Source organism: Ascaphus truei, chromosome 19 (genome assembly GCF_040206685.1).
Source record: "Ascaphus truei isolate aAscTru1 chromosome 19, aAscTru1.hap1, whole genome shotgun sequence".
NCBI lineage: Eukaryota > Metazoa > Chordata > Amphibia > Anura > Ascaphidae > Ascaphus > Ascaphus truei.
This window is the reverse complement of record NC_134501.1, coordinates 7,942,894-8,231,251: the sequence shown is the minus strand read 5'-3', so window position 1 is coordinate 8,231,251 and position 288,358 is coordinate 7,942,894. Positions and strand designations below refer to the sequence as shown.

Genomic DNA, 288,358 nt, shown 5'->3' with positions numbered 1-288,358 from the left:
CACACACACTGTGCATAGTGCACATTACACACACACACACACACACACACTGTGCATAGTGCACATCACACACACACACACACACACACACACACACACACACACACACACACACACACACACACACACTGTGCATAGTGCACATTACACACACACACACACACACTGTGCATAGTGCACATTACACACACACACACACACTGTGCATAGTGCACCTTACACACACATACATACACACACACTGCATAGTGCACATCTCACACACACACACACACACACACACACACACACACTGTGCATAGTGCACATTACACACACACACACACACTGTGCATAGGGCACATTACACACACACACACACACACACACACACACACACACACTGTGCATAGTGCACATTACACACACACACACTGTGCATAGTGCACAACACACACACACACACACACTGTGCATAGTGCACAACACACACACACACACACACTGTGCATAGTGCACAACACACACACACACACACATACACATACACTGTGCATAGTGCATAGTGCACATTACACACACACACACACACACACACACACACACACACACACACACACACACACACACACACACTGTGCACATTACACACTGTGCATAGTGCACATCACACACACACACACACACACACACACACACGATAGTGGCGGAGTCAGCGAAATGACCTTCCTATGACACCTGTTCCCGGAATGCTGGGCTTGATAAGTCCGGTTACGCGAGTGCCGTCTAGGGGTATAAGCCCTATTTGTTACCCCCATTAGAAACCGTTGCACGCCCCTCCGGGATTTAGGAGGGGTCAAGACACAGGCCTTTGAAACAGGAGATTCGTCTTTCAGCGCCAGCACTATACGCCCCGTGCCCAGAGTATTGTGCACTGCGAGCTCCTCAGGGCAGGCAGGTTATTGATCCACTATGTACAGAACAGTACGGTACAACCAGAAATACATCACTGAAGCACGGACTCAGAATGTGCCGACTGCTCCATCCATCCAGCGGGAGCAGGCACATGGAACTCTGCACACCTGGAACTCTGCACACCTGGAACTCTGCACACCACGCATGTGAGCTCCGCACCCCACGAATGTGAACTCCGCACCCCACGAATGTGAACTCCGCACCCCACGTATGTGAGCTCCGCACCCCACGAATGTGAGCTCCGCACCCCACGTATGTGAGCTCCGCACCCCACATATGTGAACTCCGCACCCCACGAATGTGAACTCCGCACCCCACGCATGTGAGCTCCGCACCCCACGTATGTGAGCTCCGCACCCCACGTATGTGAACTCCGCACCCCACGAATGTGAACTCCGCACCCCACGAATGTGAACTCCGCACCCCACGAATGTGAACTCCGCACCCCACGAATGTGAACTCCGCACCCCACGAATGTGAACTCCGCACCCCACGAATGTGAACTCCGCACGCCCACATTGCAACCGAGATCCTTTCCAAGTATAGATTATCCCCTTGCAGAACTAAAAGCCCCAGGATAAGTATCAAATAGCCCTTTGAGGAAGCCAACCCGGATGAAATGCTCTGTAATGAATGGAATAGACAGCAGGGCTACAAGCACAGCACGGGTACGGGCACAGCATGGGTACGGGCACAGCAGGACTACAGGCACATCACGGGTACGGGCACAGCATGGGTACAGGCACAGCAGGGCTATGGGCACAGCAGGGGTACGGGCACAGCAGTGGTACGGGCACAGCAGGGCTACGGGCACAGCAGGGGTACGGGCACAGCAGGGGTACGGGCACAGCAGGGGTACGGGCACAGCAGGGGTATGGGCACAGCAGGGGTACGGGCACAAGGGGAGCGTGGTACTAATGAATGTGTCTTGGGTTATGGACTAAGGCTGAGGGCATAGTGCGCGTGCGACAGTCCAGGAGATAAGATTCGCACAGCTTCGCTGAGCGATTTCTGTCCTGTTGATGGGGAGACGTGGCCGTGACATCACAAGGCTGGTTCGCCCTCATTGGCTGAAACGTTCACGTGATGCGGCCATGATGCGAAAAATCAAAACATTTTGTCTCAAAATCCAGCCGCATCTGCGCAACATGGCGGCCTGATTGACTTATGGTTTTTGTTCGTGCCGCGCACACTATGGCCGCGGTGATCAACTCGAGTCCTCAAGACCCCTCCCCCCCAACAGGCCAGGTTTTCAGGATCCCTCTGCTTCAGCACAGGTGGCTCAATCAGCCCCAACTCCAGCACAGGTGGCTCAATGAGTCCCTGCTTCAGCACAGGTGGCTCAATTAGTCCCTGCTTCAGCACAAGTGGCTCAATCAGTGGCTTAGGTTACGGCCCCAGTCCTCACTGCTGCACACATGCCTGGCGGCCTTGCAACGCGTGCACGTGTGAAAGCCGGGTCAGCAGCAAGGGAAGAGAAGGCGATCCGATGTGGGGGGGGGGGGCGGCCATGACGTCACATGGCTGGTTCGCGCTCATTGGCTGAACTGCCGCCGTGACGTGGCCAGCGCTCCGTCACCACAAAAAAAAAACAGAAAATTCTTGTCGGCAGAAAAACCTGGTCGCGCATCGCAATTGCCACACGCGTGCGCGCAGGCAGATACTGGGACCGGCGCCACTGAGCGGCGGAAATTGTTCCTGCAGCGCACGCCGAAGCGAGAGCAGCAGTCTTCGACTGGGCCACTGACTGAGCCACCTGTGCTGAAGCAGGGATATCCTGCAAACCTGCCCTGTGGTGGGGGGGGATCTTGAGGACTGCAGTTGAGCCCCCCTGGACTAAGGGGTGGGGAGAGAGAAATAATGCAGGCGGGCACATTTCCGAAGGCAGAGTACAGGGTTGCAGCGGCCTGCGCCTGCAGGGAGCCGGCGGGACAAAAGAAGCAGCGGAACAAAGGCAACATATGGCTGAAGCAGGAAGGTCTGTAAATTAAAGATAAAGGGAGATTAGATAATAATGCGCTATTCCTCCAGGCACAGCCCGCCCCCAGACCCTACCACCGGCAGAGGGAAGGGGGGAGTCCTGCCTTCCTCCTATTGGATATGTAGCAGATTTGGAAAACCCCGAGCTGACCCAGGGATCTGATACCTCCAACCCGCCCCCTGGATTGGCACTGGGCAAATCCCTGCCCTCTGCAGAGGGCCAGTGTAATTCGCGGTGCCAGGGTGGGAGCGCGCCCACCTGCTAACGGCTGGAGTCGCAGAGCTAACCAGCGGCTGTGGCCGGCTACGGGCAGAGCTAGACTTCTAACGCTGTAATAGGATTAGCCAACGCCACTTCGTGCTGTGCCGCAGAACGGCGCAGTGGGACGGCGGGAGGAAGGCGTGGGATGTGGGCAGCGCTGGCTCACGGTGTGAGGCACGTATATATAATCACAGGCACAGACAAGAACACAAACCTCTCTAACTGTGCAGCAACGTATTAAAGAGCAATGATCTGCAGGGTAACAGGCTCCTGGCACTGTGCTACAAGGCACCGCAGAGCAATTATCTGCAGGCGGAGACGGCGTGACAGCCCAAGGCGCTGTGCCGCCCAGTTACAGAGCGGAGAGCTGCAGGCAGGCAGGGGAGCCGCTAATCTCATTGTGCTACACAGCATTACAGAGGGATCGATGGTGCGCAGAGATATACTGCCAGCCGTTAATCTCACTGTGCTACAAAGTATCAAAGAGCAAGGCTCTGCAGGCCCCAACAAGGCATGTCCTCTCTGTCACAGTGTTATAGAGCAATCATCTGCAGTAACATAGCAACCAGTACTTGGACTCCAGTCCTCAAGCCCCCCCCCCCCCCCCAACGGGTCAGGTTTTCTGGATATCCCTGCTTCAGCACAGGTGGCTCAGAAGTCAAAGACGGAGCCTTTGATTGAGCCACCTGTGCTGAAGCAGGGACTGATTGAGACACCTGTGTTTTAGCTGGGATATCCTGAAAACCTGACCTGTTGTGGGGGGGGGGGGGAGTTTGAGGACTGGAGTTGAGCCCGCCAGGCCCCAGCCATAGGGCACCTTAATACCCCTTAATACCCCTTAATTGCACCAGAATCATATCGCACGCAGCACACAGGATAGCCGTCTCTTCCGTGTCGTACCAAACATGTAATTCCTCCCTGCAACGGCAGAATAAGAGGCTGTGTGATGTGTACTAATCCATACAGATTACAAGGGTTTTAAATATTAATTAATATCCACTGGCACACACCTACAGGCATCATCAATATACACACTGACACCCCACTGTTCCTCGTGTTATATTAACCCCTACACAGCCTGTGACGAGTGGTTTTGCCAAGCATGTCAGACCCCTCCTGGAACTGACCAATCCGTTCCAACCGTCTACAGCAGGGGTGGGCAACTCAAGAGCCACCAACAGGTCAGGTTTTCTGGATATCCCTGCTTCAGCACAGGTGATGCAGTCTTGGACTGAGCCGCCTGTGCTTTAGCAGGGGATATCCTGAAAACCTGACCTGTTGGTGGCCCTTAAGGACCGGAGTTCTGGAGGCACTCCTGATATAGGACGCGTCGTGCTCTGCCCAGCGGCGAGCATGTCACACCGGAGCGGTACGTGAGGTCAGCGCGGAGGTGATGTGTGCTGTGCGTGGCTATCTGAGCAGCCGCTCTCTGTACATTGTCTGAGCGATGACCCAGCAGTGGGAATGGGAGGTCAGCGCTGACCGGGCTCTCTCTCACACTGAAGCCAATGAGAGTTTCCATGCGAGCGTGCCCCAATCAGCACTGTTACATTGTAATGAAGAACCCCCCTTTAATCTTACAACTCCATGTGACCTTCTATACTGGGGCGACTCCAGTCCTCAAGGGCCACAAACAAGTCAGGGTTTCAGTATATCCCTGCTTCAGCACAGGTGGCTCAATCAGAGGCTCAGGCAAAGATTGGGCCACCTGCGCTGAAGCAGGGATATCCTGAAAACCTGACCTGTTGGCAGCTTTTGAGGACTGCAGTTCCCCACCCCGGTTGTATATATCCATCCCCGGTCAAACACAATCATTCCATGTTATTATAATAAATGAAACGTCATTTATTGGCCAAAACACACGGACCAATGCAAGGCTCGGCCCGGCACCCACCATAAAAACCACAACCCTTAACAGTTTGCCGTTGTAATTTATGGAGGACCCTGGCCGTCCTCTTGCATGGTCTCAGTACTGCTTTACATTGCTGCATGTTTAGTCTGGCGCTGGAAGCCACTGGGGCCTCAAAAGGACAGGGAAAGCGTTCCCGTTCCCGCACGCCGATGACTGGCTGAAAAGGTTTCCACGGCAACGGTGGATTGTCACGGGCAACTATTAGGAGTGTTATCTGGGAAGACAATAGGGTCTGCCCTGGCAACAGGATACCAGCAGGCAGAGGTCAACTCCCAGGGCCCCAAGGGGCAGCGTCAGCCAGGGGTCGCGCAAAGGAACCGGAGCGCCAGCCAGGGGTAGCGCAAAGGAACCGGAGCGTTAGCCAGGGGTCGCGCAAAGGAACCGGAGCGTCAGCCAGGGGTCGCGCAAAGGAACCGGAGCGCCAGCCAGGGGTAGCGCAAAGGAACCGGAGCGTGAGCCAGGGGTCGCGCAAAGGAACCGGAGCGTCAGCCAGGGGTCGCGCAAAGGAACCGGAGCGTCAGCCAGGGGTCGCGCAAAGGAACCGGAGCGTCAGCCAGGGGTCGCGCAAAGGAACCGGAGCGTCAGCCAGGGGTCGCGCAAAGGAACCGGAGCGTCAGCCAGGGGTCGCGCAAAGGAACCGGAGCGTCAGCCAGGGGTCGCGCAAAGGAACCGGAGCGTCAGCCAGGGGTCGCGCAAAGGAACCGGAGCGTCAGCCAGGGGTCGCTCAAAGGAACCGGAGCGTCAGCCAGGGGTCGCGCAAAGGAACCGGAGCGTCAGCCAGGGGTCGCGCAAAGGAACCGGAGCGTCAGCCAGGGGTCGCGAAAAGTAACCGGAGCGTCAGCCAGGGGTCGCGCAAAGGAACCGGAGCGTCAGCCAGGGGTCGCGCAAAGGAACCGGAGCGTCAGCCAGGGGTAGCGCAAAGGAACCGGAGCGTCAGCCAGGGGTAGCGCAAAGGAACCGGAGCGTCAGCCAGGGGTAGCGCAAAGGAACCGGAGCGTCAGCCAGGGGTAGCGCAAAGGAACCGGAGCGTCAGCCAGGGGTAGCGCAAAGGAACCGGAGCGTCAGCCAGGGGTAGCGCAAAGGAACCGGAGCGTCAGCCAGGGGTAGCGCAAAGGAACCGGAGCGTCAGCCAGGGGTAGCGCAAAGGAACCGGAGCGTCAGCCAGGGGTAGCGCAAAGGAACCGGAGCGTCAGCCAGGGGTCGCGCAAAGGAACCGGAGCGTCAGCCAGGGGTCGCTCAAAGGAACCGGAGCGTCAGCCAGGGGTCGCTCAAAGGAACCGGAGCGTCAGCCAGGGGTCGCGCAAAGGAACCGGAGCGTCAGCCAGGGGTCGCGCAAAGGAACCGGAGCGTCAGCCAGGGGTCGCGAAAAGTAACCGGAGCGTCAGCCAGGGGTCGCGCAAATGAACCGGAGCGTCAGCCAGGGGTCGCGCAAAGGAACCGGAGCGTCAGCCAGGGGTCGCGCTATGGAACCGGAAGGCCTCCCCATGGGGAAAACATTCTGCTACCATCTTATAGCGCAGAGGATAACGCACTCTGCTTGCCAGGTAAAACACTGGGAATCGGGTCCTGCTCCACACCAATCGGGATGACAAAGGTGACGGCCCATGTTTGCTAAGTGGTGCTATGCCAAAAGCCACCATTTCCGGAGCCAGAAGACACTTCGCCGGCCGTTCAGCGCTGCTTAGTAAATATGGGCCAAAATGAGTAACAGTTTGAACGATTTCTTCTATAGACTGAATGATAAACACCGCTGCATTCCTGAATATGACCACCTGGCAGCAAAAGGGTTAAAAAATCTTCCATTATTACTCTGAGTTACATATAAGGCATCAACATAGTTTACAACAGGGACGGCCAACGCCAGTCCTCGAGAGCTACCAACAGGTCAGGTTTTCAGGATATCCCTGCTCCAGCACAGGTGGCTCAATGAGTGGCTCAGTCAAAGACTGCATCACCTGTGCTGAAGCAGGGATATCCTGAAAACCTGACCTGTTGGGAGCTGTTGACTGCTCTAGAGAGCAGTACAACGGTATAAAGACATTAACAAAATAAGAACAGCCTCTCCGCCCCCTGGTATAGAAGGTAAGGAGGGTAGTTAGGTGACCATCTATGTATATTAGGTGAGCTTACAATGAAACTACAGATTCTGCTTGCTGTACCCCAGCCCGCCACTCCCAAGCACAGATGGACGAGCTCACCAGGTGGGCACCGAGCCACGGGCTCAGGGGCAAACCGCTGGGCAAGCCGGCGGTGACATTTACGAGCTGTTTAGCTCTGTGTCTCAGACGCTGGCACTTTCGTTATTTATTTTGTCCCGTGGAGCTGGCTGCGCTGCTCAGAGTTAGCAGGTGTCTGCGCAGTCAGCCGCGGAAAGGATGCAGAACGCTCGGCGAGCCTCACCGCCGAACTACACCGTGTCAAACCGTTACAGGAGGGGTACGGTGGACCACAAGAATGCCACCACTTTACTACAAGCAATCCGACACACTCACATCTCTTCTGGTGCAAAAAGGAGCATATATTTTAGTTTTTATGTTCTGCTTGAACCACTTACCGAGTGGAATTATACCCGCTCATATATCTAACCCAGGGCTGGGCAACTCCAGACCTCAAGGGCATGCACCAGGTCAGGTTTTCAGGGTATCCCAGCTTCAGCACAGGTGGCTCAATCAGAGCCACTGATTGATCCACCTGGGCTGAAGCAGGGCACCACTGTGCCACCTGTGCTGAAGCAGGGATGTCCTGAAAACCTGCCCTGGTGGTGGCCCTCGAAGACTCAGCCACTGATTGAGCCATCTGTGCTGAAGCAAGGAACCACTGATCGAGCAACCTATGCTGAAGCAGGGAGCCACTTGTGGGATATCCTGAAAACCAGGCCTGGTGTTGGCCCTTGAGGACAGGTGTTGCTCATCCCTGATCTAACCTGCGGTCCGTGAACCATAAGGTCTGTAGTACGGTCCAACAAGCCTTGTTTCAACCTGCACACTCCTGCAGCCCGGCTGCTTCCCTGTCTCGGATTAGCGCAGAGACTGGAACAATGGGCGACATTCACATCCAGGGCAAAATGTTATTATTTACACATTGATTAATAAAAAGTAGGTCTCCCACGTGGTTAAAGTCACTGGGGAGCTCAGAGAGGAAGTTCTTGTGATCGATTGTATTTAAACACACAGAACCACGTGCTTCCAGTCACGCGGCTGTGACACGGAGCGCCTGTTCTGACCTTGGAAACCAGAGACTAAAGGTCAAGAGACCTAGAAAAGTCACCACACCCCGCAGATCCATAATAGACTTTATTTCACGCGTGTAGGTGCCACCTCCAGCTATAGCATGGGGCTTTCTTTATTGGGGTCGGATTCCAAAGCCAGGGGCCCATGAGGGGACGGGGGGGGGGGCGCCGGCCACTTCAAAGGCAAGTTTTATTATTGGTTAAGGCTTTGGGGTTAATTTAAGGGTTTTAGCCGTTAAGGGGTTAATTTCCGGGGGTTTAGGGTAAGGGCTTAGGCTATGTTTTTTTTTAGGGTGGGGGCTTACGGTAGGGGGTTTTAGGGTAAGGGGTTTTTTCTTACCTTAGCGGGTGGGGGGCTGTAGACTCTTGTGCGTTTGGTATTAGATTTGTTTTCAGGGAAACAGCAAACTTTAACTGCTGTTTATTCTCGAATTCCTAGTTATCCGTGGGTCAAGAGAGGCGACTTTGGGACAGGTGAGTTGCTTAGCATGAAGACACTGGCCTCTGAAGTAGGAGACTGGTTTCAGACATCTTGGACAATGACTTTGGTTAAATATATTAGATTGCAAACTCAGCGAGAGCACAAATCGCCAGTCTGTATTCTTCTGCTAAGCACAAATCGCCAGTCTGTATTCTTCTGCTAAGCACACATCGCCAGTCTGTATTATTGTGCTAAGCACACATCACCAGTCTGTATTATTCTGCTAAGCACACATCACCAGTCTGTATTATTCTGCTAAGCACACATCGCCAGTCTGTATTATTGTGCTAAGCACACATCACCAGTCTGTATTATTCTGCTAAGCACAAATCGCCAGTCTGTATTCTTCTGCTAAGCACAAATCGCCAGTCTGTATTCTTCTGCTAAGCACACATCGCCAGTCTGTATTATTGTGCTAAGCACACATCACCAGTCTGTATTTTTCTGCTAAGCACACATCACCAGTCTGTATTATTCTGCTAAGCACACATCGCCAGTCTGTATTCTTCTGCTAAGCACAAATCGCCAGTCTGTATTATTCTGCTAAGCACACATCGCCAGTCTGTATTCTTCTGCTAAGCACATATCACCAGTCTGTATTATTGTACTAAGCACACATCGCCAGTCTGTATTCTTCTGCTAAGCACACATCACCAGTCTGTATTATTGTGCTAAGCACACATCACCAGTCTGTATTATTCTGCTAAGCACACATCGCCAGTCTGTATTCTTCTGCTAAGCACAAATCGCCAGTCTGTATTATTCTGCTAAGCACACATCGCCAGTCTGTATTCTTCTGCTAAGCACATATCACCAGTCTGTATTATTGTGCTAAGCACACATCACCAGTCTGTATTATTCTGCTAAGCACACATCACCAGTCTGTATTATTGTGCTAAGCACACATCACCAGTCTGTATTATTCTGCTAAGCACACATCGCCAGTCTGTATTATTCTGCTAAGCACATATCACCAGTCTGTATTATTCTGCTAAGCACACATCGCCAGTCTGTATTCTTCTGCTAAGCACATATCACCAGTCTGTATTATTGTGCTAAGCACACATCACCAGTCTGTATTCTTCTGCTAAGCACACATCGCCAGTCTGTATTCTTCTGCTAAGCACACATCACCAGTCTGTATTATTCTGCTAAGCACACATCGCCAGTCTGTATTATTCTGCTACGAACATCTACCTATAATGGTGATTTTGTCCTTATAGTTAGGATGAAAGAGGAAGCAAATGATGCCGGGCTGTGAACCCCTGACCTTGACCGTGACCTTGACCCCGCCTCACACTATGTCCTGCTACTCATCATTACACTGCCTTGTCGCTTTGCAGGTCTGCTGCTGACACCTTGTGTTCAGCCGGTGCATTGCGCACGGGAAGTCATTGGTAAATAATATCCGGCACAAATCTTGTACCTAAAAATACAGAGGCGCAGATAGACTCAAATCAGTAATGGACGTTATGTTCCTGAGATTAACGGCAACCCCCAAAACTACATACATGCTAAAACAACGCCCATCCATGATCTCAGCGCAGCCTTGCGTATCTAAACATGACGCGTGTTACACCTGTCTTACCTATAGGTGGCGTTATTGCCCTCCTGACACTGAGATATGGGGTCGGAGATTGTGGCAGAGAGAGAGAGTCTGTATTCTTCTGCTAAGCACAAATCGCCAGTCTGTATTCTTCTGCTAAGCACACATCGCCAGTCTGTATTATTGTGCTAAGCACACATCACCAGTCTGTATTATTCTGCTAAGCACACATCACCAGTCTGTATTCTTCTGCTAAGCACACATCGCCAGTCTGTATTATTGTGCTAAGCACACATCACCAGTCTGTATTTTTCTGCTAAGCACACATCACCAGTCTGTATTATTCTGCTAAGCACACATCGCCAGTCTGTATTCTTCTGCTAAGCACAAATCGCCAGTCTGTATTATTCTGCTAAGCACACATCGCCAGTCTGTATTCTTCTGCTAAGCACATATCACCAGTCTGTATTATTGTACTAAGCACACATCGCCAGTCTGTATTCTTCTGCTAAGCACACATCACCAGTCTGTATTATTGTGCTAAGCACACATCACCAGTCTGTATTATTCTGCTAAGCACACATCGCCAGTCTGTATTCTTCTGCTAAGCACAAATCGCCAGTCTGTATTATTCTGCTAAGCACACATCGCCAGTCTGTATTCTTCTGCTAAGCACATATCACCAGTCTGTATTATTGTGCTAAGCACACATCACCAGTCTGTATTATTCTGCTAAGCACACATCACCAGTCTGTATTATTGTGCTAAGCACACATCACCAGTCTGTATTATTCTGCTAAGCACACATCGCCAGTCTGTATTATTCTGCTAAGCACATATCACCAGTCTGTATTATTCTGCTAAGCACACATCGCCAGTCTGTATTCTTCTGCTAAGCACATATCACCAGTCTGTATTATTGTGCTAAGCACACATCACCAGTCTGTATTCTTCTGCTAAGCACACATCGCCAGTCTGTATTCTTCTGCTAAGCACACATCACCAGTCTGTATTATTCTGCTAAGCACACATCGCCAGTCTGTATTATTCTGCTACGAACATCTACCTATAATGGTGATTTTGTCCTTATAGTTAGGATGAAAGAGGAAGCAAATGATGCCGGGCTGTGAACCCCTGACCTTGACCGTGACCTTGACCCCGCCTCACACTATGTCCTGCTACTCATCATTACACTGCCTTGTCGCTTTGCAGGTCTGCTGCTGACACCTTGTGTTCAGCCGGTGCATTGCGCACGGGAAGTCATTGGTAAATAATATCCGGCACAAATCTTGTACCTAAAAATACAGAGGCGCAGATAGACTCAAATCAGTAATGGACGTTATGTTCCTGAGATTAACGGCAACCCCCAAAACTACATACATGCTAAAACAACGCCCATCCATGATCTCAGCGCAGCCTTGCGTATCTAAACATGACGCGTGTTACACCTGTCTTACCTATAGGTGGCGTTATTGCCCTCCTGACACTGAGATATGGGGTCGGAGATTGTGGCAGAGAGAGAGAGAGAGGGAGTCATTTAAATATACTTTGCATATCTTATTAGCATATATCCCAGGTATCTCAGATGTGCTCTTTTGCGCACAGGTGTCGGTCCGCATGTTGTTTCAAGGTGGATTTTATGGGATCTCCCCTTCCCCCTCCAACCCTCTCTCCCCTCCCCCCTCTCACACCCCACTCCTCCCCCCTCACTCCTCCACCTCTTTCCCCTCTCCCCCCCTCTCTCTCAGCCAGCGCAAGGGCCCATTACAGCTGAAAACAGCACTTAACATTACGTTAGCAAGCTTTGAAGATACCCGTTAGCACTTAACAATGCATTAACTTCATTTAACACCTTATTAAGTCAGTAACGGAGCTTTGTGGATCTGGGCCAGAGTGTATTCCCAGGTAAACAAAATAGCATGTAGCTATAGTGTATGACTAGGCCACTCCTCGTGCGCAATCTTGCATCCATGATGTCCCAGTATACATCGCGCGGACGCACTGCCGTCTCTCCTCCCGCAGTGAGAAGCGTTCCAACCCCCTACCGCGCTCACTGCTCCAGGGACCGATCGCAAAGACATGGCTGCTCTGCAGGAGCAGCGGTTTGTACACTTATTCGCCACGGGAAAGCTACTCTGCAAATATAAAAACAACTGTTTTAAGGCAAAATATGTTCCCTCCCGGATTTCGCTGTCTCCTCCCTTCCACTCTCTGACCATCACCTGCTATCATTCACCACTCGTTCCCGTCACCCCCTCCTACCTGTTCTCCTCACTTCTCCTGAGACCTTCTCTCTATTGACCTCTCTGCTCTGGCATCTTCTCTGAACGCTCACCACTCTTTTCTCTCTCCTTCCTCTGAACCCGACAATCTTCTCAACTCTCACAACTCTATCCTCTCCTCCTCGCTTGATCTGTATGCCCCGTCTCGGCCCCGGCACGTCCGGCGTGAGCTACATTCACAAACACGCCTGGTTCCTCGGAACGCCTACGGAGGACATCTCTCCCGTTTTAACTCTGCGCTCTCGAAGGCCAAACAACGCTACTTCTCCTCGTCAACACCCACAAAACCAATCCACGCCGTCTTCTCTCTGTATCGGACTTCCTCTTCCTCGTCTTCTCCCACTTCCCTTCTCCGCAAGCTTTTGCCGACCACGTGAAAGGAAAGGTGGATGCTATCCACAATTAAATTCTCTCTGTTCCTTCCTCCTCCTCTGTGCTTCTACCTAAGGCTGGGGCCATGGTACCGCAGACCGTGCAGAGGCGTCCGGACGCTGAGCGAACACACTGCCGCCTTAAGGCAGTGTTCGTGTCCATGTGGCGTGCGGGAGGGGGCGCGCGTTGCGGAAGAAATCAGTTCAAACTGATTTCTTGGCGCGACAGGCCGGTCACGTGAGCGGTTCGTCCAATGAGAGCGAACCAGCTTCTTGACGCCCCTAGGCACGCCCCGTCCACCATGGCCAGAGAAAGCACCCGCTTCCCTCACGTCCCCCCCCCCCCCCCAAGACCTTGGGTTCTAGAGTCAAGCTGAAGACAACGGAGACCTCTTTATCAACCAAGGAGCACCATTAAATCCTTTGTCAGCAGCTGGCAGGACGGGCGAGAGCGGTGACAGGAACCCCGCACCAGAGGCAGAGCAGCTGCTGTTCTAAGATGAGAGAAGTCCGGAAATGAGTGAATTTCACTTATCACGGCTCATCTCTCTGAGAGCTCTGCGATTCCATCTCCCCTCGTCTCCCGTCCCACCGCCTGCTCCGCATTTAGCCTCTTACGCGAGCCGTACCCCGCGTGGAACCACACGGAACAAACTGTACCAAGGTTTCTAGACTGATTAACCTTCGTCGGGAACATAAAAATATTCAAGGTAACTAGGCCTACAAATGTAAAAATCACACAGCCAGCCTGAGGATCACTGCTAATATTACTGCCCTATATCTGACTTAATCTGTTAGTTACTGTGCATAAATCTGAGTGTCTGGTCACTGCGGTGTGGGAACAAGGGAACAATGTTGACAATTGCCCCCCCCCCCCCAAAAAGAGATACATTTTAAAACTTGCAATAAAAATGAAATACACCTGCGTGTCTTCCACCGAACCCCAAAGTCTGCTTAATTCACCCAATTATCACGTCATACAGCGGTTATAGACAAGGGGCTCTGTCACTTATAGCAGTCCCTTTTTACCTGGCCTCATTAGACCTGCCTTATGCATTATTACACAGCTTGTACAGCAAGTTGGGATAAAGAAGGACAGAATCAGGACACCCACTCAAAGACAGCTGTTGGATCCTTTTTGAACCCGGCTGTTTGAGCTTGGTCCCTGCATTGTGAAACTGGTATATGCAATTCGATTTCTTTATTTTGAATGTGCATTACTCAATTCCCAGAACATGACCCCCACCCCTCTGCACAGCCCAAAGTTGAACAGGCTTTCTGCCCCTGTCATAAACAGGAGGATACACCAGAGAGAAATGTTACAAATAGCTGCAGAGGTCTCTACTCGGAGGAGCTCAATCTTTGGTGAAATTAGTATAGGGTTGCATATATGCCCCCTTCCTCCTTTAGCAAGTATGAGGAGGGGGGAGCTGCCTGTGTGTGGGAGGGTGAAATCAGAGCCAGCGAGAATGTGAGTGTCAGGGGCGATCAATCAACTCCCGGGCAGATTACCGGCATTCCACTGCTTCTGGGCTGCCTCCTACTAGAGGCTGAGCCGGGAACAGCCACAACAAAGGCCTGGCCGCATGCCCATGGGAAGGAAGGGACAGCACAGCATGTGTGCAGGGGGCCTGTGGGGGGAGGGAGCCGAGAGAAGGGATCCCAAAACTTACACCTCGCTCTTCAACCCGTAACAAGTGTCCCTGGTTTACCCAGACCACAGGGGCCCCAAGCAAAGATAATGGAGGGCACTCCTTAACCAGTACATCACTCCTTAACCAGTCCTTAACCAGTCCATCACTCCTTAACCAGTCCATCACTCCTTAACCAGTACGTCCACCATGGGTTGACATTGACTTCTTCAGTAGGCGGTTGTCTCTGTGATAGTTTGTTGACCCCCCCCCCCCCCACCTCCCCCATAGTCAACAAACTATTACAGAGACCATTTGGAAATCTGTTCAAATCCATATTTTCAGTGTCCAAAATACAAAAGCAAATAAAACATGAAATGTGTCAAAAAATCAAATAACAACAAATATAAAACCTGGGTGTCTGTCTTTGTAGCTGAGGAATTAATTGGGGGGTTTTAGCCTGTGCCTAGTTTGTTTATTTGGTCTTGGGAAGTCACTCAATCTTAGGTCCCGAAAATGAGATTGTTAGCTTTCTGGGAAAGGAATGCCTGAACAGTGTTTGCTGCATAACAATAAGTGGTATGCCTTCAGTGATTATTAGAGAGGCATAACAAGTGGAATATTAATAATACAAATACATTTTACAGGCATCAGTGAGCTGGGAAATAATGTTTGGTGCTAAAAAAAAATAACGACACGATGTGCTCCAGTTTACAGAACCAAATGTAGGGTCCTCGCTTTAAAGACAGAGTTATCGCCCCTGTTCCAGAAAAGAGACAGTTATTGCGATAAACAGAAAAAAAAATGATTATGAAGAAACGAGAGAGAATCCTGAAGAAATTCTCACCAGATGCGCTAAACCCTCGTCAGCATTCCTGCAAGGTAACCCAAGGTCAAAGCAGGCAGGAAAATAACACAGCGACCTTCTGGGATCCCCTCCGCCAGATGTGCGTTAACAAGGAGGCTGCCCTCCCAGCTAATAAGGTCAGTCTCTGGCTCCAGCAAGACGAGCAAACAAAAAGGGTCTTGGCACGAGTGCTGCTCGGTTTTGGCACTCACCGAGTTTCCAGCTTCCTGGATTCTTCCAGCTCCAGAGCAAAATGTGGCAACAACAACAGAACGAAGGAGAGGAAGCCGTACCGTGGCGTCTGCTGCAGACTATCGCCCGCTTTTCCGTCTCTGATCATCAGCGTGATTATCATTCCGTTTCCGGCAGGAGGAAAGTTAAGAGACTTCTTCTCCTTTGGCGCTGCAGGGAAGGGGCTTCTTCTGTAAACAATTTGGACCCACAAAAACGTCTGGCAGAAACAGTAGACGGGGGTGGGGGGGGTTAAGTTCAGCGTTGGAAGAGAGGCCTTCATCAGGTTCCTCTGGCACTGTATAGCTTTCACACGGCAAACTCTTTCAGCAGACATCCTTCTCTTTCTGCCCTGTGCCGGCACCTAAGCACGGAGACATTGCTCTCTCACATCATCTCTTTGTGGCCGGGATTATCTGGTCGCTGTTTTCTCTTATCGCTCTAATTTAATTCATTTATATAATGTTTGACCAGGAAGTAATACATTGAGCGTTACCTCTCGTTTTCAAGTATGTCCTGGGCACAGAATTATAAAAAAAATACATCTGATCTAATCGAACCTGTATATACTATATTCGTAATGATGGCAATCACTGGTCATACCATGTTTTTATGATAGAAACACACTGCAAGTTCGGTCCCAGGGAGCTGGCTTCTCTTGCGGACTTTGATACCCAAGTGATGGATTTAGTTGTACACGCTGATTACATCTAATGAAGCAGGGATATAATGCAGGTACATTTGTTTGGATCAATCCATAAAGAGCAGCCTCCTCCCTTTGTTTAATCCCTCTGGAGGGGCCAGCTTTGCAATGCATTCCTGATACCCCTAAGAATAAATGCTTTACTACCAGGATCCAGCATCAGTCATGTAAATTGGGACAGTTTGCTTACCTCGCCCTCTCGCTCACATACCTTCCTCCTCCTCCTCCTCCTCCTCCTCCTCCTCTATCCTGCCACATTCTCTCCTGTTTGCTACAGAATATAATAATGCTGTGTATCAAATTAAGTGTAGGGACAGACTTTAATAATGCCTCCACCACCAAGGCCCTACTGGAATGTAGAGGTTACATACATGCAGTGCAAACAGTCCAAGCCTTCTACAGCTTGACTCTCATCCAAAAGCTTAGCTTTCCCCCACAAGGTCTGTGATTAAACATCCTCAGCTATATCTTTCATGATGAGCACTGCACCAGTATGTGCAAATGTGTGTTACTTTCTGATTGTTACGTCACTGTCTTTGACCGTTGTGCAATACCCTGTTATGAAAACCAGATTTCGGATTTAGGTCCCCTTAGCAGTGGAAGGGTTTAAGTGCTAGGCAAATACAGGTTACTAGAAATAAAGTCTTGATCTTCTATACGCTTACATACTCATCATGTTTATTCAGTTTATTATTTTATTATGCAGTGTAGGTGGGGGTAAGGGGCAACTCCAGTCCTCAAGGGCCACCAACAGGTCAGGTTATCCCTGCTTCAGCACAGGAGGCTCAATCAGTGGTACAGTCAAAGAGCCTGCTTCAGCACAAGTGGCTCATCGACTGAGCCACTGAGCAACCTGTTCTGAATGAGGCTCTTTGACCGAGCCACTGATTGAGCCACCTGTGCTGAAGCAGGAATATCCTGAAATCCTGACCTGTTAGTAGCCGTTGAGGATTGGAGTTAGCCCCCTCTGATGCAGAGCAATGCACACTCTCCCTGTAACACGGGCCCCATTTCTAAAGGCCGTCTGATCGGCCTGTAACTATAGTGTGTAACTTTGATGCATTTTCTTATGAAAAGAGGCTTTGAGCCCCGTATACAATAGGGGGGGAAAGGATTTTGTGGATACAGGCACAAAAAAGAGAGTATGCATGTTTCCTTGTGTACCCAGCCTCTCCGACCGCCGTCCCTGTGCCCCTCTTCAATGTTCCCACGAACCGTGAGTGATTCCAAGCATAAAGGCCCCTTTCAGGATACGGGGCGGTATGTTAATCCCTTCGGCATCAGCCGGGTCATACCATGTGCCTACTCCGTCCTTTGTCACAGGAAACGGGCAGATCACGCGGCTTCAGGTGGCGCTGCACGCTGACCACGAGATGCACGGAGGACACGGACTTCAGGTGGCGCTGCACGCTGACCACCAGATGCACGGAGGACACGGACTTCAGGTGGCGCTGCACGCTGACCACGAGATGCACGGAGGACACGGACTTCAGGTGGCGCTGCACGCTGACCACAAGATGCACGGAGGACACGGACTTCAGGTGGCGCTGCATGCTGACCACGAGATGCACACAGGACACGGACTTCCCACAATACTGGTGGGGGGGGAAAGGGAGGGAAGGGGGGGGGGGGGAAAGGGAGGGAAGGGGGGGGGAAAGGGAGGGAAGGGGGGGGGAACAGGGGGGGGAGGGAAAGGGGGGGGAGGGAAAGGGGGGGGGGGGGGGGGGGGGGGGGGGAAAGGGGGGGCAGCTTTCCATAACCCCAAGATCTGCTCATTTCAACCCAGTCTAGATAAACACTGGTCACCACACTGCTGCAGTGTCAGACTGGAGCACGAAGGGCCAAAGCAAACTGTAAATGAGCCACGGCCAGGGTATAACGGGAAAAGGAAAGGGTACCTACAGGAAGAATATATACAGTATATACGCGCACACACACACATCCACGTATATAAGAGGTGGGTGTGCGAGTGACTTGGGGGAGTGATAGTGACTCGGGGGGAAGTGACTGACATTAGGGGGGGAAGGGGAGGGAGATTGACATGGGGGGGAGAGACATATGGAGGGGGGGAGAGTGACATATGGAGGGGGGGAGAGTGACATGGGGGGAGAGAGAGACATATGGGGGGAGAGAGACATATGGGGGGAGAGAGACATATGGGGGGAGAGAGACATATGGGGGAGAGTGACATATGGGGAGTGACATGGGGGGAGAGTGACATATGGGGGGAGAGTGACATATGGGGGGGAGAGTGACATATGGGGGGGGGAAGTGACATATGGGGGGGGAAGTGACATATGGGGGGGAAGTGACATATGGGGGGGATGAGTGACATATGGGGGGGGGAGAGTGACATATGGGGGGGGAAGAGTGACATATGGGGAGGGGAAGAGTGACATATGGGGGGGGGAAGAGTGACATATGGGGGGGGTGGGGGAAGAGTGACATATGAGGGGGGAAGTGACATATGGGGGGGGGAGGAGAGAAAACATGGGGGGAAATTGGCTTACTTAAAAAGATTCAATTCCCCTTCAAGTAGCAGTTTTACGTACTAATTTTTTTTTACATAAGTTTCGGCTACTTCTATTAAATCGCTTTTCCTTGTGACGGACAATTACCCATCTTGCCAAACAAAAAACACAGCGAAAAATGACAATGCATATGGGGCTGCGAGGGCGGAGTGTTATCCCCACAAGATACACGGTAAAGTTTGTAAAAAAAAACCTTTTGTTAAACCCCCCCCCCCCCCCCCAAAATACATGAATACACATCTAAAAAAAAAAAAAACACGTTTTACATCCATGTAACCCAACATGTCACCATCCTTTGTTCACTTTGGTCCTAAAAGGCACTAACCGTTTAAACAAACAGACGCATCCTAAAATGGGAGAGAAGGTGTTACCTGGCTGAGTGCTTCGGCACTATTACAGGCCCTATCCCCCCCCCCCACCCGCCCCCCTCTTTCTAGCAAAGGCGCCTGCAAGTTCCTTTGTTTTGATACCATAAAACAAGCCAGATGCCGCGCTTAATCCCCACAGATGGAGAAGATTTGCAAACACATCTAGAGTGAGTAACGCGGCTGGGAGCCTGCAGCTGAGCTGCTACCACAGGCAGAGCGAGGCCTGGCTGCACAGGGGGTGGGAGAGGAGGGTTATGGGGGGCTAGGGGGGGTGAGAAGCCTCCTCTCCTGTAATCTGCTCCTTATGGCCACATTAGGATCTGACAAGGTGTCAGTGTTTGTGTGTGTCCATCCCTACTGCCCAGCGACAGGGCGCTCCGTCACCCCTCCGTGGAACGTCACTGCGCAGTGCCACCAAACGTGCCTTCGCACTTCCACGCAGCGTTCCCCGTGGAAATTACATGCGCAGGCATCCATCACACAACCTGGAAGGTATTATGCACTTCCCCTGAATGTCGCGGGCTCCCACAGCGATGAGGATTAGCCCAGGAGATCTTTTAGCCAATATAACTTTAATAACTTTTTATTTCATATAGTGCTGTTCTCCCAAAGCGCTTTACAATGACAGTATAGCGCGGAGCGCAGCGCGCAGGAGATTTACCGACAGTCCCGGCCCCAAAGAATTTATCACGTTTTTGGTGGCAAAGTTGCCACCTTCTGTTGAAGGCTAACCCGGATACTTTTTGCAATTACATTTCATTTTTTAAATGTATTTATTTTATTCATATATTTATTTACTTCTCTTACATTTTCTGGCGGCGTCACCTCCTGCAGGAGTCCCGTCAACGTGGCTCCGCAATGTCAAATGACGGCACGTTGCCACGACAGGGGGACGCCGCTTGGCACCTCGACAACATTTGACGTCGCGGGGGGGGGGAGGGGGGGGGCAAGTTGACGGAACCCTGCAGGGGGAGATGCCGCCGTGGCACCGCCCCGGAAATGTCCCAGGTAAACCCGTTGTCCGAAGATACTCGGACGAAAACCCATAGTCTCCGCGCCAAACCCGGAGTGGTGGCAACCCCGAGGACAGGGAGATATAGTGACCTAGACACGGTCACAAGGAGCAGTCACCGGGAATATAACCAGGTTCCCCTTTGATAAAGCGCGTCAGTGCATGAGACGCGTTAGGTAGTGAGTACACCTTGGCTGCCATGCTGGGTGTTGTCCGCCAATAAATCTGTTTTTAACCAGCAAGTTATTTCTTTGAACCCTGTTTTTTTACATCGAGGAGCTGCGCTGTCTTCCAACCTGCGGGTCAGCTGCACGCTCTATGTTCCCGGATTCAAACTCAGTGTCGTTGTTATCAGTCACTCACTGTGCTGCTCCTTCAGCCCAATATACAAGGAGGCCACATCACTAACCCACTAATGGTATAAAGGGTTTAAAAGACTACTTGGGATCGCTGACTAAATTAAATTATACTTTAAAAATAAAATAAAACTTGTCTGTATCTCATTGTAGAGCAATGCATTGTGGTCCTGTCTGACCGCAGCCCGCTACCAAAATACCAAGCATTTCTTTTCAATCTGAAAGAAGAGAAATGGAGGAGATTAGTAATACTTTGTGTCTTATAGCCCTGCAGTGTCACAGCAGTGAACCTGGAACATTTCAGGCACAAGTCTCGGAGCTGAGGGCTTACAATCTAATTTTTGGGTGCCCAAGCTACGTTGAGGGCCATGTTTGCTAAATGGTGTTACGGCTCCTTGCAGCTCACTCAACGGGCTGTAACGTGGTCAAACCACGTTCAAGTGTTCCAAAAGGCACCGACTCCTTCTCTTAGCAATAATATTAATAAATGAGACGTAGTGTTTCGTGACCAAACAAATTAAATACTTGGGATGTCAAAAAGAAATAATTGACCAATAACAAATAAATGAAAAATAAATATATTTCCATTTTTAATTCTGTCATTAAAACTAAAAAGTGCCCTTGAAGCCCTGGAATCTGTTGGGGTACGTTTGGGAAATACTTAGATATGACCCCATCCCCCCCTCCTGGATTTAAGTCGGGGGCGTGGGAGTTTCAGCAGTTGCTGTACGAATGTTCATTTTGACCCCCAGGGTACTTCTGCACTTCGCTCCCCCCCACCCCCCCACCTGCTGTTACTCAAATTAAATCCACTGCCTCAGCCGCAGGCAGTCTGCAGGACAGCCCCGGGCAGTGGGATCAGTGGGGGGGGGGGCTGTGTTGGAGGCACGCCAGGCCTAGCGATGCGCCAGGATCAGGCGGCGACCCGGCCAGGAACAGTCGGTCATAATGAGGTCCCGATGGCGATCTCGGGGACAAACCACCAGTGAAGGCCGGAGCGGCAGGATTTACATGATCTGAACTCATGGGCAGAGAGTCGGGAAAATCCTCCGACCGGCGCATTAGCGCTGCGGGACCTCCCGGGTGAAACTGGACACGCTGCTGCAGCATGTGGGATATTACCCGTTACACTGCCGCAAGATGCTTCTGCTTAGAAAATACAGCTTCCCCCCCACCCAAAAAAAATGATCGAACACACACAACACCCCTGTAAGCGCAAAACTCAGATCTACCGCGCGTATATATTTATTTGAAAAAGGATTGCTAGTGGGAATGTGACAATGTATAAACTAAAGACAGATCCGCAATGCCTCATCCAACAGGACAAAGAATATAGTGAAATAGTTTTCTGTTATTCTCTTCTAAGTGGGGGTCACTTAGTTACGTTCTTATGCCAAAGCATTGCTAAAAGTGCCGGTGACGCGATGTCGCAGCAAAACAAATGTATTGCCGCCGTCGCGTGCGCTTATAGTAAGCGTGACGCGACGGGAGAGACACCGGCGGCGCGAATTTTTGAAGCCGGTCAAATTTAATTTTTCAGAGGCTGTCGCCACATGTGACAGCCTCTGAACCAATCAAAGACCTGGGTCGCCCGCGACGTCGCCGGAAAGCGAATTAACTTTTCGCTAGCGGCGACGGGTGACGTCATCACCATCACGCAGCACTATAAGCGCGGCCTAAGCCTGCAGACTATGTCAGGGTGTCCCCTCTTTCTCTGCAAGTCCTAACACGGTCTCTGCGCACACTCTCTTTACCTTTCTAATATAAGGAAGAAGTCTTAATAGACAGGTCACGCACCGCGGCATCTCAGGACCTGTTATTGAAAGGTGGGCACAGGAAGCTTGGAACCAGGGAGACGGGGTCACTGACCCCCAAACAATTGTGTACCAATTAAAGTCTACAAACACACACACACACACAGTGTGATTTGTCCGGTTGGATGTAGCATTAGGGCTCTCGGTCTTGTTTCCCCCTCAAAATGATAACTGCTAACTCCTCGCCCCCTTTCCGTAGGGATCTCCAGCTTCAAGCACTGTGATGGGAATTACTGTGGGTTAGAGCAGAGGTGCGCAAATGGGGGGGGCGGGGCGGGCGAGATTTTCTAGGGGGGTCGCGGTGGTTACAGAGGCCCTGCACTTCCCCGAAGGCATTTAAATTAAATGGCGGGGGATCGCACGAGGCTTCTGTAACTTTACTTACCTTAACTTTTCAGCGACGCATCGCCATGGCAAACCTGCATCAAATGCGGGGTCACGTGACGTTGCGTTGCCATGGCATTTGATGCCGGAGCCGGGGAGGGGTCTTGAGAAGGGGGGGCAGGCAGGGGGGGGCAAGGGAGAAGAGTTTACGCATCCCTGGGTTAGAGACGAAATGTAACAGAGGCCCGGATGTACTGAGGCCAACCTCGTGCAATTCTGGGACAAAAAAATCTGCACCGGAGGCATCAAAGGAAAAAAAAAATCCTTTAGTGTTCGCCCCAGAATCGCCTCGAGACGCATGTCCCAGAATCTGTCCAGGAGGCAGCAGCAATCCCCAGGGCCCTAGCCGGGGAAACCATATATTTATTGACTGTCCTTGGATGCAATGACCTGTGTTCAGGCCCGAGCACATCTGCCCTGTGCAGAGGGAGAACTGGTCTTAATTCCTTCAGAACCCCACAGGAGTGTGGAACCCGGGGATTGCCAAGGTTCCGGTGACATCACTCTGTATGACGCCCGTGCAGAATGCACGGAACCTGCGGGTTATGTGGAGGGCTGGTTAGCAGGTCATCTCTACCTGAGCAGCAATAATAGTTACAGGGATTAGAATTACAAAGCATTATCTAACACAGGGGGGCTCAACTCCAGTCCTCAAGACCCCCCCCCCCCAACAGGTCAGGTTTTAAGGATATCCCTGCTTCCGCACAGGTGAGCCACTGATTGAGCCACCTGTGCTGAAGCTGGGATATCCTTAAATCCTGACCTGCTGGGGGGTCTTGTGGACTGGACTGGAGCCCCCCTGCACTAGTGAGAAATACTACAGTGGTTATTGGCAATAACATGGAATCACAAATTGTACACCAATCCCAGCGTCCGATTTGATTTTTGACATTGGGTGAGACACTTTATTTCAGGTCCGAAACACTGGATTGCAAGATTCAAACGGCAGGAACCTTGCAGCGTAAACTGAGGCACCAAATAAGAATAGTATTAGCATCATTCTTCATACAAAAACACGTAGTAATGGGCTAAATCCCATTTGGGAAGCTACTAGCTTCTTGGCTTCCAAGTTTTTAACCAAGCATCCCAGCAAATGAAACCGGAAATCCCCGCAAATGAATAGCAGGTGTTCGCAAACCGCGAAAGTTTGCTGTTACTCCAGCCTGCCTGCTGAACTCCTTTCATGGCACTGCCTGCCCGCCCGCCGCCACCGCCGTCTGCCTTCCAAAATCTCTGCCCAAACTGCAAAGGGTAAGCCATCACATCTGTTATATATCCCCGAGCTCCCCAGTGTTCTCCCCGTGCATGAGTAACCCTGTAAAACAATATATCCAGTCACTGCGCCACCAGTATTACTCAGCGCTGCAAGACGTGTGTTTGAAATCTGCTGAGAACTCCCAGCAAATAAAAATCCCGCGTGGGAACACATTCGCACGTCTCAGAGAGATCTGCGACCCTGCCCCTCCCCATTACCTCTCAGCGTACAGTGCTTCCACTGCAGCCAGGGATTCTGGGTAAATGATATGCAAATGTGCACACAGCGGCACCTTTTGTTTCTCATTCATTTTAACATGGATCCACCATAAACTGATGGCTGCCGCATCACACAGCTTTTTCAGCACAGCCTGCGTTACAGAAGTGCAGAGCCAGCATGCCTGCTCACAGACAGCCGTTTCAACCTTTTGGGTCTCAATGGTTGCTGGCCGTGCAATGTGAAGCTGGAAGTCGCTACAACCAGACACACAAAGTAAGTTACGGCGAGTAAAAAAGGGATCTTAAGAATCCTGTTGAAATTGGTTCTGTGAGGCTCTCAAATCCCCCTCCTCAGTTCTGTGAGATATACAAGGCATCACTGTCATTCCACGAAGCATTATCACTCTACTGGTCCCATGTACAGCCCCTATGCACAGTATGCCAAACCCAACACCTATCCGCATCCCTCACTCCTATTCTCCTATTGAAAGCACAGAATTTGTATCTTGTGTGTAATATATATATATACACACATACAAACATACATACATACACACTGTGTGCTCATTTGCATGTCATTTCCCAGAATCCCTAGCTGCAGTGGAAGCATTGTATGCTAAGAGATAATGGGGCGGAGCAGGGTTGCAGACCTGTCCGATACGTGAATCTGTGCGCACACGCGGGGATTTCTTTTGCATATAGAAGAACTCTTCTATTCTGAGCAGCAGCTGCACAAAAAGATCACAAAATACAATTCTTTGAATCAGACAGATGCGTCGGTGCGAGCGCTGTATAAACATGGTTCTAAAATCCCCAAATGTTGATGTCTCAATAGTGACTCAGTGTTACTCCTGTGACTCACATATCACTATAAATTGCAGTTCGATTAACCATGCAACCCTAGTCACTGGATTATGCAGGGTTCACACGCACGCACACACGCACACACGCACACGCACACACACACACGCGTTGGATTAAGAGAAAAGGTTTCACAGCGTTTCTGATGTCCCCGGAAGGCTGTGGGATGAGATGGAAGATCATGGGTGACGGTCACATGTGGAAGCGACACGAGGCACTTCTGAGCACGGATTTTATTCAGCCAAAAACACGTAGAAAAGAAACCAGCTTTGGTCAGCATAAAAGGGTTAAATCATATAGTATCTTAGTAGGGCGTTTCCGGGGGATCAGTCCTTACTCCCTTCTGATCAGGGACTGATGTGGGCGTTGGGGCTCCTGTTGGCACATACTAAGTCCCGTTGTTGGCTGCTGCATGCGCGTCTAGCGTCCTTGTGGTGCGTGCACAGCTTAAAACCGCGATCTGCATCGAGAGATGGGAGGCGCAGGGGGTGTGGCCAAAACGATGGGGGAGGGGGGGCGGCCATGATGGGGGGCACAGCCATGACATCAGGCACAACACAAAGTACAGCCCTCATTGGCTGAACCATCGGGGGGCGGCCAGTGCTCCGCCGCCAGTTCTGAAGACAATTTTCTCGTCTTCAGAAAATCTGGTCGTGCAACGCGGCGGCAAATTGCGCGCCAAGGCAACTAGTGGGCCCCGCCCCATTGAGGGGCGGTTCTTGTTCCTGCAGCGCACGCCATAGCGCACGCGCTGCAGCATGTAATGGGGACCTAGCCTAATACAGTTCAGAAGTGACAACAATCACGATTAGTTCAAACTGATTACATTTGAGCCCCAGGTTCCAGGTGAAGACCAGCCGCGCCCGTGTGAGAGGTCAGGGAGAGCCGCCTACTACCGCGCCGGTGTGAGAGGTCAGGGAGAGCCGCCTACTACCGCGCCGGTGTGAGAGGTCAGGGAGAGCCGCCTACTACCGCGCCGGTGTGAGAGGTCAGGGAGAGCCGCCTACTACCGCGCCCGTGTGAGAGGTCAGGGAGAGCCGCCTACTACCGCGCCGGTGTGAGAGGTCAGGGAGAGCCGCCTACTACCGCGCCCGTGTGAGAGGTCAGGGAGAGCCGCCTACTACCGCGCCCGTGTGAGAGGTCAGGGAGAGCCGCCTACTACCGCGCCGGTGTGAGAGGTCAGGGAGAGCCGCCTACTACCGCGCCCGTGTGAGAGGTCAGGGAGAGCCGCCTACTACTACCGCGCCCGTGTGAGAGGTCAGGGAGAGCCGCCTACTAACGCGCCCGTGTGAGAGGTCAGGGAGAGCCGCCTACTACCGCGCCCGTGTGAGAGGTCAGGGAGAGCCGCCTACTACCGCGCCCGTGTGAGAGGTCAGGGAGAGCCGCCTACTACCGCGCCCGTGTGAGAGGTCAGGGAGAGCCGCCTACTACCGCGCACGTGTGAGAGGTCAGGGAGAGCCGCCTACTACCGCGCCGGTGTGAGGGGTCAGGGAGAGCCGCCTACTACCGCGCCCGTGTGAGAGGTCAGGGAGAGACGCCTACTACCGCGCCCGTGTGAGAGGTCAGGGAGAGCCGCCTACTACCGCGCCCGTGTGAGAGGTCAGGGAGAGCCGCCTACTACCGCGCCCGTGTGAGAGGTCAGGGAGAGCCGCCTACTACTACCGCGCCCGTGTGAGGGGTCAGGGAGAGCCGCCTACTACCGCGCCGGTGTGAGAGGTCAGGGAGAGCCGCCTACTACCGCGCCCGTGTGAGGGGTCAGGGAGAGCCGCCTACTACCGCGCCCGTGTGAGAGGTCAGGGAGAGCCGCCTACTACCGCGCCCGTGTGAGAGGTCAGGGAGAGCCGCCTACTACTACCGCGCCCGTGTGAGAGGTCAGGGAGAGACGCCTACTACTACCGCGCCCGTGTGAGAGGTCAGGGAGAGCCGCCTACTACCGGGCCCGTGTGAGAGGTCAGGGAGAGCCGCCTACTACTACCGCGCCCGTGTGAGAGGTCAGGGAGAGCCGCCTACTACCGGGCCCGTGTGAGAGGTCAGGGAGAGCCGCCTACTACCGCGCCCGTGTGAGAGGTCAGGGAGAGCCGCCTACTACCGCGCCCGTGTGAGAGGTCAGGGAGAGCCGCCTACTACCGCGCCCGTGTGAGAGGTCAGGGAGAGCCGCCTACTACTACCGCGCCCGTGTGAGAGGTCAGGGAGAGCCGCCTACTACCGCGCCCGTGTGAGAGGTCAGGGGGAGCCGCCTACTACCGCGCCCGTGTGAGAGGTCAGGGAGAGCCGCCTACTACCGCGCCCGTGTGAGAGGTCAGGGAGAGCCGCCTACTACTACCGCGCCCGTGTGAGGGGTCAGGGAGAGCCGCCTACTACTACCGGGCCCGTGTGAGAGGTCAGGGAGAGCCGCCTACTACTACCGCGCCCGTGTGAGAGGTCAGGGAGAGCCGCCTACTACCGCGCCCGTGTGAGAGGTCAGGGAGAGCCGCCTACTACTACCGCGCCCGTGTGAGAGGTCAGGGAGAGCCGCCTACTACCGCGCCCGTGTGAGAGGTCAGGGAGAGCCGCCTACTACCGCGCCCGTGTGAGAGGTCAGGGAGAGCCGCCTACTACTACCGCGCCCGTGTGAGGGGTCAGGGAGAGCCGCCTACTACCGCGCCCGTGTGAGGGGTCAGGGAGAGCCGCCTACTACCGCGCCCGTGTGAGAGGTCAGGGAGAGCCACCTACTACCGCGCCCGTGTGAGAGGTCAGGGAGAGCCACCTACTACCGCGCCCGTGTGAGGGGTCAGGGAGAGCCGCCTACTACCGCGCCCGTGTGAGAGGTCAGGGAGAGCCGCCTACTACCGCGCCCGTGTGAGAGGTCAGGGAGAGCCACCTACTACCGCGCCCGTGTGAGAGGTCAGGGAGAGCCGCCTACTACCGCGCCCGTGTGAGAGGTCAGGGAGAGCCACCTACTACCGCGCCCGTGTGAGAGGTCAGGGAGAGCCGCCTACTACCGCGCCCGTGTGAGAGGTCAGGGAGAGCCGCCTACTACCGCGCCCGTGTGAGAGGTCAGGGAGAGCCGCCTACTACCGCGCCCGTGTGAGAGGTCAGGGAGAGCCGCCTACTACCGGGCCCGTGTGAGAGGTCAGGGAGAGCCGCCTACTACCGCGCCCGTGTGTGAGGTCAGGGAGAGACGCCTACTACCGCGCCCGTGTGAGGGGTCAGGGAGAGCCGCCTACTACTACCGCGCCCGTGTGAGAGGTCAGGGAGAGCCGCCTACTACCGCGCCCGTGTGAGAGGTCAGGGAGAGCCACCTACTACCGCGCCCGTGTGAGAGGTCAGGGAGAGCCGCCTACTACTACCGCGCCCGTGTGAGAGGTCAGGAAGAGCCGCCTACTACCGCGCCCGTGTGAGAGGTCAGGGAGAGCCGCCTACTACCGCGCCCGTGTGAGAGGTCAGGGAGAGCCGCCTACTACCGCGCCCGTGTGAGGGGTCAGGGAGAGCCGCCTACTACCGCGCCCGTGTGAGAGGTCAGGGAGAGCCACCTACTACTGCGCCCGTGTGAGAGGTCAGGGAGAGCCGCCTACTACCGCGCCCGTGTGAGAGGTCAGGGAGAGCCGCCTACTACTACCGCGCCCGTGTGAGAGGTCAGGGAGAGCCGCCTACTACCGCGCCCGTGTGAGAGGTCAGGGAGAGCCGCCTACTACCGCGCCCGTGTGAGAGGTCAGGGAGAGCCACCTACTACCGCGCCCGTGTGAGGGGTCAGGGAGAGCCGCCTACTACTACCGCGCCCGTGTGAGGGGTCAGGGAGAGCCGCCTACTACCGCGCCCGTGTGAGAGGTCAGGGAGAGCCGCCTACTACCGCGCCCGTGTGAGAGGTCAGGGAGAGCCGCCTACTACCGCGCCCGTGTGAGAGGTCAGGGAGAGCCGTCTACTACCGCGCCCGTGTGAGGGGTCAGGGAGAGCCGCCTACTACCGCGCCCGTGTGAGAGGTCAGGGAGAGCCGTCTACTACCGCGCCCGTGTGAGGAGTCAGGGAGAGCCGCCTACTACCGCGCCCGTGTGAGAGGTCAGGGAGAGCCGCCTACTACTACCGCGCCCGTGTGAGAGGTCAGGGAGAGCCGCCTACTACCGCGCCCGTGTGAGAGGTCAGGGAGAGCCGCCTACTACCGCGCCCGTGTGAGAGGTCAGGGAGAGCCGCCTACTACCGCGCCCGTGTGAGAGGTCAGGGAGAGCCGCCTACTACCGCGCCCGTGTGAGAGGTCAGGGAGAGCCGCCTACTACCGCGCCCGTGTGAGAGGTCAGGGAGAGCCGCCTACTACCGCGCCCGTGTGAGAGGTCAGGGAGAGCCGCCTACTACCGCGCCCGTGTGAGAGGTCAGGGAGAGCCACCTACTACCGCGCCCGTGTGAGAGGTCAGGGAGAGCCGCCTACTACTACCGCGCCCGTGTGAGGGGTCAGGGAGAGCCGCCTACTACCGGGCCCGTGTGAGAGGTCAGGGAGAGCCGCCTACTACTACCGCGCCCGTGTGAGAGGTCAGGGAGAGCCGCCTACTACCGCGCCCGTGTGAGGGGTCAGGGGGAGCCGCCTACTACCGCGCCCGTGTGAGAGGTCAGGGAGAGCCGCCTACTACTACCGGGCCCGTGTGAGAGGTCAGGGAGAGCCGCCTACTACTACCGCGCCCGTGTGAGAGGTCAGGGAGAGCCGCCTACTACCGCGCCCGTGTGAGGGGTCAGGGAGACCCGCCTACTACCGCGCCCGTGTGAGGGGTCAGGGAGAGCCGCCTACTACTACCGCGCCCGTGTGAGGTCAGGGAGAGCCGCCTACTACCGCGCCCGTGTGAGAGGTCAGGGAGAGCCGCCTACTACCGCGCCCGTGTGAGAGGTCAGGGAGAGCCGCCTACTACTACCGCGCCCGTGTGAGAGGTCAGGGAGAGCCGCCTACTACTACCGCGCCCGTGTGAGAGGTCAGGGAGAGCCGCCTACTACCGCGCCCGTGTGAGGGGTCAGGGAGAGCCGCCTACTACCGCGCCCGTGTGAGAGGTCAGGGAGAGCCGCCTACTACCGCGCCCGTGTGAGAGGTCAGGGAGAGCCGCCTACTACCGCGCCCGTGTGAGGGGTCAGGGAGAGCCGCCTACTACCGCGCCCGTGTGAGAGGTCAGGGAGAGCCGCCTACTACCGCGCCCGTGTGAGAGGTCAGGGAGAGCCGCCTACTACCGCGCCCGTGTGAGAGGTCAGGGAGAGCCGCCTACTACCGCGCCCGTGTGAGAGGTCAGGGAGAGCCGCCTACTACCGCGCCCGTGTGAGAGGTCAGGGAGAGCCGCCTACTACTACCGCGCCCCTGTGAGGTCAGGGAGAGCCGCCTACTACCGCGCCGGTGTGAGAGGTCAGGGAGAGCCGCCTACTACCGCGCCGGTGTGAGAGGTCAGGGAGAGCCGCCTACTACCGCGCCCGTGTGAGAGGTCAGGGAGAGCCGCCTACTACTACCGCGCCCCTGTGAGGTCAGGGAGAGCCGCCTACTACCGCGCCCGTGTGAGAGGTCAGGGAGAGCCGCCTACTACCGGGCCCGTGTGAGAGGTCAGGGAGAGCCGCCTACTACCGGGCCCGTGTGAGGGGTCAGGGAGAGCCACCTACTACCGCGCCCGTGTGAGGGGTCAGGGAGAGCCGCCTACTACCGCGCCCGTGTGAGGGGTCAGGGAGAGCCGCCTACTACTACCGCGCCCGTGTGAGGGGTCAGGGAGAGCCGCCTACTACCGCGCCCGTGTGAGGGGTCAGGGAGAGCCGCCTACTACTACCGCGCCCGTGTGAGAGGTCAGGGAGAGCCGCCTACTACCGCGCCCGTGTGAGAGGTCAGGGAGAGCCGCCTACTACCGCGCCCGTGTGAGGGGTCAGGGAGAGCCGCCTACTACTACCGCGCCCGTGTGAGAGGTCAGGGAGAGCCGCCTACTACCGCGCCCGTGTGAGGGGTCAGGGAGAGCCGCCTACTACCGCGCCCGTGTGAGGGGTCAGGGAGAGCCGCCTACTACTACCGCGCCCGTGTGAGAGGTCAGGGAGAGCCGCCTACTACCGCGCCCGTGTGAGAGGTCAGGGAGAGCCGCCTACTACTACCGCGCCCGTGTGAGAGGTCAGGGAGAGCCACCTACTACCGCGCCCGTGTGAGACGTCAGGGAGAGCCGCCTACTACCGCGCCCGTGTGAGAGGTCAGGGAGAGCCACCTACTACCGCGCCCGTGTGAGAGGTCAGGGAGAGCCGCCTACTACTACCGCGCCCGTGTGAGGGGTCAGGGAGAGCCGCCTACTACCGCGCCCGTGTGAGAGGTCAGGGAGAGCCGCCTACTACCGCGCCCGTGTGAGAGGTCAGGGAGAGCCGCCTACTACTACCGCGCCCGTGTGAGAGGTCAGGGAGAGCCGCCTACTACCGCGCCCGTGTGAGGGGTCAGGGGGAGCCGCCTACTACCGCGCCCGTGTGAGAGGTCAGGGAGAGCCACCTACTACAGCGCCCGTGTGAGGGGTCAGGGGGAGCCGCCTACTACTAGCGGCTGAATTCTTATAAAGCCGCCTGACCGCTACGCCAGATCGCCCAGGTAAACTGTGACTGGGTTAATAGCAGTCAGAGGTTTGTTTCCCAGGCACAGCTATGACATGGTGACGTCACCCTGTCACAGTGACAAAGCGCGCTGCTTAAATAAACATTTACCCGCATCGTACACCGATAAGTCTTACGCATACACACACACACTTATTACTAACTACAGACAGGCTTACACAAACGCGCACACATTTCTAAGTATATAGTACGGTCACGTGTGACGTTATTAGCGCGGTACAGCGGGGGCACAGAGATTTGAAAATGACAGAAACAGGGTTTGCATACAAATAAGGGCTAGCAGGTACATGGAGATAATGAGGGCCCTGCTCGCGAGAGCTTGCAATCCCACACCTTCCAACGGTACCTATTTGACAGGTACTCTCCCAATTGTGTGTACGTCCTGTGCCTATCACAACCAGGTGTGATGCCCATGTGCGAGAGCAGAGAAGCGCTCCACTGCCTGTCCCCTATAGGTTGAAGCTCAGAACCTTCAGCTACTTACAGCTGCTTGAAGATGACGGATTTGATAAGTAATCAGCAGGTGATCAGGAAGTAATCATCTATCTCAGTGATTCCCAAACCCCAGTCCTAAAGAACCGCTAACATTCCGGGTTAAGGAAACCCCGGCTTGAACACAAGTGGCTCAGTCAAAATGATTTGGCCGCCTGTGCTAATAAGGGGATATCCTTAACACCTGGGGTGTTAGCGGTCCTTCTATGGGAAGTTATATTAGTACAAGCTAATGCAGTAAATCAAGAAATGGCGGCCTGTATCCCATAATGAGAATGAGAGGAACAGTGTGACAATTTTCAGGAGCCCGGTGCTGGAGGGTCTTCACACACTAGATTCGCCGTTGCCAACTCGAATTTAATACAAGTTTTCCACGCGCCAGTGTGCTTTCCGCCATCGCAATTCCGATACACATTGTTAATTAATACTGGGACTACAGACCCAGAGCATCGCACACACACGTTAACGCATATTGCACACGCGCAGAATTAGAGACTTGGCCGCACACGTTTGGGCAGGTGTACACATGTATATAGGTTTACATATTTACATGCACAGATTTTTGCACGACCTACACAAAAAACGGACAATTATACGAGTGCGTGCAGCAAAGTTAGTAGGAGAGGAGTAGTGCTGGAAAATTGCAAGACCTCACACGATCCACGCTGGACCATGGGGATGGGCAACTGGAAGACCTCCCACTATCTACGCTGGACCCTGGGGATGCGCCACTGCAAGACCTCACACGATCTACGCTGGACCCTGGGGATGGGCCACTGGAAGACCTCACACTATCTACGCTGGACCCTGGGGATGCGCCACTGGAAGACCTCACACTATCTACGCTGGACCATGGGGATGGGCCATTGCAAGACCTCACACTATCTACGCTGGACCCTCGGGATGCGCCACTGGAAGACCTCACACTATCTACGCTGGACCATGGGGATGGGCCATTGCAAGACCTCCACGATCTACGCTGGACCATGGGGATGCGCCACTGCAAGACCTCACACTATCTACGCTGGACCATGGGGATGCACCACTGCAAGACCTCACACTCTACCTGGACCATGGTGATGCGCCACTGCAAGACCTCACACTATCTACGCTGGACCATGGGGATGCACCACTGCAAGACCTCACACTCTACCTGGACCATGGTGATGCGCCACTGCAAGACCTCACACTATCTACGCTGGACCATGGGGATGGGCCACTGGAAGACCTCACACTATCTACGCTGGACCATGGTGATGCGCCACTGCAAGACCTCACACTATCTACGCTGAACCATGGGGATGCGCCACTGCAAGACCTCACACGATCTACGCTGGACCATGGGGATGCGCCACTGCAAGACCTCACACTATCTACGCTGGACCATGGGGATGGGCCACTGCAAGACCTCACACGATCTACACTGGACCATGGGGATGGGCCACTGAAAGACTTTCCCAGGAGCTGCTCTGAGGACCGAACCGATGGCTCACTGGCCTGTTGGGTGCGGCCCAGCTGTAGGCTTAACTTAACCCTTGCCAGAGAAGCATGCGACACACAGGCCCTTCTGGCAAAGCAACGGTTCAACTGTCAAAGCCACCACCTGCTATCTGCTCCTAAAAAAATTAATCAAAACACCGTCCAGAAGAGGGGAGATCGGATTCCCTGAACCATAGGCAGGTCCTGCCCTCCGCCTGCCAAATGGTTACCTTAACCCCTCCAGGACAACAGCCCCCTTCACCTCCCGATGCCCACAAAAACTCAGGGAGCATGGCAGAATATTTCCCATTGGCATAACATGGGCACATGACACAGTGGAGGCCGTAAACCTCGACGTTGGGAGTTACTCAAGGATTGGAGTTAAAGTTCACTGCTAATGTTCTCCCGGAGCAGGTGGATGAAATTAACGCGGTCCAGCTATGGGGACCCCCTGCTTACCCCCCCATGTAAAAAAAAATGGGGGATGCTGTTAAAAACAAATACAGCAGGGAGGACTGCTCCTTTAAGCTGCACTTTTCTGCAAATTAGGGGTGAAAATGTAACGCTGTTGAGCTGGATAATTGCACAGAGGATGACCCCCTTCTAGACGGACCCAATTCCCGGAAATCTGCATGCGTATTTTAAGACCTGTGACATTTTGCACTTATACTGTGCAGGGATCTCTCTCTTTGTGGCGGCAAATGTCAGCCACTGGATATTATACATAGGAACAGGATTGAATGCAATTGTGCCCCTCTATTTCGTATTTTTAGTATACGCCTAGGGAATTTATTTTATGCGATATTTTGTGATATGCAATAGATTTTTCTGGGGTTTTTTAATGCAGGCCCCTGATTTAAGGACATTTATTCTATTCCACCGTCTGCAGGGATTCTGCGAATTTTTGGGTATGTATATCTTTATTTATATAGCGCCATTTTTGTACATCGCGCTTCACAGCAGTAACACACGTGACATATTATAACACATTAATCGTAATAAGCGCTTTAGACATGACGGTAAGAGTAGGAAGGGGGTCCCTGCCCCGAAGAACTTACAATCTAAGTGGTAATTAGGGAGAACTTACAGAGACAGTAGGAGGGTGTTATTATTTATTTATATGGTTTCTTTATCCTTTAAATAAGAAGCAATGCATTGCAAGCTCAGCCTACACTGATGCTCTCTCAATGTGCAGGCGTACGTTTGCCGATGCTTTATACCAGGGGTGGCCAACTCCAGTTCTCAAGGGACTCCATATCCCTGCTTCAGCACAGGTGGCTCAAAGACTGAGCCACCTTTGCTGAAGCAGGGATATCCTAAAATCCTGGTGGTGGCCCTTGAGGACTGGCGTTGCCCACCCTTGCTTTATACCCAACCACTTCTGCGTCAAACTATATACCCCATCAAACTCAATGATTTACCTCCTGAAATAAGTTAGCCATTTTTTGTTTGGTGGAGAATTTCTTGGAATAAAAACAACCTTAGAAGCCAACGAGAATCAGGAAATATCTCCCCCTACCGCCATTTTATTATCCCCAAAAAAGTTCCAGGGGAGGGAAATATATCTTTTAGCTGGAAAACTGTGGTGGTTCTGCTCGTGGCCCGCCCCAGCTCCCGTAATAAACAAGTAAATAAAAATAAATAATAAAAATAAATGTATTTGGGGGGGGGGGGGATGTTGCTTTAATATGGCTAATTATGACATCACAGGTTACATTCACTACGTGGGGTCACTCCAAAGGTAATTCACGGCCGGAGGGGGGGAAAAAACTCCTTACGGTCCAGTCACTCGAACGGGCTGTCGAGGGTCTTCCAGCTGCAGAATGTGGGTCTGCGCCGTTTAGTAGAGGGGTGCTCATCTGCAGTCCTCAAGACCACCCCTTCCCCCCCTCCCCCCCCAACAGGTCAGGTTTTCAGGTTTAAGGATATCCCAGCTTCAGCCCGGGTGGCTCAATCTTTGAGCCACTGATTGTGCCACCTGTGCTGAAGCAGGGATAGCTTGAAAACCTGACCTGTTGGGGGGGGGGGGGTTCTTGATTACTGGAGTTGAGCCCCCTTGGCTTAGTAGACATGCCCCTTGATGTCACAATGTTTTCTTTAGATCCTCAGGGCCACTCAGCACTTTTAGATTGTCAGCCCTGCGCGCCAGTGACTCGTTCTTGGCCCCTGCATTGGGAGGCCCCGCACTTGCCAGCAGTACGCCATGAAATGAAAGCAGGAGGGTGATCGGCAGGGACGGGAGTTCAGTCCTCAACCGGCAAATGGGACAAGGTTGATGACCGGCGGAGAGCACTCGCCCTGCAAGCGGATCGGCAGTCTCTACCCCTGGGGACCTTCCTGTGGCAACAGATCCTTTCTAGACTGTCCCAAAATATGAAAACACACGCCGGCTGTAACCCGAGCCCCGTTCTGTCCCCGCTTCATACACTGTAAACCATCATTAATAGTAATAATAAACGCATTTTTCACAACAGGTATAGCCTTGTAAGCAAGGCACTTATCTTCTAAGCGGTGCTGTGCCCTTTAAGACATCAGCTGGTGACTGTGTACACTGTACGGTCTATTACCGTGAAAGTGCCACCAGGTGTCTTATGGCGTAGCACTGCTTAGGAGACGTGGCCTGTTATCTTTTTCTGTATCAATGGGATTGGAAGCTCACTGGGGCAGAGATGTCTATGGGCCAAACTCTGAACAAATAAATGAATTAGGCACTAAGAAATGAGACTGCAAGCTCTCTGGGCAAGGAATTCATCCCATCTGTACTACTGCTCCGAACTGACAGGACATGGGTTTAATTTGAAGAGGCTGTGGGTAGCTAGGGTATTATAGCATCCATACTGGGATTTATAGTTTCATCGAGTCCTTCCCATCATCATAATAATATTAATCCTTTTTATTTCACTTAGCGCTCCTCTCCCAATGAGACGCTGCGCTTCACAATTACAGTATAGCGCACCGTACACAGCATATGGGAATTTTTACAGACACAGTCCATAGAGCTTACACTCTATGATTTTGGTGCCTGAGGCACAGGGGGATAAAGTGACTTGCCCAAGGTCACAAAGAGCCGACACCGGGAATTGAACCAGGGTCCCCTGAAACTCATTGTTGTTTAGTCAGCACTCACTGAGCCGCTCCTTCGGCCGTGCACCTTAGTTGCAAACAAACATTCACAGACTGCAGTGGGGGGGTGACCCCGTAGGCGCCACGAGAATGAGGTCACTCAAGTTTCCTTGGTTCCTGAAGAGCTTAGGAGCGCGCCACAGAAGAAAGAATTTTAGCATTATATACCTCCAGCACTGGAACCGTTTGCAGAAGCAAACACAGAGGCCTTATTCAGAGCACGCCGGACACACGTCTCCGGATAATATACAAGGTGAGACTGCGGGAGAAGCCGGAGAAACTATTCCAACGGATTGGGGACGTGCCAACGAAGGGCAGCCAAAATAAAGGCCGGACGCCACTGTGGGATTCTCCTGTCTCCCCTCAGCCCGTGAAGATTTTAATGTCATCTGACACATTGCAGAATCTGAACTTGCGGTTGGGGAAAGAGTGTGGTGCACAGTATCACTGGCCTGCTGAGTTTTTTTTTTAACATTTTATTACAATCTTACATATTGGTTTCTTGTTTCAAACAAAACACTGTTCTTTGCCAGTGGCGGCTCTGCGTGTCTTTGTATTTTACATATAATAAACATTTGAAAAGCCGGGTTGAGTGAGCCCATCGCGTTCTGACAGGATTAGTTTCTCCGGAATTTACATTAATGGCGACTTTATGGGGATTCAGCTGCTGTCGGTGTGTATTTATTCTGCCAACACATCGGAGTAACCAGAGGTGCAAACCTGCCCTGTCTCAAGAAAGAGCCATCGGGGGGGGGACTGGCCTAAGCCAAATAATACAGCTCAATGGCCCCCCAGCAGCTGCACAAAGACCCTCTATGCTACGGCCACCAGCTAACGGACACACAGCTCCCAGGACAATGACATCACTGCTCCCTATCCATGAATAGAGGGGTCTGTTCCCCCGAAATCCTAACGCTGCAGCTCCTGGTTCTCGCACTATTACAGTACACAGTTTGCACAATCGGTGCACTGTATACGGTGTGTGGATGTACCACCCGAATCTGAGGAGACCAAGATTCGCGCTGAGATGAGCCGGTTCTGTACAGAAGCTAAGAAGATCAGTGTCTACTGCAGTGTACTGTACCCATCCTGCCCCACACGCAGCATGGCGCAGGACAAGCATTAGGATACAGAGCATGGCAGGGTTCTAAAGTACTGTTGCATAAAGAACGTTTGCAGAGTATGGAGGTGGTGCTGTCCAAATACACATTACTGTGAAAGGTTTTCACAAAAGAATGCCAACGTTTCGACCCATGTTAGTGTTCTTCGGGCTCTGCTCCCAAAGCGGGCTGAGCCGCAGCATCACAGAGCCGTGAGAAGGGTGAAATAACAATACTCCCCTTACAGGGCATACAAGACCCCTCACACGGCACATACGATAAGGTACGGTAGGGAGAGAGCCAAAACAAACAGCCTAGCCGGGCCCAGCTCCTGCTTTCAGTGCGGGGTCCAGATGCGCGCACAGTCTTGGATGGCTGTGAATGAAACCCAGACATCAGCGTGCAGACATGCAGCGGTGCCGCGTCGAAAAGTGCGAGCTGCCAGCTCTGATCCAGACACCCCACCACCCCCAAACCTTACTTAAAGCTGCAGTTCCGTCTTTTTTTTTTTATTATTATTTTTTTACTTCAATAGTTTCATCTGGGCAATCTCTAATTACCTAAAGAACGGCATAGCTGCCGGTCAATGCGTTCTCCGTCTATTGATCGGCAAAGTTTGGCGACAACTTTAAATATGGGGAATGTAAATCGTTGCTATAGGAACAAGCATGCTTGTTAAAATAGAATACAAGAAAATTGGTCTTTCAAAGTTGTTTTTTTTTAAAACAGAAAATGCTAAAAGTATTTTTTCTTACTACAGAACTGATTTATTTAAAAAAAACACATGCAGGATATTGACTGAACTGCAGCTTTAATAACAATAACACAAAGACAGGCTAACCATGTAGTGCCAGCGAATCTTGCAATGATCCTGTGTTGTAGGCTTATCTGGCATTGAAGGGGTTAAGTGGCCGTACTCATTTAAAGGATCAGTTCCACTTTACTGCTGACCTGGTCAATAGAGCCCATAGTGAGCGTTTGTTCTCCATCTAATGTCTTCCTAATCAGGACGCCCTCGCTCCCACAGGAGAAATAATGATGCCATAATTAATAAACTATTACTGATTAAGGACCAAACACAAACATCCCACAGGAAGAGGCAAAGAATCCTCACTAAAGGGCAGGGGGGCTCCACTCCACTCCTCAAGCCCCCCCACTAACAGGTCAGGTTGTCAGGATATCCAAACTTCAGCGCAGGTGGCTCAATCAGAGGCTCAGTCAAAGATTGAGCCCCTGATTGAGCCACCTGTGCTGAAGCAGGGACTGATTTAGTCCCATGTGTTGAAGCAGAGATATCCTGAAAACCTGACCTGTTAGTGGGGGGGCTTGAGGACGGGGGCTTGAGCCCCCCTGGTATAGGGCACTCTTCGGCCATATAAAAAGATACCGTTATTTAACACAATGTGGAGAAAAAAAAAGCTATCCAGTGCCCCTGATGAAGCAATGATGCAAAACATAGCAGGACACAGAGCATAGGGGGCGCCATGACCAGAGCCACGCAGAGCCACGAGAGATGCATATTAATAAACTCATGCTGAACCTACCAAGATCATACTCGCTCATCATCATCATCTTCTACGTTTCACTTATTTTAGGGACTTACTTCAGGATATACCATTTTATTTATGTATTACTCATTTTTCTAAATATATTTAAAATGTGAATAATAAATAATAACTTTATTTCATATAGGGATTTTCTCCCAATGGGACTCAAAGCGCGTCACAATTACAGCAAAGCGCGTGGTACACAGCACATAGAAATGTTACAGACACAGTCCCTGCCCGGATGAACTTTGCTTTTTATAACTCTATGCTTTTGGTGCCTGAGGCACAGGGAGATAAAGTGACTTGCTCAAGGTCACAGGGTGCTGACACTGAGAATTGAACCAGGTGCCCCTGTTTCACACTCAGTGTCAGTGTTTAGAGAGTCAGTGTCAGTGTTTAGAGAGTCAGTGTCTTTACTCACTGAGCCGCTCCTTCTCCCTGCTCATGGTATGAGTGTATCCTGCTTTTGCAAACTCTGACCTCCATGTGTAATATTACTCTGTCACCTTGCTATGTCCCCTTTCTAATACTATACATGTGAATGATGGTCAGGATCGTTTTATTGGTCTGCTGCCGTTATTCCTGGCTAACAGCGCCGGCCACTTTGCTGGTCTACAAAAAGGCGCTTTACCCACTGCAGTGCCCGTTATTAAATACCAGATCCTTTTGCAGTTCTATATTGAAATACTTTTACGGAGCACCTGTGGCATTTGCCCACGTCTTCTATGGTTATAGGACAACACAAGTAGGTCATCGTTAGTGTCCTCGTTAACAAGAAGGGGAGGGGGGTATTTTTCACAAGAAACAAGTGATATATTCACTTTAGGAATGAAAAAAATGACATTGCTAACTTGTTTGACCACTCATCGGGACTGCCCCTTTATCTGTTCACATCCATCATGCCCTGAACGTCTTCAACAGGTGGACTGAAAACGTACACCACCAGACATGCCACAAGCAGATGTGTTGCTCTGTGTAGGGCGCCTGGGGCATGAGGAGTTAATCACAGTCAGGTTGTGTTGGTTTCACACCTCTCCCTGAACCTTCACATCCTTTGTGGTCCCTCCCTCCTGCCCTGGTCTCTAGCTGCCCCGCTGCAGAAGGCTGTGCGTTAACCAGGCAATAAAAACCCTGCATGAGCTGGCGCCTTTTGGGTGGCAGAGATAATCTCGGCTGGAATTCTGCCCCGGGACATTGTGCCAATTATTTGCACCCGTGCCAAGCTGGGTGACCCGCTTTCCTGTTAGACTGTTTACGTTAAATATGGTTTGAAGAAGGATTTGAAATACGTGGCGGATTGTTAAGTGTTAACCAAATTAATTCGCTCTGGTCCAATACGGGACGGCACCTTTCGCGGACAGCCGCGGCGCTGCCCGGGGACACGCAGGACCCTGTGCTTAACCACCGAGGTCAAAGTGACAGCTGTTGGGATCCTGTCCCAGATCAGAGGGAACATCAAAACACTCGCCTAGCCAGTCTCACACGCAGGGAATCTCCACACATGGTACCCTAACCCAGGCGTGCTCAACCCCAGTCCTCCATCCCCCTCCTTCCCCCCCACAGGTCAGGTTTTCAGGATATCCCAGCTTCAGCGCAGGTGGCTCAATCTCAGCCTCTGATTGAGCCCCCTGTGCTGAAGCAGGGACTAATTGAGCCACCTGTGCTGAAGCAGGGATAGTGAAAAAGGGGACTAGGGCGCTCCAAAAAGCTCACAGAAATATACTAAAACGTGTCTGATGTATAGGCACATAGGATGGGGCACACAAGCAGGGATATCCTGAAAACCTGACCTGTTGGCGGGGCTTGAGGACTAGAGCCGAGCACCCAAGCCCTAACCTCTTGAGTGCCAGTGATGCCAGCAAACCCAGTGCAAAGCAATGGTAAAGCGATGGAAGTTGACTACACACTGTTTAACCATTTGAGTACCAGGGGGCCGACAAATGTGATGACTGACAAACAGTCTTATCACCAAGCGACATTAAAGATTGTACAGCTACCTTGACCCTATGCAACATGCCACTGCCCTTCGCTCACTTCCGTCCCGGGCTTCAGTGTCCCTTTAATGTGCGATAGGAGTGGGAATGTGGATTCATGCTGCGGAAGGGCACATTCCTTATTGGCACGCACCCGCGCCAGGATCCCACACAGCTGCCTTCTCGGGAGATAGAGACGGCTCACACTGGAGGCAGACGGGTGGGGCGCTGACCAGAGGAGGTCCGCAGCCCACTTTCCCAACAGCTGCCCCTGGGTCTGAAGGGAAACGTATTATTCATTTATTTCGCTACAAGAAACGCAACGTCCGCCTTAGAAAAAAAGCCACACTGCATCCAAACCTTTCCTGCCCCAGATATGCCGAGCTCTGCGTCTGCGCGGAAACCCCACACACAAGGCTGGCATGGTGCGTGTGCAGTTATTACAGGCAGCAGCAACAGCTGGGAACTCACTGCACATCTGGCAGGCCGGGTGCTGCTGCGCTAGCACCATAATACTGAGTCACATCAGCTCCCCTGCCTCATTACATCACCCTGCCACGGCTGTAGGTCCCGTCTGCGCGTCACGTGTGTAGACGCAAATGTACCTTGTTGGATGAAAGGAGAGCAACGTATAAAAACAGCTGCAAAACTTTACACAGGCAAAACCCAAGGTTAATAATAATAATAATAATAGCTTTATTTCACATAGCGCTTTTTTCACAATGGGACTCGGCGCGTCACAATTACAGTACAGCGCGCGGTATGCAGCAGGTATGGTTTTTACAGACACAGTCGCTGCCCAGGTGAGCTTACGATCTATGATTTTGGTTCCTGAGGCACAGGGAGATAAAGTAACTTGCCCAAGGTCACAAGTGTCTGACACCGGGAATTCTGGGAATTGAGCCAACCCAGTTTCGTCACGCACTGAGCCGCTCCAATGACTCAAAGGACATCTAGGAGGAGATTAAGTGTGGCTAGAAGGTTAGCGGATTCCAGGTACGTATTAAACGCACAGACAGGGGCTTCCCACAAATCTAATCTCTATGAAATCCAAACCACAACAAACCCAGCGGCAGGCACATCTAATTCACGTAGGTAGCCATATTCTTACTAATCGATTATTTGCGAAGCAACCAACATATTCCGCAGCGTGGTACAACGGGGGTCCCGAGTTATGTATATTACATTAGAAAAAGCGACATCCCAAACATGCACATATACAATATGTAATGAGGGCCCTGCGCCGGAGAGCTTACAATCTAGAGAGCCATAATACAGCATTTGCAGCTGGGTAAGCGTGACCATCACGGGACATGATTAAATAACGATACACTTTGTGTGCTGAACTCCACAGAGAATCCTTCTGCACGGCAGCATGTAAAGTCTCTCTCTGTCGCTGGGTCATTTTTCCATTAAATTGACGATTTTTTCCCTTCCTCGCCAAATGTAGCGCGCTGCTTTGCTCTGCTTTGCACGATTTGGTGTCACTAGGAATATTGAATGAACCTCACATATCAGAATATACTTCTGTATCCCTGCTCTTATATCTCTCTGTCAGAGTCGGTCTAAGAAATCTGCATCCAGTTTCAAAAGGACCAATAAAAAGCTTCTGAAGAGATGTGAGTTTGTACATGGACTCGTAAACTAGGTCTCAAACTTAGACCTCAAGGGCCATCAACAAGCCAGCTTTTATGGATTTCCCTGCTTCAGCACAGGTGACTCAATCAGTGGCTCAGATTGAGCCACCTGTGCTGAAGCGTGGATATCCATAAAAGCTGGCCTGTTGATGGCCCTTGAGGAATGAGTTTGAGACCCCTGTCATAAACATTACACTGCTATAATAATAATAATATGAATATAATGTCTTTTTAAATACTCAAATCGGTGGCGGGCAACCAACAGGTCAGGTTTTCAGGCTATCCCTGCTTCGGGCCAGGTGGCTGAGTCAGTGGCGCAGTCTTCCAGCCTGGGATTCCCTCTCCACCCCCTTCACAGATACTTAACCCTCATACTGCCAAGCCACAGCTGCTAGAAAAAGAATACGCCAACTAAGCAAATGCCGACAGCCACAAGCAGTTAAACAGAGCTGGATAAAGGCTGAATTTATGCTCATCGTTCTTTTATCCATTACTGCCATTGGCTTCCTGTGTGTATTTTATTAACTGCGGCTCTTCTGCGTCCTAGAGATGTGCGGAGGACAATCACAACGGGTAACACATTAGATATGGGGTGAACAACTCCAGTCCTCAAGGGCCATCAACAGGTCAGGTTTTCCAGATATCCCTGCTTCGGCACAGGTGGCTCAGTCAGTCAGACACCCTCGATGCTGAAGCAGGGATATCCTGAAAACCTGACCTGCTGGTGACCGTTGAGGACTGGAGTTGCCCGCCCCCCTCCCCCCCTGCACTACACACTAGTGCCAATGGGCAACTTGGGGCCTTTTTGGTTTTCCTTATAAACTAGAGAAATGACTTTAATTCCCACCATTTTACTCGCCATAATTAACGCAACGCATTGCGCTCCACCAAGTCCGCGCAGGCTTGGATCCCGTCTGAACACACGAAAACGTATTCCGATTGAAAAGAACTTGTACTAGGTGCGACGCAGGCACTGGAGAGGGAAACGATCAATTATTGACGCACTGCGCGGCCTCACAACTGTTTGGAACCACTGCGCACTATCTACAAAGATGTTCTTACACGGTATATCCGGGCGGTGCCCGACCCGCTGACAGCGACCTTTTCCCGTCTAAGTACGCCGAAGTCGTGTGCCAATTAACCCCTGCACGGCTGCGCAATGCTTTGTAGGGATCTAAAGGGTTAACCTTTGGCGCGCTTTGCGGGATCACCCTCATCACTGCACTGAGGGCACAAGGGTAGGATTCTGCGCCTTGCTAAACCTCCCTGGCAAGTACACTTTCAGGGCGAGAGTTGGGTTACCATCACCCCCGGCAGGGAAATGGTCCCTGGGGATGCTTGAAGTAGGATGCTGAATGACATGCGGTGCTCCAGCAGTGAGGGGGTTAATGGGGAACAGCTAAGACCTATCAGGAGTGAGGAGTTGACTAAACAAACTCTGGAGACGCGGTATTGACGCGGTATGGACGCGGTATGAGCCGGTCACATTTATTTCATACAAGTCTTTGGGAAGAAAAGAAAGTTTTCTAGAAATCCGCTAAACACTTCTGGAATGTGTCATGCGTTTTACAGCAGACAATCTTTAGCCTCGGTATGTAGCTTCTGTAAAGATGTTGTGTTCTAGTTACACGCGTGTGTGTGTGTGTGTGTGTGTTTCTGTGACAATTCCGGTTACATGTTCCCATGATAAAACGTGACTCAGGAATGTTCAGCTCCCGATTTAACACGGTCTGGCGAACAGGTGACATGTTCTTACCCCCCCCCCCCCCCTTATTACCCACGTTTTGCAGCTGGGAGACGTTGATAAGCACTGTGCGGTCTGTTACAGGAGGGGAGATCTGCAACAGCATCAGCTGCTCGGACAGGCAGGACACCTGTAACAAATGCATGACAGTACCGAGTACAACTTGTTGCTTTACAAACCTTCAATTCCAACCGTTCTTTAGGAAACACGGTAACCCAGCTTCTCAACTCTATCCTCAAGACCCCCGCCGTCCCCAACAGGTCAGGTTTTCAGGATATCCCTGCTTCAGCTCAGGTGGCACAGTCTGACTGAGCCACCTGTGCTGAAGCAAGGATATCCTTAAATCCTGACCTGTTGGGGGGGGGGGGTCTGAAGATGAGAACGCCCTGCCGTAACCCCGTTGAAAGAGGGCATTTCTTGAGTAGGACTCTCCAGTATGAAAAAGCCCTCACCCATATATTTAAGTGGGTACGGCAACCCCCGATTACCCGCTGCCTGAGGAATGAAAGGGTTAACACACAATTATCACCACATTCAAAAATGCCCCTTACCTTTTGGCTGGTAGCTGGTGACGGGGGTGCCAACGTGTCGCTGTGTGCCATATTAAAGCCTACCAATGCCAAGGGTCTGCATTCAGTACAAGCGCCAATTGTCAGCTGCTTGCCGTCATCCACTAGAAGACTGTTGGCCACCCGGGGGGCTAGTAAGAACACCGGCAGCCGGGCCACCTGCACTGCCTTCAATCCCAGGCACCTCTTCTTCTCCTGCCTACAGAAGAAGCAGACAAAGGTCTCCACCTGGTACTGCCTTGACCAGGGACTGCTGGGGTGCTGAATCGCCCTCATCTCCTGCTGAAGCCACTGCCCAAGAAGGTCATGGTAGCAGAGCCCACAAGTGGACACCAGCCCGGTGGAGTCGGCGGGCCTGGCTCGGGGGGCCGGTGGGTAGACGGTGAGGAAGGGGAAGAAGGGCTCCTTGTCCCCATACCTGCTAGGAGGGTTGATGCTGAGTTGATACTCGGCGCCTGGACCAAGTTCTGCGCCACAGACATAGCAGATGGAGATTGGACCGGGGTGGCTGTTGGGAAGTCCTGTCCTCCTGATGTGCGGGACCCCAGAAGAGCCTGGATCTGCTGACGTGAACACCTGGTGGTACCTTCCCAAGAAGCTCTGCACCGAGTTGATGAGCTCCTCGTTGTGTGATGCCCTGTAGATGGCCCAGAGGTCCTCCAACACCCCATAGCACTTCCTACAGCTCTGCACCTCCCCCTGCTGGGTCACCCCCCTGGAGGTAGGTGGGCAGGGCATCAGGGTGATGAAGGGGAAGTGCATGGTAGCCTTGGCATTGCCATTGGTTATCTTGGAGCGCACCAGCCTGGCCTGGTTGGCACAGTCCTCGCCGCACAGGTAGCAGACACCCTGCCCGTTGGCGTGACCTTCCCCTGACCTCTGGGGCGCCCCTTTTTCGGGTGAGGTGCTGGCATGGAGGGGCACCACGTAGAGGCGCTGCATGACGGGCACGCTGGCCAGGTCAAAGCTGTGCCACTGCTGCATGAGGGACGTGAAGCAGCTGGCACACGCCCTGGCACTGCCCCCGGGTGTGATGGGGTGAGCCCCGGGCGGGGGGGTGTGCAGCCACAGAAAGGGGAAGAAGGGCGCCTCGGGCGAGAGCTCCTGCTTCTGCACGTGGACCCTGCGCCCGGCGCTGTGCCCCCCGCAGATGTAACAGGCGGTGCCCACCGGGTGCCCGTTCTCCGGGTGTGGCTCGCCCTCCCCTCCGCCCGCGGGCGGCGAGAGTGGGCCGGGGTCGCCCTGCGGGGGCCTCCTCCCCCGGTCCCCCCCGCCCTGCGAGGACGACTCCTCCTCCGGGTCGCTGAGCGCGTTGTCGTCGGATAGCGCCGAGTCGTAGCTGGGGTTCCACTCCCGCGGGTGTTCGCGGGCCCCCTCCCCGCACTGGTAGGGCCGCTTCAGCCAGTACATGCGCTTGTCCGGCGGGGTCCGGCTGCGCTGGAAGGCGTCCCACTGCGCCCGCAGGAAGCGCTGGCACACGGCGCAAACCCGGGCGCAGCCGGCCGGGCACAGGGGCTCGGCGCCGGGGGCGGGCTCCTGCTGCTGGAGGAAAGGGAAGAACGGGTGGCCCGGGCGGGCGGGGCAGCGGACGGGTAACCTCACCTCTCGCCCGCGGGGGACCCCGCCGCCGCAGATGAAGCAGTAGGTTAGCGCCGGGGCGCAGTCGGCCGGCTCGCCCGTTGCGGGCGCAGCGCCTTCGCCCTCTGCCAGAGCTGCCATGAGCCGCTGCTTGCGGGAGATCGGGTCACTCATGCCCGTGCCGGGCGCATGTCCCCCGCGTGGGGGGGGGGTGGGGGTGTGCAGAGTTTGGGGGGATAGGGGGGGGGAGTGTGGTGACCCGGCCGGGTGTGACCCTCCCCCCCGGGGGGCTCTGCTGGGTCCCGGAGCCGTGAGCCCGCTGCGGGCTGCGCTGTGTACAGGGGCCGGGCGCAATGTTACACCCCGCCCCCCCCGGGCAGAGCGCATGGAGCAGCACACCCCTCTGTGTGACCCCTCCCCTGCCATGCGGGGCTGTGCAGTGACGCCGAGTATCTCCCCCTCCCCTGCCATGCGAGTGGACATGCTGCACCGGATAGTGACACGGAGTATCTCCCCTCCCCTGAGTGGACATGCTGCACCGGATAGTGACACGGAGTATCTCCCCTCCCCTGAGTGGACAAGCTGCACTGGATAGTGACACGGAGTATCTCCCCTGAGTGGGTATGCTGCACTGGATAGTGACACTGAGTATCTCCCCTTCCCTGAGTGGACATGCTGCACTGGATAGTGACACTGAGTATCTCCCCTTCCCTGAGTGGACATGCTGCACTGGATAGTGACGCAGAGTATCTCCCCTTCCCTGAGTGGACATGCTGCACTGGATAGTGACACTGAGTATCTCCCCTCCCCTGAGTGGGTATGCTGCACTGGATAGTGACACTGAGTATCTCCCCTCCCCTGAGTGGGTATGCTGCACTGGATAGTGACACTGAGTATCTCCCCTCCCCTGAGTGGACATGCTGCACTGGATAGTGACACTGAGTATCTCCCCTCCCCTGAGTGGACATGCTGCACTGGATAGTGACACGGAGTATCTCCCCTCCCCTGAGTGGGTATGCTGCACTGGATAGTGACACTGAGTATCTACCTTCCCCTGAGTGGAAATGCAGCACTGGGTAGCAATACTGGGGGGTTATGTACTAAAATCATATATTAGCACAATAATTAATCTTGGCGCTATGTATCACGCTCATTGTGTGACATCATACGCACGATGCATAATTTTAAATGAATGTTGAAGGCCTGATTGATACAATTGAAATGAAAAGATTTATTTTTTTATTATGTTTAATGAATAATAGTAAAGATCAACTATTAGTGTGTTGATTAGACTGAAAAATTAGACTGTAAGCTCCTTGGGGCAGGGACTCCCCTTCCTTAATGTTACTTCTATGTCTAAAGCACTTATTCCCATGATCTGTTATTTATATTATCTGTTATTTATTTGATTACCACGTGTATTACTGCTGTGAAGCGCTATGTACATTAATGGCGCTATATAAATAAAGACATACAATACAATACAATTAGTGTAATATTATGTATAATAGTGTGAAAATAATAAATTTCTGTTATGCTATATAATGAAACACCCGTGCTGCGCCACTTACGTTTTTGCTTATTTCATAGCAATTTCATTCTGCGTTTACAATATAAACAGACTTCTGAGGGTCTACGCCACGTTCAACTTTTGAACGATTTTGACGCACGTTCGACTTTTTTTTTGAAGGTTTTTTTTTAACTCCATACCATAAGTATCCGTGCACCCAGCGCGTCCAGTTCCTGTGCGCCAAAATATGGAACTAAAACCATTGTTGACGCCTAAGTCGCGAAAATAAGGTGAGTACGTAGGTGCATACAAGCGCAATTAAATGTGAGATTTCCGCAAGTCAATTTTACGCCCAAAAATGACATTAGCGAAGCTTAGTAAATCGGTCCCTAAGTATCTCTATCATCCCCTGTACCTGAGCCACTGATGGAGCCACCTGTGCTGAAGCAGGGATATCCTGAAAACCTGACCTGTTGGTGGCATTTAAGGGCTGAAGTTGGCCGCCCCTGTCTTAATACTTAGCGGCCTGTTACTAGCCCCAGCTTACCCAGAGGAAGCGCCCTGTTTTGCATGGTATGGGAGTAATCGCAGAATCTCGTGTTCGCGGGGAACAAACCCCCCCAATGATACATTGCGGCAGCGGCGGAGTTTTCTCCCCTGTAGAGCCGTGCCCCTGGGTCCGTGTCCCATATAGGGATGAGTCGGGTCGCGGGTTCGAAATCCGAACTTCACAAACAGGCGACTGACTTCGGAACGAGATCTCGAGCCAAACACCAAAAAGGGCCATTCACGGATTTTGTGATTTTTTTTTTGTTGCTTTATCTTTTGTGATTTTTTTTAAGAAACTAGGAATATTTTTTGAGTTTGCAAACTTTTGTGGGGGGGGAAAAATTTTACCAAATTTCGGGGGGGGGGGGGGGGTTGCCTTTTTCCATTATTTTTGACAAATTCCAAACCAATCAAGTTCCAGCAAAACCAAAACACAATTGAAAAAAAAAAACAGAACAAGAACCCCCAGTGAAACTGCGCAGTTAACCCTTTGCTGAACTAGGGCTGCCAGATGTGCAGTATTGAACGGGACTGTCCTGTATTTGGACACACTGTCCAGTAAACAATTGGAGGTAATACTGGACATGTATGTGTATACTGATATTACCCCTCTGGACTTAGGGATCTGACCGGCTTGGGGGGACGCGGGTTTTCCCTGAGCAGGGCTGTTGCTAGGGGGCTGGGCAGCTTCCTCCATCCTGATTGGCTGCTGCTGGGTAATGCAGCCAATCATGAGGTGGTGTCCGGAGCCTGGGGGTGGGGCCAAAGAGAGGAGGAAACAGCATGGAGTGGAGAGAGGTGTGTGGGGACTGTTTTGTATAACTTGCAAAGGCATCAGAGGTTTTTGTTCGGAGGACGCAAAAATTAGCATTTGTAACCTTTTTGCGGCTTGATAGCCCAGCAAGTGCAGTCTCACTTACTGTCGCAGTGTATGAAGCTGGAATCAGATGAAAGCGCTCAGTCACACAACGCCTTGTCTGTCATTTGAACAATGGCTTCTTAATTTAAGGCATGTTTAGTAATTCAGACCCACTGTGCATAAATATCATTAGATATACAACGTTTGTTAAAGAAAGGAAAAATACTGCAACTATTTCCAAAGTTGCAGCGCTCACGGCTGGGAAAATGATGACAGCCATTTTTAAAACTCCCAGGAAAAGGAAAAAAAAAAACTCCCATAACAAAAAAACAAAGATATGAATAATATTAATGTAAAGTGAAAACAAACTGTGTCCAGCAAGTGGAACCAAACCTCTAATGTCAAAGGGCAGCAGGTCACTTTCTCAGGCCTGCAAAGTAACTGGACAGCAGCCACACCTGAGGTGGAATTCCTGTGCAGAAATGACCGCCGCGCCCGTGGTTTCACTATACTTCAGTAGTGGTTGTGGATGGGAGTAGCGGTTACCCCGTATTTTTGCAGTGGGTAGGATTTCGCTGAGTTATACGCTGTGCCATTAGCTGGTGGTTATGCTGCTTTTCAGCAGAGATTACCCCGTGGGTTAGCCGTATTATGAATGGAGGTCGGATTTTCATACGTCTTGGGACAGGTCTAGGACAGTTGTTGGCGGCCGTTTTGCAGCGACTCACTGCGCTGCTGGAACCTGCTGCCGCCGGCCACTACGTCGCTAAGGTAAGTGCCTAAACACCTTACCCTAAGCCCTTACACGAACCCCCTCCCTCCCGTTCCCCCCTCTCCCCCTCTTCTCTCCTCCCCCCCTCCCCTCTCCTCCCCCCCCTCCCCTCTCCTCCCCCCTCCCCTCTCCTCCCCCCTCTCCCTCCTCCCTCCTGCTCTCTCCTCCTCCTACCCCCTCCTGCTCCCCCTCACCTCCTCTCCCTCTCCTCCACCTCTCCTCCTCCCCCCTCTCCCCCTCCTCCTGCCCCCTCTCCCCCCTCCTCCTGCCCCCTCTCCCCCCTCCTCCTCCCCCTTCTCCCCCTCCTCCTTCCCCTCTCCTCCACCTCTCCTCCTCCTCCCCCCCTCTCCTCCTCCCCCCTCTCCCCTCTCCTCCCCCCCTCTCCCCTCTCCTCCTTCCCCCCTTATTATTATTATTTTGTTCTTCTGCGGGACAGAAAGCTGGTACTGATATACACTGCGTCTGTGCGTCATTTCTTTTCCATTTTATGCGTGTAAAGAATCTTAGCCAAGTCTGACTTAGTGTAAACGTCTCGGACACACGATATGCATCAGATAGAGGATATTTGTTTAACAAACTTCTTCCACTTAGCGAGGACGCAGGCAAAAAATATGTCTTGGAGCTATTTATCTAGGCGCATTTATATATAGCATGTATATAGTATAGTATAGTATGTAGTATAGTATATAGTATATATAGCATATATATATACTGGATTCATAATGCATGTAAATGAGATTCTTGTGCATACGGGTTGGGATTAACTTCTCATTTGAAGTCTAGTCCTAAATTCTACTTTTAATATAAATATTCAGTGGTTGACAAATCACCCAAAAATCTACTCGCCACCTAGTCCCGCTCCCAATCCCACCCTGCTTGGGGTCGGCCATGAGGAGGTCGCCACGGACCTGTATTTTAATGGATTTGTCGAACACTATAAATATACATAAATATATATATACAGTATGTAAATCAGTATTGCTGACCTGAGCAGGGGAGAGAACTCTCGAAAGTTTTCTCTTATAATATCAATTGTTATTCCAAATAAAATAAAAATAAAAAAAGGTAATAAAAAAGGTATCACCTAATAATAAAGTACTCACTCTGCACTATCGCAACTGGACTAACACGGTTATTTCTACTAAATATATATAGTTACATAGTAGATGAGGTTGAAAAAAGACATACGTCCATGAACTTCAACCTGTGCTAAATTTAGACGGCAGATACTTATCCTATATCCGTAGTTACAGTATATTGATCCAGAGGAAGGCAAACACAAAACCCCAGTGACACATTATCCAATGATATCTCATAAGGGGGATTTTTTATTTTATTTCCTGACTCCAGTTAATAGCAATTAGATTACTCCCTGGATCAACATCCTTCCCATGTTACGTATTTGGTATATCGCTAGATACCATTCCTTTCTAAAAAGATGTCCAATCTTTTTCTGAATATATATATATATATATATATATATATATATATATAAACAGTGGTTGACAAATCACCAAAAAATCTACTCGCCACACAAAAAAATCTACTCGCCACCTAGTACCAAACGTGTGCTGCTTGGGCCAATATTTACTCGCCCGGGGGTTAAATCCACTCGCCCGGGGTGAGCAAATGTATAGGTTTGTCGAACACTGTATATATATATATATATATATATGTGCAGACCTGTCTAAGACATGTGAATGTGCTCACAAGTAATATTTTTATTTCAGATATAGATATATATATTTATTTTTTTTCTCCTACACTGCACATCATTAAGTGAAATGGCTTAATTAACACAAATAAGTAAATATCTTTATGACATAGTTGGCCCAAATTAGAAATGAATGAATTACCAGGCACGTTTAATGGTGTTATGTAACCGGACATTGGAAATGACGTTGTCTTGTTAACCTCTAGTTCTGTGATCTGTGAAAGACTGAAGAAAACCCGCATTTTGTTTCCCTGAATGTGTCTGTTCGGGGTTAATTCGTCTGCCCGTTTCCGCTGATAAAAATGGCTCGGAGAAAATCCCTAATGACAGAACGATGTAAATAATGCATTTAATACTGAGCAGCCACTCGATGGGGCTTCAGCCAATCGCAAAACGGCTACCTTTATTATAACGTCACAGTTTCACAGCCAAATAACGATCTCCTTCCTGTCTGGATACCCCGCTAATACTGCAGCACTACAATTCGTGTAATACTGAGAGGATCGCTTATCGGGCTATTTCTAAGAAAACATTTACAGGGGTTTTGGTTACATATTTTCTTTCGTTCTCAAGAAAACAGTCTGAGGTTGGTTACACGAGGGAAGCAGTAAGAAGAAAAAATAAATATATATATTAGTGTGTGTGTGGGTCTATATATAGTATAGGTAGATAGACACATATATAAAATGTGTATATATATACACATACACATTAAGCTATTTTTATTATAAATACTAGGCAAATAAAGATATATATTGTGTCTATATATATATATATATATATTAGATATAGCATATAAAAATATTACTTGTGAGCACATTCACATGTCCCAGACAGGTCTGCCAACCTGCTTTTCACCATTATCTCCCAGCGTACAGTGCTACCACTGCAGCAAGGGATTCTGGGAAATGACATGCAAATGAGCACACAGTGCCACCTTTTGTCTCAAGACCACATTACATGGTTAAACCCTTAAGCCAATGCATGCTGCTTTAAACACAGCTTTTAAACATAGCCTGGGATGAGTTGCAAAGCCAATAAACCCACTCACACACTGTTTCGACCTTGTGGATATTAGATATAGATAGATACACAAATATTTAAATACTAGGCAAATGAAAATATATACATAATGAGTTTATAAAAGCAGATTACATTATTTTGAAACATATTCCTTCCACTGGGGAAGTTCTTGCCATGGTATCATGCAGGTTCTAGGGGAGAAGCTGTGATAAGCTTCCAAAATAAGGGCCCTGGCAATAGTGTGTAAAAAGTGGTTTTAATATGCTCCCGCTGCTAGTCATAAAAACAAAATGTATCTGGCTTTGTTACGCAGACCATTAAAAAAATAAAATTAAAAAAAATAATGTATATATATCAAAAAATCTTAAACTGTAAAGAAAAGGCTTTTCTAAATGGAACACTGAAAATAATATGAATCAGCACAGTTATTTGTGACATGATATTATGATGCTCATTTATACCAATAAAGACCATGGTTAAACTTCTATTAAATATATACAGTAGTTAGTCCTTAAAATGGTATCACAGACTCCAGATGCGTTGTTTGCTTTGATATATATATATATATATATATATATATATTTATTTTAACTGGACTAATTATAGTTACTGAATTATCTTCCAAATGAAACTAACCATATTTAGAACAGGGGCCTGTGGCAATACATGTGTGCGATGTGTACAGTTATCACTGCCGCAGCAGCATGTGTGAGCAAGTAATATTGTGTCAGATACAAAGACACAGTGATAAGAGCAGAGCCACACAGCAGTGCTTGTCCCCTGCAGTCCACAGCTGAGGCTGCATGTAACCCTTTCAGTGCCGGACGCAACTGAATACAAGGCTTGCAAATATCATTTTAAGCCATTTATTTATGGAATACATGAATGATGGAGGATTTTGCAGGTTTCAATATGAGAAGGAATAATATATTTGATTGCCAATATATGTGTATTTCCAGCTGGGTGATTTAATACTTAGGTTGGGCACTTTCACGAGGGTGTTTTGGTTCTAAAAATAAATTCATGTTTTGTTTTTTTGCCAGAACTTGATGGGGGTTTTGATTTGGGATTTGAAAGAAACAAAAACTGAAACTACGCAGAATTTTTTTTTCCGAACGTGGAAACTATAATATCTAACTCACTACATATTGATTTCTCTATTGACCCTCTGATTACCAGGGAGCTCAGCATTGTAGACTCAAGGGATTAAGGGACATATTTATTAAGCAATCTTCTGCCATTAGGCACCTTCCGGAAGTGGGAGCCACATTACCGCACATTCTAGTCAATAGCCTATAATGGGTCTTCCTGTCCCGGAAGGGGATATAGTACAGGACAGCTTAATAGATAGGGACCTAAATACTATAACAGGAGTGATGTTCCATACCACTTTTTATTATTTTTATTATTATCATAAAATAGCATTAACTGAATGTAAATGGTAAAAATGTTCACAATATTTCTACCCCATACGGTTTAGGACATTTGGCCGCCACTCACCTCGCCGCAGGGACATCTCGCCAACGGCCATTTCGCCGGTAAGGTAAGTTCCTAACCTTACGTCTTACCTTAAAAACTCCTAATATTAACGCTACCCCCACCTTAAAAACCTTAAGCCCTTACCCTAAAATCCCTTATCCTTAACCCCCTTCCCTAGCCGCTAAACCCCCTTAAGTTAACTTACCTTATTAGCGAAACGGCCGGCGACTGAGTGTCCAGCGGCTGCGGGGAAGGGTCCCTCGGCGGGCAAACACCGGCGCCAACATGGTCACGGCAAAACGGCCGTGACCAGATGTCCGATTCAGAACCATAATACCATCGTGCTTTCCATATACAATCCACCCCAAAATCAGACATTATAATAATATCACATGAAAGAGGCACAAGCGCCGGCCAAAAAATCCCTACATGTAGCTTCAAGGATGGTCAATGTTGCTATTGTATTCTCCCAGAATCCCTTGCGTGTCTCGTCATCAATGTTTACTGGCTCCCTTTCCAAAATAAATACAGCGATAGTATTACAGTGAAATTAAAGCTTTATCTCATTCTGGCGGCCATGTTGTTCTATCCCACGCAACAGGGAGTCCCCGTCTTCAAAATATCCTCGGACGATCCCGTGAGAATGTGGAGAGATGCCCTTTCAAAAGGAAAACAACATCATTTGGTACAGTTGGCTGTGGCCCAAATTTCCTAAGACACCTTACAGTATGGTTCATTCACTTGTGGAGTCGCCCCACTTAGTAGACATGGGCCGGTCTCCATATACAGATAGGGTCCCTGCAATCATCACGTAGCACTCACTTTGCCCTTTCCTCATTTGCACCAATCTGTGTGCACTTGTGGTCCTATGAGTATCCTTTCCAGCTGTGAGTCAAGCATTCTGCCATCGGAACACATCTCACACACACGTGCGTGCGAGTCACAGGTTAAAGGGCCGGGGGAGCAGTGCACATTCGTGCTGTGGGATAGTGCTAGAGCATTTCCCAGTGTCATCGGACAGGGCTTAACCCTTTGCGTGCGCCCAGTATGTAGTCACTACGCCATCCTCACAGGTTTTTTTTTTTTTTTTTTTCAGGGTTAGATCACGTCTTGCGTTACCTTGGAGAGCAGGTCACGATCTAACTCGGTTGGGGAACTCCAGTCATCAAGGACCACCAACAGGTCAGGTTATAAGGATATCCCTGCTTCAGCAAAGACTGAGCCACCTGTGCTGAAGCAGGGATAACCCTTGCCCCCTCCTTAAACCCTGACCTGTTGGTGGCCCTTGGGGACTGGAGTTGCCCACCCCTGATTTAGTAACTCGATATTTCGGTCTTCATAAGGACATTTATGGGAACCGCTATGAATTGTAGGTACCGCTCTGTTTTAACAATAAAACACTTGAGTGCTGCCAATGCAGGGGTTAAATCGGTGGTTTATCAGCGTGTAATAAAAAGCTTTCCAGCGCTGCGGACTTCCTTTCCTTTGCCAGAGAACACAGAACCACTAAAAAATGTTGGATCGTAAGGAAACTTGAGGGGGGAAAAAAGAATGCAATTTACAAGCAGATGCTGTATGATTAAAAATGGTGTGTTTGCCAATATCTCTGGCTGGTATGGAAAAGGGAATTTCTCAAACAAGCTTTTTGTAACAAGACGTGTTCCGTACCAGTGGGGGGGACGATAACTCATTAACATTCTTCATTAACCCTTCCCTGACTGAGGCATTACAACAAGAGGCATGCTGATTAGAACAGAGGTGACACATGGCTCCTTCATGTGTGTTGGTAATAATGACGAAGTAGAAAATGATGGATGTATATATGTATATCTTTATTTGTATTGCCCCATCCATGCACATAGCGCACAGCAGGAAAAGACGCAAATAAATAATAGGAGACACAAGTTGTATATTCTATAAAGGGTTCTCCTGCCTAAATCCTCGCTCACTGCCCCACACCTCTGGAAAGCCCTTCCCCTCAATATACGACCGGCACCCCTCTCTCCCCACCTTTAGGGTCTTACTTAAAACCCACCTCTTTAACGAAGTATATGGGTAGCTCCGTTGGCTGATACTATACACCTCATACATGGACCGCGGTCCCTTGCAGACGCCGTTACCAGAACACCCACCGACTGTCTCTTTAAATTCTCCCCACTTCCCACTTATTCCCACCCATTTATTCCCCTTATGTGTTATAATATTATGCCACGTGTGTTACGGCTGTGAAGCGCTATGTACCTGGATGGCGCTATATAAATACAGATATACATACATACATATAACCGCTGAAGAGGCTGATCAGGCTATTTTAAGCTGAAATTCTGCATTGGCTTTGGCCGGTTGGCCAGGGGACTATAGAACAAGCCTCGTAAGGGGAATACAAACATCAAACATAAAGGGAACATTAGAAGGTGCTGATTTTTGCTACTCACTCTGGATACCGATGCCCCTCTTCTTCCGGCTGTTTCTAGGATTCAGGTGCAAACCGAGGAGAAAATGGGAGATGGGTTGTGAAAGCAATTATTCCCCTCCGTGTCTAACCTCGACCAATAAAACGCCTTCTGCTGTCTTTATCATACACATCTCAGAACTTTCCACAGGTGGCTCCCTGGCACCATCGACCCAGCAATCTGTGCTGAGACTAAGATCTCCATTTAAGGTAAGTGCTACCCTCTGAGATGTTGGGAGATACTCATCCTCGTAGGTCTAAGGTAACATCCTTTGAGATCTGAGATAAAGACCTGGAGGTCGGTTTCTTCTTCTGCCTGAAAGTCTATCGTTCACTATCCATTTCAGGAGACGTTCCAGCAGCATCGTAGATTGGGAATGAGCAAAAGGGGAGATTAAAGGAAATTGATTTTAGAACTTTGGGTTCATTAAATGATTTTTGGCTTTTGAGTTGATCCCAAAAACTGCAACCAAGGAAATCACTCGCCTATTTCTATATCAGACTGTTTCCAACTCTAAAGGCCTCAAAACACAGCTCATAACACGGTCATATTAGCTTTTAGAAATGTAGCTTTATTAAAGTCCATTTCTTTTGCAGGTGAAAAATAAATTGCCCAAGTTCGGCATGCACACTATTGTTTTTTTTTTTGTTTTTTTTTTTGTTTTTTTTTACAATTGCAAATATGTTTTGCAGTGTTTGGTTTAAATTTGGACCATGGAAATCATGAGCAACCCCCTGAAATGTAGGCTGCTAAATATTACGTTGGTTATGAGTTAGTTATAGGGATAAACCTCAGTGACAGAGATTTCTACCTCCTGAAAGGAGTGAGATTTGGGATACTGGAGAAAATTAGCATTTTTTAATAGAAAAGTACTGTTAAAAATCAGTGACAGTCACAGAAAGAGAGGCCCAGAAAATCTGAGTCACAGAAAGAGAGGCCCAGAAAATCTGAGTCACAGAAAGAGAGGCCCAGAAAATCTGAGAGTCACAGAAAGAGAGGCCCAGAAAATCTGAGAGTCACAGAAAGAGAGGCCCAGAACATCTCTAGAGTCACAGAAAGAGAGGCCCAGAAAAACTGAGTCACAGAAAGAGAGGCCCAGAAAATCTGAGTCACAGAAAGAGAGGCCCAGAAAATCTCTAGAGTCACAGAAAATCTCTAGAGTCACAGAAAGAGAGGCCCAGAAAAACAGTGAGAGTCACAGAAAGAGAGGCCCAGAAAATCTGAGTCACAGAAAGAGAGGCCAAGAAAATCTGAGAGTCACAGAAAGAGAGGCCCAGAAAATCTCTAGAGTCACAGAAAGAGAGGCCCAGAAAAACTGAGTCACAGAAAGAGAGGTCCAGAAAATCTGAGTCACAGAAAGAGAGGCCCAGAAAAACAGTGAAAGTCACAGAGAGGCCCAGAACATCAGCGACAATCACAGAAACAGAGGCCAAGAAAATCTGATAGACACAGAAAGAGAGGCCCAGAAAAACAGTGAGAGTCACAGAAAGAGAAGCCCAGAACATCAGTGAGAGTCACAGAAAGAGAGGCCCAGAACGTCAGTGAGAGTCACAGAAAGAGAGGCCCAGAACATCAGTGAGAGTCACAGAAAGAGAGGCCCAGAACGTCAGTGAGACGTGCCTGCAATGAAAGAAGAATTCAGCAGAAATCCCGGAGGGGCACAGACTTTTGGCCGGAGTCAGAAGGCATTTCTTACAAAATTCCCAGCAAGGGGCATCGGACTTGCGCACGCCTCCCGATCCGAGGCCTTGAAGTGCCCATCAAAGGCATCTTTCATTAGCGCCGCCAGTTACCTGGAGTTCAGCCTTAATATTAATAGAGAGTGAAAGCTGAACTTGTTCGGGGCGAGGTGTGAAACGAGTATGGAAGCCGCTGTCACGGGCTGGCAGTGACACAGGAGAGAGAGGGTTACATGTGTCCTGCCAAAGGAAAACAAAGTGAGAAAGGCTATAGCCCGGCATGAAATAAATATACACCGGGGGCATGTTCTGTAACGGGATCTCTGGTCAGCTCCTTCAGCGCACCGCATCCGAATCAAGGGGTCTTCTGGAACAGGACAGCCCGAGTTGTACCATGGAAAGACAATGACTAGTCCATTTGGAGTGGCAGCACTAGTGTAGCCGCGGGCAATGCCATAGCTGGAGAGGTGCAACCCACCGGCGGAGTTCCCTGCCAGCAGCACCAGACCACCCACCCCCAAGAGAAGACCACCCACCCTTTACAAGCACTCAGAAGACTAATTTCTTCAAGGAAACCTATAAGATATTCATCTGAAACCCTTTCTTCTTCTCTACCACAACCCCTATCATTTAGTACCAAAGAGAGAGCGTCCAGGCTGCCGTTCTCCAAGTGAGCAGCCTCTCAAATCGCAGCCAAGTCCCTCTCTCACCGTACATGTTGCTTCCACTCTCGCGTTCCTTCCGACGTGTTGGTCCGCTGGAGCAGGTACTGTAGCACAGACCTTCTCTGGTGTCCCCGCGTACGTTAAAAGAAAAGGATACTCCCCTGCACAGTCACACAGCACAATCACAAAAATATGCAGAACAACTAAATAGTAAGGGCCAGAAAACTCCCCACCGCCGATTAGGCGGCAAAAGGGTAATGTATCACAGGAGCAGAGTTTCGCACTGGGGTAACGTGCGAAATGCAGGCTGGTTTACTCATCCGTCTTGCAAAACTGCGGTCCCCAGGTGGCCTGAAGAAGGATTAATAAACCAACATTCTGTTTGTAAGTGACCCCGAAGTGCAACTTTGTTCCAATGTACGTTTTACCAGCAATCCGCTCCTCGGAAGCCTATATAAGTTAAATGTGAGTATCTTGCCCACCTGATGTTACTAATGTTAGTATCTTGCCCACCTGATGTTACTAATGTGAGTATCTTGCCCACCTGATGTTACTAATGTGAGTATCTTGCCCACCTGATGTTACTAATGTTAGTATCTTGCCCACCTGATGTTACTAATGTTAGTATCTTGCCCACCTGATGTTACTAATGTGAGTATCTTGCCCACCTGATGTTACTAATGTTAGTATCTTGCCCACCTGATATTACTAATGTTAGTATCTTGCCCACCTGATGTTACTAATGTGAGTATCTTGCCCACCTGATGTTACTAATGTGAGTATCTTGCCCACCTGATGTTACTAATGTTAGTATCTTGCCCACCTGATGTTACTAATGTTAGTATCTTGCCCACCTGTTGTTACTAATGTTAGTATCTTGCCCACCTGATGTTACTAATGTGAGTATCTTGCCCACCTGATGTTACTAATGTTAGTATCTTGCCCACCTGATGTTACTAATGTTAGTATCTTGCCCACCTGATGTTACTAATGTTAGTGTCTTGCCCACCTGATGCTACTAATGTTAGTATCTTGCCCACCTGATGTTACTAATGTTAGTATCTTGCCCACCTGATGTTACTAATGTTAGTGTCTTGCCCACCTGATGTTAGTAATGTGAGTATCTTGCCCACCTGATGTTACTAATGTTAGTATCTTGCCCACCTGATGTTACTAATGTTAGTATCTTGCCCACCTGATATTACTAATGTTAGTATCTTGCCCACCTGATGTTACTAATGTTAGTATCTTGCCCACCTGATGTTACTAATGTTAGTATCTTGCCCACCTGAGCATGTCCTCTGGATTCCTCGTGTAGACGATCATGATGTTCCTGATCTCTAGCTTCGGAGGTTACTATGGTAACCTGTAGACTGCATTGCACTCTGGGGAGAGCTCCATTTTAAGGTCCCGGACACATAATATTTCAAACGCTTATATCTCCGGAAGTAAGTATATTAAAAAATGCAACACAACATGTTGATCGTGGCGGAGCGCCGCATTAACCCCTTGGGATGTAGTTACTGAGCTCTGGCCCTCTTGCGGTTCCGACGATGAAAAAGTTCCCAGTCGTTTTTCTAGGGGAGATCGCGCACTGCGCTGTCTACAATGAAGTGGAACGGAAGGAGGACTCCTCCCCTTCTCGTCCGTCATCAGCGTCGGAGCGATCATGTGATGACGAGGAGCCGTGGCACTGAAAGGGTTAATGTAACTTTGTTGGTATTGGGTTTCATTGTATTGCACAGCCGAAAACTTGGACGCCTGATCAATCAGTACTAATAGTAATGAGAACAATGAGGGCACCAGGGAGACATATATAAGCATGTTTACCAGAAATGACTAAGGGGATTTATATTCAAAGCCTAAAAAATTGGGGGATGTCAAAATGTTGGAGGGTGGGAGGCTCAGGAGGAAAACGAGAGATATTTGTTCACTGAAAGAGTAGTGGATACATGTTACAGCATCCCAGCAGAGCTGAAGGTTAATATAGTGCATGGAAGCAGAGTTTCCTAAATATGAAAAAAAAAGACAAGGAAGTAACTGTGGTCTGAGGCTTCACAACAGGAATGTGAAATGGGCAAACTATGCAGCCCATGGTCATTATCTCTATGCGTGTCTCTTATATTGGTGTAATCGTACACTATTGTTTTACCCGGCATCATAAGCCCTGAGCATGCGTGCTCCTATAATACTGGCTGGGGTCCCCAAATGTGAGGCAAACTCTTGGTGGGGTACCTAATGTGATGCAATCTCTTGGTGGGTTCCCCAATGTGAGGCAAACTCTTGGTTGGTCCCCAATGTGAGGCAAACTCTTGGTGGGTTCCCAATGTGAAGCAATCTCTTGGTGGGGTACCTAATGTGAGGCAATCTCTTGGTGGGTTCCCCAATGTGAGGCAAACTCTTGGTGTGGTTCCCAATGTGAGGCAATCTCTTGGTGGGTTCCCCAATGTGAGGCAATCTCTTGGTGGGTTCCCCAATGTGAGGCAAACTCTTGGTGTGGTTCCCAATGTGATGCAAACTCTTGGTGTGGTTCCCAATGTGAGGCAAACTCTTGGTGTGGTTCCCAATGTGATGCAAACTCTTGGTGTGGTTCCCAATGTGAGGCAATCTCTTGGTGGGTTCCCCAATGTGAGGCAATCTCTTGGTGGGTTCCCAATGTGAGGCAATCTCTTGGTGGGGTCCCCAATGTGAGGCAATCTCTTGGTGTGGTTCCCAATGTGAGGCAAACTCTTGGTGTGGTTCCCAATGTGAGGCAAACTCTTGGTGTGGTCCCAAACATGAGGCAAACTCTTGGTGTGGTTCCCAATGTGAGGCAATCTCTTGGTGTGGTTCCCAATGTGATGCAAACTCTTGGTGGGTTCAATGTGAGGCAAACTCTTGGTGGGTTCCCAATGTGAGGCAATCTCTTGGTGGGTTCCCAATGTGAGGCAATCTCTTGGTGGGGTTCCCAATGTGAGGCAAACTCTTGGTGGGGTTCCCAATGTGTGGCAAACTCTTGGTGGGGTCCCCAATGTGAGGCAATCTCTTTGTGTGGTTCCCAATGTGAGGCAATCTCTTGGTGGGATCCCTAATGTGAGGCAAACTCTTGGTGTGTTCCCCAACGTGAGGCAAACTCTTGGTGGGGTCCCCAATGTGAGGCAAACTCTTGGTGGGGTCCCCAATGTGAGGCAATCTCTTGGTGGGGTCCCCAATGTGTGGCAAACTCTTGGTGGGTTCCCAATGTGAGGCAATCTCTTGGTGTGGTTCCCAATGTGAGGCAATCTCTTGGTGTGGTTCCCAATATGAGGCAATCTCTTGGTGGGTTCCCAATGTGAGGCAATCTCTTGGTGTGGTTCCCAATCTGAGGCAATCTCTTGGTGTGGTTCCCAATCTGAGGCAATCTCTTGGTGGGTCCCCAATGTGTGGCAAACTGTTGGTGTGGTCCCCAATGTGAGGCAAACTCTTGGTGTGGTCCCCAATGTGAGGCAATCTCTTGGTGTGGTTCCCAATCTGAGGCAATCTCTTGGTGGGGTCCCCAATCTGAGGCAATCTCTTGGTGGGGTCTCCAATGTGAGACAATCTCTTGGTGGGGTACCCAATGTGAGACAAAGCCGCCTCTTGTTGCTAAGCTCCTGAATAAGCCGACTTAGAAGCAAAAGGCTTAGTACAACTCCCCTCTGCAAGCATACAGGTAATTAGTGGAGATAAAGGTCTCTCCGGCACTAGAGGAGTTAATGGGAAAAGCTTATGGGTGCCTTACATTGATCTTCTAAGTATAACATGATATCTGAAACCGCCGTGTTTTGCTTGGCTATTTTCATGTGTTTTCACTTTGTTCTGCATTGCTGTTCCCTTCATCAGCGAGGTGTTACAGTGCCTCGCTGGTCCCTCTGACAGGATGGGGTTAAAACAAAAAGAATAAAAGCCCCATCCATGTGATGCCCCTAAGGACCCTGGAAAGTTGGACAGCAGCCAGCAGGATTCCATGAGAAAGAAGCAGAGAACAGACCAGAGTGTGACTACTTTATCAGCAAGGCCTTTACAAGAAAGTCTGCTCACTTCACTAGAAACCCTTTTTTTTAATGCATCTCCAGAGACCTCTTCAGAGTAACAGGGAATCTGACTCAAAGCTTCAGCCTACAAATCACTTCTCAGCCTCTCTTCCTGTGCCGACCTGCTGGAGTCTGCTGTTATTCCTGGCAGAGAGCCTTCAGGAAGAAGAAAAATAGGAATCCCCCCCAAGCCCCCCACCAAACACCCCCCCCCCTTTCTTCTCTTTCCCTGCCAGCCCTTCTTTCATGCTGATGGCAGGGCACCTCCTTACTTCCTTTAGGGCAGGGGTGCTCAACGGCAGTCCTCAAGCCCCCCCCCCCCACCTTCCCCCAACAGGTCAGGTTTTCAGGATATCCCAGCTTCAGCACAGGTGGCTCAGTCGAAGACTTATTGAGCCACCTGTGCTGAAGCAGGGACTGATTGAACCACCTGTGCTGAAGCAGGGATATCCTGAAAACCTGACCTGTTGGGGGGGGGGGGGTGAGTGGGGGTCATGAGGACTGGAATTGAGCAAACCTGCTTTATGGGTTAAGGGGAGACACTGGGAGCGGAGGGAGGTTCACCTTCCAATAACAAGCACGAAACTAGCTGTGTTGTGTCCTGCGTTACAAAGCATTGTGTTGCCGGACACTCCGGCTATGTGCAGCTCATTAAAATTTGACACTTCAATAAGAGACCGGTGAGGTTTTGACAGCTCTGTACAGTATCGTTTCAACTCTGAAGAACTACGTGTGCACTTCTGCTGGGCCAACACAGCTCCTATATCACAGAACTACACACCGGACTCGTGCATGTTAGGGAGAGAAGTTTCATTTCAGCTCAGAGCTGCGGCTCCATTAATATGATGCTGACACTGTACAATTAATTAATTTCTTTATCATGATTTGCATTAATTAACTATTCCCTAACTCCTCCTATTGCCTCATGAAAATCGCTGGTTGATGCGAATCACTTCATTTATTATAGACTGACATTAAAAACGTTCTGGTGGGTCCAACCCCCTCCCCCGTACCGAATACCGTAAATAAAAATACCACTTGTGGGTTTAACCTTTTAATGTCTTGTTATACCCACATATAGTGTTAAATTTCCCATTAGGACTGGTAGGCCGGCAAAATTTTGGGGCGCCAAAATTTTCCGCCCCATGTGCTTTTTCCGCACTCTCGGCCTATCGGACATAATGGGAATGCACGAGCCTTTTCCGGCCGCTTCCTTTCTGCCGCCCTCCTGCTCCTTAGGCATCGCTGCATCAAATGATGTCATGATGTTGCATTTCCATGGCAACGTGCAGCGTGTGACGTCACATTTGTGACGCCCGCTGCGTCATTTGACGCAGGGATGCCAAAGAAGCAGGAAGGGCGGCAGAAAGGAGGCGGCCGACACAGGCACGTGCCTACGGGCGGCGGAGTTGCTGCCCACATACCAGCTTCACGTTGCATAACAAGCTGTCTGTGAGCAGGGTTACTGGCTCTGCACTTCTTTACCCCAGGCTGTGCTGGAAAGCTGTGTAATGTGGCAGGCATACGCTTATAGGGGGCCCATGTTAAAAGGGATGAGAAGTCAAGAGTGACACACTGTGTGCTCGTTTTGCATGTCATTACCCAGAATCCCTGGCTGCAGTGGAAGCACTGTATGCTAGGAGATAATGGGGAAGAGCAGGGCTGCAGACCTGGCTGGGACATGTGAATGTGCTCACAATTTATATACATGAATGTTATTTATCAGCATTGGGAGAGACATAATCCTCGGGGAGCTGGGAATGCTTTTGTTGCCAGAGGGGGAATATTATAAGCAGGATAGCAAGGCTGGGTAGGTCCCAGTTATTTTGAAGTGTAACAATCCAGGGGTCTGTTAAGGCACTGATGCTAAAAATGAGTCCCACTGGCTGCCAATGAGTGAGGCTCACTCCATATGGACAAGACCTGTCAAGTCTGGGCGTTCTCTCTGCTGTCCCCAGGAAAAGGCCAATGATATCACCCCAGGCGACCCCTCTGGTGCCAGAGCTGGCACATGATCTGTGATGTGGTCCCAGACGTTTGAGAAGCCATTCTCTTATAACAGTTATGCACTACTTGAGATGCTACATTATCCAATGTTAATACACAGGGCAGTGGTCTCCCAACTTTGTTTTGTTCAGGAACCCTATGATTATAGTGTGAAATTCTGCAGGAACCCAACCCTCTCTAATAGTGAGGTCAGATGCATTGTAAGGAACCCCAACCCTCTCTAATAACGCGTCTGAGATCAGATACATTGTAAGGAACCCCAACCCTCTCTAATAACTGCGTCTGAGATCAGATGCACTGTAAGGAACCCCCAACCCTCTCTAATAGCGTGTCTGAGATCAGACTCACTGTAAGGAACCCCAACCCTCTCTAATAGCACGTCTGAGATCAGATGCATTGTAAGGAACCCCAACCCTCTCTAATAGCGCGTCTGAGATCAGATGCATTGTAAGGAACCCCAACCCTCTCTAATAGCGTGCCTGAGATCAGATGCATTGTAAGGAACCCCAACCCTCTCTAATAGCGCGCCTGAGATCAGATGCATTGTAAGGAACCCCAACCCTCTCTAATAGCGCGTCTGAGATCAGATGCATTGTAAGGAACCCCAACCCTCTCTAATAGCGCATCTGAGATCAGATGCATTGTAAGGAACCCCAACCCTCTCTAATATCGCGTCTGAGATCAGATGCATTGTAAGGAACCCCAACCCTCTCTAATATCGCGTCTGAGATCAGATGCATTGTAAGGAACCCCAACCCTCTCTAATAGCGCGCCTGAGATCAGATGCATTGTAAGGAACCCCAACCCTCTCTAATAGCGCGTCTGAGATCAGATGCATTGTAAGGAACCCCAACCTTCTCTAATATCGCGTCTGAGATCAGATGCATTGTAAGGAACCCCAACCTTCTCTAATATCGCGTCTGAGATCAGATGCATTGTAAGGAACCCCAACCCTCTCTAATAGCGCGTCTGAGATCAGATGCATTGTAAATACTTCTGTATTTGGTACATTTTTCAAATGACCTGAATAACACAGGGACCCTTTAAGGACGCCTGGGAACACTGACATAGGGATTAGCTTGCTTCTGTCGTCCATCAACATGCTGGCTACATGGGCCCCTGTATGCCGTGGCGCAGGGCCTGAAGGAGTTAAATACAGCCCATGGATATTTTTACACGTTGATTTATTTGCGTTCCATTGCCATTTTTAGAAGGCCCTCGGAACCCGGAGGGGATAACGACACCGCGAGGTATCCCAGACAGGGTAATGTTGCTAAGAATAGCGTGAGCGGGAGCGTACATGGCCAGACTTTCCCAACACGTGTGTGTGATGCAGACGTGCGTCTCGGCCCCAGAGCGCTCTGCGTAAGCACATGACACAGGTCACAAAATACACACTGCGCGCCGGGGGATGGATATCCAAGTTGGCAGAAGTCGAGGCCATTATTGTCAACGCCGCTCGTGTGCGTTAACATAGGGGGGATCAACTCCAGTCCTCCAGCCCTGCCAACAGGTCAGGATTTCAGGCTATCCCTGCTTCAGCCCAGGCGGCTCAATCAGTCCCTGCTTCAGCACAGGTGGCTCAATCAATAACCAGAGATTAAAAGGTTATACCCACACGTGGTATTTTTATTTACTGAATAATGTAAAAAGCTTTGTCACTTTTTTGACCCACCAGAACTTTTTTTATGTCTTTCTGTAAAGTAATTGATTTACATCAACCAGCGATGTTCATGAGGCAATAGGAGGAGTTAGGGAATAGTTAATTAATACAAATCATGATAAAGAATTGAATCAATCGTACAGTGTCAGCATCATATTAATGGGGCCGCAGCTCTGAGCGGAAATGAAACTTCTCTCCCTAACATGCACGAGTCCGGTGTGTAGTTCTGTGATCTAGGAGCTGTGTTGGCCCAGCAGAAGTGCACACGTGGTTCTTTAGAGTTTAAACGCTACTGTGCAGAGCTGTCAAAACCTCACAAGTCTCTTATTGAAGTGCACTGTGTCAGATTTTAATGAGCTGCACATAACCGGAATGTCCGGCAACACAAGGCTTTGTAACGCAGGACACAACACAGCTAGTTTCGTGCTTGTTACTGGAAGGTGAACCTCCCTCCGCTCCCAGTGTCTCCTCTTAACCCCTAAAGCAGGGGAGCTCAACTCCAGTTCTCAAGCCCCTCCCCCCCACCCCCCAACAGGTGAGGTTTTTAGGATATCTCTGCTTCAGCACAGGTGGCTCAATCAGTCCCTGCTTCAGCACAGGTCTTTGACTGAGCCTCTGATTGAGCTTCCTTGGCTGAATCTGGGATATCCTGAAAACCTGACCTGTTGGGGAAGTTTGAGGACTGGAGTTGATCACCTATGGGTTAACCAGTAAGGAGGCTGGGAGAATCTGTGGGTATATGTGGGCTCCCCACTGCTGGGAAGATCAGACAGCTGGTGCCATGCCTGGGGTTGTCATTACATGAAACATCTGTAGCATGTCAAAGTCAAAATAAACAAAGTGAGAGGAATAACAATGGCTGAAGGGGGTGCATGAAATGCCTCATTCCTTCTGCCAGCTTCCTCCTGGTTAACCCTCGTACGTCTGGAGGAGTATCCAGCATAAATATACATGTGCAGAAATAAATACATAGATATGTGTGCGGGTGTCCAGCTAATATGGAATATCACCAGAGTGAATTGGGAATATAGTTATGTTTTAAAAAAAAAGAGCAAAAATGTTCAAATATATTGCTTTACAATTAGACATTTTATTTATTTCTAAAAAGGTTTTATCAGGCAGTAATACCTTGAGAGTTACCGCTCGTTTTCAAGTATGTCCTGGGCACAGAGATATGATGACAGATGTATGTATGTCTTTATTTGTATAGCGCCGTTAATGTACATAGCGCTTCACAGATACATGGTTACAAATACAGTTACATAAGTGAACAGGGGTATACATTATATACAAGACATTGCATGGACAGTAAGAGATAATATATTATGGGCGTATGTAGCAGTAACAGACCAGATTAAAATGTGAGACCGCTTTAGTTGTGAAAGAATTTAGCCTGGTGGCGTCTGTGAGCGTCTCCGGTAGACTGTTCCAGTTGTGGGGTGCGCGGTGTTGATGATTAAGTCCCTGTGTGTATGTATATCTTTATTTATATAGCGCCATCCAGGTACACAGTTCTTTACAATACATGTGACATAATAAATAATATAACACATAATGGGAATACTTCATACATAAAACAATAGGAAATGTCCCTGCCCCGAGGAGCTTACAATCTAAGTGCTGAGTGGGGAGAACGTACAGACAGAATGAGGGATGTGCGGGACTTAGGGCCCTATTCTTCATCCCCCGAAGCAGCCAGGCGCTTTCGGCTGAAAATCTCACATGAAGTTTATGGGAAGTGTTGTTGGAAAACATCCCGAATGGTCACTTTGGCGTACAGCCGGTCCTCCTTTATCCGACAGAATGCGTCCCGCAAACCGCCGATGGATAACGGACCGTCGGATTGCAGGTCCATATTAACCTGCGGCGGTGAGCATCAAAAAAGCAGTTCTGACATCGGATAATGTGTCCAGTGGACTGCAATATGCGGCGCCGGATAAGGCATCCGACGGAAAGCGGGCCATTGGAACCAAGGACCACCTGTACATAGAATTATCCCCTAAATCCTAAAGATGGTCCCTTCTTACATGTTGTATGTATACCTTTATTTATATAGGGTCATCCATGTACATTACACAGCGTGTCACAGCAGTAATATACGGGACACAATAATATAACACATAATGGGAATAAGCGCTTCCGACATAAAAGTAACGTTAGGAAAAGGGAGTTCCTGCCCCGAAGAGCTTACACTCTAAGTGGTAATTAGGGAAAACGTACAGAGACAGTAGGAGGGCGTTCTGCTCAGTGCGTCTGCCAGGGGTCAGCGTCAGTGCATCTGGGATATATAGTGTTATATTTTCCTTTATTATATATAGGGCCACCGCATCATTGCTGAGCAATGTCCTGGAACCCGATCCCTTTACACCTGCAATCTTACCACCAGACTACGCGCGGTCCGGGGCAAGAGATTATCACCACGGGGTGGTCTTAAGTCCGTAATGCCGAAAAGGGACACATTAAAACGCAGATCCCCGCAAGTCAACCGACACCGACCCGATGATGGAAAATGCAAACGCTTCCTGTTGAGCTTCATATGCAGATTTCTTATCTGCTCGAAGTGACACCAATGCATGTTTAATGCAGGACAGAGTTCACTTAACATCTCACAGATACAGAGGGGTAGGCACTTAACCCCTCTTTTCCCTTGGGTCGACGTGGTACGATTTTATTCTACTTTTTTTTTTTTTGTCCGTCAACATTTCGGTGGCAAAAATAATACAAACCTTCATGACATGTGCATTCGAGGTATGAAGACTTCATACATATGAATCCTCATTTGTTATTTAAAATGAGAATGTTTAATACCTGATGGATACAAATTAAAGCAGAAATCCTGCTTTCCTATTTTCCCTTGTTTTTTTTGTTTTTTTTAGCATTGTTGGTCTGAAGCAGGGGGTTTCTGGAGCTGAAGTGTGTTAATTTCATTAACTGATTGAGTGTGAGGAGATGGGGGATTGAGTGTGAGAAGGGAGATTGAGTGTAAGAAGGGGAATTGAGTGTGAGGAGAGGGGGGATTGAGTGTGAGGAGAATTGAGTGTGAGGAGAGGGGAATTGAGTGTGAGGAAAGGGGAATTGAGTGTGAGGAGAGGGGAATTGAGTGTGAGGAGAGGGGAATTGAGTGTGAGGAGAGGGGAATTGAGTGTGAGGAGAGGGGAATTGAGTGTGAGGAGAAGGGGGATTGAGTATGAGAGGGGGAGATTGAGTATGAGAGGGGGAGATTGAGTGTGAAGAGAGGTGTGAAGTGTGAGAAGTGGGAAAGAGATAGAGTGAGGTGTGTGAGATTGGGGTGGGGAGACTGTAAGAGAAAGAGAGGGGGCTCCGGTGGAATCTCTACATTTAGTTCCCATTTTTTATTAGGGGGGGGGGGAGCTTTTAAAAAAAGTTGACGGATGGCCCACAAATTGTAGTTACACTACTGGTTCCAGAACCTCTTTCTGTCGGCGCAGCGGTTAATCTGTAATAAGAACTTGAGTGCTGCCTTCCTGCCATAACTCTGTTCCCAACTCAGGATCTCCCAGCCTCCTTTGTCTGCTCACAGGCAGCAGATTTAAGGCTCCTGCTCTGTACAGACACACGTCGGGGTAAAACATGCGAGGAGCAATTTCCACAAATAAAGACCACATGGGCACACAGCACAGGCGGGTCACAGCCCATGGAGTGAGTGAGTGTAGGAAGACAAGCCCCCGGCTGGGGCCAAACTCTGACACAAAACCTTGGTCTTCTTTCTCACACTCTCTCTGCTTCCTGCAGGCCGGTGACTCGGTGACTCGGTGACTCGGTGACTGCGCTAGAAGGGGACTGCAAGGCTGGCATTGAAAGGGTTAAACATTAATGATAGGTTTTTAGGCTGGTTAAGGGAAGCTTAGCAGTTGCCAATTAATATACGCAGGGTTTTTATGATCGTTACCTGAAGAGACAAATGGTTGCTCCGTGCTTTTTGTTTCCTTTTGCTGTTTTGCGCACACTAATTGTACTGCTATCCTTAGCCAAAGAGATAAATGGGAAGAGCAATAGATGCCAGTTAAAATAATAATCACACAGATCCAAAGAAAAAAAATGTATTGGTTTCTCTCAGAAAATGAATACGTTTAATGTTACTTTAATGTTCATTGGATCTTTCTTAGGAAGTTGTATACAGGCATACCCCGCTTTAAGTACACTCACTTTAAGTACACTCACGAGTAAGTACATATCGCCCAATACGCAAACGGCAGCTCACGCATGCGCCTGTCAGCACGTCCTGAACAGCAATACCGGCTCCCTACCTGTACCGAAGCTGTGCGCAAGCAGGGAGACTATAGAGCCTGTTACAAATGCGTTATTTACATCAGTTATGCACGTATATAACGATTGCAGTACAGTACATGCATCGATAAGTGGAAAAAAGGTAGTGCTTCACTTTAAGTACATTTTCGCTTTACATACATGCTCCGGTCCCATTGCGTATGTTAATGCGGGGTATGCCTGTACACTGATAAGTTATTTAAAAATAATAAACAATAATATATTAATGCATGCGTGTGCATACGTATATATATCCCTCTCTCTGTATATTTGCGTGTGTGTGTATATATGTGTGTGTGTGTGTGTGTGTGTATATATATATTCAAGCAAGATAAGGATCAGCAAGGGAGAGCGACAGGGAGACACTATGTCACTAAAGCTTTTCACAGCAACACTTGAACAATTGTTCAAAACATTGGATTGGGAAGAATAAAGAATCCAAATCAACGATGACCCTACGATTTGCAGATAACAGTTATTTTTTCCACAAATGCAGAAGACCTCCAGCAATGAATCTGAGAACTCACCAAAGCAAGATCGTCTTCCATATGTATCTCAGCAAGACCAAAGTAATGTTTAACGATTGTAACAACTCTGCAAATATCAAAATAAAGGGAATAGAACTAGCAGTTGATAGCAATGTCTACTTTGGCAGCGAGTATTAATGGATGGGAACCCTGTAAAAGAAATCTATAGGACAAGGAAGATGAGGACAACCTTCCACTGTGACTCAGGAGGAAAGGGTTTGATCCATGTGACTGTGCTCATGTCCGGATGTGAAACTTTAACCCTAAATGCAAAGATGATTCCGAAGCCTCGTACAATTCAAAGAAGTATGGAGAGAAGTATGCCGGGTATTACCGGAAGAGACCGGAAAAAGAACGGGAATTCGGAAGTAAACAAGTCTGTGTAGATAACAAGGGCGAAGAAATTCAAATGGTAGTGGGCTAGTCATATTGAAAGAAGAAATGGCCATCGTTGGACAAAGATGGTACTCAACTGGATTCCGAGAGATATCAAAAGATCAAGACACTGACCACAAGACAGAAGGACGGGAGGATCAAATGAGAACATTTGCTGAAGCGACGTGGAGAAGTACCACCGCAGTACCTGGAAGATCATTGGGGGGGCTTCCTCCAGCAGTGCACCGACAAGGGATGCAGGTAATGATGATATATCATTTATTATTATTATGGTTTATTTATAAACCGCCAACATACTCCCTAGCACGGTACAATGGAGGGACAGAATTATGTAAATAACATACATATATGTATATATTTAAACAAATCAGCTCTGCTTAACTCCTTCTCTGCCAGGCGGGTCAGCAAAGCAGTGAGCCCCAGTTTATTGTCCCTTTTTTAATTCCACGCCCCACTCCCTTTACGCCTGAATTGGATGCTCATGTGGGTTCCCCCCCCCTTTTTTTTCTACTTAGCAACTGCTAAATCTCATACCAGCTCTGCCTGCCTGGAGGCAGCTGGGAGCATGCTTCAGCTCCTGAATGAAAACACGCCTCACCTAGGCTGCCGTGAACTTCCTACATACACAGGGGGCACCGAGATCGGAGAATTATGAGGCTCCAGCACCAATTATAGAATGTTTATGTTGACGTAGTGTCTGGGAGGAATATTCTCCCCCCTGCTGAATGTGTTTGTGAAATCTATGGCACCAACAGAGCCTGACCATAGCCTCCCTGATGTATCCCGCGCCGCCACTGCCGCTGCTTCCAGAAAATCTCTTCCCACAGTTTTAAAGCCACAATCACTAGAAGAAAAAAAAAACCTTTATTGGGAATATTCCGAAGGTCGCAGGTTTCTAAAATAAAAAATAAAAAAAATACAGTATTGAGCTTAAAGCAGGGGTCCAATCTGCCGTTTAAAAAATAAAAAAGTGCATTTATTTTTCCCTTTAATGAGTGCATCAATACAATCCACACACTGATAAGTAATTAGCTAAGTTGCCGATCGATCCGTTCTCCTGGTATCGATCAGCAAAGATTCGGCTCGGGGGTTCACTAAATGGCTGTCAGGGCAGCAGAAGAGGACCAAAGATGCAAAGTTCTGTGGGGAAGGTCATGTGACCAGGCAGTCACTAAATACAATGGGTGCACTGCTAGAGAGAGGGCAGGGCTCACAAAAGGTGTGTGCCAGAGCCTGTTTCAGAAGAGGAAGGGGATGTAACTTTGTAAATGGTTGCTATAAAACAAAAAATGCTTGTTACATTATAATACATTAAAGATGTCATTCAGAGTTGTTGTTTTTTTTTAAATGCTACAAGTATTTTCTCATAGTACAGAACTGATTTATTAAAAACAAACACACATAGAATATTGCTTGGTCTGCAGGTTTAAGGAGGGATATGTCTCAAGGTAATCGTAGGTGCAAAACTTGCGCAAGGAATGGCGTTTTCCACTTGCGTCTTTGTGCCAATGTGCTTTCATTCTGCCCAGCTGGCGCCAGCATGCACGTGTGAACAGGAAGACGTAAAGATGTGTTATTTGACGCCCATGCGGGCCATATTATAATGCAGAATATGATTTTTTTCCATCTCTATGCCAGACCTGTCAGCTCTCACGGATTTTCTGTGACCCTCAATAATTTGGAGCCCAAGCCGTCTCTTCGACTTCAATGGAGTCTCATTGATAATTAAACAAACAAAAAAACACTATTTTCCAATTAAAATGTATGTATCTCTTTAGTTCTATAGTGCTCACAGCACTTTACCAAAAAGACAATACAGGATCACTATAACAACAATAAGTGCAACAAGCAAAAGCAGACAATAGGAACGGAAATCCCTGTCCCGCAGAGCTTACAATCTAAAATGCCAATGTTTTTGTCCCAGTACCTCCAAATCTCAGTGATTTCAATTCTAGGAGGTCGACATGTCTGCTGGGCCTTATTTTATTTATTTTTTACTTCCAATGCATAGCTGGCCACCTAACAGCCAGCACACGAAACCTCAGGGACTGCCAGCGACGTGTACAATAATTTTAGTAAGTGACACTGCTCTTTTTGAAGTGTCCTGCGGCGGCCCCTCCCACATTTCTCGGGGTACCAGTCCCCACTTTGGCTTGATGTGTGCTGGATGGTTTACTGGGCTGAGCGGAACTTGGTTTGGAATTCCAACCGCTGCAGACTCTGTCACTGGCAGCGCTGCTTCTCCAGCGGGGCAGGAGCCGGACAAGCCGCTGGTAGGACTATGCACCGGCATATCCACATCTGCATCATTGCTGGGGCGGGCGTCACATTTTGTTCTTGTGGTTACGCCTTGCAGCGCCTCCCTGTCAAACTATTCTGCGAGTGCGTGAAAAATGCTAACTGTGTTCTCTTATAGCAGGGCTGGCAAACACTGATTGAGCCACCTGTGCTGAAGCAGGGAGATCCCTAATACCTGGCCTGTTGGTGGCCCTTGAGGACTGGAGTTGGCCGCCCCTGTCTTGTAGGATTTAATCGTAGAGCTTTTTGAGGCTGAAAATGCCGCTTCTTTCTCCGAACACGACCATTGTTTGACATTCTCAACACAAAAAAAACCAAAACTCCATATACGATTGTATAATTAAGCACATGATGACAGTTTCACCGTCCAGGTAGGAAGGGGTTAATGCGCTGGCCTGCCTGTTTAAACATTGTGACTGTGATCCTATGCAATGTTACACAGACAAATAAAGAAGTCACTCTTCCTTTCTGCGGGACACGTCCTCTCCGCAGCGGTAATCAGTCACCGCGGAATGACACGCCTGACAGCCCGCGAGAAACCCTTTTCCCAGCGGAATCCGTGAACAGGCGCGTTCAGGAGCCCAGCAAGGTGTTGCTCTTGGCAGACTGCACATAAACCTTTGATTCTCTCCCACATGAGCCGGCAGCTTACAGGAGAATGGTGATTAGCCCTGGTCCTGCAGTATCCGCTCCACACACACTCTATCGCAGGCACTTCATCAAGCGCCAGCTATAAAACAGTCGCCATCTTTAAAACCACAGTTTGAAGTGCATTAAAAGGTAACAGAATAGACTCGGAATTCAGGAGAGTCCAAACCCGAATCATGTTTTCTTCTTTATACCGTTTTCACCTCTCTGTTGCCAAAGGGGCAGCGACGCCTCTAACAATTCGGGGGCCTGTTTCTTCTCTTCATAATGGGCCATTATTGTCCCTGTCCCCCATACCGTCTGTACCTGTGTCCTGTTCTGGAGACCGCATCTCCAGCAGGACATGAATAAGTGAGAGATTGGGCAAAGAAGGGAGACTGACCTGGTGCGTGGTTTATATCAGGGGTGCTCAACTCCAGATCTCAAGCCCCCCCCCCCCCCAACAGGTCAGGTTTTTAGGATATCCCTGCTTCAGCACAGCTGGCTTATTCGAAGACTGAGCCCTCTGATTGAGCCACCTGTGTGGAAACAGGGACAGATTCAGGATATCCTGAAAACCTGACCTGTTGGGGGGGCTTGAGGACTGGAGTTCTTGGAGGGAAGATACTAAGGGACATAGGACAGGGGGGAAGCTTGTTTCAGAGAAAAAGAAAAGTTAGAACAAGAGGTCGTGCTTCAGAGCCAGAGGGTGGGAGGTCCAGGGGAAATGGTATTGTATTGCATGTCTTTATTTATATAGCGCCAAAAGTGTACTCAGCGCTTCTCAAAGAATACAGTAAAGGGAATTATAATAATACAATAAGTGCAGCAAAATCAGACAATAGGAAAGGAAATCCCTGCCCCGAAGAGCTTACAATCTAAGAAATGTGAGGAAGTATTTTCTCACTGAAAGAGTGATGGAATCGTGGGGCAGCCACCCGGCAGACATGGTAGAGGCACATACTGTAAGGTAGGGGTGCGCAAACTGGGGGGTGTGACATTTTTGGGGGGGGGGTGCGGCGATTACAGAGGTCCCGCAATCTTCCCCAAGGCATTTAAATGAAATGCCGGGGGACAGCGCCAGGCCTCTGTAACTCACTTACGTGATTCAGCCGGCTTCGGGCTGTCGCCATGGCAACATGGCGTCAAATAACACAGCGGGGTCACGTGATGTCACGTGACCCCGTGGCGTCATTTGACGCCGGCACAAAAGTAAGGGGGGCGCGAGCACCGGGGGAGAGCAGGCAGGGGGCGCAGCGCCAGAAGTTAGCGCATCCCTGCTGTAAGGTACAGACATTAAGCTAACCTTCATATTAAAAAACGAGCAAAGGCGCAATTAGGGTCTGAGGTTTCACCGCAGGTAGGTTAAATGGGCAGAAAGTTGAGAAAAGCAGTGCACAGCCAAGGGCAAAGGGTCCCAAAACTCTCTTTATTAAAGCATGGCTTAAAATAGGAGGTTCACGGGTCTCCGAGACCTTTGACCATGCTTTATTAAAGAGAATTTTCGGACCCTTTTCCCTTGGCTGTGCACGGCTTTTCTCACCTTTCTTCCACTGGATCCACCTGCAGCGGTTGGCGCGTCTCAGAGAGACTCCGGAAGTGGGCAGCATCTTACTTTATAAGCAACGGTGAGTAATATTTTCCTGACTGAAGATTTTTTTGTACGACACCCCCAATGAGGTTCTGATTGAGTGTGGAGGACCTCACTTTTTTTCAGACCTCCAGGGGACATCTGTCAATCATACTTATATTTCCAAGATATCAGGACTGCATATACTGTATGTGCCATATTAGTCTCTTTGACCTACTTTGGAGCTATCTGGTTACAGTCTACGTTATTTCTGTCTGATCCAGTTGCTAGAGCACCCTTACACCTTTTTTACTATAGGTTAAATGGGCAGACACGGTGGGTTCTTACCTACCGTCAAACTCCGTGTTTCTGGGTCCCACGTGGAAACCGAAGTGACCTAATAACAGTGCTTCCACTGCAGCCAGGGATTCTGGGAAATCAATGGGTTCAAGGGGTTAAATAGGGAGTCTCATGTAGGACCCAAAGTGACTTAATGACAGTGACATGTTCAACAGGCTAGCCAGTGAGCCCCACATAGGACCACAGTGACCTAATGACTGTGACATGTTCAATGGGTTAATTAGGGAGTCTCATGTAGGACAAAAGTGACCAATTGCCATTGCTCACTCAGGAGTTAAAGGGCCAGACACAGGAGACCCAAAAAGACAAGTAGACTGGACACTTCGGGACGTCCATTACACAGGACACAGTAAACATATTGCTGTCGCTCCCCTTCAAGTAGACAAAGAAATGAAGCACTGGCAGTTCTATTGGGCACATCCGCATTATATGTGTTTGTTTGGTTTATTATTCCAGGGAATGTCTTGGTTTCCTGGGACAGGCCCTGCTGCCTCGCTGGAGTATTTCGGCGAGCCTGACTCCTCCAAGAAAGCTGTCCAGGCAGGAAGTCTCCCAAGCACTGGCTCCCTGCCAGGGCTTCCATTCCCAAACATGCCAGTATTACTTGGACTCCAGGCCAATGGGCAAAACAGATGTCAACAGCAGATGGAGAAGTCATCCTTTGTCTTGTTTGGGATGCTGTCTGCACAGACAGAGCGCCAGAAATGAAAGGATAATAAAGCATTCCTGAAATTCCCATGGCCAAAAAAAAAAAAAAGGAGCGTGAACAGCAACGCATCCAATTATATTTGAAGGAGGTGTGACCTCATGGTAAAGGTGCTGTCTTTGAAGTGTGGAAACCCCAATGGAGTCCCAGTAATAGGTCGTGGTGACCTGTGCCGACTTACTGTACTTTTCTCCATGTAATCGCTCCCCGTGTTGCAGTTAGGGGGTGATCCTAATGACTGCTTATTTAAATGGATTAAAACCAGTCCATTCATCCCGTTGGCTGCCAGTTCATTTAGTTTTAATTGTAAAACATTTAGAAAGTTAGCCACAAATATACAAAAAATAATCAATACATTATTGGGACGTGTTGTTGCTACGATATTTAAATAGAGTTAGTTATATGTAATATATATTTATTTAGGCACAAAACAAGTTATGGCGGGTAAAAAAGCGGCAGAACCCTCCACCGTGCTGTGTGCAGCAAATAAAAATATCGCGTGTGAGCACATTCGCACGTCTCAGACATGTCTGCTACCCCCTGCCCTTCCCCATTATCTCTTAGCATACAGTGCTTCCACTGCAGCCAGGGATTCTGGGAAATGACATGCAAATGAGCATGAGAGTGTCACCTTTTGCTTCGTGTCCATGGACCCCCAAAAGCTTACGCCTGCTGCATTACACAGCGTGTTCAGCACAGCGTGGGTTAAAGTGCAGAGCCAGGAACCCTGCTCACAGGTAGTTGTTTCGCCATTTATTTAGACAAACTTTAAAACCACCAGAGACAGCGTATAAGTGATCAAAATATAATATAGGCCCGCTGCGTCCATTCTAGTGCATGTGCTGTCCCCACTTAGTACAGGTCAGAGTACAAATAAGAGTTTTAACCCTTTCTGTGCCACAATGCATTGCTGGACCCTCTGGCAGTGAAAAGGTTAAGCAGCTATTTCCTTAGTAAGCTCTTGGTCTCCCTCTAGTGCCTAACCTGGCAAATCACACCCTGTCAAGTTCCCACAATAGAGAATTGGCCTCGTTCGCTAAACACTATTGATTGACTGGCATTGATGAATAGTTTGGTGGATGAGGCCCTACAGGCTTTAAAGATGCCCCAAGATCACTATATGGTTACCAGGTGTCCAGTATTGAACCGGACAGTTCTGTATTTGGACACTGTGTGTATACCGGTATTACCTCTCTGGGTGTGTATGTGTATAACGGTATTACCTCTCTGAGCGTGTATGTGTATACCGGTATTACCTCTCTGAGCGTGTATGTGTATACCAGTATTACCTCTCTGGGCGTGTATGTGTATACCGGTATTACCTCTCTGAGCGTGTATGTGTATACCGGTATTACCTCTCTGGGCGTGTATGTGTATACCGGTATTACCTCTCTGGGTGTGTATGTGTATACCGGTATTACCTCTCTGAGCGTGTATGTGTATACCGGTATTACCTCTCTGGGTGTGTATGTGTATACCGATATTACCTCTCTGGGCGTGTATGTGTACACCGGTATTACCTCTCTGGGCGTGTATGTGTATACCGGTATTACCTCTCAGGGCGTGTATGTGTATACCGGTATTACCTCTCTGGGCGTGTATGTGTATACCGGTATTACCTCTCTGGGCGTGTATGTGTATACCGGTATTACCTCTCTGGGTGTATACCGGTATTACCTCTCTGGGTGTGTATGTGTATACCGGTATTACCTCTCTGGGCGTGTATGTGTATACCGGTATTACCTCTCTGGGTGTGTATGTGTATACCGGTATTACCTCTCTGGGCGTGTATGTGTATACCGGTATTACCTCTCTGGGTGTATACCGGTATTACCTCTCTGGGTGTGTATGTGTATACCGGTATTACCTCTCTGGGCGTGTACATGTATACCGGTATTACCTCTCTGGGTGTATACCGGTATTACCTCTCTGGGCGTGTACGTGTATACCGGTATTACCTCTCTGGGCGTGTGCGTGTATACCGGTATTACCTCTCTGGGCGTGTATGTGTATACCGGTATTACCTCTCTGGGCGTGTATGTGTATACCGGTATTACCTCTCTGGGTGTGTATGTGTATACCGGTTTTACCTCTCTGGGTGTGTATGTGTATACCGGTATTACCTCTCTGGGTGTGTATGTGTATACCGGTATTACCTCTCTGGGTGTGTATGTGTATACCGGTATTACCTCTCTGGGTGTGTATGTGTATACCGGTATTACCTCTCTGGGTGTGTATGTGTATAACGGTATTACCTCTCTGGGCATGTATGTGTATACCGGTTTTACCTCTCTGGGTGTGTATGTGTATACCGGTATTACCTCTCTGGGTGTGTATGTGTATAACGGTATTACCTCTCTGGGGGTGTATGTGTATAACGGTATTACCTCTCTGGACATAGTGACCGTCTTGGGGGGCCGCGGGATTTCCCTGATCAGGGAGAGAGCAGGGCTGCTGCTAGGGGGCTGGGCAGCTTCCTCCATCCTGATTGTGGCTGCTGCTGGGTAATGCAGCCAATCAGGAGGAGGTGTCAGGAGCTTGGGGGTGGGGCCAAGGAGAGGAGGAAACAGCATGGAGCAGAGGTGTGTGTGTGTCGAGCGCGTCGTACCTTTCACCATTGTGTCTAATATTTTTGGAGAAGCCACACGTTAACCCTAATCACTAACATATACCATTCAATGAAGATGAAACCTGAATGTTAGGGGGGGAGTTATTCATGCATTCAGTTGCACGGGTTAAAAATCTGCCAAAATGGTAATATATTTGAAAATATCCAATAGTGTATGTATGCACATAGCGCGTCACAGCAGTAACACACATGACATAATAATATAACACATAATGGGAATAAGCGCTTCAGACATAAAACAATAGGAAAAGGAGTCCCTGCTCCGAAGAGCTTACAATCTAATTGGTAAGTAGGGAGAAAATACAGAGGCAGTAGGAGGGTGTTCTGGTAAGTGCGTCTGCAGGGGGTCATGGGGAGTGCATCTGAGATGTATAGTACAGTAGTAGTCAAGGGAGCTAGCCATACACTTCGTTAAATAATTCCTTTTTTATTAGTGAGCTCATTTGTCCAAGCACAAAGCCTCCCCTTAATGCGTCTACATTAGAGCAGGGGCGGGCAACTTCAGTGCTCAAGGGCCACCAACAGGCCAGGTATTAGGGAAATCCCTGCTTCAGCATTGGTTTCTCAATCTGAGCCACTGATTGAGCCACTTGTGCTGAAGCAGGGATATCCTGAAAACCTGACCTGTTGGTGGCCCTTAAGGATTGGAGTTAGCCACCCCCTGATCTATATCATGACGTGTCCCGGGCAGAGGGAATTACAATGTTTGCAGTAATGTCCATGTCTTCCATCCTCTGTTACAGTGTTTCTAGACATTTCTATATGTTATCTGATATCTTGGTGGGAATGAGATACAATTTGAGAATTAATTACATCATTTTGAATCTCAGAGATTTTTTCCCTACATTGTACCCTATGGGAGAGATGTGAGTTGGAACTTATATTTATTGATGGAAGAGAGAGGAGGGGGTGGTGGTGGGGGGGAGGGGGGGAGTAGTCCCAGCACTCACTGACGAATAGAGATACACATGGTCAAAATAGAGGATATGCCAAAAAAATCAATTTAATGAATGAATCAATGAGAACAATGAAGCAAATAGTGCAAACTAGGAGTCATGAAACATGCACCAACAGAACATGAGAAAGGTACCAAGTAACACACCGTGGATGGGGAAAGGGAGAGAACACAGGGATAGGGAGGGAGGACAAGGAAAACCACAAGGGGCGAGGGAAAGGTAAAGGTAAAACAGGGACAAAATAGGGGGGCAACGTTTCGGGGCAATGGCCCCTTCCTCAGGCCCATTCCCAAAGGTCCCTAAGGGCCAGAGGTACTTCCTTAAACCCTGTAAAGAGTAAAACAATTCCCTTTTCACAGAAGTGCCAACTACCCTATGTCAAAGTAACAGGGATTCTGATAAGCAGTCTAGTAAGGCCGTGCCACTGTCAGTCACGGTGCCTCAGGTGAACAAAGCCAGCAACATACACGACAATAGTTCAGAGATTCCAACACTGAGGAGTCAAGCAGAGCATTCTGTAAAGCGATATGCGAGAAACAAGTGTCCAATGCAATTTGCTGCCACCCTGCAGGGATATTAGTGCGACCTCTGTCTATTTATTGATAATTTTACATTTTTTTGCCCCCCGCAGGGATTTATACGATACACTTGCTGAGGTGCCCATATATTATTTATTTTCATTAGGCTTTAAAGAAGAAAAAAAGAGTTAAAAAATAGAGTTAACCCATTGAGCGCCGTGCGTGGCAAGCCCTTGGGTGCTCAAGAGGTTAAGTACCTAAATGGTGCCAAATTGTACAATTACAGTGGTTTTTATTTTTTAGATGATCTAAATGTTTTCTACAGGTAGTGTTTGAGAAACAGTGCCCTTTTGTGCTGTTTTATGTAATACATGATAACCTGTATCTGACATGACGGATCCCTTTGAGATGATGGTATACGTAAGGTCTATGGACGGGTGGGAGAGGCCAGAATGAAAGTGTCAAAGACACAAGAAAGGGGGCTGAGCGTTATGAATAACACACAGGAGGCCTGCTGCAAGCAGAGAATATGGGGTGTGCATTTCCATGTGATCAGTGCTCCCTAGTGGACCAGAAAACAGTATGGCCGACAGCCAGTGTGGAACCATGTGTTTCGCCAGATGCTTGTTAATCTATAAATAGTTTGGAAAGTGACCAAGTCAACAATATTCCTGCTGACCCTGTACCCTGTACGTGCTGCGTATCAGATGGGGATGAAAGGCCTTTAAAGGACTGGACTGTAAAACGAACCCAGAGTGTTACATCCACAGCTGTTGGTGGAGACGGATTTTCACTCTCATCCTGTGACACTAATGTGATGCTTCTGCTATCCGGCACACTGTGCCAGACACACTCGTCTGGCTTCCGACACCTTACTGATGAGGAGGCGTGCAAGGGATTGCAGTGAAGAAGTGGTGTCGATATGTATACGTGAATACTTTGGTGGTCAGTGTGAGCTAATGAGAAAGCCACGTGAAGCCCTTACATTGTCCAGAGAAGCACACGCTCCTTTGCCACGGGCACACACTCCTTTGCCACGGGCACAGTGCTACATTTGAAACTAAAAGGCTAGAAAACATTGAGTAGTATCTTTGTTCTTTTTACATTTACCACGAAATAACTTTAAAAAGCCATCATGTCAATTTTTGCACTGACAAAGGCTCATATTCACTAAGTGGAGCTAATCCATAGGAGACCTTATAGCCCATCCAGGTGAGGGACCTTCCGGACCATGAATGTGTCTTGTGTAATAGCACAGCGCGGCAAATATGGTCCATAATGGCTTTGATGCCCGAGGGACAAAGCAATGTACAGCTGGCCTGTCTGGTTATGAAGGGGTTAAGGGGCACCCCTGGCACCCCTGAAGCCTAGCAAAGGATATGTTAAGTATTTGCAGTGGCACCCTCCCTAATAGTCAGTGCTTCAATACCAGGCTTCAGTTTGGAACGGCACCTGTTTGCAGCCTGATTATATTAGTGCGTTCCATCTAAAAATAGAAGTCACGAATGTCCTAAAAACGTAACAGAGAAAATTATTATATTTTTGGATGTGCTACTGGTCCATAAAGTCATAAGCTCCAACCCGTCTAGAACACCTGACCTGTTGACGACCCTTGAGGACCAGACTTGGTCACTCCTGGTCTAGAGTTCTTCTAGTCCTACAGAAGTAGTCAATCGGTCTTCATCATGAAGGTCTATTTGAAAGACAGTCGAAGACGTCTTCACAGCATATAATAATGATAATAATGATAATAATGATAATAATAATAACATGTTCTTGTATAGGGCTGCTAGTTTTATGTAGCGCTTTACAGAGACATTTTGCAGACAGTCCCTGCCCTGTAGAGCTTACAATCTATGCTATTGATACCCGAGGCACAGGGAGATACAGTGACTTGCCCAAGGTCACAAGGCGCCGACACCGGGAATTGCACCAGGCTCCCCTGCAGCAATCTCAGTGCCAGTCAGTGTCTTTCCTCACTGAGCCGCTCCTATTGCATGGGGGCATTTGTTTTTAGAGTGGATACAATGTCAAAGAGGATTATCAGTGGGGGTCTCCAGACTCCAGCTACAATTATCAAGAGACTGGGAGACAAACAAAAAAGAGATATGGGGAGGAATTTGTATCCCAGAATAATTACATTTGCAGCCCATTTTACATCCTGTTAAACTCCGCTGGGACCCGGTCCAAATTTTCTGCATTGTTCCGTGCCAGTTTATAAATAAGCATATTATTCAGGACGTTTTTTCTCTCTCCATTTTCCACGTTAGTCATGTACAGTTATGGAGTAATTAGCTATTTATTTACTTAATGTGTAATTAGTGTTGGGCTGCTAACATCCTCAAAGATGATTGCACAGAATTTTCCTGTTTGGTTGAATGAATTGCTTCAAAATAAACGGTTTTCGTTCTCCTTCCCCCCTAAACCCATCTGTTTAAAAGCTCCAGTTGCATGTGGAAGAGCCAGTTCATTTATTCATGGTACAAACGTCACTGTAAAATACTTCACTTATTTTCTCTTTTTGGCTAATACTGATATAAAAACACATTTTGTGAGTCCTCTTACATTTGGGATTTTTTAAAAATAAATGTGGGTCTTAAATACAGCAAATAAAAACCCCCACTCGTGAGCACAGGTCTCCGACTGGTCTGCAGTGCTGCCCTTCCCCATTATCTCTTAGCATACCGTACTTCCACTGCAGGCAGGGATTCTGGGTAATGACATGCAAATGAGCACACGGGTCTCAAATTAGGAAGGCGTTTGTAGGACAAATGGGACATCACTATTTGTATTGAGCCTCTATCTGTTTGATGTCATAGTCACTGGGGTTTGAGAGATTGGTTCATTCTCAGACTTACAGGGGGATCCAGCTGAATGTGAGACCCCTTTACCCTGCAGGACGGTCTGGGAAGTAATTAAGCTAATGTGAATGAATCTCTTGCCAGGAAAAACAGGGGAGAGGACTGGTGGCTAGATAATGAAGGGGGGAGGGGCGGGGGGGGGTAAGAAAGGAAGAAACAAGGGGGGAGGGGCGGGGGGGGGGGGGTAAGAAAGGAAGAAACAAGGGGGGAGAAAACATGAGAGAGAGAGAGAGAGAGAGATAGTGAAGTGAGAGGTGTTAGTGGAGGGGGAGTCTGGCTCCTCTCATTCCCCTGGAGACCAGGGTGTCCCGCCCTGACTCTGCTGGTTTGTTGGTGAAGTTACCAAAGCAACCATGGGATAGAAGCCTCAACCCAGCAAAGAGGAGACCTGGACTGTGCTGCTAAGCTGAGCCCTGTGACTTACCTGAAGGGGAGGCCGTATCCTATGCATCTTCTGCATCTCCTGAGCCCACCTCACCGCCTGCAAGTCCCTGAGCCCACCTCATCCCCTGCAAGTCCCTGAGCCCACCTCATCCCCTGCAAGTCCCTGAGCCCACCTCATCCCCTGCAAGTCCCTGAGTCCACCTCATCCCCTGCATCTCCTGAGCCCACCTCATCCCCTGCAACTCCCTGAGCCCACCTCATCCCCTGCAAGTCCCTGAGTCCACCTCATCCCCTGCATCTCCTGAGCCCACCTCACCCCCTGCATCTCCTGAGCCCACCTCATCCCCTGCATCTCCTGAGCCCACCTCATCCCCTGCATCTCCTGAGCCCACCTCATCCCCTGCAAGTCCCTGAGCCCACCTCATCCCCTGCATCTCCCGAGCCCACCTCATCCCCTGCATCTCCTGAGCCCACCTCATCCCCTGCAGCTCCCTGAGCTCACCTCATCCCCTGCATCTCCTGAGCCCACCTCATCCCCTGCAAGTCCCTGAGCCGACCTCATCCCCTGCATCTCCTGAGCCCACCTCAGCCTCTGATCTCCTGAGCCCACCTCATCCCCTGCATCTCCTGATCCCACCTCACCCCCTGCAACTCCCTGGGCTCACCTCATCCCCTGCATCTTCTGAGCCGACCTCATCCCCTGCATCTCCTGAGCCCACCTCATCCCCTGCATCTCCTGAGCCGACATCATCCCCTGCAACTCTGAGCCCACCTCATCCCCTGCAACTCCGAGCCCACCTCATCCCCTGCATCTCCTGAGCCCACCTCATCCCCTGCACGTCCCTGAGCCGACCTCATCCCCTGCATCTCCTGAGCCCACCTCAGCCTCTGATCTCCTGAGCCCACCTCATCCCCTGCATCTCCTGATCCCACCTCATCCCCTGCATCTCCTGATCCCACCTCACCCCCTGCAACTCCCTGAGCTCACCTCATCCCTTGCATCTCCTGAGCCCACCTCATCCCCTGCATCTCCTGAGCCCACCTCATCCTCTGCATCCCCTGAGCCCACCTCATCCCCTGCATCCCCTGAGCCCACCTCATCCCCTGCATCTCCTGAGCCCACCTCATCCCCTGCATCTCCTGAGCCCACCTCACCCCCTGCATCTCCCTGAGCCCACCTCATCCCCTGCAACTCCCTGAGCCCACCTCATCCCCTGCATCTCCTGAGCCCACCTCATCCCCTGCAACTCCCAGAGCCCACCTTATCCCCTGCATCTCCTGAGCCCACCTCATCCCCTGCATCTCCTGAGCCCACCTCACCCCCTGCATCTCCTGAGCCCACCTCATCCCCTGCATCTCCTGAGCCCACCTCATCCCCTGCATCTCCTGAGCCCACCTCATCCCCTGCAAGTCCCTGAGCCCACCTCATCCCCTGCATCTCCCGAGCCCACCTCATCCCCTGCATCTCCTGAGCCCACCTCATCCCCTGCAGCTCCCTGAGCTCACCTCATCCCCTGCATCTCCTGAGCCCACCTCATCCCCTGCAAGTCCCTGAGCCGACCTCATCCCCTGCATCTCCTGAGCCCACCTCAGCCTCTGATCTCCTGAGCCCACCTCATCCCCTGCATCTCCTGATCCCACCTCACCCCCTGCAACTCCCTGGGCTCACCTCATCCCCTGCATCTTCTGAGCCGACCTCATCCCCTGCATCTCCTGAGCCCACCTCATCCCCTGCATCTCCTGAGCCGACATCATCCCCTGCAACTCTGAGCCCACCTCATCCCCTGCAACTCCGAGCCCACCTCATCCCCTGCATCTCCTGAGCCCACCTCATCCCCTGCAAGTCCCTGAGCCGACCTCATCCCCTGCATCTCCTGAGCCCACCTCAGCCTCTGATCTCCTGAGCCCACCTCATCCCCTGCATCTCCTGATCCCACCTCATCCCCTGCATCTCCTGATCCCACCTCACCCCTTGCAACTCCCTGAGCTCACCTCATCCCCTGCATCTCCTGAGCCCACCTCATCCCCTGCATCTCCTGAGCCCACCTCATCCTCTGCATCCCCTGAGCCCACCTCATCCCCTGCATCCCCTGAGCCCACCTCATCCCCTGCATCTCCTGAGCCCACCTTATCCCCTGCATCTCCTGAGCCCACCTCATCCCCTGCATCTCCCTGAGCCCACCTCATCCCCTGCAACTCCCTGAGCCCACCTCATCCCCTGCATCTCCTGAGCCCACCTCATCCCCTGCAACTCCCAGAGCCCACCTTATCCCCTGCATCTCCTGAGCCCACCTCATTCCCTGCAACTCCCTGAGCCCACCTCATCCCCTGCAAGTCCTTGAGCCCACCTCATCCCCTGCATCTCCTGAGCCCACCTCATCCCCTGCATCTCCTGAGCCCACCTCATCCCCTGCATCTCCTGAGCCCACCTCATCCCCTGCATCTCCTGAGCCCACCTCATCCCCTGCATCTCCTGAGCCCACCTCATCCCCTGCATCTCCTGAGCCCACCTCATCCCCTGCATCTCCTGAGCTCACCTCATTACCTGCACCCAGCATTTACCCCCACTCACCCTGTGCACTAATCCTGTGCTCAACTCACCCCCTTGCCTGCTGCTCCTCTACTGGCACATTGGACCGCATAGGCACTCAGAATGAACCTAGTCCTGTCCCGGTAAGACCTGGAACTTCCTGCTGGTCACCACAGGGGGAATGTGTGGTCAGATAACACGTTGAGGGTGGGTATAAAGGGGGCCATTACAGGTTGGTAACATTTCTACTTCCAGTTCCCATAGTGCTCTGCCAGGACCCAGATAGCAGCTCAATCCAGTGTTAAATGGGATTTCCCTGGAAATGTAATGGGTCTCATAACCCTAAATCAGGGATCCCCGATTATTGCGGAATCTCAGGATGTTCTTACTGTATCTTTTGGTGCCAGCAACGACATTGCCAATGCAGCCAAAGGGTTAAACCCACAACATCTTCTAAACAAAATGTTATCCTCTAACATAATAAAAAAATAATTACTTTTATTTAACTCTTTAACTGCTTTGTCACCAGACTTAAGGGGTTAAGTATGTAGCTCCCTTGTGTAGCATAATTTTCATTATTTTCACATTTTAATGCCCTCCCCCCCCCCTCCGCAGAGACGCTCAAGTCAGGATCATGGAAAGCACAGTATCCAACGCTGAGAAATACTTTGGACAGTTCTGCACATTGATGGCTTCCTACACCCGTAAGACGGCCAAGCTGAGAGACAAGGCAGACCTGCTGGTGAAGCAGCTCATCGACTTTGGAAACACAGAGAACCCGGAGCTGAGAAGTGCGTTGAAAAGCATGGCGGAGGAGCTGGCCAAAGTGCAGGACTACAGACACGCACAGGTAACCACCTCCCACCCAGGGCTGTCCAATATATACTGCGGGTAGGGGAGGGTGGTTGCACTCAATCGATTAACTACCATGGGTAAGTCTTGCATCTCACTCCTGGTTCAAGGCTGGTCACGCGTAGTTTACCCAGGGAAGCTGTTGTGTCCTGTTTGGCTTACTCATGACGGTGAGAAATGGCAGCCATGGGAAACCATTCCAAGCCTACTGAGCCCTGTACCCGATGGATAAGCGGAAAGCTAGAGAGAAGGAGATGAGCTCCTGCTCGCAGGGCGTCTACCATGGTTTCCCTGCTGGTAATGCCCCATCGTTACATGGCAGAGACTACTGTTCAGTTCCAGATAAAGTAAAAGGATGTGTGCACGTCAAAGCAAACCGACGTGTGATGGAAAGGAAGATTTAACATAAAAGGCTGTTAATAGTATCAATACAAAGGACTCGTTGTATAACGGTTAAAGAGCAGAGCCCCGCATGGGATCGTGCTCTCAATACATGTAGCTGCTAAAACCCCACTCACTGCTCGTGCTACTGCCCTCTAACTCACTTCCAAAGCAAAGGAAGAAGTACCTACTAGGGGGGATACAGGGTCACAAATGGAAATCTTGGGGCCCAGGACATATAAAGGTAGCAGGACCTCAATTACAACCCTCCCCCCCAGAAATCCCCCCCCCCATCCCATGACCCACTGGGGGTCCCTGAGGGCGAGAGAGAAGCTATGAAGGTATGGCCGGGCGGTAGAAAGTCTGGTATTATGTGCCTGGGGTGGAGGTAATTATGTGTATGGGGGGGGGGGAGGAAGGTAGTTATGTGCCTGGGGTGTGGGGTAGTTGTGTGTCTGGGGGGAGGAAGGTAGTTGTGTGCCTGGGAGGAAGGTAGATGTGGGCCTGGAGAAGTTGTGTGCCTGGGGGGAGGGGGTAGTTGTGTGCCTGGGGGGAGGGGGTAGTTGTGTGCCTGGGGGGAGGAGGGTAGTTGTGTGCCTGGGGGGAGGAAGGTAGTTGTGTGCCTGGGGGGAGGGGGGTAGTTGTGTGCCTGGGGGGAGGAGGGTAGTTGTGTGCCTACGGGGAGTGGGGTAGTTGTGTACCTGGGGGGAGGAGGGTAGTTGTGTGCCTGGGGGGAGGAGGGTAGTTGTGTGCCTGGGGGGAGGAAGGTAGTTGTGGGCCTGGGCAGTGGGGTAGTTGTGTTCCTGGGGGGAGGAAAGTAATTGTGTGCCTGGGGAGTGGGGTAGTTGTATATCTGGGGGTGGAGGAGAAGGTATGGACTTGGGGGGCAAGGTGAGCAAAACAGATTGGAGGGAAGCACAGTGTGCTTACCTGAAGCCTTGGAGTAAGTAGGGGGCCTGCCTTAGTGTGCCCGCAGAGGTGCCTGTCAGACGGGGCCTCTCTTCCACTGACCTCCTGCAGGCCTCCTCTAACAGGCACCTCTGTGGATTCGGGACATGTTAGGGTCTCCGGCAGAGTGCCTGGGTCCCCCCGTCTCACCAGACCCAGGACAGTAGTCTCATCTGCGGCCCCCTATCAGCAGCCCTTGTGGGGGGGGGGGGGTAGTTAATTATTAATGTTGAATGGAGAACAGCAGAGAACAGGCTGCAGGAATATAATGATTCTTTATTTGTATTATGTTTTATAATAACATTGGGAGACATTCATAGGCAGGATATAGGAGCTTCATGTCAGAGCAGCTTCCCCAAGATAAACGGCACAACCTGTTCGAGGCAGGAGGCAGGGGCAGGAGGCAGGGGCAGGAGGCAGGGGCAGGAGGCAGGAGGCAGGAGGCAGAGGCAGGGGCAGGAGGCAGGAGGCAGGAGGCAGGGGCAGGAGGCACGAGGCACGAGGCAGGAGGTAGGGGCAGGAGGCAGGAGGCAGGGGGCAGGGGGCAGGAGGCAGGTGCAGGAGGCAGGAGGCAGAACCATTTGATGTAACAGGAATGACAAGATTGACACACTTTACGTGCTTATTTACCCATAACCAGAATCCTTTGGGACTACAGTTTTTCATGTTGCGTTAGCTTTAGAGCAGGGGTGCTACTCTCCAATCTTCGAGCCCCCCCCCCCGCCCCCCAAAAACAGGTCAGGTTTTAAGGATATACCAGCAAAGGTCATAGACTGAGCCTCTGATTGAGCCGCCTGGGCTGAAGCAGGGACTGATTTGAGCCACCTGTGCTGAAGCAGGGATATCCCAAAAACCTGACCTGTTGGGGGGCCTGAGGACTGGAGTTGAGCACCCCTGCTTTAGAGGAATGCAATACGTTGCAAAAAGGGATGTATGAGGCATCCTGGCGACCCCCCCACCCCCCACCGTATAACCCGCTCATTACCCTAAAAGGTTTAGTCACCTTTTTACCCAATATTATCGCTGCCAAATATGGTGAAAATTAAGAAAATGTATACCGCATCAAATAGGGGCTTTGATTGGCTGATGCAGAAAACACATTGAAATGATTGATATCCCAATATGGCAGATTATTTACAGCTGGGGCGCCGTACATTTCGCGCTGAAAGGTTACATTCATCACGCAGCCGCTACCTTCACATGTTAGCGCGTGACTTATGGATAAAAGGAAGCCAGCAACCAGACCTTCAAAGGTAATTCCAATATCAGAGAAAGGTCGGACAGGCAGCTCCTCTTCTGCGAGTCAATTACTCCGGGATTCAGATCTTTCTGCTGCCGGGTTTGTTAGTCGCTTCATTTCCATATTCATAGCTACTTAATCCTCAAAGCAATAATCTGCACGTAACGATTTCCATCTCCTACCCGTGCTACGCTGACCTTTGCTGGGTAATTTGGAACGTAAAACACTGTTAATGAATCAGGCGGTTCTGGCAGCTAAATGATCGCTCGGTAGGAGGAGGAATCAAAGTGAAGGTGAGGGCTGCCGCACAACCCTGTTCATTAAGCTGTGTTCCTGGGACCCAACACGGGCGCCGAGATAATTACTTGTGTATTAATTGCTGGTTGCATTTCAGTTGGGATTCTGTAAGCCTTGGTCACTGCTTACTATTCTGTACACAGTAGGGTCACTCTGGTGGGACTTAAGCACCCATATTTGATATGCCCCAGCCATATGGAGCCTCGGCCACGAGGTTGGTCTTCCCACCATCGGGACATATTCTGTTATAATGATACCTTCTGATGTAAATACCCAAAGGGATTTTTGGGGCATTGGCTATTTGCACCTCCCAGTGCCGGCTGAGGTCTTCCCCGTGGAACCATAGAAATTGCCAATATTAGGTCAGACAAAGGGTTCTTCAAGCCTGGTACCCTGTCTCCAACAGTGGCGAGTTCTGGCATCATATCTTTGGAGGCAGGTGCGGGCATCGCCCTACGTGTTCAGAGTGAGATGGGGACTAGTAAACAGATATGGACTTGTGATTGAGTGAGCTCTCTCTCTTTGTATTGTAACATAATGGGAGAATGGCAGAAGAGACCAGTGTCCTGTTTCAGTTTTAATATAAGATCCAAGGAACCTTTCCTTAATATTTTGTTCTTCTGCCATCCAATTAATTGCTGCAGCTTTATTAATGACACGCAAGCAATGGCTGTCACGCGGCCTCCAGGAAAGGGAGTCCCTGCTTCAGCGCGGGGCCCCATACTGCCTCTGCTTATAGTGACAGCTTTTCCTTCTTGCATGCAGGTGGAGAGGCTGGAGACCAGGGTGGTTACCCCAATGAAGCTGTACGGACCCCTAATAAAAGACAGGCGGGTAAGCTCAGTGTAACTGCCCCGCTGCCCTCTGCACAGTGTGACTGCCCCGCTGCCCTCTGCACAGTGTGACTGCCCCGCTGCCCTCTGCACAGTGTGACTGCCCCGCTGCCCTCTGCACAGTGTGACTGCCCCGCTGCCCTCTGCACAGTGTGACTGCCCCGCTGCCCTCTGCACAGTGTGACTGCCCCGCTGCCCTCTGCACAGTGTGACTGCCCCGCTGCCCTCTGCACAGTGTGACTGCCCCGCTGCCCTCTGCACAGTGTGACTGCCCCGCTGCCCTCTGCACAGTGTGACTGCCCCGCTGCCCTCTGCACAGTGTGACTGCCCCGCTGCCCTCTGCACAGTGTGACTGCCCCGCTGCCCTCTGCACAGTGTGACTGCCCCGCTGCCCTCTGCACAGTGTGACTGCCCCGCTGCCCTCTGCACAGTGTGACTGCCCCGCTGCCCTCTGCACAGCGGCTCCCTGAATCAGACCCATAACACGGCCCGGTGTCACCCGCAGGCGGAAATCAAGAAGTTCAACTCCGTCAGGAACAAAGAGATCAAGGAGCTGGAGAAGCTGGAGCGGTTACGGCACCGGGCGCCCTCGGACCGGCACATGATTGTATCCTTATCGCTGTTAAACATTGTACAGTGTAGGTGTCTCAGCGCTGGGCGTGCCGGGTGGGCCACCTATCAGTGGCAAGTATGTCATTTACATTCCGTGCCCTACAGCACGGGGGCTCAGCTCCCCCGCCCCAACAGGTCAGGTTTTTAGGATATCCCTGCTTCAGCACAGGTGGCTCAATCAGTCCCAGCTTCAGGACAGGTGGCTCAATCAGTCCCTGCTTCAGCACAGGAGGCTCAATCAGACCCAGCTTCAGGACAGGTGGCTCAAATGGTCCCATCTTAGGACAGGTGGCTCAATCAGTCTAAACTTCAGGAAAGGTGGCTCAATCAGTCCCTGCTTCAGCACACGTGGCTCATTCAGAGGCTCAGTCGTTGACTGAACCTCTGATTGAGCCACCTGCGCTGAAGCAGGGATATCCTGAAAACTGACCTGTTATGGGGGGGGGAGGCTTGAAGACTGGAGTTCAGCACCCCTGCCCTAGAAGTGTAAGCGTAATAAAACATGGTTTAGTATGAAAGTGAGAGTCCCGGGGATCACAAACTCAATCATGGAGCAGAGTATGTTGTGTGGGTGAGTTATTTCCCTGCAGCGCACCTGCACTGTCCCTTGTTATGTGGAACTACTGTAAATGAAAGTATGATATTCTAATGTTGCTATGTAGCCAGGTTAAATATATACATGAAATAGTAACCCCTTAAGTCCCAGAAGAGCTTGCAGCACATTGCACAGCAGTGAATATGGTAACACGTGGCTAATTCTTAATGTGCTAACACTGGGTTTAATGCTTCATGGTAACGCGAGAACGTGGCTTTATACCTCAGGGAACAAATACTGTGCTGTGTAACCCGCAGGCAGCGGGATTATCCTTTCTGCGTGTTCCTTGACTCCTACTTTTTCAGTCGCAGGTGAGTACGTATTTCTCTTCCCACAATGTACTGTAGCTCTAGGTTAAGAGGCAGGAATGGCAGTAGGTAAGTATCTCCAGTATATACGCGCTGTGCTGTATCTCCAGTATATACGCGCTGTGCTGTATCTCCAGTATATACGCGCTGTGCTGTATCTCCAGTATATACGCGCTGTGCTGTATCTCCAGTATATACGTGCTGTGCTGTATCTCCAGTATATACGCGCTGTGCTGTATCTCCAGTATATACGCGCTGTGCTGTATCTCCAGTATATACGCGCTGTGCTGTATCTCGCGGGACGCGCGCGGGACTCTCATATGACACTACTAGAACTGACCACTTTGAATAGGAACAATAACCCAGTGACCTCTGTTTCTAATATCTGTGAGTAATACAGCAAATTGGTTGTGAGTGTTAAAACTTTACTGGTTTCAGCATCTGCGTCTGATCTCCTGAATTTGATGTTTCTAGCGCCTCACTCTCTACTGTCCAAAGTCCCTTCTATATTTAAATTCTCATGATCATAGGCGCCCATTTTCATCCTCCCCTTTGTCCCGACTTGTCTGGTTCAACAGTGCCCACCAGCTCTGTGAGCCACAAGAACACCATGTTTAAAAAGCTTGCCACCCCAGATGGAACTTGAACCCACAATCCCTGGTTTAGGAGGCAAGAGCTTTATCTATTGATTAGGCCACAGGGGCAGGACAAGAAGTAACTTTGCAGCTATAACAAAAATTACTCAACATGGTCAGTACATTGTCCTTGGTTACCAGGGATAGGATCGTCTTGGGTTTTTATATATTTAATTCCCTATAAATCTGATTACGGGTTTCCACCACGGAGAAGGTCCTGGAACGAGATATGGAAGACCAGCCATGGCTTAGGCTTCTTTTGCTAATCTGAAGACCCAAGTAGCTGAACTTAATTCCCAGCATTTAGCCGAGTAACCAATTCTACACTTTGCTTGTCTCATTGCTTACAGTAATACTCATTACTACTGTGGAAGCTTTCAAAACACAACGCATAGCAAGGTTCACCTGTAACATGCATGGAAATGTGTCCCGGGCCTCACAGGTTTGAGAGACCTTAACGCAGGGGGGGGCACCTCCTGTCCTCAAGGGCCAACCACAGGTCAGGTTTTAAGGATATCCCTGCTTCAGCACAGGTGGCTCAATCAATCCCTGCTTCAGCACATGTGGCTCAGTCAGTCCCTGCTTCAGCATAGGTGGTTCAATCAGTACCAGCTTCAGCACATGTGGCTCAGATTAAAAGGAGAATTGAACGACAATAAAAGAAAACCCCATAATAATTGGGATGAAAAACATCTATAAAGACTTTATTAAAGTCTTTCTAACTATCTATTGCTTTTCCTGCATTTTTCGCTGAAGTTTTCCCCCCCAGTGACGGCACCTATAACGTATAAAATGAGATTTTTCTGCTAGCTGCTAGAAAGTGTCCTATATTCCTCCTTTCTTTAAATAAGTGGGGGGTGGGGGTGGGGGGGGTGTTACATATTCGTAATTTTTAAAAATGATTTTTGAGTACTTGCAAGGTTAACATAATAATTAAATAATCATTACCGTGAGCAGGTGATGCGGTCCCAGCTCAAAATTGCAGTTTAATTTAATACAGTTTTATGGGTTTACATTTTACATCCAACTTTATGATCAGTTCAACCTCTTTGTCCGATATTAAATATACTTTGAAACGGCTTTTCCCAGTTGGCGACGGTTTTATTCCTGTTTATTTGAGTAGAGCGGACCTGCTCCCTAGCACTGGGAAGCTGCCCCCTAGCACTGGGAAGCTGCTCCCTAGCACTGGGAAGCTGCCCCCTAGCACTGGGAAGCAGCTCCCTAGCACTGGGAAGCTGCCCCCTAGCACTGGGAAGCTGCCCCCTAGCACTGGGAAGCTGCTCCCTAGCACTGGGAAGCTGCTCCCTAGCACTGGGAAGCTGCCCCCTAGCACTGGGAAGCTGCTCCCTAGCACTGGGAAGCTGCCCCCTAGCACTGGGAAGCTGCTCCCTAGCACTGGGAAGCTGCTCCCGAGCACTGGGAAGCTGCTCCCTAGCACTGGGAAGGTGCCCCCTAGCACTGGGAAGCAGCTCCCTAGCACTGGGAAGCTGCTCCCTAGCACTGGGAAGCAGCTCCCTAGCACTGGGAAGCTGCCCCCTAGCACTGGGAAGCTGCTCCCGAGCACTGGGAAGCTGCTCCCTAGCACTGGGAAGCTGCCCCCTAGCACTGGGAAGCTGCTCCCTAGCACTGGGAAGCTGCTCCCTAGCACTGGGAAGCTGCCCCCTAGCACTGGGAAGCTGCCCCCTAGCACTGGGAAGCTGCTCCCTAGCACTGGGAAGCTGCTCCCTAGCACTGGGAAGCTGCCCCCTAGCACTGGGAAGCTGCCCCTAGCACTGGGAAGCTGCTCCCTAGCACTGGGAAGCTGCCCCCTAGCACTGGGAAGCTGCCCCTAGCACTGGGAAGCTGCCCCCTAGCACTGGGAAGCTGCTCCCGAGCACTGGGAAGCTGCTCCCGAGCACTGGGAAGCTGCCCCCTAGCACTGGGAAGCTGCCCCCTAGCACTGGGAAGCTGCCCCCTAGCACTGGGAAGCTGCTCCCTAGCACTGGGAAGCTGCCCCCTAGCACTGGGAAGCTGCCCCCTAGCACTGGGAAGCTGCCCCCTAGCACTGGGAAGCTGCTCCCTAGCACTGGGAAGCTGCCCCCTAGCACTGGGAAGCTGCTCCCTAGCACTGGGAAGCTGCTCCCTAGCACTGGGAAGCTGCCCCCTAGCACTGGGAAGCTGCCCCCTAGCACTGGGAAGCTGCCCCCTAGCACTGGGAAGCAGCTCCCTAGCACTGGGAAGCTGCTCCCTAGCACTGGGAAGCTGCTCCCGAGCACTGGGAAGCTGCCCCCTAGCACTGGGAAGCTGCTCCCTAGCACTGGGAAGGTGCCCCCTAGCACTGGGAAGCTGCTCCCTAGCACTGGGAAGCTGCTCCCGAGCACTGGGAAGCTGCCCCCTAGCACTGGGAAGCTGCTCCCTAGCACTGGGAAGCTGCTCCCGAGCACTGGGAAGCTGCCCCCTAGCACTGGGAAGCTGCTCCCTAGCACTGGGAAGCTGCCCCCTAGCACTGGGAAGCTGCTCCCTAGCACTGGGAAGCTGCCCCCTAGCACTGGGAAGCTGCCCCCTAGCACTGGGAAGCTGCTCCCTAGCACTGGGAAGCTGCTCCCTAGCACTGGGAAGCTGCCCCCTAGCACTGGGAAGCTGCCCCCTAGCACTGGGAAGCTGCCCCCTAGCACTGGGAAGCTGCTCCCTAGCACTGGGAAGCTGCCCCCTAGCACTGGGAAGCAGCTCCCTAGCACTGGGAAGCTGCCCCCTAGCACTGGGAAGCTGCTCCCTAGCACTGGGAAGCTGCCCCCTAGCACTGGGAAGCTGCCCCCTAGCACTGGGAAGCTGCTCCCTAGCACTGGGAAGCTGCTCCCTAGCACTGGGAAGCTGCCCCCTAGCACTGGGAAGCTGCCCCCTAGCACTGGGAAGCTGCCCCCTAGCACTGGGAAGCTGCTCCCTAGCACTGGGAAGCTGCTCCCTAGCACTGGGAAGCTGCTCCCGAGCACTGGGAAGCTGCTCCCTAGCACTGGGAAGCTGCTCCCTAGCACTGGGAAGCAGCTCCCTAGCACTGGGAAGCAGCTAAGTATTTTAAACAGCTTTTTTTTTTGGGGGGGGGGGGGCAGCTTCCCATTTTATTGAGGATAATGGGAAGGAAATGTGGTATAGGGATTTGTTATTGGTATTGATTACAAAATCAATTTCAGCCTCAAGCACTTACACCAAGATTAAATTGTAAGCTCTTCTGTCCAGGAACACATGATATAATTACCCTATTATATTGCATGCTACAGATAACAGGGATGATATGTCAGATCTTTACAGTAAGGGCATTACCCATGGAGACGGTGATGGCAGATACAATACAGATCTTCCAAAACAAGTTGGACATCTTTTTAGAAAGGAAAGGTATACAGGGATATACCGAATAAGTAAACATGGGGAGGATGCTGATCCGGGGAGTAATCTGATTGGCAATTATTGGAGTCAGGAAGGAATTTATTTCCCCTTATGAGATATCATTGGATGATGTGTCACTGGGGTTGTGTGTTTGCCTTCCTCTGGGTCAATATACTGTAAGTACGGATATAGGAGATGTATCGATTGTCTAAATTTAGCATAGGTTGAACTTGATGGACATATTGTCAGGGTTCTGCTCGCCACAAACCAGGACCGGACCGCGAGGCTGAGGTGGGGTTGTAAAAGCACCGACCTGAGACCGCGCAGGCTGATCCGGGTTGCGCAGTTCGTAGTCGTATGTCGCAGGATCAGGATTGGAGAAGACAGCGTCGTCGTTGTACAAGCCAGGGTCAGAACAGGAGACGTCAGGATAAACATTGTCCATGCAGGAGTTTGGCAACAAGGAGATAGGAGAGACCCGCTTCAGCTTAGGAGCGCGGGGTTGGCCTTTGCGCGAGCGACGACCATGGCCCATGGTGCTGGTCACAGGAGATGGTAGGCAGACCAGAATGGCACACCGTCTTGCTGTACGGGTGCACCAGTGCTACAACGCAAAAGTCCTGAGCGGGCAAGGGAATCCACTGTTTCAGCGCAGGAACCAGGACACGGCCTCTCTATATTAGGGAAAGAGTAGGCCCCAGGAACCAGGAAGCTGTAGATACAGGGAAACCTCCGCTTCAGTGCAGGAATCCAGGAGACTGCAGAACGCAGGGACGAACCTCTACTTTAGTGCAGGAATCCAGGAGGCTGAAGGACGCAGGGACGAAACCTCTGCTTCAGCACAGGGGAACAGAAGCTGAAGGACGCAGGGAATACCTCCGTATCAGCACAAGGAAACAAGCGGCTTGAAGGGAGCTGAAGGATGCAGGACGTAACCTGGAATCAGCATGGGAGAACAAGCGGCATGAAGGAAGCTGAAGGACGCAGGGCGTGACCTGGTATCAGCAAAGGGGAACAAGCGAGAGCTTGTGGCAAAACAGATGACATCCAGTTAGGACTATGCTCGGCAAGGAGCATTATGGGCAAGCAATACTTAAAGGCCAGCGGGCCAATCCCCGGCGGGGGTGTGAAGGTACTGCCCCTAATGAGTGAATGCAAGTATAGTTTGCAATGAAAGGCTGCACAGCTGCAATAGATACCAGAGGGAGTGTGTATTGCTTTGGTGAGTGAATCCAGGCTGCAGCAAACATCAGGAGAGGTGCTCCAGGACTGCACAAGTCTGCAAGGTAAAGCAACCAGTAAACCGCGGAGCGGATTCCTTACAGTACCCCCCCCTTCACGCGAGACCTCCGGGCGAACATGAGCACACCTAGAGTTGGGGGACCGGGAATTGTTGCTGAACCGTCTAGGATTGGGGGTAGAGTCGTGGTCCAGAGACTCGTGGTTACTCCTTAGTGTACCCCCACCCCACGGTGAAAACTGCGGCCAGACAGGGCCATCCATGGGTCTCGGAGACATCGAGTTGTTCCTAAAGTTCTTTAGGTGGAAAGGGGATCCGTAAACGAGCAGTTCCTTGGTGAGTACAGTTCTAGGATATGAGATTGATGGAAGAAACATCCTTGGTACATGGCTCGCCTCGCAAAATGTCTTGGAAATCCAGGGCTGTGAAGAACCAGAGAGTTCCAGAGCAAAAACGGTAGAAGAACCCCAACTGAAAGCCCAGTCCTTAATAAAGAAACCTGAATCTAGGATCAGCGGGCCTGATAGTTGATCGAATACACCAGGAGAAACTTTGTAACAGAAAAAGTCTTGGCTGACCACTGCATGTTGGAATTTGCGAGGAATTTTTCCTCTAGAAGGTTCCCAGGTAATGGTTAGTAAGGGTATAGGCTGGTTAGAAGCATCTCCCGGTATTGGTATGGAAGGTGACAAAGCAAGCAGTAAACCAGGCATAGGGACCGAAATCTTGGGATACGTACAGAGTATTTCCAACTGAGAGGAAATAACAGGGGCAACCGAAAATTCCGAGGGACAAAACCATGGTTTAGCAGGAGCAGAGAAGCAAACAACAGTAGAGTTCTCCAATACTGGGAAATCTTCATTGGGAGATAATATTGTCAGTGAATCAGGAATAGTCCTTGGGATCTTCAAATCAGTAGCTTGAGAAAAAGGCAGAGCCAGGGTAGTGGTGGGAGGGAAGCTAACATCAGAAGCTGAAGTCTGTACCTCAGTGACCGGGCCCTGAGAATCAACAAGCAGCAAGTATGAACTATGAAAACTCTTAATGACAGGCACCTTAGGAGTACAAGGAGTCTTTTCCGAAACTGCAATGGCCCTAACCACAGGGGTACCTAACCTGACAAAAACATGAATTGGTGTGTTTTCTAGTGCAAAATCTCTGATCACAGGACTCCTAACCGATAGTGAGGGTGTCTGGGTTTGATTAGAGAAAAAATCAGATGTATTGATAAGTGACTTAGAAACAATTACTGAGGTTCTAGATTTGCTGGACATGTGAGAAAAAATACCCTTTAAGACAGGAGTTTTAATTTCTTCCCAGAGTAACCCCATGTTTGCTGGGGCATATTTAGACACAGTACTGAGGGACTGGGTTTCAGCAAAGGCAGGACAGCTAAACAGCTCAGAGTTAAACCCCAGAACTTGTAATATATGCATGGTGACCTCAGACAGTACTAAGGGAGTGACCACAGATATGCTGATCCCTGGAGAATTAGCCTGGAGAGAGAAATCAGGGGGACCCCCAGACAGGATACTCCTTGTAGGAAGAGCTTCAGAATCAGAAGGAGAATCATTACCTCTCAGAGTCTCAAAACTAGAAAGACACAATTCAGCGAAAAGGGAAAGAGTGTGCAAGCTTTTTACTAATCTATATGGAAAAGCGTCACTCTTGGGAGAAAACCGTGCGTCAGCAAACATTCCTGGGAACACAATATGAACCCCAGGAGAGACATACAGACTACTGTATGCCTTTAACCCTAAGCTTAAAGAGGAGGAGAACTCAGACAGTACATGGGGGTTAATCCTAACTGTACTGGTCTCTGAAGTAGGTATTTGGTAAGGAATGTCTGGGAAACCAGAACTTACTGCAGACTCCATAATGTGGGAACTATGCGCTGAAGCAGGGATCACCGCTATGTGGGCGACAGGCTGGTTCAGTGAAATACCCGGGAGAAGGAACTCTGCGACTAAGCTTAGGGAAAAACCTGACTCCTGAATACATTTATCAGGAACCAGAACTTTAGCCGAAGTCTCCGGAGACGAAACTGCGGAAACTTGAGCTGAAGCAGGGGATTTATAGCAAAGAATATCTAGGGACTCCGTACGGTTATGGGAATCCCTCAATGCAACCTCTGCTGTCTGACTTGTGGACTCATTCTCTGGGGCTAAAACGAAGGCATTAACTTGGAGGCAGCAAGAATTTACAGGGGTTAATGCAGACAGTGCCTGAGAGTAAAACACAGGAAATTTTTTCTCTGTATTAGGAGAGACAAGGGATCTCTCCTCTGGAGCTAGGGGCGTGACCGTGGCTGGCAGAGAACAGGGAATTATCAAAGGAGACTCAGAGAGCTGCCCCTCAGGGGTTAATACAGAAATTACCCTGGGAACAGAACTTAGGGATTCTTTCTCTGACGGGGAAAGTACACAGGACTGCCTAGCAGAGGTTAAAGCTGGAAAACCCTCAAGACCTAGAGAGAGGGATTCAAAGCTAGAAATAGGAGAACTAAGGGACATTTTCTCTGATATTCTAACCTTAGTGTTGGTTAGCGAAACACATGTATACTCCAGGGGAGCTTCACAGACCTGATTGGCAGGGGTTAATGTAGACGTATCATTGGAGTCAAGGAACCCGGGCATACAATCAGGGCTAGGAACCGTGGCAGTTACAACGTTAGGAGAAATTGCTAATGGGTCCGTTTGATCATCTCCCGGAGAGGAAGATACGTCACCCGGTTTAGCGACCGGACTGGCAGCAGAGGGAAACTGCCAAATGGCGGCGTAGGCCGCCAGGAGGCGATCCTGTTTTAACAGGCGAACGTCCAATACCGAGGAAAGTAAATGCAGCGTACTCTGAGCGAGAGCCACCATGACGAAAGGGTCCGGGAGTACTACGTGAATGTCCAATGACAAAGCCAGGGCATTGAGAGTCCTACAGGCGTTGGCCCGTTTCACAGAATTCACCTTATCCCAGGGAGAAGGGGAATCAGGGGAGAGGACACAAGTGGCAAAATACTGTTTTAAGTCTCTGAGGCAGGAAGCCTTACTAATGAGATCATTACGGCATTTCTTTTGCAAAGGAGTTAAACCATCAAACATACATGGATCCTCCATCAGGGGTAGTATATCGCACAGATACCAGTCTTGATACTGGGACTGGTCTACAGGTCGGGACAGGATTTCAGAAAAAAACGTACCAACCCTCACCTCAGCGGGGTCCGAGTTTGTGTGGCCGAGCATACTGTCAGGGTTCTGCTCGCCACAAACCAGGACCGGACCGCGAGGCTGAGGTGGGGTTGTAAAAGCACCGACCTGAGACCGCGCAGGCTGATCCGGGTTGCGCAGTTCGTAGTCGTATGTCGCAGGATCAGGATTGGAGAAGACAGCGTCGTCGTTGTACAAGCCAGGGTCAGAACAGGAGACGTCAGGATAAACATTGTCCATGCAGGAGTTTGGCAACAAGGAGATAGGAGAGACCCGCTTCAGCTTAGGAGCGCGGGGTTGGCCTTTGCGCGAGCGACGACCATGGCCCATGGTGCTGGTCACAGGAGATGGTAGGCAGACCAGAATGGCACACCGTCTTGCTGTACGGGTGCACCAGTGCTACAACGCAAAAGTCCTGAGCGGGCAAGGGAATCCACTGTTTCAGCGCAGGAACCAGGACACGGCCTCTCTATATTAGGGAAAGAGTAGGCCCCAGGAACCAGGAAGCTGTAGATACAGGGAAACCTCCGCTTCAGTGCAGGAATCCAGGAGACTGCAGAACGCAGGGACGAACCTCTACTTTAGTGCAGGAATCCAGGAGGCTGAAGGACGCAGGGACGAAACCTCTGCTTCAGCACAGGGGAACAGAAGCTGAAGGACGCAGGGAATACCTCCGTATCAGCACAAGGAAACAAGCGGCTTGAAGGGAGCTGAAGGATGCAGGACGTAACCTGGAATCAGCATGGGAGAACAAGCGGCATGAAGGAAGCTGAAGGACGCAGGGCGTGACCTGGTATCAGCAAAGGGGAACAAGCGAGAGCTTGTGGCAAAACAGATGACATCCAGTTAGGACTATGCTCGGCAAGGAGCATTATGGGCAAGCAATACTTAAAGGCCAGCGGGCCAATCCCCGGCAGGGGTGTGAAGGTACTGCCCCTAATGAGTGAATGCAAGTATAGTTTGCAATGAAAGGCTGCACAGCTGCAATAGATACCAGAGGGAGTGTGTATTGCTTTGGTGAGTGAATCCAGGCTGCAGCAAACATCAGGAGAGGTGCTCCAGGACTGCACAAGTCTGCAAGGTAAAGCAACCAGTAAACCGCGGAGCGGATTCCTTACACATATGTCTTTTTTCAACCTCATCTTCTATGTAACTATGTAAATAAAGTATTATTATTAATAATAGTAACAAGATACAAGACATTTTCATGGGAACCTAAAGTTTCCACTTGTGATCACCATCTTTCACTATATATATATATATTGTACGTTAATAGAAAAAAGTATGTTAAAAGGTAACAGAAATAAAATGGGTATGTAAGTGCACCTTTAATATTCCCTGGTCCTTTCAACTGCAGAGCAGGGGGTCAAAGGTTACTCAAATCCAGCAGGTCACCAGGACCTGTGTCTTTCTAGTCAGGGCGATGAGCTGCAGTTGCCGGGGAAGCTTCATGGCACAGATACAGCGCTGTGACAATGCCGCCTTGTTCTAATCGGTTCTCGCAGTACAAACGAGCTCTATTTAATCGTGTACCATGTACAAGGCTTGATTAGCAGAGCAGGGTATTGCTCATTTGTTTTAACAAGTTCTAATCCATCTTCGCTAATTGGAATGCCAGCTAAATTGCTCCCGCAGCCTGTAAATGGTAAACAACTGCAATACCTTGAAGCAGACTCGGCTTTCCCCGCCGTTCTGCGAAGAGATCCAAGTTCTGCCCTCGCTGATCCAGCCAGTAGGGTTTAACCTCTTTCATTCTGAGTGCACACTTTCTTTGTGGCTTACAGGATAAGTCTCCCGATGTCTCCTCGTCCGGTACACGCACGCAGTGTATACGTAGGGCTGACGCCTTTAGGTTTTTAGGATAAGGCACGGATGCGAAAGTTGGGTCCAAATTTCCGGCGCCGCCGGTACACGTGGGGATGGCTTGGAGTGTAGGCCCGGGCCGCAGCTGGGGAGAACTGGGCTCCAGCAGCCAACAGAGGCCCAGCAGCCAGACTCGGGATGTCGGGCCCAGCTTCCAGTGCTGGCCGGCTGGGGCACCCGAACCCGCTGGGCCTGGGACTGTTTTCCCAGTTCTCCCCCCTGAAAATACGGGACAATTATGCGTCCCGACAGACATTTCAGGGTGAGAATTCAATGGAATATGGGTCAATTATATATATATATAGGGAACCATGTTAAAAATGGTTATTGAGGCAAAAAGTGACACTGTGTGCTCATTTGCATGTCATTTCCCAGAATCCCTTGCTGCAGTGGAAGTGCTGTATGCTGGGTGATAATGGGGAAAGGCGGGGTTGCAGACCTGTCTAAAACATGCAGATGAGCATACAGTTATATTTGCATATATATATATATATATATATATATATATATATATATATATATATATATATATATATAAACGGTATGTGTTCTTAGCATTGGTGCAATTGGGGCCTCCGTTTGATAAGCTTGAAATATATATTCTGAAACAAATGCTGTATTAGAAAACAACCAGAAGGGTTATTTTGTGTAAGTGCTGTGAAGCAGCATTGAATGTTGTTATCAAAATGCAGTTAGCAGCGTATTTGAATAGAGTTTGAATTACCAGGCACAAAAAATCTCTGCCAGAGAATCCTCGTTGGTTTTGCAGATATATGGGGCTTCTTGTATGTATATCTTTATTTATATAGCGCCATCCATGTATATAGCACTTTAAAGCAGTAAAATATGTGACACAATGGGAATAAGCGCTTCAGACATAAAAGTAACATTTAGGAAAAGATGTACCTGCCCCGAAGAGCTTACAATCTAAGTGGTAAGTAGGGAGAGCTGACAGAGACAGTAGGAGGGTGTTATGCTAAGTGCGTCTGCCAGGGGCCAAGGTCAGTGCATGAGATGTATAGTATCAGCCAGTGGAGCTTCCCATACGCTTCGTTAACGAGGTGTGCTCTAAATAAAAGGTCTTAAAGGTGGATAGAGAGGGTGATTCTTCCCTTCTTATCTCTTCCAAAGACCCTTTGCTTTGAAGTCGCTTCCCTGTTCTGCAGAATAGTTTATCCCCCTCAGTTGAATGTAGATGGGGAAGCTGGCGTCACAGAACATGGAATTAGGGCCACAAAGAGGGAAACATACAATGAAGCCAAACCTCTCTTTAGCTCTGCCTGTCACAGAAGGGATGGGGGTAGAAGAGCTATTTGGCAGCATTAACATCAGTACAGAATTTGTAGATCAATTTGATATAAATATTGTCATATCTGTAGCTATAATATAAGAAGTGGATAGTTTGATTGGATAAAACCTCAACGCTGCACTATTGCCTGGTCTATAACCTTTGCAAAGTGCGATTCGTTCCAAACGACTGATGACCCATCGGTCTGACCCATCTTCATCTTCTCAGGCGGAGTCCAATGTTCAGAAAGCTTCGGTGGACGCAGCTCGTACCACGCACCAGCTGGAGGAGATCATGGACAACTTCCAGCAGCAGAAGATCAAGGACATCCAGGTGACTTCCCAAACCAATGGCTTCTGCTTGTGATGGAAGAGCGTAATCAGGGCACCAGGTTTGCAGGAGCAGAAATGTTGGTTATGTTAGGTTTATGTACAACTAAAGCAGCAGAACGTGCACCACTGCATCACCATTTTTATTACAGGATTGAAGCAGGGGGTCTCTGAAGTGAAGTGTTAATTCCGGGGGTCTGGGGAGGTACTGCCTGCTCCCCGAGATACCTACCTGCGGGGCGCCGGTATCTCTGTGGAGTTTCAATGTGCAGGTCACGCGGGCCAATAGGAAGCCGCAGAGGATGACATCACAGCTGCCGATTGGCCCACGTGACGCTACAATTTAAACGCCACCATTTCGTTAGGCACACAAGTTTCCTGGCTGCAGATACCGCCACCCCCTATGGAGGTAAGTATCTCTGGAAGCAGAGAGTCCCCGGAGCTGAAATTAACGTAGTTAATGCGTCAATCCTGTAATTAAAAATAAATTCATTGCGCAGTGCTGCAGTACATGTTCTGCCCCTTTAACTACACAGATTATTGCTTAGGTTGAAGCGAGTCATTACAATAGCAACATATAACTCCTTATTTTTTATCAGCAATTGTGGGTGAGAATGGGATTTTTGGCTCATTGGATTTGTAAAGGAAGCCGTGGCTGCAAAGTGAGAAGGAACGTTACAGGCGGTCCTCGGTTATCCAGCGGAATCCGCTCTGGAAGTAGCGTTGGATAGTGAAACCGTTGTAAAGTGAGTCCCATGTTAATCAGTGGCGGTGAGCGTTGGATAGCGCATTCAGGCGTCGGATAACGCATTTCGGCGTTGAAAAACGGCCCTTAAGGTTGCGTTGGATATGCTATTCGTAAAGTGAAACGTTGGATAGCGAGGACTACCTGTACTGACATTGGATAGGTTCTTTGAGGGAAGAAGCGTATGTAATTATTGGAACAGGAATCTGTAGCTATTTTAGGCCGCAATAAAAGTGCGTGCAACGGAGCGCGACGCGAACAAAATGCAGCAACTCTATCGGACCGGCCATAGTGCGCCCGAGTGACGAAGAGCGACCGCGCGACTGAATTTTGAGCCAACAAATAATTTTGTTTTTTCACGCGATGGCCGCGTCACGGTCAGTCACGTGAGCGGTTCGGCCAATGAGGGTGAACCAGCCTGGTGACGCCTCCGCCATGCCTCCATCTAGAGTGCACACATCGCTCGGGCGACAGGCGCACACGACGCCATGCTCTGTCGCGCCTGCACTATAAACGCTGTATTAGGCTTCTCTAACTGTAAATATATTTTCCATAGTGAAAGAGATATTCTACTGTAGTCTTATTTTTATCTACTGTTTCAACGATTATTCATATTTGATAGTAATAAAATAATTATTTCATTCGCCAGCCAGTGGCTCTGTCACAGCCCAGGAACTAAACTCAACGGCGACCGTCATCTTTCAGTAAACGGTTAAATTACACATGGCGTGCGCATCAACGGGCGCTGTTTCATGCTTGAGAAATACAGAGCAATTTATCAGATTAGAAAAGGGGGATTCTCGGGAAAGATGCAGCATCAAAAAAGAATAAGTGTATAAAGTCAAGAGGAAGACAATGCAATCATAGCCAGCACTGTCTTCTATTGACTGTTCAAATATAGGAACCACCACGAATGGTGTTAAAGGGAATGTCTCCTCCAAACTCTATAGACATTGAGGTCATTCAGATTACAATTGCAGGTTTTCTTTGAATTTGGCTTGGCGTCTTTGTTTTAAATGTGAATGAATTAGGGGATTTCAAAGACTAGAGCTCGGAGTCGCTTCCGGAGATGTGGTTAGTAAACAATCTGCAATGTATACAGATTTCTGGCTTCCCAAGAGAATGGAATTTATAATCAATGTTAGTGTTGATTGGTGAATGTTCTTTTCTTCTATCTCCACCCCTCAGAAAATCTTCTCCGACTTCCTAACTGTTGAGATGCTTTTCCACGCGAGAGCTCTCGAGGTTTATACCGACGCATTCCACCGCCTGCAAAACTGTGATCTAGAGAAGGATATGGAGGTAAGATATTTCTTTCAAGTACGACTATTGGGTTTGGACAACCTGTACTTACTTGGAGACACCATACTGACTTAACAAAGAGTAAATGCTGCACACCACAATATGATAAAGAGTGATACAATTACCGATGCTCCCATCAATGTACGATCGGCTGCATCAAATCCACGGCATACAAAAAGGAATGAAGATGGGGCACACGGATTCCCAAAATAAAGAGCTTTATTGAAGCATAATAAGGGTGGAAACGTTGTGTATGCTTTAATAAATCTCTTTATTTTGGAAATCCGTGTGCCCCGTCTTCATTCCTTTTTGGACACCGTACTGACTGACATATAAGAAATGTTTCCATGGAGAGTTGGTTGGAAAACGCACGGGGGATCTCAATCGACCATTGATTTGAGAAACCTTTTTTTCAGTAAGAATGTAGGAACGTTAGCTAGTTTTAGGGAATTACGAGCGAGTCTCTGATATAAATAAGGAGACGCATTGGTGGCTTATATACTGTCTTGTTTAGTGCAATAATTTCCACTTCTTCGATACAGGACTTCAGGTCGAAGATTCATATTAACACGGGGATTGAAGACGCCAGACCCATCTATGCTACCAACCCTGCCTCCTCCACTCCCTGGCAAACCAGCAGCATGGTAAGAGAAGTTATATTAAGCCGGCATCGGTTAAGCAAGAATCTTTCATTTAAAGCAAGACCAACCCTTGACAGCATAGCAATAGTAGTATTGAGCACGTAGTATTGAGGATGTATGTATTTATGTCTTTATTTATTGAGGATGACTATACATGATCAACTCTAAAGTTGCTACTTGAAGACATGAGCCTGGAGAATATTGGTTCCAACAAGAGGATGTGCCGGGGGGTGGGAGGGGGGGGTGCTATTTGAGTGCTTATTGGGGTGAGCTGGGAGCACCTATCCTTATACCAGACCTGGCAAATCTGGTGGTGGTGGTACTTTTAATTCTGTTTGATTTGGCTGGGTGGGCTGAGAATGCCGGAGATGTGAGTATCATTAAACATTGTGACGTATTTCTGGGATGGAGGTAGAGTAGTTGTGCTTCCCAACAGGTAAAACAATGCTTAGTAACTACCTGAGACAATGAAAAGACCAAGAGAGCTTCCAAAGACCACCCCATCTGCACAGTGAACCAAACACCTCTGGATGCAATGCGTTGTGCTGCGGATTTGTTCTTTGCCATATGAAAACAATAGTTTGGCGCCACATGCAGCCTCTCTCTGTGTGATCGCCGTGGGTTCTTATGGCAAATACACAAAATAATTTCTTAACAAACTCTCAGTGCCCTCTCCTCATCTCTACAGCATCATTAGGACTGTTGCAGACATTCCTAGGAGTCGGGTAGCAGTTGTATTCTGCAAAGGTCTTTCTGGTCATCATTGAACCGTTCTTGTTTCCATTGCGTTGCACGTCACTCTAGCAGCCGAATGGTTAATAAAGATGGTAACATTTCCTAATCTTTAGCTTTCCTACTTCACCACTTTCCCCCTAAGGAGTGCGATCTTCTCCTCTGCATGCGCCGTCTGTCACGAATCACAGCTCCAGCAGATGAGAAGGGATTCAGTAAATTAAAAACCGTACCACCAAGAATTGATTCCTTGTCATGTTACTCGCTGCTTCAATCTTTAAGAGAGGGAGACGAGGCTGAGACTCAAGTTTACGTTGGTTCAGTCACCTGGAATCGAGCTGCACCTAATTACTACTCACCTTCTATAAGAGGCATCCACAGCAAGACCGGCAAATGGGAAGAGAAAGTGCAAGATTGTCATTTGCTGTTCCAAGGCGGAGGGAAAATGTGCTTGCCACAAGCGAAACACGTTCCTATAACTCCCTTTCTTAAGCACCTCTGGGCTTCTATTTTATTATCAGTATGTGAGACAATTATAAATAGTAATAATGTGTGTACTGCATGTGTAATGCACGCAGCCAAAAGCGAATTGGGCACTCGTCAGCAAACATGTACAGTGTGCGCACGTATCGTAAAGAAAAAACGTATATACATCACCCAGGCAGGAAACGTGGATAAAGGACACAGCACACGGGGAATCTTGGATAAAGTGACTTTTATTGTGGTCCAGAAATTATACCAACGTTTTGGTCCATTACGCTATGAGAGCTCCATCACTATACCACCCCGATGAAGGTCTCATTACTCTATGAGAGCTCCATCACTATACAACCCTGATGAAGGTCCCATTACGCTATGAGAGCTCCATCACTATACCACCCTGATAAAGGTCTCATTACGCTATGAGAGCTCCATCACTATACCACCCTGATGAAGGTCTCATTACGCTATGAGAGCTCCATCACTATACCACCCTGATAAAGGTCTCATTACGCTATGAGAGCTCCATCACTATACCACCCTGATGAAGGTCCCATTACGGATCGAAACGCTGGTATCATTTCTGGACGTCAATACAAGTCACTTTATTCAAGGTGCTCCGTGTGCTGTGTCCGTCATCCAAGAGATCTCTTGGGGTCTCTCCGTCTGTCTCTCCGTCTGTCTCGGGGTCTCTCCGTCTGTCTCGGGGTCTCTCCGTCTGTCTCGGGGTCTCTCCGTCTGTCTCGGGGTCTCTCTCTCGGTCTCGCAGTACTTCAGATTTGCAATACGTCATTTGTATTTTATTTTTCTTATTGCGTTTGTTGCCTTCATTCTCGACAAATGAAACCTCTTCGTTGCCAGAAGAGGCACTGAAGATAAAATGGTGGCCGAATAGAAGCCGCTGAGTGCGCATTTATTTACTTAGATTAATTATGTTAATGGCAGACTTGGAAGGCAACTAGAAAGGAAGCTGTAGGCAGGATACACACAACTAACAATGGCCATTGTACACGGATCGTGTCACACACTAGGGGTTCAGTTGGTGTCTTCGTGCAACAGTGTCCCGGTCGGCATGGCTGCTGTTTGATAATGAATAACACCCCTTAAATTCTCCAAACAGGTTACAAAGTGATGCAGTGGTTGTAACAGCATCGCATTGCTATCCCGTCCACCACTGGAGTGTTTAAAACATTGGTTGGGTTATGGGGTCCTTTAGTACAGGGGCTCTCAACTCCCATCCTCAAGCCCCCCCAGAAGGTCAGGGTTTTAGGATATCCCTGCTTAGGTACAGGTGGCTCAATCAACAGCCTCTGAGCTACCTGTGCTGAAGCTGGGATATCCTAAAAACCTGACCTGTGGGGAGGTCGGGAGGACTGGAGTTGTTCACACCTGCTCTTGTATACAGCTGCTTAGGTCCTACGCTTATCTGGCACTACTGGTCTCTGTTTCATGGGCGGGATGTTTTGTCTTTCAGAGTGTCCAGAGCACAACGCAAAGGCCACAGCAGGTGGCGGAAGACAGTGACGACGACTCTGAAGAAGAGGAAGATTACCAGGATCTGAGAAGAGCAGAGTATTCCCGAGTGCGAAAATAAGAAGTGCTCATGGTAGCATTGCCCGCCTGGCCCCCGTCCGTCGTGCCATTTCCGTCCAGTCTCGCTTGTCCAAGTCTCCACTTTCCACAAAAATGCTGAAACCAGAATACACAGGGGTCCGAGTTACAGGAGATGGGCTCCAAAGACCATGATGCGCTGGGGTTTAGATGAGTGATCTCGGAAGCCATGTAAAGACTTCTCCACGGCCACAAAACATTGTCTGCTGCAGAGAGGGTCACACCTGGGCAGCAAACCTCTAATTGCCCACGTTGCACAAATCCAATAGGTGAATTTTCCCACTTCTTTGCCCTTCAGCGAGTTCAGACATTTGGTTATATTGCTGCTTACTTAGTTGAATTGTGGACATTAGACTCACAAAGTCCTTGCAACTTCTCTTAAACCCTGGAAAGCAGTGACGATGGGTATCATTTCCAAACCATTGTGTCCTCCAAAACCCCATCACCACCATAGCACGTGTTTGCTATAAATGGACATAGAAATTGTTTACAATTAAATTAATTGAATAGGCCACATCATTAAGGCTTCCACCTATTACAGTCTATTAGTCTAATATTGTATGAACCTACAATGCTATTTAACCACGAGTGCCATGGGGTTTGGGGTAGCCAAACTTAGTCCTCAAAACCCTCCACCAGCTCAGATATTAAGAATATCCCAGTTTCAACCCAGGTAGCTCAATTAGTGGCTCGGTCATTTTGATTGAGCCACCCGTGCTGAAGCAGGGATATACTTAATGCCGGACCTGTTGGTGGTTCTGGAGGACTGAGTTTGGCCACCACCGAGCGAGAACATAGACTTCCTGACTGCCCGGGTCAGCCCCGCTCTGTTGGCAATGAATGTGTTCAGAGCGCAGAATCGGCCCTAGGAGAAACCTTGGCATTTACCAATTATATTCAGCTAAATACTGTCTTCCCAAAATCTGCTCCACTGAAATGATGCGAATTCATTCACGTCCTGCATCAAGAACTGATTTCTCTCATGTCCACTTAACCTCTTCACTGCCTGACATTGGGCTGCGAAGTGGGGTTTAATGGACGTTTCCTCGCTCCCTCTGATCTTCTGCCAGCACCAGATTGCTTTGAACTGAACACACGAGAGAAAGGCGGAGGTGTGTTTATTTTATTTGGGATGTGCAAAGTTAAACATGAATGTCGTGTGTATTTTTTCAGCTTAAATCATCTCCATCGTTTTCTGGAAGAGTTTTAAAAAATCACCACCCCGTACACTGTTTATATAATCATGTCTTTGTGGTGCGAGTGAAACCCCAATTTCTTTCCTTTAGTAGAAGGCGCCGTTCTTCCTGACAGCTGATGTGCAACATACAAGTAACGTTTGTGTCTGTCCAATAAAATACATCAGACAATAAAGAAGCCAGTTCTCTTTGGGGAGGGGGGGAGAGAACCAAACAGCTAACACTCTTTTCTAGGATTCTTGCTTAACTTGGGACACTTTAGGAGCCAGTTACTATGGTGTGTTGTATTGTATGTCTATTTATATAGCGCCATTAATGTAAATAGCTCTTCAAAGCAGTAATACACGTGGTAATCAAATAAATAACAGATAATATAAATAACAGGTCATGGGAATAAGTGCTTCAGACATAAACGTAACATTAAGGAAGAGGAGTCCCTGCTCCGAGGAGCTTACAATCTAACTGGTAGGTAGGGGAACGTATAGAGATAGTAGGAAGGCATTATGGTAAGTGTGTCTGCAGGGGGCCAAGCTTTATGTATCATGTGTCCAGGATTATCCACAGTGCTATTCATATGCTTCTTTAAGCAAGTGTGTCTTAAGGTGGATAGAGAGGGTGTTAGTCGGGTATTGAGGGGAAGGGCATTCCAGAGGTGCGGGGCAGAGTGTTAGCAAAGGATCCCAACCTTACCTCGTGCTGTAAAACAGTAACTAAAGAACACACAGCCCCCGTACCAAAATTTTGCACTGGTTTGTCCAAGCGTCGTTGTGTAGGTATGTAGAGTAAATATACCATTCTTTCTTGAAATATTGCAATTTAATCTTTATTCTCTGGTTCCATCTTTCTAGCAAGCGGAGGCACATTATATTAAACACAATGGATGGGCACTCCAACCAAACAGCAATGCAATAGAGGAGTGCATAGTAAGCCAGTGGACCAAATTGAGAACTTCATAATACAAAAACAAGTACAAGTACCAAGCACACACTCACCATCGCTTCAGTTTATTGTAGTATGATAATGTTTCAGCCCTTGCAGGGCTCGGTATACAGTACACTGAGCACCTTCTCTCCCCACCTTAAGTCAAACCTTAAAACTCACCTGTTATATGAAGCATTTCAATATCCCAGACTCCTTGCTACTGTCCTACACAGTCACTCCTACCAACCACTGTGACCAAGCCCTGCCATCTACTGCACTTATTCCCTCACCTGTCTCTGTAACTCTCCCATCATACCACTTAGATTGTAAGCTCTCCGGGGCAGGGATTTCCTTCCCTATTGTCTCACTTTCTTGGTTGCACTTATGGTGTTATAATTCCGTGTACTGTATCTTTTGTAAAGCGCTGAGTACATTGTTAGTGCCATATAAATAACAATATACAGAATTAGATGCATCATACACCCTGAATCAAGACAGGCGCGTTTGTTAGTACAAAATCATTTTTTATTTTCACACACTTGTTGCTCATCAAAAAATTAATATGCAAATTAAAAGGACAGATTAAAAAAAATAGGCGACAAAAACTGGATTTAGTGCAACACTTTAGCATATGCATCAACAGGGGAGGTAGAGGGAGCTACTCCAGGGTCTAATCTGTCAGTAAAATATCGCGTGCAGCCACAAGCAGGCGGTCATTTCATGCTGTTTTTAATAACGGTGTTTGCAAAGTAATCGAATTCAGGAGATTTTGAGGCCTCGGGTACAAAGACCCCGGATTCACCGCTCTCTGGTGAGAAATGTAACTGGATAAAGTGCTTTGTAGAAACTACTCGTGGTGGGTGTGAGCAGCTTGTGGGTGTGAGCAGCTTGTGGGTGTGAGCACCTTGTGGGTGTGAGCACCTTGTGGGTGTGAGCACCTTGTGGGTGTGAGCAGCTTGTGGGTGTGAGCAGCTTGTGAACATAACATGTCATATTCTGCCATCCCTCACTACTGACGTGTGGACATTCAGTCTGCTGAGAAGTAAACCAACAAAACCCTGTCAGTGTCCCATGTTGATTTAGTGTGTTGCCAAGTTAACACATTAACCCAACACGCGCATGAAATGCTATTTTAAGGCACACGCCCTTAGACAGGTCTCCCCGCACGGCACCCGCATGGCTCTTGGCTCCGATGCCCAGTTGGGCATGATTTCCTGGATCCGGGAGGCTGGTGTCTGGGAGGCTTCTGCCAATTATCTCTCTTCAGATGAGAAATTTCTCTTCCACCATTGTCTGCTTGGACAGGTTCTTCCTTCCAATCTGGCCACGTACCACTTTCACGAACTACAGAGTAACGTAGAAACGATAAGGAAGAAAGCTTGAATGACTGCATTTAACCCAGGCCTTGTACCGTGTGTCACCCTCACATCATCTGTATGTAAATAATAATTGTTTGTTCTTGTATAGCGCTGCTAGTTTTACGTAGCGCTTTACAGAGACATTTTGCAGACACAGTCCCTGCCCTGTAGAGCTTACTATCTATGTTTTTGATGCCTGAGACACAGGGAGATAAAGTGACTTGCCCAAGGTCATAAGGACAATTGGAGCGAAGAAGGCGGTGCAGCTGCCTACGTCAGTGAAACAGCCCGGGAATCCTCTGGATCAGCAAACTTTATTGGCACATTTAAACAGCAAAAAACGTTCACTCTGACATGTTTCGTGCGAGGGATCGCACTTTATCACAGAGCAGGCAGCTGCACCGCCGTCTTCTCTCCAGTTGTTCTTTGCCAGCACCTTGGTAGGAGCACGCCGACAGCACCAGGATCCCACACACCAACAGTGAGTCATGCATTGATTTGTTCCGGTTTCTTCTTGCAAAGTGTTCCTCAGGGAAGAGGTTATAGAGGGTCCGGATACCACTGTGTTATAGAGGGTCCGGATACCACTGTGTTATAGAGGGCCCGGATACCACTGTGTTATAGAGGGGCCGGATACCACTGTGTTATAGAGGGGCCGGATACCACTGTGTTATAGAGGGGCCGGATACCACTGTGTTATAGAGGGGCCGGATACCACTGTGTTATAGAGGGGCCGGATACCACTGTGTTATAGAGGGGCCGGATACCACTGTGTTATAGAGGGACCGGATACCACTGTGTTATAGAGGGTCCGGATACCACTGTGTTATAGAGGGGCCGGATACCACTGTGTTATAGAGGGGCCGGATACCACTGTGTTATAGAGGGGCCGGATACCACTGTGTTATAGAGGGGCCGGATACCACTGTGTTATAGAGGGGCCGGATACCACTGTGTTATAGAGGGGCCGGATACCACTGTGTTATAGAGGGTCCGGATACCACTGTGTTATAGAGGGGCCGGATACCACTGTGTTATAGAGGGGCCGGATACCACTGTGTTATAGAGGGGCCGGATACCACTGTGTTATAGAGTGTGGCTACGTGGGATTTCACTTACATTGCGTTGTATATACGTCCCAACATTGCATTTGTGCCTGATCTAGTCTGAGTAGCGTCGCTGAGGGAAGTGGGGTCCCCATCTCTCCAGAGGTCCAAGGTCATAAGGAGCCGACAACGGGAATTGAACCAGGTGCCAGTCAGTGTCTTTACTCACTGAGCCGCTCCTTCTCCCAGGCTCCCCTGCGTCACACTCAGTGCTAGTCAGTGTCTTTACTCCCTGAGCCGCTCCTTCTCCCAGGCTCCCCTGCTTCACACTCAGTGCCAGTCAGTGTCTTTACTCACTGAGCCGCTCCTTCTCCCAGGCTCCCCTGCTTCACACTCAGTGCCAGTCAGTGTCTTTACTCACTGAGCCGCTCCTTCTCCCAGGCTCCCCTGCTTCACACTCAGTGCCAGTCAGTGTCTTTACTCCCTGAGCCGCTCCTTCTCCCAGGCTCCCCTGCTTCACACTCAGTGCCAGTCAGTGTCTTTACTCACTGAGCCGCTCCTTCTCCCAGGCTCCCCTGCTTCACACTCAGTGCCAGTCAGTGTCTTTACTCACTGAGCCGCTCCTTCTCCCAGGTTCCCCTGCCTCACACTCAGTGCCAGTCAGTGTCTTTACTCACTGAGCCGCTCCTTCTCCCAGGTTCCCCTGCTTCACACTCAGTGCCAGTCAGTGTCTTTACTCACTGAGCCGCTCCTTCTCCCAGGTTCCCCTGCCTCACACTCAGTGCCAGTCAGTGTCTTTACTCACTGAGCCGCTCCTTCTCCCAGGCTCCCCTGCTTCACACTCAGTGCCAGTCAGTGTCTTTACTCACTGAGCCGCTCCTTCTCCCAGGCTCCCCTGCTTCACACTCAGTGCCAGTCAGTGTCTTTACTCACTGAGCCGCTCCTTCTCCCAGGCTCCCCTGCTTCACACTCAGTGCCAGTCAGTGTCTTTACTCACTGAGCCGCTCCTTCTCCCAGGCTCCCCTGCTTCACACTCAGTGCCAGTCAGTGTCTTTACTCACTGAGCCGCTCCTTCTCCCAGGCTCCCCTGTTTCACACTCAGTGCCAGTCAGTGTCTTTACTCACTGAGCCGCTCCTTCTCCCAGGCTCCCCTGCTTCACACTCAGTGCCAGTCAGTGTCTTTACTCACTGAGCCGCTCCTTCTCCCAGGTTCCCCTGCTTCACACTCAGTGCCAGTCAGTGTCTTTACTCACTGAGCCGCTCCTTCTCCCGGGGTCTCTAATGTTACAATTATATGATAACTAAATCTCTACGCTTCTCTTATACCTCACCTTCTGCACAATGAAGGTTATGATTGTTGCCAGCACAAAATTCTGTGTCCCCAAATCAATGATGCAGAAGAGCAGCGTGTCAAACAAGAGCAAGACCAGCTCATTGCTGTAGAACAGAGTTCGACTGAATCGGGCTCTATCATCTACAAGCAGAGGGAAAAACAGGTTACTATGAATCGTGGCTGTGAAATTAGCCAATCAGAATGCTCCATCCAGCAAAGCTCCGAGAGAAGGCCATCTTGCCATACTCTTGTGCTCAGAACTTCAGGAATGGAGCATTGCGATTGGCTCATGTCAAAATACATTGGCTTTGGGAATGTTCATTCACCGGCCCATCTTCTGTTCTAGTGTCAAACAGACATTTTGTCTTTATTTATTTTTAAACTGTAGTTAGAGGAAACTCTCTCCAGAATATTGTACATGACACACCCTATTATCACAGAAGAGGAGCAGCCAAGGAGAACCAGGCAATCACGGTTCGATCCCCCTATCCTTCAGGTACCAAAATTAAATGGTTTGGGGCAATGATTTACAGAATCTACATGACTATTCAGCAATTATATAGAGCCACTGATGTACACAGCGCTTTACAATAGGAGCTGCTCATTGCATAGACATCCTGCAATGGGAGTTGATGCCTCGAGAGTTCTTACAGGACTGGAGAGGGAGGCAAACAGGATTACAAACACAGATTCAATCTACCATTGGTATTCCAATGGGCAAGTGGAGAAGAGGGGCGGGCAGCAGTGAACACAGCATGTTCTTTAACTCAATTTCTGCAACACATGTACATCAAAAGAAGAAAGAAAGAAAAAAAAATGTACATCAGTAACACTCCGAGATCGTGTGTGGTCGTGCGTTGCTGGTCCCTTGTGAGAGAGTTTACCACAGTGTGACCCTCACCGTTATACAGAACGGACTTCTCAATGGGCTGTTGGAACTCCATGTCCAGGATGTGTTCCAGGAACAGCTTGTCCTTCACCACATAGTCCATGTCTTTGTAAACCTGAAACAGGAGTCAGCAGGGAGAAGGACCCATGAGATAGGAAAGCAGGCAGTCAGCACAGAGGGGAGACACCATGATCGGAACGGCAAATGGTCCCACATACCGGGACCGGCAGGAACATTACACGTACTCATACCCAATGCATAGCTGGCTCCTCTGGTGCAAACATTGCTGGCAAATTATTTACATATATTAATACAATATTTAACTTTGTTGGGCCAAGAATGTGTGGAATGAAACAGCAACATAATTGCCAGAGAGGCAATATAATAAAGGGGCTATTTAATATTTACATTTTGAAACATGTAGCACGACTCAATGACCCAGATGCATCTAGCAGTGTTAAGGAAAAGTGGAGGCATTATCTCCAGAAATTAGAACATTTTTGGTCCACTTGCAGCTCCAGTTTTCCTTAACGCGGCTTGATTTATCTGGGCCAATGAATCCAGATCTAGTTTGGGCTGAACCATAGAAAGCGAGGGGTCAGAGAGAGAAGAAACCTTACTGGGTATCACCTAGGAATAAACTCACATGTTCCAGGAAGGAGGAGAGGAAGCGGTTAATGGTGTAGTAGGTTTTGATCCTCTGCTGCATCAGGGGGCTATTCTCGCTCCTTCCTTTTTGCCCTCTGGGTGCCTAAAAGCAGAGTGAGGTTCAGTTACCATCATTCAAAAACATTGGGCTGCTTTGCTTCATGAACAGCAAATACTCTGTCTACTGCACAAGGTCATTATGTTAAACTGCTGTACCACGTACCTGATCTCATGGGACAACTGGGCAGTGGTACTGAATTAGTGAATGTTTCAAACCCTGGTACTGAATGCCCTCATTTAACAAACCTGCCCAAACGTCCCTCCTATTCATAGCCCGCTATGCAGGGGTTGGTGTTCTCAGATACTCTGTGGGCAGCGAGTGGAGGAAGTACCTCCAGAAGTGGATTCATGATCTTGTCATACTGCTCCCGTACACGGTCACTCAGCAGGACCTCGAAGGTCTGGCTCTCAGAGTTTGGTTCCAGGCCCCTCAACGGACACAGGTTTTCCTGGAAAGGAGAGCATAGAACCATCACAAAACCTACCCAGGGACCAGGTTCTACCCAGGGACCAGGTTCTACCCAGGGACCAGGACGGGCTGATGACCCATATGTTGGTTGCTTCATGGCGTGTCAAACACACACTAGAGCATGGGTGGAAAACTCATCCTCAAGGTCCACCAACAAACCAGATACTGGGGATATACCTGCTTCAGCGCTGGTGGACCTGCCCTTGAGCAGGGATATCCCTAATACCTCGTCTGTTGGTGGCCATTGAGGACTGGAGTTGGCCAGCCCTGCTCTAGAGTGTTGTAAATAAGATCTTTTGGAAAGATTACACGCTATCTCAGAGGCACGGTGTCTGCCATTTCCAGCTGTGCTTCTCCCCCCTGGTCACACCTACCCAATGTCTTTCTCACCACGCATGAGCACTTACCTCCTCTTTCCGGAGGTTGGACAGCATGGTCTCCATGCTCACATCAGCCTGACCGTGGACAGAGCGGCCGTGGATATAATACCCGTAGCACCTGTGAGTCATTATGAAGACAGAGACCTGCAGGCGTAATAAAATCGTCAGTGCTGGTTCTGGAAAATGCGGAGAGCCCCAAACTGTCCTCAGACTTAATACACAAGGATTATTTGCGTCACTAGTAATGATCCTAACTTTCACTTTTTATTTCGTAGTGATTTTTGTAGTAAAAAAAAAAAAACTAGTGGATGTCAAGAAACCGTAAACCTGTTAATCAACAGGATAAACTGCTCTCGACCTAATTTTAAGGAAGTTCAAACATAATTTATGCTCGAAAACGGACACGGGGTAGATTTTTTAAACACACCACATTTCGTCTAGGCAGAAACTGTCTGACACACTCACATTGCTCAGAGAGCAAAGATCCACAAACTGGCGGACTTTGTCTTCTAAAAAGCGTTCGTAGATACAAATGAAGAACAGAACCTGCCAAAGCAAACACAGAATTAATAGCAGCAGACAGCAACCCGAACAGCAGGAAATGGGAGAACCTCTTTAAGTATAGCACACAGAAGGGATTATAAAAGGCGCTTCCACAGAGATCGGTCACCAACAATAAAGTGATCAGCAATTAGTGCTATAATACAAAGTGAAAATAAGTGTGACAGTATCAAAAAATACAATGTGCAAAAAATGTGCAGTGATACAAAAATAAAAATAAACAAAGTTGCAACTTCCTGCTCACACCCCCTGGGTCGGGCTCACACCCCCTGGGTCGGGCTCACACCCCCTGGGTCGGGCCGGTCTTCACTGGTCCCGCAATAAAGCACAGACCTAGCCACAGGTTTGGAGTCGCGCTTTTATTTTTTTATACACTGTGAGTAGGCATTTTATATGAGCCGAGACTCACCTTTAACCTCTGACCTTTTCACAAACATCTGCCCTTAGATATTATCTGTTGTTGATTTTCTCCCATGGTCCCCCCTGGATTGTGAGATGAACCTCTTTAACTGTCGTGTTTCTGGATTAACTGGGCCGGGACAGCGACACTTCAATTACTAGTATCCCTTGTACTATATTAATTAGATTACAAGCTCTTTGGGCAAGTACAGATGTGCCTGCCAGGGCTCTTTAAGAATAAGAAATAATGTAGATATATTATTATTATTGACTCATTTATGTGGCGTCAACATATGTCACAACGCAGCGGGAGGGAGCAAAATAACATGGTGTAACTCCCCTATGGGATTACCATGTCTTTAAGGGGTTAACGGTGCAGGTCTGCATATAGAGTAATGCCTTTTTCTATTACATGGTGCAAGGGGGGTGAGACAGCAGAGGCTAAGCCCGCCCACTGCTGCCTGGAGACAGGGACGACACAGGAGATATATATATAGGAGTTGCAAGGTTCTAGAAGAGAGGTTTCTGGAGGAGTGAGTGTGGAGGAGCCTCAATGTATATAGTTGGGAGGTATGTCCCCAAGCATGTAAGAAGGATCTGTCCCAGTTTATTACGTACCAGTTAGGGAACGTGCCCCTTCAGGTAGGGCCTAGAGATATGGCTAAGGTGACCACAGTAGGTCACAGAAGAGGAGGTATGCACGCAACGGAGGTCTCCATGAAGGAAGCTACAGGGTGCAACAGGACCAGCTCTAAAAGGTAGGTCCACACTGGCCTCAGTATTAGTATGCCTAGAAGTGGCAGTTCAGACACAGAGGTGGGATATACTGTTAGATCCCTTACCTACATTGAGTCGGCCAGAGAAGGACAGAGCATAAAGGACGTTATGCAAAATGGGGACAGGTAAATTAATCCAAAATACCCCCAAGAGCACCCCGCACCTCCCCAAGGGTAAGGGTACCCAGGGACGCAACAATGAGGATTAATGAGAAGAGAACTAGTAAAAGGGGCAATAAAGAGTGTTTCAACTACAAAAATTCATGGCGCCCATCATTTCCACCCTTGCTATCTCATCGCCCAGCACCCCGATAAGGTCATTCCCAGCGGAGTAGCCAATATAAGAGACACTGATGTAAACTTCCTATGAGCTGGAAAGGGATATGGTCGCCCGGTGTCCAGTATTGAACCAGACTGTCCTTTATTTGGACACTCTATCAAGTACAAAATGAGAGGTAATACTGGACATGTGTGTGTATACCGGTATTAAATCTCTTTGCACAGTGACCTGACCGGCTTGGGGAGGCGCGGGATTTTCCAGAGTAGGAAGAGAACAGGGACTGCTGCTAGGGGGCTGTGCAGCTTTCTCCATCCATCTCCATCAGGAGCAGGTGTCAGGAGCCTGGGGCCAAGGAGAGGACGAAACAGCATGCAGCGGAGAGCGTGTCGCACCTTTCACCATTGTGTCTAGGATTTTTAGAGAAGCCACCAGGGAACCCTCGGCAGGGAAGGTTACCATTGTATGACGAGAGCACATAAAGTATATGTTAAGAAACAGGGACAGTAGGAAGGAGGTTATTGTATATCGTACTATGGGCACATGACAGAACCGCTGTCTCCCGCTGATCCTATAAGCCTTGTAAAGGATTGCACACTACCCCTTTCTTTAGGAATTACTATTCCACAATGTAAGCCGGGGAGGGGATAGTGGACAATTCCCATGATGCACTTCTCTGTCACCTGAACAATGCCCACGACCAGCCACATGGAAGCAGAGATGCCAAATCTTAGGATGGGGCTCCACGGGGCCAGATATGTGCCAGTTGCTGGGTTTAAATCCAGATTTAAGTCTCTTGCAGTGATGTTCTTGAGCCCCACAACCTGCAGACAGAAAGAACAGTCTGTGTCTGTTACCAGATATTAAAAATAAGAGTTATATGACATCCATGACCGGAGTTATATGACATCCATATAACCGGAGTTATATGACATCCATGACCGAAGATAGACACATTGTAACTCTCCGCCCCATAGTTGAATTGCACATGGGACACACTGAGGACCGAGACAGTTTCCACCAATACATGTCACCCTCCTAACCTATAAAGATAGCTCTTTAAATCTATAGATCCCACCATTATGCTCTATTGTGAAAGTGAGCCTCATGTGACGTTCTTTAAAGCAGATTACCAACATCATTTTTTTATATTCTTTCCTAGCAGTTTTTCATTAGAATAGATTTTTTTTAAAGGCCCAAAAGCCTGCAGTAGAGTGTTCACATGGAAACCTGGACTGCGGTTTAGTCTCACTTTCTCCCCACTACCAGGCAGCACTGAGCTGTTTTCCACGCAGACATCAGATACAAATGTCTCATCTTCATCTTCTTAGATCATGTTCTTTGAGGTCTACTAATATCACTAAGCGAGAGGTGCTGGGAAGCCCCATGGTTAGGTTTTGGGTGCCATTTTTAGGAATAAAATACATTGTTTAAAAATGAGTGAGCAGGGGAAAAACAGAGGTGAAATCAGGCCCCATATTGTATAGCGGGAACACAGTGCTCCAGGTCCCTCTGGCAGCAAAAGGGTAATTTTTTTAAGACAAAACATTAGTTTGGTCTCCCAGACTTAATAAACATTGTCTGCGATATACAGGTTAGTAGAGTTTTCGACATCTACCTCTTACGTGGGACATTCACATAGAGCATTTTAGCTTCTCGTTCTTTCCTGGACTTTTAATTCTCTCTCTGTGGCAGATTTTACCTCTAGAAGCAGCAACACCATGAAGAGCTGAAACAAAGGGCTGAGCTTCCTGTGAGTCTGGATCTCATTCCACTCGTTGGCCACCAAGATGGTCCTCCAGATGCTCACATTTGGCTTTCCTGGAGAAGGACATTTAGGGATCAAATGGAGAGCTCAGCACGGGACATTCCAGTATTGCTTGCTCCATAACGGCCAACTTTCCTTCACTTACACCAGTGGTTCCCAAATCCAGTCCTCACGAACCCCCAAAAGGCCAGGTTATAGGGATAACTCTGCTACAGCACAGGTGCCTCAATTAAAATGACTAAGCCACTGATTGAACGATCTGTATTGAAGCCGGGATAGCCTTAAAATCTGGCCAGTTGGGGGGCCTTGAGAACTGGAGTTGAGAACCACTGAAGCAGTTTTAGAAATACAGGGAAATTTGTAGATTGATATCGCTGTACAATTGGCAACGATTGAGCAACTTTGTTGACTACTATACCTTACTGACAATGGAGGGGTTATTTATTTTCCTTTATGCTGGTACAAGGTTAAAGGCGAATTGTGAACTTGCCTTGTGTAGCATTAGAAGTTATTTTCTCCTTTGGCTTTTCCCAGTCTATCAGAAAGATGGAAGCCGTCAACTGGGTGACAAGAAGGTGAAGAAGCTCTAGCGACTACAAAAAGAAAGGAGATAGAGGTCATGCTGTACTGTTCATGGAGCATCCTCAACTAACCCTGAGCAGAATCTTCATACAACCTCTCCACAAATCTCAGATGCTCCCACTTTACCTTCAATGCAAAAGCAATCGATAAGTAGATAATAAAGTCCGTCTCAATTTGCCCACCAGCAGAAGGTAAGGTGACGGTTACTGCCGCGTTCTGTCCCTAGCAAAATAAGACAAGATTATGTTACGTATTATCCCCATGTGTTTGCAAGGTGTATGGTATTGTTCCAGTGAGCGCTCAATAGAATTGATGACTGAATGATGCGCCTGACTAGACCAGAAAGCTTCATTATTTAATCGCTGGAGGCAGCATTTCCATCCAACAAGGTGTTGGTTTTATTGTGGCAGATAATTTTAGCTGGGAGTTGCATGGGGTTTCAGCGGCAGGTTGTACAGTAGTGTCGCGGTCCCTTTAACAGATTTAATCCAGAATAGATCATTAGAATGAATATTATTACCTTAAATGCAATGAGCCAATATATTGCGGTGCCCAGTGTGATAAGAAAGAAAGTATTTGCCAGAGCTCCCGCTACGAAGGCCAGAAACTGAATTATTATCTGAGGAAAGAAAGACGCAAATCAGCATGGCGTCGTGAAGACACATCCAGCGGGGGACGGGGTAGGACAGTGGATAGGAATGGGTGTGAATAAAGTCCACTCTAATCTTTAACACTGGTTTGCATTCTCTGCCCCAACGTTTATTACACTGTATTATCAATCTGTTTATAACACTAACACTTAAGAGAGTTAAGGAAACCAGGAGATTTGAGAAATCACTATAGGAGCAGTGGCAACGGCACACAGGTCTGATAAAAGTATATTTGTACCTCGCCGCGCTATACACCCGCTGCTAACCTCCAATAGACCCCTACATTCCCATATAACCATTCATTGGGTGTACAGGTCAGGATCCAGCTATAGTGTACCTGAAGTTATTTTATTTATAGCTATATTATGTAGCTGTGCTGTGACGTCGGACTACACATTCTGATAGCAGAATCATGTCAACATAGGAAGAGAAAAGTAAGTAACGGCGATACCTTTAATGGCCAACTCATGGTTAAAAAGAGGGCAAGCTCTCAGGACCACAAAGGTCACTTCTTCCGGCAGATTTGTTACAGGTAAATATCTACCTGAAGAAGGATCCTTTGTGGTCCTGAAAGCTTGCACTCTTATCCATAAATGAGCTATTAACGGGTATCACTGCTACCGTACGCTTCTTGGTTTATTCTTTGACCGCACACCGCACATCCTCTATTTGTGCTAACCTAGTAACAGTCTCTACAGGCCGTTATATCCCACCTCATGGCTCCATTCTCTGGGTTCACCTGCAGAACCCCAAGCTAGCACAGCGCCGGCAGTGTTCTTACCATAAGATCGATATTCTGGTGCCGTGACCTGCGCAGCCAGCTGCTGGTCTCCAAGATGGCATAAAGAGTAGCCAGGGACCCAAGAACAGCCAGGGCGATCTATAACAAGGCAAAAAAAAAGCAATCAGTGCCTGTGCCATGCGATCCTTTAGTATAGCAGTGCTGGGGGAGGGATGGCCAGACATCCCACATGCAAGGACGTACAAGATGATACAATGCCGACGTGGCTATGGAAGAGCATGCACAAAAGGCAGAGGATAATGGGTGATGTGCCAGGTATGTCAGTACTTACATCAGTATCTCTCTTGTAGGTGCCCTGGCTCTGCGAGTAAGTAACAGCAAATGAGACCTAATTGGAAAGGCAAGAAGTGTTGGCGAGTTACTTCCCCTGTGAGATTTGGAAATACAAAGAAATGTCGGGGATGTGAACCATGCGGAAGTCCCGAAGTGCACCTCTCCAAATACAGACAGCGGCTTCTTCTGTGTCCCCTGAAAAACAGCTCTCCCCAGAGAGGCATTGGGATGATCGTCTTTTTACTTATATGGCACCAACATGTTCCGCAGCGCAGTACAATGTGGGAGGGAGTCGCACATAAGCATTCTATAACAGAGAGTATGCAAACTCAGACAAACTGAGGCAATAGGAAGGAGCTCCCTGGCACGAGAAGCTTACACTCTAAATGCAATGTGAAAACACGCACCAAAGTCGCCTTTCTTGACAAAAAAGAGGACATGATTTATATCCTAATGTTAACGGTGAGCAGAGGTGCCTGTCCTCATACTCCTATTACACCATATATTGCCCACAAAGGAAGCCAACTAATGCGCTCAGAATGAACAGGACATTGAATGACATTGAATGACATTGATGCACAGTAGTGCATAGTGCAGGGCTGCTCAACTCCAGCCTTCAAGACCCCAACAGGTCAACTTTTCAGGATATCTCTGCTACAGAATAGGTGGCTCAATCAGTCCCTGCTTCAGCACAGGTAGCTCAATCAATGGCTGTGTCTTTGACAGTCACTGATTGAGATACCTGTGCTGAAGCCGGGATATCCTTAAAGCCTTACATGTTGGGGGGCCGGGGGTCTTGAGGACTGGAGTTGAGCATCAATGCCATAATGTGCATGATTCCTGTAATTCGGTATGTATCGGTCGTGCAGAACGCTGACCTGCGCTGTGCCGCTGGAAACCTGCTTCTTCTCGTATTTTACGGTCAGCTGGAAGGGGGGCTGTGTCCCTGGGGAGCTGGTCGGCAGGTACACGCTGTATGAGCCAAGAAAGAAAGGAGGCGCATAGGCAGAGGACACTCACTTTAAGTACACTCGCGAGTAAGGACATATCGCAAAATAGGCAAACGCCAGCTCGCGCATGCGCCTGTCAGCACGTCCTGAACAGCAATACCGGCTCCCTACCGGCACCGAAGCTGTGCGCAAGCGGGGAGACTATTACTTTAACTGTGCATGCAATGTCTTGTATATAATGTATACCCTGTTCATTTATGTAACTGTATTATTAACTGTATTTGTAACCATGTATTATTTGTTTTACTCTGTGCCCAGGACATACTTGAAAACGAGAGGTAACTCTCAATGTATTACTTCCTGGTAAAAATATTTTGTAAATAAATAAATAAAATAGAGCTGGTGACAAATTCGTTATTTATATCAGTTAAGCACGTATATGACTATTGCAGTACAGTAAATGCATCGATACGTGGGAAAAAGGGAGTGCTTCACTTTAAGTACATTTTCGCTTTACATACATGCTCCGGTCCCATTGCGTACGTTAATGCGGGGTATGCCTGTATGTCATTGGAAGTTCAAATAATATTAAAGAGGTCAAGTCACCATTTGGTTAGAACTTAGAAACCTCTTGATTGGCTCGTTTCTCTACTACAGTGGTCTCCCATCTTGTTTTTGTTAAGGAACCCAATGGGAACATTTGTGGAACCCCAACCCTCTCTAATAGCGCGTTTGAGATCAGAGGCATTGTAAGGAACCCCAACCCTCTCTAATAGCACATCTGTGATCAGATGCATTGTAAGGAACCCCCAACCCTCTCTAATAGCGCGTCTGAGATCAGATGCATTGTAAGGAACCCCAACCCTCTAATAGCGCGTCTGAGATCAGATGCATTGTAAGGAACCCCAACCCTCTCTATGCAGCTCACCTTAGAGTAAGTCCAGTTGCAACCGTGACGTAGATTGGTTGGCTGGAGAGGTTCCTCTGTCGGCCCGAGAGGCTATCAACAAGAAAGAACCTTCTCAGAGCTCTGGCGCCGAGGGCATCTGGTGAGCCACAGATGTTAGACATTAACCACAGCACTGCCAAAGGGGCCAGCAACACAGCTCACACCTATAGCATCAGGGTATGTTAATGCTGTAATTGTACTGCGCTGTGGTATAGGTTGGTGTGCTATAAAGAAGTAATAATCTTTGGATGATTGGTCTCCTATTGATGTTGGTACACTGCCGTCAGCATTATTCCAGCACCATAAAAATCACACATATATAAGTCCTTTGGACAGTGACACTTATGGGCTATTATTAGGCGTCTGGGACATTTGTTAGTGGCTCTTTCGCCGCGACCAAATGACTGCCAGCGTTTTGCCGGGGCTCTCAGCCGCCGGCTGCTTTGCCGCTAAGATAAGTCACCTTACCACTTACCCTAAAATCCCTAAAATCCCAAAATGTTAACCCCCAATACTAATGCTACCCCCTACCCTAAAACCCTTATCCTAAAACCTTTTAACTTAAGCCCCTACTCATTTAACCATTAAAACCAACACCCGACCCTAAAACTAACTTTCTCGTCAAAGCGGCCGCGGCGGAGGGTCCCCCTGTGGCTAAATGGCGACGGGGAGTTAGTCCCATTCCGATTATTAGGGGGGAAATCCTCCAACTGTACCCATGTATCGGGCACTCTGACCATGTATCGGGCACTCTGACCATGTATCGGGCACTCTGCCCATGTATCGGGCACTCTGCCCATGTATCGGGCACTCTGCCCATGTATCGGGCACTCTGCCCATGTATCGGGCACTCTGCCCATGTATCGGGCACTCTGCCCATGTATCGGGCACTCTGCCCATGTATCGGGCACTCTGCCCATGTATCACGTCTTGTGGCTGTGTGTGTGTGAGCTAATTACAGCAACTTGCAAATCAGTGACTGGTCGCTACAAGATTATTGTGTTGTAGGGAATTCATCACCACTTCTATTTTATGTATAAATGAGTCATTCCAGAAATACAAGTGTTTTATGCGTAAAATATTATCTGCCTTTAATGAATTGCATTACGACGCCTCTATAGGGGGTGAAGAAGAGTGGGTCGCTGTGTGGGTCCTCTCTACCATGTAGTAACAAAGCAGGGAGAGGCAGTGGGGGTGTGATACCTTTTATTGGACCAACAAGTTGTTGATATGTTACAAGATTTCCCACCTCTCAGGGTGGGACCTGATGAAGGACCCCGAGAGGTTGGAAAACTTGTAACATATCAACTACTTATTGGTCCAATAAAAGGTATCATACCCCTACATATAGTACTATATGTATACTATATAGGAGGAAGAGGTATAGCTGCTTAGACTTGTACAAAGAAAGGTCCTTCTTGGAGTAAACATTCAGTTTATACAAGACAATTGGTAAATAATGGGGTTTGTGCAAATAATGTATAACGAGAGCTGAGCAAAGAGACACGGAAATACACAACTTACTCGGGCTGGCTTTGAGGTCCGCGTTCCAGACCGGGACTGGCCAGAGCATGCTGAGCCCATTACTACCGGTGTATGCAAGGAAGAGCTCGTAAAACACCGGTTCTGGCACCCGCTGCAGGAGGTCCGATATCGGCAACGTACACTGGGAACACGAGAAGCACAAGACGGTCGCACAGTGTTGTAGGGAGGTAAGTGACGCCTTAATAGACGCAGCATTGTGTCCCATACAAATCAAGGGGTGACCGGTACAAGGGGTTCCGCATTAAGGGTCTGGGTCATTTTTCTCATCAGTATTTTCACGTAGGACACAAATTCAGACTGAAATGCTTATTATTAATGACTTGGGGTGTCTGGTGTCCACCGTTAGTTACAAATATTAGGAAAACTTTAGTATCGTCAGTGGAAGGAGGAAGGGAAAGCGGCAAAAAAAGAGCAAGTCGACGCAGAAAAATGTGCACTGTCTGTTGAAGAGGTATCATGGTGTGTGCCCCCCCCCCCCGGGTGGGGGTATGAGGCCACAGTAAGGCAATGCCAATTCCTGATTTCATGGTAGACAATTTGAAGTGGTTGGAAGGATAAGGATAGGTGGAATACGGGAGATGCCCAGGACCTGTAATAATGCAGGAGTAGGAAGGGTGCGTACTTACAGACAAACTGTAGGATGTCCCAAATCGAAACGCAGCATCCCAAACGCTCTGAGTATTCGGGCACAGCTACCGGACACAAGGAAAAGAGCCGGGGAGAGGGAGGATTAGCAGCTGAGAAGCAGAAACACAGCGTTTCCGGACTGTACTTTATTACTATACAACCAAGTGTCACAACCAACATCATTATCATTCCTTGCTGTTGGCACGCAGAATACGCGAGGATTTCTGGTGCTAAATATCGCTGCCATAAACAGCAACTTATTAGCGATAAACTTTTCTGGATCTTTAAAGCAGCAAAACATGAAAATCCTATATATATTTTTTTCTTTTTAATAAATCAGTTCTGTAGTATTAGATAATGCCGTCTGCATTTTTTAAAAACTCCTAATGCCATTTTTAATGCTTTTTTTAAAAAATGTACTGATCATCCTCTGTTCGCTACAGCAACCATTTAGAAAGTTCACATCCACCTCCTCTTTTGAAACAGGCTCTAACATACACCTTTGGCAACAAAGTATCACAAACACAACTGTTGCTGTTTTCCAGACAGCAGACTGGCTATTACTCTGGAAGCTGTAACAATAATGTGTTTCTTAGTAATATACTGTTACAGATCAGCTGCAGCACAGTCAGAAGGCGGCCATTTCGTTAGGCACACAATGAGGATTTTGACAGGTTTATAACAGGAGCACCAAACTATTGCCAGTTTACAGTAGGTAAGAATGTAGAATGATATATTGTCACATGCTTTACATATACAAATAAGAAGAAATGAAAGGGGGGAACGTAGTATTGCTGCTTTGAGTACCAGTTCCCAGTGTATGGGTAATTTAACTACATCGACCGTCGGGTGACTTGGCATCACTTAGTAAACATGGCCCTGAGCGGAGGAGGAGTAGGTTTCTGCAAACTGGAGTCAGATTCTCTATTTTTAATGTCCCCACTGAGTCCAGTTTGACATTTGACTCCGTGCCGGACCTCTGTGTTTGCACAGGGTAGAAATCAATAAAAATTCCCGACTCGGGAGCTCACCTGTAAGGTCCCTCCACTCAGGGTTTCCCAGCCCAAGAAGTTCCCACGGGCATCATACTTCACAAGATTAAATTGCACCTGTAAGGAGGAGGATGAGGAGGAAGAAAATATACAGTAGATGCTAAGCAAATACTGAAGACTTGTATGCCCATGCCTCCCTGCAGCATTCTTATCTCTATCACATGTGAATGGTCTCCTACATACACAAAGCAAGTTATAGTGAGTAAAAAAGGGACTAAAACCTTCTACCGTATAGCAAATAAAAATACCACTGGTGAGCACATTCACATGTCCTACCTCCCCATTATCTCTGAGCATACAATGCTTCCACTGCAGCCAGGGATTCTGGGAAATGCCAGGGATTCTGGGTAATGCCAGGGATTCTGGTTAATGCCAGGGATTCTGGTTAATGCCAGGGATTCTGGGTAATGCCAGGGCTTCCGGGTACTTAGAGTGTCACTTTTTTGCTTCTAATCCATTTTAACATGGTGCCCTATAATGGTCTCCTATGCAAAGAGCTGCAAAGGAACTCAACGGTGGAATATAAAACCTTAGAAGGTTATGTGATGCATTCTGAATGAAAAGTGTCACCGATATATTGCAGAGCAATGTGCTGCAGATCCCTCTGGCAATGGAAAGGGGGTTTTAACCGGCTTCCATGTGTCCACAAATAAAGACACAAGAAAGTAGACATCTATGGCCCCTGTTTAATATGCGGTGGAGACGTCTTCCCACTGCCGTAGAAGAGTTCTACTCCATTCATATAAGCGGGACGAAGATCTTCTCCAGCACGGACGGGGAAGACACCTACTTCTTCACAGCACTCCCAGACCTCAGGGGGTCTGTCTGTTCCACCTCACGGGGGCGCAGAGATTGAAGGGGTCTCTGCGTGACACTCTCGGTCTGTACACCCCGCAGGAGGAGATCTCCCTCACCTGCTCACCTTCCCAAAGACTTACCTGAGCGTTCTTCAGGAAGGAGAGGCCGGTGGGGGCTGTGCTGCCCAGCTGAGTGGAGTCGCCGCTGGTATAGAACAGCTGGGGAAGGTATGGATTTCTGCAAATGGAAAATCAAGTCCCACTGGTCAGTGAGATGTGTCGGGAGGGTACGGTGTCTTAACCCCTGCACTGCCAGAGAGGCATACAAGAAGTTGCAGAACAAACTTGAAAAGCTTGAGAAAGGTAAAATGTCAGTCGTAAAGCTGATTACGGAGACTGGCCCGTCTCCTCTCGTCTACCTTGGTCTCTGCTGACTTTTCACATGAGAAAACTTTTCATTTCTGCACCCAATACATATGGCATTTACAGTCAATCATTATATGTGATGCATTTGCTCTCAACCCATCACTCAAAGGGTAGGTCTGCCTGCTAACAATATTAACTCGCCCTCTCCGCATCTGATGATGCACTTACACATTTATTGCTATCACCTGCTCTGTACTAAATGCACTTTGGCCCAGATCCACTAAGGAGTGCTACGCTTCAGCATGCCTTTACTCCCATGCGTGTACAGGTGTACTAAAGCTTAGCACCCTTTTGCAGATCTGAGCCTTGTAGCTTTATTTATGAAGTCAGGGGTGCTCAACTCCAGTCCTCAAGCCCCCTCAACAGGTCAGGTTTTCAGGATTTCCCAGCTTCAGCACGGGTGGCTCAATCTCTGATTAGTTTGATTTTTATCCAAATGAATATAATCTGATTAGATGTGGTAAATTCTCTATTTGCTGCTTGCCGTCTCCCTGCCCCCCAGCTGGCTGTCTCTCTCTCCTCCCCCCATGTTCTGTCTGTCTCTGAGAACTCTTATCCCTGTGGGAATACGCTCCTGTTTTGTTCAGCGCTGCGTGCAGTGTCAGCAGGAGTACTAGTTACTTGTACAATGAGCTGTTTTATCAGTGGACTGGGGGGTTCTGGGAAACTCACAGGGAGCGGCTGTATAAGGCGTAGGCCTGACTGTTCCAGGAGAAGGCATTCAGAATAACCATGTTTGTGAGGAGCTGGCAGGCGGTCACGTTGCTGTAAGACTGAGGGCAGAAAGAGAGGGGCGGAACACAGGTTATAGGGGAGAATGTCAGGGGCAGATAGGAAATCCGGTCACGGAGCAAGAACAAAGCATAGCATGGGAATTGTAGCACTGTGGGTCACCCAAGGTTTAAGGGGATCACACAACTGCGTGTGTAACTTGTCCTTGAATTCTGAAGTCTTCACCAGAGGTAAACGCAGGCCAAAGGGATGTATGCCAAGTTTTTAAGCGTGCTATGATACAGACACTCAGGGGTTACTATCAGGTTAATACTCAGGGGTTACTATCAGGTTAATACTCAGGGGTTACTATCAGGTTAATACTCAGGGGTTACTATCAGGTTAATACTCAGGGGTTACTATCAGGTTAATACTCAGGGGTTACCATCAGGTTAATATTCAGGGGTTACTATCAGGTTAATACTCAGGGGTTACTATCAGGGTAATACTCAGGGGTTACTATCAGGTTAATATTCAGGGGTTACTATCAGGTTAATACTCAGGGGTTACTATCAGGTTAATACTAAGGGGTTACTATCAGGTTAATACTCAAGGTTATCGTCAGGTTAATATTCAGGGTTACCATCAGGTTAATGGTAATTAGGGAAATTATCCAACAATTCTGCTCTTTGCATGGAAACGATGCATTGTTTTCTTTAGTGCAGAGGTGGCCAACTCAAGTCCTCAAGGGCCGCCAACAGGTCAGGTTTGCAAGATATCCCTGCTTCAGCACAGATGGCTCAACCAGTGGCTCAGTCGAACACTGATTGAGCCACCTGTGCTGAAGCAGGGATATCCTGCAAACCTGACCTGTTGGTGGCCACCTCTGCTTTAGCACTTCTAGTGGTTGCCCTTGCGTGGTGTTGTGAAGGACTCACCTTACAAGCTAAAAAGCTGGACTCTAGGAACAAGGTCTCCCAGAGAGACAGCGAGGAAAACTCCTGCGGGATAACAAAGCTGCAGGTTATCAGCAGCTAACACACACAGGCTGTATATGGGACACTTTACGCCTATTTTGTGGAGACAGGTAAGTCAGCTATTACCCCCATTGGAAGCGGGTCCACGTTAGCCAACTCATTCATCCATTCACCGAAAGCCAACCTCCCTTATCTCCCGAATCTGCGGCCTCACAGACACCCGTGGAGTGTCTAACCAACGTCCCGAATTAATCCCCAAATGCTCACGGATGACTAATTTGGTAAATATATTACACATGGAAGAAACAATCTCCCATTGTGAGATATGAAGGGTGGGCGGCCGTGCTGGTACTTCCCTCCATGTAGTAACAAAGGAGTAGGTGCTATGATACATTGTGAGATATGAAGGGTGGGCGGCCATGCCGGTACTTCCCTCCATGTAGTAACAAAGGAGTAGGTGCTATGATACATTGTGAGATATGAAGGGTGGGCGGCCGTGCTGGTACTTCCCTCCATGTAGTAACAAAGGAGTAGGTGCTATGATACATTGTGAGATAAGAAGGGTGGGCGGCCGTGCCGGTACTTCCCTCCATGTAGTAACAAAGGAGTAGGTGCTATGATACATTGTGAGATATGAAGGGTGGGCGGCCATGCTGGTACTTCCCTCCATGTAGTAACAAAGGAGTAGGTGCTATGATACATTGTGGGTTTGTTCTGGACACCGCGCTGCGCCCTGGCATTAGTGCCAAGCTATTTCTGGTTGGCATTTCCTTTTCATCGAAAGAGGGGTTTAACGCGCGGGATATACCATATACCTGTATTTGGATGGTGGAGTCGCACCTTACTACAGGGTATAATATGTGTATGAGGAACATGAGAAATAAAAAGCCAGGCTCAATATTACCTCCTTTGCAACTGGGAAACACAGGCCCCCCGCCTGTAAAAAAGATGAGAACATACAATTAGTGGCAGACGGTGTCAGGCGGATTTATTTGAAATACAGAATCAATGTCAATATCACCTGTGGCATATCCTGCATTATAGTCTTTCAAACTTCTGCTCACCTGGTTGGCCTCCAGACATCTACAGCTGCTGTCTACAAAGGTTTGCTGACACAGAACACACCTGGAAAACGCAGGCAACGTGTTACACTGTAATTGTACCAACGTGTAACTTTTCAGCGCAACAGCAGCCGGCTGAGATATTGGGGGAGGGTTGTGAGATATTGGGGGAGGGTTGTGAGATATTGGGGGAGGGTTGTGAGATATTGGGGGAGAGTTGTGAGATATTGGGGGAGGGTTGTGAGATATTGGGGGAGGGTTGTGAGATATTGGGGGAGGGTTGTGAGATATTGGGGGAGGGTTGTGAGATATTGGGGGAGGGTTGTGAGATATTGGGTGATAGTTGTGAGATATTGGGGGAGGGTTGTGAGATATTGGGGGAGGGTTGTGAGATATTGGGGGAGGGTTGTGAGATATTGGGGGAGGGTTGTCTGTCTTCAATGCTGCGAGGAGTATTTACTAGTTACCAGGTTTCTGATCTCTTATAGTATGTATAACATATATATACATATATACACAACAACAGGAGCTTCTTGCGGGGGTCTCAAACCTCTCCACAGGCCTGGTCCGGCCACACCAGGTTCTAGAAATAACCTCCAATGCATTGACACACAGGGGAATGCGCATAAATTTACATTGGAATACAGATTGGTTGACACTGCAGAGGATCCTGAGGAGAGTTTGGGGATTACTTTGATCCGGTTGGGTATTAGAATTCCTCCCCATATGTATTTTGGGATTTGTAGTTCTGCATTTCTAAATAGGGTGAAGATAACTACAATCCCCAGAATGCCGTGCGACGCCAGCTGGTAATAGATGATGGGTACATCGGATGCTCAGATTCACCTTCCACTGGTCACAGGAGCGGCTCTGCAGCAGGGATGCGCAACCCATGGGTTTCTAAACTTTCGGCCCCTTTGGGGTCATTGCCAACCTTCTGGGGGTTGCCATTCGAGGATTAACTCTGCGGGGGTCCCTGCTTCTGAATGTGACCCCGCCAGGTTAATCTTCTGACTGAAGGTACAGAAACGCACTTTCCCTAAAGCAGCAGCCCATCTCTCTCAGCGCGTCCCTCTCCGCCTGTCTCCCTCTCCCCGCGTCTCTCTCAGCGTGTCCCTCTCCGCCTGTCTCCCTCTCCGCCTGTCTCCCTCTCCCCGCGTCTCTCTCAGCGCGTCTCTCTCAGCACGTCCCTCTCCCCGCGTCTCCCGCTCCACCTGTCTCCCTCTCCCCGCCTGTCTCCCTCTCCCCGCCTGTCTCCCTCTCCCCGCCTGTCTCCCTCTCCCCGCCTGTCTCCCTCTCCCCGCCTGTCTCCCTCTCCCCGCCTGTCTCCCCCCCGTGCCTCCCCCCCCGTGTCTCCCCCCCCGTGTCTCCCCCCCCCTGTGTCTCCCCCCCCCGTCCCCAAGCAGTAGCAGTCCCTCCAGCTCTGTTCAGTCAACCTGGATGACGTGGACGTCATGTCCCTATATGGGCATATCCATATTTGAGCATCTGCAACATCATCCAGGTTGACTGAACGGAGCTGGAGACATGGGGAGGGAGGCACGGGGGAGGGAGGCGCGGGGGAGGGAGGCGTGGGGGCGAGAGGCGCGGGGGAGGGAGGCGCGGGGGCGAGAGGCGCGGGGGAGGGAGGCGCGGGGGAGGGAGGCGCGGGGGCGAGAGGCGCGGGGGAGGGAGGCGCGGGGGAGGGAGGCGCAGGGGAGGGAGGCGCATGGGAGGGAGGCGCGGGGGCGAGAGGCGCGGGGGCGAGAGACATGGGGGGCGAGAGACGGGGCGAGAGACACGGGGCGAGAGACGGGCTGCTGTTTTAGTGAAAGTGCGTTTCTGTAGCTTCGGTCAGGAGATTAACCTGGCAGGGGTCCCATCCAGAAGCAGGGACCCCCGCAGAGTTAATCTTTACTGTTTGTGGGGGTGGGGGCTCGCACTGAGGACATTTAAATGTAGGGGTCGCGGCTAAAAATATAATCTTGCGCACCCTGCTCTAGAGGAGGTTCTAGCGGGTGTGGCTGTTCTCTCAGGATCACAGGATCTCAGGATCACAGGATCACAGGCCGCTCACTTACTGGTCTCCGATGGCGTTCGGCACGGTTGATCCATTGCAGGATACACACGCGGCTGTCTTGGCAGAAATGTTTTCATCTGTAAAATATTCAGAATGAAAATAACTCAACAAGTCCCACATATTCCCGCCAGTGTCTGTCCAATCAGGACTTGTGATGGGGATACTGAATTACAATGACAATGTACTTAAGATATATTATATACTGTGCACTGTATACGGACAGCGGTGACGTAGGACCCATCAGGTATGTTCCTCCTATTACATGGTAACATGACACAGAGATAAAGGGAACATATTTCTACTCAAGGATTATGTGACTTTGTAGCGCGGGAGACGCACTGTTATTGTCAGACAGAGCCACTGATTGAGCCATGTGTGCTGAAGCAGGGATATCCTTAAAACCTGACCTGTTGGTGGCCCTTGAGGATTGGAGTTTGCCACCTATCTCTGTAAATTCTCCCTACTTGCCACTTAGATTGTAAGCTCTTCGGGGCAGGGACTCCTTTTCCTACTGTTACTTGCATATATGAAGCGCTTATTCGCGTTGCGTATTATATAATGTCCCGTGTGTTACTGCTGCGAAGCGCCGGGTACATGGATAGCGCCTTATAAATAAAGGTATACATTCAGTGCAGCCATTTCTTACCGCGCACTTGACCCGGTCCACAGGTGCAGTTTTTGCTGGCACATGCCAGGCACGTCCTCTGATCCAAAGACACCACCGTATTCTGCAAGAACGGAGGAGAGGCGACACGTCCCTAAACATCGCGGGAACTCCGCGCCTGGGGCGCCGCAGAAACCCAGCGTCACGGAAACGTGCCGCTTATTGTTAGATGGAGGAGACGGAGGACAGCGAGAATCCACGGAGATCCGAGAGTGTGCGCAGTGTTATACTGGGTAACTGTAACCCCTTCACTGCCGGAGGAGACTGCAACACACTGCTAGGATCTGGAAGCAGAGGGGTTAACTGCTCCAGTGTAAGAGTGCCTGCAATCCCTGCCGGCCCCTCGCGCACCGCATGGGGCGCACTCATTGTACCCCGAATGTGCGTTACGTTATTCCGTGGTACACGCAGACCTTCTGCAAACGCAATTACTAAAAAAAATATTGTACAGCAAATACAAACCCCGCGTGTGAGCACAGCCACACGTCTCAGCCAGGTCTGCAACCCTGCCCTTCCCCACTATCTCCTAGCATACAGCGCTTCCACTGCAGCAAGGGATTCTGGGTAATGACATGCAAATGAGCACACCGTGTCACCTTTTGCTTCTTATCCATTTTAACATGAAACCCTTATACACCTATACCTGCCGCATTACACAGCTTTCCGGCACAGCCTCGGGTTACAGAAGTGCAGAGGAATATTGCACCAATCGCAGAAAATTCTGCACACGTGTGTGTTTTTGCAGATGGGTAATGAGCATCTGTTCTATGTTTGTTAACGTAAAACCTCCTTGCCTGGCAGGGAACAGAGACGCGCGCAATGAGACACCGCAGAAGGCCATTCGCGCCAGCGGTTCCCCAGCCCACGTGTCCCGCACATAATACTCACGGCACACCGGGTGCACTGTACTAGCGGCGATCCCAAGTCACTCACTGCAAAGCCACTGCTACAAGTACATTTTAGTCCTGGAAGCAAACACAGACAGGGTCAGATAAGCCAAGATATACTAAACAGTGCTAAGACCTCGCATCGCAGGGTTCTATCGCACTTTCCTCGCTGCAGCATGGCAGCAAAGGAATCAGAGCAGATGTGGTTATGGTACCAATTAAGCACCCTTAACCAGGGGGGGGGGGTAGGTGTGTGTATGTGTGTGTGTGTGTGCGCGTGCGTGTGTGTGTGTATATATTCTGATAAATAGTGACAGGTGCTATATATTCCCAGGCCTCTCCGCCCATTAGTATCATATTATAATTTGAGAGATTTAGTACCCGCTAATAAAACGTGTTTGTTTTTTAGGTCCCTCCAGTTTATTCCCGCTGTCTTATTTTGTTTTATACCAGATTTATCAAAAGAAAAAAAAAAAGAAAGCAGAGGGTTTCTCTTAACAAATCTGGTGCAAATTTTGCTCCAGTTTTTCAGCTGGGAGAATGGCAAATAAAGCCCAGTGTTATCACATTTCCAAACTGCCTCATTGGGCATCACAGGAGGAGTATATACTGTATACCTTTCTATCGCATACAGTTCTAATCATGTATAATGTTATTTTACTTTTCTTATACAGCCCTGACAGTTTAGTCAGCACTGTACTTCTAACTTCTCCACCAAAGAGCTTACAATCTAATGTTTGGTGCCTGAGGCACAGGGAGATTAAGTGACTTGCCCACGACCACAAGTAACAGACACTGTGATCTCCCACTTCAAAGATAGTGCCTGTACCCCTATTCTACTCCTTCAACCCATCTATATATTTTTTATAGCATGGATCTGCCTTTAGGAACCAGCGTTTGGGTTTTGCAAGAGTCAGCAAGGCAGGACAGTCATGAGGAAGAACCCATACCAGAAAATTCACCCATGCCAGACAGGCCCCCAAACCTGTCTTATGCCCACAACTGCCCAGCAAACCGTGCTAGCACTGCAGCCAAGGATTCTGGGTAATGGCATGCAGACAAGCACTCACAGTGCGTCACTTTTTGCAGCAGATCCACTTTGACGCGGCTCCCTTAGAAACTCACCGTCAGAGCTCCTCACTCGCCCCGATCCGCAGGCGTTACAGGAGAGGGTGACGATATTGTAGAACTGGTCGGGCGTACAGCTGGCCGGCTGTACAAAGGGGATTGACGTGGCCTGAGAGGCACAGTGCGTCGGGAAAACCAACAGGACGGACAAACGCAAAAGTCCGTAAGGTAGCATGGTTGTAGAGAAAACGGCTGGTTTTCACCCAATTCTCTTTCAGCCCAAACGGCCAGTGTGCGTATAGCAGCGGTGTCTATGGTTACCAGCACGGGCGTCTCGTGTTACAGCAGAAACAATGGCCTTATTGGCCAACCTGAGCTAACTGAAAGGAACGGTAAAATAGGCAACGCCCAACTACTCCTTCCTGATCATGTGACTAAACACAATTTCAGTTCTCAAGCTAACCCTGAACAGGTCAGGTTTTCAGGATATCCCCGCTTCAGCACAGGAGTCACCTGCGCTGAAGCAAGGAATGCTTGAGCCCACCTGTGTTGAACCTGAGCTGAAACAGGGATATCTTGAAAAACCTGACCTGTTGGGGGGCTTGAGGACTGGAGTTGCGCCCCCCTGATTTATAGCACACACACGTTATGGGCTTCCGCAGGCTCACACGGATTTGCACGTTCCATTATCAGTATACTATTCCTAATAAACAACCCACAATCTCACGTATTGCATTCCGAGCACTGCAGTCAGGCAGATTATGGTCTTCTGGACCCCCCTAAGAAATAGCTTTAGAATGGAAAAGTGCAGATGTGCATCGGGGGGTCTCCATGCTTATCATTGATAGAAGTAGTTTGGGTTTCTCATGCTAAACAGCAGAGAAACGACACTCCTATACACACACACACACACACACACACACACAAACCGGTTTAAGGACACTCACTTTAAGTACACTCGCGAGTAAGGACATATCGCCCAATAGGCAAACGGCAGCTCGCGCATGCGCCTGTCAGCACGTCCTGAACAGCAATACCGGCTCCCTACCTGTACCGAAGCTGTGCGCAAGCGGGGAAACTATAGAGCCTGTTACACATGCGTTAATTACATCAGTTATGCACGTATATAACGATTGCAGTACAGAACATGCATCGATAAGTGGGGAAAAGGTAGTGCTTCACTTTAAGTACATTTTCGCTTTACATACATGCTCCGGTCCCATTGCGTACGTTAATGCGGGATATGCCTGTATTCTATATATCCTATATACTACAATAATCAGCGTGACTCACAGAGATTCAGCGAGAGCCGAGGTCTGATGTAGTTATACAACATTTAAAAAAACTGTAGTCGTCCCATTAAAAAAAATAATAATACTGTAAGTAATCATATTTATTATATAATATTAAAATATTATAAATGGTAATTGTTTATACTTCTGGTTTCTTATACAGTATAGCCCCGACTATGTATGCATTGCTTAAATGTAATTTTATAGGCAGATTATAATATAATTTGGGGCCCCGAGGCTCAGGGAAATTAAGAGACTTGCACAAGGTCCCCCGGCAGCAGCATTACCACTGAGCCACTGTACAACCACGCCAAGATGTACCACGAGGATGGAGCTGGAGAAGTAACCTTCTTATTTGCCTTTGTGTCTTCTGCGTGTTCAGGTTTTTGGGGCAATCTGAATTATTTTACCTAGCGATTCCTCCAGCAGCAAAACCTTGATATTTTTTATTTGGCATTGCACAGTGTGCCATAAACGCTCATTATTAAACAACCCCCCCCCCCCCCCTCCCAGCGATTTAACCCCTCCCCTCCCAGACTCCGGAGGGTCCTACATTGTATTGCTTTGCAAGAGGACATGGCGAGTATTTGTGACTCAGAAAATGAGTACCGGTACTTGCTAATTTACAAAAAGTTTCCATGAACTTAACACAGACGGCAAATCCAAGAGAACCATCTTTAGCAGACAGGGCAAGGGGGGGGGGGGGCAACTCCAATCCTCGAAGGTCACCAACAGGTCAGGTTTTAAGGATATCCCTGCTTCAGCACAGGTGGCTCAATCAGTGGCCCTTGGGGACTGGCGTTGGCCACTCCTCGACCTGAGGGACAGAGCAGAACCCTCGTCCTACAATATCGTTTTTAGTCCAATTAAAATACGTCACCTAATACTGAAGTACTCATTACTCATATACTCTGCATCACAACTGGACTGTCACGGCTATGTCTATTTAATGCATGACAGTTCAATACGGACTACTTGCAATTATGCGACTGCTCACCAGGGGGTGGCGTAACCCAAGAGATAGTTAATGTGTTCTTATCTCTGTTCTACGGGCCAGGGGTCTGTCTGTCTGTCTGTCTGTCTGTCTGTCCAGGTACATGGTGCTTTACAATGCACAGGACATAATATTATAACACAATGGGAATAAGCGTTGCAGACATAAAAACAATAGGAAAAGGAGTCCCTGCCCCGAAGAACTTACAATCTAAGTGCAGGCGATTTGCAAACCTGCCCGGGGGATTCTGGTCACAGTAAAGATGGTTGGCGGGCAAACATTAATCTCTGTTCAACAAGCCTCTGTGTGGGGGGAAATTGTTAAAACGGACTCCAGGCAACAGCTTAAACCGGCTGTGTAATTCTTATCCATGCAGGAGGTTTCTTTAATGAAGATTCGCAGTGTTACAATGTATAATGCAGTAAATAAAAACCCCGCGTGTGAGCACATGCACACGCCTCGGACAGGTCTGTAACCATGCCCTTCCCCATTATCTCTCAGCATACCGTGCTTCCACTGCAGCAAGGGATTCTGGGTAATGACATGCAAATGAGCACACAGTGTCATCTTCGAGAGAGAGAGAAAGAATAAATATTACTTTTTTAAATCGCACAGAGCTATACAGACATAGTTTGCATTAGCTAGAAACCGGGCCAGATAATATAAAATAGGGAACACACAACATAGGCCTCGGAATGAAGGCCCTGCCTTGACAATAACCATCACTTCATTTGGCTATATTTTGAATTAATCCAACACATAGGTACGTTCAAGCGAAACAAGGTTTGGTTTAAAAAATATATATATATATTTTTAAGCTTTAATTTCTTAATTCTTCAAGCAATCAGAGCTAGTAGATATCGTAACAGCACAAGCGCTTCAGGGTCTCTAAATCCCCCCACCCCCCACTGTTAAAAGCAGGGATATTATCTACAAGAAAAAATGGGTGTAAATAGCGCTAAAAGAAGTACAAGTGATAATACAGTGTAAGTGATATAATGTGACCGTGCACACAAATTAAACTAGGCTGCCAGGTGATGCCAACTCCAAGACACAGCTAGTAAAAAAGAACACAAAATAAACAATACAGACCGGCGCCGATATAGTCCAAAAGTTGAAAGTAAATGTCCAATAGTATTAGAGTCTCAAATGATAGATAGCTGTTGATGTGGCTTCCCACCTTCACTGGACTCCATCAACATAATGCAGAATGAGAAAGAACATGAAAACACATCATAGTGCAAATATGCAATAGCTGAACATGCAGGACTAACAAGACAAGACAAACACTACATGAAACAAGCAAGGCTGACTAATATGAAAGATTAGTTTATTACACACAATGAACTGCTGTAGCTGACGTGGGATCCGGTGGGTTAAAACTGCTAACCAGTATGGGAGGTTGTTGGTAATGCCTCGTCTGTCCGCGCATGCGCGCTGCGACAGGACGGAGGGGAGTCCCTTGCGGAGTGTGGCTGTGATTGCCATGAGCGACAGGTGAGTGTGGACTCCCTGGGGCTGTGAGTTGGTCCAGCTGTATTTTCGGGGGCTCTCCCTGCGACCGGGTTCTGCGGCGCGTGAGCTGGGGAGGCGATGCTTATTGGTTTATGATAATTAGTGACATCATCATTCTTGGCGCCAAAACAGCAGTCAGCTGTATTTACACGGTCTGTATATCACGTGCGACACTTCTTGATAAAGTGCATAACCTGCACGAAACGCGTAGGAGGGTTGCAACCCTCTATTTTATGGCCTCCCATTAAAGAGTTTATTTTTTCTGCCAGACCTGCTTCTCTCTCTCTCTTTGCTGTGCGCTGCACACACACTGCATTGCGCTGCACACACATTGCATTGCGCTGCACACACACTGCATTGCGCTGCACACACACTGCATTGCGCTGCACACACACTGCATTGTGCTGCACACACTCTGCATTGCGCTGCACACACACTGCATTGGATTCTCCTGACCTGGACACAGCTGCACGCCTTGGGGAGAGCTGCTGGGGACTTGTGAGTACTCATACCTGGGGCCAACCCAATGAGGAGGGGAGAGGTGTCTCTGTGTGCTACCCCCACCTTCAGGGTGTTCTAGAGCCCCTCTATAGGTTTAGTACATTGATTTTTACTATTATATTATTATTTACCCAGCATGCTCTTTCCTTTCAATGAATGGATACATTTTGGATATAGGATCAGGTACCCGAGCACCACCCCCCACTCGCCTGTGTATTTGCCTGCGGGGAGCCTGTCCTGACTTATCAATGCGAGCTGAAGTTTAAGCATGAAATATCACAGCCGGCGTGTGAACCAATTCTAATAAATTTAGAGGTTTTTCCATTACTGATGAAGTGGAAACACTGGGGGATGTTCATTAAAAAGGCAATAGTGCCGATCGGGGCACTATTGCTTCGGAAACGCCAACGATCGGCAACCGCTCAGTTTGATGAATATTTCCCAGGTGCATTTAGTGAAAGATGGAAGAGATCGGAAGGTGATTTAATGACAACTGGCATCTCCTCTAAACGATAACGACCTCCAGGCACAAAGTGCTGTGTTAAAGAGGCAGTCCATGCGGCACTTACACCTAAAAAAAAAAAAAGAGACTATTTTTTAAATTTACGCAGGTTTTGATTTCCTTTATTGAAAACGAATTACCTAAGACGACAATCGATTAGTTCTCCCGTGATCGATCAACAATGATCCTGCTTCCCAGGGTTAACTAAATGGCTGCCTTTCTGTTTCAATCAATCCTTCAGGCAGTGTAACTCAGCAGCTACAATGTATCCTTATATTACTAAGGTAACATTATCTATTGTTACAGTTTGCAGCACAAACGGCTGGGAACATTGGCAACAAATGATCACAAACAGGAAAGTATTGCAAAGCTCTTGCACTGCTGGGGAGGTGGGATAAATCCTGCTATAGAAATCAAAGGATACTCAGTGTATTTAAACTCATAAATATCTAATAATACATAACGGATTTATTCAAAAGAAACATAAGATTTCCTATGTTTTGCACATAGCTTATTGTCCTAAACTACTTATACAAAACAGCATCATAGGCGCAGTTTCTCCCAATACGACTTATCTTGAGCGTCATCTCCATGTGAAGCCCTCTAAAGACCTAGCTTATTTTTAGTTCTTTTTTTCCCTTAATTGAAATTTTATATTTGAAATCTGTAATCCCGCCGAATTCACGATTGTTTTTGTTACCGTAACTCAAACCGACGGGTTTTCCGGAGCGAATACGTTCTATTTTTAGCTCCGGGTACTCCCTGGATCCAGACATTACCTGTTTATTTGTGCGTGTTTGATCCTAGACATTTAAACAGTTTTCCAATAGGAAGCTGCAATGTTAATATCTTTTTTGCCTACACCCCGTCTGGACTCAGACAGTTTCAATCATTGTCTCTATTGGGTTACATTTGCCCTGCAGGTTATTAGACGGGCCGGTCAGGGTGTAGGTAGGCTAATTACTTGCCACCACACCCAAGGGTTTACATACATTGTTAGTACCATCCATGTTTGTTATATAGACATTACATGTATTATAGAGGTCTCTTTCACTTCTTATACTGAGGTTTCGTTTTCATTACTCAGGCTCAGTGACACTGTGGCATGGTTTTAATTATTATATGTTGTATGTGATGCAATGAATAAATTAATATTTTTGTACATACATACATACATACATACATACATACATACATACATACTATTGTTCTCTATTTGGAACATAGGGGCAGAGACGGGCTAGCCTGAATCAACATTTATTTTTCTCAGGTTTTTTGCACTCCACTTGGCATTGGGAGCGCCTCTGTATATCTCTGTAATAATGCTACCAAGTGAGAATTAGCAGCCATATTAATGTCTATTTTGGACCATTTTTGTTTTCTCAATAAAATGGCGTTTTCAATAAAAAGTGAGCAGAAAAAAAACCAAGTTAAAAACATACACCTAACCGTGCAGCGGTGCGAAGAACCCTATAAAAATAAGACTGTAGGGCAAACTGCCCATTTATACAGCTATTTATGTTTCGCTGCTCCAAGACAAATTTCCATTTGTCTTCCTTCCCGTGTGCTGGTTACATATATACTGTAGTTGAGACGTTTGGTACGGACGCCAACAGGTTTAACGACCAGTGTTTATAAAGCGGTTTCTCTGAACTCGCGTCAGCACGGATGTATTTCGAGGAAGAAAAAAAAAGAAGTAGTAGGAGAGATATCGAGCCTCAAGCTGATTAAAAGAAACCAACAAAAAAAATCCGTCTCCAGTCGTAGCGCAGATCCACGGTTGCTTGGGAGAGCGTGTTTATGGGGAAAATAATATCTCATCTCCCATCTGTCAGAGTTCATCCAACCTCCGGCCTTCTCTCAGCACAAACCTGCGGAGAATCGAGGGCGCGGGGCTCTGAGCCCTTTCATGGCGCGATTCCTACGATAATTCTTGACCTTTTGTCTCCTGCTTGGGGACCCGAATCAGGAACCGTTACCACAGAAACAAAGTGTCCCCAGTGACTGTCATTACTGGAAAAATAAAGGGCTCGCTCTGAGACCAAGAGAAATCCGATTGCCAATTAAGGGGTCAGGAAGGAATTTAGTTTTCACCCGTATGAGACATAATTGGATGTTTCCCTGGGTTTCTGGGTTTGCCTTCCTCTGGATCAATATAAATACATATATAGGCGGGATTCTCAGCCGACTAAAATTACTATACAAGTAGGTTGAACTCAGACAGACATATATGTCTTGGACACACACTAATATATAATGATATATACACACACTAATATATAATGATATATACACACACACTATTAATATATTATAATATATATATAATTATAATACACACACACTTAATATATAATTATATACACACACGGTTTGAATCTGCACAGTGGCAATAATTAATACAATTCTTGGGCCGAAGTCTCTTGATGGTAAAATCCCAAAACTGAAAAATAAAAACTCAAAATCATAAATGTTTTTTTTCAGGATGCAACAAGTAAAAAAACTGTTCTCTCATCTCACTGCATTCAAAAATATATTGTTCCTCCCTCTCCGGATACAAAATTAATAACGGCAAATCTTTGACCCGCTTAATACAAATCTCCCTAAAGAAATGGTAAAATTACTCCAAATTAAGATAGATGTTAAATGGAATCCGAATTACATAAAATACCAAAATAGCTAAGGATTACTCCACATTATACACTACAAACCTTAACCCTTTCTTCAATCAGATAGTAAAAGACCTGGCCGCCTGGAACCAATATCTCTTGGTTCGGGAGAATAGCAACTATACAAATTAATGTTCTCCATCTTTTTCAAACCATCCCGGTCCAAATCTTCCAGGAAGATCTAGACAATGTACCAAAGAAAATATAGATTTTTTTGGATACAGAAGTGCAGTGTATACTAATATATAGATGGTACATGACTGCCATTAGGTTACATACTTTTCTCCCAGGTATTCCCCACATTGTGCGACCGCGGTATTATGGGGAATATACCGCACATATTCTGGTCATGCCCCAAAATTCAACCACTAGGCAAGTGATTGCATTCATATATAGGATCTTGGAGGTCGATATTCCCCATGATCCATTATACAAATGTAACAAACACCCCCCTCCCCACCCCCCTCTCTGCTGGCTAAGGGGAAGGGGGTCCACCCTAAATAAAACAGTCCCTAGTGTTTTAGGCCGTGATAACAGAAATCGCTGGCGACGCCGCGCAGCTTCAAAACAATAAAATGCAATGAAAGTGCACATACCAGAAGCGACATAAGCGCCGCGACGCGCTGCAAAGCTTCCGTCTCATGAAGGGATTTGAGATTTTGTTTTTCACAGGCGACGGCCGCGTCACGTGATTTGCACGGCCAATCACAGTGCATCTTAAACAAACCAATCTGGCTATGTCTCCCTGCAGTAGCGCTACAAATCGCTTCTGCGTGTGCACATGTCGCCCGGCGACGTCACCGAATCGCTCTGCAGCTTCTGGTATAATTGAGGCCTTGCTGTCTCTGAGCGAATTTTGCTGGTGGGTGTGTGGGTGCTCAGCAGTTTACCTTGTATTCTCAGGGTGCTGAAGGTGTGCGGGTGCTCAGCAGGTTACCTTGTATTCTCAGGGTGCTGAAGGTGTGCGGGTGCTCAGCAGTTTACCTTGTATGCTCAGGGTGCTGAAGGTGTGTGGGTGCTCAGCAGGTTACCTTGTTCTCTCAGGGTGCTGAAGGTGTGTGGGTGCTCAGCACGTTACCTTGTATTCTCAGGGTGCTGAAGGTGTGTGGGTGCTCAGCAGTTTACCTTGTATTCTCAGGGTGCTGAAGGTGTGTGGGTGCTCAGCAGGTTACCTTGTTCTCTCAGGGTGCTGAAGGTGTGTGGGTGCTCAGCAGGTTACCTTGTATTCTCAGGGTGCTGAAGGTGTGCGGGTGCTCAGTAGTTTACCTTGTATGCTCAGGGTGCTGAAGGTGTGTGGGTGCTCAGCAGTTTACCTTGTATGCTCAGGGTGCTGAAGGTGTGTGGGTGCTCAGCAGGTTACCTTGTTCTCTCAGGGTGCTGAAGGTGTGTGGGTGCTCAGCACGTTACCTTGTATTCTCAGGGTGCTGAAGGTGTGTGGGTGCTCAGCAGGTTACCTTGTTCTTTCAGGGTGCTGCAGGTGTGTGGGTGCTCAGCAGTTTACCTTGTTCTCTCAGGGTGCTGAAGGAGTGTGGGTGCTCAGCAGGTTACCTTGTTCTCTCAGGGTGCTGAAGGTGTGTGGGTGCTCAGCAGGTTACCTTGTTCTCTCAGGGTGCTGAAGGTGTGTGGGTGCTCAGCAGGTTACCTTGTATTCTCAGGGTGCTGAAGGTGTGTGGGTGCTCAGCAGGTTACCTTGTATTCTCAGGGGGCTGAAGGTGTGTGGGTGCCCAGTGGAAGCAATGTATGCTGGGGATAATGGTGAAAGGCAGGGTTGCAGACCTGTCTAAGGCATGTGAATGTGCTCACAAGTGATATTCTTTATTGGCTATATGCTAACTGTGGGGTTTTTTTGTTGTCTTTTTCACCCACTACAACTTAAAATATATATATATATATATATATATATATATATATATATATATATATATATATATAAAAAGAGCTTATATAAAGCAGTTGAAACTCGGATAATAGCACAGAATAACTTGGCTTTCCATCATCGTGCTGAAGGATAAAGGCGTTTTGCCCCTTATTTTCCACCTGAGAGCTGCTCAGAACTGTGAACTTTAAGTGTACGATATCTCTAATGAAACGTTAACACTAAGAATGGCACCAATGCAGTGAATTTTGACAATAATTTATTATTTGACATCGCCACTGGTAATACAGATGGGAAATTCGCAAGCTGCCCCAGCCCATGAGCGGGTTACGTTTCATTCACCATGGACAGCAGTTTCACCTTCAGCTGACACTGTCCCACAGCCATCTAAACACACTCACACTCACAACAGTGTCACTGGGACCATATACAAACTCAATACAGCATCCACAGTGACAACGTCACATTTAAGGGTCACACACAGGCCCAGCACATGGCAGGGACATTTTTTCTGTGTGGCAGCTGGAGGAGGAGGTCTGCTTTCCTTCATGCTGCAGCGGGCCCCTTTGCAGGTCCAGCAGTGATAACTCATTCACGTTACCGGATAACCCGAATAACAGAGGAGTTAAGATTCTTTGCTGGCAGAAAAACCTTTGCTTTGCAGTGTGTGTGGGTGGCCACCCTGGGAGCAAAGGGTTAAAGCGGTATTGCCCATTTCATAAAAACATAACATTTATTTTAAATATTGTATCACACACACACACACACACACACACACACACACACACACACACACACACACACACACACACACACACACAACGCTTTACCCTAAAAACCTAAACTTTAACTCCTTACCCTAAAAACCCTAAACTTAACCCCTAATAGTAATGCTAATGGTCCTATCTTAGGGGTGAAACGGCTTTGGCCAACGGTCCCTCAGCAGCTGTGCGTCCACTAGTCCCTTTCCATGCACACACGCACGCACACACACACACAAGCACGCACACTTCTCCTTGAAGAAGCCAGGATATAAACCTCTGTCACGGCAGTCATTGTGACTAGCACACAGCCTGTGAACCCTTGGTCCCCGATGCAATATACAGTGAAGTCACTTCCCAGCGATGGATGAAATAACATGGAAAGAGAAGCCGCTCCGAAGCATACAGGAGTAGTGCCAGCTGGGGGGCGCGGAGCAGTGCCAGCTGGGGGGCGCGGAGCAGTGCCAGCTGGGGGGCATGGAGCAGTGCCAGCTGGGGGGGCGTGGAGTAGTGCCAGCTGGGGGGCGTGGAGCAGTGCCAGCTGGGGGGGCGTGGAGCAGTGCCAGCTGGGGGGCGTGGAGCAGTGCCAGCTGGGGGTGCGGAGCAGTGCCAGCTGGGGGTGCGGAGCAGTGCCAGCTGGGGGGGGGGCGTGGAGTAGTGCCAGCTGGGGGGCGTGGAGCAGTGCCAGCTGGGGGGCGTGGAGCAGTGCCAGCTGGGGGGCGTGGAGCAGTGCCAGCTGGGGGGCGTGGAGCAGTGCGAGCTGGGGGTGCGGAGCAGTGCCAGCTGGGGGTGCGGAGCAGTGCCAGCTGGGGGGCGTGGAGCAGTGCCAGCTGGGGGGCGTGGAGCAGTGCCAGCTGGGGGGCGTGGAGCAGTGCCAGCTGGGGGGGCGTGGAGCAGTGCCAGCTGGGGGGCGTGGAGTAGTGCCAGCTGGGGGGCGTGGAGCAGTGCCAGCTGGGGGGCGTGGAGCAGTGCCAGCTGGGGGGGCGCGGAGAAGTGCCATCTGGGGGGCGTGGAGTAGTGCCAGCTGGGGGGGCGTGGAGTAGTGCCAGCTGGGGGGGCGTGGAGTAGTGCCAGCTGGGGGGGCGTGAAGTAGTGCCAGCTGGGGGGCGTGGAGCAGTGCCAGCTGGGGGGGCGCGGAGTAGTGCCAGCTGGGGGGGCGTGGAGCAGTGCCAGCTGGGGGGGCGTGGAGTAGTGCCAGCTGGGGGGGGGGTTGGAGTAGTGCCAGGTGGGGGGGGGGGTGGAGTAGTGCCAGCTGGGGGGGGGGGGGTGGAGTAGTGCCAGCTGGGGGGGGGGGGCGTGGAGTAGTGCCAGCTGGGGGGGCGTGGAGCAGTGCCAGCTGGGGGGGTGTGGAGCGGTGCCAGCTGGGGGGCGTGGAGCAGTGCCAGCTGGGGGGCGTGGAGCAGTGCCAGCTGGGGGGCGTGGAGCAGTGCCAGCTGGGGGGCGTGGAGCAGTGACAGCTGGGGGGCGTGGAGCAGTGACAGCTGGGGGGGCGTGGAGTAGTGCCAGCTGGGGGTGCGGAGCAGTGCCAGCTGGGGGTGCGGAGCAGTGCGAGCTGGGGGTGCGGAGCAGTGCGAGCTGGGGGCGCGGAGCAGTGCGAGCTGGGGGCGCGGAGCAGTGCGAGCTGGGGGCGCGGAGCAGTGCGAGCTGGGGGCGCGGAGCAGTGCGAGCTGGGGGTGTGGAGTAGTGCGAGCTGGGGGCGCGGAGCAGTGCGAGCTGGGGGCGCGGAGCAGTGCGAGCTGGGGGCGCGGAGCAGTGCCAGCTGGGGGCGCGGAGCAGTGCGAGCTGGGGACGCGGAGCAGTGCCAGCTGGGGGGCGCGGAGTAGTGCCAGCTGGCGGAGCGGATTAGGACTTTAGAAGTGAAATGCTTCACCTTTTTATTATTAAAGGAATAAACCTGCAATGCTGTTATAAATCTCTTCCAACCAGGGAGGCCAAGAACACGCGCTGTGCAAACAGGAAACGCGACTCGCTCGTGCACGGAGCACAGATAATCCGCAGCAACAGGGGAAATATCCATGAAGGGAGCAGACCTCCACTGCATATACAGCTGCCAATGTGTGTATATACCAGGGGTGGGCAACTCCAGTCCTCAAGGGCCACCAACAGGTCAGGTTTTAAGGATATCCCTGCTTCAGCACAGGTTGCTCAATCAGAGGCTCAGTCAAAGACTGCATCACCTGTGCTGAAGCAGCGACTAATTGAGCCACCTGCCCCTAAGCTGGGACTGATTGAGCCACCTGTGCTGAAATAGGGATATCCTGAAAACCTGACCTGTTGGTGGCAATTGAGGACTGGCGTTGCCCGCATCTGGTGTACACCCTCCCCCAGTGATAAGAATGCAGAAACACAACTACCACATCACGCTGCACGAGGACCCTACACAACCTCACACTGAATGGCACAGATAACCGTACAGATCACCGGGCACAAAGCAATGCACAGAACAACTCAGTAATACTTGTTTTTATATATATGTCACACAGATCAAAAACTTGGCCCCGAGCCTCACAACGAGTGGTGGCAAAGTGCGCACGGACACCGGACAGCTACAGAAACGTCTCGGCACAGAAATAACTGTACAACAGAACTACACAGAGCATCGGCCTGGGGTGCGCCTTCTTTAATGGCTGACTCGCAGTGTGAGTGGAGGGTCCGTGCTGTGGGTGATTGAGTACTTGGCACTGCCCCTGTATGGGACGAAGTTGATCCAACCCAGCGAGGAACCAATAGTGATACTAAGCTTGAAGTGATGGACGTAGACCTGGGGTAGCCAACTGCAGTCTTCAAGGGCCCGCAACAGGTCAGGTTTTTCGGGATATCCCTGCTTCAGCACAGGTGGCTTAATCTATGGCTCAATCGAAGACAGCCACCTGTGCTGAAGCAGGGATATCCTGAAAACCTGACCTGTTGGGGGCCCTTGTGGACTGGAGTTGGCCACTCCTCACGTAGACACTTACTGTTTTACAAAGGATATCATCAATAATGAGTGTCTGTTGGGGGCGAGTGATTTATTTCACTGCTGTCACCACTACAGCCTCGTCACAGACTGTGTGACTGCCACCCTTTAACTCCTTGAGTGCCAGTAACGCCACAGAGTTTAACCGAGCTGTGGTGTAAATAAACGCCCATTAGATGTAAGGGGCTGGTCTTCCAAGTGAAAGATGTCCTCTTCAAACCCTCTGCAGCTGAAGCAGCAAAAGCAACGCATCTTCCTACGCAGAACAATACATGGCAAACCTCTCTCGCAGCAAGGGTGCTGAAGGATACAACCAGGTCTTCGCCCACTCACACCCAAAGTGTGTCGGCTGTGAAAAGGTTGTGTTGTGCAATGGGAGGTGTTACGTTGCGTCACGATCCTCACTTCCAGGAACACGAGACAAAAGAGACCAGTTTGTGACAGGTGGCTCTGGTTGTAAAGATTCACCCAGTTGCCAATCAAATTGCCGCCACGCGTTAGGAATATATCGTGCGTCTCCAGGGACCAGCTGCATTCCAGGAATTGCGCATTGCTGCCACCGTGCCTTCTCCCTTCCCTGCACCTCCACTTTTAATATAAAAGAGGTTTCATACTGATGTTCTTTATTTCTTTACTTAAGGGATCCTCATCGCCTCATACGCTATAAATATAAACGTCTACATCTTTGTGACTATATATATATATATTCCCTGTGGCTTGGTGTTCACTCACCCCACCACTTATTACATACAATATCTTCTCAAAAGAAAAAGACATGTCCCTTTGTTAACTCCAAGTGTATAAGAAACAGAGGGATTACACAAACAACCCTTTCGCTGCCAGATGGGCCTGTAAAACTTTGCTTTGCAACACGTGGCATGCTCCTCCAGCAGTGAAAGGGTTAATGCAACTTTAACCCCCCCATCCACCCCACCTATACACAAAATACAGAAACGCGTACATCTCTTCCACAAACACTGCTCCATCTTTTCCTCCCAACCCAAGTACACAGAAAACACTTATATTAAATACTCTGTTTTTCATATATAGACAAAAAGACTTTACAAACTATTTCTTGCAAAATATATACTGTACAGTTCTTCTCTTTGCTAGCGCCCACGGAGGAGGGGCTGCTGGCCTCGGCATGGAGGGCTGACGGGGGGACTGGGATAAAGATTCACCGTGCTGCTCTAGAGCTTCATTTTCAATACTGGGGTATCTGGGGGAGACGGCGTCTTCTCCCCACACACAGGACGACACCTACTCCATGGCCATTTGGTCAATGTGATCGGTGAGCTGCTTAAATTTATCTGTAAAGGAATACACAAGAAAAAGGAAGTGAGTACGGAGGCCCCCCCAGTGCAGAGGCCCCCCCAGTGAGTACGGAGGCCCCCCCAGTGCAGAGGCCCCCCCAGTGCAGAGGACCCAGAGGACCCACAACCATCTTATTTAGTAAGAACATTAGTCCCTAAGTCACACTTAGTCAAAGCTGTAGTGTGAGATACAGATTCACAGAATGGGAATAATCCATCACTGTTAGATACAAACTTCACAGGCTGAGAATAGTTTGTCACTGTTACTCTGTAGTGTGAGATACAGACTTCACAGGCTGAGAATAGTCCGTCACTGTTACCCTGTAGTGTGAGATACAGACTTCACAGGCTGAGAATAGTCCGTCACTGTTACCCTGTAGTGTGAGATACAGACTTCACAGGCTGAGAATAGTCTGTCACTGTTACTCTGTAGTGTGAGATACAGACTTCACAGGCTGAGAATAGTCCGTCACTGTTACCCTGTAGTGTGAGATACAGACTTCACAGGCTGAGAATAGTCTGTCACTGTTACTCTGTAGTGTGAGATACAGACTTCACAGGCTGAGAATAGTCTGTCACTGTTACCCTGTAGTGTGAGATACAGACTTCACAGGCTGAGAATAGTCCGTCACTGTTACGCTGTAGTGTGAGATACAGACTTCACAGGCTGAGAATAGTCCGTCACTGTTACGCTGTAGTGTGAGATACAGACTTCACAGGCTGAGAATAGTCCGTCACTGTTACGCTGTAGTGTGAGATACAGACTTCACAGGCTGAGAATAGTCCGTCACTGTGTTACCCTGTAGTGTGAGATACAGACTTCACAGGCTGAGAATAGTCTGTCACTGTTACCCTGTAGTGTGAGATACAGACTTCACAGGCTGAGAATAGTCCGTCACTGTTACGCTGTAGTGTGAGATACAGACTTCACAGGCTGAGAATAGTCCGTCACTGTTACGCTGTAGTGTGAGATACAGACTTCACAGGCTGAGAATAGTCCGTCACTGTTACGCTGTAGTGTGAGATACAGACTTCACAGGCTGAGAATAGTCCGTCACTGTTACTCTGTAGTGTGAGATACAGACTTCACAGGCTGAGAATAGTCCGTCACTGTTACCCTGTAGTGTGAGATACAGACTTCACAGGCTGAGAATAGTCCGTCACTGTTACCCTGTAGTGTGAGATACAGACTTCACAGGCTGAGAATAGTCCGCCACTGTGTTACCCTGTAGTGTGAGATACAGACTTCACAGGCTGAGAATAGTCCATCACTGTGTTACCCTGTAGTGTGAGATACAGACTTCACAGGCTGAGAATAGTCCGTCACTGTGTTACCCTGTAGTGTGAGATACAGACTTCACAGGCTGAGAATAGTCCGTCACTGTTACCCTGTAGTGTGAGATACAGACTTCACAGGCTGAGAATAGTCCGTCACTGTGTTACCCTGTAGTGTGAGATACAGACTTCACAGGCTGAGAATAGTCCGTCACTGTTACCCTGTAGTGTGAGATACAGACTTCACAGGCTGAGAATAGTCCGTCACTGTTACTCTGTAGTGTGAGATACAGACTTCACAGGCTGAGAATAGTCCGTCACTGTTACGCTGTAGTGTGAGATACAGACTTCACAGGCTGAGAATAGTCCGTCTCTGTGTTACCCTGTAGTGTGAGGGACAGGTACAAACATGGTCTTATTTGCTATCATATTAAAATAAATGTTGATACTTCAATATTGCATGGTGAGCCACACGCCTGTTCTTTGACGTGAACTCGCTCACCTCGGTGCACTTGTTAGAGACATTCACTTATTCTTTTTTCTATATGTGTGCGTGCGCTGCGAATTCATGTACCATATGGGGCATCTGTCTGTCACTCTACGTTGTGCGAGACATACACAATGTGATCTATTCAGTAAGCTATGCAATTGTTAACATCATTAAATCTTGTGATGGGGAGGTAACAATGCATCAACATATTTAATTGTGAACAGTCACCAAAGGGTTACACATGCGCTCTGTGCTACAATGTCCAAACATTATTCCAAACAGAATCATTTAAAAGGACCACAATCCTTCCTGCCTCATTGCGTGACTGACATGGGGAGGGGCGGCCCAATAGACCTCAACGCCTCTTTACTCTGGCTCGGATGCATATCTAATGATCAATTCTCTCACCTTCGTCCAAGTTCCCGATCACCGCCTGCTTCTTCAGGAAGTCATTACACAGCTTCTTGTTCAGCCCGAACGCCAGCATGTTGTGTGTGAAAGTGCTTTATAAAGAGAAAGACTCAAAGTTCTCATGCAAATCAATACTTGAAGTACCAACAGCGCCCTGGTCTGCAAACTACCAGGTACTCATAGGGAATCGCAGACACAGCCCTGGGTCTCCCAGGCACTCATAGGGAACCGCAGACACAGCCCTGGGTCTCCCAGGCACTCATAGGGAACCGCAGACACAGCCCTGGGTCTCCCAGGCTCTCATAGGGAACCGCAGACACGTTCCTGGGTCTCCCAGGCACTCATAGGGAACCGCAGACACAGCTTTGGGTCTCCCAGGCACTCATAGGGAACCGCAGACACAGCCCTGGGTCTCCCAGGCACTCATAGGGAACCGCAGACACAGCCCTGGGTCTCCCAGGCACTCATAGGGAACCGCAGACACAGCCCTGGGTCTCCCAGGCACTCATAGGGAACCGCAGACACAGCCCTGGGTCTCCCAGGCACTCATAGGGAACCGCAGACACAGCCCTGGGTCTCCCAGGCACTCATAGGGAACCGCAGACACAGCCCTGGGTCTCCCAGGCACTCATAGGGAACCGCAGACACGGCCCTGGGTCTCCCAGGCACTCATAGGGAACCGCAGACACAGCCCTGGGTCTCCCAGGCACTCATAGGGAACCGCAGACACAGCGCTGGGTCTCCCAGGCACTCATAGGGTCTCCCAGGCACTCATAGGGAACCGCAGACACAGCCCTGGGTCTCCCAGGCACTCATAGGGAACCGCAGACACAGCCCATGGTCTCCCAGAAATAGAAATATCTCTATTTCCTCCCTATCTCAGAAAATGAACCCACAGAGGATGTGTTACCCCTATTATTTCCATGTGAAATACGTTTTTTTTTTTGAGCATCCTAAACAAGTTTGTGTAGGAGCCAAGAAAACGATTCAACATTTGCCTTGGGTATTCTCTCAGTATCTACAGAAATACTCTCAGTCCTTCAGTAATATACAGGTCGGGCTCCCCCGTGCCGGAGACCAAAAATAAATGGCATGAACAGTGAAGGCCATGTTTACCAAGTGGTTCTATTCCCTCTAGGGAAGGTGTCATTGGCCTAGCACTGCTTAGAAAACATGGGCCCCAGCCCAGTGCTTACCCGAGCTGCCCAAATGCAATGTTCTCGTTAAACTGCAGGCTGTCGTCCCGCTCCTCTTGGGTCATGTGGTACCACCTATCTCTGCCAGAACAAGGAACAAAGTTACACGCGTTGGAGCAAACCTGGGTCAAGGATTGGATCACGCCTTTCTGCAATATACAGTGCAACGTTTGTAGTATACACAGGTCTCGCTATGCGACGAAGGAGTTACTAGGGCTCTGTTGGGTACTAGCCTGGCCGTTTCGGGCACATCACGCGTGTACAATACAGAGTGGAGAACACTGGGCAGATGATACATGCTGTGATGTAGACTACAATATATTGCAAAACAATGCGTCGCAAGTCTCTGAACATCCCGGAAAAAACGCACGCGCCTTCTTTTAACGTGGTAAGATGCAGAAAGGCTTCCGTCACCGCGTTAGGAACGGGATCTGCAATGTGTGTTTGCCCTCTCTCTGCCACCCCAGAGGGAGGAGGAGATTTTAAAGGCCATAGGTTCGCTCTGCCAGGGTTACCCTTAAAAGACTGTAGGACACTTCTGTCTCTGAGCTGTTGGGATACTGTCTCTACGTTTGACTTCATAATAATAACTTATTTACAGGGAGCACGGAGACAGAGGAACGCCTGTGCTTAATGCCAATCTAATTACAGTGGTTTCAGCAGCCTCTGCACTGCGCTGCTGTAGATAAGAAAAGCAAATAGCAGAGGCGCACTCCATGCAGAGATCAAAGAATCCAGAGTTTATTAAGCAAGGCTTGAAATAAAGTCCTATTAGGAACAAACAGTGGTTAATAAACCCTCCTGATTGTGTGACCTACGCATGGAGCGCTCCTCTGCCATCTGCGTTACTTATCCAAAACACGGGCTGATTTGTTTTGAAATAACCTTTGTGGTTTCCTGCGAGTGTGCGAGTGTGCGAGTGTGCGATACATTATACTGCTGCAGATGAAGCATATCATGCATCCCGCAGCCACGGAGAAGCACTCTCTGCATTCATTTACACGCCGCCATGAAACCCCCCCAAAAAAAAATAAAACAGGCATGTACCCCGACCTCTTCACTGCTCCACTATGCAATATGTATTTCTATAACCAAAGGCTTGTTTTCAAAGGAATGGGCGACGAGTTCTGTTCTTACATCAGCTGCAAGGGCGGAAGAGACAGGCAGGTGTGCGACTGTGCTGTACCGACGCATATTAAAGAGATCTGCCAAGCAAATTATCAGTGGTATAAGCCAGGGGGGCTCAACTTCAGTCCTCAGGCCACCCAACAGGTCAGGTTTTCAGGATAGCCCAGCTTCAGCACAGGTGGCTCAATCGAAGACTAAAGCAGGGATGGATTGAGCTACCTGTGCTGAAGCAGGGATATCTTGAAAACCTGACCTGTTGGGGGGGTGGGGGTGGGAGAGGGATAAGGACTGGAGCAACCCTGATATGAGTCAAAGGTTCTACCAACACAGTGACATTTAGAGGAACAGGCTAGATATCCTTCAGGGGCCGGTATTAAAGCTACACAAGCTACAGAACTTTATAGACCTATGAAGTATATGGACTTACAAAGAGAGAGGGATAGCTAGAGCAGCGTGAAGGGAGTGTCACAAACCGCAGCCGGTACCACCCTCCCGCTGGTACCGCCCTCCCGCTGGGTAACGCAAGAACAAATGTGGAAGTTGCGACCGTTCTCTCTACTTTAATATTTACTACTGCCTTTGCAATAAATATCGTGGCAGAGTTAACTCAGGAGGGCTCAACTCCAGTCCTCAAGCACCACCAACAGGACAGGTTTTCAGATAGCCCTGCTTCAGCACAGGTGGCTCAACCAGTCCCTGCTTCAGCACAGGTGGCTCAGTCTTTGACTGAGCCTCTGAATGAGCCACCTGTGCTGAAGCAGGGATATCCTGAAAACCTGACCTGGTTTTTTGGGGGGGGGGCGACGGGGGACGACTTGAGGACTGGAGTTGAACACCTCCGAGTTAAAGCATCGCACGAACGTCTGCTATATCTGCATATAAGCCGTTAAACCAATATAATACAAAAGACAAGAGAACTGGGTATAAGAAAAAGAAAGATAAGAGAATTACACCTGCTCTTTTGTTTCTGGACTTTAATTGACTTAATTGCCGGCTTAATCCCACGGCAAAGCTGCAGCGTTTAAAACAGCCGTGATTAGTATTATTTTGAAGGTTTGCCTCTTGATATGGGCGTCTCTCTCCCGTCCCACTGCAGCTGCTGAGTGCAGATCTGTCGCACGCGGATATACAGGAGATAGGTTTTCCCCCCTAAGGGGCGCTGACTGCTTTGAAAGCTGCATTTATCATTTCAGCAGAAAGTACAGTGAATAGGCGCTTCTGTTCTCATTACAGCGGTTAAACGGACTTAACCCGCCAGCTGCCAGAAGAGCCGGGAAAACTTTGTCCAGCAATGCATCTGGCAGCAAAAGTGTTAATAATGTTTAGCAGAGCCAAGTATGTTAGATACTAAAGGGGTTTATAGTCGCGCTCACAAATGCGGTTACAGAGGTGTGCAACACATTGGTTTGTACACACACACACACACACACACACACACACACACACACACACACACACACACACACACACACACACACACACACACACACACACACACACACCAAGATCCAGTTTTAAAGGAGCCATTCATGCAATATCCTACGTGTTTTTCTTTTTTTAATAAATCAGTGCTGTAGTATTAGATACTTACTACATTTTTTTTTTTAAATTTTGAATTCAACTTTTAATGCCATTTTTAATTAGTTTTAATATACTGAGCACTCTTTCATTTCTATAGCAGGCTTTAGCCCACCTCCCCAGCAGTGCAAGATCTTTGTAACACTTTCCTGTTTGTGATCATTTGTTGCCAATGTTCCCAGCAGTTTGAGCTGCAAGCTGTAACAATAAATAATGTTACTTTTGTAATATAAGGATACATTGTAGCTGCCGAGTTACACTGACTAAAGGATTGATTGAAACAGAAAGGCGGCCATTTAATGAACCCTGGGAAGCAGGATCTTTGCTGATCGATCGCAGGAGAACTAATTGATCGTCGTCTTAGTTCATTCATTTGCAATAAAGGAAATCAAAGGCTGCACATATTTTTTTTTAAATAGTCTTTTTTTAGTTTTAAGTGCTGCACGGACTGCCTCTTTAAAACAGCACTCTGTGTCTTGAGAGTAAGCCCAAATAATGTAACATTACTGTGAGAAATGTGAATGTCATTTTTATTCAAAGTGGGAGATTACACCCCAGATTTAAAAATTATCTGAACAGAAATCTTGTTAACTCCTTGAAGAATCAAGATCAATATGCATGAAAGGGTGGGAGTGTCCTTTATGGATAGGGTACCAGCCAAGGTCATGGGAGAATGACCATGGCTATCTCCCAGTCCCTTCAGTACCAGATCCGGAGTCATTCATGCCAGTATTCTGTGGCTGAACTAGTACGAACCAGGAGAGCACTTCCGACAGTGACGAGGAACTTGATCCCCAAAATAAACCAAATAAATTAGGTTGCCCCAAAATGGAGTCTCGGGGAAGAATGTCATAACGACTCTCAGCCAAAATATAATCCAAAACCAGTCAAAGAAGCCTGAGGAGGTACTGTATATAGAACACATTTGTAACAATGTTTAAAATGGCTTTGATGAAAATGCAAAGCAACAATGTATTCCAGTTCCATCTTTCCAGTTTTGATCAGGTAGGGAGGAGCAGCTCAGACACCGACTGATAACAGTGACACTGAGCGTGAATCAGGGGACACTGGTTCATTTCCCGTGTCGGCTCCTTGTGACCTTAGGTCACGGTCATTCTGGTCACTGTATCTCCCTGTGCCTCAGGCACCAGAATCAAAGAGTGTAAGCTCATCTGGGCAGGGGCCGTGTCTGTAACATTCCTATGGGCTGCGTACCACGCGCTGTACTGTGATTGTGACGCGCTTTGAGTCCCATTGGGAGAAAAGCGCTATATGAAATAGTTATTATTGTGGTCTTTGCCAGAATGGCTGAAACAACGCTTTCAAAACCCATCCAATAAAGAAATCTGTGCCCTTAGAGGAAATATGTAAGTAATACAGCTCAACCCCGTTATAACGCGATCCGTTACAATGCAAATCTGCTTATAACGTGATGCAAGCGTGGCTCCCAATTTATTTATTTTATTTATTATTTTATACTTTATTGTACAATGCATCAATAAAAGATTGAAACAATACAATTGTACATTATTTCTATATTGTTATTCTATAGTATTGCAATCATGGCGCGCAAAAACGAGACATACGAAATTGATAGCGTGTATAAGTTAATGGCTAGAATGTTCTAACGCGATCCACTGATATCGCCATGTGATTCTTTGGACACCAAGCACCGTGTTGGAACCGGGTTGAGCTGTAGTCATGTGGGATCATAATTCACCGTTCCCTAAACTCTTTTCCTGGTGCACAAAGAAACTGCCCAGACTTCTCCCGCAGGTATGAGGCACGTCAATTAAATCTGTGGCTGCCAGCGGAGCAGGGATCTTCACGTAACTCGGCTAGCTGAGCCTACTCTCGCCAAACTGGAAAGATTGGTAACCTGCTGTTAAGATTGTTAGGTTGTTAATATTGGGTATTTACCATGATGGGAGTGGGAATGCGTAGTGCGCTAGCTTTGCGGAAGTGAACTGCCTACACGTGTTACTGTCTCAGAACAGTGTGCGGTGGACAAGCAAAAGGCTCTTTGGCTGTTCTTGGAATCTTGCAGAGTCAAGGCTGTAGAAGGTAAGTAACATTGAAGACAGCTAAGTAACATAGGCCAACAAACCTCTCTTCCTCTTCAGCATTCCCTCTGGAGCAGCAGCAGAAACAGGGTTAGCAAAGGTTAAAGGTTAGAGGTCATGCCAGAGAGGAGGGTGAGAAGAAAGGAAAAATGAAACATTGGCAAGAGAGGAGGTGGGGATTCTTAACATGCTACGCAGGCCCCGTCTACAAAGAGAACAGCTTCCAGCGGCTGCATCTCCAGTCCTCAAGGGCCACCAACACGTCAGTTTTTCAGGATATCCCTGCTTCAGCACAGGTGGCTCAGCCTTCGACTGAGTCACTGATTGAGCCACCTGTGCTGAAGTGATATCCTGAAGACCCGACGTGTTGGTGGCCCTTGAGGACTGGAGTTGGCCGCCCCTGGTGTACAGCGGACTTCAGAAAGACCTTGTGCATCTGGTTCGCAGACGAGATCACATGGGCAGGTGCAAATGCTTTCAGCAACGCCTCTAAGTTCAGCTGCCACCAGTGAGAAATCAGGTACTATAACACCTGGAATGCAGCAGCTGAAATAAGTGTTCCCCCAGGAAGGCGAGAGGGTAATTAGAAAGGAAATGTCAACATGTTTATGAAGCTATTTTTTTCTTCCCGTAGCCGTGATTAAAAGGCTCATTATCCATTTTTTTTTTTTACTCTGAAGGAGGCCTTTGTCACGGAGATAGAAACAGAAATGGATACGGGGGCTTTACAGCAGCAATCAGAAAGGGAACCCATCACGTAATAAATCCCCCTCCCCCAGCAGTAAGGTGCCAGCGGGGCGCTAGGCTTCTTCTCTGCGTACGAGTTGCTCAGCCGCATGAGAACCCCACGTTTCGAATCACTTTGTAACACTGCTCTGGTTGTTTCCCCAGACTTTTCCTTTGCCACCCACACTTGCCATGTGCCCCCCCCTCCCCCACCCCCCAACAAGGCCCTGAAGAGAGATGTCCCCTATGACTGTTATGTGTTTCCCATGTATACAATGTATTACCATGCACTTCCCCTAAAGTTCTGCCCTGGTTAGGACATGCCCCCCTGGACCCCGCCACCAAGTTGGCCCGTAGCCCAGCTCGTGTGCAAAAGACTAAGGGGGCATGTGCATCTTTCCTTTGTAGTCCCCCTTATGTCCTACTAATTGGTAAGGGTATGACTGCCCCTTTGTCCCGGAGGCCTCGTGTTCTCTGTATCCCCGAGTCCGGGTACTCGGGACCTGCATCCGTGTGATCGGGTTACTGGCGTACATACAGTCTTTGTAAAGACCATCTACCTGGACGCGAGCTTGGGTAAGGTCATCTTCAAGCCGGTGCTTAAATCACATAAAATAAACCCCTTTTGCTTCCGGCATAAAGACCCCAGGAGCTAAGCTCACTACGGCAGCTCCTTCTACCCATCAGAATGAGGGGTTCCCCACAGCCTCCTTGCACGGGCTCGGTCTCTTTATACGGACTGTGCTAGACGGTGTTTCTTGGCGCATGAGAAAAACACTTTGCTCCTGCACATATAAAAGACGCCAGCGGGCAAGCGAGCAGCGGCAGCACCTTGCCCCTAGTAAGATTAGGATTCTCCGTTGTCGCAGGACTGCACCGTTGTGTGTGTGTATACTGTGTGATTTTTCCGTTGGCTCTGGCTAAATAACCTCTGTGTTCTGTCTGGCGATGTAAAGATCCTCGGTACTCTGATCGGGACTGGGATATTGCAACTAGCGAGTCATGTTGTGGGTTTGGGTTTCTGTTCCATCTAACAGCACTGTACATCACTTATTTCTCGGGCTTTGCACTGAATTACCATGTGGGTTTCTCTCGTCTTGTGCTCCCGCCATCCTTTCTTTTCTGACGTCAGCCCTGAGAGGTTTTGTAACCCGTGATCATGTTATTACCCGCTGTTACTCCAACTCCCCAGTGCAAACACCCACATGTTAAATACTAGTCTCCTCCACCACCAGCATATCGGACACGTTTGCCCCAAGACGCACAGGCCCGTACTGCACGTTTGTGTGTTAGAAGATCCCTTACCTGGTAGTGGGTGACCGCTTCCTCCTCTCGCAGTGCACAGCGTCGAAAAAAGCCGCGTTCCAGAACCTCAGGGTGTGCCTGCAATGGGACAGCACAGGAGACACAATGCAGGTAAGTCACCGTACAAAGGCCACCAGCCTCCAGCACCAAACAAGGTTACACAGAACCGGATAACACACTGGGGTCAGATAGTCCAGGAAGTGGCCCACTCTAGTCCTCAAGGGCCACCAACAGGCCAGGTATTGGGGATAACTCTGCTTCATCCCAGGTCAACGACTGAGCCACCTGTGCTGAGGCAGGGATATCCGCAATACCTGGCCTGTTGGTGGCCCTTGAGGACTTGAGTGGGCCACTCCTGAGCTAGTCCAAATCAGGCCCATTTCCTTTACTTATCCTACTTAATCTGCAGCTTTGGTTAATTTCTCGGTTTGTTTAGATTTGCGCGGCGCTACACGCACTGGTGTGAGCCGTCAGCACCCTTTGATATAAAATCACTACCTCCATGTAACCGCTTCTGAATGATCCAGGCTGTCTGGAGGAGCGTGTAATAACAGGAAGAAGGTATCAATGTATGGATTCATTGCGTGTAATAACAGGAAGAAGGTATCAATGTATGGATTCATTGCGTGTAATAACAGGAAGAAGGTATCAATGTATGGATTTATTGCGTGTAATAACAGGAAGAAGGTATCAATGTATGGATTTATTGCGTGTAATAACAGGAAGAAGGTATCAATGTATGGATTCATTGCGTGTAATAACAGGAAGAAGGTATATCAATGTATGGATTCATTGCGTGTAATAACAGGAAGAAGGTATCAATGTATGGATTCATTGCGTGTAATAACAGGAAGAAGGTATCAATGTATGGATTCATTGCGTGTAATGTGGAGATGGGACAGTCCTGGGATTTCCCTTCTTACCAGATCGGCTGCTGCTTCAGGTGCGTGTACAGATAGCTCTTCTCTCCTTTCTTCTCCTCTGAACTTTGTAGAGATACTGGGAGGGGAGGAAACAGACATGCAAACTGTGACAATGTAAAGACAAATTGAAACAATAAGAAATGTATGCACTCCGTGGCGGATTTAGAAAACTGTTCCAAAGTGCGGGGAAACGGTCTCAGGCGGGGAGAGTCCTGTGTGTGCAGCCAACACAACGTACACAAACAAATTCTTCAAAGTACAGTCTCCTCTGGGACAGAGATACAAAGTGCAGGTCTCCCCCAGGACAGAGATACAAAGTGCAGGTCTCCCCCAGGACAGAGATACACAGTGCAGGTCTCCTCTGGGACAGAGATACACAGTGCAGGTCTCCTCTGGGACAGAGATACACAGTGCAGGTCTCCTCTGGGACAGAGATACACTGTGCAGGTCTCCTCTGGGACAGAGATACACTGTGCAGGTCTCCTCTAGGACAGAGATACAAAGTGCAGGTCTCCTCTAGGACAGAGATACAAAGTGCAGGTCTCCCCCAGGACAGAGATACAAAGTGCAGGTCTCCTCTGGGACAGAGATACAAAGTGCAGGTCTCCCCGAGGACAGAGATACAAAGTGCAGGTCTCCCCCAGGACAGAGATACAAAGTGCAGGTCTCCCCCAGGACAGAGATACAAAGTGCAGGTCTCCTCTAGGACAGAGATAAACAGTGCAGGTCTCCTCTGGGACAGAGATACAAAGTGCAGGTCTCCCCCAGGACAGAGGTACAAAGTGCAGGTCTCCCCCAGGACAGAGATACAAAGTGCCGGTCTCCTCTAGGACAGAGATACACAGTGCCGGTCTCCTCTAGGACAGAGATACAAAGTGCAGGTCACCTCTAGGACAGAGATACAAAGTGCCGGTCTCCTCTAGGACAGAGATACAAAGTGCAGGTCTCCTCTAGGACAGAGATACACAGTGCAGGTCTCCTCTGGGACAGAGATACACAGTGCAGGTCTCCTCTGGGACAGAGATACAAAGTGCCGGTCTCCTCTGGGACAGAGATACAAAGTGCCGGTCTCCTCTGGGACAGAGGTACAAAGTGCAGGTCTCCTCTAGGACAGAGATACACAGTGCAGGTCTCCTCTAGGACAGAGGTACACAGTGCAGGTCTCCTCTGGGACAGAGATACACAGTGCAGGTCTCCTCTGGGACAGAGATACAAAGTGCAGGTCTCCTCTAGAACAGAGATACAAAGTGCAGGTCTCCTCTAGGACAGAGATACACAGTGCAGGTCTCCCCTGGGACAAGAAATACACCGTGCAGGTCTCCTCTAGGACAGAGGTTCACAGTGCAGGTCTCCTCTGGGACAGAGATACACAGTGCAGGTCTCCTCTAGGACAGAGATACACAGTGCAGGTCTCCTCTAGGACAGAGATACACCGTGCAGGTCTCCTCTAGGACAGAGATACACAGGGCAGGTCTCCTCTGGGACAGAGGTACACAGGGCAGGTCTCCTCTGGGACAGAGATACACAGGGCAGGTCTCCTCTGGGACAGAGGTACACAGGGCAGGTCTCCTCTAGGACAGAGATACACAGTGCAGGTCTCCTCTAGGACAGAGATACACCGTGCAGGTCTCCTCTAGGACAGAGATACACAGGGCAGGTCTCCTCTGGGACAGAAGTACACAGGGCAGGTCTCCTCTGGGACAGAGATACACAGGGCAGGTCTCCTCTGGGACAGAGGTACACAGTGCAGGTCTCCTCTAGGACAGAGATACACCGTGCAGGTCTCCTCTGGGACAGAGGTACACAGGGTAGGTCTCCTCTGGGACAGAGGTACACAGGGCAGGTCTCCTCTGGGACGGAGGTACATAGGGCAGGTCTCCTCTGGGACAGAGGTACACAGGGCATCTCTAATCACACGTTCGTAATGTGATTCCCCATTTATTGTGGCAACCAAGAACAGAAAATGTTTTTTTTTAGAAAACTGCCGCCCTCCTCCTTCAGCATCAAATGACGCTGTGATGTCACATGGCGTCTCACTGCCATGGTAACACAGCTGCATTTAAAGCCACGTCGTCACTTTGCCATGGCAACCAGACGCCATGTGATGTCACAGCGTAATGTGACGCTGAAGGAGTAGTGCGGCACGAAGAAGGTGAGAACTTTACAGAGCGCCCACGCTCTCCCCCGGCAATCAGTGGGGAAGAGAGCGGGGCTTCTGTATATGGGGGGGGGGAAGGGTAATTTTCCCCGGACCTAATGGGAAATCCGCCACAGTACAAAGCATTGGGCTCTGAACAGAAACAACCTTTATATACCATAAATAAGTTAAAAAAGTGACAAAACCCTTCACCGTACAGTGTACAGCAAATAAACATACCACTTTTGAGGACATTCACATGTCTCAGACACGCCTGCAACCCTGCCCTTCCCCATTATCTCTTGGCATACAGTGCTTCCACTGCAGCCAGGGATTCTGAAGCAAAAAGGTGGCACTGTGTTCTCATTGGCATGTCATTTCCCAGAATCCCTTGCTGCAGTATGAGCTCTGAATGCTAGGAGGTAATGGGGGAAAGCAGGATTGCAGACCTGTAGGAGACACGTGAATCTGCTCACAACGTGGGATTTTAAGAAACAATGAGCAAACCTCCGTTAGATAAGTGAGGAATAAGGAAAGATGGAACCAAACAAGACCCACCATTGTCCGAGGGCTTCTCCTTGGTCTGGTCCTCACTTTGCCTGATGGGAAAAAGAAGGAGAGACGTCAGCTCAGGGAGTAGCCAACTCTGGTCCTCAAGGGCCACCAACAGGTCAGGTTTTAAAGGATATCCCCTGGTTCAGTGCAGGCGGCTCAATAACCTGTGCTGAAGCAGGGGATTTCCAGACTGTTGGTGGCCCTCGAGGTCTTCAGTTGGCCATCTGTGCATTAGCTGAAGCAGCCCAAGTTTGCTCCATGTACCTGCCTGCAGGTGGCTATTATACTTCAAAACCCAGCAATTACATTGAACAACAGTAAGCAGTTAAACGGTCAGACAATTCTCCGCATCCTTGTTCTTGGGACTGACCATGAGTATGAATGTCCGACCCCAACAAGCGCTGTACATGACGAAGACCGCGGGCTCCCAAACTTTTGAGATGGCTAATTTTACGAGGGCACGAGTGCAAGTTGCCAATTAGGTCTTTTCCCAAAGTGATTCACGCCGGCTCTGATCTTGTGCAGAGCGCAGTAATAGGGTTTAACCTTTTCAAAGCCAGAGGGGTCAACAACGCATTGCAAACATTTTTTTTTTAAAGAAAAGTTGTGTTTTGGGCAATGCAAACGTTGTTTCTTGTTAAGTTTGACCTTTTTTTTCTTCTTTTGCACCAGTTTTTCAGCACAGAAAAGTGTCTATCTTTCTACCTTGCGATACATAGCGATGCATAAAATATGACTTCATTGTAACCCAATCCCCGAGGGTCACCCCAGTGCCATCGGGGGCTCGCAGCGGGCTGCAAATCGAGGAATTACAAAGTAATAATCATTTTCAAGAGTGGTGCAGTGACCTCAATGGGTTTTAGCAGATTTGGGATGCCCTGTCCCCCCCATTAGGACATAGTGTAGTTTGGAAGTGTGCCCCGTATGATGAAAGCAGTTTACCGACCTTATTTGTATTTATTGTTTCCTAGATGTTTTTTTTGTTTGATTTAAATGTCTATTTAAAAAAGGCCCGAAGCCCTCACTAGAGTATTTACATGGCAGCCCCAGCTATTTATGCTCACTTTCTCCATTCTACCAAGGCAGCACAGGTTCGTGTGTTATTTTTCATATATCTATTATACATTTATTTATCATTTAAATCTAATTGGTGATATCTATATGTGTATTTATTATGTTATAGCCAGTTTGTGGTTGTGATTGTTAACATGTCTTCTTTGCAACTAATGTATTTTATTTATCATAAGGTTGTTTTCTTTTACATATTTACTTTGTTTTTTTTCATTCAGTTCTTATGTTTTTATTGTTAGTTTTGATGGTTAAAGTTTTTCAATAATTTCAATAAATTAATATTCTTTCCACCTTCAGCCCTGTAGGAGCATCACGGGCTTGCTTCCAAGGTGGATGCGTGCGCACACAAGTGACGTCACCTCATGTGCCCAGGTGAGTGGTTGGACATGATGCGGTGCCACAGTGGTGCGCATGCGCGTTGCGGCCCTGCGGACCTTTGGCGCGAAATGGTAGCTATATCTAGGAGAAGGTATGTTTTGTACATTACACCTTGATAAAGTCCCACGGGATGAAACGCGTTGGTGCGTTGGTCATGTTCATCTCCTTGTGAATTTATGCATTAAACATCCTCAGATTTATTTTTGGAGTTTGCTCGTGATATTTGTTTCTTCAGGATTTCTTCCGGTAGCAGTGCACCTTTGCTCTACTCTTCAATTGTTGCTTCTACACTTAAGGATTGCACGCAGTGGAACCACTATCCATTATTGGCTTTCTGGATTTCAGTATAACCCCAAGGGCAGGTAATGAGCAATAGCCCTTATACTACCTTTGACCCTGTATTGGGGATGTTTATATTTTAAGAGGGGTGTGCATTTTTGACCACTTCTGCGGTAGTCGGGCTGACTGACCGCTAGGTCTTTATTTTGCCCCCCCTTAAATCTATATTACCTATATGATCTTATGGATAAATCATAGTGTTCCTATCTTCAATTATCTTCTCAACTATAAAAGATGATTTTGTGTACCCACTGATATTGTGCGTCATTTTCTACACTACTCCTCTGGGGAAGGAGCCAACCCATATTGTACAGTATGTGGAAGGAGCCAGCCCGTATGGTACAGTATGGGGAAGGAGCCAGCCCGTATGGTACAGTATGGGGAAGGAGTCAGTCTGTACGGTATGGGGAGAAAACTTAAAAACAAACACATGCATTGGAACCTGCCCCTTTAACCCCTTGCTTGGCCTCCAGCCGCTGGTCTCACTCACTCATTCTTCTTGGTCAGTGGCCCCTTGAACTTGCTCTCCAGTCCCCCAAAGAAGCCCTTCACGTTTTCCGTCGTGGTTGACGTAGTCCTCAGGAGACGCTCGACATTGTCTTTCTTCTCAGCCAACCAGCTGTTGGCCGACTTGAGATAACCGTCAATGCTCCCGGTACTCACGGGCTTCTCTTTAGCATCAGTTGGAGAAACCAGTGGTTTACCTACACACAGACACATCTATAAATACACATCGTGTATGTGCGCATGTGTGCAATATGAAATAAAAGTGAATCTTCTATTTAATGTAGTATGTGTGTATATATATGTGTGTGTGTGTGTGTGTGTGTGTGCACAAACGCACTACGGAATAAAAGTGATTTTTCTATTTAATGTGGTATAGTTTTAGCACTGATCTGAGTAGCTGAAAACTTCAATACACAACACCTATATCCACATACATATATTCACTTTTTACAAAATCAATATCATGTATACATATTTTTGTACTATCACTTATAGGCATGTTCTTTACATCCACAGGTAGGAGATACAGAATGTCATAAGAGAAAAAGTAAGGGAAGAGAAAACCCGGGAAGGAAAGCGGGAAAGGAAAAAAACCACAACACACCACAGTGGGGGGGGGGGGGGAAGAAGGAAGGAATAACCAATTAAAACAAAGGAGCAGGAGGTGTCAGGGCAGGAGCCGTTGTGGCGTCAGGGCAGGAGCCGTTGTGGTGTCAGGCCAGGAGCCGTTGTGCTGTCAGGCCAGGAGCCGTTGTGGTGTCAGGGCAGGAGCCGTTGTGGTGTCAGGGCAGGAGCCGTTGTGGTGTCAGGGCAGGAGCCGTTGTGGTGTCAGGGCAGGGGCCGTTGTGGTGTCAGGGCAGGGGCCGTTGTGGTGTCAGGGCAGGAGCCGTTGTGGCGTCAGGGCAGGAGCCGTTGTGGCGTCAGGGCAGGAGCCGTTGTGGTGTCAGGCCAGGAGCCGTTGTGGTGTCAGGGCAGGAGCCGTTGTGGTGTCAGGGCAGGAGCCGTTGTGGTGTCAGGCCAGGAGCCGTTGCGGTGTCAGGCCAGGGGCCGTTGCGGTGTCAGGGCAGGAGCCGTTGTGGTGTCAGGGCAGGAGCCGTTGTGGTGTCAGGGCAGGGGCCGTTGTGGTGTCAGGCCAGGGGCCGTTGTGGTGTCAGGCCAGGGGCCGTTGCGGTGTCAGGGCAGGAGCCGTTGCGGTGTCAGGGCAGGAGCCGTTGCGGTGTCAGGGCAGGAGCCGTTGTGGTGTCAGGGCAGGGGCCGTTGTGGTGTATGGGCAGGGGCCGTTGTGCTGTCAGGGCAGGGGCCGTTGTGGTGTCAGGGCAGGGGCCGTTGTGGTGTCAGGGCAGGAGCCGTTGTGGCGTCAGGGCAGGAGCCGTTGTGCTGTCAGGGCAGGGGCCGTTGTGGTGTCAGGGCAGGGGCCGTTGTGTTGTCAGGGCAGGGGCCGTTGTGGTGTCAGGGCAGGGGCCGTTGTGGTGTCAGGGCAGGGGCCGTTGTGGTGTCAGGGCAGGAGCCGTTGTGGTGTCAGGGCAGGAGCCGTTGTGCTGTCAGGGCAGGGGCCGTTGTGCTGTCAGGGCAGGGGCCGTTGTGGTGTCAGGGCAGGGGCCGTTGTGGTGTCAGGGCAGGAGCCGTTGTGCTGTCAGGGCAGGAGCCGTTGTGGTGTCAGGGCAGGAGCAGTTGTGGTGTCAGGGCAGGAGCCGTTGTGGCGTCAGGGCAGGGGCCGTTGTGGTGTCAGGGCAGGAGCCGTTGTGGTGTCAGGGCAGGGGCCGTTGTGATGTCAGGGCAGGAGCCGTTGTGGTGTCAGGGCAGGAGCCGTTGTGGTGTCAGGGCAGGAGTAATGATGGATCAGTGCAGTGTCTCAGTAATCTCCCTGGGAAGGATATTGCCGGATGGTAATGTAGCTATGCCTTGTTCTGGCATGCCTCACAACGATACACAAACAGGGCTCACCGATGTAATAATAAGTGAAGCACATGGTCATCAGATTCTTGGCAGGCCCGAAATCATCCATCTGGTGACACCTAACAATAGCACAGGAGAGGGGAGGGAGATTCAGGGTGAGCCCCGGGAGTATTCAGGGGACACAATTCTGCATTTCAACCAAGTGTGAAAACGTACTCAAAAAGCACCACCGCAAAGGATTGGACCAGCCGGTAGAAAGTCTGCTCCGTGACACATTTGGAGTTGCAGCGCTGGGGGAAAGCAAAGCAGATAAAAGAGCGAGCAAGTAGCATAGTAGGTTACACGATGGGTTAAACACGAGACATGTCAACATTTTAAAGGAGCCAAAGTCGTTTTTTCTTATTTTGTTTAACATAGGATTGAAGCAGGGGGGGGGGGGGGGCTCCGGAGTTGAACCCCATAAATCTCAGCTCTGGGGACCACCTGACTCAAGATACTTCCCTCCGAAGGGGGCGCCGGTACCTCCTACATGTTAGAAGCTCCCGCGTCACGCGGGCCAATAGGAAGCCGCGCCGGATGACGTCACAGCTTCCTATTTGCACGTAGTCGCTTTGAAAAGCGGCCATTATGTGAACCCTGGTAGCCAAGCTGGAGTGGCTACTGGCACCCCCTATGGAGGTAAGTATCTCCAGAAGCAGTATCCCCAATACCCGGCATGTTGGTGGCCCTTGAGGACTGGCGTCGCCCACCCATCCTGCCTTCTCGCCCGTCTCAAGTACCAAAATTAGAATGCAAGCTTCTTGGGGCAGAGGCTGGTAGTGCCTGCAAAGTTCTATGTATAGCACGGCATACATAGTCAGTGCGACCCCCCACCCCTTAAATATTAGTAAATGCAAATGAAAGAAAGCACACCTCGTTTCATATGACATACAGGCAAAATTATAAATAAATGAAGTTTCTATGTGACCTTCTGGCCAATCAGCTGCACAGGTTGAAAGTTTGAACTTTAAACCCCTTTGCTGACCGCTAAGGCCGTGGAGATCATCTCCCCAGGCATAAAGCTCGCCTTCTCCCCATGACCACAATGCACCTGCTTACCTGCGCACTGACAAATCTGGCAAACCACTCCCTGCCCTTCCCGTTCTCCGTGCTGCACAGCTCTGCAAACCGGCCCTTTTCCTCTTGATCCAGGTCTTCCCTATGGGGGGACAAGCACAGGGACAGCCATGTAACACAGGGGTGTTCAACTCCAGTCCTCAAGCGCCCCCTCCCCCCCCCCCCCCAACAGGTAAGGATTTCAGGATATCCCAGTTTCAGCACAGGTGGCTCAGAGGCTCCATCGACGAGCCACCTGTGCTGAAGCAGGGATATCCTGAAATCCTGACCTGTTAGGGGGGGGGGGGGAGGGCTTGAGGACTGGAATTGAGCACCCCTGTTGTCATACACTTTTACTATATTGCACAATTACTTCAGCATTTAGCCAGTTCTTCCCTGAGACTTAACAGTGCGGACACCTCAGGAGACCACGGAAAGAGCCACTGTCTGATTAGCATCACTAGATGAAAGATAGTATTTCGGGTCACACTGGCCATGCAGACGTTCTGCCCCACTGTTAAAGAGCTCATAGTCGTGTGGCTTACACCAGAGGTTCTCATTCTGATCGCGTACCATTTCAGCGATCAATACTAATGTGGGTCACCACCATAACAATTACAAATAGCTCTAATTAACGCTATGGACTGTATCCATTTGTATACGATCAATTATAACAATAAGCGGCCTGAACCGAAAAGATAATCCTTCATTAGGGATAGAAAAGCCAGATTAGGGGAGAGAAGTACCCAATGTGAGTTTTGAGGGTAAATACAAACTACCAGTAAGGTATGAAGAGGACTGGTGGTTAAGGGATCAAAGTTTGAGACCCTCCTGGTAAAAACCTGACAATCTACAAAGCATTTAACACTAGTCACACGTGGTTTGTGTTTACGTGGCTTTACTTTTTACATTCCGATCATATACATCAGGGGCGGTCAACTCCAGCCCTCAAGGGCCACCAACAGGTCAGGTTTGAAGGATATCCCTGCTTCAGCACAGGTGGCTCAATCAGTGGTTCACTCGTTGGCTGAGACACCTGTGCTGAAGCAGGGATATCCTTCTGACCTGTTGGTGGCCCTCGAGCACTGGAGTTGGCCGCCCCTGGTACACATATGCGGTGTTTCGGCAGCCCCACCCTCTGGAATGCAAATGCCCTGGAGGACAAAAGGGGACTCTGCAATCACAGCTGCATTCATTCTGAACCTCTTCAGTCTACATCTGCGTCGCCCCAAAGGCGGATAGCCGAAGGGCAGCCAAAGGATCTGAGCCGTTTACTGAGGTTTGCTGGTGTTAAAATTGCTGTATTTCAATCTGAAACTCTCCAACCCTTTTATCCCCTGCACCCACTTTTCCAACTAACTGTCCATGAAATGCCTGTGAAGTGACTGTACAGCCTCTGTTCTTCTAATGTAACCATGTGTTGTTATAACTCTGTGCCCAGGACGTACGTGAAAACGCGAGGTAACTCTCAGTGTATTATACTTCCTGGTAAAACAATTTATAAATAAATAAATCCATCATCATGAAACAATACTCTAGATTTCTGTTTTGTAGAAATAAAGTTGTGGTAATCAAGTCCTTTGCCCGGTGTCATCACCACTCCCCGATTCCCCCGTTGCCACTTCATCCATAATTCAGAAGCCAGCAGAATGGCCCACACCGTTTTTCTGGTTGTAAAGTGAGCGATCCCTTCCCTGGCCGGCACTAATGGAGTGTTTAGGCGTACAGTTCCTCTCTGGCGGATGCTCTGCTCACGCTGCAGATATCCACTCTTCCCCGGAGCGCGATTCTGCTGTGTTTGATGTCGTTAGCGCCGGCTGAGTGGATGCAGTGCTACATTTCCATTTCTTTTTGGTTACACTGTTGTGTGGGAGACCATTTTGCTCTCTGGAATTCCAACGCGCCCCTAGTTAGCTTTTGTGCTGTAATAAGGCACCACAATTATTTCCAGAAGAGCTTACAGTCTTATCTCAGTTGATATTTGAAGATCAGGTGCCCTGCTCAAGGTCAGCCACAGGAAATCCTGGTGTTAAACCAACCTGGTGTGCTGTGACATCACCATGGCAATAATTATTAAAGCCCTATCCCCATAACCAACATATTATACTGCATTTCCAATAAATGGAAAGCACTCTGTTGTACAACATGCTCCCTTCAGGTGTCAACATTTGTAAGGTATGTTTAATAGTTTTGTATTTGTAGGAGCAAAAGCTTAAAAGTGAATACATACATACAGACATACAATATCTATAGCAGGGGCGCTAAACTACGTCGCAAGCCCCGCCAACAGGTCAGGTTTTCAGGATACCCCAGCTTTAGCACAGGTGGCTCAATCAGAGGTTCAGTTGAAGGCCGAGTCTCTGATTGAGCCACATGTGCTGAAGCAGGGATTGATTGAGCCACACGTATGTATATTCGTTACGCATTCCTGGTCATTGGAGTCCTATATACTGTAATTCCCTTCAGAGCTGGGAGGGCCTGTGATACGCTGTTCTCCTCTATATGGGTAAACAGACCTGTTGCCAAAAGAGATACTCGGCCACCATCACTCCCGTTCACCTCTCCTCTACTCACCCTCCTACGAAGATCTTTTCCACGTATTTCCTCACAAACTCCCGCTGCTCCGACATCAGCTCATCTCGAGCAGACTCCGTGCTCTGATTGGAAGAGAAGGACTCGGAGGAGGACCTCTGTGAATGGTTCCAGCAGTGGCGGTTGGGAGATCCTGCCATGTCGTTCTCACTGTCTGCAGACTCCGTGGCATCGCTCTCTTCCTCTTCTCTCTCTGGGGTATTCCCATCCAACTCCAATAGCCCGTCTGTGACCAGCTGGACGGGGCACTCTGGCACCACAATCACAGGGTCTGGGTCAAGATCTATGAGGTTCCCCACTGGGACATGAGGGGTCTCCATAGTTGACTCACCCAAGTGCTCTCCTTATACTGCAGCTTTATGGAGGATATTAGGGTGAAAAGGGTGGTATAGGTGTTAATTCTAGGGGTGTAGTTTGCCAATGGTAGTATTAACTGTGGAGTGTCCCTTTTTACTCCATTATATTTAGCTACACTTAAAGAATGTCAAAGCTTAAGCCTGATACACAGGTCATTTCCCAGGCAGCTGGGGGTATCTGAAAGAAAGGAACCCAAAAAGACAAGGCATTAACAAGCTGTGAAGCTCCCCACAGCTAGAGCAGGTTACAGGTAGCTTAGCAAATGAGCAGCACGAGGGAAGCCACACACATGCAAGTGTATCTGTACTAGCTTCAGCACCGGAACCCAGGAGAGCACAAGACATGGGGTGGGGACTGCGCTACTGTACATGCAACAGCCAAGAAGCCACCCAAGAACGTGGCTCAATTATTTCCAACTTGCTGTCCCAAGGGTGGCCAACTCTAGCCCTCCAGGGCCACCAACAGGCCAGGTTTTAAGGAAACCCCTGCTTCAGCACAGGGGGTTCAATCAGTGGCTCCGTCAGAATGACAGCCACCTGTGCTGAAGCAGGGAAATCCTGTAGGTGGCCCCTGAGGGCTGGAGTTGGTCACCACTGTGCTATCCCAAGGCCCTGCTGGTCCAACACAATGCCTGTATGGTTTTATTACTATGGACACAATAAAATCAGTACCGGTATTTATGTTGCATTTCACATACACTGAAAAAAAAAAAATCGCATTGTATTGGTTATGTTCAATTCATCCCTAAAGAGTCAGCACTGTAATGGAGACCTTTGGCATAGTAGTACTGTCATTAGGGGGATTGCAGACCCCTCCTGGACTGAAGGGGTTAAAACCCAGTGCCTCTGGGGAGCTTAGTTCTTCTACCCAAGTCTCCGGTGCCAGAACGAGAACGGAGCTCATTCTGACTGTATTGTTTCATCTGCTTGCACTGGCGTCGCTTTATATTAAACAAAAAGGTTCAGGAAGAACACAGACCAATAAAACACATAAAAAAAAAACTCCTAGCCCCGGTCTCCTTCCCAGAAGAACCGCCGCCCACGCACACAGATTAAATCGCTGCTACTGCGCCTGCACGTCACAGCCTTTGCTGCTTGCCAGATTCCCTATTGTAGGCTCTGAGTTACACTGCGCTGTGATCATTAGGGCGATGAGCTGTCATCTGCAGAGGTTCCTACTGCTGGAAATGTGTCGTGATCCGGTGCAAGGAAGAGCTACTAAATGGTGCATAGTTTACGCCAGGGGTGGCCAATTCCTGTCCTCAAGGGCCACCAACAGGCCAGGTTTTAAGGCTATCCCTGCTTCAGCACTAGAGGCTTGACCAGTGGCTCAGTCGTTGACAGCAGGGATATCCCCAATACCTGGCCTGTTGGTTGCCCTCGTTCACCCCATTGTCACGTCATACAGGGGTTAAGCAGAAAAGGAGACGGCAAGGAGGCGCCCGGCATATGTAAGAACCTCCCGTCAGGCCCGAGAGCGCGGCAAATGTATAATGGGGACGGACATTTCTGCCGCCCCCTGGCTCGGGCCTAACGGGGAAATCTGCCACTGTATAATAATGTATCAACCTCTGGCGACGAGTCGCCACGGCGTCAAATGAGGCCGCAGGGTCATTTGACGCCGAGGACAAGGAAGGAGGGAGGGGGGGGGGAGGCGTGGGCCGGTAAGAAGAGCAAGCAGGGGTGCGCGGGGGGCGGGGGGGGTAAGGGGAAAGTTCGCGCACCCCTGATTTATTGTAACCATGTATCTGTCATCATAACTCTGTTCTCAGGACACACTTGAAAACGAGAGAACTCAATGTATTACTTCCTGGTTAAATATTTTATAAATAAAGTTTTAGCTTCCTTTGGACTTTATTATATGTTTTCACCATTATTTTTATTGCATTATTATTATTATATGACTAATTATTAAATATATGACTCCACTTTGCTACAATGTTTATAATGCATTTAAATGTCACGTTGACACTATTTATTTCGACCCCTAATCGTACCCCACTGACATGCTGGTTTCTCAACCGAGTGCATGCAGGTGGGATATTTACCATTTCAAACTCTACTTCCTAACCTGCTAGCTGTTCCTGTAGCTTGAAGTCACCGTATCAGGATGAAATCAGTGGATACAATTTGTTGCAGCTCAGGAGCAGGGGGACCGCCCCGGAAATTATACCTGTACACTTCAGATGCTCAAACCTGCCTCTCCGAATTACGGTCGCAAAGTGGGAACGAGCCTCAGACCGAGCAAAGCGCGCTCAGGGTTACAAGCTGCCTCCACTGCCGCGGAAAGAGATGTCTGGAGACATTTGTTAGAAGCCGACGGGACCGGAGAGACGGCGGAGGAGAGGAGCGGGGAAAGGTTCGCTTCATTAGGCGACCGCTGGCATTTCACTATAGAAATATCCATCTCACAAGTGGGACGCGTCGCTGAAGACCGTCTACACATCACAGCCATTAACTCCTCCGCTGCAGCACGGAACATTTAGCACGACTTCGCGGTAACCGCGGCTTGTGTGAATCAACAAGACTGCTACCGGTTTTCTTAGGTTGCGTCCGTAGTCGGCGCAACTTCAAATTATTCTACAACATTATCACTGCAATTGAAGCTTTTGCGAGACAAAAGTGTTATTGGTCACGCAACGGCCGGGTCACGTATGCGGTTCAGCCAATGAGGACGTACCGCTCACGTGATGTCACGGCCACGCCTCCCCCGTCGCACACATCATAGGAAACCTACAGGCCACGGATCGCTTCTCATACAGGCGTGCGCCATGCGCTCCTACTATATCCGGGGCAAGCAATACTGCCCCAGGGTTAGCTGCAGAGGGTGGGGGCGGGGCTAGCTGCAGAGCGTGGGGGCGGGGTTAGCTGCAGAGGGTGGGGGCGGGGCTAGCTGCAGAGCGTGGGGGCGGGGCTAGCTGCAGAGCGTGGGGGCGGGGCTAGCTGCAGAGCGTGGGGGCGGGGCTAGCTGCAGAGCGTGGGGGCGGGGCTAGCTGCAGAGCGTGGGGGCGGGGCTAGCTGCAGAGCGTGGGGGCGGGGCTAGCTGCAGAGCGTGGGGGCGGGGCTAGCTGCAGAGCGTGGGGGCGGGGCTAGCTGCAGAGCGTGGGGGCGGGGCTAGCTGCAGAGCGTGGGGGCGGGGCTAGCTGCAGAGCGTGGGGGCGGGGCTAGCTGCAGAGCGTGGGGGCGGGGCTAGCTGCAGAGCGTGGGGGCGGGGCTAGCTGCAGAGCGTGGGGGCGGGGCTAGCTGCAGAGCGTGGGGGCGGGGTTAGCTGCAGAGCGTGGGGGCGGGGTTAGCTGCAGAGCGTGGGGGCGGGGTTAGCTGCAGAGCGTGGGGGCGGGGTTAGTGCCAGCGGAGCCTCATCAGTGAGAGCCGGAAGTGAGGTGCCTGCTGCCATGGGGGGGGGGGGAAGAGAAAGCGAGAGAATGGGTGGGGGGGGAGAGAGGATGGGTGGGGGGGGAGAGAAAATGGGGGGGAGGGATGGAGAGAGAATGGGGGGTAAACGTGAGAGAAAATGGAGGAGGGGAGGGCTAGAGAGAATGGGGGAGAAGGTAGAGAGAGAAGGGGGGAAGGTAGAGAGAGAAGGGGAAGAGGTAGAATGAATAATACAGCACCAATGGTGACGCTATTAGATAAATATCATTATAAGATTCATTTTTTAGTAATGTCACTTTTTGTATTAATAATTTTTTTGTGTCCCAGTTTTTCATTTTAAAAATCTGGTCCCTAATTCTTTGGACAATTCATTTTAAAACTGTAACCACTAACACTCCTGTACCCGCTCTCGTCACCTCTCTAATGGAGGAAGAAATGTCTCAATAGACAGGTCATTCACACAATAGCAGGTCTTATTAAGCACTTGTGAATAATCAGTCGTATTGAGACACGTGTGCAGGAAGCGTGGGACCTGTAAACAGCGGGATGCCTTGGCGTGGTTTCAGGTTTAAAATGATTTGGCCATAGAATTTAACTAAATGACCCTTACTTATGAGAATATAGATAAAAGTATTTAACTATATCATTTGTCATATTGGATGTAGCATTTGGGTATTTAAAGCCGTTCAAAGTTTTGCATTGTGGCTTTGAAGCCTAAAAAGAGCAATAATATTGAAATAAAAGAAGTTACTGTAGTGTACGAAGTAGGAAAGTCTGCTGCAGGGATCCCAAATCTCAGTGTAACGAGGGCGGAGGCGATATAACTAGGGGATACCAGCTCGAGTGAGAACGAAGGTGCCACGTAGCTTCAAGAAAGTATTAGTAGCACTGTGTCTGGCTTGAACCAAAAGATCTGCAAGGATTAGACATGGTGGCGTAGCTCTTTGGACTGAGTGCTAGAAAGATTTAAGCCATATTTAAACCTGTAAAGACAAAAAAAAAAATAGTATTGGCTTTCTTAAATAAATCTCCTTTTCAAATGAAAGTGGAATTGTAAATTTGTAGTGACACGCTGGACAGGATTAAAAAATTAAAAAAAAATTTAAAAAAATTAAGTACTGGTACCCTGTCTAGTACCACAAGACTTTGGCCACTGGTGGAACTATGATGGTCACCCAACTCCTCAGTGCCCACAGCCCTGGCACGAGCATTTGCACCGTCTTTAGGTTCTCTAGCCAGATTTTGTTCCGTCTCTTCCTGTAATACTGCCAATAACTAGAAGCTAAACTTCACTTGGGCAATATACCAATATGTTAATAGCGTGATAGAACGATAAGCCGATTTTGAATATTTTTTTATTATCATGATCTTATTATCAGTCGGCCGTGGAGGTCACTCTCTTAACCCCTCTACCCACACGGCGATTGCTTTTTGCCCTGCACCTCAATCCCATAGCTACCCCCATCTCTGATGTTCAGGAATAAGGGGGCAGACAGGGTGTTGATATAATTTTTTTTTGATTAATTTAAAAACACTTCTAATTAACATGTTTTCCAATGATTAAAACTTTAATATATATCAGCTCGGCAGGGCCAGGGGGAGACAATGTAATAAATATCATTACCCCAGTACTTTTCTTGATATGGTTATTGTGGGAAGTGGTTTTGTTGCCGTCTATCCCTGAGCTAAACATGACTCCTCTTCCCACGCACAGTACTAGGCTATAGGCAGCTACGGCCAAATGATTTTACAGGAGGATTTTACTGTGTAAGAGGATTTTCCACCCACGGACAACTTTGCCTTCAGTCCTCTTCCCCTGAAATTGCTCTTCTCTTTAACCCGTTGCGTGCCGGAGGGGCCTACGGTGCCAGAATGTCGGCATCACCGATGACAGACAAGGACGAGTCCTTCCCGTCTGCTGCTCAGACCGCGTTCCGCAGGAGCGCAGAACGCGGTCTCGTGCGGCGTAGCTACTACATCAAGGAACCCCTGGGGTGCCAGACCCCATGACAGGGTAGCCAAGTCAAGGGGCACTCAAAAGGTTTTGTTTGCCGAGTAGACGGCAGAGACACGTTCTGGGAGGTTGGCATTCCGACTCATTGCTGCAAAGTTATATGTGGCGGGCTGCTTGGCAGCGAAGGGGTTAACGGTTCAGTCCCACTATTAGGACCAAGACTAACCAAAGACCGTGATATGTCTAGCACTGACCGGGTGAATGGGTCAAGACTCCGTGTTGGACGCCTAATCTTAAAGAATCCTACAGAAATCCTACAGATATTTCAAAGATCTTTTTTTTTTTTTTTAAGTCTGGCATTTTTCTATTTTCACGCACACACCAGGGTGTCCAAATAGGAAGTAATGACAAAATAATCCCATACAGGGGACATGACAAAATACATTTTTTTTTCTACATTCGATGGGGAGTGCACGTCTACGGAGCTAATCCCAAGACCCCTGCACCGTGCACAGAAGAAGCATTCTGCAACATTATCACTGTAATTTAAGCTCTGGTGTTGATCATTTAATTGCTGTTGAGTAAATGGCAGATATAGGGGGGGTTGGGGGGGGGGGGGAGAAATGCTCATAATAGAAAGGGTAGAATTCTATGCAGTGGATTAAAAACAGTAAAAAATCCAACAGAAGCTTGTAAAATGTATAACAAACAAGGTCTCAAAGTGTGCATAAATCTTTCACAATGTGAGATTTCACTGGTCTTTAAAGGAGTCAGATAAGATGTGATCCCCTTCACTGCTTACAGGGGCGTCTTTATGTCTTACTAAACAATTGATTAATAACGACACACACAACGTCATAAAGTAATAAGGTATTTATTGATCATCCATCTTGATGTTGCGGCCACTGATCAATAAACACCTTATTTTATGAATATATAATTATGCTGTATGTATGGTCACAGCCCCTGTAAGCTCAGAACACATATACATACATATATATATATATATATACATACATATATATATATATATATATATATATATATATATATACATACATACATACATACATACATACATACATACATACATACATACATACATACATACATACATACATACATACATACATACATACATACATACATACATACATACATATATATATATATATATACACATATACATATATATATACACATATACATATATACATATATACACATATATATATATATATATACACATACATACATACATACATACTGAGTTAAGTTATGGTGAGTAAAAAAAGTGACAAAAACCCTATGCACCTTAACCCTGGCTGTGCTCAAAGCTGTGACCATGCAGCAAGCTTAAGCCTATAGGGAACCATGTTAAAAATGGTTTTTGAAACAAAAAGTGGCACGGTGTGCTCATTTGCATGTCATTTCCCAGAATCCCTTGCTGCAGTGGAAGTGCTGTGTGCTGGGTGATAATGGTGAAAGGTGGGGTTGCAGACCTGCTTAAGACATGCAGATGAGCATACAGTTGTATTTACATTTACACATATATATATATATATATATACACATACATACATACATACATACATACATACATACATACATACACACACACATATATATACACACACACACACACACACACACACTGTCAAAAAGAGTGTTACTACGATTGTGATCCTGCTGTCTGGCCTTCCTGCCTCTCACCTGTCTCCCCTACAATCTATCCTAAATGCTGCTGCCAGAATCACTCTACTCTTTCCTAGATCTGTCTCAGCATCTCCCCTCATGAAATCCCTCTCCTGGCTTCCGATCAAATCCCGCATCTCACACTCCATTCTTCTCCTCACTTTTAAAGCTTTACACTCTTCTGCTCCTCCTTACATCTCAGCCCTAATTTCTCGCTATGCACCATCCCGACTCTTGCGTTCTGCTCAAGGATGTCTACTTTCTACCCCCTTTGTATCTAAAGCCCTCTCCCGCCTTAAACCTTTTTCACTGACTGCCCCACACCTCTGGAATGCTCTTCCCCTCAGTACCCGACTAGCACCCTCTCTATCCACCTTTAAGACCCACCTTAAGACACACTTGCTTAAAGAAGCATATGAATAGCACTGTGGATATTCTGAACACAGGATACATAAAGATTGGCCCCCTGCAGACGCACTTACCAGAACTCCCTCCTACTGTCTCTGTACGTTCTCCCTACCTACCAATTAGAATGTAAGCTCCTCAGGGCAGGGACTCCTCTTCCGAAATGTTACTTTTATGTCTAAAGCACTTATTCCCATGATCTGTTATTTATATTATCTGTTATTTATTTGATTACCACATGTATTACTACTGTGAAGCGCTATGTACACTAATGGCGCTATATAAATAAAGACATACAATACAATACAATGTGTTACATCTAACTTGACATATTCTATAATTAAATACTTATCTGTTTATCTTCTCATAAGCACAGGTCATTTAGTTACGTTTTTTTAGCCAAAGTATTTTAAGCCTACGGCCACAGTCCTAACACTGCCGTCCCTGCAGATGGGCCATACCGCCGTACGCTTAAAATACTTTGGACAAAGAGTTGAACTAACCCACCCTTGTTTATGAGAAGATATACAGATAAGTATGTAACTATATAATATGCCAAGCTAGATGCAACACTAAGCCTTTTTATCTTTTATTCAGTACTCGTGGCCTGTACGGTGAAGGTTTCCCCACCCCTCACGTTCAACAGAATCATATTTCAACTGCTCACCAACACAGAAAATGTACAGTAGGACTACTCTACAGAAGGTATGTCGCAGACAAAAACCCCACCGGTGTTTAGGAAGGATCTTGAGCTCCATGCTTGGATGCTCTGCATCTCCTGTCTGCTTCATTAGTTAGAATTGGCAAGGTGATGACCATCTGCATTGATTAAAATGCCAGTAAGTCCCCCAGGCGTGACACAGATCTAGAAATGCAACCTTGCCACTGCTCTTTTGTCAGAACGCTCTGTTCTTCTTGTATGCAAAACTAGGGCACAGTACGTAGTCACCACATTCGTTTGTTCACTGTGTGCACGCACAGCCCCGTATCAATCAGAGGCCAAAGCACAAGAAGTCTCTACCATCATGGTGCCCACGTCTTCTCAAAATCGGTTGGGGAACAGAGTCTAACCCTCTCGCTGCTGACATTCTTTGCCTGGGAAAAAAGGACTAAAGCAGCAAGTTCTGTAAAGGGAAGCCAGAACTACACAAAAAGAATCAGGCTTACTTCTAGCAGCTCCAATATTCAGCAAAAGTATTCCTTCAAACACCAAGCGTCACTCCCACATATGCCCACGATGACAGAATGAGTCAGGCACATTAGGGGTTACACATTCAACCATGCGTGTGCCGATCGGGGCAGATTACTTCATCAAATGATCTAGAGATTTCATGCCCGGCACTTGTCTGTACCCCATACGTACACTTGAAGATGTTTATGTGGTTTCGAACGTTCTCTACACTAATTTCAACTACGGAGGACTCTTATGTTGGTCCGCTAAAAGGCATCACAACCTACAACGACTCTACCCCATGCATATAAATCTAGAATCACCTAGAACATCTAGTTAGGAGCACCAAGAACTTTACAGATCCGTATGATCCTCGATATCATCATCATCATCTTCCTCGTTCTTCCCAACCCCTCCAACCTCGGAGACTCTCGCCCTCTCTAGTGCCGGAGAGCACCGCTCTCATCTTGGCGCTCACCCCCACCCAAGCACACGCTCCTCACCTGGAACCATGCTCCGCAGGCTGTTCCTGTACCTGCAGTCAGAGCCCCTCTATGCCTTCCTTTGAGTATACATTGTGCAAAGCGCCGGAGCGGGAAATGAAAGCGGCGCGCAGCTCCGGCCCTCTTGTGAATATAGGTCAGCAAGAGATGTGCAGATAGCAATGTCCTCTCATGTGAATCATGGACAGATACTATGAATCACAGGGGGTGGTTATTAACCCGCCTTCTCTTTAAGAACGTCTCTGCTGAAAGACAAGCGGTGGTTGGTGATTAAAGCAGCACTCGGCTCGCAAATTGAATTTTCAATACAACTTTCGGAAAAAAAATGGGGTTCTCTGTCCCTCTAACACTGTATTCGGCATGTTTGTACCTCTACCCATTCCGGAAACCGCCAGCCTCACACCACAGTGCAACAGGGATTCATTCAAACTTCTTAGCTGTTTTTTTTTATTTTTAAAGGAGTTGGGTTTTTTTTGGAGGGGAAGCATTATGGGGCTCAGGGTGTACTTCAATATGAATGTATGCTTACATATGGATTGGGATGGCATTGCTGCCTGAAAAAAAGACACACATTGTGAGTCATTACTGTGTATTTCCTACTTCCGTATTACTCTACGTGCCTGTATTTTAGCATGAAGTATTGAGCTTCTTTAAACCTTTGACCGGTCACATTATCTCCGTGTTCCTCGATTAGACTGTAAGCCCTTCGGGTCAGGGGGGCTTGCCGTATCTTTATAATTCCATTTACAGTAAAAAGGTACACTATCAGCACTGTACACAGGTACATCATTAGCCCGCCGGGACACGTCAGGCCCGTGTAGCAGCATGTTCATGATTTCTTACGCACAGAAATCAAGCCTTAAAACACAGAGGTACAGCCAAAGGATCCCCCAAATATCTTGCATTGTCATTTAGAAGCATAAGGTGCAGAAAACCCCAAAGCCGGAGTGCGTCAGAGAATGAGACTTCCTGGTTCCAAATCTCTCCAAATACTCCCCTTTAATTCTACTCAACGCCTTCAATTATCAGGAGTCAAGGGTTTTCAATGCTGCCTATATTAAGGGAGCAGACCCCCTGCTGAATGGTTTATTTTTATGGATGGGAAGCAGGGGGCCCCCGCAGCGTAAATAACTTTAATTTCAGCTTCAGGGATCGCGAGGTTCGCAGATACCTGTCAAGGCAGTAGCAGCCCTCCGGGGGAACAAAATGGTGGTTTAAATATCCACTAGAACCCTACATTATCCTCCATAGCGGCTTCCTATTGGCCCGTGTGACGAGGGGCATTTAAATATGTTGACGTTCCGATGCTGCGTTCCCCAGCATGTGTCCGAGGAACCAAGGGGTCCCTGGAGCTGCACGTAACATTGTTGAGCTCTGGGACCCTCTGCTTCCCATCCATGAAAAGGAGGGGGGGGGGAGAGGGGGAGGGGTAAGATGCACCTTTCAGAGACCCGAAAACACTTTTATAGAGTTACCATACGTCCGAATTTTCCCGGGCATATCCGGCTTTTTGATTGAAGGTTGCCCCCCCCGGGCGGAATGTTTAAATAACTAAAAACGTCTGGGGACGCTGACCGCGCATGTGTGAGCAATGATCGCCGACCGCCATCACACACACAGTTGTCTTTTGGCGTCCATTTAAAAAAATTTTTTTTTCAAAAAACAATAATGCTGTATTGCAACTTGAGCTTTAAAAATCAGCAAGTTTCCGACGCAGAAAACTAGTGGCGAATGTCACAATGAAGCGTGTAAACCTCTCTTTACATCTATGGAACGCTCTCCCGTGCAATGTTCGTCAAGCACCTTCTCTTTCCATTTTTAAATCCCAGCCGAAAAATGTAGCTTTAAAAAATAAATAAATAAATAGAAGTCTCGCACATCTGCTGCGTCCGAGACTCCCAATACACCACGTAGGACATGCTATATAGTCCTCGCTGGCATGCGCGTTTAGTTACTAGGGTGCAAGCAGCGACACGCGCGGTTAGGGGGCGTGACTGATGTCACAGCGTTAGGCCGCGCTGTGATTGGTTCACGGCGTGGCAGCAGTGCGAAAGTACAATTTTATTGCATTTTCCCTGGTCTGCCATGCACCTGCACTCATCCCAAGTATACAAACGTCTGGCTAACACAGCCAATTATAATTGGCGCATGCGCACTATGTTACACGCCTAAGATCGTGAGCTCTTCGGGACAGGGTCTCACTTTGCCTTGTGTTATCATTTTCTTACTGCACTTATCCCCATTGCTTGTACTTTTGTAAAGCGCTGTGTAAACTGTTGGCACAAAATAAATAAGATTATACATACTGTTACATAAGGCAACAAGAATACAACAAAATATATGTTTCTTTAAAGAACTGAGCCTGACTACAGCGACGTGTACAAGCCACGGAGTCCTACAAACCTTCCAGGCAGCGAGTATCTAGAGAGGACAGCAATGCAGCGACTGAGGACACCAGCCTCGCCCTGTGTTTATACAGAACTATTCAATGTGAGATGACGACCTCTGAACTTGGAGAAAGTCCCATTACAATAGCCGATAGGTGTTGGAAGAACTACCCGATATGAAATTAAATGTCTTACCCAAGTACCGGGCAAGAACCGGCAGCATTGGGAAGGCGATACTCCGTCCCTTAAAGCAACAGTGCAAGCTGCCGCTTTGGGGTTCACTAAATGGCTTCCATGTTATTCAAAAACGAATAAAATGTTTTTTTTTTAATGGCCGCGGAGGAGTATTCTGCAGTCAGTGGAACACATTTGTTTATTAATATGACAAAGTCCTGTGGGGAAGATCATGTGACCAGGCAGTCACTAGATAAAGTTGGTGCACTGCTAGAGAGAGCGGGGGTCAAAAAGGGGTGTGCCAGAGACTGTTTCAGAAGAGGAAGGGGATGTGACTTTGTAAATGGTCGCTATAGAAACAAAAATGAGTGTTACATTATAATACATTAAAAATGTCATTCAGAGTTGTTTAAAAAAAATGCTACAAGTATTTTCTCATAGTACAGACTGATTTATTTAAAAAAAAACAACAAAAAAAAACACGCATGTAGGATATTGCCTGGTCTGCAGCTGTGTTATTATAACTGTACTATATCTGTGTTTGTTACGTAGTGTAACAGTAACTAATCTAATGGTTCAGGCGAAACGCACAACCCATTCTCCTCCTCCCACAAAACACACATTCCTCATGGAGGCACACAGGCCCCATTTCCCACAGGTACAGGGAGATTCGTCTCTTCCATACCCCCTGCTCACCATAATGAGACGTGCGGCTGTGCACATTTAGCAATGTATCAATATATTCACCATCATGGAAGCCCACGCACCGCCGACTGTCCATTACCCAACCGCTCGCCAAATGGCATAGAGGAGAAAGAGGAGACTCACTTTCATGACGTCACACAGATATCAGGTGCACGCCATTAACAGGCACTGTAGATGTGCAAAAAAATCCCCAAAAAAAACAAGATTTATATTTTTTTACAAATGACCATTATGTTCCCAATTTTTCATACTACAATTTTAAACCCTGTAGCAGTTTTCTATTCCTGGGAAGTACGGATGCAAAAAAAAAAATACCATTTAGTCAACTTTTGCAATGCAAAGAAAAGGTTTAATAAATGCAAAGGAAACGGACCCTTTAAAGATGCAGCAAAAATAAATAAATAAATCCCATCAATATGTGATTCAATACAATCTGCACACTGACAAGTGATCCGCTAAGCGTCAGATCGATCCGTTCTCCTGTAATCGATCGCTGAAGATTCGGTTCGGGGGTTCTTTATATCGCTGTTATTGCTGCAGAAGATGCAAAGTTCTGTGGGGAAGATCATGTGACCAGGCAGGCACTAGATACAATTGGTGCACTGCTAGAGAGAGGGCAAAAGGGGTGTGCCAGAGCCTGTCTCAGAAGAGGAAGGGAATGTGACTTTGTAAAATGGTTGCTATAGAAACAAAAAATGCTTGTTACATTTAAATGTCTTTAAAAATTGCTTTGTTTTTTAAAAATAAAATGCTTAGAGTATTTTTCATAGTACAGAAATGATTAAGAAAAAAATAAAATAAAAAATAAACCCATATGTAGGATATTGCTTGAACTTTTGAGGAAAGTAAATAAGATCAATTGATAAGAGCCCCAAAACAAAATAATTTCTCATTGGGAACCATATATGATTTGACAAGAAGCCAGGACATAGACAAAATAATAAAGGTAGCCACGAGATGGACAAAAGATATACCAGACATAGCAAACAGAACTGAAATCCATGAAGGATTAAACAGGGTATACAGCAAATGTGTCCAATTCGTAACATAGGGAGAAACCCAAATAAAGATAGTACGCAGAGCATTCAGGCGACAGTATATAATAGCCAAGTTTAACAAGTCACTCTCTCTATGCCCCAAGTGTCAATATCTTTAGGTAGATATAGTGCACGATTTTTGGACACAAACATAGTCTAGTCTTTTGGAAAAAAGTAATAAAATTTATTAATGACAGACTGGGAATGGAATTAAAGTCAAACCCTACTCCATTACTATTTGGCAATGTCGATAAGTGGCAGCAGGGGGAAAAGACTAAAATACTGTACTATACTATACTTAAAATACCAGAAATTGTGGAAATAATCTTAATGGCGCAAGAACATGTATAAAAAGCCTTTGGATAGAAAACAGGGCCCCAAAATATCACCATCCTGGAATCCAAGATAGTAAACATTTTACTAAGTACAGGCATACCCCGCTTTAAGTACACTCACTTTAAGTACACTCGCGAGTAAGTACATCTCGCTCAATAGGCAAACGGCAGCTCACGCATGCGCCTGTCAGCACATCCTGAACATCAATACCGGCTCCCTACCTGTACCGAAGCTGTGCGCAAGCGGGGAAACTATAGAGCCTGTTACAAATGCGTTATTTACATCAGTTATGCACGTATATGACGATTGCAGTACAGTACATGCATTGATAAGTGGGGAAAAGGTAGTGCTTCACTTTAAGTAAATTTTCGCTTTACATACATGCTCCGGTCCCATTGCGCACGTTAATGCAGGGTATGCCTGTAGATAGACTGGATGCCATACTAGGTAATGGGAAACTTAGAGCTACATTCATTGGGAGATGTTCTCCATTGTTCTAGGGCCTACCAAAAAGGAGGAATGGGAAAAGAACCTCAAGACAGATGCATGTATGTACAGTATGTATGTATGTATGTATGTAGCTCCATTAATGTACATAGCGATCACAGCAGTAATACACCTGACAATCAAATAAATAACAAATAATATATGAAGGGGAGAAGCGCTTCAGACATAAAAGTAACATTTAGGAAAACGAGTCCCTGCTCCAAAGAGCTTACAATCTAATTGGTTGGTAGGAAGAGCGTACAGAGACAGTAGGAGGGTGTTCTGGTAAGTGTGTCTGCAGGGGTCAAGGTTTATGTATGAGGTGTTAATTATCAGGCACGGTGCTATTCATATGCTTCCTTAAGCAGGTGTGTTTTCAGGTGGGTCTTAAAGGTGGATAGAGAGGGTGCTAGTCGGGTACTGAGGGGAAGGGCATTCCAGAGGTGTGGGGCAGTCAGTGAGAAGGGTTTACGGCGGGAGAGGGCTTTAGATACAAAGGGGGTAGAAAGAAGACATCCCTGAGCAGAACGCAAGAGTCGGGATGGTGCATAGTTTAATAGTTGAAGGTTTTAAATTATTATGTACAAAGATTGAACCAAGAATATTTACAAATATTGGTTGAATACTATACACCTCGAGCGCGCGCAACAACCATCTGGGAGGTGAAACCATTATGTAACAAACCTACTAAAAACCGGAGGTATAGTGATTGTGAAATTATATAAGAGGTGTATAAATGCCAATTGTGTGGTAATAACCGTGCATGCATGATGTCAAAGAAAAAAATGGGATGTTTGACACCTGAAAAAAAAAAAAAAAAACAATAAAAATATAGGGGGACAGAAAACACCCCAATATCCCTGAATAATTCAGGCTTCCTTTTGCTCCCGGAGGGGTTAGCAGGAGAGGTGTGTGCCGTCTGCCTGCTCACACCAGCTGCCACGGTGTAGATATGCACAAGCAGATTAAAAGAATGAGTCATTGCGGACAGAAAATCGAGCCCAGGCTGGAAGCATTAAAAAATAATAATAAAAAAAATCAGGCAGCAAACAAATGGTGATGTGTTGAGCTGCGTACGCAGGGGAACAGACGCTCTTACGTACAACATCCGAGAGACGGAGTGTACACAACTAACGGCTGCCAAACTACACAGGTCGGAACAGGAAGTTTAAAACGGATGGTACAGTCGCTCACACAACCACGTGCTCAGAGCCATTGTGTTCAATCTTTCCCCTTTTAACATCACAATGCAAATATTTGCAGTTGCATATTCATACAGCTGCATTGCAGGTTTTATTCTCTGGGAATATGCATACAGCTGCATTGGAGGTTTTATTCTCTGGGAATATTCATACAGCTGCATTGGAGGTTGTATTCTCTGGGAATATGCATACTGCTGCATTGGAGTTTTTATTCTCTGGGGATATGCATACAGCTGCATTGGAGGTTTTATTCTCTGGGAATATGCATACTGCTGCATTGGTGGTTTTATTCTCTGGGAATATGCATACGGCTGTATTGGAGGTTTTATTCTCTGGGAATATGCATACTGCTGCATTGGAGGTTTTATTCTCTGGGAATATGCATACTGCTGCATTGGAGGTTTTATTCTCTGGGAATATGCATACGGCTGCATTGGAGGTTTTATTCTCTGGGAATATGCATACGGCTGCATTGGAGGTTTTATTCTCTGGGGATATGCATACTGCTGCATTGGAGCTTTTATTCTCTGGGGATATGCATACTGCTGCATTGGAGGTTTTATTCTCTGGGAATATGCATACGGCTGCATTGGAGGTTTTATTCTCTGGGAATATGCATATGGCTGCATTGGAGGTTTTATTCTCTGGGGATATGCATACTGCTGCATTGGAGCTTTTATTCTCTGGGGATATGCATACTGCTGCATTGGAGCTTTTATTCTCTGGGAATATGCATACTGCTGCATTGGAGGTTTTATTTTCTGGGAATATGCATACGGCTGCATTGGAGGTTTTATTCTCTGGGAATATGCATACTGCTGCATTGGAGGTTTTATTCTCTGGGAATATGCATACTGCTGCATTGGAGGTTTTATTCTCTGGGAATATGCATACTGCTGCATTGGAGGTTTTATTCTCTGGGAATATGCATACTGCTGCATTGGAGGTTTTATTCTCTGGGAATATGCATACGGCTGCATTGGAGGTTTTATTCTCTGGGAATATGCATACGGCTGCATTGGAGGTTTTATTCTCTGGGAATATGCATACTGCTGCATTGGAGGTTTTATTCTCTGGGAATATGCATACTGCTGCATTGGAGGTTTTATTCTCTGGGAAGCCTAAATCTAGTGGTAATGTCAATGGATTTTAAGGATATCCCTGCTTCAGGACAGGTGGCTCAATCAGTGGCTCAGTCACAATGACTGAGCCACCTGTGCTGAAGCAGGGATATCCCTAATACCCGGCCTGTTGGTGGCCCTCAAGGACTGGTGTTGGCCGCCCCTGTTCTGCAGCTTCAAATACGTTTCCAAAAAGGCCGGATCAAAAAAATAAAATAATGTATGAATAAAATGACCACAATGACAGACGTGTAATCTTATATATAACACGGAATGTTTCACATTCGCAGTGTTAGGCTTTTAACAGAGTATAATTTTTTTTTACATTTTTGCAGCAAATATTTTTGTTCTTCGCTAAAAAAAAACTAGTTAAACTGCGTGAGCAACTGTCTAATTAGCAGGAGCAGATGGACAATCGCTAGCATTTCATAGGCCGTATTTGGCCCAAGGGGCAGCGAGTTAAAGAGCAACAGGGACGCGTGTGTGTGAGTGATTCTGTGTGATGTACACTGCTGTACTATATGAGAGAGGGAGAAAGAGAGAGAGAGAGGGAGAAAGAGAGAGAGAGAGGGGGAGAGAAAGAGAGAGAAAGAGAAGAGAGAGAAAGAGAGAGAGAGGGAGAAAGAGGGAAAGAGAGAGAAAGAGAGAGAGGGAGAAAGAGAGGGAGAGAGAGAGGGGGAGAGAGAGAGAGAGAAAGAGAGAGAGAAAGAGAGAGGGAGAAAGAGAGGGAGAGAAAGAGAGGGAGAGAAAGAGAGGGAGAGAAAGAGAGGGAGAGAAAGAGAGGGAGAGAAAGAGAGGGAGAGAAAGAGAGGGAGAGAAAGAGAGGGAGAGAAAGAGAGGGAGAAAGAGAGACTTTCATTAACAGGTATGAGGAGGGGGAGAGGATACAACGTTTCAGTTGCACTAAATAGGGACAGTTTGCCAATACAGCCTGTCCTGCACAACTCACAGCGGAATGCCGTTTCATGGACCAATGTAAGGCTGAGTCCACCGTGCCGCTGACCGTTGGCGTGGTCAGCACAGCGAATTCAAATCTGTCTGGCCACGCTCGGCGTGCCTGGATGCTCGCGGCTGCTAGGCGCTTTCTGAGACAGAGTAATTTGTGTTTCAGGTGCGTTTGAAGAGTCACATGACCTCCTCAACCCATCAGCGCCAGTCACCGCTTGGCCACGTCCCCAGCCCCGGCCCACCCGCAAAAAAATATATATGCCGCACAGACGAGCGCTCGTGCTTGGAGAGTTGGTGACGTCACCGCTCTCAAGCATGAGCGCGCTCAGCGGTACAGAGGACGCAGCCTAAGATGTTTGAAGTGAACTGGGTGGGTGTGAGGTTATATGCAACCAAATACATAGGGGGCGGTCATGAATGGTTTGCAGGGTTCCGCTGCCGATGAGACAGTAATGGCTTCCCCAAGGGGTTAACTAAATCAGCAAAATACCCAAAGGGCATAAAAATGGCAGCCATACGGAGGAAGCGGCAGACTGCGACAGTATACTGTGAGCCCAGACATAGCAGGGGTACTCCTTGTTACCGGGCTCTGGGCACAGCGGGTAATACAGCAATGAGGGGGTGGGGTGGGGGGGCTTAAGGGAACGAGGCACGGCTCAGTTCTCTCTCTCTTATTTATCACACTGGAGAGTTGTTTTTATTCTAGATTCTAGTAGCAGTGCAAATAATAGCTAATGGCGAAACGCGTTGGGACCCGGATGCCGTGACGTATTACGTCCTCATGCTACCACGAGCGGCTTGTGTATCAAGACACTTGCGCTATTTACTGTGGTTTGAGTGATACATTTACTGAACTGCACAACATTTCTTTTATTTGCACTGATACACTGTTCCCTTGGAGGATCCTACTCAAGGACTTTAAATCGGTCCATCGTGGTTGCTGGAATCCCAAGTGATGATCTCCTGTCGTGGCAATTGAGAAGTTCCAGACGAGCATCGTCTCTCTGAGATAGATTATCTCTACACGCGCATATCCCAGCTACACTTGTGAGAGTGCTATTTAACACCTTCTATTTTTGAATAAATGTCTGCACAGAATTATGCCATGTGGCACACGCCACTCTTTTCTTTTTTCTAAATAGATCTTTTGTGGGTGTGGTTCATTCTCCCGAGAGGCTGAGGAGACGTCACGGCATTATTATATGTATGTCTTTATTTATATAGCGCCATTAATGTACAGAGCGCTTCACAGCAGTAATACACGTGCCAATCATATAAATAACAAATCATACAAATAACAGGTCATGGGAAGAAGCGCTTCAGACATAAAAGTAACATTTCGGAAGAGGAGTCGCTGCTCCGAAGAGCTCACAATCTAATTGGTAGGTAGGAAGGACGTACAGAGACAGTAGGAGGGCATTCGGCTAAGTGCGTCTGCAGGGGGCCAAGCTTTATGCATCATGTGTATAGTATTAGCCACGGTGCTCCTCATATGCTTCTTTAAGCAAGTGTGTCTTAAGGTGGATCTTAAAAAGGTGGATAGAGAGGGTGCTAGTGGGGTACTGAGGGGAAGGGCATTCCAGAGGTGTGGGGCAGTCAGTGAGAAAGGTTTAAGGCGGGATACAGCTTTAGATACAAAGGGGGTAGAAAGAAGACATCCTTGAGCGGAATGCAAGAGTCGGGATGGGGCATAGTGAGAAATTAGGGCTGAGATGTAAGGAGGGGCAGAAGAGTGTAAAGCTTTAAAAGTGAGGAGGAGAATTGTGTGCGAGATGGGGGATTTGATAGGAAGCCAGGAGAGGGATTTCAGCAGGGGAGACGCAGAGACAGATTTAGGAAAGAGCAGAGTGATTCTGGCAGCAGCGCTTAGGATAGATTGTAGGGGAGACAGATGAAGGCCGGACAGCAGGAGGTTACAGTAATCGATGCGGGAGAGAATGAGGGTCTGTGTCAAAGTTTTAGCAGTCGAGCAACAGAGGAAAGGGCGTATCTTTGTAATATTGCGGCGGAAAAAGCAGCAGGTTTTAGAAACGTTTTGAATGTGAGGAGAATGTGAGAGAGGAGTCGAGTGTGACCCCTAGGCAGCGTGCTTGGGCTACTGGGTGAATGATAGTACTTCCAACAGTAATGTGGAAGGAGTTAGTAGGGTCAGGTTTGGGAGGAAGTACGAGGAGCTCTGTTTTAGCCATGTTGAGTTTAAGGTGACGGAGGGCCATCCAGGATGATATAGCAGAGAGACATTCAGAAACTTTGGTCTGTACAGCAGGTGTAAGGTCGGGTGTTGAAAAGTAAAAATGTGTGTTCGCGCATAGAGGTGATATTTAAACCCAAAAGATGTGATTAGGTCACCCAGAGAAAGTGTGTACAGAAAAAAAGAGAAGAGGTCCCAGGACAGAGCCCTGGGGTACCCCCACAGAGAGATCAATAGAGGAGGAGGAGGTGTTAGCAGAAGAGACACTGAAAGTACGATGGGAGAGGTAGGATGAGATCCAGGATAGAGCTTTGTTCCGAAGTACCAAGAGTATGGAGAATGTTAAGGAGAAGAGGGTGGTCCACAGTGTCAAATGCTGCAGAGAGGTCGAGTAATATGAGCAGAGTGTAATGACCTCTGTCTTTGGCAGCATGGAGGTCATTAGTTATTTTAGTGACGGCTATTTCAGTCGAGTGAGCAGTGCGGAAGCCAGATTGTAGAGGGTCTAGGAGAGAATAGGTGTTGAGAAAATGGAGCAAGCGAGAGAATACAAGACGTTCAAGGAGTTTAGAGGCAAAAGGCAGGAGGGAGACAGGTCGATAGTTAGAAAGACAGGTAGGGTCAAGCTTGCTGTTTTTGAGTAATGGTATAACGGTTGCATGTTTGAAGGAGGAGGGAAAGGTTCCAGAGCAGAGGGAGGAGTTAAAAATGTGTGTGAGCGTAGGGATTATAGTAGGAGCAAGAGGTTTTAGGAGATGGGAGGGAATGGGGTCAAGAGGGCAGGTGGTAGAGGGAGAAGAGGAGAACAGCAGTGACAAATCCTCCTCTGTGACAGCGGAAAGAGAGTCAAGGAAGGCAGGAGGAGAGTTAGGAAGCGGTGTAGGATGGGAGGAGGAAACAGAGGGGATGTTCTGACGTACAGTATGGATTCCACCTTTTCCTTAAAATAGTCAGCAAAGTCCTGAGCGGAGATGGAGGAAGGAGAACAGGCAGCAGAGGGTGGTTTGAATAGAGAGTCAAAGACAGAGAACAGTCGGCGTGGGTTAGACTTGTGCGTGTTGATTAGTGAAGAAAAGTAGGTTTGTTTAGCCTGAGAGAGGGCAGAGTTGAAACAGGATAGCATAAATTTGTAGTGAAGGGTCTGCGAGAGTGTGAGAATTCCTCCAGAGGAACGAGTGGAGGATATATATATCCTTTTATTACAGTTTTGAATGAACATTAGTGTGGATCATTTATTTTTTTAATTAATATTTTTATATTGGTTATTTAGCTTGTTTACATTTATATTTACATTTTTTGGGGTCTTATATGTCATCAGATCATGAGTAATTCATAGATTACATTTCACCTTTACTTTCTGGGTTCTCTCAAAATTCAAAGATCTATTTAAAACTAGCGCTTACGTTTAATATAAGCGCTCGAGATATAGATATATAGCTATAGACAGTGGTCGTCAAATCACCAAAAAATCTACTCGCCACCTAGTACCAAACGTGTGCTGCTTGGGCCAATAGGAGCTCGCCACGATGTTAAATCCACTCGCCCGGGGCGAGCAAATGTATAGGTTTGTCGAACACTGGCTATAGATATATACACATACACGCACGCCATATCTGGCTGTTATCTTTCATTTACATTTTTCTGTAGTTCACTTATTTATTTATTTTCCCAGTTTTTGTTAAATAGTATTTAACTATATAAATGTGTCACATTGGATGTAGCACTGCAGCTTTTTGTCTTGTTATATACATGAGTTCACAATTACAGTCGCACAGGGACAGAGTTTTGGGCACTGAGGTTGCAGTGGTTGTGTGTGTTTATTAACCCCCTCCTTTATCACAGATGTATTTTACTGTATCGTGTTCCAAATAAGCATTTCAGACAAATTATCCTTGTCCAGAACACACATACTCCCCCACACATTGTGCACTTTCTGTACTAGGGTACCCAGGTGGCTTCTCCAAAAATACTGGACACAATAGTGAAAGGTGCGACGCGCTCGACACACACCTATCACCTCCATGCGGTTTCCTCCTCTTGTTGGCCCCACCCCCAGGCTCCTGACACCTCCTCCTGATTGGCTGCATTACCAAGCCCCCTAGTAGCATCCCTGCTCGGGGAAATCCCGCGGCCCCCCAAGCTGCCCAGGTCACTATGCCCAGAGAGGTAATACCGGTATAAACATACACACCCAGAGAGGTAATACCGGTATACACATACATGCCCAGAGAGGTAATACCGGTATACACATACACGCCCAGAGAGGTAATACCGGTATACACATACACGCCCAGAGAGGTAATACCGGTATACACATACACGCCCAGAGAGGTAATACCGGTATACACATAAACACCCAGAGAGGTAATACCGGTATACACATACACGCCCAGAGAGGTGATACCGGTATACACATACACACCCAGAGAGGTAATACCGGTATACACATACACGCCCAGAGAGATAATACCGGTATACACATATACGCCCAGAGAGGTAATACCGGTATACACATACACGCCCAGAGAGGTAATACCAGTATACACATACACGCCCAGAGAGGTAATACCGGTATACACATACACGCCCAGAGAGGTAATACTGGTATACACATACACGCCCGGAGAGGTAATACCGGTATACACATACACGCCCAGAGAGGTAATACCGGTATACACATACACACCCAGAGAGGTAATACCGGTATACACATACACACCCAGAGAGGTAATACCGGTATACACATACACGCCCAGAGAGGTAATACCGGTATACACATACACGCCCAGAGAGGTAATACCGGTATACACATACACGCCCAGAGAGGTAATACCGGTATACACATACACACCCAGAGAGGTAATACCGGATATACACGTCCAGTATTACTTCATTTTTTACTGGACAGACTCCTAACACATGCAATGTACCATTAGCTACAATGCCAGCAACAAAAAGATTATTTCCAAATCGCTTCCTGCTGCAGAAAATGTGCTAAGACCACTGGGCTGAAACTTTTCCCTAGTCACACTGTTTTTCCGGTTCAGCAGCAGCCGAGCACTCCCCGGGCCTGAGAATTTGCAGAGCAATTGTTCTGTTTAATACATGTCTTGTCGCCGAAACCATTAAACCCTTTAATTGACAATTGGGAAAAAATGCAAATAAGGCTTCAATGCAAACACACCGGAAAGAGTTAAAAATAAATGAAAACTTTCAGCAAAGATGGCTTCAAAAATACCTTAACCCCTTCAGCGCCAGACGGGACTGCAACGCCTTTCTGTAAGGCAGGGGTGCTCAACTGCAGTCCAGCCAACAGGTCAAGTTTTGAGGCTATCCCAGCTTCAGCTCAATCAAAATCTCTGCCAGAGACTGAGCCTCCTGTGCTGAAGCAGGGATTGATTGAGCCACTTGTGCTGAAGCTGGAATATCCTGAAAACCTGACCTGTTGGGGGGGGGGGCTAGAGGACCGGAGATGAGCACCCCTGTTCTAAGGCAGGGGTGTGTAAACTGGGGGCGCTCAATTTTCTGCAGGGGGGGGGGGGGGTGGAACGTGGCGCGTACAGAGGCCCCGCGCTCTTCCCCACATTTAAATTAAGTGCCTGGGGAGCGCGCAAGGCCAATGTAACAGTCTCTTACCTTCTCTCTGGTGGCATAGGGCAACGCGTTTCCATGGCAACGCGACGTCACATTACGTCAAATGACAGCGCCGATGTCGGAGAGAAGGTAAAGGTGGGGGTGGGGGGGAGGGGGGAGCACGAGCAGGGGGGAGAGAGAAGGTAGGGGGGCGGGGGAGCAAAGGCTCTAAGGCACTGCAGCCACATCCAATGGCTGAGCGGTTAAGTTGCCATATTTTGTTAATTATATATATTTTTTTAAAAACGGTTTCCTGTTGAATAGTAAATGTAACAGTTATACGGCAAAGTCTAAGCTTTAAATAGGGTTACCAGGTGTCCTGTATTCGGACACTCTGTCCAGTAAAAAATTAGAGGTAATACTGGACATGTATGTGTATACCGGTATTACCTCTCTATGCGTGTATGTATATACCGGTATTACCTCTCTGTACATGTATGTGTATACCGGTATTACCTCTCTGGGTGTGTATGTGTATACCGGTATTACCTCTCTGTACATGTATGTGTATACCGGTATTACGTCTCTGGGCGTGTATGTGTATACCGGTATTACCTCTCTGGGTGTGTATGTGGTTACCGGTATTACCTCTCTGGGGGCGTGTATGTGTATACCGGTATTACCTCTCTGGGCGTGTATGTGTATACCGGTATTACCTCTCTGGTAGTGTATGTGTATACCGGTATTACCTCTCTGGGCGTTTATGTGTATACCGGTATTACCTCTCTGGGCGTGTATGTGTATACCGGTATTACCCCTCTGGGCGTGTATGTGTATACCGGTATTACCTCTCTGGGCGTGTATGTGTATACCGGTATTACCTCTCTGGGCGTGTATGTGTATACCGGTATTACCTCTCTGGGCGTGTATATGTATACCGGTATTACCTCTCTGGGCGTGTACGTGTATACCGGTATTACCTCTCTGGGCGTGTATGTGTATACCGGTATTACCTCTCTGGGCGTGTATGTATATACCGGTATTACCTCTCTGGGTGTGTATGTGTATACCGGTATTACATCTCTGGGCGTGTATGTGTATACCGGTATTACCTCTCTGGGCGTGTGTGTGTATACCGGTATTACCTCTCTATGCGTGTATGTGTATACCGGTATTACCTCTCTGGGCGTGTATGTGTATACCGGTATTACCTCTCTGGACATGTATGTGTATACCGGTATTACCTCTCTGGACATGTATGTGTATACCGGTATTACCTCTCTGGACATGTATGTGTATACCGGTATTACCCCTCTGGACATAGTGACCTGACCGGCTTGGGGGGGGCCGCAGGATTTCCCCGAGCAGGGAGAGAGCAGAGCTGCTGCTAGGGGGCTGGGCAGCTTCCTCCATCCTGATTGGATGCTGCTGGGTAATGCAGCCAATCAGCAGGAGGTATCAGTAGTCTGTGGGCGGGGCCAAGGAGAGGAGGAAACAGCATGGAGCTGAGGCGTGTGTGTGTGTGTTGCACCCGTCACCATCATGTCCAGTATTTTTGGAGAAGCCTTACTCTGTAAATGCCACAGCAGCCGCTCGCCGTTTTCAGCCGACAATCCCCACGATGGTGTTTGGGTTTTTTTTCGGGCTGCTTGGTGTAGATAGAATTAACCCCTCGGCTGCACATCACTCCTGCTTTGTAATGTGTTGCCCTCTGAGTTGGCAGCAAAGAGGGATGAAAGGGCGACATCAGCAACAAGAGGATATTTTTATTCTAATCATTTTATTACTATTTAACCCATCGCGGCAGCGGCGGCGGCACCAGACTGCGCGGCATTATGGATGACGGAACAGAAGGACGGGGGAGAGATCTCTTCCGTTTCTCTGTGCGCAGAACGCCATCTACCTTAGACAATGAGCAAATAGAAAGTAACAGTACGTCATAATGTCAAGGGGGTCACCCCGTGGAATGCCAGACCACGGGACAAGCGAAGGGTTAAAAAGGTAGCAACTACTAAACCAGAAGTGGCCGACTCCAGTCCTCATGGGCCACCAACAGGTCGGGTTTTATTCTCTGGGATGCCTAAATCTAGTGGTAATGTCACAGGGTTTGAATGCCAATGTTATCTCCCCAAACCTCAGGCACCAAGAAATGGGACTGGAATCTCTACAGCAGGCGTGGCCAACTCCAGTCCTCAAGGGCCACCAACAGGTCAGGTTTTAAGGATATCCCTGCTTCAGCACAGGTGGCTCAATCAGTGGCGCAGTCCTTTCTTTTTAGAAAGGAAAGGTATACAGGGATATACCAAATAAGTAAACATGGGAAGGATGTTGATCCACGGAGTAATGTGATCGCCAATATTTGGAGTCAGGAAGGAATTTATTTCCCCTTATGAGATATCATTGGATGATGTGTCACTGGGGTTGTGTGTTTGCCTTCCTCTGGGTCAATATACTGTAAGTACAGATATAGGATAAAGTATCTGTCGTGTAAATTTAGCATAGGTTGAAGTTGATGGACGGGTGTCTTTTTTCAACCTCATCTACTATGTAACTATGTAACTATGTAACTATGCAACTATGCAACTATGCAACTATGCAACTATGCAACTATGCAACTATGCAACTATGCAATAACTGAGCCACTCATTGTGCTTATGTGCTGAAGCAGGGATAGCCTTAAAACCTGACCTGTTGGTGGCCCTTGAGAACTGGAGTTGGCCACACTTGCACTAAACCTGAATGAAACCTGTAATACATAGGCAGGACTCTCAAAGTAAACAAAGTATAACATACAGTATGTACACACACACACACACACACACACACACACACACACACACACACACACACACACACACACACACACACACACACACACACACACACACACACACACACACCCCTTAATGAGGAATGGGGAGGGTCGACTGACAGCAAATCCTTGGATAAATATTATGAAGCAGGTAATACAACATAGTTAACCCATTCGCTGCCAGTGCAATGCATCGCAGGCCTCTCTGGCAGCAAAGCTTCCCTCTCTCTTACCCCCCCTCTCTCTCCCTCCCCCCCCCCCCCCCTCTCTCTCTTTTTAAAACTCCTGCACACGGACCGACTGATACGAATGTACAACTCCCCTGGGGAAAGATTATCTTAATCCCAGCTTTAGCCGTCTCCCTAATGCCAACGTCTTTAACTGGTCCAGGCTGGGCTGCCACGGCTGCCACGGCCGGCTGGCTGATTCCAGGATGTTGCTATACAAACCATTTAAATACATGGCTCGCCTTTGATGCGGCCAGGTTTGCAGGGGGGGGGGGGGGGGGTAAGAAGGTGAAGGGAAAAGGAGTGTGGAGTTGTTAAATAAATCGTGAAATAGACCAATCTCGGTTATTATATCCGAACCTTGCTCAATTTGGAATGCAGCGGGAGAGAAAGGGCCCTACATCTCCTAAGCAGTGCTATCCCTTAAGACAGGGGGGCTCAACTTCAGTCCTCAAGCGCTACTCCCCCCACCCAGACAGGTTGTCAGGATATACCCACTTCAGCACAGGTGGCTCAATCAGAGGCTCAGTCTTTGACTGAGCCACCTGTGCTGAAGCTGGGATATCCTGGAAACCTGACGTGTTGGGGGGCTTCAGGACTGGAGTTGAGCCCCCCCTGCTTAAGACACATGGTGGCACTGGAATATACCTTACCACCTATTCAAGTAAGCAGGCAGCAATGCATCTTACAGAATGGCACCGCTTACTCGATATGGGCCAGAGAGAATTGCTGAAGATCACAAGTAGCCAACGCAGGCATTTGAACTGGGGTCACTATTCAAAAAAAGTGGCCACTGTACCACTACTTTATCGAAGCTGTAGATCAGGGGTGGCCAACTCCAGTTCTAATCTCAAGGACCAGCACAGGTGGCTCAGTTGCCGATTGAGCCAGCTGTGCTGAAGCAGGGATATCCAGAAAACCTGAGCTGGTGGTGGCCCTTGAGGACTGGAGTTGGCCACCCCTGCTTAGGGTTGCCAGGTGGCTTCTCCAAAAATACTGGACACAATGGTGAAAGGTGAAAACACACACACACACACAACCTTTCCGCTCCATTCTGTTTCCTCCTCTCTTGGCCCCACCCCCAACCCCCTGGCACCTCCTCCTGATTGGCTGCATTACCCAGCTGCAGCCAGTCTGGATGGAGGAAGCTGCCCAGCCCCTTGGCAACAGCCCTGTTTAGGGAAATCCCGCCCCCCTCCCCCCCAAGCCGGTCAGGTCACAATGTCCAGAGAGGTAACACAGGATACATACATGTCCAGTATTTGCCTCATTTTTTTACTGGGCAGAGTGTCCAAATACAGGGCAGTTCAATACTGGGCACCTGGCAACCCAACGCCATGCTGTATGTCATCATTTTGGTGCTCCTAATATCTTTGAAACACACATGCGCTCACACGTTTGTGTCCCAAAAGGCTACGATTGTCACATGTACGTAGCCTGCGAGTTGTTGTCAAACCAGATTAGTTGGAGAAATAAATTGGAGTCGAGTGGAGACTTTTGCCCTGCGGCGCCCGGCTTCCTGAGAGCAGCAACGCTGAGAATGTTGTATAGAAGAGGAAATGAACCCAGCCAACAATGTAACACCGTGAGAGGCAGGAATACAGCGTGACCAGATCATGTTATTCTATGCATTCCTGGCCCATCCAATTCTCATGTACAAGGAAGCTGGGGGGGGGGGGGAGAGATTTGGGGCGGCTGCGAAGGAAAGTAGGACACCATTTCTCAAACATATGGGGGGGAAAAGAAGTAAAAAGTGAAGAATACAATGTAAGAATTTAAATGTATGCAGTATGTATATCTGTATTTATATCGGGACCTCGCGCTCCTCAGCAGTAATACACGTTACATAATATTAGAACACATAGTGGGAATTCAGCGCTTCAGACATGAAAATAACAATGGGAAAGGGAGTTTCTGCCCCGAGGAGCTTACAATCTAAGTGGTAAGTAGGGAGAGCTGACAGAGACAGTAGGAGGGTGTTATGCTAAGTGCGTCTGCCAGGGGTCAAGGTCAGTGCATGAGATGTATAGTATCAGAGAGCGGAGCTGCCCATATGCTTCGTTAAGGAGGAGTGTTTTAAGAAAGGTCTTAAAGGTGGATAGAGAGGGTGCCAGTCGGGTATTGAGGGGAAGGGCATTCCAGGTGTGTGGGGAAGTGAGCGAGAAAGGTTTAAGGCGGCAGAGGGCTTTAGATACAAAGGGGGTAGAAAGAAGACATCCTTGAGAAGAACGCAGGAGTCCGGCAGGTGTACAGCGAGAAACTAAGGCGGAGATGTAAGGAGGGGCAGGGTGTACAGTCGTAAAAGTGAGGAGGAGAATTTTGTAAGAGATAATTTAACAGGAAGCCAGGGGAGGGATTTCAGCAGGAGAGGCGCAGAGACAGATTTAGGAGAGAGTAAAGTGATTCTAGCAGCAGCATTTAGGATAGATTGTAGGGGAGACAGTTGTCTTTAACTCTTTCAGAACCGGAGGAGTTAGTGACACATTGCGCTGCTAGCCTCTAGTACTGAAAGGGTTAAGTAAGAGGTTGGTAACTTAATCATAAATCCTCTTCTTACGGGGCTGTTCTAGCAGAGATATAATAAGGACACAATGTCAAGGTCTCAGGGCAGGTCTGACTGCAGAAAGAAAATATATTAATCACACAACAAAGACATACTTTTTCCTTTTGGAAATGCCTGTTAGCTTAATATATAACATAGTTCAAATAAACCAAAAGATAAGGGGGTGGGGGGGGGGGGCGAGTAAGTAGAGAAGGAGGAAGCGAGGAGACGGGGGGGGGGGGGGCGGGGGCGGGCGAGCAAGAGAGGAGACGGGGGCGGGTGAGCAAGAGAGAGACGGGGCGGGCGAGCAAGAGAGAGACGGAGGCGGGCGAGCAAGCGAGAGACGGGGGGCGGGCGAGCAAGAGAGAGACAGGGGCGGGCGAGCAAGAGAGAAACGCGGGGCAGGAGAGCGAGAGAGAGACGGGGGGCGGGCGAGCAAGAGAGAGACGGGGGGCGGGCGAGCAAGAGAGAGACGGGGGGCGGGCGAGCAAGAGAGAGACGGGGGGCGGGCGAGCAAGAGAGAGACGGGGGGCGGGCGAGCAAGAGAGAGACGGGGGGCGGGCGAGCAAGAGAGAGACGGGGGGCGCGCGAGCAAGAGAGAGACGGGGGGCGGGCGAGCAAGAGAGAGACGGGGGCGGGCGAGCAAGAGAGAGACGGGGGCGGGCGAGCAAGAGAGAGACGGGGAGCGGGCGAGCAAGAGAGAGACGGGGAGCGGGCGAGCAAGAGAGCGACGGGGGGCGGGCGAGCAAGAGAGAGACGGGGGCGGGCGAGCAAGAGAGAGACGGGGGGGCGGGCGAGCAAGAGAGAGACGGGGGGCGGGCGAGCAAGAGAGAGACGGGGGGCGGGCGAGCAAGAGAGAGACGGGGGCGGGCGAGCAAGAGAGAGACGGGGGGCGGGCGAGCAAGAGAGAGACGGGGGCGGGCGAGCAAGAGAGAGACGGGGGGCGGGCGAGCAAGAGAGAGATGGGGGGCAGGCGAGCAAGAGAGAGATGGGGGCTGGCGAGCAAGAGAGAGATGGGGCGGGCGGCAAGATAGAGACGGGGGCGAGAAAGAGAGAGATGGGGGCGAGAAAGAGAGAGACGGAGGGGGCATTAAAATGAGGATCAACATTTGCATTTTCAAAAAGGACGTTAAGATACAAGATGCTATTCCTCCTCAGTGATTCGATGTCATTCTTTCCCAACAAACAATCTCCCCTGAACTGGTAAAATCCAGCGTGTTATTTATCGGGATGTAAGCGGTTATCATGCTCCAGAATACGTTCCTCTTAAATCATTCCCTGCTGGATACACGTGTATTGTAATGCTTAGTGGGTGTTTCTGGCAAGAAAGGGGTTAAAATTAAAATACAAATTATGAGCCATAATCCCAGCCAACAATCAGTTAAGTGTTATTTCTTTTACTACCCCAAAGTCAGGTGCAGTCCCAAAAAACCCTGAAGCTCTTTAACCATTTGGGCGATTAAAGATAATGTTGCAGGTAGCATACAAACATACAGGACTGTCTGCTTAGCAGCGCTGCCCCATAAGAGACTTCAGCGCAGAACGGTGTCTTATGAAGAAGCACTGCTTATACCACAACGCGTGTAAATCTGTCAGAGTATATACATACAGTACAGCACGTGATATTTTCTGCACCAGAGCAGCACTTCTGTAGTTATTCTCTCCCGCTCAGAAATTAATATGTGGCACTAGATTAAAAACAAAAAAAAAACTGGTATGGGTAGCTTTAAATATTTAAAGTATAAAATGGGACTATAGTAACCCTTTCACTGTCAGAGTACCACAACACCTCACAACACAATGCACCATCGCAGTTTAAAACGTAAAAACCGTGAGGAACAGGCAAACCTGGCTGGTTTAAACACCTGTTAACCCCATCAGTGCTAGAAAGGTTTGCAACACACTAGAGGTTCCTGGCGCTCAGGGGGTCTGTATTTTCACGCGCTGCGATTCCTACAGCACAGAGCTGGTCAGCAGGTACATGTGGACATTAGGTACATGTGGTCATTAGGTACATGTGGTCAGCAAGTTATCTTTTGCCAATTCCCGCAGTCAGCACCCACCTGGATACAGAACTGTCCCGCTGACATATACACCCCCCCTGCTGCAAACTGCAACTTTTGAGTTAGCAATTGCAAAGAAATCCGGAGATTGTGGAATATTGCACCAGCGTATTCATTTAGTGTACGCTAAAACCCAAACTGTGACGTACTATTTATCTGTAAATACCTATTTCATCTTTAACAAAGTTAAATCGTTTTTCTCCCCTAATGCAATACAAATGCGGCCATATTTAATATTCCCAGCAAAATACATTTTACCATAAGTATTTCTTCAGGATAGCATTAAGTTTGAGGAAGATAAAAAAAAAAAAAAAAATGCCAGGAAATGACTGAACTGACCAACTAGAACTCGCTTTTAACCCCTCCGCTGCCAGAGGTGCCTGCAAGGCAACAAAGGGGTTAAAATAAAAACAAAAAACCTTACATAAACTTTGTAAGTTTACCTCACTGGAAGGGAGCCCTGGCCAGCTGGCCCCTCCATGTCATACGGCAGCGAGCTAAATAAAATGCAGGATCAACACATGCAAGTGAAAAGGCATGGGCGCATAAGAAAATTAACATGCTGCAATATACACTGGTAGGGAGTATGACTTGCTTTCCTAAACCCCCTCCCCCAAAGCTCACACCTCTAAATCTTGAATGTCCTATATGCCCTCCCCCTCCCTCCCTCTAACAAATACCCTATGACAGCCTATGATACAATGATACAAAGTAAATAATAACTTGACACACTTGGGTTGTGTTTGGGGGCTGCACACTACACGGACCAGCAGCGAGTCTGCCTCTATCTCTCTGCTCCTTAAGGAGAACAATTCACCTGTGGAAAGTGTCATGAACACCCTGCTCCCTGCTCCCAGCACCCTACTCCCAGCACCCAAATCCCATCACCCTGCTCCCAGCACCCTACTCCAGCACCCTGCTCCCAGCACCCTGCTCCCAGCACCCTACTCCCAGCACCCTGCTCCCAGCACCCTACTCCCAGCACCCTACTCCCAGCACCCTACTCCAGCACCCTGCTCCCAGCACCCTACTCATAGCACCCTGCTTCCAGCACCCTACTCCCAGCACCCTGCTCATAGCACCCTACACCCTGCTGAGGAGGACACTCTTACCTGCACTGGCACATCCCTTTGGCCATGGCAAGCAGTCTAGAGGCAGCAGCCAGCCGCACACACACACGCACTGCACTGCACTGACTCCAAGCCCACTCACACACTGACAGCAGCTGTCACTGCTCTGCGCATGCGCACGCATCCTCTACCGCCTGGAGCACCGCCCTCTGACGTACATGCTACACAGGTACTCCCAGGTACGCCATCTTGCTCCACCCAAAGAAAATCTTTTTTTTTTTTTTAACTTTATTGCAAAAAAAAATGAACGTACAAAATAGGAACAAAGATGATTTTATAAGTTAACATCATTCATAGTTTTCTTAACATACATGGAATAGGTTTTTGGGGTCTCAAGCTATTTCATTATTTGTATGTGATACATGATCTCTATATAATAATATAAAATCAATAATGAATAGGTTACCTTTCTTTTTATCGTCAACATCATAACAGCCTTTGTTCCCCAGCTTTTTATTTTGAAATTCATGGGAAAGGTTACATGGCCAACATTTCAAATGTTGTAGAGATTTAGGAGGGAAATTAAGGGCATCTTTTCAATACCCCTTTGATTTGCATTGGGCTTAGGGCACATTTGTCAAGGTGAAAGTAAAACAATGAGTAGATTTTTCACACTACTTGACCAATATGCCAATCTTTGCAAATAAATTGGTTGGCTTATTATGTTTAAGACTTTGAAAATACAAGTTTTCCCGTCTTACAACCTGGTTGCCGTGTTTTTTATGGATAGGAATTCCCTGCCTTTATTGGAGGAGATTATCACAGTGTCTACGCTCGGTACAGTGGTAGATTATTCCAGCAATCTCTAAAACTGCAAAAAACATCTCCAAGAACGAGATAGCATTGTGACCGAAGGGGCAACGTGGATTGCATACTGAAAGGTTGAGCTCAGCCGTTGCACTTATCCGTCCAGCCGGATACGTAGCATTCCCCCTGTATATCCATTTTATTTTAGCTTAAAGGGCCGACATGTATTATCCTATACGTGTGTGAACCATTATTCAATGTAAAACGTAAGGCCTGTATTTATAATAATAATAATAGCATGTTTTTGTATAGCGCTGCTAGTTATACGTAGCACTTTACAGAGACATTTTGCAGCCACAGGTCCCTGCCCTGGTGAGCTTACAATCTATGTTTTTGGTGCCTGAGGCACAGGGAGCTAAAGTGACTTGCCCAAGGTCACAAGGAGCCGACACCGGGAATTGAACCAGGGTCCCCTGCTTCAAACTCTCAGTGCCAGTCAGTGTATTTTACTCACTGAGCCGCCCCCTCTCTCAGTATGACTGAGCCACTAATTGAGCCAGCTGCGCTGAAGTAGGGATATCCTGAAAACCTGGCCTGTTTACGGCCCTCGAGGACTGGAGTTGTGCAGGCCTGGTATAAACTAATCAGCATGCGCTGAGGCGAGGCCGGAGGCCCGGAGACACCCCAGAACGAGGCTTCAGTGACAATGTGAGTGGGAGATTCAAAAGTGCTATTGCCGAAATTGCATCCCTGAGGTCTTGAGGGGGATGCTTACCTGGGTAAACTTATTGAAGCAGCACCCAGAACCTAGTTAGCTAGGATTCCCCCAGTAACCCCGGTCTTGATGAGTTTGAACACTTTTCTGGTCTTGTGTTGTGCCTGTTGGTTCCGGCCACAATTAAACTACTTTACTGAACACCTTCATCCTGTCCGGCGCTATAATCCCGGCGACTTGTCCTGGTCGCCCGTGATAACCGCTATTTAAGCGACATTTTTTGGAACGATGAACCAGGACATATTTATGGGACTCGTCAGCAATATTTTGGAGACAAACTAAGGGATGTTTATTGAAACAAAAATGTGTGATTTGAGTTTGAGGTTTTAATGAGATTTTGATGCTGCAGCAGTTCCTGACATAATTGATGTTTTCTACAGACCTGTGTAAACCTTGGCTGTCCTAGATAAACATACCATACACTCATGGAGTAACGTATCGATTAAGAGTGACAATTGGCAGGTCTGTCATTTTTTAATGCCTTTGTGAAATAAGGAGACATTTTTGGGGTTTGCAACCCACTTTTTTTTACGAGTGCTCCCGAGTACAAATTATGAACTTCTCCAGGTTATTACTAATCCAGGCATGAAACATGGGAGCAGAGTACTTTTCGGACAGTGTAATCGACCTATTTTCCAGAATGAATAGATAAAGGAGAGTAGGCCACCAGTAGGAAAATGAACCATAAAAAAAGGATTGCTACAGTGTTGCCACTTTATAATCAGTGTCGTCCTTTTAAAGAGAAGGTGACCAATGAGAACACAATTCTGCTGCCCGCTTCCAGAAATCCAAAGAAAATGGACCAATAAATGGCAATCAATAGAAAATGTGTTTTCAATGAGTCAAGCTCCATTGACATGAGACTGCAGACACACACAATTCAATGCAACAGACTTTAAATCAGTGAGCGTTGACCAGTCTGCAATGCATTACCCCCATGGCAGAGAATGGGTACCGGTGTTCCCCCCAGCACTGCTACATAAAGCTGTTTTAACACAGGTTTTTGGCTGTTGGAACTGAGACATGAGATTGTGGCGTTTGTTTCTACCACGTGAAAACATTATTTTTTTTTCTTTATAAATGTGTGCTACATTAATTTGTTATTAGCCTCCTCTTTACGGGGAATAATATGCGGGCACTATATATGAACTCTTGCACAGGACATGGTGCACTAATTTGGGGCGATGGATACATCCAATCCAAGTGGCAATTAATAAATCTAGCAACATTGCCATCTTGTGGTAAACTGTGCATAGTGCACTCACATAGGAAATAAGAGACTTCACAATGCCCTACTCCACTTCAGGAATCCTATGTCACACACCACACACATGGGGTCATCCCTTAAGGGTAGGTCCAAGGTGGTGACGGTGGCACGCGTGGCGCACACCAATCACTCACCTCAATAGTGGCAGGCGCCATTGTCTCCTTGCGGGTTGGCTCACGCAGTGCTGTGGCGCGTCAGCCAGCAGGGGATACAACACGATTGTGTTCCCGTGCGGCGACGCGCTCACGTGATACGAGGGCAGATACCGTGGACCAATGGGAGCACAGCTACTGTTGACCAATGGCAGAGTAGCATTTTCAAACAATTAATTGAGTATGTCAAAGCTTTGAGTATCTCCCGGTCACAGACGGCATTTAATGCAATAAGCGTGCAGGTCACATCTTAGACTGGGCCATGGTACCGCTGACTGTGCGGACGAGTGAACAGACTGCCTTAAGGCAGTTTTCGCGTCCATGAGGCGGGCGCGTGTGCGCGCGCGTTGCCCAATGAGGGTGAACCAGCTCCGGGACATCACGGCACGCCCCTAGATACGCCCACGGACGGCTGCGCACACCTCCAGCCTTAGGAAACATGACAAGTCAGAGGGTAAGAAAGGTATCTCTAATAATTCTCGATGTCAGAACTGACAGTGTCGCTCCCCACATCCGTGCCAGTGATCACCGCTGCAGTGTATATATGTTTTCTGCAGCCATGTATGAAAAAAAATGTCGGGAAGAGAACTAGCCTGATCTTATTAACTCCTGCAGTGCTGAAAGGGTCTGAAAGACATGTTGGGTAATATCACTACACTCTGAGCTTCAATGAGATTATTTACAGTGCCTGTACACGCCTTACTGACGGCTAATTCAAGTGAATAGACTGTAACAATTCTTAGTGGGGAGAAGAATGTGTGCCTGTCATGGCCCCACCCCCCGTCATGGCTGCGCCCACCCTCCATTTTGACCACGCCCCCTGCACCTCTCATCGCTCTCTTCAGACGGTAGACACCAGGTGCGCGTGAGGCAGCCTCCACTGGGGACTTAGCCTAAGGTTGAAGGAAAGGAGATTTCACCAGCAACAAAGGAAAGGGATCTTTACAGGAAGGGCAGTTACACTGTGGGATTCATCACCCATTACGGTGATGGCAGATACAATAGATATCTTAAAAAAAACGGTTAGGCATCTTTTTAGAAAGGTAAACAGGGATATACCAAATAAGTAAACATGGGAAGGATGTTGATCCCGGGAGTAATCAGATTGTCATTATTTGCAGCCAGGAAGGAATTTATTTTCCCCCTTATGAGATATCATTGGATAATGTGTTTGCCTTCCTCTGGGTCAATATACTGCAAGTACGGATATAGGATAAACGTATCTGTCATTTAAACGGCATAGGTTGAACTTGATCGATGTGTCTTTTTTTCAACCTCCTCTACAATGTAACCAATATTGTATTAGAGGAATGTCCCACTACCACTAATAAGTGGGCTGGCCCACTCCAGGACGTTAGCAGCTACATTGTGTAACTGGGAACCACTTATGTGCAGTCTACAGCTCCAGCCCACAAACCAGCGATCTACACTTTTATGAAATTATCACCCGCTTCCCCACCTTTAGTGCCAACTCCCTCAGTTTTCCACTTGCTCCCAAATCCACTCTGTTCACCAATCATTGTCTTCACCAGTGTCTTCCACTGCTCACAGCATTAACCTAAACTCTCGCTGAGGGATGTGACAGTTTGATAACCCTAACTTGTACCTCACTGGCGCTGTCAGGTTTGAGAAAAGCAAAGAACATGACCAACATCTCGATTTCAGGTGACATTTAATCAACAATGGAAATGCTGACTCCAAGCTTGCTTCCCTGGTTGGTAATAATAAGGATCCTGTTTTGCTAGCATGGGACTTCAAAACTAAATGGGATAGAACGTTAACCCGCGGTTCTCTTCAGGACACTTATTCAATAAAATGTGAAGACGGTCATTCGAATGGAGTTAAACACTTCTCCCGCACAGGAAAGACGTAGCCAAGCGCATATTAAGTAGGGGTCGTGGAGAGATATCAGTTCAATCCCTACCCTAAAGAAAGAAACATCTCTCAACACAATAATATCCATAATAAAACAAAATCTAAGAAGTCCATATACATACATTAACCCAGGGGGCTCAACTCCAGTCCTCAAGCCCCCCCCACCCCCAAACAGGTTAGGATATCCCAGCTTCAGCACAGGTGGTCCTTGACAGCCTCTGATTGAGTCACCTGTGCTGAAGCAGGGATATCCTGACATGCTTGGGGGGCTTGAGGACTGGAGTTGAACACAATAAACACACAATATTCCAGCAAACTGAAGAACTCCCAACAAGTTCTGACGTATTGCAGTATGTATTTTGTCACATTGGATGTAGCGTTGGGCATTTTTGTCTTTTGTTGGAGCAGAGCGCCCCTGGGTTAAGCAGTGTGAAAAACGAAAATAGTTAATGTTCACTAAATGTTCGCACCAATGACATTTAGTGAGGGTCATCCCTTTATCAATTGGAACGCAAGTGAAGGTTCCTCTTCTGTTCTAGATGTCACGGGACGGATCGATGCACAAACGATTGTGTCCAAGTTGCCAGAATACCCGTGGTACTCTGGCGCTGTGGCTGTCCCCAACTGGGTTAAAAAACGCAGTGTTTAGTCAGAGTATAATGCTGGACGTGGTAGTTTCATTACGATCTGATTATAGGAAATATTCCAGATAATTATGTTAATCCCTTTGGTGCAGAAATACCCTTCAGTCCTCACTCTCCCCCTTTTGTTGATGGTCTTCAGGTCCACCTGATGAATATTCAACAGCATAAAGAGATAAAGAGTATGACTACTGTACACACGCACTGCAAAGCTTCTTACTCCAAATAATAGCTTTATTTCATATAGCACTTTTCTCCCAATGGGACTCGAAGTGCTTCACGATTACAGTATAGTGCGCAGTACACAGCACTGTACGGAGGATTTTAACAGACACAGTCCAAGAGAAAACAAACATTGTAATTCGCTAATATTCGCAGCGGCCGAATCACACTGTCATTCCTAAAAAACAATGGGGAACCCGGCAGTGCAGAGATGATCGTGCTGCTTCCTGTAATTCTGCACATCATCAGTATCTCAGACAGTGTGAGGCTCTTCAAGTAGTGGTAATTTAACATCATTATTTTTCAAAGGCGAAGAACCATGGGTTCACATACTCTGCGTCATTATACAGTGCTGCATATTCATTCTAAGGAGGAGCAAAAACATGTCCTTCCATCTACCAGCTCTGAGACTTTTAAATAGTTCTTTTGACAGCTGCCAGTTTCACCTTCTACAGACATAACTCACAGGACGTGCGATATTCTATTCAATGGACAGTTTGACTTCTATCCCAAGTGACCTGTAGTGTAAATATTTCCCAACCATGTAACGGCCTACAAACTCCCTGTATCCTATTCCAAGTCCTCCTTTATGGGAGATGCTGCCATCCCAATGCATCTCTCGGAAAGCGAAACGCGTTAGGTGTAATATAGGACACCGATGTCCCAAACGTAGAGCTATTGCAGATTAATAAGGAGTAGGGTTCACACACAAAATTCAGCCAATAAATACATTATATTAAACATATCTACTCTCCTTCCTTTTGGCGATCTATTTCCTTCCCCTCCCCCCCCAAAAAAAATATTGAGAATTTTTTAACGGAAAAGACAAATCTGAAGACTTAGTTCAGAAAGAAAATATATATATTTTTTTTCTTTAGGAACAAAATAACTTCTTGTTGTGGAAGTCGTTATCTCCCTGCAAGTAATGCAGATTGTGATAAGATATTCTGTAATCTCCTTAGGGTCAGAGGTGATAATGAAAAAGCTTCAAACGACGGACACTTCAGTCCTCAAGCCCAACCCACAGGTCAGGTTTTCAGGATATCCCTGCTTCAGCACAGGTAGCTTAACCAGTCCCTGCTTCAGCACAGGTGGCTCAATCAGAGGCTGTCTTTAACTGAGCCTCTGATTGAGCCACCTGTGCTGAAGCTGGGATATTCTCGAAACCTGACCTGTTGGGGGTGAGGGGGGGGGCTTTAGAACTGGGTTGAGCCCCCCTGTATTAGTGTATTGCAGTGCCTCCCACTAATATCCTACTGATGTAACATGCATCTACTTATGGTGACACTCCATCCAAGTGATAAGATTCTGAGAGGTCAAGAGTAGCTCTACTGGCAAATAAGATACGGCAGGAGATAAGACTGAGTGCCCAATAGCAACAAGACCTCAGCAGTCTCCCAATGACGGTCAGAGCTGTCCATTGATGCAAACAAAAGGTACAATAGCCTTTAGGTGTCTGGGATTCCCCTTGAACACGAATAAACCTATTATTCCCCAGTCTTTTCACGTAACCATATAACTGCTATGGAGGGACAATGAGCCATCATTTGGTCAATAACGTTTGAGGGATTCCCACGCATGGGTGAGACTGCTGCCACTGACATTAATGGTAGCTCCGAATGATCTGCTGTTCTGAAAATGAAAAGGGTTGAGGTTCCAAGCCCTGGCTGGGAGACGCTCTTCTTGGTCCCCCGGTCCCGCTGCTGGCTGCTTAGACATAAGGAAGTACTAAGAGAACCAATGAAGGGCTAGATTCACTAAACTTCGATACTGCAGGAAATGATAGTTTAGGTAAAAGAGTTATTTTTCATTTCCTACGCTCTTTATTCTTTAACCGCTGAAGCGGACGTCGGGCCTTTATTGGCCGAACTTCCCCACTAAAGTCAATGTGGAATTTAATTCGGGAAATGGCCCAACCAGCCACTTTGGTGGATATTGCATTAATGGAGTATTAATTATGGGCTTATTGCATTAATGGTTTTTTCCCAACACGATATTTGAAAATGAAACGTAGCGGCAGACATGTAAAGGACCATGCAAACGAGTCATTTCTTATTCACACGCTATTCACTGAAAAGTTTACTCACTGGCGATATTGGGCTATTAGCAACAATGACCCCCAATTTTTATCCCCAACGCCAGGATGACATTAAGCCTATTCTGCCTATGTATCTGGCCCACTATATACATAGGCAAGATAAGACTAGCCAACCTACGTGATACAATCACATAATATTACCATTGTATAACATGAATATATGACCCCACTGACTAGCTGGTCACTTGGGCTCCAAAAGGTTTTATAATTGCACATATTGAGGTTATGCTTTTTGTGTTTTATTTGTACGGTGTTGATGTTAACCCCGTTGATGCCTGGGGCTCCCAATACATTGCAAAGGAAATGGCTTCTAAGGGGTTAAATTATTATTATGTGCCAAAGGGCTATCTAAGGAATCCTACAAACTACCCCTCGAGGGAGATTTTAACTCCATTTTAGCGCAGCATTACATGTAGTGTACTAGTGTTTGCGCTGTGTAGTGTCAATACATATGCAAATATTTTTTATGATGGAGTGGATTTTATTAAGTTAGAAATGCTAGTGAATAAAGCGATATATGTAAAAAAACAAAACAAAAAACAAACAAACAAACAAAACGCGTGCTCCTTTTTTTGTGGGTGCAAAATGAAGTTAAGCTTAACGAAGTTTAGTGAATCTTAGACCAAGATCAGTAAAAGTGACCCTGCTGTGCCTCTTAAAAGTTGTTTAGTGGGACTGCAGATTTAACTTTGTACCTCCCAAAGGTGCCATCAACATAGCGCTTTGTACCTCTGCACGTGAAGGGATTACAATAGGGCACCTGCTTTTCCAGTCTACATTCGGCCTTCGACTCATTGGCAAACGTAGGACTGGTTCTCAGATGGATGTTAGAACCAGATCTCATGGAAACAACACCACTGGCGTTCTCGTGGGACATGTATCTTCAGTGATGGAGACGTGCGGCACTGAGTTTACAAAAGGAGAGAGCTCCCTGAAGAGAGGTTTCTTATCCCTGGGAAGAAAGGTGAAGGAAAAGAGGCAAGAATCCCTGAAGTGGTGGGTCGCCAAATCCCAAATCCCCACCCCCCGGAGGAGTGAGCCCCGGAGCACTTAGTGGGAGTATCTGCAGACATGCACAGGTTTCTATTTGCTTACTTATTACTCCTAAAACCGGGGTTACCAAAATAGGTCAACAGGACAGGCGGAGTAGTTCTGATTTTTGCCTTACTTCTCCAAATCATTCTGGGTTTCAGAGCCATGTTATTCCTATTAAAAAGAGAATATTACAAAAAATAGGACCTTATTTTGCCCCGATAACCTGGAGCCATAAGGACGCTGTGCCCTTCTATTTATATATTATTACATACGTTAGGTTTGATATATACATTTTTTTAACGAGCTTTGCTTTGATATTGTCCCTTTGTTTGTTTTTGTTAAAAAATTGAGTTTTAAAAATGAGCGCGTGGAAAGTGCATGCATGGATTTTCGAGGTACCGAGGTTTGAATTTCTTTCTTGATCGCAAACAGTGACGTGACCTGGGGTTACACCCCTCGCTCCCATTCTGGAGGGATTTCCCTTCTCCCTCTCTGTCCTCTCCCCCCCCCCCTCTCTCTAGGTTGTCCAAGATTGCATATTTTGGAGCATTTCGTCAAAGGCTTCCAGGGACGGGGCGTCTGAGTTCTGGAATCTGTCCCGCATCCGGCTGTACAGGCTGAAGGATTTCAGCTCCAGCCATATAAACCCGAAACGGTCTTCGTCAAATAAAATGAACAAGCCTGGAGTCCTCTCGGGACTGCTGAAGCCGTGTCCGGCGATGAGCCCTGTGCCAAAAAAGCTTAGAAAAAGTGGAAAATAAGATAAATGTTACAGCATAGGGCAGGGGTGGCCAACGCCCGTCCTCAAGGCCAGGTATTAGGGATATCCCTGCTTCAGCACAGGTGGCTCAATCCGCCGTTCTGTCATGACCTGTGCTGAAGCAGGGATATCATGAAAATCTGGCCTGTTGGTGGACCTTGTGGACTGGAGTTAGCCACCCCGGGTATTAACCTGCTAAATGCTGCAGGGGTTAGCAGCACACTACGTAGCATAGTATTGTGTCATTAACACCTTCAGCACTGGAGACTTTACATTTACATTCACTGGCAAAAAATAACTTGTATATTTTACGTCTACTTTATAACTTATTCATTCAACATTTTCACAAACATCTCAATATGTTCTTTCGTTAGCAAATCTGAAGTTTTTGTTTGAATCTAGAATATCGGCGTTTACATATGTCATTTTTGGGAGGGTACATGTTTTTATGCGGGGGAAAATCTCATGAGGGATGCAGCCATCATGGATGTGACCCAAAAGAAAGTCACATTTTTGGGGGGTTTTCCCTCTTAGCAGCTAAAGTCCTTTTTGATTCCCCATTGACAACAAACAGAACTTAATGAAAAGTAACACAGCTTTTTTTGCTTGCTAATGCCACCCGTTGGGATTTTTACCTGTCAATTACAAAAGTGCAGAACAGGGGAGTCCAACGCCAGTACTCAAACCCCCCAACAGGTCAGGTTTTAAGGATACCCCTGCTTCAGCACAGGTGGCTCAATCCGTGGCTCATTGAGCCACCTGTGCTGGAGCAGGGACTGATTGAGCCACTTGTGCTGAAGCAGGGAGTGATTGAGCCTCCTGTGCTGAAGCAGAAATATCCTAAAAACCTGACCCATTGGCGCACCTTGGCGGACTGGTGTCGGCCTACCTTGCCAATTCTATTACTATTATTGGTAGCGTTGAAAACATGAGAGATCGGCTCCTGGTTGGAGAACTCTATACTGCAGCTGGTAAACCTCACACTGCCAGATGGGATCACGGTGTCTGCGATACGGTGTAGTCCCGCCGGGCAGGCAGGGGTTAACCCGAGACTCGTGCAGCTGGATGAGCTGCGGACCTATTTATACACGAGAATGAAACATATCTATTTATATGGCGCTCCTGGACCGAAGCAGCCCAAAAGGACTCGGGTGGCAGTCTGCTCAGTGTCCCCGACAAGCCGAGACTGTCATTGTGTGCCTGTCACATTACCGCAGCATGTGTTCCCTCCGCTCAGTGTTTTTAACACCCTATAGGGCTTTGCTCTTGGAATGACATGAGTTGTGTGGCGCACTAGCACTGAAGGGTTAAAAAAAAACTGCCAATAATATTATTAACTTTCAATTATATCGTTTTCCAAGGCAGCCCCTCTACGGATACAAAGAGGTCTCGGTTTCTTTGGGAGTGATCAAATGAACCATTCTGTTATTATGCAACGATACAGGCGGGCAAATGAGGCACATAGATATAGCATCATATAGCGTCATTTCCCAACACGACATGATAGTGGCTGGGGCTGGGCTTGAACCCATGAACTTTTGCATTCAAGTCCAATACCTAAACCACTACACCACAAGTGCACCCATAACGTTGTAGACCCACACAGCCTGGTACCAGCAGCACGACAAGTTCCTTACCACATCTTACAGCTGCGTGGGTATTCTTCATTCCGAGCCATCACCCCCACAGGGAGGACAAATGACTGCACGCCCGGGGGCTGCTGTTCCACTACTTCTCGCTCTCCCTCTGCCAGCCCGTTGACCGCTTCCTCCTCTGGCTTTGGGACGGGCATTGGGGCCTGAGACGGTTCTGCCCTGCCAGGCCCTGTTCCCCTCCCGTCCTCCTCTTCGTGGCTTGCCTGACGCTGCTCTCTGTGTATCTGAGCCTGGACGTCCAAGATGATACGGGAGATCTCATCAAAATTTCGCAGATGCTCTATGTCGGGGAGCTGGACCTGCCGCGTCAGGTCAACTTCAAGCGTCTGCTGGCCGGCCGGGACATTGGGATCTCCCTGTATGCAGATGGAATAAAACATTGGGGTTATGTCCAACAGCTGCTCAAATAACCAATATAATTGGCCTTTTCAACAATTTATTGGGGGGGGGAGGGGGGTAATTGCATTTCTTGTAAGGCCCCTGAATGGGGGAGTGTTTGTCAATGCAGTGCTTTCTTATTCCAGCCTGTCCTTATAAGAGAACCAATACAGATAAGAGAGGGGATCTGGTACAAACTCTTGTTGCACACACAGTGACATCACACAGTGACATCACACAGTGACATCACACACAGGGGAGCAGCCAGAGTAAACCAAACTCCCCCCAAGTCTCAGCTCAACATGTTTACTAAAACCCAGATAAAAAAGGTCCACACGCGTGTATTACCCCCTCCCACTCCCCTCAGAAGACACCCCACACCCTTCGTATACACCCCACCCCTTTATAAATACACCCTCATTATACCCTACACCCCTTATACATACTCCCCCCCTCCCCCCCTCCCTCATATATACCCAACTCCTTTTTCGTATTTCGTTTTTACATTTTTCCGTACCCAGCCACATTCAAAAGTGGCAGCCTCGTCACCCCCAGGGACGGGTCCATGCCACTCACGGACAGTCCCTGGCGGCACCGCAGGGTCCCTATTAGGTTCAGGTTCCCCGTGCTGCACGCTCGCTGCCATCACAGGGTTCTGATTGAACCACGGTCGCGAGGAGTGTGCACACCGTACGGGAAATCGGTACAAGCAGGACTACTGCGTGGGGGCCCGTACTGTCCCGCCCAAATCAGTACTTTCCTCGCCAAACCGGTACTGTCCCGGCCAAATCGGTACTGTCCCGGCCAAATCAGTACTGTCCCGGCCAAATCGGTACTGTCCCGCCCAAAATCAGTACTGTCCTCGCCAAACCGGTACTGTCCCGGCCAAATCGGTACTGTCCTCGCCAAACCGGTACTGTTGGGGGTTCAGCAAACCAGCGTGAAAAATGATTTTATAACACATAAAAAAGGTCTTGGATTTTAACTCCTTAAACACATCCCTGTCATGAGTACACTTCAGTCAGACTGAGAAATAAGCCAAGACTCACGGTTATTTTTGTCCCTTTGGCGATTGTCCCGTGGAAGCTCAGCATGACGATCTCTAGACCATGACTACCATAAGTCCCCTTGAAGAATCCTGGCTGCAACAGGTCGTCGGGCTGGCTGGGCGGGTGGTATATGCGCCGGTACGTAAGGCAGTTGCTATGAAAACATGGAAAGTCGAATTATCACATGTTTAGCATGTCACCTATACACATGTTTAGTCACCTATACACATGTTTAGCATGTCACCTATACACATGTTTAGCATGTCACCTATACACATGTTTAGCATGTCACCTATACACATGTTTAGCATGTCACCTATACACATGTTTAGCATGTCACCTATACACATGTTTAGCATGTCACCTATACACATGTTTAGCATGTCACCTATACACATGTTTAGCATGTCACCTATACTCATTGTGTTTGTAGTAGAGGAGCAGCTCACACACCCCCCCTCGCTTTTGACCCCCGCTTTACGTGGATGGGAAGCAGGCGGTCACTGCCAGCGCTCCTATTTCCAATATGTATATCGGAACCAGTCCACCCATGGAAAATAAAAAGGGGGGATAGGGTGTGGAGCTGCATAAAGTATAATACATGATCCTTAAAGAAGCAGTTACCGATAGGGTTTCTCTTAGAGGTGGGAAGCAAAGGCTCTCTGGAGCCATGTTAACTTCAGCTCTGCGGACCCCCTTGCTTCCGAAGATCCATCCCTCCATAGGTGCTGCTGATAGCATGTCCGGCTGGGGGAACAATACGGAGGCTTAAATCTTCCACGGCACGGCAGCCAATAGGAAGCCGCCATGTAATCCGTCGCAGCTTCCTATTGGCCCGCGTGAAAAGCGGGGGATTTAAACCTCCATGGAGCACCAACTTAAACGCAATGCTGCTGTGAAGTCTGACCATAAACATTCCCACGCGGGTGGCAGCTCGCAATAAATACCTGTGTGTGGCCGCTCTTTTGCCTCACTTACTCGTATTGGCAGATGTAGATGAACTTCATCAGGATTAATTCCTGCATATGTTCATGGAAAATATCCTCGAGCGTCCGCCCCAAATCCTCACGCAGCCACGTCCGAAATTCCTATATCCAAAGGAGGATTATGTGCTTAGTGCTGCATCACGGTAACACTGGCAACTAGGCAGTGCCAGTATAATTACTGGTTTTGCCCGATTATAAGGCAAGAGTTTTTTTTTCAATAAAGTTACGTTGAAAAGTACATACTCGCCTTATAATCGGGCCCCGCCCACTCTGCGAGCCAATCAGCAGTCGGATGTATGAGGTAGGAGGGTAAAACAGAGGAAGCTCCGCCTTGGGTGCCTGAAGCAGCCATGTTGGGTGTGGCAGGAAGCGGAGACCGAGAGAGACAGACACAGAGACACACAGAGACACACAGAGACACACAGAGAGATAGACACCGAGACAGAGAGAGAGACACAGAGACAGAAACAGGGAAAGACAGACACAGAGACAGATACAGACAGAGAGAGAGCGTGTATATATGTATGTGTGTAAACTTTTTTCTTTCCAACCACTACTACTGAAATGAGGGGGTCGCCTTATATTCGGGGTCACTGTATAATCGGGCACATACGGGACTTCCAAAGTGGCCCCAGACATGGCTCGTACCTCTTGCCTTCCTCCGGACATCCGGTGATAGTCTGTCTGGATGCACTTAGTGGAGAATTCCTCCTTCTTTACAATCTGCAAGGACATCGAACATCGAAGAGGCAATGAAGGGAGTTATGGACAATTCGTCTTCGCCGATTGATGCAACAAAGGCCTTGGGAAGCAGACATTAACTGAAGTCACTTAACATACTCTGCGTACACACGCTTTAGATAGAGCGTCTGTCACTGATGTATGTCACCAAACAAGCACCCCCCCCTCTGTATCACGGTGTGGGATGGGTTTCCCATTTCCGTGTAATAGTCACTGTGTCAGTGAGGTACTTTTTAACAGACCCTCGGCCCTTTTTGTCACTATGCCGTGAAGCCGATACCTTGCGCTGGAGAAGATTTTTCATCCCATTTATTTTAATGGCGCTGATCCCTATTCCAACATGGGGAAGTGGCTTTACAGCAGGGGCGGCCAAAACCAGTCCTCACGGGCCACCAACAGACCAGGTATTAGGGATATCTCTGCCTCAGCACAGCTGGCTCAATCAGACATTCTGACTGAGCCACCTGTGCTGAAGCAGGGATATCCTTGAATTCTGCCCTGTTGGTGGCCCTTGAGGACAGGAGTTGGCCACTCCTGATCTACAGAATAAGCTCCTAAAAGAGAAACACGTGAGGGGTAATTTCTGTATTATCGTGTGATCCTGTGGGAAGAGAAATGATAGGAATGGATGAGATGGACACAATGTCCTTTCTCCGTCTGTCCAACCGGTGACCATGTAACACCCCATGGTTATCCCATGGTTATCCCATACCTGGATGTGCCCGTTGTGAGGCCCCTTGTGCCCGTACATGCACTCCACCGTTGCCGATTTTCTCTCCATTAGGTGGATCCTAAAGACAGGCTTGAGCCTCATCGATTCATCGACATGTGGGTCATGGGGAGGCAGGTGCATCCAGCCAATGATAAACAAGCCATCTACCTGTGGACGACACACACACACATGACCTGCAGTCACCCTCACCTGTGACACAAGAGGCCTCGTAACCCCTTGGCTGCCGGAGGGGTCCGCAACGCCTTGCAAAAACCCTTGCAGACCCCAAAGGCTTGCACTCAACAGCAAGAACAACCGACGCCACACACGCCCTATGTTATACCGGAATAATCCACAAAACAGTATTGATGATGGTAAACAAAGAGTGTCTGAGAAACCCTCGTGAGAAAAAAAGGTACGGCCACTTTCCCTAATCTTCGTGAAAACAGAAGACGTAGAAAATAAAACGCTGATCAGATTAAGACATCAACAACATTTCTGTTGCATTTTCAATTAGAAGCACTTGGCGCAAGAGATAACCTCTAAAGGAAAAACAAAAGTGGGGTTAGATCCGTAAAGATGGGGACACAGTGTCAGATGCCGCTGCAGGGCGAGACTTTAGGGCCAATGGTACGTTTCTACTTGTTCCGCACTAGAATGAGTTAGCGCACATGCTGGTTCATAAGAAATGATGGCATGGAAGAGGCACAGCGTTATAGTTTTAATTCCAAATTGCTGCTCATTTAACGCAAGCGAATGAGCGCTCTGCAGGCGCCTTTTCTTTAGCTGTAATGTTCTCAGCGCTGCGCTGCATTTTGAAGTACCTACATTTTTTGCTGTAAGGTAATAGGATTTCTCATTAGACAAGTCTCAGCAACTATGTGATATTGTGACCAAACACGGCGCATTGCACTTTCTCTGCGTCTTCTTTCCCTCTGGAAATCGCTCTGAAAAATACATTAGCACAGGGATGGGCAACTCCAGTCCTCAAGCGGCCACCAACAGGTCAGGTTTTCAGGACATCCCTGCTTCAGCACAGGTGGCTCAATCAGTGGGCTAAGTCGAAGACAGCCACCTGTGCTGACGCAGGGATATCCTGAAAACCTGACCTGTTGGTGGCCCTTGAGGACTGGGGTTGCCCAGCCCTGCACTGACAGCTCCAGTTTTGCTGTGGGCTGGGCACAGCGCTGCAGTGTTATCTCGGAGACACAGCTGGTGTAACCATGTGTCTGCCTGCCCACCCCAGCTCTAGATTGGCAGGTGCAGCTGCAGCGCATGGTGTACTTGCATGTTCAGGGAGACTTACGCTTAAAGGAAAAGAAAGAAGTAGGGATGGGACATGCTTAAAAAGGTCTCTCCTTTGTGCTAGGTCAATGTTTGCATTTCTAAACCTATTAAATCAAATACAAATCCCACTTGTGGGGCATTCACACGTCTCAGACAGGTCTGCAACCCTGCCCTTCCCCATTATCTCTTAGCAAACAGTGCTTCCACTGCAGCTAGGGATTCTGGGTAATGACATGCAAATGAGCACAGTGAGTCGCTCCTACTTCTTATCCACTTTAACATGGACCCCTATAAGCGTACGCCTGCCGTATGTATTTTTATTGGCGGCACACTGTACCGGAAAGGGACATTTCATCGCGGGCATCTCGCCGCGACCAAGTGACCCCCAGCGTTTGGCCGCCGTCGCTCTGCCGCGGGACACTCGGGCGCTGGCCTCTTTGCTAGTAAGGCAAGTTCATGTACGGGGGTTTCAGCGGTTAGGGCAAGGGGTTAAGGTTTTTAGGGTACGGGTAGCATTAGGCGTTAAGATTAGGGGGTTTTAGGGTAAGGTTAGGGGCTTACCTTGGTGGCGGAGAGATGTCCCGACGGCAAAGTAAGTGGCGGCTAAAAGCCGGCGGAGATTTGGTCGCGGCAAAATGGCCGTGACCAAAGGTCCTAGACTGCACTGCGGGGGGATTTTGTCACTTTTTTTTGACCGCCTGGTTAAACCTACTAACAAATTCACTGCCAGCAGTTTGCCTTGGCCTGAGCTGGGACGGCGGCTCTCGCGGTGTAAAAGTAGCCGGCTGAGGCTGGCGTTCGCCACGTACCACCACATTGAGCAGTCCTCCGTAAGGGCCGATATCGGGCTGCCACAGTCCCAGGATGTGCCGGTACTGATGTAACACTAAGGGAGACAAGACACGGACTTATTGTGTGCGCGCAGCCACGGGAACGCACAGGGAATAAAGAACCACTAATGACCACGTATCCAGTGACCTGCTGCTCAGTTAAAACACCCCTACACCTTATATCAGAGCATGTGAATAGTAACCGCCCCTATATATCAGCATCACATGATAACCCCGCATCACATAACTTGTGTAAAGGCCGTTTCATTTAGCAACTCGTTAAGTGTTAACTGAAATAAAGTGGATGTGTCCGGAATACAAAAACACAAGCAGCAGAAAGGTAAGAAGCACATCAGAAAGCATAAAAAGCCGTAGGAACGGAGGCCCGTCAACCCAGTTCTACTAAACAGTGCCAAACGAAGGCCCTGTATAGCCCATTGTAACACATAGGCTGGAAGGTGGCTTCAGACTTCGCACGGCCTAATAAACATGGCTTTTGATGCTTTCCCACACAGAGCTATCAGGAGACTTTAGGGCTAAGCCTTTAAATAACCGATTTGCACCCGAGACATGTATAGATACTTCAGATCAAAAGCACACACAGCAGCCAAGTTAATTAAAGGAGCAATCCAACTAATATCCTACATGTGTGTTTTTAAAATATATATCTGTTCGCTACCTTTTTTTTTTAATTTTGAATTCAACTCGTAATGCCATTTGTAATTAGTTTTAATACACTGAGCATCCTTTGATTTCTATAGCAGGGTTTATCCCACCTCCCCAGCAGTGCAAGAGCTTTGTAACACTTTCCTGTTTGTGGTCATGTGTTGCCAATGTTCCCAGCAGTTTGAGCGGCAAACCGCAACAATAGATAATGTTACCTTAGTAATTTAGTAGTAGTGACCCAACGGACACTTACGAGAGACGGTAATGGTGACTGCTGTGACAGCTGCACGTAATTATTTATTAAGAAGAAAAGAGGGTCTGAACCTTAATCCCCCCCCCCCCCGCTCTCCCCCCTCAACAGGATATCCCAGCTTCAGCACAGGCTCAAAGACTGAGCCACTGATTGAGCCACTTGTGCTGAAGGTGGGACTGATTGAGTCCCCTGCGCTGAAGCTGGGACTGATTGAGCCACCTGTGCTGAAGCAGGGATATCCTGAAAACCTGACCTGTTGGGGGGGTCTTAACCAATATTGGATACATTTATATTACACTATTGCCACAAACGTGTAAATACACACACAGACGTAGCCAACCTACTTGCACCCACCCGTGGATGACCTAGCTCGGTAGCTCCGCCCCCTGCGGTGGATTGATAAGAATGGCTGCGTCTCCATCTGATGCGTTGAGAATGTCCCTTTGCTGCGCGGTTGCAATAACGTTGGATACATCTGCGCGTGCTAAGGCCAGGAAAAGCACCTGCTTTCCCTCCGCCTCCGCACGGCTTTACCCGCTATGGACGCAGCCCAATACTCCTTCTGACACAAATATATATATGATGTGGTGAGTCCTGAGGTTCGAGCGCGCTGGGGTTGTGGATTCATTCATTTCCCACTGGTATCAGTTGTTTGGAATTTGGCGGCCGCTCCTCCCAGGGTTTAAGCTCGCACCGCCCGACTTTTTTAAGTACAGGAGGGCCCCAGGTATACGGCGGGTTCCGTTCCAGGGGCCCGCCGTATAGTGAAAATCGCCGGAAAGCGGATCCGGCGATTTTCCGCCGTTCTGCGCATGCGCAAACCGACATTTTCCGCCGTTCTGCGCATGCGCGACCTATGGTTTGCGCGCGCAAACTACGTTCTGCGCATGCGCGACTTAGGATCCAACATGGCGTCCCCCTTCTCAGTGCCGCCGTATCGGCGGATCGCCAAAAAGCAGAGCGCCGAGAAGCGGGGCCCTGCTGTAGCAGGTGTTTCCATGTACCTGTGCAGGACAGGTGTATTAAGACTATTTTCCCTCCTGCAGAGATAAATGAGAATACTCACAGGTAGTGTTAGGACCTGCATACTGGTCGTGCCGTGACGTGGCTGCATACTGGTCGTGCCGTGACGTGGCTGCATACTGGTCATGCCGTGACGTGGCTGCATACTGGTCATGCCGTGACGTGGCTGCATACTGGTCATGTCGTGACGTGGCTGCATACTGGTCGTGCCGTGACGTGGCTGCATACTGGTCGTGCCGTGACGTGGCTGCATACTGGTCGTGCCGTGACGTGGCTGCATACTGGTCGTGCCGTGACGTGGCTGCATACTGGTCGTGCCGTGACGTGGCTGCATACTGGTCGTGCCGTGACGTGGCTGCATACTGGTCGTGCCGTGACGTGGCTGCATACTGGTCGTGCCGTGACGTGGCTGCATACTGGTCGTGCCGTGACGTGGCTGCATACTGGTCGTGCCGTGACGTGGCTGCATACTGGTCGTGCCGTGACGTGGCTGCATACTGGTCGTGCCGTGACGTGGCTGCATACTGGTCGTGCCGTGACGTGGCTGCATACTGGTCGTGCCGTGACGTGGCTGCATACTGGTCGTGCCGTGACGTGGCTGCATACTGGTCGTGCCGTGACGTGGCTGCAGACTGGTCGTGCCGTGACGTGGCTGCATACTGGTCGTGCCGTGACGTGGCTGCATACTGGTCGTGCCGTGACGTGGCTGCATACTGGTCGTGCCGTGACGTGGCTGCAGACTGGTCATGCCGTGACGTGGCTGCATACTGGTCGTGCCGTGACGTGGCTGCATACTGGTCGTGCCGTGACGTGGCTGCATACTGGTCATGCCGTGACGTGGCTGCATACTGGTCATGCCGTGACGTGGCTGCATACTGGTCATGCCGTGACGTGGCTGCATACTGGTCATGCTGTGACGTGGCTGCATACTGATCATGCCGTGACGTGGCTGCATACTGGTCGTGCCGTGACGTGGCTGCATACTGGTCATGCTGTGACGTGGCTGCATACTGGTCATGCCGTGACGTGGCTGCATACTGATCATGCCGTGACGTGGCTGCATACTGGTCATGCTGTGACGTGGCTGCATACTGGTCATGCTGTGACGTGGCTGCATACTGGTCATGCTGTGACGTGGCTGCATACTGGTCATGCTGTGACGTGGCTGCATACTGATCATGCCGTGACGTGGCTGCATACTGGTCATGCTGTGACGTGGCTGCATACTGGTCATGCTGTGACGTGGCTGCATACTGGTCATGCTGTGACGTGGCTGCAGGCTTATAACACTTTGTGACGTATTTAACTCTGTATTTTGTCACATTGGATGTAGCATTGAGTATTTTTGTCTTTTGTTGTAACGTTTGGTATATAATATTTATAACTTTTATTGTATATAATATTTGTAATGTTTTATTGTATTTAATGTATTTATAATGTTTATTATATATAATGTTCGTAACGTTTATTGTATAAAATATTTGTAACGTTTATTGTATATAATGTTCGTAACGTTTATTGTATAAAATATTTATAACGTTTATTGTATATAATGTTCGTAGCGTTTATTGTATAAAATATTTGTAATGTTTATTGTATATAATGCTTGTAATGTTTATTTTATATAATGTTTGTAACGTTTATTGTATAAAATATTTGTAATGTTTATTGTATATAATGTTTGTAATGTTTATTGTATATAATGTTCGTAACATTTATTGTATAAAATATTTGTAACGTTTATTGTATATAATGTTCGTAGTGTTTATTGTATAAAATATTTGTAATGTTTATTGTATATAATGCTTGTAATGTTTATTGTATATAATGTTTCTAACGTTTATTGTATAAAATATTTGTAATGTTTATTGTATATAATGTTTGTAATGTTTATTGTATATAATGTTCGTAACATTTATTGTATAAAATATTTGTAACGTTTATTGTATATAATGTTTGTAATGTTTATTGTATATAATGTTTGTAATGTTTATTCTATATAATGTTTGTAATGCTTATTGTATATAATGCTTGTAATGTTTATTGTATATAATGTTTGTAATGTTTATTGTATATAATGTTCGTAACATTTATTGTATAAAATATTTGTAATGTTTATTGTATATAATGTTTGTAATGTTTATTGTATATAATGCTTGTAATGTTTATTGTATATAATGTTTGTAATGTTTATTGTATATAATGTTTGTAATGTTTATTGTATATAATGCTTGCTAGCATGTCCGCTTTCATTAAACGCTTATTCCTAACGGGAGGGGAAACAATTCAGAAGGGCAGCCATTTTTTCAGAGGTTCCCAAATATTAGGACAGCAGTGATTCTCCAAAACAGGGAAGGGAGAGATGGAGGATTTCTCGGCAGAATATGACCAAGTCAAGGGGACCGTTAACCCTTTGGGGAGCTGCAGCACATCGAAAAGTAATGCTTTGCTTGCCTCTGCACAACACAAGCTATAAATGGAAACCATTGTACTTCAAGCCGCTGAAACAAACCTATTGCCAGCATAGGATGCTCTTGACCACAGAACAGATGCAGCAACACACAGACGCCGATACACACACAACATCCCTGATGCACATCAACTGAACCCATGCAGTGATGCACACAGACTTGTATACGCACGCATGCTTATATACTGATAAACCCGGATGATATTGGAAGTGCAAGCTTTTTTGCTTATATGGGTGCAAAGTCTCAGGTTACAGAAGTGTCTGCAGCATCTTCCAAATACTCGTACTAAGGGTAAGATCCATACGAGTGCAGCGGGAGACATGGCAATGAGAGAAAGCAAGGACTAAAGCTGAACTAATAGGTTATCTCTTCCAGTGTAAGAAGATGTAATGAGACGGGACAACAAAAGGGCCTGGATACCCAATTTCCCCTATATAACAAGCCCGAGACACAGGGGCAGCCACAGGAGAGAGCGATCCCCGACGCCTCCTCCACCCCTCCCAAAAAATGGCAGATTAGGAGGTCACTTAAAGCAGCAGCCTCATGAGAAAACACAGGCACAGAGGCGCACTGTGCATGGGTAATATTGGCAGCACCAATCAGTACCAAACCGCACCAGCGTGGTGGATACACCTGTCAATCACCGTTGGAGCTTCCAAAAACGCGCCCCACAATTCCTTGCAGTGGCGGACCAGTGTATAATATTTGATGCCCCAGGGACTTGAAAGGCTTAGTGTGACGACACAGTTTTGTGGAAGTAAAAATTGGTCACAGCTTTATTGCCTTAACAACCAAAATCAATGCTGGGCCGGTTTTATATACCCCGTGCGAGTCCCTCCCTCCCCCTCCACCCGTTGGCGTGCGCGAATCTAAAAACCCTCGTGGTGAGGGGAAGAGGGGGAGGAGAGCCAGCCACAGCTCCCCCCACCCCCTCTGGAGGCACAGCAGCCCTTATGTGGGTGACGGCCCCATTTTTGTGACCTCTGCCTTTCTTATCATTTGGTTTGCTGGTAGAAGAACCTTTACTATCATGGGGGGGGGTCAACGTGGTCAAAAGGGGGTTTACAAAGTAAAAACGGTTAGATCAGCTGCTTGGCTGCATTTTATTTTCTGGCTGTAATGACAAATTGTCCCAGTACGGACCTAAACATTGACTTACAACAGGGCTGGTCAACTCCAGTCCTCGAGAGTCACCAACAGGTCAGGTAATAGGGATATTCCTGCTTCAGCACAGGTGGCTCAATCAGTGGCTCAGTCATTTTGATTTTCAGAGAGCAATTACAACATATCAGTGTGTGTGTGTGTCTGTGTGTCTGTGTGTCTGTGTGTATATATATAAAATATATATATATACTGTATATATACACACACACACACACACACACACACACACACACACACACACACACACACACACACACACAGTAATATGTTGTAATTGCACTCTTAAATATGGCCTTCCACAGTTGCTTTACAACTCAGCACTTGTACAGTAGGAACGATGTCTGCTGGTATTTGCCATGATGAATGTGGCTCTTACATTATAAACACTGACACTGCTACGGGTATTCGTTGTGAGTGCTCGATAATTAAGCCTGCTGCTTTAAGATGGTCCATGTCCCTTCATGCAGCCACCGGCACATGCTCAGCACACAGAACTCTGACCGAATACGTACAGCAGGTGTACACGTCTCTGTATTCCATGTGCTCATAATCAGGAAGTATTTTCATAAAGCGCCCAGACTTCACCCGTGGGTTTATACCTGAACAGACACAGCAAGTTAAGTAGCAAATTACTCCAAGGATAACATGACCCCCGGACACGGCCAGATGCCCCACACAGGTCCCTAGACATGGACACCCCAGATATTTGTCACTTTAACTCAAGGGTGGGCAACTCCAGTCCTCAAGGGCCACCAACAGGTCAGGTTTTCAGGTATCACTGTTTCAGCACAGATGGCTCAGTCAACCACTGAGTGACCTGTGCGGAAGCAGGGATAGTCTGAAAACCTGACCTGTTGGTGGCCCTTGAGGAGTGGCGTTGGCCACCCCTGCATTACAGTGTCAGTCCGACCCCTGATGAGATTTCCCTTTCTCCAGCTGCACTGCTGCAGGAGTATGCTTTGCAGGCCTTACAGGAGGTACTCACAGGCAATCCCTTAAACACACACGTGACCATAGTAATTTATACCATACAATGTGGGCATCTGTGCAGCTGCTGGAATCCTGAACACTGCAACCTCATAAACCTAAGACAGGTGCGGCCAACCCCAGTCCGGAAGGGCCATCAACAGGTCAGGTTTTAAGGATATCCTTGAATCAGCACAGGTGGCTCAATCAGTGGCTCAGTTGAAGACAGAGCTGAAGCAAGGACTGATTGAAGTACCTGGCTGAAACAGGGATAGCCTTAAAACCTGACCTGTTGGAGGTGTGACGGTAGCGGTAGCTGGCTGACTTAATAAAAAGAAATCCCAGCTAGTTACCCCTAAAAACCGTATAACGTGGCTGGCTAAGTAATCTGTATTTCAGCCCCATGTATGTAATGTCTGGGGAAGTACAGGGAATGTGGGCTAGCTGTGTGTAATTCCAAGTCTGTCTTTTACATAAATACTGTATGTCTGTATTTATTCCTGTATTAGCAATCCCCCCCCCCCCCAGTTTAGATACCTGGTATTGTGTGGTGATGAAATTAACATGTCAGCCCTGCAAATGCAAATTATGTTATGTGCCTGTTCCTATCATTTCTATGGAGGGGGTTTCTGTAATCCATTTAGCTGAGCTGTTGTATAGAAAAAATATGATCAGGACAAAAATAGGGCACTAGTTAATAGAATCAGTTACGTGGTCTGAGCCCCAGGCACTGTTTCTCTTGGCTGGTTACCCTTGGTCAATGTTAAAGGATAGCCACCAAGGGATATATAAGGGACACTCCTGATCAGAGCACTAGTCCATCTGAGAGACACTCTGGGAAGGAGTGTGGAGTTTGATTGTGACCAGCTGGAGATACATGTCAGAGTGTCTGCTGTGTGTTCAGCACTCTGATATCCTGAAGCAGAGAAGCGAACAGGGTAAACCCATTTGAAGCGGGTCCCTGCACTTAGTGAGACTAGACACTTCCCCCCAGGTACCCAGTTGGTGAGTGTATGTCATAACTGTGTATTTTGTGTATTTACTGTTTTTTCTGCAAGAATAAACCCTGTTTATTCAATGACTTTGTCCTGTACTTAGTGATAGTGAACCCAGAAGGTTTCGGTGTTAAAATTACTGGTCTCCCGCGACAGGAGGCCCTTAATGGCTGGAGTTGGCCGCCCCTGACCCAAGATATTCCCAGCTCCTTGTTCTATAATACAAGTGAATGGAAGCCGCCCGCTGCAATGTAGTTCTGTAAATCTACCAGCAACTTTAAGAAAGTAACTGTATACTGTATATGCCGTGGAGACCAGCAGGATACAATGTACTTTCTATTCTGAGGCGCTAATCCCATGCGTCGTGCTTATATGTTGACAAAGAAGCCCCTGTAACAGATGTCCAGTTTGTGCAGTCACCACTGCATGGCATTTCATGCCAGTTACACCTGTACTTCTGATTCATAACATAGGCGGAAATGCAGCACTTTGTCCCATGTAAATGTAACACTGGGTTTTTTTCATTGGAATTTCCTTTTGGGATCTGCAAATGATGACTTTGCAACGCGCTGCAGCAAAGAATATTCTAACTCAGGGGGGCTCCACTCCAGTCCTACAACCACCCCCCCACTCCCCCCAACAGGTCAGGTTTTCAGGATATCCCTTCTTCAGCACAGATAGCTCAATCAGTTCCAGCTTCAGCACAGATGGCTCAATCAGAGGCTCAGGATTGAGCCACCTGTGCTGAAGCTGGGACATCCTGAAAACCTGACCTGTTGGGGGGGGGGGGGGGGGGAGCTTGAGCACCCCATATCTAACTTGCTGAAGTGGGTGTCGTAACTACTCACGTTTCACGTAGACATCTCGGCAGGACACCCCGGTGACCTCCAGCTTCCGCAGGTTTTCACAGACGCCGTATTCTGCAAGGAGAGATGCACGGGCTCGGTTACACCAAACCGAGGCTGGGAGGTGTCGCGACGGAACCATGCGTGTCACACCAATGTGACGTAGGTACATGCAAGCAACAGGGTGCAGCAGGTGGGAGAGTTTGGCAAGAAGCCTTGTTATAAGGGAACACTGAAATGAAACACACAGTTGGAGGCCAGGACAGCAACAAGAGGCGGAAAAAGGGGTGAGAGGCACAGCTGCCCCGGCCGTACCCTCTTTCGGGGTGCAGGTCAGGCCGGAGGTGACAGCGGCAGAGGCCGGGGCAAGCCCTGGCAGTTCAATCCGGAAGTCAGTGCCACCTTTCGACGTCTCGCCCTTACTCAACAGGTAGGGATGGTGGTGTGGGGGGGGCTTTTAAGCAGCCAAAGCCAGAGAAAGGGGGGAAGAGAGAGATAAAAGGGGATGGGGGGTGAGATAAAAAGGGGAGGGGGGAGAGAGAAAAAGGGAAGGGGGGGAGAGAGAAAAAGGGGAGGGGAGAGAGAAAAACGGGGGGGGGGGGAGAAAAAAAGGGGGGTGGAGAAAGGGGAGAGAGAAAGAAGGGGGGAAGAGAGAGAGATTAGAGGAGAGAGAGGTAGAGGGAGGGGGTTCTATAAATTGGAGGGGGGGGGGGCGCAGTTGGTGAAACTTGCCCCAGATGCAAAAATACCTTCCGACTGTGGGTAACTTACTATCGCCATATGAGAAGTACTTCAGAGCAGGGGCAGATTGATTGGTAGGTTCTATTATGTACAGAGCGTTATACCGCGGCAGTGCTATATACATATAGATCAGGGGTGCGCCACTTACCAACATGCGCCCCCCCTGCACCCTCCCCCCCACTCCCACTCCCTGCACGGCTCCGGCGCAGTCACGTGAGGTCACGTTGCCTGGAACTCCAGGTAAGTGAAAAGTTACAGAGGCCTCGCGCGATCCCCGGCATTTATTTTAAATGCCTTAGGGGAAGCGCGGTGCCTCTGTAGCAGCCACCCCCAGAAAATCTCGCGCCCCCCACTTTGCGCACCGCTGATATAGATGATGAAGGTTATGGTTAGCTGTACATTGTCGGATAATATTAAACATGAACACCATTGCTGCCGCAGGATATGCTAACAGAGCGAGGCAAAGGATTACAGCAGCAACTCAAGTTGGACCGACCTCTGTGACAATATCCCAATGCAGCTTCATGTCCAGACATTGTCTATTTATTCCCTGTCACAGGTCAGGCATTTTATTTGTTTGGTGCTAAATATTTTCATCTAAACATTTATGTGTCTTATATCCTATTTGAGACAAGTATTTTTTTTTAAATTTGGTTAAGGAACCCTATAATTATACTGTGAAATTCTGCAGAATCGCAACCCTCTCTAACAGCGCGTCTGAGATCAGAAGCATTGTAAGGAACCCCAACCCTCTCTAATAGCGCGTCTGAGATCAGATGCATTGTAAGGAACCCCAACCCTCTCTAATAGCGCGTCTGAGATCAGATGCATTGTAAGGAACCCCAACCCTCTCTAATAGCGCTTCTGAGATCAGATGCATTGTAAGGAACCCCAACCCTCTCTAATAGCGCGTCTGAGGCATTGTAAATTCTTCTGTTTCGTCAAATTTTCAAATGACCTATGGAACCCCTGTTGAAGATTACTGTACTAGACTGTACGCATTAACTTTTTCACATAGCTTGGATTTCCAAAGAGGGGAAGAGACATATTCCCTTGCAAATATCTAACAAATAAGAGGCAGCAGGCAAGAGGATATTTGTTTAACAGGGGTGTGTTTTCTGCACAGTGTATAATAGGTATTTGAACATTACTTCTAAAATAAATAGGGACCTAGTATGAACAAAAGTCACGTGCCAGATTACATGTGTGTTCTGGAACCTGTGTAATGTTGCAACAATGTAACTTCCCCTTGTGGCTTCCCAGCCTGTTGCCGTGGCAACCCCCTCTGCTCAAATCTGAAATGGTTTGCCCATAACTTGTTATCAAACTATACTGTGATAGAAACCAATAGAGCAGGAAGGAGCCAGCACAGGGCAGAGCAGAAAGCAGCCAGCACAGGGCAGAGCAGAACGGTCCTGCAGGTACCTGCGGTACATAACAACTCCACATCTGCAGCACAGCTCGCACTTTATTTTACACTAGCTGAGAGACCCGGCGTTGCCCGTGAGTTAAATTTCCCGCTAGGAAAAGGGGGGGGGGAGGGAGGGAGAGGGGGAGGGAGGGGGTGGGAGAGGGGGGGGGAGGGGGGGAGGGAGACGGAGGGGGTGGGAGGGGGGGGGAGGGGGTGGGGGGGAGAGGGAGGGGAGGGGGAGAAAGGGGGGGAGGGGGAGAAAGGGGGGGAGGGGGGGAGGGGGGAAGGGAGAGAGAGGGGGGGGAGGACGGAAGGGGGGGAGGGGAGGAAGGGGGGAGGGGGGGGAAGGGGGGGAGGAAAGGGGACAGTGGACAGGAGGAGGGGAAGGGGGTGGACAGGAGGACATGAAAGAAGCAATGTGAGGTTAATTAATCCTGGGCCAGCAGGAGTTAACAATCACAAGCAGTAACGAGTATTGATTTCTCAGTGGCCCGGATGTCCATTAAGCGCGATACAGTTGCCATGTTTGCTGTCTTGGGAGGGATATAACTTATGTGGCTGAAAGCACCGGAGCACGGAAAAAAGAAATATGCTTAGCGTGAATATACCAGTGGGATTGAGCCCACGTTGCACATTCACCTAAGAGGAGCAAACGCACCCCACTTCAAAGGACAGAGCATTTATCCACTACTGAGAATATAACTCTGGAGGCTCAGGTTTTCCTATTTGGAAACAGGAAGCCCATCTCTGTTTTTTTTTAATTAGGCTATTTTGTTAACTTAGCAATATCCTACATGTATGTATTTAATTTTTTAATACATCAGTTCTGTTACTTCTGTACTATGAGAAAATACTTGTAGCATTTTTTTAAAAACTCTGACATTTTTAACGTATTACAATGTAACAAGCATTTTTTTGTTTCTATAGCAACTATTTACAAAGTCACATTCCCTTCCTCTTCTGAAACAGGCTCTGGCACACCCCTTTTTGATCCCATCCCTCTCTCTAGCAGGGCACCAATTGTATCTAGTGACTGCCTGGTCACATGATCTTCCCCACAGAACTTTGCATCTTTGGTCCTCTTCTGCTGCACTGACAGCCATTTAGTGAACCCCCGAGCCGAATGTTTGCCGATCGAAGCTAATTACTTATCAATGTATGGATTGTATTGATGCACATATTAAAGGGAAAAAATAAAAACCTCAGCTTGGGCAGCTGCTTTAGGCTATGGTCCCGGTGTTCACTGCAGCACGCTCCCCTGGCGGCACGCATGGGTGAAAGCCGCGATGTGTGGTCTAGGGGGAGCGATGGGAGGCGCAGCTGGCATGGCAATGATGGGCGGGTGCGGCCATGACACTACCTGCACTCCCATTAGTCTACACTAACTGCCCTTCCATTGGCTGCCCGCCGACCCTGGCCTTATAATCAGCCGCCCAAAGTGACAGAGTTTTGCTTTACTCCAAATATGCCAAGTATCAAAATAGTAACAACTCTACAAATAAGTGCAGTGAACGAAACAGTATATTGGGTGAAACACTGTGTGAGTGCAGATGAAACAGAGCACTGATATAATCACTATCCAGTTATATAAACACTGTTTGATCTCACAAGATCCCTTCACTTCAATAATCAGAGCAATGGGATCTCTTTGCAAATTGTTAACCCCTTACGATGCACGGCTCTGCCTTCCTACTTCTGTGTGCAACAATATGACGAACCGTTTGCTCTAACACACGTTTTCCGCCCTCCCTCGCTTCCATTCTTTGAAATGCTGTGATTTCCTGGCCACTTGGCATTTTGTTCACCCCTTCCGTACCAAAAGGAGACTGCAGTGTCCTCCAAAGTAACACCGGGCGGCACTCTCTTGCACGGCAAGGGTTAAATAAATATGCAGCGACCCCTTTACGAACGGCGATTCATGTACCATTATGTTGAAAGGTGGATATTTGGTGAAACCTCAGGCCGCTGTACATTAAAAAACACTTATTTCTTTTTTTTTATGGAAATCGTGGAATAATGATGTATTTTGGATTTCAGAAAAGCCAGTGGCAGATAGCATGCTAATGAGAAAGGCCCCGACCCCGTAACAAAGACAAAAACTGTGATCAGAGCCAACTGCAGCTCAGTAACGGAGTATTTTTAGCCCTGGGCTCTGCCTGCTGATTACGAAGCTTGGTGAAGATCTGACATCCACTCGAGGAGCAGAGAAAATTAGAGCTTCTCATGTGGCGATGACACAAATATTGTAATCATTCCGTGTTATTTCCTGCACGCTGGCTTTAATCCTGCATAATTATTCCTGGCTTTCAGTAAAATGGATAACAACATGAGCTGTATATACTCCCGTGAAAGTATATATTCTCATCTCTTCCTTTAACACTTCGAAATAATCACAAGGGTGTTGTCACCATTGTAAGATAAGGGAGTGTCTATCTTGATTAGGGGGGTTGACACCCCCACTTTAACGCTTAGCTGGGCCCTCTAACACAGGGGTAAGCAATTCCAGTCCTCAAAGGCCACCAACAGGTCAGGTTTTCAGGATTTTCCTGCTTCAGCACAGATGGCTCAGTCTTCACCAACTGCACCACCTGTGCTGAAGCAGGGATATCCTGAAAATCTGACCTGTTGGTGGCCCTTGAGGACTGGAGTTACCCACTTCTGCTCTAACAGGGGTGCGCAAATTGGGGCCGTGCGAGATTCTCTGCAGGGGGCGCGGCGAAGGCTTCTGTAACTTCACTTACCTTGGCTCAGACGGCTTATGGTGACGTGTCGCCATGACATCGTGGCTGGGGGTCACATGATGCCGGACCCAAGGTAAGCAGGGGGAGAGGACGCAAGGAGGGGGGGTGGAGAGCTGGCAGGGGGGTGCAGGAGAAAAAGATTGCGCACCCCTGATCTAACACATAAGAAATTAAAGCGGTTCCTTGTGTTATATATGCTGGACTGCCTGATATCGCAGAATACCTCTTTACGTATCCAGGATCTTATGGAAAAGAGAATTAGCCACCATCTTAGCCCCAGAACGCAGTCCTGCGCCGGACCTTACCAAGCACATGTTGGGTTTTTTATTCCATCAGAAAACAAAACAATATAGCAGAATCAGACACTATTTTTACCCTGCCCTTCATCTTCCAATCAAAATGCCCAAATCTACAAAAGGGTGTCACGCTTGTGGATCTGGGTCAGAGTGGTTAATTGTGGAGTGCTTCAAGCGTATTAGGCTGAGCTTGCAGTGGAGGAGTTGCTGCGTGCGTACGCTTGCGTGCCTGTCAAGCACACTTCCGTAGTTAGCTGTTGCAGTTAGCCAAGCGCCTGCGCGGCTGCAGGCGATGTAGCGCATTGACGCGGCAGTGTTTTGAGGAGACAATACATTTTGTCTTCTCAGGCGACTGCCGCGTGAAGTCAGTGTCACGTGAGCTGGTCCAGCCAATGAGGGCGAACCAGCTTCGTGACGCCCCCGCCACTCCTCCGATCACCTCCCCAATATCCTGCAGCCAAGTGCACAGATCTCCGAGGCCGCAGGAGTGCGCGTTACCAGGTGGCTTGTACTAAAATTCTGGACACAATGGTGAAAGGTGCGATGCGCTCGAGAGACACACACACACCTCCGCTCCATGCTGTTTCCTCCTCTTCTTGGCCTCACCCCCAGGCTCCTGACACCTAACAACAGTTAGGTCCCTATGTCCAGTATTAGCTCTCATTTCTTACTGGGCAGAGCGTCCAAATACAGGACATTCCGGTTCAATACTGGACACCTGGCAACCTTAGTTTTGTAGTGTGTAAAAGAACAAGGTTGGAGGCTCAGAAGTAGTTCAGCACCGCTGCAGATAACCCAGGCAATGTGAACTAGCAGTGAAGGCTTTTCCAGCAGATAAAGTGGTTATACTGTATGTTCCAACATAACTTCATACAGAACATCCCATGTTACTTATCAGCCTCTAACGTGAATAACCCAGTGACCTTTTGTCTCCAAAATTGCATGTGCTGTGTACGCATGCAATGTATCCAACTTCCTAAGAATGTTAGCTGCATTTAAACAACACGCGTCAACCAGAACAGATCCACCATGAAAGAAACAAAAGCCCTCTGGTAGGGCTGAGATCTTCAACCTGCCAGACACACACACACACACACACACACACACACACACACACACACACACACACACACACACACACACACACACACACACACACACACACACACACACACACACACACACACACACACACACACACACACACACACACACACACACACACACACACACACACACACACACACACACACACACACACACACGGGACTTAAATATTAAAGTTATTTATTTAAAGCGAGTCACCGTTTCGCTCCTCTCCAGGGCCGTTATCAAGACAACTGTGGTCCTAGACAGGACCGAAATGCTGACTCACGTTATATAAATTGCTTTAATATTTAAGTCCCTTGTGTGCCTCCTGTGTATATCTTTCTATTGTATTATGTACAAGCGCACAGGGGCAGGATTACCGCATTAAAAAAAATAAAATATATATATATATATATGTATATATATATATATATACCGGTATATATATATACATATACACACACACACACATTGCTGTACACTTCTGGTCCTTTTGCTTGTACATTTGTTTCTAAACCGGCCCTTTTAAAAAATGACTTTGCAGCTTAAACCTAAACATGCACTTCAATGCATTGCAGGCCCGTCTGGCAGTATAAGAGGTAAAGGTAATTAGAAGACCCCAAATAATTATATCTCCATTTAAATACAGTATATCTATTTATATACACTGAACTCGCGGGGCTTCCATTATTTCAAATACAATAAGTCGGCATTTGCAGATCTAGGCCCCGTAGGCCCCAGCTGGGCCCTGAGTCACCACTGGTAAAGTGGTGCAGGGAAGGCCCCCAGATAGGGGCGCTTCCCAATAGTGACCTAGCAGTGCTGGTGACCGGACGGCCACGCAGTGTCCTGCGGCCTGGGACCAGGCTAGTGTCCTATAGACATTCACGTGAGACACTGCAGCTGGAGCTCACCCACGTGGCGGGCCAGGACCCTAAGGCGTGAGGGGATTTTGTCGGAGGCCCCACGGCGTGGGACCTGACTGACCCCTTTGATTCATCGGCGGTACCTGGCTACAGGAGTGCCCAGGGAGGTATAACAGGCACCAACAATCCACACAGGGGTAGCACTACCTCATACTCTGGGTGGGGACTGTTCTAAGGACACCGGGTGTTTAGGTGCCCAGGGCACCCTCAGGACTTTGGGGGACCCACGCCGGGGTGTTGGGTGGTGTGTGTGGGTATTGCATTGGGATTATGTTGTTGTTATTATATGTGTGGGCCAGAAAGCATTGCTATATACCTGTGAGTGTATGCCTCATTACTGCGATTGGTTCCTGTGAGGGGTTATCCCACCAACGCTGGGATCCCTCATGGGTGGAGGCGCTGTACCGAACGGAGAAAGAGCTCACCCCAGGCTCCCAGCGGCGGAGGCTTAGGCCTCCTGTGAGCAAACAGGTATAGCAGCACGCGTGGCTCCCTTAGGTTGAGTCCATAGAGACTTCAGCCGTGCGGAGGCGCGCGGAGGCTGAGGGAAAGCGGGTGCTTTCCCTGGCCTTAGTTCGCCTGCCGTCGGGGGGCGGGCCAGTGACGTCACGGAGCTGGTTCAACCTCATTGGGCGAACCGCTCACGTGACCGGCCCTGCACTCCCGTGAGTGCTTAAACTATAAAAAAAATTGTCGGATACGCTTCCGCACGCCTTGGGAAGCGTGCGCGAGCCCCTGCTAAAGCCGCTCTCATTGCGGCTGCAGGGGCTCACTGCTAAGCGTGAGCACGGGTCAGCGCCCGCGGCCTTAGTCATAGGGAAAGGGGGCTACATATACTTTTTGGAGAAGTTCGTTAAGGGCCTCGTTCTATATTTTTGCAGGTGATATTTAGGAAGCCCCCAAAATACTTTTTACACCAATATCTTCTGAGCTCAAAGACTGCTGGAAGGTTTCATAGAGATGTATGTGATTTAGATGAGAAGAAGAGCTTAAGTTATTTACTGACAGCTAAAAACATTTTAAGTCTTCTAAGTGGACTGATTAGTCAGGGACTCCAATAGCCTCTCCCAGAAATCCTAATACCCTCTCCAATACCCTCTCCGGAGACTATAATTCCCCTTTCAGAGTCTAATACACTCTTTCCATAGGCTTTAATACTGCAACGCACACATTAATGGCTTTTATACCCCTCCCTGGGGCTCTAATACCCCTCACACACATCCCTGGGACTCCAATGCCCATTACACCCTCCCAGGGTCCTAATACCCCCATTATTCCCCTCACTATAGTACTAATACCCAATGACGCCCCTCCATATAGTCCTAATACTGCAGTATGCCACTCCCACAGATCCTAATACCCCAGTATGCCCTATCCCAGTGTCCTAACACCCCATTATAGCCCCCGCTGGGGTCTAATACCACATTACAGCCCCCCCACTGGGTCTAATACCTCATTATAGCCCCCGCCGGGGTCTAATACCCCATTATAGCCCCTCCGGGGTCTAATACCACATTACAGCCCCCCACTGGGTCTAATACCTAGTTATAGCCCCCGCCAGGGTCTAATACCCCATTATAGCCCCCGCCGGGGTCTAATACCTCATTATAGCCCCCGCCGGGGTCTAATACCCCATTATAGCCCCCCTCCGGGGTCTATTACCACATTACAGCCCCCCAGCCGGGGTCTAATACCCCATTATAGCCCCCCTCCGGGGTCTAATACACTTTCCATCCACCCCAGTGCCTCGAATACCTCTCCTGCCCCTCCCTGTGCCCCAGTGACCCCTTTCTGGGGCAAATCTCCAGGCCTCACCCTGCTTGCAGCGCCTTCTCCAGATGGTGTCGGTGGTGAGGATGTGGCGGAACTTCTTGCACACCCGGGCCAGGTTGGGCAGGTCGGTACCGGGCAGCGAGGAGAAGATCTCCACCAGGATCTCTGGTGGGAGGTGCAGGAGAGAGCGGGGGGCCCGGGGAAGAGAGCCGGGGGGAGCCGCGGTGCAAACAGCAGGGCCACGGGCTCCGTGCCCGGCCTCGATCCGCACCTCGTCCTCCAGCTCGGGGTCGGTGTCCGGTTCGCTCCCGGGGCCTTTACGTTGCTGCCTCCGCCGGCAGCCGCCGGACTGTCCGACTCCGCAGAGCCTCGCGCACACCGCCATCCGGAGGAGAGAGCCACCCAGCCCGGCCTGCGACACGCGGGGACACTGCCACTGAGAGGCCGGGGCACTGCCACTGAGAGGCCGGAGACACTGCCACTGAGAGGCCGGGGGCACTGCCACTGAGAGGCCGGAGACACTGCCACTGAGAGGCCGGAGACACTGCCACTGAGAGGCCGGGGGCACTGCCACTGAGAGGCTGGGGGCACTGCCACTGAGAGGCCGGGAGCACTGCCACTGAGAGGCCGGAGACACTGCCACTGAGAGGCCGGGGGCACTGCCACTGAGAGGCCGGGGGCACTGCCACTGAGAGGCCGGGGGCACTGCCACTGAGAGGCCGGGGGCACTGCCACTGAGAGGCCGGGGGCACTGCCACTGAGAGGCCGGGGACACTGTCACTGAGAGGCCGGGGACACTGCCACTGAGAGGCCGGGGACACTGCCACTGAGAGGCCGGGGGAACTGCCACTGAGAGGCCAGAGACACTGCCACTGAGAGGCCGGGGGAACTGCCACTGAGAGGCCAGAGACACTGCCACTGAGAGGCCGGGGGAACTGCCACTGACAGTCAGGGGACACTGCCACTGAGAGGCCGGAAACACTGCCACTGACAGCCCGGGGACACTGTCACTGAGAGGCCGGGAATCCACACTCACTGACAGCCCGGGGACACTCCCACTGACAGCCCGAGGACCCTCCCACTCACAGACCGGGGACCCTCCCACTGACAGGCCGGGGATCCACTCACTGACAGCCCGGGGATCCACTCACTGACAGCCCGGGGACCCTCCCACTCACAGACCGGGGATCCACTCACTGACAGCCCGGGGACTCTCCCACCCAATGACAGCCCGAGGACCCTCCCACTCACAGACCGGGGACCCTCCCACTCACAGGCCGGGGATCCACTCACTGACAGCCCGGGGATCCACTCACTGACAGCCCGGGGACCCTCCCACTCACAGACCGGGGATCCACTCACTGACAGCCCGGGGATCCTCTCACTGAGAGGCCGGGGACTCTCCCACCCAATGACAGCCCGAGGACCCTCCCACTCACAGACCGGGGACCCTCCCACTCACAGACCGGGGATCCACTCACTGACAGGCCGGGGATCCACTCACTGACAGCCGGGGGACCCTCCCACTGACAGGCCGGGAACCCTCCCACTGGCCGGGAACCCTCCCACTGACAGCCGGGGGACCCTCCCACTGACAGGCCGGGGGACCCTCCCACAGACAGGCCGGGAACCATCTCACTGACAGGCCGGGGGACCCTCCCACTGACAGGCCGGGAACCCACCCACTGACAGGCCGGGAACCCTCCCACTCACAGCCCGGGGACACTCCCACTGACAGGCCCGGGAACCCTCCCACTGTCAGGCCGGGAACACTCCCACTCACAGCCGGGGGACTCTCCCACGGAGAGTCCGGGGACACTGCCACTCACAGCCCGGGGACCCTCCTACCGACTGGCCGGGAACCCTCCCACTGACAGCCCGGGGACCCTCCTACCGACTGGCCGGGGACCCTCCAACTGATAGTGTGCAAAGGGGGCACCACTTTATCACATTGCTCACTAAATTCTCCCACGTCCTCCTCCTCCTGGAAGCCGGAGACTCAACCGAATAAAAGATGTAAAAACATTACACACGGGTTTATTACACACGGGTTTATTACCCGGAGCAAACCCGGAACCGTCCGAGTCATTGTAACACTGCAACATTGTGTCAAATACAAAGATAGAAGTAGCAAAAGCGTTATGCCCCGTGTGAGGATCGAACTCACGACCTTCAGATTATGAGACTGACGCGCTACCTACTGCGCTAACGAGGCTCTGCAGGAAACACACAAACATTCTGCTTATGAGGAGCACACAGTGCTGAAGTTCCACTTTATATGTGATTTTTAAAAGAAAGTGCACTTATCTTTAGAGAATGATGAAAACACATACTCATTTGTGATCCTGGGCATTATTCACATATTCCAGGCATTTCCAGGCAATTCATACTTGGAATTGTAACCAGTGTGAGAGCAGGATTTCATTCATTACTTTGTGCTTATCCTATAATAGCCATTAACTCACAGTGCAATCCAGCAACCCTTTTAAATCTCCTGTGCCCCCCCAGGTTGGGAAACACTCGATTCATTGTAAGGCTGCGTCCCCGCTGACGCTGACCGCGCTCATGCTTGAGGGCGGTGACATCACCAACTCTCTAAGCATAAGCGCCGGGTGTCCTGCCTATTTTGCAAGCGCGAACGGAGGGGGGGGGGCGTTGCGGGTAAGTTGAGCGCGCTTCAAAGTCAGTTTTTTTTGTCTGCTCAAGCGCCAAGCTTGGGCGAGCGCGTGCGCACCGCGTGAGCTGGGACTTCTACATAAAGACTGCAATAAGTGAAAGCGGCAAGCGCCGAGAGCACAGCGCCAGCGGGGACGCAGCTTAAGGCTGGGGCCATGATGCCTTCTCCCGTGCGGAGGCGCGCGGAGGCTGAGGGAAAGCGGGTGCTTTCCCTGCCCGTGTTAGACGAGTCGTGGGGGGTGTTCCTGGGGGCGTTCCTAGTTACGTCACGGAGCTGGTTCGCCCTCATTGGGCGGACCGCTCACGTGACCCGTCTGTCGCGCTGAGAAATCAGTTTAACTGATTTCTGCTCCCTCCCGCTTCCGCCCGCTCGCCGCATGGATGCGAACACTGCCTTAAAGCAGTCTGTTCGCTCAGAGTCCGTACGGTCTGCGTCACCATGTCCGAGGCCTAATGCGCACTGCAAATATACCGCCAACATGGTAACGCTGCGATCAGCGGGATTGGAAGAGGAATTAAATCTCTTTACTCTCGTCAGTTCCAGAGCTGTCTGCACATTTCTACTAACGTGTTTGGGGAAATAATTTTTTTTTGTATCAGGGAGAAAGGTGAAAAATATGCAAACATTTTTAGGTAATTATCAACCATAATTTTGCCCTTTCTTCTTTTTTTTCAGTTTTGACAGGCATATGCATTTGTCCTAGGTACCCTTGGGTTCTTCGGGCGCCCCAAAAGGGTTCCCTGCAATTTTCAGGTCATTTGAAAATTCTACCAAATAAAGAACAAGTTACAATGCATCGTATCTCAGACGCGCTGTTAGAGAGGGTTGGGGTTCCTTACAATGCATCTGATCTCAGACGCGCAATTAGAGAGGGTTGGGGTTCCTTACAATGCATATGATCTCAGACGCGCTATTAGAGAGGGTCGGGGGTCCTTACAATGCAATGCATCTTATCTCAGACGCGCTAATAGAGAGGGTTGGGGTTCCTTACAATGCATCTGATCTCAGACACGCTATTAGAGAGGGTTGGGGATCCTTACAATGCATCTGATCTCAGACGCGCTATTAGAGAGGGTTGGGGTTGCTTACAATGCATCTGATCTCAGACGCGCTATTAGAGAGGGTTGGGGTTCCTTAACCAAATAATATAATAATAGGGTTCCTTAACCAAAAAAAGGTTGAAACCCCCTGATTTAACTTCGAAATGACGACTATAATGCATGCTCAGTTGTTTATTCCCCCCCCCCCCCCCCCCCCCCCAAGCCATTCCAGCTCAAAAAGAATTAAACGCAGATCACAGATTAATTTTGGCAGCATTTGCTATATACAGTGAAGGGTTTTTGTCACTTTTGTTCCAACCATAACTTTTTTTGTATACTATTTTTCTTTGTTTTTTTTCATTAACAAAAATGTTACCGCCATAACTTATGTGTAGCACAAATATGAAATGCTTTGGCGCATCAGGGACTGAAAATGAGATCATCTCTCCGGGGCCAGGGGGCTGATTGTGCTTGCAAAACGGTATGTACAGCACAGGGTAAGCTGCCCCAGCACTATATTTATTTTATTTATTTATAAAAAATGTTTTACCAGGAAGTAATACATTGAGAGTTACCTCTCGTTTTCACGTATGTCCCGGGCACAGAGTAATAAAAATATTTGGTTACGTTAAAAGAACAGGTGTTATACTGTCAATTCACAGGCATTTCATGGACAAGAAAATATTATATATTTTCAATTGTTATTGTTATACTGGGAAGAAGACAGTGGTAACAGACGTTCCTTCTTTACGAAACAGGATTTCCTGTTTGTGAACTCTCAGTTCCTAGAAAATAAGACACAGCACAGTGCTCCTTCCCTTCATGTTACAAGGATTGTTTTTGTCTTTCCAGTATTCAGGAAGTTATCATCGGATTGGCTGGCGCTGTCACCCTGCCACTTCCATCAGCACGATTCCCTTCCAATAGCACACAGAGGGAGAAGGGGTTTGGAGCCAGAGTACTCCCCCATTTGGAAGCTGTGTGGCTTCCATCTTGAGTGTGGCAATGCATGAGCGAAACACAGAAAGAGCTCATGCGTACTGTGTTGTTGTGAGTGTGACAGTGTTTCCTTGGGAGAATTACATGTGATTTAATCAGGGTCCAGCAATTACAAGACACAATGGTATACTGTACTTATAAATCAAATTATACTGAGCACATTGGTAATTAGCTCTGGTGCATTGCAAGTAGGATTTGAGCCTGTTATGCTACAGTTCAGTGTATTACCAGGAAGCCTCTTCTCTTGCCGTTAGGTTTATTTAGTAGAATTATTTTATTCTGAAATGGCACAGTCATTACCAATGTAAATACGTGTGTACGTGCACGCACACACACTTTTATGTCTGGTACATATTACATTCACCTGTACCTATTGTACCTATTTCTGCAGGTGATGGTTGAAGCTTCAGATGATTAAAGCAGGTAGAAGATTGATAAATTCTCTGCTAATGATCAGCTGGTTAGGGGGGACATAATATCACTTCTATTGCGTACATTATATACAAATAAATCCATACATAAATATTTTATTGTTAATATGATATTGTTCATTAAGTTCTGCGTGTTATTGTCACTTGTTTAGAAGCTTCACTATCACACGCTGAGATTGTAAATAACGTGTAACTATTTTTATGAGCCATATATCAGAGGATCCATATATATTATTATTGTTATTATTTTAATATCACACTAACCACATGCAACATCCTTTATAGAACAGGAAGGAAATTATAATACAATAAATGCATAAACAGTGTAATAATATAAAATGTGTGTGATTTCTAATACCAAAAAGACAACAATATATTTTAGAATACAAGAACTCCCTAAGGAATATGTTTGTTCATCAGAATACCAGCCTGTTCATTATGAGGATGATAAACATATTGTCCTGCATTAAATGGAATTTGGTAACCTACTAAGAAATATATATATATATATATATATATATATATATATATATATATATATATATATATATATATATACAGTGTTCGACAAACCTATACATAGGTGGCGAGTAGATTTTTTGGTGATTTGTCGACCACTATATATATATATATATACACCACTGCTTCAAGAAATACCTTTATTTCTAACTTTATGTTTGTATATAGTGCTAGCTGACACTGTACACAGTCCTGCAGGTACAATTAATCCCTGTCTCAGGTTTTGAGGATATCCCTGCTTCAGCAGTTTTCTCAATCAGTGGCTCGGTCAAAGACGGAGCCACTGATTGAACCACCTGTGCTGAAGCAGGGATATCCCCAATACCTGACCTGTTGGTGGCCATCGAGGACTGGAGTTGGCCACCCCTGGCTTAGAGGGTTATTGATTAAACTGCAATAGTGCCAATTGGGGCACGACCACACAGAAACGCCCATTGAAGTCAATGGGAGTTTCTGTGCGATAGTGTCCCGATTTGCACTATCGCCGTTACGAAACCAACACCAAAGTTACAACTCTGTGATATTCTATACAATAAATAACACGTGGCATGCCAATGGAGGGACACCTAATGGGAATGCCAATGGAGGGACACCTAATGGGAATGCCAATGGAGGGACACCTAATGGGAATGCCAATGGAGGGACACCTAATGGGAATGCCAATGGAGGGACACCTAATGGGAATGCCAATGGAGGGACACCTAATGGGAATGCCAATGGAGAGTCACCCTAATGGGAATGCCCATGGAGGGACACCTAATGGGAATGCCCATGGAGGGACACCTAATGGAAATGCTCATGGAGGGTCACCTAATGGGAATGCCAATGGAGGGACACCTAATGGGAATGCCAATGGAGGGTCACCTAATGGGAATGCCCATGGAGGGCCACCTAATGGGAATGCCCATGGAGGGTCACCTAATGGGAATGCCCATGGAGGGTCACCTAATGGGAATGCCAATGGAGGGACACCTAATGGGAATGCCCATGAAGGGACACCTAATGGAAATGCCCATGGAGGGTCACCTAATGGGAATGCCAATGGAGGGACACCTAATGGGAATGCCCACGGAGGGTCACCTAATGGAAATGCCCATGGAGGGTGACCTAATGGGAATGCCAATGGAGGGACACCTAATGGGAATGCCCATGAAGGGACACCTAATGAGAATGCCCACGGAAGGACACCTAATGGGAATGCCAATGGAGGGACACCTAATGAGAATGCCCACGGAAGGACACCTAATGGGAATGCCAATGGAGGGACACCTAATGGAAATGCCCACGGAGGGTCACCTAATGGGAATGCCCATGGAGGGTCACCTAATGGGAATGCCCACGGAGGGTCACCTAATGGGAATGCCCATGGAGGGTCACCTAATGGGAATGCCAATGGAGGGACACCTAATGGGAATGCCCATGGAGGGTCACCTAATGGGAATGCCAAAGGAGGGACACCTAATGGGAATGCCCATGAAGGGACACCTAATGAGAATGCCCATGAAGGGACACCTAATGAGAATGCCCACGGAAGGACACCTAATGGGAATGCCAATGGAGGGACACCTAATGGAAATGCCCACGGAGGGTCACCTAATGGGAATGCCCATGGAGGGTCACCTAATGGGAATGCCCATGGAGGGTCACCTAATGGGAATGCCAATGGAGGGTCACCTAATGGGAATGCCAATGGAGGGTCACCTAATGGGAATGTTAATGCGGAAACGCCTCGCATGGCCTTGCCTGGAGTGACGGGTGTGTGGGGTTGCCACATTCAAGATGGCGCCGGGAACCTCCCCGCGTGACGCTGCGGCTGACGTCACAGCCCCTGTGTTTTGTTTTGGGTGGCAGGGGAAGGCTCTGCATACAGCGCAGCGCCGGGCACAGGGACAGGAGGCGCTCAGCGGAGCCGGGGATCAGCGCAGAGCACACAGACAGGATGCCTTCCGAGAAGACCTTCAAGCAGAGAAGGACTTTGGGTAGGTCCCTTCACCAGCAGGGAGGTGCCAGCGGGGCCCCCTCATTTGGCAGGGCAGGGGGGACAGCTTGTCCCTGTAAGGTTGGCACGGCTTGGGTTATAACCCAGGCCCTTCCAGCACTTATATAGTTAAAGTCTGCACCCCACCCATTTTTTTTGGGGGGGGGAGAGTGATGTTTTTTTGGGCGGGGGTAGTGGTGGGTGGGGGGTCGTGGTGTGTTTTTTTGGGGGGAAGGAGGGGTTAGTGGTGTTGGGTTATTCCATTCTCCCCCCTACTACATGGCAGGCCGTTATAGTGCTAACACCCCAATATAGAGTCTGTGTAGCAAGGATGAGACTTAACACCTCCCTCCCCCATGGCATTGCAGGCCCTATTTAGGGTTAAATGGTGTCCCTCTCCACCCCCCTCTTTCCCCTGTAGGGAGTGGGTTGCATGGCAGGGCTGTGGGGGTTAAAAGAAGAGAATTCAATGTCTTCTGCAACTAGTGTACACAATGTATCTCACAGTGAGACATGTCAACAATGGGACCATGACAAAGGGGATACGTGTGTGTGTGTGTGTGTGTGTGTGTGTGTGTGTGTGTGTGTGTGTGTGTGTGTGTGTGTGTGTGTTTTGAAGTGGGAGTTATGTACACAGACATCTGGAGTATCAGTATGGCCCTGTATAAAAATGACACTGCTGGAATACAAGGCAAGGACAGAGACAGGATGAAGTCACCCTAACAGAAAAGCAGCTACTGCAGTGTGTGCTGGGGGATGGGATCAGCAGAGCAGACAACAACACCAAGGAATTAGGATCAATACCCTCATATCTTATGCACAGCTACTAAGGACCACTTTTATCAATGATATTATAAATGCTATAATTATGACTGTCATGCTCCCAAGAAAATACTCCATATCAACATGCTGCTCTGTACAGTAATGCTGAGCATCACACACACACACATTTATTTTTTCTTATGAAAAACGCTGCAGAACAATGTGTTGCTTGTCCCTTTGTCATGGAAGGGATTAAACAAGGACTCGTTGTACAGACCTTTTCCAGGTCTGCTATGTTGATATGTGGTGGTCAGCTCGCCTTGCCCACAGTAATACCCACCAGCAAAGTCATTTCTCAAAGTGGGGTTTTGTTTGTTAGTAATAGCAGGAATTATTAAGGGACCCTGGATGCCTGATCTTTTGGGTAGCAGAAGCCTTTGGATAATGCAGTTCTAGTTCTCACTGCTTTGTCCTGCAAGGGTTTTTAGTGTGGGCTGGGTGATCATAACATCTTACAATCCATGGCATTAAACCACATAGTATATGTACATTTCACACTCGCCTATATGAAGCCCCTCCTGAGTGTTTTCCAGGTCAACCCCCCCCCCCCTCCCCATGCTACCTGGCATCTGGGGGCAGATTGAGGTGGAATTAGAGGCAGCTCATATCTGGATAGGCTGCCAGTCTGAGTCGGGATGGGGAAGCCCGGATGACCAGCTTGTAATGCTCTTTGTGGGGTTTTCTGTTTTGCTAACAGCATAGGTAAAGCTGTACCATAAAAAACATGCCTTCAAACCATCCAAAAAGTGAGACACATGTCCCACCCCTGCAGCCGTAGCAGAGCACGATCGCAGGCATGTCACTGCTGTCCCCGAGGCAGAACATGAGCTGGTCTGCTTTTATTTTGGTCGTAGGACTTTGTTGGGTGGTTGCCTGGACTGTGTCAGGTCAGGAAATCCTTGTTTTTAAGTGGTTATCCCAAAGCAAGGGTGGCCAACTCCCGTCTTTAAGAGCCATCAACAGGTCAGGTTTTCGGGATATCCCTCAGTCAAAGACTGAGCCACCTGTGCTGAAGCAGGGATATCCCGAAAACCTGACCTGTTGATGGCCCTTAAAGACAGGAGTTGTCCCCTCCAACTACTAAGGGAATCATGCACAGAACTTACCCTAAAATGATGTATACTCAGAAATAGTTACGTAACCCTTTTTGCCATATCTATCCTATCTATCTCTCTCTCTCTGTAGGTAGACATTGCTTTGTATATGTTGTTCTTGGTCTCCGGCCCTGTTTTTCCTTCCAGCACCCTGCCAGTTAAATGAGCTCCCTTCCGTTGCATTAAGGGCTGTATGAAGTCATCCTGCAGTGGCTGCTGCAGGTTTTTTTTTTATTTTGATGCTCTTTCAAACCATAGTCTGCTCATGAGAGCAGTGAACCTCACCTCTCCCAGGAAATGGACGCTGCATGCAATGTAGCAGTTTGTTTAGATAACACAGATATATTATCCTATTTCTGACCTGAAAGTACTCTGTATAAGGCTAGTCTGGTGACCCCAGAGCTTTTCAAATTGGGAAGGGACAGGACTGGACTTGATATTGTAAAATCATCCTCTACATTTCTTGTAACAGACACATTTTGTGTTTATCCCAAAATCTATCGTTAATTAACTGTTTTAAAATACTCATGTGTCAGATTTGGATTTTTAAAAAAAGCATAATCCAAATGAGAACACTTAAATATGTCACTGGAATTAGTTCTCTTTGGTCGTAGGAGGGATTATCCCTTAAAAAAAATAATCTATTAAATGTCCTCTCATAGGAAGGCTGTGATTAAACCATATGGCCCAGCGTCTGTATCAGAGGGGGGCCAGCTTCAGTCCTAAAGGGCCACCAACAGGTCAGGTTTTAAGGATATCCCTGCTTCAGCACAGGTGGCTCAATCAGTGGCTGTTGGATTGAGCCACCTGTGCTGAAACAGGGACATCCTTAAAACCTGACCTGTTGGTGGACTTTGAGGACGGGAGTTGGCCACCCTGGCCTATGTTATTTGGTATTTGTTTTCAGATTCCTTGCCCCTGAAACAATTTAACAGCCCCTGTTATGCTGTCCACGGCCCTTCTTACCTTTCTCGTGTTGCTGTCTGGAGGTATTTACTTGTATGTTTTTTTTTAATATCACAGTTGGATATGGCTGTGTTTTGCTCTCCTACTAATGCTTTTGTAGTATGTTTAAGCTCTTCTTGTATCATTTCTACGGAGAAATAAAAAGTATGAATACAGTGATGTTTAAAAGTCCTTCGGTTTGGGTCTTTTGTTTAAATCTGCTGTTGACCAGTGACATTGTAACAGATATGCTGTGGATCCACCCACTTTTTTATTTGTAGGAGTTTGTGAAAATCGATTTCCTGCCAAATTGAGATCCCTCCAGCAGCAAACTGGTTATTTATATATTAGTGCAAGCTAACCCCCCCTATTTTGTGTGGAGTCTTGAGATTGGGGTTTGTTGCATCTCAGTGTGAACTTCGACCCTTCTCCGATTTTTGTTCACCGGACCGAAATCTTGATAGGTATGCCTGATTCATAGGTAAACAATGTGTTGAAGGATTCTTTATCGTTTAGTCCTGTGTGTGAGTACAAAGGACGAAGTGTCCAGCACGTGTTGTGAAGTTAGTCTGACCCCGCCCGTATTACGTTGGGACATTAGCGCTGTTTATCGTGGCAGGTAATTGCTTAATAACTGGTTGGGAAAATGACTGGAAGGCCTTGGAATGGATTTTTCACGTGACCGGAAGACGTCAGGACACCCCGAGTCATGCTTTCATTTTCAGCCCGATTGAATTATGACACCACAAAGTATTATAACGGGCTGACCTGTCACCAATAAGGCTCGCACCTCCGGGCTGCATTCCTGGGAGGGAATCACAATGGTACATACTATGACACTTAATGTTTGTGTCATGTGTTTGTTTCCTATAATTCACTGCTTCACCCAACTATGGCTGAACAGATATTGCTAATATGTGGCTGTTACTACTACAGGACGCATGTATGCATCGGAGCAATTATACTCTATACAAGGGGGGCTCAACCCCAGTCCTCAAGACCCCCCAGTAGGTCAGGGTGTAAGGATATCCCAGCATATCATTATTCAGGATATAAATACAGACACTGTTAATAATATTTTATTTTTTTTAAAAACCCACGTCCATTTCGACTTGGTGGGACCCTTTGACTGCCAAGATAACGTGATAATAATAATAGCATGTTCTTGTATAGCACTGCTAGTTTTACATAGCGCTCTAGAGACATTTTGCAGGCACAGGTCCCTGCCCTGTGCTGAGGCACAGAGAGATAAAGTGACTTGCCCAAGGTCACAAGGAGATGACACCGGGAATTGAACCAGGTTCCCCTGCACTCAGTGCCAGCCTGCGTCTTTACTCCCCGAGCCGCTCCTTCTCCCATAATGCTTTTATCCAGTTCCTATTGTCTTCTGTAATATGAAAGAAGCGTCCCATTTCCAGAGGGACATGTTTACACTTAGTATACATGTTGCATAATTACACTATGGCAGAAGGAGTTGATGGTACATAGGTGTCCCTAATACATAGTGCGGGAGAACCGAGACGGATGCTTCTTGGGATCCACTGAGATTCTTTTCTTTATTTATTTTTTTGGAATGGGCATTTGGTACTTTGTCCATCTCCCACCACAAGATGACCTCATAGTGTGGTCAGGAGTGATGGCCCACGGTCTCTCTCGCACTTTGCAGTGTGCTCGCGGAGCCGCTAAAGTCCTCAGAGCCACCAACTTGTCACGTCTTGAGGATATTCCTGCTATAGCACAGGTGGGTCAGTCGTTGACTGCGCCACTGATTGAGCCACCTGTGCTGAAGCAGGGATATCCTTAAACCCTGACTTGTTGGTGTGGCCCTTGAGGACTGGAGTTGGCCACCCCTTCCCTAAATACGACAGGATCCAAAATTCCATAGAGGAAGGGAAATTGCTTGAGGACATGTTTACTAAGTGGTGCTACGCTTGGCCTATTCAAGCAGAACAACACCAGCAGCACAAAAGTGTAAATATATAGATGGAGTCTCCGATTCCGACCCGCTCTCCAGGAACGCTCCGTGGGCAGTCCGCCGGCTGCCCGCAGGTGAATTTGTGCCCCCTCGCGGAAAACCAACAAGTAGATGGTTTTCCTATGGCTGCTTATGTGCAATATCATATAAAAGATTAATTTCCCTTTTTAGTGGATCATCTTGGAGCACGAGTTTAACAATATTTGCCCGGCGTAAAGAGGGCGCTTTATATAACGCTTTACCGGAGCACTGCTGATTTGCCCCTGACAGTACAAAGCTCAAGTACTGCAGCTATAAGGGCCGTTCTATACAGCGTGCCGCATGCTTTCAGTGTATATAGAGCCGGGAGCTGCAGGTAAGAGTGTGTGTGTGTATATGTTGTGTGAGTGTAAGTGTAAGGGGAGTGTAAGTAAGATTTTTTTAAATTTAAAAAAAGTTTAATAATTTTTTTTTTGTGTGTGCAATTATTTACACACACACACATCCATGCATACATACACACATACATACACATATACATACCAATACATACATTTGAGCGCAGGCAGCGGCGCGAAAAGATTAATTTCTTCATCTTCGCCGCTGTCTGCGGCTCCCCTCTCCCTGCCGTGCGCGCGCGTCCGGCACATCTATAGAAAGGCTGACTAACGTCAGCCAACTAAAAATCCGCACGCGCGCACGGCGCAGCACGCGCCCGGCGCAGCACGCGCCCGGAACTATAGAACATGTCTAACTTGTTCCGTTTCCACTTCAGTGTCAAAAATGCAGTCTCGTTACAATTTAATTTTTACAATTCAGTTTCTCCCTGGTTATTATTGTCATTGGAATAACATTGAATACAATGAGTGAAGCCTTTTCACCTTCCTTTTTTTAAAGCAGTTGTCCCTTAATTCAGGGGGGCTCAACTCCAATTGTCAAGCCCCCTCCCCCAACCGGTCAGGTTTTCAGGATATCCCTGCTTCAGCACAGGTGGCTCAATCAGAGGCTCAGTCTCTGAGCCACCTATGCTGAAGCTGGGGGTATCTAGAAAAGGGAAAAAGTGGCAGAGCACTACCACTCTGCCACTTTTTCCCTTTTCTACATTCTACCTACTGGACGGACGCACACCTGGACCCCTGGCACCGGAATACATGGACACTGCAGCACTAAAAGTGAGTTTTCTGCTTGCTACATGTTTCCATATTATGGATTTCAGGACATTTGTTACAATCTAGGGTGATTTATATGCTTACGGTTTCTGGTGTTATTGTGTATACAGTCTTAGGCCTCGTCCATGGTAAGCGCTTGCTTGCTGAAGCGTGCTGACGCTCGCTCATGCTTGGCACTGAGCCCCTACAGCCGCAATTAGAGCGGCTTTAGTAGGGGCTCGCCTACGCTTCCGCAAGCGTGCGGAAGCGTAGGTCTTAGCAGATTTTTAAATTCACACGCTTTCCGGAGCGCAGGGCCGGTCACGTGTGCGGTTTGCCCAATGAGGGTGAACCAGCTCCGTGACGTCACTGGCCCGCCCCCTGACGGTGCGCAGGGAAAGCACCCGCAAGGCCAGGGAAAGCACCCGCTTTCCCTGAGCCTCAGCGCGCCTCAGCACGCAAGCGAAGAGCCTGGCCGAGGCCTAACCCTGAGTGGTGAGTTTACCATCCAGGACCACACACCCAGTACCTGTCTTCAATCAAGCTTTACCTGGGGGTCATTGTATAAGTGTCCATTCTTTATCATTACAAACACTCTTCTGTTACTGGTCTTTAGTATTATGCATCCACATTCATTGCTGATGCTGGGGGTATCCTGAAAACCTGACCTGTTGGGAGGAGGTGGGGAGTGGCTTGGGGACTGGAGTTGAGCACCCCTGCCTTTATTTAAAACGTTTTGTGTTATCTTTTGATATCCGAAAGCCTAACACCAAAGAGAGTACAAACCAACAGCACTTAACGTTATACATTCGTCTTTCATTAGCGATCATTAATTGCCGTCTGTGATAGGTAATGACCATTGCAGAATGAAGTAAGCGACAATGGGTAGTTCGTTCTCAAATGGTTCCCAAGTCCATACTGTACTTCTGAGTGGCGCTGATGTTACTTCTGTTTTTTTACCACGATTACAGCTGCTGTTCACTGAATCGTGATTTCCTCTGATGGCCTCTTCTGGTCACATGGGAAATCTTCCATTAAGCTAGCCCATCACACAAAAACCATGGGAAGTCATTTCCGGGGTGCGCAAAGGGTTTAGCGCGGCAAACAAGCTGACTGTATCACCGGGTCATGGGGATCCTGGAGGGTCGGACCCTATAGTGTAGTGGCGATGTCTTAAAGCACCCAAAGGGTTAAATGTAGTCAAATCTCAGACCCGCGTAAATTTCACTAAATACTCAGGACTTTCATTATTGTACATTTATTTTTGTTGATTGAAGCCGGGGATCTCCGGAGCTGAACCCCATTAACTTTAGCTCCCGTCAGTCACCCCCTGCTTTTGGAGATGCTTGCCTCCGTATGGGGTGCTGGTAGCCACTCCAGCTGGGTTTGAAAGTTTAAATCTCAGGCGTCACGCGAGCCAATAGAAAGCTGAACCTGATGACGTCACGGCTCCCTATTGGCCCACAGGGCGTGGGAGCTTTGAGAAGCTGCCATAATGTGAACCCGGGTAGCCGAGCGGAGCAGCTACCGACACCTACTATGGAGGAAAGTATTTCCAAAAGCAGGTGGTCCCCAGAGCTGAAAAAATGGGGTTCAACTCCAGAGAACCCCTGCTTCGATCATGTTTATAAAAAAAAGTGCTTGGATTGGCGCTTTTAAAGCCTCACACATAACTTTAACACGCTCGCTATCCATTCTTCCGGCGATTTACTTTCATTTTTATACAGCAGTTTTGCAAATTATCAGATGTTTAACCACTTCTAAATTGGTTGACGTATCCTTTCATAGAGTTATTTGAACTGAGTGAGGCGTGAGCGGGTTCCCAATTTCTATCCCTAAGAACATTTATGGAGATCTTTAATTCTAACAAGGTGCTCTGACAAATCGTGTGGGGAGATGGTATGGGAAGGACGTTGGGGGATTTGGGTTTCACACGTGCCCGCTGTAACCTGCGCCCTATTGTAAGGCAGAGCAGGTAATATGATGATCTGAGGACAACAGGTGTACATAAGGAGTTCTCTGAGGTACACCAGCTGTTTAACAAACAATCAGCCACCGCAGCGTCTCGGATTATATGGGACTGGCAATATTATTTTTTTTATATGGCACTAAGAATATATTCTCTGACCTTGAACCCTTAATGCTCCGGCTCTAACTACAATCAAATGTTAATGAAACAAATCAAAGATCTTTTTGTGGTGAAACCTATTTCACAATACACTTCATCTTCTGTATTTGTAAGTGTTTATCCTAATTCTGTAACTGTGTAATTAGATTGTCAGCTCTTTGGATGCCCAGGAAAAACACGGGACATAGATGGTCATTTTGTATTCAGACGTATACATCAGATGAATTTGTTCAAATGTTTGTTGTCTTGACGACGGTCCTCTTACGGTTTGTCGGGGAGTAATCGTGATATTTTAGGTTATTGCACCGTAAATACAAATGAATTTTGCATTTTCTTTTAATACAAATAATTTTATTTTGCCAGAGCAAAGAGTGGAAGATGTGAGACTCATCCGGGACCAGCACCCAACGAAAATACCTGTAAGTAACATTGTATGAAGAGGGGCCTGTGACGTCACACAGTGTCCGTATTTAGCGGATGTGTAGAAAAGAACATGCAGTGTTAGACCGTGTAACTCGCGTAGGATAATGGCTTTATGGTGACCTGCCAGCTCCGTTTGACCTTGGGAAAGGTTATCTCTGCATGCTCATGCGCTGCACACATTAGATTGTAAGCTATGCCGGGCAAAGTTTCATCGTGGCTTGTTGTTCTGCTTTGGTCAATTCACTGGCAAATGGCCCCGCGCAAAAACAGCGTCTCCAGTACAAATGGATTTTTATTATTACAAACCGTTTGAATTTTTTTTTTAAATTTGCCCCCGTTGTATTTATTAGAATTTTTGGTTTTGTTTCATCCAAATAAGTTACCTTAATAACAGGGTAACATTAGTGGATACTGTATATATTTCCGCTCGGGGGTCCAGAGTTGGCGCTCACTAATGGGACTTTTTCGGCAAATGGCTTTTCACAGAAGCTTCCCCCCATTCAGTATGGGCCAACTTCTAATTGTCAGGGAAAGCTCGAGTGAAGTAAGTGGGGGGTAAAGGCTTCTCCGACAGGGAGGAGTCGCTTCACAGCGTATTGAATAAGGGCAGACAGACGGAGCACAGCACTGAGAACACTGGGAGGGAGATTTGAGCACAGTTTGCTCTTGCTAGCCTAGGTTCCTGGAAGGAGAAGGTCCTATCCCCCAACATAGATCACATTTCACTCTTGTCCAGATGGCTGTTACAGACACACACTCCAAGTCAGATGACTGCAGCTTATGCAATGCCGGGCATGTAGTGTTGCTCGGTCAGCAATTGGTCATTTCCACAAAGATGTCACAGTGGAATTTACATACAGTTCTTACAACACCGCGCGGCTGCACTTGGCAAACAGGAATTTCCTTCAGCAAAACAAACCGTGAACTTCTCGCAGCAATTCCTACTTTTACACACACGTTTTCTCACAGAACTCCAAGGCTCTCCTGCATTAGACTGGGCTATTTCTAGCTCCGGGGACCCTCCCGGCTTTAGAAAGGCTTTATCGTTCTTGTTGCTGATGTTGCCTCTCACATTTGGGATATCAAAATGGCTGCCGAATCAGACTTGTTCCCTGTGGGCCAATAGAAAGCCGCAATGCCATTACCCCGCTGGCGTTGTGGCTTCCTATTGGACAACTGTGGTAGCCATCTTTGGCAACCCAGAGACAATACCAACTGTAGTATTTCAGGCACCAGCAGTTTCCTGGCGTTAATAGCCCAGTTCTCTTCCTGAAGACCCCCTCCCTTTGAATTATGTGAAAACATTGATATCAAAATAAGGGGGTGCAGGCGTTCTTCTTTAAACACGGAGATTACAAGTTCCCAGGCAGGCCAAGAAATGGAAACGATGTTTTGCATAGATATAAACCGTGCTGATGAGATGGTCTGGTTACGTCCCCTCCAGCTCACATTGAAATGTACCGGTCATTACTGTGTGTGGAGCATTATTATCCCGCCTCGGCACACCTTCGCCACGGCGGGCGGCATTGGAAGGTCACCTCTTGCTCTTTGTGCTAGTGGGAATGCTGCCGTGTGCTCACACTGCTTCTCTTCCAATGTGCAGGTCATTATTGAGAGGTACAAGGGGGAGAAGCAGCTTCCCGTGCTGGACAAAACAAAGTTCCTGGTCCCGGATCATGTCAACATGAGCGAGCTTATCAAAATAATCAGGTACGGTGCGGGCGGGATTACATGCTGTTTATGGCGTTCTTACAGTAACCTTTCAATAAATATGCGAAATAGTTAATTTTTCTGAATCCTTCTAATATTATTGCCGGAGAAAAAATATTGGATTTTCTGCAGGACATATTTAAAACTACAGACCAAGCAATATCCTACATGTGTGTTTTTTTTTTTAAATAAATCCGTTCTGTACTATGGGAAAATACTTGTAGCATTTAAAAAAAACTCTGAATGACATTTTGTATGTATTATAATGTAATGAGCATTTTTTGTTTCTATAGCAACCATTTACAAAGTCACATCCCCTTCCTCTTCTGAAACAGGCTCTGGCACAACCCTTTGTGAGCCCTGCCCTCTCTCTAGCAGTGCACCAATTGTATCTAGTGAGTGCCTGGTCACATGATCTTCCCCACAGAACTTTGCATCTTTGGTCCTCTTCTGCTGCACTGAGAGCCATTTAGTGAACCCCCGAGCCGAATCTTCGCCGATCGGTCACAGGAGAACGGATCGATCGGCAACTTAGCTAATTACTTATTGTGTGGATTGTATTGATGCACATATTAAAGGGGGAAGATCCGCAGCTTGCACAGCTGCTTTAAGATGGCTGCATCTTCCCGTTTAGCATAACTGGTTCATTTGCTGTAAGTTTGTGTCAATAAATATTGACACTTGTATGAGAAGTTGTTGAAACAGCACAAGGAAGCCTCAAAAGTCCTTGTTTAACCCTTCTGCTGCCAGCAAGATACGACCAGCTTTAAGTGCTTCACTTTGCTTTCCTGCAGGTGTTAAAAATAGTGCAAAGCCGCGGCTGTGGAGAGCGTTTAGCAGAGTTTTTGACGCCCTTTTTGTAAGAGAATACTTTGAAAGCGGCAATCCAAGTTGGAGTTTTGTTAAATTATTTTTTTAACATGGGATTGAAGCAGGGGGTCTCCGGAGCTGAACCCCGTAAATTTCAGCACCGGGGACCCCCTGCTTCCGGAGATACCTCCGTAAGGGGGCGGTAGCCGCTCCGCTAGCAGGGATCACTTAATGGTGGAGCTTCAAAGCTGCTGCGGCCAAATAGGAAGCCGCGGCGTCATCGCGTTCAGCTTCCTAATAGCCCGAGTGACGCTTGACCTTTAAACTTTGCCGACATACCCGCACCCCATACGGAGAGGTCTGTACCTCGGGAAGCAAGGTGTCCCCGCAGCTGAAAATAATGGGGTTCAACTTCGGAGACCCCCCCTGCTTCAAACCTGTGTTATTACACTACCGCAGAACAATAAAATAAAAAGCATGAATTGCTCCTTTAAAACGCCTTGGCCTGGAAGTCCGGGATTGTAACCGCTGCGCTGTGGCTTTCTCTTATCTTGCAGGAGACGCCTGCAGTTAAATTCCAACCAGGCTTTCTTCCTGCTGGTGAACGGGCACAGCATGGTGAGCGTCTCCACACCGATTTCTGAGGTGTACGAACGAGAAAAGGATGAAGACGGCTTCCTGTACATGGTGTACGCCTCGCAGGAGACATTCGGAATGAAATCGGCGTAAACAAAAAACTACCCAGCTTCACTTGGTTTTTTTTTTTTTTTTTTTTAATTCCTCTTTATTCCTCGGTTGAACCCAGGAAAAAAAGAAGCATATCTTCTCTCCCCCCCCCCCCCCAAAAAAAAATAAAATATATATATATATATATATATATATATATATATATACACACACACTACCCATAAAGTTAGATCAGTTTTAATAAGGCTCTTACGGAATATTAAAAAAACCTACTTGCTTTTCTTTCCAATTGCTCCAAATTAAATATCTGAACCGAACTGGAAAGCCAGACAATGTTATGTTGTGTAGCGAATACCTTTTTATTCTATCATTTAAAAAAAAAAAAAAAAAAGCAACACCTTTTTACTGACGCTAACACACCGGGTTGGGGGGCGGAACAGATCAGGAGGTGATGATGTGCTTTTCACATCTTCGTTCACAACTTAAGTTCTGACGTGGGTTATTCGTGAAACTGTGGTAGTGTCGATCGGGGCACTGATCATCTGTCGCACGGGAACTCCAGTGGACTTTTAAACTATGGCAGTTTGCTGAATAACCCGCCATGTCTCTGTAGCAGCTACAATAGAGAATTGCATTGTATAATAATCATCCCTTTTTTTTTTTTTTACGCAAGCTAATTCAACATATTGCTCAGTGATGCCACGGGGTCCTTCCACAGCAGGGAATGCAAACGTGTCATACAATGCACATTGTGCCCTGTCTCTCGCACTTGCCTACTATAGTGGAAATAATGTTTATTTTACTGGCATTTTGGGAAACAAACATGTGAATAAGCTGAGCGCTGTCTTTTCGGCACTTAAAGGGGTTAACATAAAACGAAGGCGAAGCGGATGACCCAACTTAACTTGCTTTGACACATGGACCTGTAACCGCGAAGGTGCTGCCGATGTACATCAGTCCCCGCTTTGCTGCCGTAATTATCTACATGGTCAAATCAAATAGAATCCTAACCAAGTGTATGTAAGTCGCACAGCTTCATTACAAGAGGTCTATATACAGCTTCATTACAAGAGGTCTATATATTGTTCACTAACACTTTATTTTTTTTGGAATGTCATGAATGAAAGAAAAGTGGTTTAAACCATCACATGGTCTTCGTGAAATGGTACATTAAGAGCAGGACATTGTAGAAGTGTGTGGCATGTTTAAAATGTACCTATATTCACCTGGACTCAGAGAGAGACTGGGAAGGATTCATCCTTGAATATTTAAATAAGAAAAATACATTTGTTAGTCGTAATTCTGAAAGGGTGAGTGGTCTATAAAAATATAATAAAAACGCAACATATTGCTAATTTTCAGCATTCTGCACTAGAGCATTTTAATTTACTTTTGGACATTAACCTTTTGCACGCATCTTTCTCCTAATTGTTTTTATTTTGCCATTTTTTAGCCTTGTAAGTTTCACTAGATAAGACTAACTTGCTTAGACTTGTTCAATATCGATATGCTTATCATATTTTCCGTCTTGAACTTGGTATAGCAGTTGTTGCAGTTCTTGTTATTCCTGTATAAATAAAGCTTTTTTTTTTAAATATAAAGATGTTGCAGCTATGTGGATGGGTTATAACCATAAGTGATCCTCGTTATACGTTGTTTCGTTTTATGCCGAACGCATTATCCGACGAATCGCAATGCATTCAGCAGAACGCATTATCCGACGAATCGCAATGCATTCAGCAGAACGCATTATCCGACGAATCGCAATGCATTCAGCGGAACGCATTATCCAACGCTCTCCGCTGGCGATTAACATGGGACTCGCATGTTGACGTTTTCACTACGCTGGCACTTTGCAGAACTGATTCCGTCGGATAACCGAGGACCGCCTCTGTAATTATATAAATGAATTTTGCCTTTTGACTTTTTTTTAATGCTGTGCCATCAGAACAGAACGTACAGCATCCCATTAAAATGCCAAATTGAGTGTTATTCATTGAAGTTCAAGCCAATGAGAAAGCAGATCGTGGAAGTATGGTTCTTTATTCCACAGCGAGCTGGAAAGTGCAGCAGAAGTTCTTTTCAGTTCTCGAGAACTGGTTTCTTATTGGCTAGAATTCCCGTGTTCTAAAATGAGTTACAATACAATCTAGAACATAAATGGAACGGTCACATTACAGCTGGTTTCACCATGTCTTGTCTGGCTATTCAGTGCAATAGAAATGGCGTCACAGTGATGGGCGCGTCATGGGTCACTCTCTAGAATACGGCATTGATAATATACCTCACATACAAACTTACTGTAATACCTGTACTAGCTGCGGCCTTCTACGGTTATCTCTTTAAATAAATGGTTTACCACTGCTACTTAAAAGCAGCCCCCTAATGAGTTAAAATCAATGTTATCTTGCCCCCTCATGATTTCCTGCTCTTTGGGGGGAGAAAAAGCTTTTTTTTTTAGTGTTCACAATAATGATTTTCTTACTCGCTACCTTCTGAGGCTACTGGGGGCTGGGGAAGGATTCATTTTAACCTGCCGCACACGTAATATTTCACTCGCTTAATCTCCTGAATGAAGAATAAGATAAATAAATACAGGACATTTAACGGGGGGGAAAAAATTGCAAACGGCTGCTTCAAATGTTGGTTAACTGATCTGTACTGCAGATGGAAAATTAAATCGATATGGTGATATCGATCACTATATAGGAAACCTCGTTGGGCCTGAGTTAAAAAAAAAAACCAACCACTTGATAATGTATTAACCTGCAAGTACCCGCAGGGGACAGGAAGGCATGCATAATGCATGTCTTAGCACTCATGGCAACAAAATGGTGACCGCCCCCACTTCTCCATAGGGGGGGCCTGACCACCCACCCTGGGACAGCAACTACCCCCATTCTAACAAGGCCTATATTCCTATTGGCTAACGAGGGCAAATAGGTAGGGAGTGCACCAACCCATAAATTAATCATTACAGAAAGCACTAAAAGAAAGGCGGCATTTACCTTTTGGGTACCACAGCCATCAAGAAGACCTGCCTTTATAACCAGCGCAGTTACCAAGGACTAATTCATAACGCCTATCCATTTATACCTGGTATATATTGCTATTTAATATGTCCCTGGTAGGAACAATAAAGTCAGAGTCTTGAGACACATTGGCAGTAGGTCTTTTGCTGCGGCAGTAGGTGTTTAAGTTGAATCAGTAGAATTTGTCCTTAAGCAATACACCAATTTACTGGCTGTTACACTGACCCACATCATCCCAACAAATAACATTCAAATGATCCGGATTGTGGAGTAAAATAGCTGGGATGCTTTCTAATAAAATCAGTGCAGCACAACAGGTAACTCCACAATGTAGTATAGTGCAAGTCAAAAAGGAATACATTTCCTTTAATATATCAGTAACAAAATGACCATATTTCTGATTAAACGGGATAACTTCCAGCGTCGGCAGGTGCTTTATGGCAGAATATTGCTGGAATTTACAAAAGATCTACAAAACATTAAGAATATTGTCACACGAAACATAAAAGGGATCCTGCGCACTCGTGGAGAGACACTGCGCAGAATGGAATATTTACTCAAAATATATAAATCACACTAGATCAAGTAGATCTATACAAATGGTGGCGAAAAGCTAAAGAGGATGAGAGCAATGAATACTTCGCATGAGCTCATAAGTAGGATCCAGGACAACGCGGGCAATTAAAAATTGCATTGGTAAAGGGGCGGATCACTGGGAGGCGTGACAAAAAGGATAGGGGAAAAAAACGTCAAAATGGGGATGCGGGAAGGAGGGGGGGGGAGGAAGGTACAAGAGGGGTGGAAACAAACAAAATAAAAGCTTTGTCGCTACCATTATGAGCTCCCCATTTGTATAGATTGAGTAAATATTCCATTTTGATTGACATTCTGCGCAGCGTCTCTTTCCCCGAGTGCGCGCGATCCCTTTTGTTTAGTGTGTTGCTATTATCTAGGGACTCGGGCGCTCGTGGGTTCCACGCTCCTCCTATTCTGCTTTATCATTTTTCCATTGGTGTGCTGATTCTCACCACTACATTAAGAATATTGTCATTTCCACATAAGACAGCCCTTAAAGCAGTCCAGAGACGGGTAAAGATGTGGTGGCAAAACTGTGCTGGCCAGAAAATGGCCTCTGGTGCTGCCCACACCTTTTCCCAACATACTGTATGTATGAAACATAACATGCAAACTTCTTAGTCAGATCTAGGACTATGAAGGGAGAAATCACTTTGCTTTCATGGAGGGCATTCAGCACAATTACAAAACATACAGAACCCCCATAAGCTCATATTGAACCCCCAAAATACCCACAACATATATATATGCGTGTAGGTGTCAAAGAGGAGTGCTACTGAGCATGGCAATATATATTTAAAACCAGAGACAGAACATGAAACACAGAGGCTTATGGGGGTTCTGTATGTTTTGCAATTCTGTTCAGCTGTTCCTAGCTGATTTGGAGGGTGGCTCCTCCTTCCCAGGTTTAAAGCTCACCCCCTCCCACTTTTAAATGGTTAAAGCTCACTCCATTTCACCTTCCACACTCATGGGAACTTGCATGCAGTTTGATTGCGACAAATCTAATAGAGTGCTTTTCCTGGTATTGTACAGGTTAATAAGAGCTTCAAATCAGACTTAGAACTATGCAACTAATTTTGACAGATTTATTATAAATCATTCTTCCTGGTAATGTACAGGTTATTAAGAATTTATATTAGTGTTAGGACCCTTGAGAAGTGGTCTGCCTTGGAGGGGCTCAAGGGCTTACGACACTTTGGCCAAAGAGTTAAACTAAAAGACCATTTTATTCAAAATATATCTTTCTATATATCTATATCTATATATATATATATATAGGCACTGTACCGTGTATCTGTGTTAATGGATGTGTTATGTTAATGGATGTAGCACTGAGCTCTGTCTGTGTTTCATGTTCTGTCTCTGGTTTTAAATGTTCAGCACAATTAGCGGAGAATGCTACATGGCCAAGGCAAGTGCCACGGAGCTCCCGTGCTCAACGAATGAAACCAGACAGGTGTTTAGCTCACTCCTGCACTGTTTGAGTTATGGAATACATGGAAACTGGACACTTGACGTCTGGTCACCGTGAACCGTGAAGAGCGATAAGCCGGAAATACTGGGGAAAAATGTCTTTGTGATGCCACAATCTCATTATTTAACTGTAAAATGTATGCAGACTAAATAAATTCATTTATGTCCAGACAAAAATAAAAAGCATTGAACAGTCAAAAGAAACAAAAACAGTTAGATCTTTCCTTTGTTTTTTAAAAAATTTTTTATAAACAATATTTTATCTTCAGTACATAAAATTTACTTAGATAAAAACGTCATTCTAAAAATTTACACTTTTACCTTTTTAACAAAGTATAATAAAAACATTAAAAAAAATCCAATAACCGAATACTTGACATTTACAATTCAAAGTCAAATGAGCTGATTATTAAATATTTACAGAACTACAATACCTTTAGAAATATTTATAAAGTCACATGCACATTTTGTAATACTGTCATTGAATTAACTTGCTTTAAGCAAAATGGCTCAAAATGTAGAGATCACATCCACAAGAAGAAATGGTTTATTCTCGCTTTCCCCCCCCCTTTCTGTAGGTGAATGAACGAACATCACCATCTGCAATAGGTCGGGATTAAGTCTTCCTTGCTGTACAATGCACACGCGTTTTATGAAAGAATAGAAACCAAAAATAAGAACGTAAAGCATTGGTTACAACAAAAGACTGCAGAGCCTAAAACAAGAGCACGTCCAGTATTAGGTTTCCCTCTTGTTACTACTTTTAGTGGAGGAGAGCGAGTAGGGGGTATGATACATTTATTGGACCAACACGTAGTTGATATGTTACAAACTTTCCAACATCTCAGGGTTCTTCATTGGGGATACTGATGAAGGACCCGGAGAGGTTCGTAAGCTTGTAACATATCAACTACAAACCAATTCCACAGCATACCCGATGAAGGATCATCAGGGTGCTGAACCCGAGTGGTTCGAAAGCTTGTAACATACGAACTACTTGTTGGTCCAATAAGAGGTCTCATATCGCCTACTCTCCCTCCCTCCTTTGTTACTACATGGAAGAAAGGGACCAACACGCCCCCACCCCCCCCCCCCCTTCCTGTAAAAGATTTGCTATCTTGGGAAAGAAAATGTTTCATCCCTGTGCAAAAAGGATTAAAGAAAATGGGTCCTCTATGCCGCATTACACATTTTTAAGGTGCAGATGGGATGGCAAAGTACCCCGCGTGCATTAGTTACCCTCAAACCTCCCCCTTGAGATGATTTGATGGCAGACAAACTATTGACACACACGCACACACCAAAAAAAAAAAAAAAGATGAAAAGGCGAAGATGCATTGCAACAAAAACACATTTAATAGCTTTAAACTGTAGAAAACTTTAAAATGTTCATTCAGGCTTTTGGGAATAATGAAAGAAATATACAGACATTGGGTTTCCTAGTGATGTTACAGTGGAACCAACGATTAGCAAAATTATACATTTAGGAAACTTACCTAAAAACTATGCCGACAAAAGCAAAAGGTCACCTATACAAAAAGGCCATTTAAGAGTACAACATTTGGTTGTGTTTCACCTTCACTAGGCTCGAGTGCTGGCGGTTGACAGATCATTTCACATGGCTAATTTATATACCTTTAGCATTTTATCCTATCGATTCTGATGGAACACACAACGGATCTTATTTGATCTTAATCAAATAAATTATTGAAATGAAAGCAAAATAAGTTTTTTTTTTAAATGGTCATCATACATTAGTAAATATCACAAGACAGGAGAAAGGAAGAGGCACACAAATTGTAGTGTAATCAAATGATTTTCAAATGTATCGAGGTGTTTGGTCTGAGGAAGGGACTGCTTGTCCTGAAACGTTACTATTGTTAGCTCTGATGCATTAATACATTTGAAAATCATTTGATTACACTACGATTTGTGTGCCTCTTCCTCTCTCCTATCTTGCTATTACTTTGGATCCAGCTTTGGGACGCCAGGATCAACGGAAGGTGAGCACCAAATATAAACACCTTGAGAAATTATTTCCTTAAACAGTGGTGTGCCACTTATAATCTCTTTTGTATTAGTAAATATCACAGAATGATTTCTCTAGTTTCAGATATTTCACAGACTAAGCAAATTATTCTGATGTTAAAATAGCAGAATGACCCTTTTACGGCCTTAGGGGTGTACAAAGCATGCCATACAAAGTAATGCCTTTCTTACTCTTTTCAAATGAAATGGAATACAAATTGTTCTATTTCACAGTCGCGATGTCATCGAAGAAAGCATCGCAGTTTAAAAAAAGCTGCTCAAACGCACACAATGAAAATGACAGAACCGAGAGTGTAGTAATGAAGGGGACAGTGAGCAAAGCATGCTGCTGCAATGGGGTTCCTCTGCTGATGGGCTCATGTCTCTTCCTGCCCCTTTTAATGGATGTAAAAGTTTACACCAGGGGCGGCCAACTCCAGTCCTCGAGGGCCACAAACAGGCCCGGTATTAGGGATATCCCTGCTTCAGCACAGGTAGCTCAATCAGTGGCTCAGTAATGATAACGGAGCCACTGATTGAGCCACCTTTGCTTAAGCAGGGATATCCTGAAAACCTGACCTGTTGGTGGCCCTTGAGGACTGGAGTTGGCCAGCGCTGAGATAGACCTATAGGTGTTATACAGGGAGCAGAGAGTCGGTTCCAGAGTCCTATGTGTAAAATGCTTGGGCCCTGCAGGGGGTTTGCTGGGCCATTCTCACGGGGTTACGTAATGAATGTGAAAGCAGTTTAACCCTTGCATTCCTGTGTGATTACAGCCACAAACACAGACTGTGCAGGCCAAGAAGCCAAAAATATATGTGCTATGAGGATATTCAAAGCAGTTGGGTTTTTTTTCAGCAAAAAAAAAAAAAGTTTTCAAATAAGGGCAACTGTGGGCACTTAATGTGAGAACGGGGGGGGGGGGGGGGGGGGCGGCGGCAAGAGATAAAACAAAGCTCGTTTCAAAGCCTAAACAACTACAACAGATAAAGTGAAGGACACGGGGACCAAGCGTATCCACAAACGTACGACAGTGCAGAATTCTTCCACATACAAGTTATTCTTGTTAGGCAGCAAGGAACAAGTTAAAAAAAAAACCAGTCCTGTAACCAGTATCACATTGTCGGATTCCTCGGTTTCCGAACCAACTGTTTTTGTGTGCGAGTGTTTTTTGTTTTTTGTGTACTGGCCACAGCAACGTATAATAGGTAAAGGAGGCAGAAACACGGATTTCTTTTGTTTAAAAATATATATACGCAATAGTACTCCTATGTAATTAAATACAGTTCAAGTTTAGAATATTCCTTTAGAAAAACAAACAGAAAGAAGTTTGGCTTTCAGCGCACGTGGCACGTTTAGGCCGTGGCAAAAGGCCACTGGAGATCTTAAAAATAGTAAACATAGAAAACAAAACGTCTCCTTATACATTGTCAGTCGCATCACAAGGCGACGTGCGTGGCTTCTGTTAAAACATATTAAGGCGTAGAGCAGGGGCGGACAACGCCAGTCCTCAAGGGCCACCAACACGTCAGGTATTGGGGCTATCCCTGCTTCAGCACTGATTGAGCCACCTGTGCTGAAGCAGGGATATCCCCAATACCTGACCTGTTGGTGGCCCTCGAGGACTGGGAGTTGGCCACCCCTGGCTTAGAGGGTTATTGAATAAACTAAGATAGTGCCAATTGGAGCACGACCCCACGGAATCGCTCTTTGAAGTCTCTGTGCGACCGCGCCCAGATCAGCGCGACCGCACTGCGAATAACCCTGGCTGCTTTGCACCAGCTCACAGCAGCTCCGTTATATGTATATAGCATTGCTCAGGAAAACAACACATTCCACTTATTGGCCCCTTCATTCCATTGTTTTACAGCCGCGCTCTGAAGGAATACATATATAGTGTCTTGCTTTAGGGATAAGAAGGCACCTAAAGCAAGCCACCATATGTGCTGCCCTCCTGCTGCATTGCTGCCTCATTGCAAACAAAAGTTGAATATTACAACTCGGAAACGTTAACCACGGGGTTAGAACATGCCATACAAGTAAGTGGCTATCGGGAGTGAAGGGGCAATACACAGACATCAAGCCCACCATCATTTTGTTAACTTCAAATAACACTCTAGTGTGGAAACATATCATACAACTCTTTAGTGCAGGAGGTGGCCAACTCCAGCCCTCAAGGGGCACCAAAAGGTCAGGTTTTCATCATATCCCTGCTTCAGCACAGTTGACTGAGCCACTGATTGAGCCAGCAGGGCTGAAGCAGGGATATCATGAAAACCTGACCTGTTGGTGGCCCTTGAGGCCTGGAGTTGGCCACCTCTGCTTTAGTGTTTTCATTGCATAGAAATAAATGTAACAGCAAACAACTTGTTTGCGTGATCGAAAAACATTGGAGCTGATTCAAAGCGCGATGAAGGGTGGGCAGAGCCAATCACAGCTAAAGATCCAGGGCGAGAAGGGTGGGCAGAGCCAATCACAGCTAAAGATCCAGGGCGAGAAGGGTGGGCAGAGCCAATCACAGCTAAAGATCCAGGGCGAGAAGGGTGGGCAGAGCCAATCACAGCTAAAGATCCAGGGCGAGAAGGGTGGGCAGAGCCAGTCACAGCTAAAGATCCAGGGCGAGAAGGGTGGGCAGAGCCAATCACAGCTAAAGATCCAGGGCGAGAAGGGTGCATCGTTAACCGTTGATCAGCTCTGAATTGTTGTGTGTTGCCAGCACGTAGCAATCTTTAAATAAGTGCCACTTTTCTTTCTTTTAATCCACGTTTCATGCCATGTCTATCTTTGGTTTCACGGAAGCAAAGAAATGGTGTTCCAGGAAACCTTTTCTTTAGCTCCTGGTGCAGTGATCGAGGATTTAGTGCTAATTCTGTTCGTGTTCGACAGCTCCGCCAGGCTCCGTGGCCTGCAGCAGACTGCTCAAAATACTGTTACTTGAAGTGGTTCTCGAGTTAATGTTGTGGCGATGCCCGAAGACAAATTAGGGATTTAAGACGCACCATAAATGTATATCTTGCCGACAATTCAAAGGGTCAATTTGTTCGGAGAACAAGAAAGAACATTCTGATCTTTCGGTAATACTGTTTCGTAGAGCACGTTCCGCTACAAACGGTCAGCTCTTCCAGCGGGGATTAAATAGATATCCTGAAATTCGGAGGACACATTTTAAAGAGACAGAACCAACAGTAAAAGTTTGCATTTAGAATTTACAGTACTCGTTTTGACTTCGGAGAAAAACAAAAACAAACACTCTGGAGCCCTTTGTTGCAAATCGGCCATGAGAAAGAACGCATTCATTTCCAAACTTAGGTCTACCATGTTTGAAGTCCGTTGTTGCTTGCAGGAACTCGGTAGTGAGTAAGGGAGGCTTCTTCATGTCTCATTCATCTTCTTGAGAACACTTCTCCCCCCCCCCCCCCAGAAAAACCTTTACACGTAAATGTAACAAGGCCCTGGACCAGGGGTGGCCAACTGCAGTCCGCAAGGGCCACCAACAGGTTGGGTTTTCAGGATATCCCACCAGCTTCAGCACAGGTGGTTCAGTCAGTCCCTGCTTCAGCACAGGTGGTTCAATCAGTGGCTCATTCTTGGACTGAGCCACCTGGGCTGGAGCAGGGAAATCCTGAAAACCTGACCTGTTGGTGGCCTTTCAGGACTGGCGTTGGCCGCCCGTGCTCTGCTTCCTAATTTGTAACCTACTTCCATTGCAACATTTCAACAATAAAGTGCAAATTTTCGAAAAGATGAAGTACTAAAACTGTTAGGCCACGGGGGAAAGTGTTATGAACAGGCAGGCCACGGGGGAAAGTGTTATGAACAGGCAGGCCACGGGGGAAAGTGTTATGAACAGGCAGGCCACGGGGGAAAGTGTTATGAACAGGCAGGCCACGGGGGAAAGTGTTATGAACAGGCAGGCCACGGGGGAAAGTGTTATGAACAGGCAGGCCACGGGGGAAAGTGTTATGAACAGGCAGGCCACGGGGGAAAGTGTTATGAACAGGCAGGCCACGGGGGAAAGTGTTATGAACAGGCAGGCCACGGGGGAAAGTGTTATGAACAGGCAGGCCACGGGGGAAAGTGTTATGAACAGGCAGGCCACGGGGGAAAGTGTTATGAACAGGCAGGCCAAGGGGGAAAGTGTTATGAACAGGCAGGCCAAGGGGGAAAGTGTTATGAACAGGCAGGCCACGGGGGAAAGTGTTATGAACAGGCAGGCCACGGGGGAAAGTGTTATGAACAGGCAGGCCACGGGGGAAAGTGTTATGAACAGGCAGGCCACGGGGGAAAGTGTTATGAAAAGGCAGGCCACGGGGAGAGAAAATCTGCAGGCTTTGTTATTCCGGTCACTGGAGTCTTTGGATACGTAGTGTAAAGTTCTGAATGATCCGATGCGTTTGGAACGGTTGCAAGGCGTTCTCCTATAGCCCAAGAAAACGGTCAACGTTTCCAGAAAAATGATACATTCTTCCGTAGTGCAATCCACAAAACAAAAAACCCAGTGATTACCTTCCTGATCAGTTATTACTTTATGTACGCCCAAGACGCGCTCAACGCAGTCAAACAAACTTAACTCAGGACGATTACCTCTCTTGGAGGTAAAAGTGATTCTCAGACTTTACCTTGAAATGTTACTTTAGCTGCCCCACTAGTTTCTTGTTATACCTTAGTCGAGAAATAAAAAAAAAAACGGAAATGTCAAACTCTTCGTCAGTAAAATGATGTTCTTTATCCCAAATTGTACAAAAACGGAGGCTTACTTGGGCCAGGTTTATCTTGTTGCCATTAAAAAATAAAAATAAAGTATATTCCAATGGAGAATTTGGCAATATTTTAACAAAGTCCCTGGAGTTACTTCACTCCAGTCTGGGTCAAAGTAAAGCACCTTTAAACGTGAAGCACATCATTGACGCAGAGCAACTAAGATGATTTGTCACGTGTTATCGAGTTCCAAGTTAAGGGTTATTCTGCGGAGTCCAGTCCGTCCGATGGCGGGGCATACTTAAGACGGAAAGTACCTGCAAAAAAAGATACACTGTCGATTACTCGCGGTCATTCGTTTGAACATTTTACCAACGGGTGATGGCTAATTGCACCATAGGGCACATACGCCTTCAAAATCTGGAAGCTCCTCTAGAACAGATATCACAATGGAAACTTTCAATGATATTTAAAACATATACATCCATACACAAAACAGTACTCTGTTTTCATTAATATATTACACCTGGTTACCCGGCTCATCGTAATGGGCAAATAAACTATAGTTAGCAAGCAAGTATTCCATCAAGTGTTCAGAGGCAAGTTTTTACCTGGCTGATTAAAATCCATTGACGGCTGCTTACAATCCTGAGCTCGGTGACCACTCGCCCCACAGTTATAACACGAGAGGTTCCCATTCTTTTTGTGAGCTGTGCCATTAATGGATCCCATCATTCCCTGAGGCTGGTACACCCCTGCTGTGCCAGTTATAAAGTTCTGCATTGGGGGTAAGGAGAAGCTGGGCTGCCCGGTAAGCATGGAGTCCGGGTTCAGGCTGTTGTTGTACGTTGTATGGACTACAGGAAAAGTAGCACTGTTGTTGTATTGCCGAGTGTTAATGTAGCCGTTATTGCACATGGGGCTGAAGGGCAGCAGCGGGAATGGATACATAGATGGTGCTGAGAAAGGATGCTGGAAATAGTTACCATAATTTACAGCCATGCCACTGGAGCCACAGCTTCCACTACAGCCGCAGGAGCTGCACACGGTGCACCCGGCCTGCTGCTGGTGGTGGTGATGAACGTGATGGTGGCTGGGAGTCTGGTTTGAAAGCTGGATGTTTACGGTAGGCGTGTTTCCACTGTAATAACTGTTTTCAGAAGTGGGGGAAAGAGTAGGGCTTGAACTAGGTGCAGGGCAGCTTGGGAGATTTGCCACGTTGGCGAACGACGCAGAGGCATGGTTGCTTGAAGAGGCAGTGCTATTATTTGCACAGAAGTTGCTTGGCATTTGAGCTATGGGCATACCACTCATGGCAGAAAAGGCAACTTTGGTATTGGCGGTGTAAAGAACATTTCTGGGGTTCATTATTGCAGGGGAGACACTGGAACATGTTGATTGTCCAACAAGCGAAGAATCAGATGACGATACGAGAAGTTTGACTGGCGGGCGTGCCAAGTGGAAGACTGTAGTGGATGCCATAGTGGCAGCAGTACTGGTTTCCATCACAAGTGCTGGTTGTTGGACTGGTTTAAGTGTTCGTTCTCCGGGAGCACAGTGTCCTATTTTGGCCCTCACGCCAAAGCTAACAGTTTGTTGCATGGAACTGCTCTCAGGCATCATGGAAAGCACTGGCCCAGCTTGCAATGGATGTGGTGAGGATTTGACATCCACAATCATGTTTCCAAAGCTCTTCTCCATTTTAATGCCGCTTCTGGGACCAGATGAGCCTTTGCTTCTTTCTTCGGAAGTCAAGAGAGAGTGCGTGCAAGACTGAAGCAGCTTTAACTCTGCGTTTCCTCTATCCGATTTGTGCATTGTGTTCATAAGATGGATTGGAGCAATGTGAGAGGAAGCCCCCGTCATGATTTGAAGTGGCATGGGGTGATGACTGGAAGGATTGGAGCCTGTGTCATTCTGAACTGGTAACACCTGAGCTGTTGGGCGAACTGGACTTGAAGTAAAGTGATTCACCAACAAGACAGACTTCTCCTTCTCAGCACAATCAGAGTGCCTACCGAGACCTAAATAAAAATAACGGTTATTCACCTCTTCTCAACTACTCCTCCAAAAAGAAACCCCAAACCAAAGTTTCCTTACGCCTATCCATCTCCTCGGCACTATCTGAGCTCTCTTCCCGGGTCTGGAGTCCCATGGGGCTTGAAGGAGAACTGGAGTACTCAGAAGACGAACTTCCATCTTGAGGCATCTGATGAACTGGGGACTCTACATCCAAAGACAGCTCTACAAAGAAGGCAAACAATGGTCAGACATAATCTAAATAAACAGATGGCAAGTCTCATAACCTCCTAATTACAGGGCCTCCTAATTAGAAGACCTCATGTTTGTCGTTCTTTTTGGCTGTTATTCCCATTAAATAACCAGTTATTTAGACCCCCCTCCAGCCTTTCGTTTTTTGCTGCGCTCAGCCTTTTTTCCCCACAACTGTTCTCTTAATTACAAGTAACTTGACTAACTCACTGGAAACATTTATCAGGACAGAAGAACGCTTCTGGTAATCGGCAGAAGCACATGCATGACTTCTGTTTAAAAACAACAAAACATTAGGTAACAACCAAAGGATGTCCTCTGCAGAACGTATTCATCTGGGATCTCCCCACACAGCAAAGGCAACAGAAATATACAGATGTAGCAAACCTTTTCGTCACCGGGGGGAAAGTTGTGGAACCGCAACCACCCCAGAGGTGCCAGGGGATTATCGATGCGGGGGGGGGGGGGGGGGGGATTCTGATCTGGAGGCATGGACCCCCGCAACGTGAAACCTGCAGCACCTTCTCCGGAGCCGCAGCTTTACGATGTCAGCCGCGGCTCCATGTGACAGGAAGTCTTGCTACTTCTGTAGGTCACCAGGGCGATCAGAACCCTTTCTCCAAGCTGTTATTGTATTAACGTCTAGGGCAGGACCAGGTCCATGTAATGGCAGTGACATGTTAAAGCTGCAGTTCAAGCTGCCATTTTAAATTTATTTTTATTTTTTCCATTCAATAAGTGCAACATTACAATCTGTACACTGACAAATGATTAGCTAAGTTGCCGATCGATCTGTTCTCCTGTAATCGATTGGCAAAGATTTGGCTCGGGGGTTCACTAAATGGCTGTTAGTGCAGCAGAAAAGGACCAAAGATGCAAAGTTCTGTGGGGAAGATCATGTGACCAGGCAGTCACTAGATACAATTTGGTGCACTGCTAGAGAGAGGGCAGGGCTCAAAAAGGGGTGTGCCAGAGCCCGTTTCAGAAGAGGAAGGGGGTGTGACTTTGTAAATGGTTGCTATAGAAATAAAAAACACTTGTTATATTATAATACATTAATAATGTCTTTAAAAATAGTATTTTCTCATAGTACAGATCTGATTTATTAAAAAAAAAACACACAGGTAGGATATTGCTAGAACTGCAGCTTTAAAGGGGTGAATAATTGTGTTTAGTTAAGTAAACGAGGCAAGCAGAGGCTTCAGGGGTTTGATTGCTTCTGGTTATTCCATCTTGTACAATGTCACTGTGTACAAAGCCAGAGTCTCCCTCCTGTTATCTGTATTGGTTCTCTGATAAGGACAGGCTGGAAGAAGTAGAAAACCCCACTTGATTGACAAACACGTCAACAAAGAATTAATCTACAAAATAAAATCCCCCAAACATTTGCTGTTAGCATAGTTAGCTTTGTTTAGGGAAGGCAATGACATAGTTAAGTTATTTACAAAAGGTTGGTATTTGACCGGCTTCATGGGATTGCACCTTTATTCCCTGGATACATTCGGTGGTACCTTACCAGAACATAATCATTTAGGTTAGGGCAGCCAACAAGAAATCCAGTGGGAAGCAAGTCTTGCAGAGATCATTCTGCGTGTGAAGGAATCAATGCAGGTGATTGTCTAACTAACCTGATCAGTAAAGAACGTATCCTACAATTAATAGTTTACAAAAATAACTAACCATAGCCACAGAGCATAGACAGACACAAGATTGCTTTGCTGGTTTTTCGAGGATGGCCCTTCTCATAAGAGTATTATGAGAATATATAGTGCATTGTTTCAGCGCACTCATGCAGTTACGTTACCTGTAGCATGATTGCAGTGAACATTTTGAACGGGCCCAACATGACTGGTAGGAGGAACCCTTGCAACGGCGCTGCTGTTAAATGAAGCACACAAGGCTGGATTTAGGCCCCGTTTCTCAGATTTCTCCCTGCGAGATATAAAGGAGAGAGGAGAATTTATGAAAACGTACAAAGGAAACTGAAAATATATAATAACAGTATATATAGTATACCGTGTGCAGATAATATTTCACAATGAGGCTACTATGATGCAGAAAGGGCAAAAACAGCACATCGATGCAAACAAAGAACTGCGGTATATGTATAGGTCAGGGGTAGCAAACAGGTCAGGTTTTCAGGACATGTCTGCTTCAGCATAGGTGGCTCAATCAGGGGCTCAGTCAAAAAGTTGGTGGCCCTGGATGATTGGAGTTGGTTACCCCTGGTATAGGTATTTGCGCTGCACACACAGCCCTTAACAAAATGGAGGTGTATACCTTTCTTCCAAGACCTATCCACCACGCTTAGCCCCTATTCAAGTTGCCGTTTTGAAAGTATATATTTTTTCCCCTATTCAATATGTGCATCAGTACAATTCGCACACTGACAAGTGATTAGCTAAGCTGCAGATCAATCCGTTCTCCTGTAATCGATCGCTTGCTCTGCGTCATTTAATTCCGTTCTTGCACAGCATTGTGGGCAATGTAGTCCTGGAATATGATTGACTGGGCAGTTACTAGATACAATTGGTGCACTGCTAGAGAGAGGGCGGGGCTCAAGAGCCAGAGCCTATCAGAATGGGAAGGGGGCTGTCCCTTTGGAAATGCTTCCTACATTAGAAACATTAAACATGTCTTTAAAACATTATTTTAAATGTTACAAGTATTTTCTCACAGTACAGAACTGATTTATTAAAAACCCACACACGTAGGATATTGCTTGAACTGCTGCTTTAAACATGTGCAAAAGTCGACAATTTACATCAACAGTTACAAATGTCATCAACTCAAATATTTAAATGACAAATCCGTGACAGTTTGTTGCAGCATCGTATCATTTATTGCATGATTTTCATCACATAGAACCTAATCCGATGCCCCAAAAGTAATCTTCATTACCACCTGTTTGCTTCATAAAACTCTGTGACAAAGGAGCGAACTATCTTTACTTCTCCTCCAGTTCCTCCCTAGTTCGCTTGCACGCCTTCATGTCATTATGTCTCATTTCCTGTAACTCTTCGGAGAACGGCAGTAATTAAGCCCTCTGCCCACAGCAGCAGCTGTACAACTCCGGCTTTCTACAGATCATCTCCCCCATTGCAATGTGAAAGCTTCGCAGCACAGGGACCGCTCCACAGATCGTTCAGGTCCAAGAATAGACGGATTTCTTTTGTTCAAACAATTTATTCACTTTTTCAATTGTATTTGTTTACAACACACAGTAGATAGTTCACATACAGTATTTGTACATGTTCCTTTCTTAACCACCTCTCATTTCTACTAAAATATTACTATTATAGTCAACTTTGTAGAATATTTTCCGTGGTTTCTAATCTACTATTCCCACCAATGTGTGATAGATTTTTTTTTATATATCTTTGCATAACAGCACAGACACAGAAATAACAGGGAATGAGGGCGTTGGGACCTTAATCTCTCTTTGTTAAACTTTAACCTTAATAGCATATAATCAAGTATACACTTGTACATCCATGTCACGTCGCCTCTTCTCGCTTTTCTGCAGGACGTTCTTTTCCCACAGAATATATCTCTTTTGACCCCTCTTTCCTTTGGTATACATTTTAAAATTGGTGCCCATTTTTCTTCACATTTTACACCCAGTGGATCCCCATTATATATTGAATCTCGTTCTATCAAATGATATATTTCCTTTTCTAGATCCCTGATTGAAGATGGGGACGTATCTAACCATTTGCTCATTATAACGTTCTTCACTAGTACAAGTATAGAGTTGAGGGCCGTTGGTATTTTCTTATCTCTTCCTTTGTATTTAGAACGGTCCCCCAAAAGGAATTTCTTCTTTACATACATTGAAATTAAAAACCTTTTTAATATATACTGTACCATTACTTTATAGACGTATTTCTTAATGACACCACATCATCGATTTGAGCCAACTGACAAAACAGCTATGCACCATCCCGACTCTAGCGTTCTGCTCAAGGATGTCACCTCTCTACCCCTTTTGTATCTAAAGCCCTCTCCCGCCTTAAACCTCTTTCACTGACTGCCCTTCCCCTCAATATCCGACTAGCACCCGCTCTATCCACCTTGTAAGACCAATCTTAAAAAACACCTCAACGAAGCATACGAGTAGCTACGTGGCTGATACTTTACACCTCCTACATAAACCTTGGCCCCTTGCAGACGCACTTACCAGAACACCTCCCTACTGTCTCTGTACATTCCTCCTATTTACCAATTCGATTGTAAGCTCTTCGGAGCAGGGACTCCTTTTCATAAATGTCACTTTTATGTCTGAAGCGCTTCTTCCCATTATGTGTTATTTGTATTATTTATATGATTGTCACGTGTATCACTGCTGTGGAGAACTGTGTACATTAATGGCGCTATATAAATAAAGATATACATACATACATTCATACATACAGGTGAAAAGTATAGAATACAATAAGAATCAATTTATGCTACTACAACTCCAGATGCATTACAAAAGCAAGACTGTAGTGGAGTATGGCGATGATCATACTCACTTCTCTAACTCCAGCTGTGTTTTCAGCTTCTTCTTTGCCCCCATGGTTAGAGATTCAAATTTATTTAAATCTTCATCAGTGAGGCTCAAAAACTAAAAACAAAATGATACACCACAGATAAATATAGATACACATGGAGTAATAATACTAGTTGCAATTAAGCACACCTCATTAACAGCCTGTGGGTTTGTATTTCACCTATTGCTAAACTAATTAAAGAGATATAACACACTGGGTAGGGCTAAGTACGTTTTATTATAAACACGCAACAAAATGCCAAAGTTTTATATTTATCAGAAGAAAAATGTTATGCAAATAATGCATCACTATTCTTATTACACGTGGGCAAATACAAATCATTACACAAACAAAAAGGAGTGAAATGGCTACATACAGAAACAAAACGACATTTTCATGACCTATTTCAGCAATTATAATAAAAATGCTAAACAAGTTCCTTCTGTATCCACCAGAGGGCAGTAAAAGTCACCGACATCCTTTCCCTACAGCAGCGGTTCCCCATTTCTTACCTCGTGCTCTCCCTGATAGAAAATATTTGTTGCGTGAATCACTAATGAATGAATCTTATTGCTGCGTTACACTATCGCTAACAAAACTGACCGACCCCAGGCAGTACAGTGTCCGGAGCTCGTGGGGGAACACACACTTAATAAGGCCCACAAACTGCCCCCCAGTGTGTGGGCAGCATGGGGGGGAGGGGTATAGCTGTCACTCACAACGGGAGCTTCCAAAGTCACACCCCACAATGCCTTGCTGCTGTTGATACAATTAACTGTGGGGATCGACTTCGGAAGCTCCTGCTGTAATTGACGGCAATACCCACCCCCCCTCCCCAGGGTGCAATTTGGGGGCCTTACTAAGAGCGCCGTCCCCCAAACTCACTATACGGCCTGGGATCTGCATTAGATTTTGGGGGGCAGGTCCCTTGGAGGCACGTGAGAAACCCCAATGAGTTCCAGAAAACCTCTCTTGGTAACCAAGGCCCTACATCATTTCTACCCTTAAAAGAGCGGTCTCCACATATTCTGCCCCCACACCTTTATGTGGAATGGAAGTTGGGGGGTCTCAGAGCTGAACAGCGTTAATGGTAACCCCTTAGTTCCTGAGATACTATGTAAAATGTGGCGCCGGCTTCATCCTCTTCACTGGGAGTAAAACAATGGTTTCAATCTCCAGCTTTAAGTGGGGCAATAGGAGGTCACCACGTCCGTGGCTCCTTATCGCCCCTCGTAACACGGGGGGGGGGGGGGGCTTTACCTTTATGGATGTACTGGCGGTAACTTCCCCCACACATATCTAGGGAACTGAACCCCCTGCTTCCCTTCCATGTACAATATAAAAAATAACTTTATTTCATATAGATCTCTGGGACTCAGCGCATCACAATTACAGTACAGCGCGCAGTACAAAGCACACTGTTACAGATACATCCCCTGCCCAGAGGAGCTTACACTCTATGTTACTGGTGCCTGAGATACAGTGACTTGCCCAAGGTCACAAGGAGCGGAAAGCGGGAATTTAACCAGGCTCCCCTGCTACAGTCAGTGTCTTTACTCACCGAGCCGATCCTTCTCCTTATGGTTATAGAAAAGCTGATCATGAATATAAACTGTACTCACGGCTTCTAGAAACATCCGTTAATCTGACTGTGCAGTTCATGCCAGTCAGCCCCTCACCTTTTTCATGGACAGCTGATTGAAGACGGTGTAATATTTGTGCAAACGCAGTTTTCTGAGCCACTCAAATATTTCCTGTTGCTCTTGGGTTTGGGGGCTTGGCGCGCTGGAAGACACCAGGACAGAGGAAGACGCTTCCACCAGCGGGCGGTAAGATAGCGACGAGGTGCTGCAGCTCCCTGAATGAGAGCAGGGTGACAAGGTGACGGCTGCCCCGCTGTGCTGCGATGGACTCATGCTTTGGGAAGACTGGATGCTTGCAACACCACATATTGGTCTGAAAACAAAACCAGATTGTTATTCATTTTAAAAATAAAATAGATCCGCTTATACAACACACGTACAAGCAGCGGTCACGCTTGTTTTGAACACTCCCTGGCTCAGGAGATACTTAAAGCAGAAGGCAGCGCATATACCGTCTCCTCCAAAAACAATATGGCGATTTAAATCTCCCATGTCACATGGGCCAATAGGAAGTCTTCCTATTGGCCCATGTGACTTGAGAGATTTAAATACCAGGAAGAACCGGCGCTACCTTCACAGGGGTCCCCGGACCTGAAATTAGCACAGTTCCCATTCTGGTAATAAAAAAAGGTGGGGCCAGGGGATGAACTGACGCTTTAAAAAAAGGGCAAAACAAGCGCTTTTTTTGTTTTACATTTATAATTTTTTTACATTCTAAATGTAGCACAGCGTACGTCTTTTTTCAACCTCATCGACTATGTAACTATGTAACACAGTATCGATGCAGGGGGTCTCCGGAGCTAAACCCCATTAATCTCAACTCCGGGGACCCCTGCTTCCACAGATACTTACCTCCAAAGGGGGTGCCAGTGTCTCCTGCAAGTTTAAATCTCCCGCGTCAAGTGGGCCAATAGAAAGCCGAACCTGATGACATCACGGCTTCCTATTGGCCCAGGGCGCGGGAGCTTTGCAACTTCACCATTATGAGATCCCCGCCGGCCGAGCGGCTACCAGCACTCCCTACAGGAGGTAAGTAAGGGGGTCCCCGCAGCTGAAATTAATGGGGTTCAGCTCTGAGGACCCCCCTGCTTCAATCCTGTGTGAAAAAAAGTGACAAAATGATTGCCACTTTAAACCCCCCCCCCCCCCCACAACATGTTGGATAAATACGCAAAGCATGGTCCTCTACATACTGGCCTAGCCACTCCCCCCGCGTCGTACAGCGCAGACATTACATGCACACAGAGGAGAGATTGCAGTGTTGCGTTTGCGCGTCACTGGACGGCTTTGCATGTCAGCGTTACTCACCGTATAGATGCCCCCAGCGAGGAGATCACTTTCACGTGGGATGGATTGTGTGCAGCTTTAATAAAAAAAATACAAAATAAATACATGAGAGATGAACATGTTCTGTGCGAATGTTAAACAGAATGGGAATGATGCTGTTACAAACCCTTACTTAAGATCTGATGCTGTTGGTGGCTGGGTGGAGAACTGAAGAATTTCGTGACAAGGTCACTCTTTAACACTTGGGGAGGCAAAGATACCAGATACCTGGAAATACGTTATAAAATGATGTTACCGTTTCCAGCTATTGTCTGGGTCAAAAATTGCTCAACGTAGCGTGTCCCAACACTAAGAAATGCTATCATAATATGTCCCGGTTCAATCCAGAGTGATATCTCCACCCCCATCTACTGCAAAGCAATGTGTTCCAGGCCCCGCAGGAGGCCAACAGGTTACTTAATCCACTCAAACTGAAATATGTTCTATTTTTAGCAGACAGTCAGTGTTTCCGACAACTATTCCCAATAAAATCACTGTACCGAAGGTCTAAGTCGAGGTCGGCGTGGTTCCTTTCGATGGAATAGGAGTCCATGCCAGCCCGATAAGGAGTGCGTTTCTCCAAGTTTTCCTCTGGGAACAGGTGGGAAAGCTAAAAGGACACATGGGGAGATTTAGCCGAAGCCTCTTCCCATCGCACAAAAGCCACACACAAAATCAGTTTAAAAGCGGCTGAGAGTGCTATTACTTCAAGCTAAAATATAAAACCTACATCAAGGCTCCCCAACGCCAATCCTCAAGGGCTACCAACAGGTCAGGTTTTCAGGATATCCCTGCTGCAGCACAGGTGGCTCAATCAGTGGCTCAGTCAAAGACTAAACCACCTATTGAGCCACCTGTGCTGAAGCAGGGATATCCTGAAAACCTGACCTGTTGGTGGCTCTTGAGGACTGGAGTTGGCAACCCCTGACCTAGAATAACATCTTCCAGGAGCTGCTCTTCTGAAGATATTTTAGCTAATGTGGCGTTAAAAAAATAAAAAATAAATCTTTGTGGAATCATCGGCGATCTTCTGATTTGGGGCCCAGTGGGGTTCACAAATCCTTCATTCACCCAGCATCACAGACACTTCAAAATAAGATGTGCTGCAGTCATTGATCGGATTACCTTTGAAATAAATTCAGTGACTTCTGCAGAAGATTTGGTTACCAAAGATCTGAACGAATCAGACAACAAAATCTGAAAAAACAAAACCAACACATGAACTGGAGATGCGCAGTTTTACAGAGATGCTCACAAACAAGGACTGTTGCTTTTGTAGCAAATGTGTTACGATTTTAGCATAACAGAATGTTACAATCCCCAAAACATTGCTACTTACACACAATATTTCTATTTTGTTTGATCAGTTAATTTTGTTGAATTCGAGCAGAGAGTCCCAACAAGGGGCTCACCCCAAACAAAATCTGTACTGGCGAATCCCTGGCAGTATAGCGGGACTCACAGCGGGTCTCTCATCATTTCTACCAATTCTAAGCATAGATATAACATCAGTTGAGAGACTGGCAGAATATCTTTTATAACGTGTGTCTGTGTTAATGAACGTGTTTGAGAATATGTTCCAGAACCTCTCGGTTGTTAAAGTGTTAACAGGGTTCAGAGGTATTTTTTTTTTTTTTTTTACAGAATTAAGACTGCAAAATGGAAGTGAAAATGTACGAAGCAGCGAACAATGGTTTGAAAATGCAGGTGTTTTAATGGGACATCGTGTTTGTACAATAAATAAATACCTCAAAACAGCAGTCTGAATTTTTTTCTTTCTTCTTCTGCGGAAATAACTTTACTTCTATTTTTTCAACATACACTGTGGAAACAAATTGCTTACGTTTTAGGCAAAACACACAGGAAATACATATTATGAATGAATAACTAGATGTCAAGGAAAAACTTTGCATTGATAAAAACCCAAAATATTATAGAACATGGAGAAGTAATGTGTTATAGGTCGAGTTTACGGTTCTTAGGACACAAACAAAATCTGTATCTTTTTTTGCAACTACATTTGTAGATCAGCGAACCTGAACCGGCTGCCGGTTTTAAAAAAACGTGTTAGGGGAAATCCAATCTCACATATTTCGACCTGCCCATGTGGGACTTATTTATCAGAAACCGCTGCAGGGCTCGGTAATCCTACCGGTAACCCAGGCTCTCATGCAAAGCAGCCTCCGCAGATCAATCATTCATCAGGAATTCAAAACGCTGCTGACGATCAAGCAGCTGAGAGCAAATATTAAATGTACTGGAGAAGTGCCCGCAGAGACGGGGTGGGGGGAGACTGCGCCCTCGTCTGCTTGTTTATTCATGAAAATGCAGAGTTAAGGAGGGCCAGCAGAGTAATGTGTGTATCCCACCAAAAGTACAATAGTAATCACCGCTGGGAGTACCTTGCATTGTTGAAGGACCTGTAGTAATCCTTTTGTTGAGAGCACTACCTATCTAAGCAATTAATTACATGCCCTTTTCAGTGCAAAAAGGCAAAATAATGTCTCAATTAACCAGTGTATTTGTTTAAATACTATCAGAATAAAATCCCATTTAATATGTATGTGGAAAAAAATCACAGTCAAAAGTCTATACATTCAATGAGTTCCCTATGTTAATCCACCACGGATCGTGAAAAGTCATTATTGATGCAATGACAAAGCGCACACACGCTGACCCACAACTGGATCCATGACACACATACAAGCCCCCTAATCAATATAGGGAGGAGCGAAATAGCAACGATGGGAGAATGCATTGTCAATGTGTTATCCGGCTTCTGCTCACCATACTGGATGAGGTATGGAAATACAATCAAACATGTTATTGTCTCCCCAGTGGTTGGAGATCAATGAGAACTGGATGCTTTGCCTTAGAGACTTTCCTAATTCGAGCTTTATGGTTTTTGAGGTTACCATTAGGATCCCGGCAAATTACAGGGGGAGTGAGCCTCTTATCTATGTGCTTGAACTTCATAAATTCTCCCCCCTCCCCCCTCCCCCCATCTAATTACGAGTGACCACTACAGCCACGGCTAGAAACATGAGCGTACCAAATAGAGTATTGCATGTTACAACACTCTGCACCTGTGTGCAATCTCGGAAGGCATGGGACACGGAAATACACAAAGGGGCATTTCAAACTTATAGAAATATTTTTTTTTAGTAATATACAAAAACAACACAAACTAACCCGCAGCAGATACATCTATGTCAGGGATAGGTAACTCCAGTCCTCAGCCTCCGACGGGTCAGGTTTTCAGGATATCCCTGCTTCAGCACAGGTAGCTCAATCAGCCCCTGCTTCAGGACAGGTGGCGCAATCAGAGGCTCAATTGAGCCACCTGTGCTGAAGCAGGGACATCCTTAAAACCGGACTTGTTGGTGGCCCTTGAGGAGTGGAGATGCCGCCGCCCCCTGATCTTTACCCTAGCACACCCCCTCAGCTAGGATTCCCAATAAAATATCATAAACCTAGCAGTGCATCCAAAAGGCGAACAATGTCAACACAAAAAGAAAAGTCTCAAACATTGGAGCACACCTGGAGAGTCACGGAAAAAAGAAGTATATATATTTATTATAAATGCATCACAATAATATATAAAACAACCCTCGGATTTGAAAATCGCAGAAAACACCAAAAACAAGACATGTAAACATCTAAAATCATTTAAAAACCGCATCACTTGTGTAATAGGGCAGTAGGCACAACCACATATACAATATAGCAGGGGGCGGCAGACGAAAAGCTAAACCAATTATACATTCAACGAACTAGCTGAGCCTCTAAAATGAGATCAGATAGATTAATTACCAGGTAATAGTTTTTTGTCAGCATTCTTGATGCATCTACTACAGAAAGATTTGCGCCTCTGACAATGTACGCTTAGCTATTTATTAGGATTTGTTGGATCTGTAAAGCTTAATTAGGTAATTTCTGAATATAGATTACATCTGAACGTGCGAGGTTTGCCGGCAGATCTTTCGTTCTCACAGATAATTTTGGCGCTTAACGGATTGTGCCGCGTTACTCAGGCTGCATGGAAAACTGTTTGCGATCAGCAGCACTAGGATCTGTCTTGAATTAAAAAGTCATTTCCCAAGCTCCTTGAAGTCGCTGATCTCACACTGATGATACTGCACTTTGTTATCCCTTCACGGTACAGAAGAGAGAGCAAAGGAAGTACAGTATATTATATATACAGTATACCCTTTCCTGCCACAAGGCCCCTCTTATTCTCTTCTCCTTATTTATTGGAACTTTTTACAAGCCGTGTTTACTTTCCTGTTTTCCTTCAGTGGAGAAGCCTGTGCCCGTTCTTTTTGCAGAAGAGAGATACTCCCAGTGGAGAGCAGACGGGTGCAGTGTGGGGCTTTATGGCGTCATCCTACCTGTAGGGGCCATTCCTCCAACAAACTGAACCAGGACTGTAGACGCATATCTTTCTTTTGGAGGACTATACAGCGGATAGTAGGGTGATACTGAGTATATACTCCATTCGGTCCATCTATTGGATTCTCGCGTGATATCATGGTTCTCCTCTGCACTGTAACACGATGGTGCTTATGTATTCCCTGATTCACCACGTACCCGGCTACTCTTATTTTCGCCAGAGAGGATCCTATTGGTTTCCTCATATGACTTTCCTAGTACTGCTG

At 48.0% G+C, this 288,358-nt stretch overlaps 7 protein-coding genes, 1 long non-coding RNA gene and 1 other non-coding gene across 18 annotated transcripts in view; 3 read left to right on the top strand and 6 right to left on the bottom strand.

Annotated features, from left to right (window-relative positions):
- The window catches only part of GSE1 (Gse1 coiled-coil protein), a 352,546-nt gene extending 305,184 nt beyond the window's left edge, over positions 1-47,362 (bottom strand). For both annotated transcript variants that reach the window (XM_075576447.1, XM_075576448.1), the window contains exon 1: positions 45,445-47,362. In XM_075576447.1, the coding sequence (XP_075432562.1) occupies positions 45,445-47,214 (1,770 nt within the window). In that variant the 5' untranslated portion in view covers positions 47,215-47,362. The remainder of the gene's footprint in view (positions 1-45,444) is intronic.
- A 38,177-nt stretch (positions 47,363-85,539) lies between these two features.
- On the top strand, positions 85,540-112,956 carry CIBAR2 (CBY1 interacting BAR domain containing 2). The gene is made up of 9 exons (XM_075576446.1): positions 85,540-88,236; positions 88,709-88,943; positions 92,577-92,645; positions 93,150-93,251; positions 94,157-94,162; positions 105,974-106,078; positions 108,008-108,121; positions 108,664-108,765; positions 111,449-112,956. The coding sequence occupies exons 1-9, from the start codon at positions 88,217-88,219 to the stop codon at positions 111,566-111,568; spliced, it is 873 nt and encodes a 290-aa protein (XP_075432561.1). The 5' UTR covers positions 85,540-88,216; the 3' UTR covers positions 111,569-112,956.
- A 1,249-nt stretch (positions 112,957-114,205) lies between these two features.
- Positions 114,206-140,637, bottom strand: LOC142469795 (meckelin-like). 3 transcript variants are annotated; one of them, XR_012789086.1, is made up of 29 exons: positions 139,804-140,637; positions 138,680-138,756; positions 137,774-137,855; positions 137,129-137,204; positions 135,072-135,132; positions 134,912-134,944; positions 133,969-134,031; positions 132,992-133,092; positions 132,035-132,131; positions 131,076-131,153; positions 130,044-130,109; positions 129,397-129,538; positions 127,852-127,969; positions 126,852-126,945; positions 125,972-126,028; positions 125,680-125,778; positions 124,769-124,867; positions 124,375-124,470; positions 124,157-124,259; positions 123,601-123,719; positions 122,582-122,722; positions 120,351-120,431; positions 119,913-120,029; positions 119,369-119,485; positions 118,975-119,079; positions 118,341-118,443; positions 117,438-117,580; positions 114,624-115,046; positions 114,206-114,572 (listed from the first exon to the last, which is right to left on the bottom strand). XR_012789086.1 is itself a non-coding variant. In XM_075576445.1 (28 exons), the coding sequence occupies exons 1-28, from the start codon at positions 139,979-139,981 to the stop codon at positions 114,966-114,968; spliced, it is 2,727 nt and encodes a 908-aa protein (XP_075432560.1). In that variant the 5' UTR covers positions 139,982-140,637; the 3' UTR covers positions 114,206-114,965. The 3 variants fall into 3 exon arrangements, 1 of the variants encoding a protein (XP_075432560.1); XR_012789087.1 differs by having other exon boundaries at positions 114,206-114,589; positions 114,641-115,046; XM_075576445.1 differs by having other exon boundaries at positions 114,206-115,046.
- Positions 115,357-127,312, top strand: LOC142469797 (uncharacterized). Its single transcript, XR_012789088.1, has 3 exons — positions 115,357-115,541; positions 124,201-124,439; positions 125,991-127,312. It is a non-coding gene; the product is annotated as an uncharacterized LOC142469797 (long non-coding RNA).
- Positions 140,638-149,337: 8,700 nt separating the features above from the next.
- Positions 149,338-208,307, bottom strand: KIAA0513 (KIAA0513 ortholog). 3 transcript variants are annotated; one of them, XM_075576442.1, is made up of 13 exons: positions 208,163-208,307; positions 175,773-176,324; positions 173,202-173,301; positions 172,320-172,393; positions 172,152-172,222; positions 170,191-170,404; positions 167,916-167,956; positions 165,221-165,296; positions 164,298-164,375; positions 162,311-162,334; positions 157,498-157,578; positions 156,299-156,393; positions 149,338-154,122 (listed from the first exon to the last, which is right to left on the bottom strand). In XM_075576442.1, the coding sequence occupies exons 2-13, from the start codon at positions 176,108-176,110 to the stop codon at positions 154,073-154,075; spliced, it is 1,242 nt and encodes a 413-aa protein (XP_075432557.1). In that variant the 5' UTR covers positions 176,111-176,324; positions 208,163-208,307; the 3' UTR covers positions 149,338-154,072. The 3 variants fall into 3 exon arrangements, with proteins under 3 accessions (XP_075432557.1, XP_075432558.1, XP_075432559.1); XM_075576443.1 differs by lacking the exon at positions 208,163-208,307 and adding an exon at positions 185,247-185,400; XM_075576444.1 differs by lacking the exon at positions 162,311-162,334.
- Positions 208,308-213,850: 5,543 nt separating this feature from the next.
- On the bottom strand, positions 213,851-244,425 carry FBXO31 (F-box protein 31). Of its 5 annotated transcripts, none has more exons than XM_075576437.1 (10): positions 242,793-244,425; positions 233,777-233,848; positions 231,480-231,566; positions 225,370-225,446; positions 223,274-223,441; positions 222,469-222,543; positions 221,813-221,922; positions 220,835-220,988; positions 219,390-219,763; positions 213,851-217,732 (listed from the first exon to the last, which is right to left on the bottom strand). In XM_075576437.1, the coding sequence occupies exons 1-10, from the start codon at positions 243,133-243,135 to the stop codon at positions 217,510-217,512; spliced, it is 1,683 nt and encodes a 560-aa protein (XP_075432552.1). In that variant the 5' UTR covers positions 243,136-244,425; the 3' UTR covers positions 213,851-217,509. The 5 variants fall into 5 exon arrangements, with proteins under 5 accessions (XP_075432552.1, XP_075432553.1, XP_075432554.1 ...); XM_075576438.1 differs by having other exon boundaries at positions 243,856-244,407; XM_075576439.1 differs by lacking the exon at positions 231,480-231,566 and having other exon boundaries at positions 243,856-244,407.
- Positions 244,426-244,892: 467 nt separating this feature from the next.
- On the bottom strand, positions 244,893-244,965 carry TRNAM-CAU (transfer RNA methionine (anticodon CAU)). Its single transcript has one exon. It is a non-coding gene; the product is annotated as a tRNA-Met (tRNA).
- Positions 244,966-250,235: 5,270 nt separating this feature from the next.
- MAP1LC3B (microtubule associated protein 1 light chain 3 beta) lies at positions 250,236-263,714 on the top strand. Its single transcript, XM_075576435.1, has 4 exons — positions 250,236-250,395; positions 258,849-258,904; positions 260,512-260,618; positions 261,986-263,714. The coding sequence occupies exons 1-4, from the start codon at positions 250,356-250,358 to the stop codon at positions 262,155-262,157; spliced, it is 375 nt and encodes a 124-aa protein (XP_075432550.1). The 5' UTR covers positions 250,236-250,355; the 3' UTR covers positions 262,158-263,714.
- Positions 263,715-270,145: 6,431 nt separating this feature from the next.
- The window catches only part of ZCCHC14 (zinc finger CCHC-type containing 14), a 29,250-nt gene continuing 11,037 nt past the window's right edge, over positions 270,146-288,358 (bottom strand). Inside the window, exons 3-13 of the mRNA XM_075576434.1 lie at positions 285,449-285,522; positions 284,826-284,897; positions 284,201-284,310; positions 283,834-283,928; positions 283,683-283,737; positions 282,411-282,687; positions 280,714-280,805; positions 278,001-278,128; positions 276,026-276,169; positions 274,537-275,949; positions 270,146-274,242 (exon numbers count right to left, since the gene is read on the bottom strand). Of these exons, the coding sequence (XP_075432549.1) occupies positions 274,187-274,242; positions 274,537-275,949; positions 276,026-276,169; positions 278,001-278,128; positions 280,714-280,805; positions 282,411-282,687; positions 283,683-283,737; positions 283,834-283,928; positions 284,201-284,310; positions 284,826-284,897; positions 285,449-285,522 (2,516 nt within the window). The 3' untranslated portion in view covers positions 270,146-274,186. The remainder of the gene's footprint in view (positions 274,243-274,536; positions 275,950-276,025; positions 276,170-278,000; positions 278,129-280,713; positions 280,806-282,410; positions 282,688-283,682; positions 283,738-283,833; positions 283,929-284,200; positions 284,311-284,825; positions 284,898-285,448; positions 285,523-288,358) is intronic.

Coding starts and splice junctions, on each gene's coding strand:
- CIBAR2 (XM_075576446.1), top strand. CDS start 88,217: ATGAACCTAGTCCTGTCCCG. Junction 92,646..93,149: donor CCCTAATAAAAGACAGGCGG/GTAAGCTCAGTG, acceptor TGTCACCCGCAG/GCGGAAATCAAGAAGTTCAA. Junction 108,122..108,663: donor ATCTAGAGAAGGATATGGAG/GTAAGATATTTC, acceptor TCTTCGATACAG/GACTTCAGGTCGAAGATTCA.
- MAP1LC3B (XM_075576435.1), top strand. CDS start 250,356: ATGCCTTCCGAGAAGACCTTCAAGCAGAGAAGGACTTTGG. Junction 258,905..260,511: donor AGCACCCAACGAAAATACCT/GTAAGTAACATT, acceptor TCCAATGTGCAG/GTCATTATTGAGAGGTACAA. Junction 260,619..261,985: donor GAGCTTATCAAAATAATCAG/GTACGGTGCGGG, acceptor CTTATCTTGCAG/GAGACGCCTGCAGTTAAATT.
- LOC142469795 (XM_075576445.1), bottom strand. CDS start 139,981: ATGCTACCTTACGGACTTTTGCGTTTGTCCGTCCTGTTGGTTTTCCCG. Junction 137,856..138,679: donor TACAGTGCACCCGGTGTGCC/GTGAGTATTATG, acceptor CCGTTCTTGCAG/AATACGGTGGTGTCTTTGGA. Junction 133,093..133,968: donor CCAGCTTTTTAGCTTGTAAG/GTGAGTCCTTCA, acceptor TTCTGCCCTCAG/TCTTACAGCAACGTGACCGC.
- KIAA0513 (XM_075576442.1), bottom strand. CDS start 176,110: ATGGAGACCCCTCATGTCCCAGTGGGGAACCTCATAGATCTTGACCCA. Junction 172,223..172,319: donor TTTGCGGTGGTGCTTTTTGA/GTACGTTTTCAC, acceptor TGCTATTGTTAG/GTGTCACCAGATGGATGATT. Junction 157,579..162,310: donor AATGCTGAAGAGGAAGAGAG/GTTTGTTGGCCT, acceptor TTGTTCTGGCAG/AGATAGGTGGTACCACATGA.
- FBXO31 (XM_075576437.1), bottom strand. CDS start 243,135: ATGGCGGTGTGCGCGAGGCTCTGCGGAGTCGGACAGTCCGGCGGCTGC. Junction 220,989..221,812: donor ATCTACATCTGCCAATACGA/GTAAGTGAGGCA, acceptor ATGTTTTCATAG/CAACTGCCTTACGTACCGGC. Junction 217,733..219,389: donor CCACGCAGCTGTAAGATGTG/GTAAGGAACTTG, acceptor ACTTTTTCTAAG/CTTTTTTGGCACAGGGCTCA.